This window comes from Rattus rattus, chromosome X (assembly GCF_011064425.1).
Source record: "Rattus rattus isolate New Zealand chromosome X, Rrattus_CSIRO_v1, whole genome shotgun sequence".
NCBI classification, from domain to species: domain Eukaryota; kingdom Metazoa; phylum Chordata; class Mammalia; order Rodentia; family Muridae; genus Rattus; species Rattus rattus.
In genome coordinates, this window is record NC_046172.1 from 14,726,398 (window position 1) to 15,014,755 (window position 288,358).

At 41.6% G+C, this 288,358-nt stretch overlaps 2 protein-coding genes and 2 pseudogenes across 2 annotated transcripts; 2 read left to right on the forward strand and 2 right to left on the reverse strand.

The window, feature by feature from the left end:
- Positions 1-16,237: 16,237 nt before the first annotated feature.
- LOC116889010 (ubiquitin carboxyl-terminal hydrolase 27-like) lies at positions 16,238-19,444 on the forward strand (the record flags this gene model as incomplete). The annotated part of the gene is given in 2 exon segments (XM_032890219.1): positions 16,238-16,461; positions 16,463-19,444. Coding segments are annotated over 2 exon segments (2,256 nt in total), but the record flags the coding sequence as incomplete, so codon positions are not given.
- A 53,182-nt stretch (positions 19,445-72,626) lies between these two features.
- On the forward strand, positions 72,627-224,502 carry Clcn5 (chloride voltage-gated channel 5). The gene is given in 15 exon segments (XM_032889868.1): positions 72,627-72,835; positions 75,036-75,196; positions 170,171-170,317; positions 199,792-199,943; positions 202,513-202,612; positions 207,201-207,388; positions 211,425-211,547; positions 212,137-212,343; positions 216,388-216,468; positions 216,699-217,161; positions 217,164-217,240; positions 219,366-219,552; positions 220,875-221,273; positions 221,424-221,640; positions 223,183-224,502. Coding segments are annotated over 14 exon segments (2,448 nt in total). The 5' UTR covers positions 72,627-72,835; positions 75,036-75,180; the 3' UTR covers positions 223,274-224,502.
- LOC116888564 lies at positions 146,078-146,468 on the reverse strand (annotated as a pseudogene).
- Positions 158,022-158,102, reverse strand: LOC116889532 (annotated as a pseudogene).
- Positions 224,503-288,358: the final 63,856 nt, after the last annotated feature.

The following is a 288,358-nucleotide window of genomic DNA, read 5'->3' on the forward strand; positions in this document are numbered from 1 at the left end:
ATGGAGACTCTAAAAGCCAGAAGATCCTGGACAAATGCAGATGTGCTGCAGACTCTAAGAGAACACATATGCCAGCCAGACTACTATACCAGGCAAAACTTTCAATAACCATAAACAGAGAAAATAAAATATTCCATGACAAAACCAAATTTTAGTAATATCTACTTAGCAACCCAGAGCTATAGAAGGTGCTAAAAGAGAAACTCCAACCTAAAGAGTTTAACTACATCTGAAAGAACACAAGAATAATCCCAGACCAGAAAATCAGAAGAGAGGAAACACACACACACACACACACACACACACACACACACACACACACACACACACACACACAAACACACACACACACCCCAAAACAGGAATCAACAATCATTGGTCATTGATATCTCATAACATCAATGATCTCAATTGGCCAATAAAAAGACACAAACTAACAGTAGGACGGATGTGAAAACAGGATTCATCCTGCTTCTTCCAAGAAACACATCTCAAAATCAAGGATATACATCACCTCAATGTAAAGAGTTAGAAAAAGATATTTCAAGCAAATGGACCTAAAAACCAAGCTGGTATAGCCATTTTAATGTCTGACAAAAATAGACTTCTAATAAAAACTAATAAGAAGAGATTTCAGACAAATATCTCATCAAAGAAAAAAAAATTCTACCAAGAGACACTGCAATTCTTAACACCTATGCTCCAAACAGAGGGACCCAAGTTGATAAAAGATACAACTATTACAGCTTAAGTCACATATTGACCCTCAAACCCTGATAGTGGGAGACTTTTCAATACCCTTAATAGTCTCAATACTCTTACCAATTGACATTCTATTCACACACAAACTAAACAGAAAAATGCTGGAGCTAATTGACGTCCCAAACCAAATGTACCTAACATATTTATAGAAAATTTCACCAAAGCATAAAAATATATCTCATCCTCTGAACCTCATGAAACTTACTCCAAAATTGACCACATACTTGAACACAAAGCAAGACTCAACAGATAAGAAAGAAATATGAAATCATTCTCTACATCCTATCAAAGCACCACAGATTAAAGCTGCATATCAACAACAGAAAACAGGATTAAGGGGACACAAACTGGAAAAGGCATTGATGTATTTTTATTTGTAGATTACGTGATTGTGTACATAGGTGACCTGAAAAATTCCACCAGGGAACTCCTACAGCTGATAAACAACACTTTTAGCATAGTAGATGGGTACAAAACTAACCCACAAAAGTAAATCTCTCTATATATATAAATGATAAATGCCCTGAGAAGTAGAAAGGGAATGACACCTTTCGTACCAGCCTCAAATAATATAAAATATCTTGGGTAACTCTAACCAAGCAAGCAAGCAAAAGACTTTTATGATAAAAACCTCAAGTCATTGAAGAAATAAATTGAAGATATCAGAAGATTGAAAGATCTCCAATGCTCATAGATTGGTAGGATTAACATATTAAAATGGCCATCTTACCAAAAGCAACCTACAGATTCAATACAATCGCCATCAGAATTCCCAGATCTTGAACAGATCTTGAAAGGAATATTTTCCGCTTCAGTTGGAAACACAATGAACCCAGGATATGTAAAACAATCTTGAATAAAAACAGAACTTCCAGAGGTATCACCGTCTCTGGCTTTAAGTTGTACTGAAGAACTGTAGTAATAAACACAGCATTGTACTGGCAAAAAAACCCAAAACCGATAAATTGATCAGTAGAATCAAATTGAAGACCCAGACATAAGTGCACACACCTGCGAATACTGGCTTTTTATAAAGATGCTAGAAATCCACACTGGAATTAAGACAGCATCTTCAACAAATGATGCTGGTCACACTGGATGGCTGCACATAGAAGAATGCAAGTAGTTGTGAGCTTAGCCTTTAACTGCTGAGCCATCTCTGTATCTTGTTGTGCTGTGTTCAGTTGATGTCCCTGGGAGCCCTGCTCTTTTATGGGGGGAGACCAGGGGGAATGAATCTAGGGGAGAGGGCATGTGAGTCGGGGAGAACGAGGAAGAGTGGGGGGAGAAGAAGCTGCAGTTGGGATGTATGGCGTGAGAGAAGAATGAATGAAAATGAAAACCTCAATTTGTAGTAGATCAAAGATTTTCAATGTAAAACCAGATACACTAAACCTGATAGTAGAGAAAGGGAACTTAGTCTTGAACTCATTGAATAGAACCCTGTTAGCACAGGCACTCAGATCAACCACTAATAAAGGGGATTTCATGAAACTGAGAAGCTTCTGCCAGACAAAGGACACAATCATTTAGATGAAGCAGCAGCCTAGGGAATGGGAATGGTTTTTACTAACTCCACATCTTATAGAGGACTAATCACCAAAATATATAAAGAAGCAAAGGAACTAGATATCAAGAAAACAGAGGGTTGGGGATTTAGCTCAGTGGTAGAGCGCTTGCCTAGCAAGCGAAAGGCCCTGGGTTCGGTCCTCAGCTCTGGAAAAAAAAAAAAAAGAAAAAGAAAAAAAAAAAAAGAAAACAAATAGCCCAGTTTAAAATGGGGTACAGATCTAAACAGAATTTTCAGTAGAAGAAACCCAAATAGCTGAAAAACACTTAAAGAAATGTTCAACGGCCTTAGTCATCAGGGAAATGCAAATAGAAACTTCTTTTAAATCTTTTATTTATTTATTTATTATATATAAATACACTGTAGCTATTCAGACATGCCAGAAGAGGGCACCAGAACCCATTACAGATGGTGTGAGCCACCATGTGGTTGCTGGGATTTGAACTCATGACCTCTGGAAGAGCAGTCAGTGTTCCTAACCACTGAGCCATCTTTTAGATTCCATCTTACTCCTGTCAGAATGGCTTAGATCAATAATAAGCTAATGGTGGCAAGGATATAGAGTAAGGGGAACACTCATCCATTGCTGGTAGGAATGCACACTTACACAGCCACTGTGGAAATCAGTGTGGTGGGAATTGATTTACCCCAAGATCCAGCTATACGACTCTTGGGCATATATCCAAAAGATGCTCCATCCTACTACAGACAGTTGCTCAAACACACTCATTGCTGCACTATCCATAATAGCCAGAAATTGGAATGACCTAGATGCCCCTCATTGAAACATGAATAAAGAAAAGGGTTCAGGTGGGTTGGGATTTAGCTAGTGGTAGAGCACGCCCAGCAAGCCGTGCAAGGGCCCCAGTTCAATCCCCAGCCCGAAAAAAAAAAAAAGTGTGGTTCATTTGCATGGACCATTACCAGTCATTAAAAATTAGACCAAGTGAAATTTGCAGGCAAATGGATACAACTAGAAAAATCATTCTGAGTGAGATAACCTAGGCCCAGAAAGACAAATATGGTATGTATTCCCTTACATACAAATATTACCTGTTCAGTCAATGATAAGCAAGCTACAATCTGTAGAATCAAGAGGGCGAGTATAAAGTAAGACACTAGATGGTACAGATAGATCTCATTAGGAAAGAGAATTAGAACAAATAGTTATGGATGGATTGGGGGCATAGCTGGAATTGGAGGATCTAATGGAGAGTGGAACAGGGGTTGAGAAGGGAATATGGGGTGCGGGAGGAGATGGCTAAAATTAAGAGATATTTAAGGGACAGTATGGAAATCTAATACATTAAAAGTCTCCTAAAATACAGAGTGTTAGAGCCAGAGGGGACGGAAGTCACCAGGAGAGCAAGGCCCTCAGAATCAACATGGGCCAAGCTCATATGAACGCACAGAGACTGAGGCGACATGCACAGGGTCCTCTGTATAGAGATTATAGCTTCCAGATTAGTGCTTTTATAGGATTCCTGAGTGTGCGAACTGATTCTTGTAACCTCTCATGGGCTTCTTTACTTCTGTGGGTTTGTCTTGTCTAACTGCAATGTGACAGTCTTTGTTTTATTTTATTATATTTTACTTCGTTGTATTTTATTATATTTTAGAAGGCTTTTCTTTTCTAGTGAGAGACAGAAAAGGACTGGATTCAACTGGAGGGGAGGTAGGGAGGAGCTGGGAGGAATACAGGGAGGAGAAATCATAAGCAAAATACATTGTGTGAGAAAATCTAGTCTCTATAACAGAAAACAGAAAACATGAGACATCATCTAATATTATTTACTACTCCTATAAGAATGCTCTTTGACTCATACTGAAGTTATGTATGAATAAATCTTTTTAAATGAAAATCATGTAAATAAAATACCTTATATGAGCTGGGTTTAGTGGAGGTCCCATGCCTATAATCCTAGCCACCAGGAGGCCAAAATAGGAACATCATGAGTTTGAGACCAGCCTAGGCTACTAGAGAATTTCAGTCTAGGCTAATGTACAAGAGCACCTTCCTCTCCTCCCCAATGAAACAAAATAAAAACAAACATCAAAATCCTTAAATCCAAGTAACTACTGCACACCACAAGGTTAGGGATACCATACATTGTTGGTTCTTTGAGGGATTTCAAGAGAGTATAATAGTAATAGTGAAACTATTGTAAATAAAGGGCTCTCTGTACTGGTACAAGTAAGATTAATATTAATGGGGTAATAGTGAATTTAGTGGTTTTTAAGGAAATATGAGAATATTGCTAAATTTTAATTAGGTGAACTAGTGTTCAATTTAAGTAGTCCTAACATCAGTGATGGACATTTACCTTGCAATTAAAATTTAACATCATTCTCTGAAGCAAAGAAGTGCAGGCCGACAGGAGCTGGATGTAGATCGCTCCTGAGAGACACAGCCAGAATACAGCAAATACAGAGGCGAATGCCAGCAGCAAACCACTGAACTGAGAATAGGACCCCCGTTGAAGGAATCAGAGAAAGAACTGGAAGAGCTTGAAGGGGCTGGAGACCCCATATGTACAACATTGCCAAGCAACCAGAGCTTCCAGGGACTAAGCCACTACCTAAGGACTATACATGGACTGACCCTGGACTCTGACCTCATAGGTAGCAATGAATATCCTAGTAAGAGCACCAGTGGAAGGGGAAGCCCTGGGTCCTGCTAAGATTGAACCCCCAGTGAACTGGACTGTCGGGGAGGGGCGTACGGGGAGGATGGGGAGGGGAACACCTATAAAGAAGGAGGAGGAGGGGGATGTTTGCCCGAAACCGGAAAGGGAATAACACTGAAATGTATATAAGAAATACTCGGCTGGGGGATTTAGCTCAGCGGGAGCCGCCACTAGGAAGCCCAAGGCCCTGGGTTCAAGTCCTCAGCTCCTAAAAAAAGAAACCAAAGGGGAAAAAAAAAAAAAGAAATACTCAAGTTAATAAAAAAAAAATTTAACATCATTCTCATATTTTCTTAATACCACAAAACTCAAAAGTCTGTTTGATATATAGCTTATATGCGTTCCAAATAAATAGTTGATCAAGCCATGAATAAGAAGATGAGATAAATGTCTTTGAGCACTCTGCCTCTAAAAGTGAAGGTGTGGGGGCAACCGGATGGCTTAACAGGTAAAGCCACCTGCTGCAAAGCATGGACCTGACTTTGGTTTCTGGACCTCAACATGCAATGAGAGAAGGGCCTCAGAAAAATTGTGCTCTGAGGAGTTGGGGATTGAACAGGCAGTAGAGCGCGGTTGCCTAGCAAGCACAAGGCCCGGGTTCAGTCCCCAGCTCCAAAAAAAAAGTTTGAACTCCACATATTTGTGCACCGTGATATATGTATATGTGTGTATATATATGTGTATATATATATATATATATATATATGTCTCTCACAGTAAATGAATGATTTTAATAAAAGAGAAAACAAAGATAAAATTATGTGCACTTTCAGTGTATGTAAGTCACAAAAGAAAAACTGGGACTTAAATCTCTGTTGTATTCTAGTTAAGTCTTGACTACTCAAGGATTTTTCTCTGTGTGCAAATAACACCTCCAGAATGGTAATCTTCTCCATCTGGAGTCGTATTAAGTTCAGGATACATGCCCAATCTCAAGGCTGAGGTAAAGCAGAGATAAATATATTTGCAGCCTTAAAGGAAGGTGAAATCCTATTATTTGTAGCAAATTGAATGGAATTGGCCGTCATTATATTAAGTGGAACAGACTAGGTACAGAAAGGTATGTACTGCATGTCCCAGAATGTGGGAGCTTAAAAAACGTTAACCTGAATGTGAAGAGTCGGATTACCAGAGCTTGGGATATTGAAAAAGAATAACTTTCTTTTGCTGTAAACTGCGTCTAACCCGAGCTTTTAAACGTTAAGCAAATCCTTCACCCTGAGCCCAGGATTTGATCACATTTCTTATCTACTGTCAAGTTTAGAATGGAGAAATAATGCGTGGGGCCGGAGAGATGCTTCAGAGGCAAGACTGCTTGCTGTTCTTCCAGAGGGCCTGGGTTCGATTCCTGGTACTTACGTGGTGGCTCACAACTGTCCGGAACTTCAGTCCAAGTGGACCCGACACTGTCTTCGGGACTTTATGGGCATCAGGCATACAAGTGGTGCATAGGCATACATGGAACACACACACACACACACACACACACACACACACACACACACACACACACACTAAAAAATTTAGAAGGAAGGAATGGAGCGTCATCCAGGCGGTTTTATTCAATTCACATAAGTGATCTATAGTGGATGAAGAAGCCATACTCCTATGAAAAACTTCATAGTCACAAGTTACCGGCCAGGCTCAGGTAGGGGAACTTAATTATATAAAGCTGGAAGTCCATGGTCTAGAGGACACAAGAGATGCGAACTGATTCTCTAGGTCTCCTCGTTGCAGATATTTAGCAAGGCTCCTAGTCTGGGGAGTTCTCTCCATTATGGGTTGAATGCATTCCTCCCAAAATCTACGTTGAGACTTAATCGCCATTGTGGCTGTATTGGGAGGTAAGGTGTTCACTGGGGAATTTGTGAAGGCTCTGTTTTTACAGATGGCCTACGCTCTGTTTTTACAGATGGCCTAGAACCTTATGAAAGGGCAGAGGAGTACATTAGACACATTTTGTTTTTTTATACCTTCTGCTATGTAGGATACAAGAAGAGGGCCAGGACTCTCTGACAGAAAACTGTAACATTGCTGTTATAATTTACTAATAGTAACTCTTTAGTGGAATGAAGTAGCAATTTATGCTGAAAGTCTCTTGGTTGTCTCAAGAAGTGGGTTTTGTTGTTTCTATTTCTGAGATAGGCTGCTCCTAAACTCATTATGTAGCCTGCGCTGGTAGTCCTATCATAGTCCTGTCTCAGTCCCCTGAATTACATATCTGAGCCACAACATCAACTCAGGGAGTGACTTTAAAAAGTTGATTTTTCCCCCAAAATAGCATCCAAACAAAACATTATATTTGGTTGTTGTTTCTTTAAAATTCTGTAATTTTATCATTATCTACCTCAACCTTTTAAAATGTCATTTGTCATTGAGTAAGTCAGATAAATGGAGTGTGAACAGTTATACATTGAATTTGTTTGATTGTTTTATAGTGGTAACATTGAACTTATTCTATGTTCTATGTTCAGCATAAGCTATTGCTGTTTGACAATCAATTGGATTTCATGTCCATGTTCTTTTTCCTTTTGGCATTGATGCCCAATAGCAGGGGCTGTGCGTGCCCTACTATATTGTGCCAGGAGGAACATAATATCCATTTGTCTCGCCCTCTCTGATAATTTAACCTTGAGCAATGTTTCAAGTTGGAAAGTTTCCCACATCATTTGGCCTATAAAAAAATCATTTATGAGTATTGTCCTAGACTGGAGACGATTTCAACATCCAGAGACATTTTACTCCTAAGCACTGTATATAAATTTATTTCTGGGCACCAAGATGGTTCAGTGGGTAGAGTGCTGATTGCCAATCCCAGCACCCTGTGTTTAATACTTGGAGCCTACCTGGTGGAAGGCTAGGACTGGAGGTTGTCTTTTGAACTCCATATGCTTTCCTTAATGTGCTCGTCTCCATAAAATATGTAATTTTTAAATGTAAAAAATTTCAAAATTTGGTTTTGTTCTCCATATTACATGTATGTTTGCATCATAACTGAGTCAATCAATTCCTTAACAGTGGATTTCACCCCGCAGCCTGTGCTCTCACATCCTTGCCATGAACGTCCTTGTCTTTAGCTAGTCCTGCTCTTTAGCTAGTGTGCCTTTGGTTTTGATTCTTCAAAGTAGAATTGTTAAATCAAGTAGCAAACACATAATTTTGTTACACATAACTACATTTCTCTCTGTTGAGCTTATGTAATTTTGTTCACATTGCTCTTTTGAGGGTTTAAGCAAATAAAATGATGATTAAGATTTTATCCGCCAGGGGTTGGGGATTTAGCTCAGTGGTAGAGCGCTTGCCTAGCAAACGCAAGGCCCTGGGTTCGGTCCCCAGCTCCGAAAAAAAAAAGAAAAAAAAAAGATTTTATCCGCCATGTTGGATGCAATCTAACAGCCTTAACTACTCTAGCCAAGCTTTCAACCCTGGAAGAAGCGAGGAAAAGCCCAAGAAGCCAGATTCCACCGTTTGGCGAGTACAATTGCAGAAACCACTTCGTTATGCTTCCTCTTTTTAAAATGTACTTTTATTCATGCTTTGTTCTCCTTGAGTGCCGGACGCTGTGGAACAAGAGTTAGAGACCGTTCTGAGCTTCCATGTGGGTGCTGGGAATTGAACGAGTTCCTCCGGAAGGGCAGCTCCCATTCTTTACTGCGGAGTCATCGCTCCAGCACACTGGTGCTTCGCTTAAGCTCAGGCCCAGGGTGAACCTAGATCTTGCAGAACTACCTTTAAGTGCTGGACACAGATCGAGGGTTCCGGTGCCTTTTCTTTTCTCTTTTGAGACAGGATCTCATGTAGTCCAGGTAGTCTCTAGCTCTCCAAGAATATCCTGAAACTTCTGTGTGGTGTACCGCCCTGCCTGTTTTAAACTGTTTTCGGGATCAAACCCAGAACTCTTTGCATGCTAGGCAAGCAGCTTACCAACTGAGCTACATGCCCAGCCCTTCCAGCATTTTCCTACGGTGAAAAGGTAAGAAGTGGTTGTACATGCACACAGAAAGATTATTAGATTATTAGAGAATATGAGATTCCAGTAGGGAGAGAATCAAAATTGTAAATCAAACAAGCCTGTAGAAATACAGCCAGTTCTTGAAGATGGATGGAGACTAGAGACAGACTATTTGATGGGAATATGTGGCAAAAACCGAGGAAATGGCTGCTTGGGACAGGATGCAACATAGTCTTCATCTTTGTGGCAGCTCCCATAGCCATGCATTCGTTTCCTCTTTTGACTCGTTCTTCTCATTCAGAAAAGGGACTGGGCTATTGGAACCCCGTGCGTGCAGTCTACCTGGAGACAGATCGATGTGTGCTAAAAAGGAACCTCCAGTCCTTCCACTTCTATCTTTCCGAACTTCCAGGCTATTGCTGTTTTCTTGAGCCTATGGTGAAGCCAGATAATTTGCAGTTCCCTGGCTGCTAGTAAGGCTGTGTATGTATGGGGTATCTATAAGGGCGCTCTGCTTTGATGAGAGTTGGACCTGTAGATTGGCAAGTTCGAACTTTAGAGAATTTTGATAAGGTTCAAATGGGCCAGATAGGGCTCAGCTCCCAGACTTGTTTCGTGTTTGGATTTACTATTTTCTTTTTCTCTTTCTTTCTTTTTTTCCTTTTCTTTCTTCCTTCCTTTTTGTTATGCTTATAGAAGGAAGTTTTTTTCAGCCATGATGAGAAACTAAGGGGTGTGGAAGCTAGAGAGTCAAACACCTCATTACTGAAATTAGACGTATTCTGAATAGTACAGAACATAGGTAATAAACATAAGTGTATACAAGGTATTTAATTCATAAAGAATGTTTACATGATTGGGCACTAAATCCAGCCTATTGTGCTAAATAATAACACTGAGTTACATCACCAGACCTTTAACCATTTTTGTGCTCTAGTCCTCTTATGAATAGAGAGTAACACGATGGTTTCAGTTAGTGCTTTTATCATTGGTTAGAAAGGTAAATAGCATAGTAAATGACTTATAAAACAGTACTTGGCACACCATTAGCTATGTTTGCTACTATTATTATTAGACTGTAATTATTGTATGAAAACATAAATCATCCCGTCATTGCTTTAAAACCCACAGATAATTGCATAATGCCATTACAATAAAAAGTCAAATGTATGAGTACAAGGCCCCAACCCTGTGTTCTCTCATCCTGGTGTTATACCCACTCATCTCTTTCTTACACCAGTCTCAACTTCTGTTCTTGCCACTTTCATTGTTCGCTCTCTTCGCTTTCTCTCTCCCTCCCCCTTGCTTCCCTCTCTCATTCTCTCTTTTGTCACAGGTCCTTTGCCCTTCCTCTATAAGCAGGAAAAATAACTTTGTCAAAAATAAGATACTGAAATCCGTAAGTCGACTAAGATATAGCTCAGTAGTTGAGAGCACTGTCTTTTGTAGAGGACAGGGGTTCAATTCCCAGCACTCACAATCATCTGTAAGTCCATTTCCAGGACACGTGATACCCTTTTATGACCCATGCAAACACCAGGTATACACAAATATGCATTCAGATAAAACATTCATATAATACAATAAAATAATGTAAAATATTTTTTGAAGTTTGAGAAATGTGTCTACATAATAATCTCACATTTATGGTAAGAATAAAATATAGCCGTGATAAGTGGAATATTCTAATCTAACAGACAAAAAGCTAAGAGCTTAGGAGTTAAGTGTCCAAACTCTATATTCTAGCCACTAAGTTTGAATCCCAGATCTAACCTAATCCATGTGTGACTGTGGGTATTAATTATATTTATTTAACTTTCCTTGATTATAAATGAGGAGCATCACAGTATTTTCTTCTTAAAATTGTATCAAGGGTTAAACACATTAACTAGACTAGCGGGTGACATACTTCTAGGGCCACTTAAGTGTTGCTTAAGGTGGTTAATAATTTAGAAGAAGTCAGGTTTGATGGTGCACGACTTTAATTCCAGCACTCAGGGGGCAGGACGCATATTGTGCATGAGTTCTGGGACAATACGTTTGGGCTGCATAGTAAGACCCTACGCTTTAAAAAAACAGAAGGGAGGGTTGATTTAGCTCAGTGGAGCTGTTGCCTAGCAAAGCGCAAGGCCCTAGGTTCGGTCCCCCAGCTTCCAAAAAAAAAAAAAACCAGAACAAAAAAACAACAATCTGAAGAATTTATACTAAGCAAGGGTGTGACTAAGCAGCCCAATACACAAGCAAAGGAAAACAAAATAGCCAATAAGACATATGAAAAGATAGAGACTCCAGTTATGATAAAAATTCATTCTCTCATCACAGGAATAATTAACTATATAAAACTCTGAAGTAGATATTGAGAGTAGATGAATGATTAATTTCTATTCAAGGAGTTAGATTAATTGTGTGACTGTATATGCATTTATAATATTTAATATATCCATGGAGTGCTTATTTAACACATCATGTGGTGATGGTGTTCTAAAAAAATAGAGCAGGGACAAGATACTATTTTGTATAGTGCTTAAGTAAGCATTCTGACATAAGGTGACATTTCAGGATATTTAAGCAGTGAACTAAAGCAAGTAAGCAAGAAAATCATGAGGATTTCCTTTCTACATTAAAATAGTTATATCTAATTATCTATTTATGTGTGGATGTGTATTTGTGTGTGCTCACGAGCACGCATGTGCAAGGGCATGCGCGTGGAAGTCAGATGGCAACTTATGGTTGTCTCCTATTATGTAGGTCTCGGGAATTGAACTCAGGCTATTAGGTTTGGTGGCAAATGGCTTTTACGCACTGAGCTATCTCACTGTCTCAATCCATGAGGGTGTGTAAGGGAAGAGATCTCCAGCCAGAAGAGATGAGGGTGTAGGCCTGGAAGCTAGGGCGCATCATCTGTTTGATGCAAGGCCAAGCTGATAGGCAGAGAAGTCCAAGCAACCAATGAGATATTTGGTAGTGCCCAAAAAGGCCAGAATAAAGACCTGAGACTAGGCAAGGAGTGACAAAGAATGCCTATGGTCATTTACCATATAACTTGGACCCAAATAACAATGACTTCAAAGAATGACATCGATTCGAGAGGCCAGAGAGGGTGTCAGATCTCCTGGAACTGGAGCTGCAGATGGCTGTGAGTTGTTACATGGGATTCTGGGAATTGAACCCAGGTCCATCGGGAAAGAGTCTGTGTTTTAATTGCTGAGCTATCTTTTCAGCCTCCGAGTCTATGATATTATTGACTGAAGCGAACCAAAGTGCTGCTGAATGTACTCATAAAGTATCGTTCAGAGACTCCAGCAATATTAGAGAACACACCCAGAAAGGATTAGATTTTTGGTCTTTCCACTGTGACTGGTTACAAGATGGTTTCCACTATAGTTGCTAACTCCTCACTTCCAGGAGGAGGAAAGGTGAAGGGGGAAGATACCTTTTGGTCTTCTATATTAACGATTGTCTTATAAAACCTCTCCACCAAAAACTCATTGTAATTTTATTTAGGATTTCATTGACTGTGTATAGCAATTAGAGAAAACCCCTGCATAGCATAGGCTTATTAACCTTTCATAAAAGTATACATATAATATATATTATATATATATTTATATATCAGAATTGGATCTGATCGGTGAGGGAGAGACAGGCTTTTGCTTTCACACCACGCCTTCTTCTATATATTAAAAAATTTCTATACATTAAAAAAATCTCTCTCACACATATATGTAACTTTTATGACAAGAAATATAAACGAGACACTTTCAAAATGGAGTGTGCATTACCCAGGAGTATGAGAAACTAAAGGGAATCAATTTCTGCATCTTCCTATTTTATATGTAGTGTTTTCAAATTGATCTGCCAGAGGACGTAGTTGTGATAGAGGAGTCAAGCTGGTTCTCTTTTTCCATCTCCTCTTTCACATGTTTCTTTTTGCACTTACAAAAGAAAAGCGCCTTTTCCCATCCTGAATCTCACCTACATGCAGTGCCCTGTGGTGTAAAATCCTCAGGGCGCCAGAGAGACAATTCTGAACACCACAGCTACGTTGAACCAGCAAATTGCTCTAACGGTGAATGGGAATCGAATCTTTTTGCACCTCAGATGGTTCCTAATTGTTTGCTTCCAACAAAATGGAAGAAGATCTCAGCGGAGTCCTTAGCTGAGAAATCACGAGGAGTTTTGAAGCTAAACCATCGTGTGATATTTCCAAAAGGATGCAAAAGCGTGTATGATGTTTCTAAAAGAAATGCCTATTGCTGTTTAGAATAAGAGCTGTCTCTCTGTGTTCACCTCCTGTCTCATTCTAGCAATAAGCAATATTCGTCCATGGAAACAACACTCATCAAATTGCTCAAAGTGCAAAAGCGTGTGTTATTGGGTCAATATTTTTGTTGTTGTTGGGAGACTAGAGAAGAATTAAAAACTCCAGGAGAAAATACAAGTTGCAACTGTCAAAGAGCTCTGTTCTGAGTTTTGAAAGCAGATGCTGGTGATTCTCAACTCACTAACGTATTTAGGATTCACAGCTTTGTGTAATGTACTGACATAACAGTTTTATTTCTGAAGGTTAACACTTGTCAGAAATTACGTCTTTGCAGCCAAGTGACATTTACGATGCAAAATTTTAGATGTCAACCAAAAACTGTGCGAAGGAGACTACGTTTTTCAAAATATTTTTAGAGAGCATTTCGATATAAACCAAGTTTTACATAAACACACAAAAATTCCTAGGGATTGTCATTTACTCTTTTGCCACCTTGTGGACAGAAGAGCGTTTTAACTTCTAGGCTCACGAACTGTGAGGAAGAGTTGTCTTTCTTCAGGTCTTCTGTTGGTTTATCCAGGTCTTTGTGAGGCAGAGATGGTGACATCTGCCCAGGACTGAGTCCAGACTATACAATTTACACATCCGAAGATTATGGTGACGTGTGCCTCTGGTGATTAAAGCAAAAAAAACAATACAATGAGGAAATGAATGTAAGAAAGTAACCACTAGGCTGCAAATTTTCCAATGAGGGGCAACCATTTTTTTTTTAAGAAAAGTACTGAACTATTTATTTATTTATTTATTTATTTGAATATGTGGTGTTTTTTTCTGGTAGTTGTCCTAAAGCCACTTCCTTGGCATGTGCATTCCTTTTAGGGGAGCTAAATTTGGCTCTAATCCTGGGGTGTCTTTGGCTCAGTGCTCGGTCCCTAGCTGTTAGTACAATGCCTGGCCATGAATGGCTAACGAATAAACGTCTGTGGGGTGAATGGTGGCAGAGATATCCGCTTCCACAGTTTGCTGGCCTGGGTGGTGTCCAGGTGTCTCTGAGTGCTTCACAGGAAGTTGATGACTAGTGAGACAACCGGGTTACATAGCTGATATTCCGGGCAAGAAGACTCCTGTCTGGAGATCTTTAGGTTCCTTTGTTGGTTGTTAGCCTGTGAAGATAGGCTGAAGGTACTCCTTGCCGTCTGCACTCGCGTCATTTTTAGCAGCTACATCGTTCTTTTAGTAGCCATACTGGTTGGACTTCCTCTAGTTGCAGGAAACCAAAGGCAGGCCTTTGTTGGAAGAATGCTTCAAGGAATTGAAAAGAGAGCTGACTTAAGGAGGGCGGACACTAAGGTAGCCTTAGGCTAGATTGGAACCAGACAGGCCTCCGGATCCCTGACTAATCCCCTAGGAGTCTGTCCTTGCTTCCTCTATGAAGTATGACTCAGGTGGAGGATGATGTCCAATGCTGACCAGGGACACTTTGCTGTGCTTGGCAGTCAGCACAGCCCCCCAGAGTAAGGTCGTGTGCACCAGGTACAGCTGGCTGTCACACTGGGCACCGGACTCTTCTTAGCTCACTCTCTCTCCACGTGCTGATACCTGCCTTTGTCTGCACCCTCCAGAAGTAGCAGTTGCAGCTGCTTCTGACATCCCCACACTCTGCCCAAGACCTGAGCTGTTTGTTCTGGATTCATTCTTCCTGGGTTTTGTGATGCTGTTTTCCATACAGCAGGCCCCCATAGTGGTGTCCAACCTCTCTCCTCACTGGCAGCTCCAAAGATACCTCTTTTATTCCCACCTGCTGCCCACCTGAGACTCTGCTAAATCTTAAGGGTCTCAGACTTTGTAGTTTGGGTTCCTTTCAGCCTAAGAGAGGTGCAACCTGTAGGAAGAGACTACAGCTTGCAGTGTCTTGTTTCCCTTACTGGCCTTGGAGTGACGGTTTCTGCCCGCGGGCTGCTCAGGGAATGCTGTCTCTGGAGGCCAGCTGTCACAGTCATCCCACCCAGGGCCTTAGGAGCCTGAGGAGGAGGAGGAGGTGAGGAGCTAGCACAGGATGTGCTGATATGATAGTCAAAGGGACATGCTGCTTCAGGTGGAGCGTCCTTGGGAGCACTGTTGTTCCTCTAGATCTGGGGTCAAGGCCAGTGGAGTTTGAGCTTCATCGTTTCAGGGAGAGCAAGAGCTCGATCCAGGAGGGGAGACTGGGACATGCTGGGGGCAGATTCAGCTGTTGGAGGCAGGTTCAGCCTCTGGAACGATGGATGTCAGAGCTCCCGCCTTTATTCTCAAGTATCGCCCTGTGTAGGGCTATTTTACCGCCTCAGAAACCTTTCTAGACAAGACAACCGTTCGGCCCCCCGCCTCACAGGCTAGGGGAAGCTGCACCCTCGAGGGCAGTACTAGAGGGGAGGAGACGCCTAGGGGGTCAGAGCAGCGATTGGAGCTAAGCTGGAAGCGCCTTAAAGAGACTGCGCGGTCCCCGCCCCACTTCCCGCCAGCCTCAATGAATTAGAGCTGTGTTTCCCAAACTTGCCTGATCACTAGCAGTTTCTCCGGCCCTAGTTAGAGATCCAGGTTCCGGAGTACCTCCCTTCAAGAGTCTGATTCAGTAGGCCTGCGGGTGGAGCCGAGGAATCTGTAATTTTAACACGCTCCCCCACGTGATTGTCGTGAACCAGCAAGTTTGGGAAATATTGAATTAAAGGAAACGGGGCCTGGCTGCAGCAGCGGCCTCCGCTAGGGGGCTTCGGCGGGAGCATTCCCGGGGGCGTCGCCTGCTTCCGCTGCCGCCTCCTTCAGTGAAAGTCCCTTTTGGGTCCAGCTGCCACAACCATCGCGCTTCCTCAGTCCGGACCGGGGACACCCCAGGTCTGCGTGGCCCCCGCGCCACCACGCCCAGTGGCCGCCGGAGCCCCGCGAGCAGGGGGAGGAGCCGCAGCCAGTGGAGGCGGAGGAGGCTGGAGGAGGCGGAGACGGCGGAGACGGGAGAGAAGGCATAGAGGAAGGTGGAGGTGGAGGAGAAGGTGGAGGGGAAGGTGGAGGCGACCGGGAAGGTGGACGCCACCGAAAAGGTGGAGACAGCAGGAAAGGTGGACGCCACCGGGAAGGTGGAGATCGCGGAGGGTCCGGGCCGCGGGGCTGAGCTCAAGCTGGAGCCCGAGCCGGACCCCAAGCCGGAGCCGGAGCCAGAGCCCGAGCAGGAGCCCAGGCGGAGCCCCAGCCCAGGAGCCTGAGCCGGAGCCCAGCTGGGAGCCAGGCTGAGGCAGAGCGGAGCCGGAGCCTGAGCCTGAGCCGGAACCCGAACAGGAGCCGGAGCTCGAGCCAGAGCCGGAGCCGGAGCCCGAACCCCAGCCCGAGCCGGAGCTTGAGCCGGAGCCTAAGAGGGAGCCTGAGCAGGAGCCGAAGGATGAGAACCCAGCGCAGAGCGGTGGCGGCGGCAGTGGCGATGAGGTTCCTCCCCCCACCCTTCCCTCCGACCCTCCGCGGCCCCCAGATCCCTCCCCGCGTCGCAGTCGTGCCCCACGCCGCCGACCCCGGCCCCGGCCCCAGACTAGGCTTCGTACCCCACCTCAGCCTAGGCCACGGCCCCCGCCCCGGCCCCGGCCCCGGCGCGGTCCTGGGGGCGGATGCTTGGATGTGGATTTTGCTGTGGGGCCACCAGGTTGTTCCCACGTGAACACCTTTAAGGTGGGAGAGAACTGGAGGCAGGAATTGCGGGTTATCTACCAGTGCTTCGTGTGGTGTGGAACCCCAGAGACTAGGAAAAGCAAGGCAAAGTCGTGCGTCTGCCATGTGTGTGGCACCCATTTAAACAGACTCCACTCTTGCCTTTCCTGTGTCTTCTTTGGCTGCTTCACAGAGAAACACATCCACGAGCACGCTGAGACAAAACAGCACAACTTAGCGGTAGATCTTTATTATGGAGGCATATACTGCTTCATGTGTAAAGACTATGTGTATGACATAGACATTGAGCAAATTGCCAAAGAAGAGCAAGGAGAAGCCTTGAAATTACAAGCGTCCACCTCGACAGAGTTTTCTCAGCAGCAGTGTTCAGTGCCGAGCCTTGGTGAGAAGTACCCCACCTGGGAAACCACCAAACCTGAGTTAGAACTGCTGGGGCACAACCCACGGAGAAGAAGGATCGCCTCCAGCTTTACCATCGGCTTACGAGGACTAATTAATCTTGGCAACACGTGTTTTATGAACTGCATCGTCCAGGCCCTGACCCACACTCCAATACTGAGAGATTTCTTTCTCTCGGATAGGCACCGGTGTGAAATGCCCAGCCCTGAGTTGTGTCTGGTCTGTGAGATGTCTTCGCTCTTTCGGGAGCTGTATTCTGGAAACCCATCTCCTCATGTGCCCTACAAGTTACTGCACCTGGTGTGGATTCATGCTCGTCATCTAGCAGGGTACAGGCAACAGGATGCCCATGAGTTCCTCATCGCGGCCCTAGATGTCCTGCACAGGCACTGCAAGGGTGACGACGTCGGCAAGGTGGCCAGCAACCCCAACCACTGTAACTGCATCATAGACCAAATCTTCACAGGTGGCCTGCAGTCCGATGTTACCTGTCAAGCCTGCCATGGTGTCTCCACCACTATAGACCCATGCTGGGACATTAGTCTGGACTTGCCTGGCTCTTGCACATCCTTCTGGCCTATGAGTCCTGGGAGGGAGAGCAGCTTGAACGGAGAAAGCCACATACCAGGCGTTACCAGCCTCACGGACTGCTTGCGGAGGTTTACAAGGCCAGAGCACTTAGGCAGTAGTGCCAAAATCAAGTGTGGTAGTTGCCAAAGCTACCAAGAATCTACCAAACAGCTCACTATGAAGAAGTTACCAGTAGTTGCCTGCTTTCATTTCAAACGATTTGAACACTCAGCGAAACAGAGGCGCAAGATCACGACGTACATTTCCTTCCCTCTGGAGCTGGATATGACACCATTTATGGCGTCAAGTAAAGAGACCCGGATGAATGGACAGTTGCAGCTGCCGACCAACAGTGGCAACAACGAGAATAAGTATTCCTTGTTTGCTGTGGTTAATCACCAAGGAACCTTGGAGAGTGGCCACTACACTAGCTTCATTCGGCACCACAGGGACCAGTGGTTCAAGTGTGATGATGCTGTGATCACCAAGGCCAGTATTAAGGATGTGCTGGACAGTGAAGGGTATTTACTGTTCTATCACAAACAGGTCCTGGAACATGAGCCCGAAAAGGTGAAAGAAATGACTACACAAGCCTACTGAAGCACCACACAGGCCTACCCAGGATGGAAGACGACACCTGTACTACAGCGCTCATCGAGATTCAATTGATCTACTTGACTGAGGCCGATGGGCCTTACAGAGTAAGACTTGAACAGTACCCAGTGTCCAAAAGGTCCTGATCAGAAGAGAAACAGGAGAGGAAGGAGAAGAGGCTCTAGTCTAAGCAGTCATGTGAAGGAAATTAAGTGGTAGGAATGTTCTGAACGGGGAAAGGCAGAGCAGGGAAATTGTGACACTGGTTCATATCCTATATTCCTCCAAAAGGTTGTGTGGGAAGGTGTAGGGGGGAGGGGGGTGGTGTTGGGGGGTGTGTGTGCGTGCCCTTGTAACCGTAAAACATCTTTCTCCATGGGTGTTTCAGCTTCAATTGACCGATCATGTAACAGCCACATGTTTGTGGGGGAGGGGAAGAAAAAGTTTATTAAAATGTAGCCCATTATGTACATGGGGATAAAAATCAGAGAAGTGGAGGAGGCAAGGATATCTCATTGACAAACACCTTTGCCAATTTCTTTGTATTCGTGATTTTTGTGCTATTAAATGCAGTATTAAAAAAAAAGCTCATGTGGGCTAGTGAGAGAAGAAATACGGGGGCTTGTGGAAGGGGAGCAGCAGGTGATCCAAAAGTAGTGAAGGCTGTGAGATAAGCAGTTGACAAGGACAGGCCTCAGCTGACAGTGTAGGTGTGTGTGTGTGTGTTTATGTGCGTGTGTTTATGTGTGTGTGTGTGTATTTTTTTTTAAAGCTGTATGATATACTTGAGCAAATCAGTGAACCTCTTTGCGATTATTTTCTCATCTGTAACATGCAGATAATTCCTACCTTAAAGGGTTGTTGTTAAAAGAGTAAACGATATAAAATGTGTCAAAGTTGAAGTCAAAAGGCTTGGAACTTTGTAAAGACTCAGTAAACTGTTTGTTGGATCTGAATCTGAAATTTATTTGGACTGGGTCAGAATGTATCAGAGGTGAGCGTCAATCCCACCAGAGACCTGAGGACAGAAATGACACAACCATGTCACATGCAGTCATAAACAAAAACAACCTTAAGAATTCTCCCCAGGCAGTGGACTCCACTGTCACACAGAAGGCAGCATATTCAGTGTCACACCTCAGATTGATTGGGGGGGGGCACAACTGTCACATTTTGTCCCTTTGAAAGACAATGACATTGTTTAATGACTCAGGCTTCCACTCAATGATGTTTGGTGGCTTGGGGGTGTTTTGTTTTGTTCTTGCCTTCAGAAAGCATTGTGAGCATAGCTCCAATATTTACCAACCAGCAGAGATCAGAAGAAAGACTTCTAAAACTCAGAGTTCCATCAGCTTAGAGATGCTGGTAGAACGGCTTGCTCCACTGGACAGAGCAGCCTGCAGAGAGGTAAGCTAAAGCCGGACGGGGAAGACCTTGGGATAGGGAAAACACTCTGTATCCTTTCCTCAGCCCTGGTTACAAAAAAGTAACTGTTGCCTGGGAAACTGTGGTGGATCAGATACATGGGCATTGGATCCATTGTCTGTAATAAAAGGGGTGGGGTTTCCCACGGCTTCCCAGGTCTACTTAGTGGCCAACTAGCTCATTTGCAATGGAGACTTACATGGTTATGGGTATACTCCATTGAGCTCATACTTTTTGTTTATTTCGATGCTAGGGTTCGAACCCAGGGCCTTGTATATGCTCCGCAAGCAAGCACTCTGCTGCGGAGGTGTATCCCCTAGTCCATCTGAGTCCTTTCAAAGACAGGAGCAGCATTTTCTTTTGGATCCTGGGTTCAGTCTTCAGCCCCTGGCACAGTTCCTGGCACACAATGAGCAGGTAGTTAAACCGTTTCCCGGATGGACGGCTAGATGGACGGAACATACTCCTTTCCTTCATTACCAAAATGCTTTCAGCACCACAGTCCTTAGCAGAAAAAATGTTTTGCTGTTTTGGGGGATATTTTGTAGGACAGGGACATAAATGGGCAGTTCCAGATGTCATTTGGTAAGTTATTTTGGCCAATTTGGAGGAATGGGACTGGTAGCCCTCCCTATTTAGGAAGACACAGCTATGTCCCCATTCTTCATGTCTGCCACATGAAGAATTCAGTCAGACGGGTGTCAGCAGATTTTGACTGCTTGCACAGAAATGGTCCTTTAACATTTCCAAGTGTTTAATTTAGAAAGTGTATAAAAATAACAAAAGCACCCCTTTGCACTCTACCCATTAACATTTTGCTCCATTTCCTTTATCATTTAATATGTGCATTTGTGTGTGTGTGTGTGTGTGTGTGTGTGTGTGTGTGTGTGTGTGCACAAACTCAATATGGATAAAGTACATCCATCGGGGCCCTTTGTGCCAAAACACTTCAGTGGGCATTTCCTAAGGTTAGACATGTTCCATGTATCACCAAGTGAAGCTTTACACAAGTGAACACTGTTAGAATGTTTACTCTCTCATTTCAAAGCCAGGTTTCTCCCTTTACCACCAAATGTCCTGACTAGCATTTCTCCCATCACAGGATCTGGTCTGGGGTAAGGCGTTACATTTGTCAAGTTTCCTTCAACTAGGGACATTTCCACAGCTCTTGTCTTATTAACAGAAAAGTCCTCATTTTGAGGTCTTCCTATACAGAAGCTTTCAATGTAAATGTCCTGCACTGAGGAATAGTTGTAAGTGGAACTCACTGATGGATGAGAGGTGAAGCTGACCTCCTTGTTCCTTTGGGGGAAGGCACAGACCACCAGAGCGTCGATGGCTGGTACTTCCTGGCCAAACCTCACATCTATGTCTGAAAAACAGCAACACCCTGTCCTTCAGCAATAGACCAACTGTCCCACTGTCCCACTGCAAAACCTAGTCCTATGTCTTTGCTCATTACTAACCCCCGAACTGAGTCATGGAGATAGGATGGTGGTCCAGGGCATGCTTTTAACTCATGCCACCATGAGGCCCAGAACATCATCTATTCAGCAGGTATGTATTAGCCTGGAGTCCAAACTGAGATTCAGGCATGGGCATGTCTGGCACATAACCAGACATCTTCATAATTGGGGGTGCCGATGGGATCGGGAGGTAACACTCGGGCATTTTCACCAACGTGCTCCTTCACGATTGGGGGTACTAAGGGGATCAGGAGGTAACAGGCATAATCACCAATGTTCTCATGTGGGTGGGGGAGAGGGGTAACTACATCTTTGGCAGCTATATGGACAGAGTGCACAATAAAGAAGGATGGTCTGCAAGATGCTGAAAAATAAACTGGCTTGTGACCTATCGAGCTATGAGACACAACTGGCTTATTTAACTTGAGCAGGTTTTTCTATGTGGGCACATAAGGACAAAATCCAGTAAGGCTCGTTCGTTGCCTCCACGTATAGTCACAATTTGCAGAAAGAATTGGTTTCTATGTATATGATCTGGACCTAGAAGAACACAGGTAAAAGATGGCCGCTTGTGACTGAGGTCCTTAGAAACCCACAGAGCCGACTCTGAAGGAGCACAGGATGAAGTCCTACATTAGCACCCAGTACGTGCATTACATGTTCGTTCTACAGTTTCGTGGCCTAAATCTGATTGGAGTTCTGGAGTTTTTGTCACTGCCAGTTTCCTAGAATAGCCAGATGCTAGAACTGACTCTGGTCACTTTGGTAAATGCCTCACGAAACTCTCTGAGGGCCCAGAAAGGATGCCATCAACTAAAACCTCTTTCCAATCAGAAAACAAAAGTAGCATCCATATACCACAGGTCATCACTGCAGCGGAACCAGTGCTGGGAATTGCGTGCTCTAATTTATACTTCACACCTAGGAGTGAAGGTTCAGATTCTCTTGACAGTATGCAGCTCGGGGCTCGGACGAGTCTGTCATTTCACAGTTAACATCCCCTGCAAATTGCCCACGTATTGAGCAAATTTTGTGCTGAAGTGCATTAAACAGACAATATGCACATGTTATTTAGAACGTGATGAATTTCTGCAAAATGAACACAGCCTGTAAATAGCATTTAGGTTGAGAAACAGCGTAGTGGTGACTCGGAAGCAGCGATCCGAACTTTGTTCAGGGTGGGTCAGCGTGGCCTGTCTTTGTACTTTCTATGAGACAATTAACTGGTCTAGATGCAATCTTTTCTGCGGGGCTTCTTTTGCTCAGTATAGTTTTATAAGCCTAGGATTCCAAGGTATTTTGTCATGAAAAAATTGGGAGGAATCATTTTTATTCATGCACTAAAAGAATCCAAATGCTTTCCAGTGATATCTGATATATTTTAGCAATTCCAAGGAATCCAGGCTGTTATGAAATTGGACTTCAGGGGTATCTATAATCTCATCCAGTTAACCCCCTAAAAAACATCAGTGACTAGAACACAGCTTTCAGCAGAAGCTTGGGTAAATATCCAGAAATACCGAGCTTGGGCACCATTACCAAGTTTTTCCTGATAACTGAACAGGATACTATGTGCGAGTAAGCTCTCCAATTAACAAGTGTCAGAGTCACAAGAAATAGCTAAGTACTGATGGTTCATACTCGGGGGGTTTGAGGTTCACTAGATAGGGAAGGGGCCTTGAGAAGATGCATTTCTGTCACGTTCCCAGCTGATGGCCATATTGACTCTGGGACCACATTTTGGGAGCTACTGATCTTGACTATTTGTTTTTCCTCAGTGGTACTTGAAAGGATTCTACAAAGATGCTCTGGGGAACACCTTAGGAAACAAAGGGGTTTAGTTGTCCAGGACCAGACAGCTCAACCCCATTTCTTTCTTTTCTTTTTCTTTTTCTTTCCTTTTTTTCTTTATTAACTTGAGTATTTCTTATTTACATTTCGAATGTTATTCCCTTTCCCGGTTTCCGGACCAACATTCCCCAACCCTCCCCTTCCCTTCTATGGGTGTTCCCTCCCCATCCTCCCCCATTGCGCCCTCCCCCAACAATCACGTTCACTGGGGTTCAGTCTTAACAGGACCAAGGCTTTCCCTTCCACTGGTGCTCAACCCCATTTCAACCACAGCAGCTACATTTGTTTTACATTTTGGGGGCTCCTAGTAATATTTGAAGAAAGTGCTCTGCTGCTAAAGTGTTTAAAGGCTGCCAATCACCGTGCTAAGAAAATTTCTACCTTGGGCAATGCCATAGTTGAACTACATGGTTAGTATTTCTGGAATAATCTAACATCCTACAGAGAACAGGCATCTTATACACTTGTCATCCAGATGCTTCCTGTGGTAGGGGGTGTGCTTCTTTGTCGACTAAAGAAGTGGATTTTTATGTGGATAAGATTGATAAGGAAAAAGTGTAATTATAAAGGTACAAAATCGTGTGTGTGAAGTAGGGCTTCTAGAAATACTAGCCTGATATGAATAGCGCCTCCCCCAGTACCAACACATATTAACATGAGATGAACTATAACGAAAATTTAAATTTATGTAAAATGTCTAGAGAAACAAAAAGAAGCCAGCAACATTGCAACTATGCAATATGGTTTTAGTTCCTGGTATCAGACGGTGGAGGCTAGACGCTTTGAGCTGTGAGTCAGTGCTCACAGCAAAGGAACAAAAGTTGTAGCTGATAGCTCAGGGTGAAGCCTTTAGTCGATTGGCTTGTCCATTAAATGGGAGTTAGACAATAAGTAATGACAGGTGTTATGTTGAGCAACCAGGACAAAGAAAATCCCTGGATCTGTCATGTGTGAATGTGGATATCTAACATTACCCCTCTCTGTGTCTTATGGGATCCATATTTTGAAACATTAAAATATCTAGAACATAAGCAAAATCAAACAATACATTTTGACAAACTAGGCCATGCAGAACCCCCATAGAAAAATAAATATCCGCTGAAGTTGTACTTAGAAGCAAGCAACAGTAAACACTACAGTCCCTGCATGACATATGTAACATGTAAATGTTACAGTAAAAAACCATTAATTGCTACACTTAACATGTGTTAATAGTTATAGTAAAGAATTGGTTTCTGGGACCAAGTCCTACAGGTTTTGTCCAATTCCAAGTGTCCAGCCCTGGATGCATGCACATATGAGCAAACCTAAATTATGGGCTATATACACACTGTATATATATATATATATATATATATATATATATATATATATATATGCATGTATACATATAACAATAATTTTAAAAAAAGAGATCATGAACTTGGGAGGGGGACATTGGTGGGAGTCATGCAGATGTGATTGATGCTCATGTATGAAATTCTCAAACTATTCAGAATAGATGAAAAGAACATTGCTGATAAGGGGTGGGGAGCTCAGGTCTCACAAAGATATGATGTGCCCTGAAATGAGTCACCAGTTGGCACACGGAGAAGAAATACCGATGAGTGAAGTAAGGACAAGTTCAGAAAACCAACGCTGTGAACCTTTAGCTAATAACAGACTTGCATGAAAATACTGAGAGCTATAGCACGTGGAGAGAATTGGAAAGGTGAGGGGAGTAAATGGTTACCAGGGAAGAAAAAAAACCCAGAAATGTGAAGAAATCAAATTAAGTATATAAAACAAGAGTGTTAGGATGATATCCACCAAAAGTCCCAACCACTTGGGAGGCTGAAGCTGAAGGATTTTCTGGAACGCAGAGTTTAAAGGCCAACCTGGATAAAATAGAAAAAATCCCTCTCGAAAACAAATGAAACCTGTTGTAGTGGTGGCTTATTTCAGCGCTTGGGAGGCTGAGGCAGGTGGATAAGGATTGCAAAGCTAGCCTTGGCTACATTAAAGCGAGTCCCAGGCTAGCCTAGACTTAAAGGTGAGAGCCTGAAAAAAAAAAAGACAAAACCCAACAAAACAACCTAGTAATATGCTAGATAAGAGTATAAAAACAAACTCCACTAAAACACTGAAGTACAATTACATGCCAGACAGTGAGGTATTGCTAATATTGGAAGCATTTTAAAGTTCAGCATTGTTTGAAAGACAATAGGAATATTGCCTGAGGTTGCACTGCATTGTCAAGAATGTTTAAGCATTTAAAAGTAGGGACTTCTTGTGGTTGGCAAGAGCAGAGTTGGTAATTTGATTCAACCTTTCTACCTAAAGTAATAAAAATTGCTGGATAAAATCTTTCAAAACCACTTTAAGACAAGGAAGCATCGAAAGGACAGACATTTCCAGGCTAATTATTGGACGGAAGCTTGTAACCAGACAGGTAAGATGGCCACTGGCGTACTAAGCCAATTTGTTGTGAGGGCATTTAACTGTATTGTATGCCTGAGCTTTGATTCAATGTGAGAGAGCAAACACAGCCTGTCCCCATAACTGACTATTCTAGAAAACTACACAGAAGGCTGCCTTGGTATTTAGTAGAGCTCATTTGATAAAAAGAAAGGGCAACTTAGTACCCTGTGTTAAAAATCCTTTCCTGACACTCTAGCCCTTACCCAGATTTATGCTCTACTACCGAAGGCCTGGGGGAGCCAATGAACTTCAAGTCACGCACTTGTTTTTCAGTGGTAATCAGACAGGTGATACTCCATGGTGCTCAGTGAAAACAAAAGCAAAGCCTCTAAAGGTCTCAGGGAACCTCCTGCAATACATATTCATGGAGGATGACTGGAGAGCATGCTGGGTAAGGAAACAAGAGAAACAAACCCATGCAGACTCAGAGCCTGGTTACTGCACACGTACTTCGAAACAACTGTGTGAGGCATATTTTAAAGAGGCAGGGCACTTATTTAAAAAAACACGTACAAGGAAGACAAGCCTTTAAAATGTGAGATAGTATTTTGGGGAAAATGGATTTATAGAAGAATAAAACACCAACTCAATGACCGTGTATGGTAGAGTTGTGGACATTAATGATGAGGGAGCTATTGAGATAAACGAGAAAAAAAGAACAAGAAATAGGAAATAGACACTTTGTCATTTCTGGGACAGCAATTTGGAAAATGAAAACATGACTTCCTAACATACATACCAGAAGAAAGGGAAAACAGAATGAATGAAAAATATATAATCTCCAAGCTACTTAAGGAAGAAGGTGGGGGACAGGGAACCCCATCAACTACACTGAAGTTAGGAAAGGAGAAACTAAACCAAAGGTGAGAAGAACTCATAATACCTATCCAAAGAGTGCAATGATAACAGTAAATATGCATTTACTCACACCTCTAGCTAATAGACAGTCATGTTGCATTATGGGAAATAAAACCAGCTATGTGATCTTTAAGAGAGACATATCAAAGTGCTGTGTCCCCAGAACTCACATAGAGATGGACAGAGAAAACCAATTTTACAGAGTTTTTCTGTGAACTACACACACATGCTATGGCATATATATATATATATATATATATATATATATATATGCATGTGTGCGCATGTGCGTGCACACACACACACACACACCATTACTACTATTATTACTACTGCTAGTACTACTAAATAATAACAATAATAAATATAATCAAAGAGAGACATAAAACATAAGATCATGGGTTTGAAATTTTTTATATATTTTTATATTACGTGCATTAATGTCACCTACATGTGTGTTTATATGTATCAGATGCCTTGAAACTGGAGTTACAGACAGCTGTGAGCTGTCATGTGGGTGCTGGAAACTGAACCCTGGTACTCTGGAAGAGCAGCCAGTGCTCTTAACCACTCAGTCATCATTTTTCCAGCCACTAAGACTTGAAGTATTAAGGGATGGAGAAAATCCCAACTGAAAGAAAGCTAGTGTAAGTCTGCTTTTAAACTATACAAAGTAGAGTATAAGACCAAAATAGTTAAGAGAAACAATTCAGCAAAAAGTTGTAAAAAATAAAAACCAGAAAACAAACAAAAAAATAAAAACGAACCATGAGTTTCAGTAGCATTGTTTGAATTATATAGCAAAATGGGCAGAATTACAAGGAGAAAAGACTAACCCATCTATAACCACTATGGGATATTTAGACATTCTTACTTCATAGATTGATAAATCAGACAAAAATGCAATAAAACATAGGTCTGAACTGCACAGTTATCAAGTTTGATCTAGGGAGCACAGCAATCCTTTCTATGTATCTAAGAGTTAATGCGTGCACTCCCCTGCCCAAGCACACGGGAATATTGAGCTCATTCTTTGCTATGAAGCAAAGTTCAGCAAATACCACAGAGGTGGTTTCATTCCCACGATTCCATAACCAGATCGTGGTTAAGTTAGAACTGAAAAGCAACAATAAAATCCCTTAATATTTTAATATTTTAGAAACTCATAATGTAAACAGAAACCATTAGGACTGACGACGATGATGATGATGATGCAGGGATCGAAACTTGTAAGAGATAGTCAACGTGCTGCTCATTATTAAATAATGTAACTTCAAAAGTTAGGAAAGTCATACAAAAATGAAGCTTCATGAAGGTTGAAGATGAAGTGTAACCTCTGTGAGATTTCACATGCATGGAACAGAAATAAGAATGCAGTAGAAAAAGCACTGACGCAAACAAGACAAGTTTCTTGAGTGGAAAAGGGGGCCCAGTTCTAGACTCACAAGAAAACAGAGGAGAAGGCTCCTGTGAGGAGTACAAAGAATGTGGAAGGGCAAAACCATGACACAACAAGAAAGCTAAAAACAACTTAAAAACCACTGCAGCCAACTTGTATACTAATAAGTATAAAATAGTTGGTAATGTGAACAATTTTCTAGCACATAACTATAAAACTTGAAAAACACGAAGTCTAAAAGGCAAATATTTTTAAAACATCCCATCAGTAGTGTAAATGCACTCTTTCTTAGAACTGTAAAAACACGTTTTCTAAATTGGTATCTGTCAAACCTTTCGGTGTAAAAGCTATTCCAGGAAACTGAAGGAAACCATTGTGCATCATCTGATGTAACTATAGTGTAATCCTTTTGAAAGCGGCTAAGAACTGTACCAAGAACATTTGCACTAATTTCACTTATAAAAAATAAAATGTGGAAAATACTAGCAAGGTGACTTAGTGGAATATATGAGACTGCTATGTTATGGCAACATTTTATTTATTTCAAGAAATTATAGGACAAGCTTTTGTTAGCTTTTACTCCACCCCTAGACCTCACTAATATGATAGGATGTCGATAGGGCACGTGCAGCCGAGAGGAATGTGGTGATAAACTAATGAGAACCGATGAAGCAGCTCTGCTTCTGGTTCTGACATGTGAAAGGCTTAGACGTCCTCAGTGCTAAGTTCCCTACAAACTGAGAATTGAGGAAACTGAAATGATTCTTCTGGAGCCTAGCAGAGAATTGAAATCATGGCAGAAAACACTTGCCAAAATTTCTCCTGAAATCCAGACAAGACAGATTCAAAGAAATCCCGTGCCTGAGATGGGCTTAACTGCAACAGGAGAGCGTGGAATCTGTAAATGAATGGTGAGGCCAGACACTGGACTAGTAATTTGGAAAACTGCTGGAAAGTAAATGTGGACTTACATAAAGCTGAGAACATCTAGCAAGTATGGGGGGGCACAATTCCAGAAGCCCCACACTTTTGAAGACTTTCCCTACAATAACTTCACCTAGTTCTTATGGTTGAGTTTTGATTGGTGTGACAAAACACCATGTCTAAAATCATTGTTGGGGAAGAAATGGCTTAGTTCATCTTACTAAGGAAGTCAGGGTAGGAACCTGGAGGCAGGAGCTGATGTAGAAGCTATGGAGGGATGCTGCTTACTGGCTTGCTGCCCATGGCTTGCTTAGCCTGCTTTCTTATAGAATGCAGGCAGGGGATGGCCACCACCCACCATGGACTGGGCTTGCCCATAGGCCAATTTTGGTAGGGACATTTTCTCAATTGAGGTTCCCCGTTCCAAAATAAAGGTAGCTTGTGTCAAGTTGGCATAAAACTAGCCAGCACTGGGAGGACCTGAGGAAAAAACAAACAGCCAACCAACCAAACCCAAACAAACCAAACCAAAACCCAACAAAAACCGATAAAGGCTCTAGTGGGTATAAAATGTAACACAGGGTACTTCTCTACAAAGAAGTCTACCCTTTGGATAGAGAAAGTTTCATTATTGGATAGTGCAGAAACATTATCTTAGATGACTTCTACCTGACTCTCGGCTTCTTGAATAACCCCATAGTTTTAACAGAGAAGGCTTATTGGAAATAAAGTTAAAATGCCACACAAAGGGGTGGGGTATTATGGAAGATATTTCAAATTCCTGAGAAAGACAGAAACATTCATGTAGGCCGCAGTGGTTAAGACTCAGGCACACGAAGAGACTAAAATGTAATCAGAAGAGTATAGGCCAATGCCTTTCCCAGCCCTCTGCTGCCACACCAGCCAGCCTCCTGCATAGTAGGGACTCACAATGGAAAGAACTGCAAGGCAGATTCTCTCTGAGGAGCAATACAGAAAGAAATCCCAAAGCAGGCAAGGGAAACTAAAATAAGGGCATTGAAGGACTTGAAGCCTCTTGTCATTTCAGCCGCAACAGGCAGTAAACAAACTTTACATCTATTGTCTGTCTCCTGTTCATTCCGGTTCCCTGGAGAGCTCTCACTAAGAAAAGGCGGAAGGCTTATTTGAAACAAGGATGGCTCAGATATACAAAAGTAGCAACAGGCAACAAACCACAGATCCAAGAAGCTCAGGGGATAGCAAGAAGCAGAAAACATCAAAGCAAACCCCCCAAAGCTGACACCTAAGCATAGAACCAAAGACAGTGCGGGCACTGAAAGAGAGCAGAGAGAGAAGCTACATAAATAAGTGAGTTCACAGTTCTGAGGAAGCCGATGCGAAGAACACTTACAAGTGCAGATGTGTGGGCAGAGGGGAATACTGTAGAACACACAGTGACATACTGCACTTTCATGATGGGATGTTTCCTAGGCTTTGCTTTTGTGGTCTGTGTGTGTTTTACTTTGTGGAGGAGTTACAAGGGCGAAGGGCAGATATGAGGTGACTGGGAGATGAGAGGGACTGGGTGGGGTGCATGACGTGAAACTCACAAAAGAATTAATAAATAGTTAAAAAAGAAATAAAGAAAAGTAATATATGTAAAAAACCTACAACAAAAATATTAATACTTAGAGAGGCAGCATATTAAAAGGATTATGCATTGCAGGTAAATGGAATTTATTCTTTGATGCAAAGTTGGTTTGAATTGCGAATATCAGAGACATTGCCTGGTATGCACAAGACCCTGGGTTCAAAAATTAGTGCTACAAAAGATGAAATGGAACTAAGTCAATATAAATGCACGATATTAATATTCTGAAAGGAAACAAGTTATTTTCACAATAAATGCAGACATATACTTAACAAAAAGTCATGAACAAAATAATAGAGTGATAAGGAAAAATTAGAACCCTCATCCATTGGCAGCAGGACTATAAATAGAACATCTGCTTAGCAAACAGATTGTCATTTCTTCAAAGTCTTAAACATGGAGTTACCATATGGTCTAGCAAGTTGATTTCTAGATATATTCCCAAGAGAAATGAAAACATATACTCACACAAAACTTACATATGTATGAACATTCATAGCAGCCTTATTCATAATATCCAACATGTGGGAAAAAATCCAAATGACCATTAGCTGAGGAGTAAGGAAACAAAATGTGCCAAAGTTATGTAACAGAATGATAGGTATATCAAGGACAACATACTGATAGATCAGGAGTAAATCCCGACAACTTCATGTTAAGTGGAAGGAGTTTAATAGAAAAGGCTTCAAATTACACTGTAGTACTTGCTGCACATGGAGGGAGAGGAAATAAGAGTGTCTGGCAATATGGCTAGAGAGATGGTTCAGTGGTTAAGTGGACTTGCTGCTGTTCCAGAGTACCTGGGTTCGATCTCAGCGCCTTCTTCTTGGCTCACAATTGCCTTTAACTCCAGTTCCAGGGGATCCCACAACATCTTCTGGCCTCCTGGGCATCAGACACACCCGTGGTACATAGACATACATGAAGGCAAAACATCCATATATGTCAACACACACACACACACACACACACACACACACACACATCTACATGAGGGGACTGACAATACACACAGAACTTCTTTTGGAGTGATGATAATATTTAAAATCAGCATTATTTCTCTACAACCATAAGGACATACTGAAAGATAGTGTGAGGTTTGTGGTATATAAATTATATTGCAATTTGAAAATGGACTATACTAATAGAATTTTTATCCAAGAGCTGTGAAGATTCAAAGAAATGATACATGCATATTCTTTAAAGTACTTCCTGCCACCATCCCAAGTGCTCTTTTGAGGGGGAGGGGCTGGGCACAGTAGTATATAGGTAGGCCTAGAATTCCAGCACTCAAGAAGCAGAGGAAGGAAGGTCCAGGCCCCTAGGGTACCGACTGAGACCCTCTGTAACTTGACTTTTGGCTACTGTGTGGGTTTCTTATTCTACCACTGTTTTCCACCCCTATTCCATCCTTCCAACCCCCAACACTAGGTAAGCAAGAAAGAAGGTTAGAGGGGAAAGCGGCAGTGAGATCATTAGACTACTTCCTGCTGATTACGGGTGTTAAGTTCTTTGGGGCAAGTTTGATCTTTGTGTCAGGCTATCCAACTTCTTGTCTCTTTGCTCAGGACCACTTGACAAACTGCAACAACAACTAGCAACCAGCAACCGGAAGAAGCAGGAGGAGGAAGAGCAGCAGCTGAACCCTCTCAGGGCCCAAGCATTGATATATCCTCTCAAGAGTCCCCAAAATTCCAAACATACACTTGCAGAAACTATCTGCAGCTGGCAAAAATCACACCCCTGCTAGGGCATGAGGCAAATCATAATCATAATCAGGCACTGTGGACAATCTGAAGCAGCCCCATATCCCATACCTGGGATTTAAACAAAATTTCTTTCAATAAAGGACTGGCTAAATAAGTTATGGCATCTCTATACGTGCAGTAAAACGCAGTTGTTAAAAATGAGAAGGCTCTATTACTCATATAGAATAGTTTACAAAATATATTAATTACCAAAAGCAAAGTATATAACCATGAAATGACACTATCACATGTGAATGCATTACCTATTTTAAAAATGTAGTTTCTGTTATATGAACTATATATGTATATCTGGTATGTCTGTCCACATACTTAAGTGAAAATAAACAGCTTTACTTTCAATAAGTCACTTAATTTGTGTGCCTGAGCCTCCACCTCACCAGTTAATTCTTTTCAGATTTGTTCCAATGTAGTGTGACAATCTTTGGAGTACAAGGATATCAAAGATTGGCGGCTAGTTCTGAATCATCTGTCCATAGAGGATACCACTGACCCAATCTTGGGTCTTACAGTCCAAATGACTTCAGCATATCTCTAATGATTCTGTGCTATATTTGGGACACATAACTCATTCATAATGCTGCATATGGTTCTATTGGTTGAGAATCACTATGTGGTAAGACAGAAAAATGTATGATCAATTGCTTGATAGATAGGAAGATAAATAAACCCATTATGTGTCAGATATTATGCATGATTCTAGGGATTTAGCAGTAAATAACAGAGGTGCAAACCTTTGCCTTCAGGGAGCTGATGTGTGAGAGAAAGAAGAGAAGGCCGGGAGTAGGAAGAACATATACAGGAGGTGGGAGTCATCTTACAAGTATAGGCCTAGATAGGATCTGGGCATTGATAGGAATAAGAAGTCGGTGTGAAACAGAAAAATGAAGTAAATTTCTGTCTATGGCACAGATAGTTGAGTCTTTTGCCTATCTTCCCACCCCAAATGAATACAAATATCCCAGCAAAAGCTGGATGACTCCTCATGAAGTATGTATGCCATGCAGGGCTTGGCTCACATGGCTCTGATATAATCAGTGGACCAGGTAGCACTCGATAGCAGCAATAGGGCATTTCTTTCGAGAGTGAAATCATTTTGATAGATATGATTTAGGATTTCTGGTGCTTGCCGGTAATCAAATCCAGATCAACTTTCAGTACTTTTCATTTTTATGTTAAAATGATTTCAAATGAAGGACAGTACACTTCTTCATTGCCGTGCACCCCTGCCTTTGGTAGCTGTATTAGTTCCTTTCCTTTAGCAGCAAGCATGGCTTCTGTAGCCAGAAGCTGAGAGCTCATATCTTCAAAGACAAACCGGAAGCAGAAAGAAAACTGTAAGTGGCAGAAGCTTTAACCTCTCAAAGCCTTGGCTGAAGAGATGATTCAGTGACCAAGAGCATCTATTACTCTTTTTTTTTTTTTCCGGAGCTGGGGACCGAACCCAGGGCCTTGCGGTTGCTAGGCAAGTGCTCTACCACTGAGCTAAATCCCCAACCCCGCATCTATTACTCTTGCAGGGACCTGGAATCAGTTCCTAATATCCACATGGAGGGTCATAAATGCAATCTGAACTTCCAGGGTTACCTGAAGCCCTCCTCTAACCTCCATGGGCATTTGGCCTCTTCAGACCTCCACAGGCTCCTGTGTGCATATGTCCACATACAGACACTAGGACACATACATGTACACACACACACACACACACACACACACACACACACAAAATTAAATAAATACACATAAACTCTCAGAGTCTGCTTCTAGTGACACAACATCAATGTTGAAGCGAACCTCCTCAACCTCCATAAAACCTACCACCAAACTGGGCACTGAGGGTTCAAATTAGCCAAGCCTATAGGCAACATTTCTCATTCAAACAAGCACAGTAGAATATGACAAATATAAAGAAGAGATAGTCTCCTAGAACGAAAAATTTGAAGCAGGTATTTGTTTTAGTAAACCCATGTGAAGAATATGGACTATGTTACAATAGTTTGTTTTTTGCTGTGAGCCTAGATTTTAATGGCCGACCTATCTCTCAGCTCCTACTTTACAAGATTTTAAACAGATACTATGGTGGTCTGAAAGAAAACGGTCCCTATTGGCTCACAAGAATGGCAATAATAAGAGGTGTGGCCTTGCTGGAGTACTTGTAGCCTTGTTGGAGGAAGTGTGTCACTGTAGGTGTGGGCTTTGAGGTGTCAGATGCTCAAGCCAGACAGGTCTGGATGTAGATAGAACTCTCACCTCTTTCCCCAGCACCATGCCTGCCTGGACGCTGCCATGCTTCCCTCCATGATGATAATGGACTGAACCTCTGAATCTGTAAACCAGACCCAATTAAATGTTGTCCTTTATAAGGGTTGCTGTGGTCATGATGTCTGCTCACAGCAATAGAAACATTAAGACAGATATCAAATTATTAAGACAGCCCATCCAATTATGAATGGTAATCAGCAAAGAATCAGTTCAAGACCCATACATACAACCTGTGGGAAATGAGAAAAAGAGACAGCAAGCCAAGGAAAGACCAGTGGACAGAATAGATAAGGGGAGGCCCGTCTCCAGGAAACACTAGAAGTATTGTAGGCATCAAATGCGACAGACACATGATGGCTCTTTAGGGAGGGTCCAATGCTGGATTGTAGGGGTTCACTTAAGGTTCAGATAAGACACTGAGATATTCAGAAATCACATTTATAAATCCCAGAACAAACAGGAGAAGAAAAATAAATTGCAAAGCTATAATAGAAGCCAAACAGAAACACAATTTTTAAAAGATGGAAACCATGAGGAAAAGGTAGGAGGAAAGCACACAGGCAAATTGGAGATTGCCCAATCACCATGGTAACAGACAGACTACAAATGATAAAAAGTAGATAAGGTCGATGTGCAGAGTCGCACATTCCATGTCAAATACACAGGCTTGAGATAATGGGTCTATCTTCCTTCAAAATCAAGAAAGGGAGACCCCGCGTTCCAGGGATAAAGAAGATAGATAGCAGAAGTGTGTTCAGAACATATGAAACGAAGCTGAACTGCCTCGAATGGGCATCAGATTTCAGATCCGTTTGAAACAAGCATGGAAAGGGATTGTTGGAACCTCTGGAAGACCACAAGCTCCTCCTGGAAATGCATGGAGTCCAAACCATTGTTACAACAACACTGAGACGTATTCGATGTTATCATTCTGTCAAGTGCGTAGAGGAGTTTTGCTGAGGATAAATGACCTATATTACAATGGACTGTGTATAGACTCAGATGTGAGCATCCAGCTGTCGTCTATTGAGCCAGATAAAAAAGAGCTTTGCAAACCAATGGAATGCAAAGTTTTTGCTTACTTCTGAATAAATTTCTTAAAACACTTTTACATAACGCTTTCTAGTCGATCATTTAAATGAATCAATAAATAAAATTGGCTTTGGTATTACTTTTCAAAGCATGGAAAATATTGTAGATATAACCCACAGAGAAAGAAAAGATCTTTTTTCAGTAACCTTTAATTTTTTTTTTAAAAATGACATAAGTAAATTCTGACTTTGTTGGTATACAGTTTGACAAATTAACCCTTGTATAGGTTCATGTAACTATCACAACAATTAATATAAAAGGGCTTTTTTCCTTCTTTTTCCTTCCCTCCTCTTCCTGTTGCTTCATCTTCTCTCCTTCCCTCCCAACTCTTTCTCCTTTCTTGTTTTAATACAGTGTCTCATTATACAACCAAGACTATCCTCAAACTCATCATTGTTTTGTCTCAGCCTTCCTAGTTCTGAGGTTACAGGCATGCACTGTTATGTTCAACCCAAGCTTTATTTTATTTTCAAAGCAATACTCCATTTTGCTGTTCCTTTGTTATACCTTTCCCCTGAGCCCTGATGCCACTAATCTCTTCTCTGTCATTATAGTTCTATGTTTCCGCATGCTGCAGAAATGGAACTGCAGAACATGTAACATTCTGAGACACACACACACGTCTTTCCTTCAGCATAATGCCTTTGAGATTCGGTTCCTTGTGTCTGCCCATCTTAGTGGCTGAGTAGTACGAGTTTGCTTATCCACTCAGCCACCGCAGACCATTTGGATTGTGTCTGCTTTGGCGCTATTACAAACAAAACTACTCTGACCATTTTCGTTTGTCTCATGTGACTATTTCCCCGAGGGAAGTGCTCAGAAGGAGGATTCCTAGATCATATGCTAAGCATATGTTTAACTTTATGAGGAATTTGAAATTGTCATCCAAAGCAGCTTTATCATCTTGCACTCTGAAAGGCGTGTCAGTGTTCGGGTGCCTCTGCCATATTGCTGCCAGTTGGCTTTGGTTCATATTTTTAATTCTCATCATTTTAATCAGTGAGTAGTGAAGATATATATATATATATATATATATATATATATATATGTGTGTGTGTGTGTGTGTGTGTGTGTGTGTGTGTGTTCCACATGCCTTCTTTGTTCACAAGGTTTTCAAGTCCTCTGGCCATATTTGAGTGACATTTTAGTTGTCTTACTGTTATGTGGTAAGCGTTGCTAACTTACGTTGCAAATAAGCCTTCAGTCAGGTATACTATCTGAATTTTTTTCTCCTGTCTTCAGTTTCTGTATTCTCTAAACAATGTCTTTTGCAGAATCAGGTTTTGAGAACGTCAATCTCAGCTCATCTAACACCAGGTTGCTGCAGTGTTTGTCCTTTGTTGTGGAAAGTTTCATAGGTTTATGTTCTATATTTAGGTATCCCATTGATTTTTTGAATTAATTTTGTGTAAGTCATAGGGTTAAGGTTGAAGGTTGTAGTCAATTAAAAATATATAACAAAATAAAATATAATGAAAAACAACAAAAACTATGACATTGAAGTTGGATGAGACAAACAAACAGAAGGACAATAGACCCAAAGGTCTTTAAGAATCAAAGATCTGCTTGTTCACACACTCAGGGAGTCCATAACAATACTAAACTGGAAGCCATGACCTATTTGCTAGACTCAGATGAGTGCCTTGCTCAGCCATCATCAGAGAAGCTGCCTCCTGCAGCAGACGGGAACAAACACAGAGACCACAGGCAGACATTACACAGAGAGTGAGAGACCTTGAAAAACACAGCCCTAAGGGGATTTCTCCATCAAATCTTTCCCCTTAGAGCCCAGAGAACTTTGCAGCAGAGGAGGCAGAAAGAGGATAAGAACCAGAGAGTTAAAAGTTTTACTTTGCATAAAATAATTCAGTTGTACTGAAATCATTTGTTGAAAAGAACACCTTTTCTCCACTAAATTGCATTTGTATCTCTGTCAAAGATCAAATCGCCATTGGTGTGGGTCTTTCTGAACTCTATTCTGCATTACTCATTATGTGTGTTCTTTTGTAGGTACAACACTGCCTGGGTTTGTTTAACTTCATAGTGCATTCTTTATTTGTCTTGTTACCCAAATTCTGGACAAGAAGCAACTTCTAAGAGGAAAGATTTCCTTTGGCTGCCAGTTCGAGCAGAAAGGGTACAGAATCATGGGGAAGCATGGTGCTGTGAGTGCTTGCAAAGTTCCTCCTCTCTTGGTTGATTAGGAATAGCAAAAGAGAAAGCAGAGCCAGGCTGTAACTCCTGAGGACTGCCTCCTGCCCCACCAGCAGCCCACTTTCTCTAAGCCCCATATCCTCAATGCTTAAAGCCTTCCCCAGCTAGGGAGCAAGGGTTCAAACATATGACCCTACTGAGGACATTTCACATCCAAATTAAATCTTACAGTCAGGTAGTATAATCATTTTGACTTTATTTTCTTTTTCAAAATGGCCGTATGGTTATTTTGTTGTTGTTGTTGTTGTCATTCTCTCATACAAATTTTGGTAATGATTTGTCAATGGTGATAGAAATATTGTTTGTATTTTCCTTGGAATTGTGTTAAACATACATCAGCTTGGGAAGCATTGACACCATTATTATGTTGATGTTCTTATAAATGAAATTAATATATTCTTACATTTACTTTGGCCTTTGCTGATTTTTTCCATTAGCGCTTTAAAAGTTTTAGCATATGCTTTTGGGTTATAGATTGCCAAGACTTTGAAAGTGGTAAACACATTGAAAAATTCCATGATACCATGATATTTATCTTCCTCCTCAATCCATTCTCTACTTCTAGACTATTCCAGCAAAATATAGTTAAAAGAAGGCACAGGATTTTCTCCTCTTCTCTTGACCAAGGTTTATCTTCTTACTATAAACAACTAAAAAGAGCAGAAGAATTACAGTAAAGATGTTGGACATCAGGCAGCAGAGCATACTGATACTTGGGAAATCGGAAACCAAATGGCTCAGGAGCCGTTCAGCTTCCTCCCTAGACCAGGGCACGACATAGGCAGGATCTCACCAGCGTTTAACTGTCTCTGCACTAAAGAAACAGCAAGTGAGGACTGGAGATCTAATGGTAGTAGCATTCTGACTAGCTAATCGTGTGTACTGTATTTGGAATTCACCAGGGAGAGATCTCAAGTGTTCAAACACATGCTTACACACACACACACACACACACACACACACACACACACACACACACACACACACACGTGCACACACACACATCACACAACACGCACACATACTCGCACAAGATCATGTTATCCATACTCAAAAAAAGGTGGGAAAAAAAGTCACTAGCTCATAGGGTATATAGGATATGTGGTATGGCTGAGGAAGAGATGTGGAAAGGGGGAGGAAAGGGAGGGAGAAATAGGGGAAAGGGGATAGAGTTTCTATTGCTGCAATGAAATACCATGACCAAAGAAATCTAAACAAAACAAAGCAAAAAAAACCAAGCTGGAGAAAAGGGTTTTATTTGGCTTCGGCTCCTTATCAGAAGCAGTGAGGGCAGGAACCTGGAGGCAGGAGCTGATGCTGAGGCCACAGAGGAGTGTTGCTTACTGGCCTTGCTCTCCATAGCTTGCTAAGCCTGCTTTCTCTCTCTTTTTTTTTTCCTTTTCTCCATCTTTATTAAATTGGTTATTTCTTATATACATTTCAATTGTTATTACATTTCCGGGTTTCCAAGCAAACATCCCCCTAGTCCCTTCCCCCTCCCCTTCTCTGTAGGTGTTCCCCTCCCCATCCTCTCCCCATTACCGCCCTCCTCCCAACAATCACATTCACTGGGGGTTCAGTCTTGGCAGGACCCAGGGCTTCCCCTTCCACTGGTGCTCTTACTAGGATATTCATTGCTACCTATGAGGTCAGAGTCCAGGGTCAGTCCATGTATAGTCTTCAGGTAGTGGCTTAGTCCCTGGAAGCTCTGGTTGCTTGGCATTGTTGTACATATGGGGTCTCGAGCCCCTTCAAGCTCTTCCAGTTCTTTCTCTGATTCCTTCAACGGGGGTCCCGTTCTCAGTTCAGTGGTTTAATGATGGCATTCGCCTATGTATTTGCCGTATTCTGGCTGTGTCTCTCAGGAGAGATCTACATCCTGTTCCTGTCGGCCTGCACTTCTTTGCTTCATCCATCTTATCTGGTTTGGTGGCTGTATATGTATGGGTCACATGTGGGGCAGGCTCTGAATGGACGTTCTTTCAGTCTCTGTTCTAAATTTTGCCTCCCTATTCTTTCCCGAGGGTATTATTGTTCCCCTTTTAAAGGAGTGAAGCATTTGCATTTTGGTCATCCTTCTTGAGTTTCATGTGTTCTAGGCATCTAGGGTAATTCGAGCATTTGGGCTAATAGCCACTTATCAATGAGTGCATACCATGTGTGTTTTTCTGTGATTGGGTTGCCTCACTCAGGATGATATTTTCCAGTTCCATCCATTTGACTATGAATTTTATAAAGTCATTGTTTTTGATAGCTGAGTAATATTCCATTGTGTAGACGTACCACATTTTCTGTATTCATTCCTCCGTTGAAGGGCATCGGGGTTCTTTCCAGCTTCTGTCTATTATAAATAAGGCTGCTATGAACATAGTGGAGCACGTGTCTTTGTTATTTGTTGGAGCATCTTTTGGGTATATACCCAAGAGAGGTATAGCTGGATCCTCAGGTAGTTCAATGTCCAAATTTCTGAGGAACCTCCAGACTGATTTCCAGAATGGTTGTACCAGTCTGCAATCCCGCCAACAATGGAGAAGTGTTCCTCTTTCTCCACATCCTCGCCAGCCTCTGCTGTCGCTGGATTTTTGATCTTAGCCATTCTCACTGGTGTGAGGTGAAATCTCAGGGTTGTTTTGATTTGCATTTCCCTTATGACTAAAGATGTTGAACATTTCTTTAGGTGTTTCTCAGCCATTCAGCATTCCTCAGCTGTGAATTCTTTGTTTAGCTCTGAACCCCATTTTTTAATAGGGTTATTTGTCTCCCTGCGGTCTAACTTCTTGAGTTCTTTGTATATTTTGGATATAAGCCCTCTGTCAGTTGTAGGATTGGTAAAGATCTTTTCCCAATCTGTTGGTTGTCATTTTGTCCTAACAACAGTGTCCTTTGCCTTACAGAAGCTTTGTAGTTTTTATGAGATCCCATTTATCGATTCTTTTTTTTTTTTTGGTTTTTTTTTTTGGAGCTGGGGAACGAACCCCGGGGCTTGCGCTTCCTAGGCAAGCGCTCTACCACTGAGCTAAATCCCCAACCCCCATTTGTCGATTCTTGATCTTAGAGCATAAGCCATTGGTGTTTTGTTCAGGAAATTTTCTCCAGTGCCCATGTGTTCGAGATGCTTCCCCACTTTTTCTTCTATTAGTTTAAGTGTATCTGGTTTGATCTGGAGGTCCTTGATCCACTTGGACTTAAGCTTTGTACAGGGTGATAAGCATGGATTGATCTGCATTCTTCTACATGTTGACCTCCAGTTGAACCAGCACCATTTGCTGAAAATGCTATCTTTTTCCATTTGATGGTTTTGGCTCCTTTGTCAAAAATCAAGTGACCATAGGTGTTGTGGGTTCATTTCTGGGTCTTCAACTCTATTCCACTGGTCTATCTGTCTGTCTCTGTACCAATACCATGCAGTTTTTATCACTATTGCTCTGTAATCCTGCTTGAGGTCAGGGATAGTGATTCCCCCAGAAGTCCTTTTATTGTTGAGGATAGTTTTAGCTATCCTGGGTTTTTTGTTATTCCAGATGAATTTGCAAATTGTTCTGTCTAACTCTCTGAAGAATTGGATTGGTATTTTGATGGGGATTGCATTGAATCTGTAGATAGCTTTTGGTAAAATTCAGCCTGCTTTCTTATAGAATCCAGGACCATTAGCCCAGGACTGGCACCACCCACAATGGGCTGGGTCCTCCTCTCTCAATCACTAATTAAGAAAATGTCCTACATGCTTACCTGCAGCTTTGTCCTATGAAGGCATTTTCTCAATTGAGGCTCTCTCTGTCAGATGACTTTAGGTTGTGTCAAGTTGATGTAAAACTATCCAGCACAAGGGAAGAGGGGGGAGAAGGGAGAGAAAGGGGAAGGAGGAGGAAGGGAATAGGCTTCCTATACCGTCTTTAAACAGCTCACCATGACCTAACTTTCTTTACTGGCTATGTATCTGATAGGGGATTTATATCCAAAATACATAAAGAATACATAAAACCACCATCACCACCACCACCATCACCACCACCACCAACAATGAAAACAAGAACCTAGCCCATTCAAAATATGGGTCTCAGACCTCAAGCAGAGTTTTCTCAAACAAAGAATAAAGTGATGAAGAACTATCTCAAAAAATTGTCCTTGGCTAATATGGAAATGGAAATCAAAACAACTGTGAGATTTCGTCTTACTCCAGTCAGAAGTCAAAGTCAACAAAACAAAGAGCAACAAATGCTTGGGGGGGGTTGTGGGGGGTCCCTTATCCAGCCTTGGTGGGAGCAAACTGGTCCATCCACTCTGGAAATTGGTGTAGAACAGTCTTAAAAGGATATACATAATGACCCAGCTACGTGACTCCTTGGCTTGTTCCTCAAAGACTTGACATCACAGACGCTTGCTCAGGGATGTTCATTGCTGCTCTATTTGCCATAAGTAAAAACTGGAAACAAACTAAATGTCCTTCAATGGATGACTGTATAAAGAAAATGTGGTACATATATATTATGCAATACTATTCAGCTGTCAAGAAAAATGTAATCATAAACTCTCCACATAAGTGGATCAAACTAGAAAATCTCATATTAAGTGAGGTGACCCAGACCCTGAAGAACAGACATCACAGGTGCTCTCTCATCTGAGGCTTCTCGCATCAAATCTCAGATGTGAGTACACAGCCTGGAGTAAATACAGAAACCAGGAAAGTAAAAGGAGACCACCTTTGGGGTGAGGGGTTGGGGGACAATAGTGAGGGGTATACCATATAAGTGATGTGATTGGGAAATGGGGGCGTGGGGGCTCTAATTAGGGAGAAAGGGGAATAAGACAAATATAGAAGGAGTGAGGAGCATGAGACAACAGTAAGAGTGTCTGTAAAAAATATAAAACACATATGTCTCTTTCTGTCTCCCCCTGCCCTGTATTATTTTAATTAAAATTTTCTACCTGGGCTGACAATGCTTCCTACAAGCTCCAAAGGCCATCTAACAAGACCCCCCCACACACACATACACACTGGGCATGAGAAGTCCTCTTTAGAGTTGTTGGTCACGATTGTCCAAGAGACTCCGAAACAATCCACACTATTATTGTGGCTCTTGATTGTCCCTAGAGGTGGAAGATAAGTTCTATTGCTGAAGATATCATGTACTTCAGATGCAGGTCCCAGAGACCCCTGAAATGGACCTGACCTGAAATCCTCTACTTTGAGAACTAGTTTTCATGGTACCAGAAGGCTTCATGCCAGCTTCCAAAGGGGGGAAGCACCCAAGGGTCCTCCCCAAAAATGCTGCTGCTGCTGCTGGACCACAACAATGACCATCGGGATCTGGTAACTCAAAGGGGGCTGCAATGGTATGCATAGGTCGGTGGTAACCAAAGTCTCTCTAATTGGCCTTTGCAACAAGTGGGAAACCATGTTTAATACTAGAAACCTAACAAACTACCCAGGACCTTGGAGGGGAACTTAAAGCCACCACTTTACTAGTGTTATTACAAATAAAGCAGAGAAAAACCATAGGGCCTTCTTAATTTTAGGTAAGCAACGAAAATTCAATCCCAGTTCATAATTTTAAAACAAAAAAAATGCAAAAGCTACTGAAATGAAAATGTATATCTACTCCAACCTACAGTTAATTTATTAACTATCTATGCCGATGCTCTTAGCTTTGACACAGAGCCTCACCACATAGCCCAGGATAGCCTCAAGATCACACTCCTCCTTCCCCAGCCTACCAAGTTCTGGTATTATAGGTGTGTCATACATAACTGGTTCAGTCTCATTACTATCGGACGTGATACCGGAAGTTCTAGTAAATGCTAGGTTCCCCCCCCCAACTTGACACAAACTAGAGGGTATCTCAGAAGAGGGGTCCTTAATTGAGCAAAATGCTTCTGATAGATTGCCTGTAGGCAAATCTGTGGTACATTTTCTTGATTAATGATTGATATAAGAGGGCCCAGTCTACTGTGAGGGGTGCCACCCCACCCCACGAGGTGGTCCTTGGTTATATGAGAAAGCAAGCTGAAAAAGCCACAGAGAGAAACTCAGTAAGTAGTGTTCTGCCATGGTCTCTTCTTCAGTTCCTGCTTAGAGTTCCTCTTGTCCTCACTTAGTAGACTGAAGGACACAAAAACCTTTTTCCTCCTCAGATTGTTTTTGGTCATAAGCCACAGGAAAGCAAACTAGGACATGCACTAAGAGATAAAGAAAAAAAGAACAAATATTTAACAAATGTAAAAAATATAATTTAAGTAGAATAAGAGAATATATATATGATTCCTACACTGTAGCAATTCATTAAATATAATTTTAAAAAAGTGTGTAGGGGCTGTAGAGATGGATTAACCTCTACAAGCACTTGCTCTTTGTGATGGTTTATATATGCTTGGTCCAAGGAGTAGCACTATTAGAAGGTATGACCTTGTTGGAGGAAGTGTGTCACTGTGGGGTGGGCTTAGAGAGCCTCCTCTTAGTTGCCTGAGGATGCTCAGTCTATTCCTGGCTTCCTTCGGAGGGAGATGTAGAACTCTAAGCTCCTCCTGCACCATGCCTGCCTGGATGCTGCCATGCTCCCACCTTGATGATTATAGACTGAACCTCTGAACCTGTAAGCCAGCCCCAATTAAATATTGTCCTTATAAGAGTTGCCTTGGTCATGGTGTCTGTTCACAGCAATAAAACCCTAAGATACTCCTTTTATAGAGGTCCTGAATTCTGTGCCTAGCACTCACATGGTAGACACAACCATTCATAACTCCAGTTCCAGGGGCTGTGCATGCATACAATGCAGACACGCAGGCAAAAACACACATAAAATAAATAAATAAATAAATCTAAAAGGAGAATCCAATTTTCAGTATAATAGAAGCTATAATGTATTTAGAATTAGATAAAAAACCAAGGAATATCATTTATAATCTATCTATCTATCTATCTATCTATCTATCTATCTATCTATCTATCTATCATCTATCTATCTATCCATCCACTTCTATATCCATTCAATAAGAGTTTTTGAACATCTAGTATATTATGGGCACTGTTCTGGATCCAAGAAATGTAATGATTTATGAAACAAAGTTTTAGCCTTGATGGTAGATGGAAAGGTAAAGGCCTATAACAGAGACCCGGAAGGGGAAGCTTGACAACAGAATGTCTAGGGGAAAGGAAGGGGAGATTTCCAGAGAGAGAGAGAGAGAGAGAGAGAGGCCCTGAGGTGAGATGACCATGGCAAGTCTGAAACCAGGAACCTAAAATCACTACATCTAAAGGAGTGGATGAGGTGGAGAGCAGTTGAGAAGAGGCTATGGAGTTACACATGCAATGAATCATACAGCACCTCCCTACAGTGCATTATAAGGCATCCTTTTCTTTTTTCAATGATGAAATTTTCATTTAGGGTGTGGCACATGGTAAGCAAGCACTCGATCCTTTATAACCCCGGCCCCTGAACTTTCATTTGAGTAAGATGGGGGAAGGTATTGAAGGCTTTTAATCAAAGAAATGGCATAATTCAATTTGTGCCACAAAAGACTACTTATTATAACTTCTTTCTTGTGAAGAGAATATACAAGGCAGCAAGGCAGAATACAGAGCATCTAGGACAACATTGGCATCATCCAGGCCAGAGATTATGTCCAGGAACACTGTGCTCATGATGGAGAAGACGGAAAGCAATACAGCCCCGAGTGTACTTTGACGTGAAATCAGAATGTTTTGGTAATATAGAACTTGAATGCAGGACACAAAAAAGTGTCAAACTGGAGAGCTTTTGGGATGGAACCAAGGTTAAAGTTATGGTGGACATATTTTGGCTTGAGTGACTGGAGGGATATTTTTTCTAGAAACAGATATGGAACATAATGAATTGGGGCTAGATAAGTTTTTAAGGAACATATTAAGTTTGAGATATTTATTAGACATTCAAGTTGAGATATCAAGAAGGCAATTGCATATGGTCAAAATACTAATTATATATGCGAAAATGTCCTAATGAAACACATTGCTGTGTACAAAAAGGTGATATGCATATACACATACATACACATGTACATATTATATACACATGTATATGTGTGCCGTGGTGGTTTGAATAAGAATGGCTCCCATAGGCTCATATATTTGAGTATATCATCATCAAGGAGTGACACTATATGAGAAGAATTAGGAGTGACCTCGTTGGAGGAAGCATGTCATGGGGGTGGGCACTGAGGTTTCAAAGCCCACTACACCCAGCTCTCTCTCTTGCTGTGGCTTGCAGGTCAGCATGTAGCTCTTATGTAGTACCCCAATGCCATGCTTGTAGCCATGCTCCTTGCCCTGATGGTAACGGGCTAAGCCTTGGTAAGGGTGAGTAAGTCCCCAATTAAATGCTTTCTTTTGTAAAGTTGCTGTGGTCATGATGTCCTTTCTTCCATGTGGAATTTAGTACAGTGACTAAGACAATGTGCACACCCATATACACATACATACTCATGTATACATGTGTACACATGTAAATATACTGTAGAATTTTATTTGCCATGAGGAAAAATGAAGCTATGTTCATAGGACAATAGATGGGACTGGATAGCATCGTGTTAAACAAAAAGCCAGACTCAGACAAATGCTGCGTCTTCTCCTCCGTGTGGAATTTAGGGGTGTGTGCAAGAGCCAAAGGGAAATGTCATAATAACTCTCATTATTTTGTATAATTAATATACACTAGTCAAAAAATCTCAGGCTAAACAGAAAATAAAAATGAAACATCTACAAAAACAAGCTCAGGGACGCTCAGAATAAACAAAAATATTTCTTTAAAGGTTATGTTTTTTAGAGTATAATAACATGATTTTTCTTTGGATTAATATGAAGTATTTTTATCAATAGTTTCTTATAATAAATTACCACAGTGTTATTTTGTAAATGAAGACAGAGGACTAGAGAGATGGCTCATTGCCTGAGAGTGCGGAGCGTTCTTGCAGAGGAGCGGAGTACAGCTCCCAGCACCCACAGTGAGTGGCACATAACCGCTTAGAACTCCAGACCCAGAGCATGTGATGCGACCCTCTGGCAATGCACTCATACACACACAAACGTAGCGAAAAAACAATTAAAAATGATATGAATATGGAGTTTAAAGGAGAAATTGGGCCTAGACAGAGATTTTATTTTTTTTGCAAGTGGTCAGCTCTGTTTATTTTTCCTTAGAACAGTGTCTCACGGGACCGCCGTTGAAGGAATCAGAGAAAGGACTGAAAGAGCTTGAAGGGGCTCGAGACCCCATATGAACAACAATGCCAAGCAACCAGAGCTTCCAGGGACTAAGCCACTACCTAAAGACTATACATGGACTGACCCTGGACTCTGACCTCATAGGTAGCAATGAATATCCTAGTAAGAGCACCATTGGAAGGGGAAGCCCTGGGTCCTGCTAAGACTGAACCCCTAGTGAATGTGATTTTTGGGGGGAAGGGCGGTAATGGGGGGAGGATGGGGAGGGGAACACCCATAGAGAAGGGGAGGGGGAAGGGTTAGGGGGATGTTGGCCCGGAAACCAGGAAGGAGAATAACAATTGAAATGTAAATAAGAAATACCCAAGTTAATAAAGATGAAATAAAAGAATATATAGCATAAAAAAAGAACAGTGTCTTGTAGGTTTACTTCATGTGTGACAAATGGTACAATTCCTACCCACCTCCCCATATACATATATTATTATAATATGTATATATATTTCTAAATTAATGAATATTCCCAGGTTCATTAAGGTCTGACTGTCAATTATATATATGAACGTACACACACATACACACACACACATACAATAGGAGCAACTGCTGTCTCTGACTATATTGCTGCCTTCTTTGGATCCCTTTTCTCTAGCTGGCCTGCCTTGTCTAGCCTCAATACAAGAAAATGCATCCCCCAAAAGAATATATAATGATGTTTTGAGATGCAAATGCTTTAAAAATGATCACACCCAATCTAGGTAGCATATTCACCACCTCATATTGGTCACCACCTCATATTGTTATCATCTCATTTGGGCAAAAATACTTCAGGTCTATTCTCAACAATCTTAAAGTAAATAACATTATTAATTCTAGTCATTCTCTGTAATAACCTTCTAGTATGTATTCATCATATATTTAATTTTGTGTAGTTTTTGGGTAAAAATAAATTCTTCCTTCTTCCATCTTCTACACTTCTGGAATAACCCATTCAACTCTCTGTTTACTTTTAAAAAGTATTTTTAATTATTTAAAAGAAAATTTAAATGTAAATATATTTTGATATTATTCCTGTCCAAGTCCTTCCAGATAATCACCCCATTCCTTTCCACCCAACTTTAAATTCTTTCTCAAAACATACAAACATACAAACAAAACCTCTCACCATGAACAAAACAAAATAAAACAACTCTGATATATAAAGGGGGTCTACTAGAGTGACTTACAGGCTGTGGTCTGCTAATCCTATTTTTTCTCTTTTATTTGTTTTAAGATTTATTTGTTTTATGTATATGAGTACACTGTCGCCGTCTTTCAAAAGAGGGCATCAGGTCTCATTACAGATGGTTGTGAGCCACCATGTGGTTGCTGGGAATTGAACTTAGGACCTCTGGAAGAGTGCTCTTAACTGCTGAGTCATCTCTCTAGCCCTCTCTATTGTTTTGTTTGTTTGTTTGTTTTTTGAGACAAGGTCTCTCTGTGTAGTTCTGTCTGTCCTGGAACTCACTCTATAGACCAGGCTGGCCTCAAACTCACAGAGATATGCCTCCCTCTGCCTCCTGGGTGTTGGGATTAAAGGCATGAGCCACCGTTGCCCAGTTCAGGTCCATCTAATCCAACACTGGCTGGCTAGGAACAGAAAGCCCAAGAATCCAGTAGTTGCTCAGTCCAGGAGGCTGGATGTCTCAGCTGGCCTTCAGCATACACTGCAGTCCTGAAGAAGTGGGCTCTAATGCCAGTAAAGGAGGAAACTTGGTATAGAGACATGAGTAACCAGGCAAAGAACAAAAGCTTCTTTTGTCCATGTCCTTCTATGTCCAGCAGAAGTGTGTCCTAGTTTAGGGGGCGTATTTGCCAGATCAAACGACCTGGATTGAAGGTGTGTTTTCCCACCTCAAAGATCTGAATTAGAAGTAGATCTTCTGGCTTCAGATTAAGCAAGACCTCCTCACAGATTGTGTCCTCTATGTTTGGTTTTAGTTAATACCAGATGTTACCAATGTGATAACCAAGGATAGCCATCACAAGTCCACCCCTTGTCCACTTGACACACAGTCACATCTCTTGATGTCACAATTAATTTCCCAATGAAAACAATAACCAGGTCTTAATATTGCCAGAACATGATATAACTATCCCTTGTATCAGAAAATGAATTATAAATTTAGAATTAGTGGCAATGACACTTGAGGGATATCCTTTTAGTATTTCAAACCGAAGCATAATAAACATTGATATTCTATTAAATTGATGTTATATCACATGATAAAGAAAACTGAGGAAAGAAAATACAAATGTCTGTACCGTTGCATTTTTAAGAAAATAAAATGCAAATACTCATGCCAGTTATAATCCTCATTTCTGCAAATGGTCTCATGGCCTTAGCTGGTATTTATACCTCCCTTCCTCTACTACCCATTCTGGATTTCCTCCACCCCCTGCAAGCACCTCAGCAGGTCTTAGCTCTTTTCCGGGAGGAGTGACCCATACCTTCATTCTTGAAGGGTCTGTGCCATTAGTCACCTTGCCTGGATTAGGGTGGGGTAGTTTCCCATTGACTTTAATCACAGGACTAGGTAGCACCAAGAGATGCCCTAAAAGATTTCCTGTACTCCGGACATAACCTTTCTTACTTCCTTTGTGGAGAAGCAATCCAATTTCCCCATGGTAATTTGGATCAATTACCTCTCAGAACACTGTCATTCCTTTCTTAACCTGTTGGCTTAAGGGCATCCGAAACCCTAGGTGTCCAGGGGAGGTCTAAAATTCTAGTTCAATGGAATGTTTGTTGCTGCTCCTGACTGGAGTGCTCCCTGCTTTGGAACCAAAACTTCCCAGTGAGGGAACTGGAAGCAAAAATTTACCCTGTGAGTCACTAGGGTGACAGTAAACCATTCCCTTTTCCACCCTTTGGTTCCTGGACCCAGGGTCCAGCCTCGGCACAGGATCGGAGTTCTCAACTGGAGGCAGGAATATCTGGAAAGCGCATAATAAATATACACAGACTACTCTTTGGGTACAAACTGACAGGCAATTTCAAGGCTTAAAGTCTCTCTCTCTCCTGGGTTTGGTCCCCAGCTCTGAAAAAAAAAAAAAAGGAAAAAAAGTCTCTCTCTCTCTCTCTCTCTCTCTCTCTCTCTCTCTCTCTCTCTCTCTCTCTCTCCCTTCTCTCTCTGTCTCTCTCTCTCCCTTCTCTGTCTCTGTCTCTGTCTCTGTCTCTCTCTCTCTCTCTCCCTCCCTCTCTCCATTCTCTGTCTCTCTGTCTCTGTCTCTCTCTGCCCCCCCACTCTCTCTCTCTGCTTGATGCTGCACATGCTCTTCATTCTCTTGCACACTCCGCTTTTTTTTTTATTGTGGTTTTCTTTTTTTGAACTCCCACACTCATGCACACCTCTGTTCATTACCCTTTCATTCTCATACACACTCTTCATACACACCTCACATTCTCTCCTCACTCACTCACATGCTCTCTCTCTCTCTCTCCCCCCTCATGTGCTCTCTCATTCGCTCACACATTTGCTCTCTCACATTCACTCTAGCCTTTCTCTTGCCCCAGTCTTTTATTGATAATCCAAAAGCAGGTAGAAAAAAGACATTGTATAATCATTGCCAAATCAAATTCAAAAGAATATCCACATCCTGCAAAGAATTAAGAATTACAATTGTTTTAGAATCATTACATCAAGGAACATCGAGTTTTACAGAATTTACCAGAGCAGAAGAGAAAGAAGTAGGAAAGTCAGATATAATAGAATAATTATGCACACCAAGGACAACTGAAAGGCAGTCACGCACAAATGAATTCTATACAACCGTTGTCCAGGGCCAAGGTTAGGAGAAATGGGAACAACTAGTTTTTATAAAGAGCTGCTGTGGGTTACTGAGATGTCTCCATCCTGGCCTACTGCAGGCAGCTTCTTATTTCAGATGGTGGGTCCCCTAGAGGGATGTGTCTCCTGCTTCTTAGGGTCCCAGATACCACCTTTTTTCTTACAAGGAGCTGCCACAGGCTTCTGAGATGTTTCCATCCTGGCCTACTGCTGGCAATCACTGTCATTGTATGCCGTCCCCAGCATCCTGGATTTGGGGAAAAACATACCATATATTGGATGCTGATTTAAAGCATATAGTGCATTCTGGTGAACCCAGCTGCAGTCCTCCAGGCTGCCGCCATTTTATTGGCTCTATAACTAAGACTTCAGAGGGCCATCTTTCTATCAGATCAACTGCTTTAGGATGTTGGGGAATATCGTAAGACCAGTGGATCCCACGATTGTGGGCTCACTGTCATACTTCTATGACTATGAAGTGAGTTCCTTGGTCAGAAGTAACACTGTGTGGAATACCATGATGGTGGATGGATAAGGCATTCTGTAAGTCCATGGATGGTGGTTTTGGCAGAAGCTTTGCATGCTAGAAAGGCAAATCCTTAACTAGAATAAGTATCTACTCCAGTAAGGATAACGTAGTGTCCTTTCCACAGAGGAAATTGTCCAATGTAACCAACCTATCATCAGGTTGCTGGTTGGTCACCTTAGAAAATGCTGCCACATCTGGAGCTCAGCAGCAGCTGGATCCGGGTGAGCCTTGGGAAGTAGAAATCCATTCATAACCCCCATCTCTGCCACCATGGCCACTTTGTTCATGGACCCATTGGGCAATGAAAGGAATGGTTATATGAAGAGGATGTCTTTCACAGATAGCACATCCTATCTACTTGATAATTGAACTCCTCCCCAGCTGTTTGAGGAGCATTTACATGGGACACAAGTACCTTCACTGCCTTTGCTCATTCAGAAAGGTCTCTCCACATACTTCTTCCCTGATGTCTTTCTCACCAATTTGCCAATCATAATCTCTCCAAGTCCCTGACCATCCAGCCAATCCATTGGTTACAGCCCATGAAATAATGAACAGGCTATTTCTCATTCCAGAAAAAAAATATGACCATGTCTATTTCCTAAATTTCTGCCCACCGTGAAGATTTCCCTTCAGCAATGTCTCTCAGAGTTGTCCCAGGGAGGAGTTGTAGTGCTGCAGCTGTCCACTTCTGGGTCATTGCTTTCTCAGTCAACCAATCATAGTGTGTCCGTGAGGTTATAGGTGCGTGCTTGGTAGCAGTGTAATAGGAGTAAAAGCCAAAGAATTTGAGCAACTTCTACATGTAACTCGCTTGTGCCTTCAGGATCTGATTGGGACTGATGGCTTCCATTTGATAATGGTCTGCACATCTTACTTTATGACTTAATGGGTCAGAAAACACCCAGCTCATGATGGGTAGCTCACATCCCATGGTGACTTAGTGTCCTATTGACAGACATTCAGATTCCACTAATGTAGGCTCAGATTTTTCAAATCCTTCTTTTAATAAGGGTTCTTAAATGGCTTGACCTCCCTTCTAGCCCACCACCCACCAGGGGTAGTGGAAAAGAAAGGTTATTAGGGTATGAGGGCAGTGGACCTGTTTAGAAATAGTTTTTTTTGGAGCGATCCAATCTGCATTGTTTCGATATATGCCAGCAGTCTAGTTCAGTAGTGTCAAAATAGCCAAACAGAATCAGCAGAAACAGCCAGGCCTCTGCCATATTGGCATGAGTCAGCAGGAACAATCAGGACCAGCAGGGACACCAGGAGAAGTTCCCTACTGTACCTCTCTCAACGAAGTGAAGATCAGCTAAGACTCAAGACCAACAAAAGCATTGCAAAGCTAGCTATGCAGGCCCCTATCACTGTCTGCTGAGTCCTATTTATACTTCCTCCAAACATCACATGCCACCCTATGGGTCTTGTCTTATCATGTGAGTTTGTTTTAGCAAACTTCATGTGAGTCTGTATCAGCTGACATCACTCTGTCAATTGGCCCAAGTCCTGGAACACAGCAAGAAGCCACCAGAATACCACCAGAAGTTTTTTTGGTGCATTTCTTTCTATGGAGTCATGACAAACTATGACCATTAAGGAATAGCAAGTCATACCAATACCACCCAGTGTTATCCATCATGTGTTGGGGCCTTCTTAACATCATGTGTCCTTTCACATGTTTGCTTTAGCAAAAAATCCTTTCACCTGAGTCTGCTTCAGGAAAATACCCTTTGACATAATTGACTTTCCAAAGAAACCAGAGATTTCACTTCACACTAAGGCCCAATAGCAAACCAATAGATGTTTTTCAAAGGGAGAATAGTTGTCTGCAGATGATGGTAGAGCCTTGCTCTAAAATCCCAAAGGTCTCTCCTGTGATTCACCTACAGGGGCCTTCCAAAGGCTCCAAACATCATCCATATCTGCAACTGACACCTCAAGTACCATCGGGTCTGCTGGATCACATGGTCCAAGAGCAGCCAGCACAGCAGCCTGGACCTGATGAAGAGCCTTCTCCTGTTCCAGGCCCCACACAGAGCTAGCAGCTTTCCCAGTTACTTGGTATATGGGAAGAATGTGCTGCCTCCAGAATCCAAATAGACCCACTTATCTTTCACCTTAGAAGGAATTTATCTCTGTATGCCCCACACCACTGGACTCCTAAGAATTTCACTGAGGTAGATGGTCCTTGAATTTTGGTTGGATTTATTTCCCATCCTCTGATAAGCATATGTGTTACCAATGAGTTCAAAGTGGTTGCTACTTCCTGTTAGCTTGGTCCAATCAGCATAATGTCATCAATATAGTGCACCAATGGGGTTGGGGATTTAGCTCAGTGGTAGAGCGCTTGCCTAGCAAGCGCAAGGCCCTGGGTTCGGTCCCCAGCTCTGAAAACAAAACAAAACAATATAGTGCACCAATGTGATATTTTGTGGAAGAGACAGACAATGAAGATCTCTTCTAACTAAATTACGACACAGTGCTGGCGAGGTAAAACTGTGAAGATATACTGCTGGCCTTGCCAACTGAAAGCAAATTGCTTCTGGTGGTCCTATGAACAGGTTCCAAGAAAGAGGCATTTACTAGATCGAGAGCTGGACATCGTGTACCAGGAGATTAGTTAATCTGCCCATGTGAGAACAGCATGTTTGGTACAGTAGCTGCAATCAGTGTTACTACCAAATTTGGTTATCAAGAGTCAACTGTCATTCTCTATGATCCATCTGTCTTCTCCACTGGCCAGATAGGAGAGATAAAGGGAGATGTGGTGGGAACCACCCCTGCATCTTTCATGTCTCTGATGATGAGAACATTAATTCCTGTAGTTTCTCCAGGGATGCAACACTGTTTTTGATTCACAATTTTCTTTGGCAGAAGCAACTATAAAGGCTTCCATTTAGCCTTTCCAACCACAGGCCAGGGAACCAATGCAAGAATCTGTCGTGTATATCTATCCCATATACATTCTGGAGCTGAGGAAATAACCACAGGATGATGTCAAGGACACACTAGATCTACTACTATGAGTTGAACTTTGACCAAAACTCAATTAATTACCTGACCTCCGTAAGCCCCTACTTTAACTGGAGGGCCGTGTTTCTTGGGATCTCCCAAAATCAATGTCAATTCAGAACTAGTATCCAATATACCCTGGAAAGACTGATTGTTTTCTTTCCCTTAGTATATGGTTACCCTTGTAAAAGGCCCTAGGTCCTGCTGCAGAAGAACTGGAGAAAGGCTAACAGAAAAAGCTTTTAGGTGTTTTACGAAGGCCCTTCCTCAGGGGACCTGGCCACCACCTCATTCAAGGGGTTCTGGGTCTGCAAACTGGCTCAAGTCTGGAAACTGATTCACAGAGATTCCTTTTTGCCACTATTCAACATAGCCTTTCTTCCATTTGAGGTTTTTTTTCTGCTTAAACAGAAATTTAAACAATCAGTAGGCTTCTTATGTACTTCATCCCTGGAAACACTGTGATTGATTAGCCAGTACCAAAAGTCCGTGAGTCATGTGTTGACCATTACAGGTTAGGCCATTATGAACATTGTTTTGTCTATGCTGCCTATTATGATAACTAAAATCACCTTGTATTTGGCAATTCAGGGTTACCACCTGGCCCCTGGTACCTCCAGGGCACAATTAAACCCATTGCATGTAATCGATCCAAATGTGCGACCTTATCTCCAGCCCTGAAGCCTGGCACAAGGAAAAGGGCACCGACAAAGCTCTTCACATGTGCTGCTGCCCCTCTCACCAGTTTGCATCTTACAGGATTGCTGAAGGGCGTGTCTTCTGGGTCTTCCCATTGTGGAGGATTAAAAACATGGCATACCCAGTCTAGAATTGCAATTTTCCTGAGCCTTAAAATCCCTTCATCAACACCAAACCAAGAGATATCAGGCATCCCCAACTCCTTTTCAGTAGATCATGTTTTTGACAAATGAATGCTTCAGCCAAACATTCCAGTAATTTTTGATATCATTTTTAACAGTGAGGTTTTAGAATCTGACTCAGAGAGTCCATAATCAATAAATTCAGCCTAAAACAATGTATGTTCCTTCCACCATTGTAATGGCTATTCCTGGTTGTCAGCTTGACTCTATCTGGAACGAACTACAATCCAGAATTGGAGGGCTCACAGATCCTGAGGCTGGGAGACACAAGTTTCTGACCTGGATCTTGGCGTGGAGATCTTGAGGCACAGTGGCTATGAATCCCAGAAGACTAAGGCAAGGAGATCTCTGGGAAGGTCATCTGGGACAAAGTAAGTCCCAGATCTAGGCATGGTGGTATACACCACCTTCCTTTAATATGGGCCACACCTTCTGCTGGAGACCTACATAGCGACATTGGAAGAAGGAAGATTCGTTCTTCTTCACCTGTTTGCCTTGTGGGACTAAACAACTAGATCCTTGGATTTCCACTCACAGCTTATCATTGTTGGGGCATTGGATTATAGACTAAGTCATCATAACAAATTCCCTTACTATAACTTCCCCACCCTTAAGTTCTGTGGCTCTAGAGAACCCTGACTAATACAAATATTATCCCACACCATTAAAATCCATTCATACACATATTCCCCAGACTTCTGCTTGAATGAATTAACAAACTCATTAAGCCCTTTAAGAGCGTAGCGCAGTTCCTCCTGGACTACACTTTCTACCTTCCCTCTAGGGCCCTGATTTGCCTTAAATGCGGTTATAAGTGTAGAGGCAATTTTTTGGACCTTGAGGAACATCAGTATTGCCTTTCAGAGAAAGTCACTGTTGCAGACAATGAAGGATTAGTTTCCTCAATCAAAGTTGAAAAAGGAAATATTTCAAGGGACGGGGCCTAGGGTAGAGAGACTCCTGCCTCAGTGAAATAAAACCTTGAGAATCTGAGGGTTCAAAGTTGCCAGCTTCTGTAGGGTGCCCCCCACTTTTCCATCCCATATTACAGGATCCCAACTAATGCCCTACTTTAATTACCAAAACCCTCAACGTTGGGACTTGAATTTTCACTGTACTTTAACCAACCTTATACAAAGGGCTTCAGTATGCTTTTCTAAGGTTTGAGATCTGTGTCTGCTGGATAGAAGGACCTTTTCCAGGGAATACTTAAAAACCTTTAGCCTGTTGATGAACATGAGGATCTGATCAATTTTACCACTGAATTCACTGTTGCCCTCCACCATATTCTGAGATGCCAGAAGTTGGTTAATTTTCTAAAGGAGCTCACTCCTGTGCTTTGTCAATTTATTCAGAGACGCTAAGAGCAGCAGACCAGCAGCATCATTTTCCTTATGTTTTCACAAGTTGTCAAAAGTTTTATACACAGAGTCAACAAATCTGTTGCCACCCACAATTGGGAATCAGGATAATCCAGTGCATTTATCTACTTAAGTTTGTAAAACAGTTCCCACCATGGGCTTTTAGTATCGTCTGAGATCCCAGGAGAGGCGTCAGTAACTGGAGAGGCTTCAGTAATCATAAGTGTTGGCAAATTGGAAAGCCTATGTCAGACGCATAAAAGATTCATTCTTATATTTCTGTTGCTCTAGAAATATTCCTGGCACCAAAATCTGTATTAGTCAGGGTTCTCTAGAGGAACAGAACTTATAGAATTAATCTATATTTATATACATATAGAAAGGGTATTTATTAGACTGGCTCCCAGGCTGTGGTCTAGCTAATTCAGCGATGGCTTGCTATGAAGAGAAAGTTCAAGAATCCAATCCACAAATCTGAATATATCAACTGGTCTTCAGTACATGCTGGAATCCCAAAGAAGTAGGCTCTAATGCCAGTGAAGGTATGGACTTGCTAGGAAGGTAAGGGCAAGCAGCCAAAGTGCAAAAGCTTCCTCCTTACACGTCCTTATAGGCTTCCAGTCGAAGCTATAGCCAAGATGAGGGATAAGGTTTTTCAACTCAATAGATCTTGAATAAAGGTGTGTCTTCCTACTTCAAAGATCCAAATTAAAAGTAGATCTTTTGCAGACAGACATATGGACAGTCTAAACTAGAGGTTTCTATCAAGTGCCTCCCTTCTGAGTTCTCCTCAGAGCTGGGGGAATCCCACAGAAGAGGGAGAAGAAAGACTGTGGGAGTCAGAGGGGATGGAGGATACCATGAAAACATGGCTCGCCGAATCAGCTAAGCAGGTTTCAAATGGGTTCACAGAGACAGAAACAGCAAGCACAGAACCTGCATGGCCCTGCACCAGGTCTTATGCATAGACGGTATGGCTGTCCGGTTTCTCCTTTTGTGAGACTCAACAGTGGGAGTGGGGATATATCTGACCCTTTTGCCTGCCCGTGAGACTCTTCCTCCTACTGGGGTGCCTTGTCTAGGCTCTATATAAGGGCTTTGGCCTTGTCTTATTGCAGCTTGTTCTGTTCTGTTTGGAGGCCTGCCTATTCTTTTCTGAAGAGGAAACTGGGGGAGTGGTGGATCTGGGGAAGAGGAGAGGTGTGTGATGGGGAAGTGGAGGGAGAGGAGATTGTGATTGTGGTTGTGTTGTATTGTATGAGAGAAGAATCCACTTTCAACAAAAAAGTAGATCTTTTAGTTGTGGGAAATTTTAATCCCTACCTGGGGTTTCTACCCAGCCTTGACCATTTAATTACCAGATAAAAGACACAACTTTTGTTATTTACAACAAGCCTTAAACAGCACAAGAGCGGGCCAGATATCTACCCTCTATGTTATTAAAGTCTACTTTTATATTGTTAACCCAGAGTTATTGCTTACTATGCTCCATTTGGGTTGCTCTTAACTCCACTTGGCCAGCTCTCAGTGTCATGCTTTCATGACTCACCTAACCCATGCAGCTTCTCCTCCTCTTCACCTTCTCTCTCCTGTGGTTCTCCTCCAACCCCAAACCCAGGAATCCTGAACCCCAGCTATGTCTCTTGGAAATATAAAGGTTGTGTGTCTTTTATCCAGGAACTAAATGATCATCAATACAGGGTAGAAACCCCTGGGTCTGGATTAAATAATTTCTACACCTTTTGACTTCAAATTAAGCAAAAATCGCTCACAGGTATGCCTCTTCATTTTGGGGCTTTAGTTAAATCCAGATGTAATAAAGTTGATAAAAGAACAACCAAACACACACACACACACACACACACACACACACACACACACACACACACACACCCAGTCACACATATATCAAAAATAAACCAAATAAAAACACATGCACACAAAAAAATCAACCAACCAACTAAAACCAACTGTGGAGTTCATTATTTGTTGGTCAACCATTTACACTTTCTCAGCAATTATAAATGCCAGTTCTATCGTCACCTTTTACTCTGGTGGCTAGGTTTTCATTCACTCATTTTTTAAATATAACAAAATAAAATATAACTAGATAGAACAAAAACTAGCATATTGAAGTAGGACAAAACAAGACAACAGAAGAACAGAGCCCAAGAGAAGGCACAAGGATCAGAGCCCCGTTCATTCACACACTCAGGAGTCCCATACAAACACTAGCCTGAATGCTATACCATTTATGCAGAAGACCTGGTGCAGGCCCATGCAGGCCCTGTGTTGGTGCCTCAGTCTCTGTGAGTTCATGTGAGCTTGGCTCTTCTTGTGGATTTAGAGGCCTTTGCTTTTCTTGGTGTCCTCCATGCCCTTTGGCTCTTACACTATTTGTGCCCCATCTTCCACAGGGTTTCCTGAGCTCTGAGGGAAGGGATTTGATGGAGACATCCCATTTAGGGCAGACTGTTCCAAGGTCTCTCATCCTCTGTGTGATGTCTGGCTGTGGGCCTCTATATTTGTTTCCATGTGCTGTAGAAGGAAACTTGTTGAATAATGGCTGAACGAGGTGCTGATCCATGTGTATATAGCAGAATGTTATTAGGAGTCACATCATCACTGTTCTTTTCCCCCTTTCTTTTGTTTCACTAGTATTATTTAGTTTTATCCTAGTTCCCTGGGCTAGTTAGTTTCTGGTTCTTTATCACTCAAGCAGTATCAGGTATGGGTTCCATCTTGTGGCGTCAGATCGGTTGGTTACTCCCAAATGCTTTGTGCCACAATTGCCCTAGCACATCTGGCAGGCAGGGTGCCACTGTAGATTGTACGGGTAAATCTTTAATTCTCATTGAGTTCCAGGCAGGTGATTGCACTTCTCGCCACCATGAGTTCTCTGGATTTGTGAATGAAAAGACACACACGCACAATGTTACTTTTAATATGCCTTACTAGCTCGATGGCTGGGCCACTCCTGAACCTTCACATAGCTAACAAACCTCCCTCCAACATTTCTGAGTTGATTCTTGCTAAATCTATATTTCATTTCTGCTACCCCAGACCCAATTGCGGAAGTAGCCCCTTGGGCCACTTTCTCGGATTCTTACATGTTGGTGGGCTCTTAAGTCTGATCTCTCTGCTCCCCCATCGTGGTGATTCTGCTATTTCTCTCCAACATTTCCTCTCAGGAATCCTCAAAGTCCCACCTCTATCTACCCACTGCCCAGCCATTGGTCATTGGCTCTTTATGGATCAGTCAAAAACACCAACTGTTGGCAGGAACCTGAAGCAGCCGTGTGAATTCCCATGTAAGCACAAATCAAGACTATATGGATTGCTGGTTTTAGAGACTGTGCTATTGGTTTGGTTCAGGAAGTTGTCTCCTGTGCCAATATATTCAAGGTTATTTCCCACCGTCTCTTCTATTAGATTTAGTGTATCTGGTTTCATGTTGAGCTCTTTAAGTTATTTGGAGTTGAGTTTTGTGTGGGGTGATAAGGATGGGTCTATCTGCATTCTTCTACTTAGAGCTATCCAGTTTGACTAGCACCATTTTCTCCAGCATGAATTTCTGGCCTCTGTATCGCAAACCAGTTGTCCATAGGTGTCTGAATGTATGTTTGATGTTTCAGTTCCATTTTCTGAATCAATGTGTTTGATGTTTTATGGCAACACTGGTAACTGTTTTATTACTATAGCTCTGTCATAAGTGTTTTTATTGTTCAGAACTATTTTAGCTCTCTTTGTGTGTGTGTGTGTGTGTGTGTGTGTGTGTGTGTGTGCTTCCATATGAAGCTGAAAATTGTCATTTTACGATCTGATGTTCCTGCTCCTTTTTTTTTATTTCTGTATTTCTGTACTTCCCTCAGATTGGGTTTTCTTTATCAAGTCTCTCTCTTTTCATTTTCGGGTCTTGAACTGTTCTATTAATTTCCTTCCACTGTTCTTTGTGTTTTCATAGATTTCTAGAAGGGATTTATTAATTTCCTCTTTAAGGACCTCTATCATATTCACAAGGCTTGTTTTAAAGCCTTTTTCTTGTGCCTTAGCCATACTGGATTGTTCAGGGCCTGCTGTGGCAGGGTTGCTGGGCTTTGGTGGAGATGCATTGTCCTGCCTGTTATAGACTATGTTTTTATGCTGACACCTAGGCATCTGGAATTGGGAAGATTGTAATTTTAGGTACTGAATTTAGGTGTTGTTTTAGCTCTTTGGGTTTTGTTTTGTCACCTCTGTGGTCCTTAGGAGTGTGGTGGTTGTGTGTTGCATGGTATGAAAATCTTCTGGGATCCTGATAGGTGTGGACAACTGAGGGCTCCAGGTGAAATGCTTTTCTGGTTATTGGGACCTGACCCCTGAGAAAGGAAATGGGCAGAGGTTGGTGGAGCAGTTCTACAAGAGAGAGGAAAGCAGCATATTCCGCTAGGATCTGCTTAGTTAACCCCTTTGGAATGGTGCCATAGAGTGAGCAGAAGCTCTGCTCTAGAGCTGGGGATGAGACCGGGGCATTGGATTTGGAGGAACAGAGAAAGAGGCGAAGATCTGCAGTTAGTGTGCTTGCTTCCCTGGTCAGAGTGGCCTTTGGGTTCTTTGGGAAAAGGGCAAACCAATGGGCAGGAGGAAAAGAAGTGTGGAGGGGAAGATCTGTATGATTGATCCTCTGGAGATGGGGACAGGAACAGAAGGAGGCTGCAGTAGGTGTTATGCTGCCTATGTGAAGATGAGGTTTGGGGGTTGGATTTGGAGGGTCAGGAGTTTCCCTGGCAAGAGTGACTTATGGCTTCCCAGGGAGTACCTGCAGGGCATTTTGGGGTTTGAATAAAGCAATGAGGGCCAGGGGTGAGGTTGGGAGGAGAAGATTTGTGTGATCCCCTGGTGATGTGGGAAGGGGGAGAAAGGGCGGCTATAACAGGTTACTGGTGCAGAGCTGGGCCTGTGACTGGGGGCTATGATTTGGAGGACCAGAGGAGAGATGAAGGTTTGCTGTTCACCTACCTGCTGGAGTGGCCTGTGCTGTGATCTGTCTATCAATAGCAAATAAATCTCTAAGGCTCAATGAACTCAGCTGAAGAATGCGCACAGAAATGGAAACAGGATGTCAGAGAGATGTCTCAGCAGGGAAAGGGCTTGTAGCACAAGTGTGAGGACCTGAGTCCCACACCTGGAACTCATTTAAAGGTGGGAGGAGGAACTGACTGCCCAAATTGTTTTCTGACCTCCAAACATGCACGGGCACATGCGTATACCCACATATACACATCATGCATAGTTTATAATATTTTTTAAAGAAAACTGAGAGGACTGAACAGTTATGAATCTTTTTAACTTCCGTGTTCAAGGAGGACTCTGTACTTTTCGTTTGGGTAGTTGTTTCCTGTGTATGTATGTGTGTGCTACAGTGTGGCTTTTATACATGTATGCACTACATAACGATCCGCTCAGGGTAATTAGCATGCTATCAGCTTCAAACATTTCATTTTTTTTTCTTTTTTTTCGGGGCTGGGGACCGAACCCAGGACCTTGCGCTTCCTAGGCAAGCGAACATTTCATTTCTTTATGTTAAAAGCTCTCAAAATCCTCCCTCCTAGCAATTGGGGATTTGCCCGTAGTTGTTTTTGAGTACCCTGAATATGCACTACACTTACAGCCATCTTCCCAGGAGCACCAGAACTCCCTTTACAGTTGTCATTTTACTTCTGTCATCGGTCGTCACGTTCTCAAATGGGGCTCAGATTGAAAGGCAGCCCAAAGCATAATCAGAAGCCACTTGAACCCTCTCCTTGTTTGCTTATTTTTTTTTTTGATCCAACTCAGACCAGGGTTTATCAAGAATCCCAGAGCCAGAGTCCTTCATCTTGGCTTTCAGACCTCTCCTACCCCCCCACTGCGCCTTTCTTCTCTTCTGCCCCTGTATATTTTTTTTTTGGCACAGACGATCTTATCTACCTCTGCATTCTGTTATTATCAATTGACCGACGGGTGCCCTGCCTAGTGTTTCAAAGACTTCAGTGCACACTTCTAATATTGGAACTGGAGAGGCTGAGGCAGGAGCATTGTGAGTTGGAGGCCGGTTAGCCGCTCTATAAAGTGATACCCCATCTACAAAGAAAAAACCAATAATCACAATAGAAACCCACTGAACAAACAAAAATATTTTAGTTTCTCTTTCCAATTAATTCTGTCTTTACAGATGGGTAACACAGTGGGTAACATTGTGATTTCGGTATGGGGTTACCTGATCCTTCTACACCCCACCCTCTAAGCTCCCTGACGTCCTCTCTTCAAGTCACATTGTAGCTCCTTGCATCCATCTTGTCATCACCGCTTTCTTTTACCTCTTTCTTACATCCTTTGAGTTGAACATGGCTGAGGGGAAAAAAAACCCAACAAAAAAGTGCACTCTCACTTTAAATTCAGGACCATAAACCTCAAGTGGGCACTTAATGTTGCCAGGAAATCACATAGTATTATCCTAGTCCATTTGCGCTGCTGGTTTCCTAGACAACTACTTCGTACCTTCTTCTCTCTCTGCAAACCTTTAACACCTCCGCATACATCCTCATTTTCAGCCCATGACCTGGCTTCCGGTTTCACAGAGAAAATAGAGGCAATCAGAAAACAAAGCTCACAAATTTGGGTCACCACATCTACTCTCACCCCTAAATCAGTGCATATATACCACCTCCCCCCACCCACAGTACTGCTCAGAGAGAGGCCGCCCCTCCACTCGTTCATGACATTTCTTCCTGGCAATTTTCTCTTCTCTTGCTTTCTTCGGGCTCTTCTCCATTAGCGACAATCATGTCCTTGTCTCTCGCATTAAAAGCATTCTTTAAAAAAAAATATTTTGAGTCATTATGCTTTAGTTCCCATTCACCCCACATTTTTGTCTGCCATTACAGCAAGATTCCTTGATAAAATTATCCATTGCTAAAATATTCAATATCCGTAACTCTTTCCATTCTTCTGCTTTGTACCCCTTGGTTTTGAATTATATAAATCCACAGAAAGTTGCAGAAGTCACACAAAGAAGCCGTTCGTACATTTCACTTAGGCCGTTCGAGCAGTTACACATTGCCGGCCATGCGGTGAAGTCAACATAGATAATAATGCACAGTCATGGTTCTATGCCACTGCATTTCACATGTACATGTGTGTAGGCTGATGACAACTAAGACACAAGCGTGCCAACACTCATCATTCTTCCCTACCCAGTTAGAGCCACATTCTCTCTCTCCCCTGTCCATTCCTAACAAGTACTCTGTTCTCCGTCTCTGCACTTTTCTGACTTAGAAAATGGTGCCTACAGCCAGGGAGCTGGATCGGCAGCTTACTGAGAGAGCCTGACCACCTGAGTTTGCTCTCTGGAACCCACGTAAAGGTAGAAAGAGGGAACTGACTCCACGAAGTTGTCCTCTGACATTCACATTCTTGCTATGATATGTGATTTCATGTTATGCGTGAGTGCTCCCACTCTCATCACTCTCATCATACACACACACACACACACACACACACACACACACACACACACACACACACACACACACTAAAAACTATACATTAAGGAAATAAAAGATAAAAAATGCTATACAAATGAATGGAATAAAGTAACCTAGCTAACTTAAGATTGAAGAATATTTTACGTGTATAAATGTTTTGTATGCATGTATGTCTATGCACCATATGTGTGTGGTGCACATGGAGTCCGGGAGAGGGCAGCATATTGCCTGAACTGGAGTTTCAGAGGGTTGCTAGCTGCCATGGGGGTGCTGGGACCAAACACCAGTCCTCTGCAAGAGTAAAGAATGTTCTTAAAATTTCATGCAATGTATTTTGATTATATTCACCCCTTCTCTCCTAACTTCTTTCACATTCTTCTCCTTCCTACCTACCCAACTGCATGTTCTCTCTTTTTCTCTCTCTCACGGTCTCTGTCTACAGTTTCTCTCTTTCTTGTTCACTCTTGTTCTCTCACCCTTACTCTTAAACCCATGGAATCCAGTTTGTGTCGACTCCTGGGTGTGAGGCCTGGGCAGGTGGGGCATGCCCTGGAGGGAGCCTGCTGGACCTATCAGGGGCCACTTAGAGAAAACTGTTCGTCTCTCAGCAGTAATCAAATGCCAGTAGTTCCTCAGCTAAGGGTGGGCGTCATGTCTACCTCCCTGCCACCATGCTGGGTTTTGTCTCACTAGAGCTTTGGCAGGTCTAGAAAAACACAATTTCCTTGAGTTTATTTACCACCTCTGGATCTTACATTTTTCAGCATATATCCCTAGATCTTGAGGGGAGAGAGACATGATATAGCTCCCATTTAAGGCGGAGCATCCTGAAGTGTGTTTTCTGCACATTGAGTCGTTATGGGTCTTTCTGTTCATGGCTATCTTTTGCAAGAAGAAAGGTCTCTAATGAGGTCTGAGTTGATCACTGTTGTTGATCAAATGTATTTTCAACCCCACATTTTCCACTCCTCTCCTTGTAGGCTTAGCATAGGAGTGCTTGATCATTACATACAGTCTCAAAAGTTCCCAAGGCTCTGTTCATTTTTTCAAGTCTAGTCTCTGTCTGTTGTTTAAACTGCATAGTTTCTAGTGTTCTCTCCATATTCTCCACCGTGCTCTTGAACCAAGTCAGTGGATCTTGAATGTTGTCATATTATTATATATTATATATTTTGTTCTGTTCCTTTATATCATTTATCCCTTTGCTAAGAATTTCCACTTTTATTCATTTGAGCCTATTTATGAAGTGTTTTTTCATCGAGCAGTTCAAAATCTTTTTAAATGTCCTTTCAACATCTGTGCCCCACGGGCCACAGTATTGGTTGACTTTTTTTTTTAAAGGTTTATTTATTTTATGTGTACACTGTAGCTGTCTTCATGCACACCAGAGGAGGGTGTCCGATCCCATTACAGATGGTTGTGAGCCACCATGTGGTTGCTGGGAATTGAACTCAAGACCTCTGGAAGAGTAGTCAAGTGCTCTTAACCACTGAGCCATCTCTCCAGCCCCCAGACTTTTTTTTTTTTTAATTTGAGCTTCTCCTGGAATGTTTTAGGGCTCAGCTCTTTCCTGTTCTCCCCTTGCTCCTTTGCCCATTTCAACATGGATGACAAACAAATGGTTAAAGAAAACTTGTCTGACCTCCTCTTTTTCCAAATGGACTTGTTTTCCACAACCCCCAGTTCCATAGGCCACAAACGTTGGCTATTCTTGTTTTCTTGTCTATTATCTCATATCCAATCCATCAGCCAATCCTGATAGGGCAGCCTTGGACAAAAATGCAGGCTCTGGCTACTTCTTATCATCTGACTGCAATCGCCTTGCTCCAAGCTTCCATTATCGCTCTCCTAGCTTGCGAAAATCATCTCTGCAGACTTGTTTTTCTTTCTCCCTTTGTCCTCCCTTTGTAACTCAGTAGCCAGAGCAGACCTTGCAGTCATTTCAAGAAAGAAAGCAAAACTTGTTTTTCTCCTACCCACCCCCATGCCTCCCCAGCCTTGGATGAAAACAGGAACAAAAGTCAAAATTTTAACATGGCTGGGCAGGATCTGGGCTGCTTGGAGTCCTCTGACCTTGGTACCAATTTCTGTTTCCCTTGCTCACTGTTGGTACCACACCACTTCTTCCCAGTCTTGTCAGGCAAGTACGTTTCCGACCACCTTCCCACTTTTCTTCTCCCTTACCTGAACAATTAGCGTCAAGCCTAGGTCTCTGTATGTGCCAGCCACAGACTCTACCAACTGAACTCCATCCATGGCCCTAGAACTCAAATTATTTTTTGTAAGAGCAGAAAGCTTTGCCTACACAGAAAAAAGAAAGCAGCATTGAAATTCACAGGCTAAAATATGGTTCTTAAGTCTGAGCCTACATGTTTGTGGCAGTGCACAGCACGACCACATGTATAGTTCAAAGTGAGCAGTTTGTGTGTTTAGAACCGAGGCTACAGTGAAAGCATGTAGTGCAACACGAACCAGTATTGTTAGAAACACCCTTAACTCATTATTTGTTTCTTTTTTTGTTTGTTTCTTTTTTTTTTTTTTCGGAGCTGGGGACTGAACCCAGGGCCTTGCGCCTTTCCTAGGCAAGCACTCTACCACTGAGCTAAATCCCAACCCTTATTTGTTTCCTTTTGAGTTAATTTTGTTTGTTGTATATTCAGAAACCCTTTACTGTTGCTAAGCTGTTTTGTTTCCCCCTGATCCTAACATTCAGTTCTGTGGCCCCCATTTAAAGTAGCGAACAACAGTTTAAGAAGCTTCTGTTCATTGCCTTTTATTCTGTCTTATTTTTCTAAAACTAACCTTGACATTTCTTGAGCACTCTAGATGTTTGGCTTTAAAATTAATGCCCCAGCCGGTACAGTGCATGCCGAGCATATGCAAGGTTAACGCTTAGCACTACAAAATAAAGACAAAAGTGTCATTGGGAGGTAGCGCGGTAGTTGAACAATAGGGAAACATATGATAAATAAAAACAATACGAGAAGCATTCAGGCTTTCCTTTTATGGCCGCATAGCCATCTGGGAGAGCCGTTTCCTGAAGTGCTAATCCGAAGGGGAAAGAAACCCATGCAGACATGAATTCAGAGTTCAGTGATGTGCTTTTGTGAGGTGAATACCTTTCCATCATGTAGACAATTTCATTGTATTATTTCTGTATAATTGACTTTTAAAACACTTATTCTGTTTTATGTTTTGGTTTAAATTAAAAGCATAGGCCAGTGCTCAGTAACAGGACAGTTGGGTGGGCGATGGGCCGAGGATGGGGTTCTACAGCTGGCAGTTAAAACACTCTTTCAGCATTTCATGCAATATGTTTTGATCCTATCGACCTCCTACTACTCCTCTCCCTAATTCCTTCCTTATCCACTCCATCTCCTCACCTCCCCCACCTTCGTGTCCTTTTAAAAAGAAAAAGCAATAAATGATCGAGTCACAGGTGTGGAGTCGTCAACTGGAGTGTGATTGATCTACCAAGAGCCATATACTTTTTATTTTTAGATTTTCCCCATCTTTATTAACTTGAGTATTTCTTATTTACATTTCGATTGTTATTCCCTTTCCCGGTTTCCGGGCAAACATCCCCCTAACCCCTCCCCCTCCCCTTCTATATGGGTGTTCTGCTACCCTCCCTCCCCCCATTGCCGCCCTCCCCCCAACAATCACATTCCCTGGGGGTTCAGTCTTGGCAGGTCCAAGGGCTTCCCCTTCCACTGGTGCTCTTACTGGCCTATTCATTGCTACCTATGAGGTTGGAGCCCAGGGTCAGTCCATGTATAGTCTTTAGGTAGTGGCTTAGTCCCTGGAAGCTCTGGTTGCTTGGCATTGTTGTTCATAAGGGGTCTGAGCCCTTCAAGCTCTTCCAGTATTTCTCTGATTCCTTCCAACGGGGTCCCGTTCTCAGTTCAGTGGTTTGCTGCTGGCATAACGCCTCTGTGTTTGCTGTATTCTGGCTGTGTCTCTCAGGAGAGATCTACATCCGGTTCTGCCGGCCTGCACTTCTTGCTTCATCCATCTTGTCTAATTGGATGGTTGTATATGTATGGGCTACATGGGGGCAGAGAGCCATATCTTTTTTTTTTTTTTTTTTTTTTTTTTTTTTTTTGTAGTTGGGGACTGAACCCAGGGCCTTGGGCTTGCTAGGCAAGCACTCTACCACTGAGCTAAATCCCCAACCCCTGCTATATACTCTTAAAGAAAACAGACTCTCCCTCCTTCAGTTTGTCATGGTGCCTTGGTCAGGGGTGAGCATGCACTCAGGAACCCCTTCCTATCCCATATTGAAATGTCGCACAGCTTGATTTTGTGTGGGTCTTATGTAGGCCGTCACAGCGGTTGTGATTTGCTGAGCGTGGGGACCCTGTCGTGTTCAGAAGATACTGTTTTACTCTGGTCTTCCCCAGGCTTTCTCTGCCTCCCTTTCTCTGAGCCTTGATGGGCATCAAGGATGTGTATGTGTGCACATGTGTGTGCACATGTATGTTCTATAGACATCCTCTTTCTGTCTGAGCCTTCTCTCCCTGATATTTGTTTTCTGCACTTTGACCAGTTCTTTCTGCAGGAAACACTGTCCCCTCACAAAGAAACTTTTCTGAAGATGTTTGAGAATGGTGCTAATTTTATGGGCAGACAGATGCTTTGGAAGGCAGTTAGGTACTGTGTCCATTTAAGCAGAGTAAAAGTGGTAGTTTATTATATAATCCAAACGGGCCTGGAACTCAGGATCACCCTGCTTTTGTATGCAAAGGAGTGGGGTTACAGGAATGAGTAACCACATCCAGCCCACAATCTATAGCTTTTAAAGAAACCATTAACTGCTTTATTAGCACCACAATTGAATTTCTTTGTTTAGAAAAAAAATAGATATTTATATCTCCCCACAAATATTTCCTCTTAAATCTAGGGACCTTAATCAAGGAGCCTTCCTCTTCCTCCTACTCCTCATTACCTCCCCCACTCCAACCCCTACCCTCCCACCCCCATCACCATTATCATTGTCATCTTCGTTAGTAATAGGTAACATTTATTAAGTGCTTAATTTATTATAAACGGTCCACATTATTAATACATTTAAGCATGATATATCATTTTACTACTCAGAAACCTGAAGAGTGAAAAACCTGGTAACTCAAAAAGAAAAAAAAAAGAAAAAGAAACTAAAAAAAAAAGAAAGAAAAAAGGAAAAACAGCTAATATGTCTCTATGCCTCCGGCTGTCACGACATTTTTCTTTTTTTAACTCACAAAAGATGAAGTGTGTGTGTGTGTGTGTGTGTGTGTGTGTGTGTGTGTGTGTGTGGTGTGCATCTGTGTGAGTGTAGGCATTGGATTGGGTGTGTTTAAATGTTGGAGCCCTCCAAGCTGTTGGCGGTCAGTGGCGACACCCAGTGGCCATTTTCATGTATTGCAACCCCATCATAATCTGCGACTCCAGGCCTCTTAAATAATCCTACATTTCAAGCAAAGACTCATGCCTTCGAGGAATAAATTTGCTTACAATCACCCTGCCCTTTTTCATACTCCTCTATCAGAGAAGACGCTTTTTACCCTTACTTTTATTATAGTTCAGGGGGGTCTCGGTGGGGGCCCTTCTGATCAGTCCACAAGTGAACTCTTGTTTTTCTATCCTGCAGTGTTGTGGGAAAAGAAAGAAAAGACAGAAAAGAGAAACTTCTCAAACAAAATCGCCCCTGATTTCTGTGCTTAAGGAAGAGTTCTAACAAAAGGATTGCCTTGTTCAAATGTTTTAACTATTGGGCATATTGGTAAAGTGCATAATTAAGGGAAGCCCGTCCGTGTGTACACCACACACACACACACACACACACACACACACACACACACACACACACACACACACACACGTCAAAGCAAACATCCTCAAATTTTCCTCCATTTGTCTCTGAATTAAGTACAAATGTCTGTCCAGCATTCACAGTCCTTCCAATTTAGCCTCATTCCCCCCTTCTTTCATACTACTCCCAATCTCTGTGCTTTGATCTGCTATAGTGTGAATGACCATGATGGTTTAAAAATTCCCTTCGTTCTCTCCAATCACAAGGTAGCAGAATCTTTGCTGTCTGCCACGTGTAATCATCCATTAGTATTGCCATCAATAAATCACCCCATTTGTGTGGAGGGTATATGTGCAGCTGGCTCATAGAAGAAGCTTTGATTTGGGGCTCAGGTATAGATCCAGATAAAGCCTATCTGGATCCAACATTTCATATCTACTCCAGGGTTCCCAAGGATGCAGAACTCTGGATTCTCTTTACAGTTCAGATCCTTCCAGGGGAGATCCTGTGATAACTCTGCCTTGGTTTGAGCTTATCGAAGTATGGCTTTAAAAAAAAAAATCATCTGAAGTTTAGTCTTCTCCCACGACCCTACCTTTTGTTTCATGACATGACCATGTTTGTTTCCCTGTTAGGTTTTGTATTAAAACAAGCCAAAATCTTGATTGTGTTTGATTATAGATTTATGTCTGGAAGCTTTACATGGGTTGGCCCAAGATACAGGCTTTGTATTTCAAACCTTTAGTTTGTCCAAAGTAGCCATTCAAAATTCATTGCGCATACATGGCCTTACCCAACGTTGGTCCCTGCATGTTAACAATGCTGATCTGCCCAGTTTCTGATCCAATGTGAAACCTGCACCACAGGAGGGAATTTTATACCTGATACTGTAAATCCATGTCTGGGGAGCTCATAGGTCCTTGGGTAGAACCTGGCATTTTAATTTAGCTCAATGATTGACTTCCAATGCTAGTGTTTATAGCTACAGATCTGGGCTGTTCTCAACTTTGGTCAAAGGAGCTCTTTTTGCCATGGGCAGCAGAGACTCATAACCGGTCAAAGTTCTGAGAAGAGGCTGAGGGCTCAGCCCTGAGTCTAAATGACAGAATTCTTAACCTTAGTCCTAATTAGGCCCAAGGGCCATCTTACAAGAGGAGATTGAAAGAATGCGGGAGCTGGAGCATTCAGAGGAGGGCTGTAAAATACTGTCTTTTGTACACAAGGTCTTTGAACTCAAGAATAAGACCAAGCCACCAACATTCCCACAGAGATGGGAGAGATGATACCCAGGCTCTGTTTCTTACTGAGATGCCATTGGTAGTTGATAGCTTTCTGGGGAGAAAGAATCACTTTTCTTTGAGGGTGTGGCCTCTGGTAGGTTTTTTCTTTTCTGTTGAAAGGTCCTACATGCTAGCAAATATGGGCAACACTAACTGGATTTATTGGGTTAATAAAACAAGGAATTTGAAATTAGGAGGGGAGGTGTTGGGGGGAATTTGGGTTTCTTGAGGAGAACTGGAGGGGGCAAATGGGAGCATATAGGATTATAGTTTATTGTATGCACGTATGAACTTCTCAAAGAAAAAAATAAAAGCCTAGGGGTGTGGCACAGGACTACGATCTCAGCTCTTGGGGGGCAGAGCAACTGAATACCTGTGATCTCGAGGCCAGCTTAGTCTACATAGTGTGTTTCAGGCATCCAGGGATAGTGAGGCCCTGTTGCAAGAAAATTGAGAAAAAAAATACTGTTTACTCTAGCGGATTCTGAATTTGAGTACTTGTTGATGATGCGGATTCCAATCTTAGTTCTTCCAACAAATTAATTCTCTGCACTCTTTGTGTAGCCTGCTCATTCTTTACAAGGATAGGATATTTCTTCTAATTGTTTGAAATGGCTTTGGAGACGGAGAGACTTCAGTTGGAATCTGAACTTTATTTTGTGTTTTGTTTGTCCGTTTTTGAGACAGTGCCCTGCCCTGAAACTTGCTGTATAGCCTAGGGTGACCTCGGACTGATTCTCCTACCTCCAACCCCTAAGTATTAGGATTAGAAGTATGTGTCAGCTTGAGTTTTCGCTTGGTAATGATTAAATTGGCGATAATATCGATAAATAACTGCAATATAGATTTCCCTGTATGAGATTAAATTGGCCCCTGCAAGCATCACCATATTTGATCACTCTTCCTATTGCTACTACAGTGTGAGATCGGAAAAGCTATGCGACCTTTCTGTGCCTCTGTATTTTTACGAGGGAAAATAAATAACGATACTTCTTCGTGAGTTCTTGTGATCATTAAATGCAACTAATAAAGAAGGTATAGTAAGCCAGAACAATGCCTGGTATCTAGGAGGCTTAAATATGTGGTCTGATGTCATTAGTATTATATTTCTACTATTACGCTGTGGGCAAGATGCTCAGGATAAACAGTTTGTTCTAAAGACAAAAGCAAAACCAAGGTAGGCAATCTGCAAACAATGAAACCGAATGGAGCTGTGCTTTTCTCCAAATGCAACTGACACGCCCAGCACTTGGGTTGGATCCGCCCAGTCCTCATTAAATATGGCTGCAAGCCTGGCTACCCTATTGCGGTTGCGCATGCCGAAGCTCCTCCCAGCAGCAGCTTCTTGGCCGCGTTTTCCCCCCTGGCTGGGCGGAGGAGCCTGGAGAGGGCCCTCCGTGGCGCGCATGCGCAGACTCCGTCTTGGCAGAGCTAATACTCCAAGGCGCCTGTCACATGAGCCTCGCTCCCGCTCCGCTCCCCCTCCTCCCGGCTGGGCTGTGTGAATGAAGCTCCGCCGGCTACGTGGGGCGCTAGCTCTACTCGCCGTGTGGAACGCCAGAGCCGACTGAGCGCGCTGCCCACCGCCGGTGGACACGGGCTCCGCGGCGCTGGACCCCGGTGACAGGTAAAGGCAAACGGGCTTTCCTTCCCCAACAGGTCCTTCCCAGGTCGCCGGCCGCCGGCCCACCCGAGGAGCCCCCCGAGGAGCAGGGAAGAGCGCTCATCTGCCACCGCGGTCCCCGGAGCTGGCGTTCCCTGCCCGGCCGCCACCGAAGGAGGTGGACAGGCTGGTTCCTGCCAGAGCGGGGCGGCATCTCCTCGGCAGCCCAGCCCAGTTCTGGGATCAGGGTCCCCAGGCTGCCGATCGAAGTTTCCTTGCCAAGCGGCGCCAAGCCCGCCCAGCTTTGAAAGCTGGGAGCTTGGCTGCCGCGTCCGCTTCTCCAGAAGACAGGGCTGGGGCGGCGTTCGCTGGGGAAAGCAGCAGAGGCCAGGTTCTGCTTGCTCCTGCTTTGGACCTGCCACAGGTTTCCAGGGGTTCTTAGTGAAGTGCAGTCCAGACGGCCTGGGCGAAGAAGTTGATCTGCGTTTTCCCCCTTTGCCGCCCAATGCGCTTAGCTGCTGCTTCCAGACACTGGAGCCCCGCGTTCCAGCGCCTTTACTAGTAATGGAAAGAAAGCTTGAGCTTAACTTTGACGCGCTTTTTACCTTTAGGAACGTTTCAGAACGAATCAGTTGCCCGAAGTTGGACGTGTGTCCGTGTGATAACGTCAGTGGAAGCTGCACCGAGTAAATGAGGGGAAAGCCAGAAGGTGAAGCATTAAAAGCCAGGGAGATTCTGCTTTGCACATACTTCATAAATCTATTAGTAATTTCCCGGGTTGAATTTCAGAGCTGTTAAATTTCCCCTGTTCCACGACACACTGCACTGATCAGTACTTCTGTAAGAGTAAGCAAAATGGGGGGGGGGGCAAACTTAAAACTGTGCCATGTTTCAGATAACTCACTTTTTCCTGGGGGAATTCATCCTCAGAGTTTAAGTTTCTTAAGCACTCTTTTTCTTGGATTTCAGGAGCCTTTCCTCATCCAAAGCCAGATCTTTGTTGGAGTTTTGAGGACTGGTGCACACATGAACCTTTTTGTTCTTTAAAGAAAAAGAGGTCACTAAAGAGGGCCAACACTCTTCTCAAACTAGTATTAGCCTTGAGCGTTAGGGCTTTAGCTTTTCACTTCACAGTTGCACACATTGGTTCTGTAAAAATCAATAGAAATAGAAATTCGCCTCAGGCCAAAAAGGTGAGGGCCTTTCTGAAAAAAATGCAAATTAGCTTTTATGCTGTAAAATATTTAAAAACTTGTTTAAATGGACAAAGTGCTTAATGTATGAAACTTACACACCAAACTAAGGCCAGTAGTCACACCCGTTAGTTCTTTCCTTTGCTTTCTAACTCCTTTCATATAACTGGAAGCAGCATTAAGATTGAATTTAAAGATTCAAATTTTATCAGTATGGTTTCGACGCGTGTATGCATGTGCTTGTGGGTGGGGCGCGCAGTTTTCCGTAGTCAGTTCTTTCTTTCCATCTCTACTTGGAGTCCAGGGATTGAACTCAGGCTGGGACACCAAGTTCTTTTTAATGGAGATGCTTTCTCAACAGCTTTGAATTTGAAAATGTATTACCGGGAGTTAGCTAAGTTACTTTGATTGTATTAATATTAATATTCTAGTTTTATGTTCTTCTTTGTCCTTGACTCATTCCCTCACTATACAAACAATATAATATGTTCACTCTAGGAATTTTGCAAAGCGAGGAAAATACAAAATAAAGGGGAAAGGAAGACCCACCTCCCCATGGGTGTCATCAGTTCTTACTTTTTATTACACTCCCTTTTTTATATGTAAGATTTATTTTAACACTTTATTCACAGAGTCTGTTCTCTTTTCTACTGATGTCTTCATGTAACCCTGAATCTTTATGGGCAGAAGAAGAATTCATTCACCAGAGTGTGGAACTTAAGATACAAAGCACAACGGCTATCACAATTTATCTCAACCAACCCCTTACTCATCCCTTAATGAGTGTCCAGCCTCATTTACTGAAGTCCCAATGATTCATACAGAACCCTACAGCCGTGAATGACAGTGTTAACTGGTGATAGATCTGCACTCTCTCACCAGCAATACTGCTGTGAAGGGGTGAGGGGAACTTGACACTGTGTATGGCGTCTTTCAAAGAGAGGTTCAGAGGGGCTCAGGGTCTCATTTTCAAGAATTTGAAATTCTTTGTCTTCTTTGGCGATTTTCATTCTTCTGTTTTACATTTTCAGGTTTGGGGCCTTAGAATCTTGCAGAAAGCAGAACCACACAGTTGCATCTCCACTTATACCCTCCTTTAAGTCCCCCTCCAAAACTGGGGGGGGCCTCTGGAAAGCTCTGAGCCTGTGACCCAGCTTGGGAGAAGATAGGTACAAGATGGCCATGTGGCAGGGTAAGAAATTAACACTTATTCCTCTAACTGGTTTGTCCTCCTGCTGTCTTCCACCCCCACCCTACCCCCAGAGCTATGGCTGCCAGCCAGCTGTTTCTTTAATTTAACCCTTTCTTTACTAGGACAATGCACATTTATTTAAGAGAAGCTGTTGTTAGCTCGAATATTCATATGATTCTCAAGTGGATGTTAATGGCTAATCAGACAAATATTATACCAGGAGCATTGAAAAGAATTTCCTTGGGGTTGGGGGATTTAGCTCAGTGGTAGAGCACTTGCCTAGGAAGCACAAGACCCTGGGTTCGGTCCCCAGCTCTGAAAAAAAAAAAAGAAAAAAGAATTTCCTTCAATTAAACATGTATTCCTGGGGATTATATGGAAGGAGAGATACATTTTTCCCAATTTGTGGTTTTCATTTATTTCAAGCAAATTTGTATTATAAGATTCTTGAAAGTAGGGGGAGACACACTTAGTTGCCTCTCAAGCTTCCTCTTCTTAATGAAGACATCTTTTGGGTTTTGGCAGTTGAAAGGCTCATTGAATCTTATGTTTATATTTTGGTGGCAGGAGGAAGATACTGATTTTCATATTAGAACGTACCCAAGAGCCAAGCTCAACAATGTTTTCGGTGATAAATTATATCTCTTGTTGTGGATTCTATCTCATGCAAAGTTGTTATTTTTAGTGAGATTGGGCGTCAGTCTTCAGAATGTTCAGGATTTTTATTAGAATCTAATCTTATGATGACCACAGAAGAAATGTGGGTTTAAGAATTAATTGACAGAAACTACGGAACTATGTCTGTGACGCACAAAAGGTTCAGGACCACTTATACGAAGTAGAGTAAAAAAAAAAATAGCTTCAATGTCTGTGAATGTTCAGAAGCTGGAGTTGCCTGTGGGGTTAATGAGTCTTTTCAAAATATTCTCTTGAGTCCGTGATTTAAAACACGTACATACCCAAATGTTACACAGTTTTGATATACATGGATGGACAGTTTAAAGATGCTTTTTGAAATGGGATTTGGATTGTATGCTGGCTTTGATGGGCATTTATCATAAACAGTGAGAAGGCTCAGTGGGTAGAGGTGTTTGCTACCAAGACAGACATCTTGAGTTCTGTCCCCGAGGTCCATGTGGGATGGAAGGGCACAAATAGATCATAAATTGTTCTCTGGCCTCCTCATCTATGACATGTGGCGTGTGTGTGTGTGTGTGTGTGTGTGTGTGTGTGTGTGTGTGTGTGTATTCGTGCAGTTAAATCCTAAGAAATTCTTTTCATTCACCAAACAGAATAGAGACAGGAGTAAAGCGGAGAAGCTTGGCGGGTTCCTTATGATCTGGGAAAGACAGACTTATGAATAAACTGTGTCACATTAAGTATTACCACAGGGAGAGGTGTAAAATGAGATGCAAGCCTAGAGAAAAAGCATGGTGAACTTTGAGGTTTGAGCTGCTCTAAAAGTGCGTAGGAGTTGGCCATATGGATACGTGAGGGAATCGCGTTCTAGGCAGACAGCGTGGCACTGTTCAGGAACTTCAGCTTGCTTTGTTTGCCTGGTGTGAGATGAATCAAGGAAGGGAATTGGAGGCCAGAAAATAAAGGACCCTATATGTTCTAGGAAGGCTTTTTATACTCTATCCTGGAGACAAAGATTCTAAACAGGGAAGTAACTTAAGCAGATTTGGTTTCAGAAAGATTACTTTGGCCGCAGTGCGAGCTGAGGTGGTGTTGGAGACCGTAAAAGGCTGCACTCATTACTTTTCTGAAGTAGTGGTTAAGGGGACAGATAGCGAGGGTCTGGGAAGAGAAGCAAGGGCAGAGAGGTTGGAAAGAATGTGGTGAGCTCCTGCATGCTGTATGACGGGACTGAAGAACTGACCCTGGACTGACGGCCAGCTTGGGTATGGGAGCTAGAGGTGCCGTTCTCTGAGATGGGAAACATGAGAGGTGGCCAAAGGGGATGCTAGACGCCACTGTGCTAAACTTTTGACCTCCTTGGCTCCTTTTGATTCCTTTGGGCTGTCAGGTTGATATTTCAAAGGCATTTTTGAAAAAGGATCCAGCCTGGAGTGCTTTTGTTCCTGGTGATGCGCAGGAAGTTTGTCGTTTTCCTCTACAGTTGTGCTGATGGTTGTTAACGATGTCTTATTTGACTGTAAAATAGTGCCATGTTTAATGATTAATAATTATTCATAAATAAAATGCCATATTTTCTTAGCAACATACCTTATGACCTGAGGCTCTGCAATGTGCTCTGCTTAACTTTACATGGACGGAAACCTCATTTCGTTGATTGCTTGTTAAGAGGGAAGTGTTCTACAGAATTGAGCATTTAGGATCACTGTAGTTTATTGGCTGGTTTGGGGCAACTTTTAAGGGGGAAATGGTAGTTTTAAAGTCAGCCACATGAATCTGGATTGAAGTCCTGGCTCTATCACTCGTTAGCTGTGCGGCTTTGGACAGCTTGAGCCATCTGTGATTCATGGTTTCCACTGTAAAATGAGCATGAGAAAAGAACTCACTGTATACGCTTGTGAAGATGAACTGAGTTATATGTGAAGCACTTAATACTATATTAAAATCACGAGACACTTAGAATTTAATTTAGTGTGTAAAAGTCTTCATAATTTAGTAATGTAATAGCAATGACTACTATCACCTGCTATTACTATTGTTTTTTTTTTCTTTTTTCTTTTTTTCGGAGCTGGGGATCGAACCCAGGGCCTTGCACTTGCTAGGCAAGCGCTCTACCACTGAGCTAAATCCCCAACCCCATTATTGTTTTACCTTAGTTGTCTCTGGCCATATAATAGTCTGTTTGGCTCTAAAGGTAGAGGTTTACATCGGAAGAGATTCTTAGGAAACAAGTAACTCCATCATAGAGTCTAGCATGCCCAAGGTCAGCTAGGTATTGGTTGAATGAATGACAGGACTTGAATTCAGCCTAAGGATTCTTTATTCCATTGTTCTTTTCATGGGTTTATGGAAGAGGGAATGTGTGAGTCTGTCCTTAGTTCAAGGAAGCTTTTGCATTAATTTCTGGAGGCAATTAGTTGGGAAATTTTAAGAGTTAAAAACCTCAAATCCTCCTGGGTTGGTTTTTTTTTGGGGGGGGGGGTCATTGTTGACCAATTCTTCATTGAACACCTGATCAGAATTCATGTACCTCTTCAACATGGTCAGTGTTACTATTTTGAACTCACTCAATGGAATCCTCTAATACATAGTCTGGCTACTTTAAACAGAATATACAGAGGGTGCATTCATATTTCTGATAACTGAAACTCAGTATTAAAAACATCAGAGGGTTTGGGTCTAATGATTAAGAAAACACCAAAGAGGAGAATAGCTAGTTTGAAGTCATAAGGAGACTCCCGTTAGTTATATAACAAGTCTTTACTGAACTCAAGTAATATACTGGATAGTCTTCTGGCCCTACAGATGCAGAGTCTAGGAGAAAGCTACAGACTCTGCTCTCCTGGAATTTACCTAGGATAAAGGTAACATTCCGAATTAATAGTTTAGTTAACAAATGTGACAAAGCAATTTGGAAAAAAGTTTTATACACACACACACACACACACACACACACACACACACACACACACACACATATATATACATATAGAAGGATAAAAATAGTTTTTAATAATAAAGTAGGGAGGCTAAAAAAGTTCTCTGTTCTTTAAAACATATTTCTGCTCAGGTCTCACTCCCCCCATTGGAATTCAGTCCTAAGATCCCAGCATTTAAAGGATCCTTGTGAACAATTCTGATGTCTAATCTTGTTTGAGAACTTCTGCGCTAAGTAATTAAAAGTTAAATGAGAGTGAAATGATAAAAGAACTAAAAAATAAGGAATGACATAATCTCGAGGTAGATATTTATATGCATAATAGCAAAGGTAGATTTAATAAAGAAAAAGATTAATATCATTAGTTATGTAACAATTTAAAACTTCTGCACATACCACAAATAAAGTTAATGAGAAAATTAAGAAGAATTGCAATGAGGTTCATTGTATTTTACACAGGAAGAAGAAACATGTGACTATTTTACTAGAAAGGCATGCTATGGATGCGGGAAATATGTACAGAGAAACACGTAAAAGGAGAAATTCAAGTGCCAGTAAACACGAAAAGCCTCCTATCTCGGTACTTGAGAAAGAAAGGGGAATTAGAATAGCATGCAATTTTCTCCAGTATAATTTTGCAAAGATTAAAAAAGAATGGTAGAACTCAGAGTTGGTAAAAACTTGAGGAAGCAGCTGTTCTCACACATGTCTCCTGAGAATGTCAATGGAGAAATACTTTTAAAATGTCGACATTTTGAATGGGTACAGTTAATTTCTCTCTCTCTCTCCCTCTCCCCTTCCTCCCTCCCTCCCTCCCCCTCCCTCTGTCTCTTTCTTTCTTTCTCTCCAGGATTTCTTTCTGTGTAGCCTGGCCCTGGCTGTCCTAGAACTCTGTGGACCAGGCTGGGCTCAAACTCCTTAATCCTTCTGCCTCCACCTGGAGATTAGCTAACTTTTTTTTAGTTTATCCTAAAGAAAGAGTTAAGTATGGTGCTCCAAGGATATCTGAATCAAGATATTAACTGTAGCGTTTTCTGCGTTGTGAAAATTGGTAACATTTGTATTCTATTACAGTCATACAGTAGAATATTATTGTAGTTCCTAAAAGTGATAGTGCTCTACTTATTGACTTAGAAATTGATTTATGATATAGTGTTACATGGGGCGAAAAGATTTCAAATGATTAATAGTTAAAAGTCTGGCCCATTGTGTTTATTAGTATTTCTCAACTTCACACTCAGTAAAATATTAATGGATAAGATAGTAGCTAACATAGTAGTTCTCATCTCCTGTGCTCATTAGTATCATCATGGATTAAAAAACTTTAAATTGGTGCTAGAGCGATAACTCGGCATTTAAGAGCACAGGCTGCTCTTCCAGTGGACCTGGGTTTGATTCCCAGCAACCACATGGTGACTGACAGCCATCCTGACACTCTCTTCTGGTTTCTGAGGGCACTGCACAAATGTGGTACACAAATGAACATGCAGGCCAAATGACCAGGTACATAAAATAAAATGTCGTCAGGACAATTAAAGCTGATTCTCTCCAGGTGTTGTGTCATATGCCTTAAATCCTGGGATTAGAGGCAGAGACAAAGCCTGCCGGTCTACTCTAGTGACTTCCAGGCCAGTCAAGGCCACATTGTGAGACGATGTCTTAAAAAAAATCCGATTCTCTTGGAATGGGTGGAGATTAATTAGTATTTTTAAAGCCCCCCCCAGCCCCATGATTTCAATGTGCAATGAAATTCGAGTATCACTAAGTAGTGGTTGAGAGGGTTAAATAGGAAAAGTAACTGTTTCACATATGGGTTCAATGTATAATAACTATTATTGTTGGGGTTTTAAATTATTAATAGTGTGATCCCATTTTAATGTATATTTTCGTGTAAAGCCAGGCATAGTGGAACACTTCTATAATCTCAGCACTTTGGCGGCTAGGCAGGACGATTTCAAAGACAGCCTGAACTATGTAATTCCAGCTAGCCTAGGCTACGGTGTGAGGCACTATTTCAAAACAACAAAAGCAGACACAAATTATCTGCAAGGATACATAGAAAATTATTTAATAGGTGTAACTTATTAGTAGAATGTATGTTTAGCACTTGCAGCATCCTAGGATCTATCCCCAGCAGTGCAAACCAATATTCAATGAAAGATAGTGAGATGCATATGTTGGCAGTCTCAGCCCTCAGGAGGTCTAGGCAAGGACAGCACCTGGGCTACGGGGTAAAATCCTGTCTCAAACAGACAAACAAAAACCAAAATAAATTATACATGTACTTTATTACATGGATTACTTATTAATCAAAAAAACTTAATTTCTGATGGAGCGTACACACATATACACACGTTTTTACCTTAAGATATTCATAGTCCAACAACTAGATATAGTGCAATGCAAATAAATTATGATAGGTCTGTCTATATAGTATAGTATTTGGCCATAAAGAATGAAGACGAATTGGCCTGGTGGTGGGATTTCAGTACTTGGGTTGTTGAAGCAGGAGAAATATGAATTCTAGGCTATCCTAGGCTACAAAGCCAAACTTGTATAACAAAATCAAGACTAATGTGGTAAATCCTTATGAGAGAAATCCACACTGGGGAGAGAGTATGCTTTTAAGTGTTAGACTATGTTTATTTGTTTCACTTTTTTCACATATTAGCTTATTTTTCAAATTTTGTACAAGCCATGTGTATTGCTTTTAAAAGCAGCGAACAAGTGATTTGGAAAGGAGACAGAAAAGTCTGGGGATTTTCAAAGAATGCCTGTAACAAGTAGCACACAATTGGGTGTCTGCTTCACGTATGTGTCCCCTCATACGTCTGAATGAGAAAAGAGAAGAGAAATCTGGCCACCGAGTGTTTGGTTTAGAGCAGGCTTTTTGCTATTAATACTTTCACAAGGACTCTTAATTTTTGGCTGCCTCTACAATTGATTTTTAAAAATCCCTTGGGGGAGTGAAAGTGCAGACAAAGTGATTGTGCAAAGCAACACGGGACACAACAGCATCTGATGAAAACTATGTCACAGTGTGAAAAGAAAGCGGAGGGCGATTGTAACAGAATGCATAGTTGTAATGGCAAACATGTCTGTAGGCCTCAAATGTAAAGAAACGGGACGTGTAGACCTTGTAGGTTTTTCTTTTCTTTCTTCCCATCATAGTGCATTTGTAAATACTCACATGCTCTACTGATCTGGCTGACACATGGTAGGCCACGATGGAGTGTTACAAAGCGGGTCAGGAGTTGATTGCGGAGGTTTCTGTGAAATCTGGGTAGTCTGGCTTGCTAATTGGACCGTTATTGCCTAGAAAAACCCATCTGCTCCAGACTTGACAAGCATGGTAGCATTCTTTGAGTGAGAGTCAGGTTTTTATGGTGGTAGCAAAGAAGCAGCAGCCACTCCATTTCCCTCTCTGTCTGGCACAGTGAAGAACTGAGTTGTCAATTCAAAACTGACAATAAGTTATAAATATAATAAAAATAAGTAAACAAAGGCATTTTGTCTTGCTTTGTCACTTTTTGACACTTCCCCAGAGGGCTCCAAATAAATGGAGAATTGAATTTCGATGGCAAGGATTAAATCAGAAGTAAAGGAAAACACCTTTTCAGAAATGTTGTTACCATCTAACTGTTCTTTCCCAAGCACATGGCTGTGGAGGAAACCCAGGGCCTGGTAAGTTGTCTCATTTTGGGTCAAATGTAGGCTTAGAGGAGACAGTTGCTTGGCTTATGTCCTGGCTGTGCTACTGTTGGCTGTTAGCTTTGAGCAAGGTATTTACTCTCAAGTGCCTCACCTTCATCACCTGTAAAATGGGGGCAAAAAATAGCTAGTAATTAGTCTATCAGTATAACAATTGTTAAAGCGTGACTGGAAGGACTGAATGAGTTAATATACATTTATAGCTCTCTCACCATTGCCTGAATATTGTTTAGAAGTCACAAATGCTACTAATATGCGAAAGATATATATACACACATATTTATGATATTTGTTCCATATAACTGAAGATGTGATTGAGTTAACCGTAGAATTGTTAGAAGCTGTAGCATAAAAAATAAGGGTATTAAGGGGCATTAATAATCTAGAAAGTGATCTTATATACAATCCAATTCAAATGTTCTTGCAAAGGAAGAAGTTGAGATTTAGTGAGTCAGTCAGGGTCATACATCTGCCACAAGGTACCTACAGCCACGTCCCTGGGCTCCTAATAATGGCTTTTTGTCTATTTGCCTACTAATCCTTTTATAATTCTGTGTTGTTCTGCCTTTGAGCTCTGCTAGTGTGTGTGTGTGTGTGTGTGTGTGTGTGTGTGTGTGTGTGTGTGTGTGTGTTGGGATGGAATCTAGGCACTAGACATGCTATGCAAGCGCTCCAGCATCCCTGCACTACTGAGCTATAGATGTTTACATTTTTTTTTTTTTGGTGGTGGTGGTGTGTGTGGGGGGGTGGATTTTGTTAGTACGCTATCATTTTTGAGATAAGTTGTGGTTCTTAGGTTTTAGCCAGAATTATGATTCAGAACTTCCTGTTTCATATAATGTTGTTTCTGTCTGTCATGGCAGAGCAAGCAGGACTTGCAATGTTTCCCCGCTTTTGGAAAAAAAAAGCAAGTGGCAGATTCTATTTCCTTCCTTCTGTTCATAGCCCAGATATTTATAGACCTGTGGTAAGACTAAAGAACGTATTGAGTAGTTAATAGTGTGAGCTAATTATCGTTGTAATATCATATTTTGATGCTTTCCCAACAACAACAACAACAACAACAACAAATCTGTCTGGCTTTAAGTGGCACTTTGTTGTATTTATTTAGGATTTCTGTCTCGACTACTTCCATGAGAAGTAGAGCAACACAGAACTCACATCGCAGTGTAATCAGAAAAGTATTCCAAGGTAGGACTCTTACCAAGACAGAGCATTTAGGATAGGTACCATCCACTTAAAGATGGAATCTTCCTTAATGGGTATAGTTGCTTGGCCCTTCTGTCAGAGTGTCATGGTAATGGATAACGATTAGGTATGCTAAGGTGTTTTTTTTTTTCCCCCGGGCTGGGGACAAACCCAGGACCTTTTGCGCTTCCTAGGCAAAAGCGCCTACCACTGAGCCAAATCCCAACCCTGTGTTTTCTTAAAACAGGAAACGGCCAGTGTTATTCCCTCTTGTCATTCATTACGTTCTAAACAGTGATGCTGATAGACAAGTACAGTCACTCGGAAACCTTATTCTCTGGCACACTAGCAAAATCTCTCCATTACGTCATTCCATGCTATAAGTATACAGGCATATTAAGTTCTTACATATTCAAAACCTGTCTCCTTCTCTAGTGCCATTATAACAAATCACGGGTGAATGGGAAATATACTGAGTCACACTATGTAGCATGCATTTCTAGTGTTAGAGATAATTACGGGTGCGGTTGCCAGGGGCTTTAGCAGGTTTTTTTTCTCATCTAGTCTGAATCCACTAAATCTTTGGATCTAAAACAATCCCTCATTTAAGAGCTGGATTAGTACGGAGGAGTCGGCCTCTCTCATTAGCATTTGGGTAGAGGCAGGGCAAATCACAGCAGGGTGTACCTGTCTCAGTTGACAACAGTTGGTTTGTAAACTGTTAAGAGAATTGTTAATGTAAGCAAATGGTCTGTGGTTTGCTATTATTGCGCTAAATATCTGGTTCCCCATTTCTGCTTCGGGAATTTCAGACCTGAGAGATGACATAAAAGGAGCCCCCCCTCTGTGCACAGTTGGGGGCAGTATAAATAGTTAGACTCCATTGGCTGGGAAGTCATTCTGAAAATGTAAACTGTGAGTACCTTTTGGCTCAGTGAATCTGTTTTAAAGAGGAACTGCAGGGACATCACTTATTTTTTGCAGGGATGTTGGTCACCTCATTATTGCCAGGTATATTAATTGTGGTATATATGCACTATGCGAAGCTGTTCATTTAATTAAAAGAGGTGAAGTATATCTATATATAGTGATGGAGAGTGATAACCAAGAGAGAGGGCTTCGAGTAGTCCAGGCTGACCTTGAATTCATTGTGTAATTTTCTTTAATCTTCCTACTTCAGCTTCCCAAGTGCAAGGATTGCAGGTGTACAACACCATGCCTGGCTTATGATAGATTTTAAGTGGGGAAAAAGATGAAGAAGACTGCGAATTGTAGGATCACATTTAGACACCTGAGATAGGGATTTCTAAGTCCCCTTTCCATTCCTTCCACTTCCTTCTTCCCTTCTTTTCTGTTGGGAATGGAACCCAGAGCCTGGCACATGCTAGATAAGCACTCTACTACTGAGCTGGGCACACTGCCAATCTTCTTAGCAGGTACATATGTGTATATACATGTGCTTAGGAAATCTTTACATTCTAAACAGTGATGCTGATAGGCAATTACGATCACTCGGAAACCTTATTCTCCGGCACACTAGCAGAAGCAACAATTTCAAGTTCCCTTGGTGATTAAAGGCGACAGGGTTAGGGGCTTTCAATCTTCTCTTGGTGTCTATTTACTACTTGATTTAACAACACTCATATCTGCTATATCTTTAAATAACAAAGTTTACATGAAAATTATGCCTGAAGCTGGTAAATCGCTTGAGCTGGGAGGTTACTTTGAAGAGCAGGAAGCTAAGTTCAAAAACTAATGGCCTCTAGAAAAGCCACCAAGGATGATGGCTGGAGTTAGGGGAGATGTTTATTAACTATTAGTGCTTAGAAAAAAAGTAAGAATAAATTGTTGAAATTATGTTTTTATTAGCATTTAAAAATGAAATAATTGTAATTACATCATTACTTTGATATCTGGGTGTTTTAATATGTAACTAGCAGAGTAAATGTATTCGGATCAAAGTTAAGCGTTGAATGTGTCAATGTCTGGAGTAGTAGCTGCCATTCTTGTTTAACTTGTTTGAATATTGTTCATGGACTTTCAGTTAAAATTTCTTGAACCTGAGATGGAGTGTAAGTATAAACTTATGCTTGAAGTAGAGAATATGTAAGTAGCCTAATATTTACCTTGTAAGATTTTGTTTAAGTCTTCAAATCTTTCAGGGAGCCCATATGCCTCAAAAAGAAGACTGGCCTCTGATAAAAGAAGTCAAAGGGATGTCTGTCTGAATGTCCCTTTGATTTGACTAGTCCTTTGCTGAGTTATGGGTACTCAGAGGCAGGAATGGTTATCTTGTGCTAACTGACCCTAATTCTCTTTGTAACACTAATCAAGAGATGAACGATGAGAAAGAAACTTTGATGGATTCAGAAGGAGGGCATGCTTTACTCCAGTAATTGCCGAAGCTCTGTAAGAGGCAGATGTTAGAAACCCCAGTGATAAGCTTAACAGATATTGAAAAAGACAAAAGTCACTTACGGCTGTAGGTGAGACTAGAAAGCCCATAAACCGAGTGCAACTTTTGCTAGGTATGGTGGTATATCTTGTAATCCTAGTACTTGGGAGATAGGAGCATGAGTTCAAGGTTATGCTTAGCTATATAGCAAATTCAAGACAAGCCTGCATTTCCTGAGAGCCTGTCTCAAAATACCAATAAAACAACTGTGTAACTTATGAGGATTTTCTAGGGGAATAAATAAGAGGACTTGAAGAGCTTTCTAGAAGTGGGTTGGGGTTGAACTTGAACCTGCACCTAGAGGTTTTGCACTGTGAACAAAGGAAGTTCTCACCTTTCCCAGTGATTGCAGAAGCTTTTGGCCCCAGTTCAGACCAGGTCTGAAGGAGGAGAAGTTTGGGGAAGAAAACAGACATCTTAGAAGGATTCAAGAGCAATTCTGAGCTCTACGTGGGCTGAATTTATGTGGGTTTGAAACCTGTACTCAGCTGTCCTGGGTAATGGGCTTTGCTTAGATTTCTTATTCAACAGCAAAGTATTTTGATTGTGGATTATCTTTAATCTTCACAAGAACTATTTAAGGGTCAGGAAGTAGGGCATAGAGGGGTTACATTTTATTCTGAAATTGAAACTGGTGGAGCATGGATCCATGGTTACCTCATTATGGAACCTGTGCTCTTGGTTACTTTTTATTCCTAAGAGTGCAGTGCCAAAAATCCTGTTTCCACTGCTTCCCCCACAAAAAGGATGAGGGCCAGTTATGACAGACATAAACTTCTATTGGAGTCTGGTTGTGGTGGTCTTGTAGTTTTGGTTGTTAGCCCAGCCTTTAACACCTGAAGCCCATCTCTCCAGACCATCTTGTGGTCTTAATAGCAAATGAAAGGAGGAAGGCAGGTGTGTAAGAAAGGCTACAGTAACTTACAGGGTCTGTGAATAACTGGACTATACTCCTGTGGCAAAATTTTTTATTCTTTCTGAGTTTAAGTAATCTCGTGAGTACTTGTCAGACATTAGTATACAGCATATGTAAGAGTAGGAAGATTCAGGGGGTTGGGGATTTAGCTCAGTGGTAGAGCGCTTGCCTAGGAAGCGCAAGGCCCTGGGTTCGGTCCCCAGCTCCGAAAAAAAGAACAAAAAAAAAAAAAAAAAAAGAGTAGGAAGATTCAGAAGCAGACAATGCCTTCCCTGAAAATGCTACTCTGAGGAAGTTCAAACACCTGCTCAAAGAACCATAATAAAATTAGTTTGAGAGATGCATCCCAGGAACATTTTGGAATACTGATTTTTGGGGGATTTGGAATGTCCACCAAAGGCCCATATGTTAAAGGCTTGAGTCTCAGCCTGTGGTACTATAGGAAGGTGGTAGAACACTTAGGAGGTAGGTCTAATGGGGGTTACATAATTTCAAGATATGTCCTTGAAGGGAATTTTGAATGCTTTGCCTCTTTTATTTTTTCTCTTACATTTTCTTGGAGAAAGCTTTCATGGAGGAGCCTCCTCTGTCACATTCTTCTGCCACGTGTGTACTGTGCCACCACAGGCTTAAATATGGTGGGCCAACAATACATTGGCTAAAACCTACAGAGAGTATGAACCAGAGTAAAGTGTAAGTCCATTCTTCTCAGGTATTTGTTCCAGTAATGGATAGGTAACTAACCCGGATGCCATAGGAGTTTGCCAGTTGTGCAGAGGTAGGATTTGAAGCCTACTGTGTAACCTTTCTTTTGTGGTCACTAAATAGTGACTGAGTACAGGTCCTAGTCATTGGGAGCCAGAACATGTGAGTAGTTCAGAGGGAAACAGGAAGCATGAGAATGATGTGGGCGACAGGTAGCAAATATTGGAAGCTTTGTTCAATAATTAAAGCCAGTGTACTCACATTAAAAACTGTATCACACATCTTAAAAGTTAAATATCTTACTCTTGAATATTAGCTACAAACGTCATCACTTGTGTGAAAACATTTATTTTTTTTTGTCTGAAAAATATACATGGGTCAATTCATTTTGCAAGAGTATATTTCACTATGTGTGTCATAAATGCAAATTAGCTCAAAAGACTTTGCCTCTGCATGACCCGGATTGCCCATGAAAGTTGCATATTATATTAATGAGTTGGTGTCAAAAATAGTGACACATTGAGACTTGATGATGCTTGCATCACCGTAATTCCACAGGAATCGAAGGCAGCCGTAGTAGACAACTTTTAGTAGTGGTTTTCAACCAAGGATAGTTTTAGTCTCTAGGGACATTGGCAACATCTGGAGGCATTTTGGGTCTCACAACAGTGGAGAGGTGTTCCTAGCATGTAAGAAAGCAGGAAGATATTAGGTATTTTATATTTTACTGGCCAGCCCCCTGCAACAAAGAATTCTTTGTAGATAATAGCGTCTGTATTGGTTAGAGCTGAGGAACCCAGATCTAGGGAATTTGGAATAGGTTGGGAGATCTTGGATCTTGATGTCCTTAGTGTTTTTGCCAATGTCCTAGAATTCTAAGCTTTGCTACCTAGTTGAAAGCTGGGGAATATGATGGCTGTTTGGATTTCCGTGATAGCAGTGTCAATATCAGATAGATGAACCATTTGTTTTCCTAAGTATTCTGGTTATATAGTGGTTAATTACCATCAACTTATCTGTACACATTATCAATATTTAGTCTCCCCCCCCCCAGGAAACTTACTTTCAGAGCTAAACAGGGGAGCTGAGACTTGATGAAATGTCATTTTGACTGATTTTTGTATTTTAATAGACCTTATTATAAAGTCACTCCAGAGTGCCCCCAGCCATATTAATGATTTACTCAAGATTCAAGGCAGACATCAAACTCTTTGATGCCAAAGCCATTGTTCCTTCCCTTCAATATTTGGCCTTGGTTTCTGTCTCCTAAAGACCACAATAATGTTCGACCAAAGATTGGATATTCTTGGGTTTGGACATTGTATAAATAAGATTATTCAACATGTTGTATTTGTCTGACAAAGCATGAAAATAACCTAAAGTATTTAATAGTAGACATAAGTTACATTATTCGCCCATTGATACAGCTGAAATATTAGGGCAGATACTGGAGAGATGGCTCAGTGGTTAAGGGCACTGATTGCTCTTTCAGAGGTCCCGAGTTCAATTCCCAGCAACCACACTGTGGCTTAGAATCATCAATAATGGGATCTGATGTCTTCGTCTGGCATGCAGATGTACATGAAGACAGAGTGCTCATATACACAAAATACGTTAAATAATAATTCTTTAAAAAAAGAAATATTACAGCAAATAGGGATGGAGCTCAAAGGATGTTTTAGGGTAAGTAACAGTTAGCATAATGTAGCTCGATGGCATTGCTCTAAGCTTCCATTTTGAGAGAAAACCTGTTGGACTGACTCCCAAACTCCATTTGTCTAGTAGTTTGAATTTTTAAATGTGCAAAGTAAGAATTTTTTCCATTGCTCTCAGCTGCCCTGCTTGGCCTAATAGATAACTACTTAAAAGACAAAAAAGTAGAACTGATATTGAGCTGCTTTATGAATGTTGAAGACATACTTTTTAGCCATTTTTTAGATGGATGATTATCATGGTAGTTAATAGTTACTAAGCCCTTAGAGTTTTCAGGTACTGTTTTAAATTATAGTTAACTAATTGATTGAGGAGAGAGAGAGAGAGAGAGAGAGAAAGAGAGAGAGAGAGTGTGTGTGTGTGTGTGTGTGTGTGTGTGTGTGTGTGTGTTTGTGTGTGTGTGTTCTCCTTCCACCATTTGGATCCAGGAATGAAATCAGGGAGACATGCTTGGCCACTGGAACATTTCCTCACTGACTCATCTCGCCAGCTCCCAGGTACCATTTTAACCCTTTTATACATATCTCCCACTGCGATCCAGCTGTCAAAGGTTAGGAGGAATAGTCTTCTTTTTAAACTCACGGAACTGGGGCAAAGAGAAACTAAGTAAAAAACTTCCATAGCTAATAAGTAATTCCTGGTATAAATGTATGTATGCTATAAGTATAAAATGGACAGTGGATTTCAAAGAGTCCATATACAGAAGAATCTAAAAACCATAATAATGTTTTCATTGGTTACCTATAGAAATGATACTATTTTGTATGTAATTTATTCAATAAAATACAGTGTTACATCTCATTTCACTTTTTTCTTTTCTTAATGCGACATTTAGAAAATTTAAAATTGCCTGAATGGCTTTTGCTTGTGTTAGACAGTATTGCCATGGTGTTTTATCAAGGCAGCTCTGAGAAATGCGCAGTATCTCACCCTTGTATCACTCACGTACAAGAGACTAAAAGCAGAGGAAGCAAAAACGAAGTTTAATACGTTGGACTGAAGTTAGCTGCTGCATCCATTGACAGGAGGATATCACACCTATGCTCTACCTACTCTCTAATGACTGCTTTATTAAGGCATGAGGAGCAAGGGAGCTTTTAAGATTAGGAACATGTTATTAGTGTTTCACTGCCATCTGTTAAACAATCGTGTAAAGCACTGCTTGATAACATGGCCCATCCAAAACCATGGACTTGAGTCTTTCCATTAAGAACTTATAATCTAGTGAAAGGATTACACTTATATAATGAGTAGTAGAAACAAAGGACGCAGAATCCCAAGAGAACAGTAGTAATTTGTAGCTAGGTTAAGGATGGCAGGCTAGGAGGTGACATTTGAGCTGGTTGAAGACAATTAGGTAGTGGCACTCTCCGTACTCCAAGGGAAGTGCAGACATTGGTGACAGCCTCTTGAGTTTGGATGGTTGTCTGCTCACCAAATGGAGGTTTGGTGTGGTGCACACTGGAGAGAAGTCAGAGAGCTTGAAATGTGCATTCCGGGCGATCTTTTTTGTATCGCTCGCTATACCTTCCCCATCTCCCTGATTTTTTGTACCCACATAGGAACTTCCTATTACAGATCAGCCTTTTTGATTTCTGAGCTCCTGGATCATCCAAGGGTTCATTAGACTTATATCTAATGGTTTCACTTATGGTTTTGGGTACTAGGATGGACAGGGGAGCATATAATTTCATGTCGTGATTTTTCTTTTTAAGCTAGGGTCTCACTGTGTAACCCTGGCTGGACTGGGGTTCTTATGTAGACCAGGGCGCCTTTGAATACCTCTGTATCCTGGGATCTAAGGTATGCACTATTATGCCTGGAGGATGACTTGTTTGTTTTAAAACTAGTTAAAATAGCCCTTCTTGAAATTAGATTTAACTTAATTTTTTTCTGGTCTAATCTTTCAGGCAAATAATTGTAGCCCCCTTCACAGGGAGGAGTAGGGAATGAAACAAAGAGGCTGCCAGGAGGGCTACTCTAACAGAAACAACTTTACTTTGAAGTGGGAAGGGTAAAAGAATATCCTCTTACTCCACTAATATTACTTTGTTCAATTCTCGCCGGCTACCAGATATTTAACAAATTGGTTCATTTGTTGTTCCTATTTTCCTGTTTTTTTAGGGGGGGCACAGTGTCATGTGCCTAGGCTGGCCTAGCATTTACTGTGGTGTTGAGAATGACCTTAAACTTCTGATCTTCCTTCCTCCATTCCCAAGTACTAGGATTACATGCCTGGAGCAGCAGGCATGGCTGATTGCTTTGGTTTTATGTGGAATATGTTTAACACTTAAAAAGAATCTTTGAGGGGCCGGAGAAATGTCTTAGTGCTTAAGAGCACTGTCTGCTCTTGCAGAAGGCCCCAGGACAAGACCTGGATTCAGTTCCTGGCGTTGCCGAGGTGGCTCACAATCCTAACTCTAGTTCCAGAGAATCTAATGCTCTCTTCTGACGTTCTGTTCATGGACTCATATTGTGAATGTACATACACACAGTCACAGACACATGCATACATAAAATAAAATAAAGAAAAAATTGAAAACTTTGAAAAATAAAAGAATATTGTTTTCAAGATGAAATTTGGAGAGCAAAGAACTTTATAACTAGTAGGGGTTCTTAAGTTTGTAATTGCAAACAGGTTGTTTGTATTAAGCTTTTTGGCTTGTTGGTTTTATGCTAATAGAGTAATATAGAATACGCTACATTGATTCCTCCTGCTCTCCAGGGGATAGTATTCAGCTGGTTGACTTTTTTCCTTTTATAGAATCCTAAATGTTAAAGCTATAAAGGAGTCCTCTTGTGAGATCTTTTTTTTTTTTTTTTTTTGGTTTTTTTTCGGAGCTGGGGACCGAACCCAGGCCTTGTGCTTCCTAGGTAAGCACTCTACCGCTGAGCTAAATCCCCGGCCCCCCTCTTGTGAGATCTTACATAGCTGTCTTTTCCTGAGAAATACTGCATTTCTTTCCTTTTAAAAAGCAGAAGTAATTATAATCTATTCTTGTTAACAATCAGTTTTTTTAGACATAGTCTCATACAGCCCAGCCTGTCCTTTACCTTGCTGTATAGCTGAGGATGAGCGTGAACAACTTCTTGTCCCTCTCAAGTGCTGGGAATACAACAGTGCATCACTGTCTCCAACAAGTTTTTCATTTTCTGCACTCAAATCCATGAGTCTTTGCTTATGTGGTTAAACAGTTTGTGATTTTAAACTGTAGTTACCTGCTGTGATTTGCAACAGTTGGTGGAACACGGGTTGGAATAGGAAACAGGACATACATACTTTTCAGGCATACCTGTAGTCTCATGAAGTCTATTATTTTACAACATAAAATAGCACTAATGGACTTTCAAGCTGCTAATTGTGGCACAGCTAAAGTCTAATCTTTTTTTTTAAAAATCTGTCTGTCTTAGTTTCATATCCTGTTGATGACATAAAATACCCCGACAAAGGAAATTTAGGGGAGAGTTTATTTGGCTCCCAATTCCAGGCTATATCCATTGTTAGATGGGAATCAAGACAACAGGAACTTAAAGCAGCTACATCCATAGTCAAGAGCAGAGAATAATGAATTAATGCCTGTGTGCTAGTTCTCACTCTTATACTAGCTAGGATCTCCTGCCTAGGGAATGCTGTTACCCACAGTGGGCAGATCTACTTAGTAACCAATATAATCCCTAAATAGACAGGCCCACAGGCCAGTTTAGTATAGATGATCCCTCATTGAAACGCACACGTGATTTGCAATTTGACAAAACTAAACAGCTGCCATCCCTCTGTCACTCTAGCTATCTACCATTATACCAAAGGTCTGTCTTAACACACCTGATACTCGTGTATGTACTCTTAATATGATTTGGAGCTTTAGAGCCAATATTAGCCATATCCTGAAACCATGTAGTTTTTGAGTCCAAACTGGCCTACCATTCAAGATTCCTAGAACCCTGTTACCTGCGTGTATATTGGTTTAGTGTAGCCTTTGGCTAAGATGAGTAGATCACTCACCCTGCAGTGGCCTTTGCCAGTGACTGTAGTGATTGTTGTGGTTATTCAGAGGCAGTGGCTCTGGAGTGGGGCTGCCTGAATTTGATTTCTAGGTTTGACACTTGGCTAGCTGTGGTTATAGCCTTGGGCGGATCAGTTAAGTCCTCTGTGTTTTAATTAAGTTCTCTCATCTGTAAAGGACAATAGTGTCCACTTCACAGGACTTTTATGATAGTTACAGTGCTTAAGCTGTCTACTAGCCTGCCCTGATTGCTTTTATAATAGTTATTCCAGTCTTGTGAAGATTAAAATGTTGGAAAGTTCTTCTTTATGTCAGGCGGAGCTCAAGCCTGTTTCTGATCTCTAACCTCTAGTGCCAAATAGAAGAAAACCTCTTGTCCTGCTTTTCTCCCTTTCTGACAGTGTATGTCAGGAGGCAGGGCATGAACGGAAGTTGTAGCTGGGCAGAATGACTCACACCTGTAATCCCATCACTCAGAGAGACTGTGACAGAGGAGTGAGGCAAGCTGGAGGTCAGCTTACATAGTCGGTTCTAGGCCAACCTAAGCGGTAGTTTGAGACCCTGTTTTGAACCTAACCCCTCACAAAAGAAAAAGGGGGGAAATATGCTGTAAATGGTTATCTACAATGAAGTATAATAATCCAGCCATTGTTTTGTGGCATACATAATAGTTGCTATCTAAATTGTCATCTCTACTGGTTACGTTTAATCTTTATCAGGCTAAATGTCTTATAATATTTTAGTGTTCATTCCCCCACCCCCAATTTTTGGGAGACATCTTTTGTAGTAGTCGGGGTTCAAATTATCTGTGTAGCTAAGGGTTGCTGTGAACCTGGTTTTTCAGTCTACACCTTTCAAGTGCTAGGATTGTATTGCCATGCTTGGCTATTATGTTTTTCATACAACAGGAGCTTTACTTTATTGAATATTTTTTTATTTACAGTACAAATGTTATCCACTTTCCTGGTTTCCCATCCATAAACCCCTATCCCATCCCCTCTCCCCCTTCATCCATGAGGGTGTTCCCCCACCCAAACACCCACCCCTTCCCCCTTCCTACCCTGACATTCTCCTACATGGAGGGGTCCAGCCTTGACAGGACCAAGGGGTTCTCCTCCCTTTGGTGCCCAACAAGGCCATCCTCTGCTGCATATGCAGCTGGAGCCATGGGTCTGTCCATGTGTAGTCTTTGGATGGTGGTTTAGTCCCTGGGAGCTCTGGTTGGTTGGTATTGTTGTTCTTATGGGGTTGCAAACCCCTTCAGCTCCTTCAATCCTTTCTCTAACTCCTCCACTGGGGACCCCACTCTCAGTTCAATGGTTTGCTGTGAGCATTTGCCTCTGTATTTGTCATGCTCTGGCAGAACCTCTCAGGAGACAGTTATATCAGGCTTCTGTCAGCATGCACTTCTTGGCATCAGCAATATTGGTTGGGTTTAGTGGCTACTTTAGTGGTCACATAGGCTGGACCCCCAGAAGGGGCAGTCTCTGAATGGCCTTTCCTTCAGTCTCTGCTCCAAACTTTGTCTCCGTATCTTCTTCTATGAATATTTTTGTTCCCCCTTCTAAGAAGGACTGATGCGTTTGTACTTTGGTCATCCTTCTTCTTGAGCTTCATGTGGTCTGTGGATTATATCTTGGGTAATTTGAGCTTTTGGGTTAATATCCACTTATCAGTGAGTGCATACCATGTGTGTGTTTTTGTGATTGGTTTACCTCACACAGGATGATATATTTTAGTTTCATCCCTTTGCCTATGACAAGTCACTGTTTTTAATAGCTGAGTAGTACTCCATTGTGTAAATATACCACATTTTCTGTATCCATTCCTCTGTTGAAGGGCATCTGGGTTCTTTCCAGCTTCTGGCTATTATAAATAAGGCTGCTATGAGCATAGTGGAGCACATGTCTTTTTTATATGTTGGGGCATCTTTTGGGTATATGCCCAAGAGAGGTATAGCTGGATCCTCAGGCAGTTCAATGTCCAATTTTCTGAGGAACCTCCAGACTGATTTCCAGAATGGTTGTACCAGTCTGCAATCCCACCAACAATGGAGGAGTGTTCCTCTTTTTCCGCATCCTCGCCAGCATCTGCTGTCACCTGAGTTTTTGCTCTTAGCTGTTCTGACTGGGGTGAGGTGGAATCTCAGGGTTGTTTTGATTTGCATTTCCCTGATGACTAAGGATGTTGAACGTTTCTTTAGGTACTTCTCGGCCATTCGATATTCCTCAGTTGAGAATTCTTTGTCTAGCTCTGCCCCCCATTTTTCAATAGTGTTAGTTGGCTCTCTGGAGTCTAACTTCATGAGTTCTTTGTATATATTGGATATTAACCCTCTATCAGATGTAGGATGGATGAAGATCTTTTCCCAATCTGTTGGTTGCCATTTTGTCCTAATAATAGTGCCCTTACCCTTACAGAAGCTTTTATGAGGTCCCATTTGTTGATTCTTCCTCTTTTTTTTTTCCCCCAGAGCTGGGGACCGAACCCAGGGCCTTGCGATTGCTAGGCAAGCTCTCCCACTGAGCTAAATCCCCAACCCCCCATTTGTTGATTCTTGATGTTAGAGCATAAGCCATTGGAGTTCTTCTGGTCAGGAAATTTTTCCCAGTGCCCATGCGTTCAAGACTCTTCATCAGTTTTTCTACTATTAGCTTGATTGTATATGGTTTTATGTGGGGGTCCTTGATCCACTTGGACTTGAGCTTTGTATAGGGTGATAGGAATGGATTGATCTGCATTCTTCTACATGCTGACCTCTAATTGAACCAGCACCATTTGTTAAAAATGCTATCTTTTTTCCACTGGATGGTTTTAGCTCCTTTGTGAAAGATCAAGTGACCATAGGAGTGTGGATTCATTTCTGGGTCTTCAATTCTATTCCACTAATCTACCTGCCTGTCTCTGTACCAATACCATACATGGTTTGGCAGGATTAATAGTATAAAAATGGCCATCTTGTCAAAAGCAATCTACAGATTCAATGCAATCCCCATCAAAATACCAACTTAATTCTTCATACAGTTAGAAAGAGCAATTTGCAAATTCATTTGGAATAACAAAAACCCACGATAGCTAAAACTATCCTCAACAATAAAAGAACTTCTGGGGGAATCACCATCCCTGACTTCAAGCTGTATCACAGAGCAATAGTGATTTAAAATTCTATGGTGTTGGTCCAACAGGATCTTAAACACTTATTTGTGATTCCTTTCTCCAAGACCTGATTTATTGTATATATTCAGACCACAATGATGGTATAATACTTAACTCCACTCCACTTTCTTTAAAAAATACATACTGTATTGCTTGGCATGGTGGCCCATGACCATAATCCTAGTTACTTGAAAGGCTGAGGCAAAGAGGATTTTTAGGTTGAAGGCCAGCCTGAAACAATTAAGCAAGACCCTTCAAGAAAAAGAAACATACTTTATTAATGAGATTGAATGTTGTAGTAGTTTGAGAAATATTATTGTTCTGTTGATTATGGAATCTTTTATAGTGTACTTCCACTAATCTTCAGTTTTCCTGGAGACAGAGTCTCAGTATGTAGACTAGGTTAGCCTTGACCTCACAACAATGCATTTGCCTCTGTCTCTTGAGTACTGGCATTAAAGGTGTATGCTATCCTACCCGGCATCCTTTTTTTTTGGAGCTGAGGACCTAACCCAGGGCCTTGGCTTGCTAGGCAATCGCTCTACCACTGAGCTAAATCCCCAACCTCCTACCGGGCATCCTTGCTTGTTTTGAAAACTTTCATTCACTTACTTTTTTTTTGAATCCCAAGATGCCATTGAGTTTCCTCTCTCTACCTCCTGAGTATTGGGATTAGAGGTTTGCACAGCACACCGGGTTTACATAGTGCTAGGGATTCAACTCAAACTTCGGGCACTCTATGAAAGCTCTCCATCAACCGAACTACACATGCAGCTCATTTTTATGCTGGAGACAAATCTCAAGTAATCTAATTTTTCAGATTTTTTTTCTTCTTCCTGTGTCAGACACTGTGCCCTAGGTAGGAGATATAAAGCGGGTTCTACCTCTCTCTCCTTCACTTTGCAGCACCTAATTTAGTCTGTCGAAGTTCTTGGATTCTAGTTCTATTTGAAAGCAGATTACCCATGGCTCCCTCTTTTATACATGCTTTGCTTTTTTTCTCCTAAATTGGTTGACGATGATATTTTAATAGTGCTAAATGAATCGTCCTGAGGCCCAGAAGTAGAACTCCTGTGAGGGCAACGTTGGTTTGGTAGCTACTATGCTTTAAAAATCTTTTTAAGCTGGTGTGGTGAATATGCCTTTAATCCCAAAATTCAAGAGCCAGAAACAGGCAAAGCCAGTATGGTGTAATTACTGAGTTCTAGGCTAGCCAGAGCTACAGAGAGACCTCTTTCTCAAACAAACACATATCCCCCTAACAAAAAACCCCACCCTTTTCATTTTAAAATAATTATACATTTAGCTCTACCACTGAGCTAAATCCCCAACCCCCAGCAGAAACTTCTTAATCAGGAATGCAGGTTACCCCTGCGGCCACTAGCTATATTTCATTTGGGCCCATGGAGCCGAATTCATTTGAAACTGCATGTGATTGCCCATCGGTTAGGACCTTTTTCGTGTTTGTCCTGCCGTTACCAGTGTGAAAAATTAGCCCTATCATTTAAGATGGGATAGAAATAGGAGCCGGGTCCTTCCTCCGTTGTCCTTGCCCGCTCACTCGCGGTCTTTCCATCACCTGCTCACATGCATTTTCTACTCAGGGAAGGTCATCTTACATTGAAGACTGTGCACCTGCTATGCTCCGTCACTTCCTGTTGTATACTAATGTGTTTCCTGTTTAGTTACTGTGGTCTTTAGTTGCTTCTGCTCTTTTTATTTCTTTTTATTTCAATTTGAGGCGGTGGTGGTGCTGGATACTAATATTGTGAGACTGTCCCTCTAATTTTTGTCCCTCTGAATCATCATTGGTCTACTTAAGGGTCACTGTGATCACATCGAAATTTTTATACCCGATGTCCATGACGTCTGTTCACACCTATGCCTTCAGTGCGCTGTCTATAGCTGTTACCAAGAAGCGTTCGCGATGATCTGACCTTGGTTCCGAAAGTTTCTTTCACTTCAACTTTTAACTAATCACTTCTTCTTTCTAGGCCAAACTCACAGAGTTTCCAGTTCCTCTGTTGCTTCCTCAGCATCCTAAAGGATGAAATGTCTCTGGTATAAATTCAACACAAGCCCTTCCCATTTCATAACCATAGCGTTTACTGGATGGCACTATTTTCCCCCTCTGATCTCCTCCGTCTTCCTGAATCTGTGTTCTTTGGTTTAAAAGCACCCCACATGTTTACAGCCATTTCTCTGAAGTCCTTACCGTTGAGGACACTGTTCCCCACCCCACCTCACAACTCTCTTAGATGGAAGCTGCTTAGTCTGCAAATTCCTTATTCTCAAGAAAGCTTCCGGAGTTAGAGTGTTGTTCAACCCTTCCCTCCGCCCCTCCCCCCTTTTGACATGCATGCTACCAGATACTGTGCAGCACAGAGCGAATTTGGGGTTACTTGCTTGCCTTTTCTCTTTGATTCCCTTGGCACTTAGTCTTGTATGCCATGCTGACTCTGGGCATCACTCTAGGTTTCATCTGTGGCTACACTGATGAGTTCCCAGATGTCCCACATAAGTCTTCTTGATTTCCAGTCATATGACCTTCATTTTGACTTTGCCCAAGCATCCTCCTCATTTGGTCACACCAATGAATCATGTCATCATCTGGAACTATTCCATGTCTATTGTTTCCTTTCACAGAATTTCTTTGAGCGCTTAAACACTTCCACTCCATCTTCCGTTCTCCTTGACTTCTAGCCTCTCAGTCCCACGTCCTTTCCCACACAGCGAATATTCCCTACTTTCACTTAGCTCCACCAGCCATTCGATACTAATTCCCACAGTATCCCCAATTCCCTCACGTTCTTCTGGTTCCGCTGCACCTGCCCTGCCAATCCCCAAACCTAAATGGATTGTAGCATCTGTTTTCTTCTGTCTGGTTCCCAGGCTTCCGAGCAAATACTAGGGTAAATTGCCTCACCATGCTCATTATAGCCATGACCAAACTATGATTCCTAACCACAGCTGGATCCTGAACAGCCGTTTACTAATCCCTTTACACATTCCTACTTGGCTTCTTTTTCAATTTCCCACAGCAGCTGATCCATTTTCTTACCATGTCTTCCAGCCCTTTAATTTAGTCCTCTCTTTTCCCTGACTCTGGTCAGCACGTAATCTAGTTCCATACCAAGGAGGAGAGAGAGCCTATTGGTCACAGATGCTCTTTTCTTTCAAACATGTAGATTCATGGCTGCTTTCCCAAGCCTGACATTGCTTTTCACCTTACCTATCCTCTGTTGACACCTTTAAGATACTCCGTTCCACTGATAAGTCTCTCTTCTTTCTTGTACCTGCTGTATTTTTAAAATAGCTTATTTTCTTGGAATTGCAAACATACCAAAGAGTTTTCTCTTGAACCTCCTCCAAATCCATTTGCTTTTACCAATGTCAGAGACGAATAGGATATCAGCCTTCACATAATGCAGTATGGTTCTCCAGTAGTCTCTCTGCTAAGAATTCATTTTTCACATGTTATCATGGCTCACAAATTTAGAGTAGGTGCCACAGGATACAGAAAGCACAGGTGGGAAGATTGTGTGTGTGTGTGTGTGTGTGTGCGCGCGCGCGTGCGCGAGGTTGCCTGTTTCTGTTTAGGAATGAAGAGAAGTAGGGGAGGGATGGAATTCAATACCGTACTTTTCTTCTGTTTCAAGGATGTTGATAATGTGCTGCAATAAACACAGTACTTCTTTTTCATTCTCAACCAAATATTACTTACCTTGGTTCCCCTCTCCGGTTTGTCAAGTCCCATAAAAGCTACCTTTTGACTATAGGTGATGTTGTTGGTGCTGATGGCAGTGATGATGATGATGATGATCATGTTTATGTTTTTCTTTTGGGAATTTTGTCCAATGTATTTTGATCATATTCATCTCTCCCTACTCCTTCCAGACTCACTTGACCTTCCTTACCTAGCCAACTTTGTTTTTAAGCCCATCAAGTCCCATGTGTGGCCTTCTACTGGTATGGGCAACCCACCAGGAGCCACACCTTTAAAGAAAACTGACTTTCCCTCTTCCAACATCATTAGATTCTTAATAGTCTTTAACTACGGCTGGGACTTTGTGCCTATCTTTTCTTTCCATGTTGAGATTTTTTTTTTCTGGCTTGGGCTTGGACAGCTACTGTGGTGATGACGTGGTGAATGCAGTATATATCCTTTAATTTAGTAAAGCAAGAATTCTAATACACAATTTTATAGGTGCCACTGAAGGTTCAGAGAAAGCAGATGTTTGACTAAGATCACGTAACAAATATGAAGATGCACAGAGGTTGAATCCTGGTCGGTGTCTCTCCAAAGCACCTTTCTTCAATCAATATACTACTTCCTTCTCTGACCAAATACTAGATATTACCTCAGCAATTCCACAGAACTGTGAGGTCCCCTTCATTTTTTTTAAAATGATTTGTTTTTAATTATGTCTATATGTGTACATATGTGTATGGATATTTACACATGAGTATAATTACCTGTGGTGGCCAAAGCTTTTGGAACCCCTGGAGCTGGAGGTGCAGTCCGTTGTGAGCCACCCAGTCTTGGTGTTGGGAAATACCCACACATTCTCTGCAGAAATCGGATGTACTCTTCACCAAGGAGCCATCTCCCCTCCATCCCACCTTTGCTTTTTTGTAATCCAGGAATTCTAGTGACCCTGTGACCTGTACATTAAAATGTATAGACTTCTCCAGTCCTAGGTTTGCTTTTCAAACCTTTGGTCTTGTTTGCTCTTGAGAAACCATGGATGTTCTTCTGCTATGAGTTTTCTTTCTATTCACACTTGGCATTTTCGTTTTTGTTTTTCCCTCTACATTTTCATCTAAGTCCATATTCACCGAGTTAGCAAATCTAGAGCAAAATGATTTCTTCCTGGTGTCTGAAATCTCCTTCATCCCTTACCAGAAATCCACCATTTTAAGCTCTTGGTCATCATCCGGAAAATCATATCTTGTTCATTTCCCCTATCCTTTCTTCTGGTCACAAGTCATGCCTTTCAGCATCATAAGGAAAAATCAGTTGTCTTTGATGAGGCAACATGCTGGGTTCATTAACCACATCCCAGGGACAAGTTGGACTCCATACAGTTTGCTTTTTAAGAGGGACAGAAAATGAAGTTGGGTGGGTAGGGAGGAAGAGGGGAGGCCCTGGGAGGAGTTGGGAGCAGGGAAAACATGACAAAATATATTGTATGACATTATCAAAGAATAAAAACTAATAGATGGAGTGAAAATCTTCCATATGTCCCTAAAGCCTTTAGTCACCTAAGATTTCCAAGTCAATAGAAATAAAGTTGAAATATTGACTTACGTAACTACATCTCTGATCTTAACATCTATATGAGTGAAGAAGATTCTCAGCGGCCATACCAATGCCACTGAAAGAATAAAAAGTGTCTGTGACAGGAGAATCAGCTGAAACCAAAAAAGAAAGAAAATAGTTGTTCTGTTACCTGAGCTGACGAATACAGAGTTAAGAGAAGCCGTTTCTCTCCAGGGCTTGCAACATCTGTAAGATGCCAGGAAGATCTCTCTCTTTCAGGGACTATTCCTTCCTTTCTTTACGATGTCTCCAGATCTGATTGGCTTTTCTGTTTGTTGTGGGGATTCCTAATCCCTGAGTTGTGCTTGCCTCATAACCGACTCCCTTTCCAGTGTATGGCAGCTTTTCTTAGCCCTCAACCAGTGACCAATCCAGAATGGTTTCCACTTTCCATAGGCCCTCCTCATAGTCCTGCAGTAGGAAAGCAGGGAAGCTCACGTCTACTCTCTTGCTAAAAGGCATTCCTTGACTGCCGCCATCCTTTGTGAAGAGTAAACAGTTTGAACTTTGTCAGACTACAGGCCTGTCCTTGATGATCTTGAGATGGCTACTTCACCCCTCCCTTTAAATTTAACTGTCTTGCTAAATAGCTCAGGCTGGCTTCAGACTCTTTAGTCCTTGAGGGTAGTCACACACCCTGCATTCTTCCTGCCTCAGCCGGAAGTTTGACATTTGTCACTCTGAATTCTGCTTATTTTGCTTATCCCTATGATCTCAGTATTTTTCCCCACAAAGGGGACTGGCTAGTCAATTAATATCAGAATTATCCTGAAGCCCTTTTCTGTTTTTCAGCGAGGCAGTTTAGAGTATAGTATCTTCCTCCAGTTTTTCTATCTTCTAAGGAGTATCTGCATTCATTACCATTTTGACAGAAACTAAAGCTGTAAGCCTGCAGTTGACTAGCACTAATATTATCTTGTATATATTTATTAAAGTTGCTTAGCTGCTTAGGTGGTAACTATTTTATATGAAGCCTTTATTCCCTACTCAAGGTTTTAACTGACTGTATAAATAACAACAATAAGGATGTTAATTTTTTTTTTGTGGCTTGGAAGATGACTGATGAATAGCCACTTATTGAGCTCTGTGTCTGTGTCAGAAAATGTTAACTAATTGTTTCTTAAAAATGATTTGCTTTCTAAGCATAAAGTCTTGACCTTGGTCTGAGTTTGGTGAGGTGATGGGGGTGGGGATGAGTTGTTATCAGTTCCAAACAGAGCAGCAAAACCACTTCCTGGATAATGTTCTTAGGAAGAATCACCATGAGAGAAGTAGGTAAGAGGTTAGGTTTTGACTGGAAATCTCATTAATTCAGTCTGGTTTTAAGTAAACTGTATTTTCGTGAAAAGTGCAGCTTGGATAAATGTTTGGCAGTGGATATTTTAATGAACAAGTAGGAAGAGGTCGATTCCCATTTTGCTTAAGTAGGATGGACTATGTTCCAGGCTTCTAAGCACCATACAGATATTAAGTCAGCAATCTTTATAACAACTTTATGAAATGGCTATTTTGCCCTCAGTCCTATCTTTCTATGGTACCAGGGATCGAATCCAGGCTCTTCCACATGCTAGGCAAGTGTTCTACTGCCCTACTGTATTCCCGGGACTTCTTTGTTTTGACTTCTTTAGAGCGAGGCTGTCGTTTGTTTTTTCTAGGCAGGTCTTGAACCTACGATCCTCCTGCCTTTCATCCTCCTTAATATCTGGGATTAGAGGCATGTACCATGGTGCTTAGGCCACGCTTGTCCTCCGTGTTTATACGTGAAGTAACTGAGGCACATAGAGGTAGTATCTTGCTCTGGTGTCTGTGGCTATTAAGTTTTGAGGCTGTCTGTTTTCATAAGCTCTGCTGCATGGAGTAAACTGGAAAAAAAGCCAGTGAGGCTAATTTGCTTGAAGATATTTCTTTTGTCCCTTGAAATCTTGCTTCTGCTCTCGATGAGTTTATCAAACTCCTTTAATCCTATATGAAGATTATTTTACATTCAATTCTAATTTAGATGAGGACAAACTCTTTATTAATGGTGTGTGATTAGATTAGATTATTTTATTACATTGTTTTAGCTTGCTTTTTGGGGTGAGCGCACTTGCCATGTGCCAGGTACCTGTCTCCAAGGCTGCTTCTTTCAAGGCCAGCACATCAGTCACTTCCCTGAGCCCTATCTTAGCCACGGCTTGAGCATCAGCAGATTCCCACAGATCTTACTTTGTCCTGTCTCAGTCTTCTAATGACTGATTCTCCAAAGTCCAGGGGGCAGCATTTCTTCAACTTTATCAGTATGTACAGGGACTGAATGCTATGTCACCTATAATATGTCTGTGCTCCTGAGGTGTTCAGCAGGATTGAGCTAGGCCAGTCAAGCATCTTGTGTTATTTCAAAGGTCAACATACCAGGTCATACTTATCCTGTTCAAGGCCTGGAACATTGAAGTCACAAGCTAGAGGACCTCTCTAGTGCTGGTCTGGTGATCTCTGAGAGTATGGCCTTGATAATGCTCGAGTCTTAGCTACTCTTATCAGCTGTATTGAGACATAATAGCATACAGTAAACCTAGGTACGTCCATATTGGTTGTACTGTACTTCCCAGCAATATTTTGTAGTTTTCAGTGTAAATATGGGCATAAAATGTCTCTTCAGGTTTATTACTAAGTGTTTTATGGTTCTGGTATTATTTAAAATGATATTTTCATGTTTTACTTGTAGTATGTTGAAACAGAGTTGATTTGTAAATGTCGTGCTAGCAAGTTTTTATGCCAACTTGACACAGGCTAGAGTCATTTGCAATGAGGGGACCTCATTTGAGAAAATGCTCCCACTGGGTTGGGTTGTGGACAAGGTTTATTGATGATTGATGTGGGTGGGTCCATTCTACAGGAGGCTGTACCATTCATGAGTGGGTGGTCTTGCATTTCACCACAATAGAAACCATAACTAAGACAGTTAACTTTATATCGTGCAACGTTATGAAACTCAGTAGTTCAGTAGCTAGTTTTTTGATTCGTCATAGAGATAAGCATGCCTCTTGCAGTAATACTTGTCTGTCTGTCTTTCGAATCTACATGGTTTTCTTTCTTTGTCTTACCTGGGACTGCCAGTACAATACTGAGAAGTGGGAAGAACTTGTATTCATCTGTGCTTTGTTTCTGACCACTAGAAAGGGCCCCCTCACCCCTTTGTTCTTTATCAGGTTGGAAAAGTTCCATCTGTCAGGTAAATGTTCTCATCTGTTCCTAGTTTGTTGAGCATTTTTAAGTATGAGAAACAAATGTTAGATTTTCAAGTGCATTTTCTCTTTCTATGATCATACACTTTATTAAAAATCTTTTAATCTGGTGGATTAAATGGATTTCCCCCAAATGTTGTCAATCTTAAATTCCCGAGGAACCTTACAGGGTCTTGATTATAAGTTTTATATTGTGGTATTAAAAAAAGGATTCAATTAGGGAATCTTTACATGTATGTTTATGGAGAGTGCTATCGGACTTTAGTTTTCTTTTCTTATATTTCCCAGGTGTTGATATCAGATTAATACTGGCTGTGAGTTAGTATACTTGGTGATTTCTCTATTGTAATTATTTAGGAGAATTCCCCAGAGGCCAGCTAGATTTTGAGTAGGATGGTAAGGGGTATATTTTATCAATCCCAATTCTTTAATAGGCATATAATATTCATATTATCTCTTATTTGCTCTCTTTTTGTAATTTGTGTCTTTAATGAAATTTGTCCATTTTATTTGTGTTTCCAAATCTATTATAATAAAATTATTCACAGTATTTTCCTACATTTAAAAATGTTTTGGAATTTGTGATGATTTTTCCTTTCTCATTCCTGGTGGAGTAATACTTGTCTTCTCTTAGTTTTTCCATGTCCTGTCTAGGCTAGAATGATCTCTTTAATCGGGATTCCCAGTGAACTGCCTTATCATTTCCTTGATCTTCTTTGTTTTGGTGCTTTCCCTCTGGTTGGTTCCCACTGGGGTATTTTTGGTTTTTCATTTTACCCTGGGTTTCACTTGCTCTTTCTCTGTTAGTTTTGTTTTTTTCTTCCTCCCTCCCCTCCTATTGCCCACCCGCTTCTTGATACAGTTTCATGTAGCCCAGGCTGGCTTCCTATGTGGTTAAGGCTGACCCAGTTCCTCATCCTCAAGCCTCCCCTTCCTAAGTGTCGGTTGGTGATACATATGCATCAGTGTGCTGGCCTCTGTTAATGTCTTCAGGTGTAAGCTGGGACATTGATTAGAGAAGTTAAAATGACAGTTCAGTGGTCTAAATGTTTCCTCGTATGCTATTTAAGCTATATCCCCTAAGTTTTAGATTTCTTACTGTTTATTTTTCGTGGGTTTTTTTTTTCTTTTTTGAGAGCTATAGCTCATACAAGCCTGAAGTTGACTTCTAGACTTGAGACAATTCTCTTCATCTTCCAAATGCTGGGATTTTCAATGTGAATTCTCATGACAGCCGCCTGTTAATGGTTTCTAAATAGAGGTTTAGCATTCGTCTTTTATTCTTTTGATTTCATATTTAGTGTTATTTTGGACTGAGAATATAATATGTATGCTTTGGATTCTTTTAAATCCATTCAGACACAAAATAAGTTCATTTATATTTGCATTTGACCCAAGATATGATTTATCTTGGTTAATTTTCCATGTCCATTTGAAGGGAACAGATATCCTATTCTTGCGTGGAGTGTTCTGTAAATGTCAGTAGGATACAATTTTTTGATAGAAAGCTTCACATCTGTCTCTCTCTTCCGGTTTTCTTTTTGTTCTATCAATTGTTGAAGAGTGGGGTTGAAATCTCCAACTGTAATTATGTTATGCAGTTATGCCCCTGTGTTCACAGTTTTAGCTTCCAATATTTGAAGCTTGGTTGTTAGGTACCTACAAATTTAGGATTATTGTGTCGATTGATTTTTGTCAAATGATCATTTTTGTGCCCGCTGCTAGTGTTTGTTCCAAAATCTACTTTTCAGCATTCCTTTGGTTAGTGTTCATGCACACTATCCTTCCCCCACATTGTACTTTTACTTATGTGTGTCATTATATTTACAATACCCTTTTGTATGTAGTCAGTACATCCTTATTTTTTAAATCCAGTCTTCAGATTTCTACCTTTAATTCATTTGTTTGGAACATTGATGTTTTGAAATAACTTTATTTAGATGTACTTTTCATATCATACAATTCACCCATTTAAAGTGTACAGTTGATTCATTTGAGATGAGATAGTTTTATGTGGTCAAGAACATATTATTTAGCCCAGGCTGGGATTGAGCTCAAAGCAATTTTCTTACCTCTCTTAAGTTCTGGGATTATAGTATCTGCTGCCGTGCTCAGCTAAAAGTGTACAATTTAATAGTTAAAAAATGCATTTATAGTTGAAAAACCATCATAAAATATAACTTAACATTTTCATTCTTTTAAATGAAACTTGGTACCCATTAATTTCTATTTCCTCAACCCTATCCTTAGCAACTGCCAATCTACTTCTTGTTTAAAGACCTGTCTATTCTAGAAGTTTCCTATAAATGGAACCATATGGTGTGTGGTCATTTGTGACTAGCTTCTTTTAACTGAGCACATTGATTTTCAAGGTTTACCCGTGCTGCGGCAGGCGAAGTACTTCATGTGATGGCTGAATAATACACCATTGAGTAGCAGCAGCACCACACCAGGCTCGCCATTCATCACTTGATGGATGTTTGACTTGCTTCATTTTTTGCCCATTATGAATGATGCTACTATGAACGTTCGCCTATAAAGTTTTGGGTGGACATAGATTTTCATTTTTCTTGGCTGTACATGTAGGAGAGGAATTTCTAGGTCATGTGGTAACTATGTTTAGTATTTCTGAGGAATTACCAAGCTGTTCGCTCACAGCTGCACACTTTGCATCTCTAGCAGCCAAGTATGGGGGCTCCACTCCCTCATCCTTGCTCACAGTTGTCCCTGTCTGTCATGTCATTGTTCCATTTGAGTAGGCATTCTTTAATTTCTCTTAACAGTGCTTTGGAGTTTTCCCAATACAAACTTTGTCATTTTCCTAGTACATTCACTACTAAGTATTTTATTTACTTTCATGAAATTTTAAAATACAGTTGTTTTTTAGATACCATTTCAGATTGTACAGTGTATAAAATTGCATGGATTTTTTTTTACTGGCCTACTGACCTAGTAACTCACAATCCTAATAAACTCATTTACTGTTCAGATGGACTTTTTAAAGCGTGAATTTCTGAGGACTTTCTGTGTATTAAGATAATGCCAGCATCCATATGGTGGCTAGCATTTGTAATTCCAGCACTTAGGATGTGGACGTAAGCATTTCAGGAGTTCAGTGTCATCTTCAACTGCATAGCAGGTTTAAAGTCTGGCTGGGTTACCTAGTTAGATCCTATTTCAAAACAAACAAGGCCAATAACAAAAAAGGTTATGGCAACTGTAGTTACAGATACGCTCACTATTTCTCCTGCCTACTTAGTCTGGCTAGAACTTGTAGCACCATATTGAATAGCTGCACGGCTGTGTTTCTGTTGGTCCTTTAGTATTGATTATGGTGCTAGCTATAGACTTTTCAGAGATAAGTCTTTAATTGAGTGGTTTTATGTTGTGAAAGGATATTGACCATAAGAGGGAACTGAGCAAGTGCAATCGGGGCTCAGTGATCTTAGCCCCAGGCACCTGTGGAGACTTCTACCCTAGAGTGGAAGATGGTAGGCTGAAAGGAGAGCTTCTCTTTTGTGTTACCTGCCCACAGTGGAACTTTGGTGCTCTGGGGTGTGGGGAAGGACCAGAAACAATAGCAACCTACTCCTCTTATGATTTAACTATGGCCGTAACTGGGAGCTGGGAGAAAGAAGCATCCTGATCTTCTTGCCTACCCAGGTTGGCATCTTTGTAACCTAGAAATGAGGGCTGATGGTAAAAAACAAAAGTAGGTTAAGATGGGATTCCAGCTCTGCTTCCTGTTTATGTTGAGGTTTACTAGATTTCCTGGAATGTGTGCTTCTCTACTGTGTGAATATCCTTAGGAAAATCTCCAAAAGCTTGAAGTGATTGACTTTAAATTACCTTTTCTTTAATACCAGTTAAACTGTTGTTCTTCTAGCAAGACAATCTGCCACCTACATTGAGGGACCAAGAAAAGCTTTGAGTTCAGAATTTTAAAAATAGAAATTACTTCAAAATCTGGACAAAATGAACAAAGAACATCCTTCATACTTTACTCAGAGTCCCCTTTTTTTTATTGCATTTTATTTTGTTTTGTTTTATGTTCTCTGTGACCTGCTCTGCAAATTCCTTATCTGAAGATAAAGGCATTCAGTTCATGGCTAATTTATCCAGATAATTGCACAGGTGTGCATTTTGTAGGAATAGAAGCTCTTTTCTTCCATAACCATAGCAAAATTGTGGTTTTTTTTCAATAAAATCAGCCTTGATTTCATTTGGCATAAAAATGTTGTTAAAAAGTTTTTATCGTTTGAGAATTTCATACATGTGTACAGTTTGTTCCTTTGTTTAATATGTTTTGTCCGTACTGTAAGTATAGTGGTGTAGTCCTTGGCAGACAGACACACTCAGATGTTTTCCTGCTGAAGACATGTGCTATAAAATTCTGAGGCAACCGATCCAAAGGTTGAAAAAAATACTGTCACCGTATCAGCTCAGCAGATCCTGCCAACATCATCTGTGACAAAGGCAAAATACATTTCCCCCACTCATATCCAATATGAAGAAATAGTGAGGAATTTACCAAAGATAAAAAGCTCAGGAAATATTACATCTGGGCCTCAACCCAAGGATTTCTAATCCCCAAGTCTAAACTTTTCCGGTCACAATTCTTTGCTGAATAAGCTCTCTGCTGTCTACATGTGACTTTTTTTTTTTTTTAAATCTTGTAGAGTTTTAAGGCAAAAACAAAACAAAAAAGGAAAGGAAAACAGAACCCATCTCCCTATCTGTTAGCACTCAGTTTCTGGCCACAGCTAAGTAACCATCCACTTTTCAGTCTCTATAAATTTACTTACTGTGGATGATTCACATAAACGAATAATACACCATGTGGCCTTTCATGTCTGGCTTTTTTCATTTATCATAATGTCTTCAAGGTTCTTCCGGGCTGTAATACGTATCATGTGCTTCGTTCTTTTCATTGCTTAATATTCCAGTTTTTGGATAGCTCATATTTTGTTTGTGGATATGTGTTTGTGTTTTCAAAGTATTTGCTATTAACGTTTGTACATATTTTTTTTAGTGGTGAAACACTTTGATTTCTTCTGTGTAGTTTGTTTTTGTTCCTTGATTGACTAAATACCATGTTAAATTTTGAGAGCAATAGCAACAGAGAAGTGCGTATAACTCTGGGGGGGGGTTGTTCTTCTTTGGTTTTCAATATTATTTTTCTCAATCAGTCTCATTGTTCTTTATCATCTTTGGCTTGGTCTTTCTGTTTTCCTGTTCACTTCTTCCCTTTGTGAGACAGAGAAATACCTATCAACAGGAAGTCTTGGTTTTATTAAATAGATTTAAAGATAGAGACGTTAAGACTCAGAGAGAACAAGTAACTTGTTCAAAGTCACTCACAACTTAAAAGGCAGATGTGAGATTTGAGATGTGCTGCCTTTTGCCTGATTCCATGGCTTATTTATGTTGCCTGTGTCCCAAATGAGGTGTTTATGAAGTGTTCAAAAGACAGATCTTCCTTGAGACAACAGAAATGGATGTCTGAAGGAAGAAGGATGAACTGCCCTTGGATGCCAGAAGAAGGAAGAATGAATGCCAAGATTCTGAGGAGCATATGGGAGTGGAGCGTGCAGGAAGTAGAACGAAGCAGATCTGTGGTGTTGAACACAGGGGAATTTGATTGAGAGAAGGGATGAGTTCATGAATATTTACAGTATTGAGTTGGGTACATATGAAACTTGAGAACACTGTTCATTTAATTGGTAGTTGAGGCATTGCATTGTGCCAGGGGAAAGTACAGGATGTTGGCAGTACATTGAGGAACACAATTGCCATGGTTCTCGCCGTAGTAGAGCATGCGGCAGGCAGATAAAAACAATGCTGATCAAGTAAAATGAGTGCGCTGCGAGGAGGTCAGAAGACTGACTCCATGAGGGTCTGAGGTCGATAGAGAAATTTACAGTGGCAGGAGTTTAGGGCGCAAATGGAAATATCAGATTACTAAAGATGGGTAGTCAGAGATAAAGATTGAGGAATCATTCATAAGAAAGCAGCGTTGCCGATGGTATTTTCCTCCCCTTTTTCTGGGGAAGGGATAGGATTGCCTTAGCCACACGGAAGAAATGGTGGTTCTTGAGTCTCATTGTATTTGCCCTTGTGACTTTAAATTTATTGTATTTATTGTCTGGAGATCTCATCTCCTGTCACCCCTGTGTTGTAGACGCCTGTCTATCTTTATTATCATCCTACAGAAAGCAAACCATGGATCCCAGCGCCATGTCTGATATTCTACTGGGCTTGGTGAGCACACTGTGCCTTTGATTAATTGTGACTGTGCTTAAAAAAGAAAGAGTCGTGTTTATCACCTCAAGTCTCTTCATAGTGCCTGATACATGGTAGTATTGATGTGTGGACAAATTCAAAAGGATCAGATTGGGAGAAAAAAAACATCCACTTTTTTTTTTTTTTTTTTGTACAAAAGGAGGAGCCACCGTTGCTTTGTTGAAAGAAAGTTAGGTTGTCCGCATAACTAATTTTTATTTTTAATTTTTTAATCTTTTTTTTACCCTGAGACACATTATTTCCATGTAGTCTTCACTATCCTGGAACTGGCTATATAGACCAGACTGGCCTTAAACTCATAGAGCTTTGCCTGCCTCTGACTAATTTTTTTTTCTTAAATAGGGATGATTTTGCAGGGAATTTTCCTTTTATTGAAAATAGATTTCCCCCTCACATAATATGTCTTGATTATGTTTTCTCCCTCTTCTTCCCAGCTCCTCCCCATTCCCCCTTCCACTGGATCTACTTCCTTTCTGTCTGTAAGTAGAATACAAACAGGCTTTTGTGGGATAAAAATAAAATAAGATCACATTGGAATAGGACGAAACAAACCAACAGAAGGAAAAGAGCCCAAGACAAGGCACAAGAGTCAAAGACCCACTCATTCACACACTCTGGACTCTCTAGGGACCTTTTGACAATGTCCAATTGTCAGATTGCTAGACATCTAATGGCATCTGTCCAAGATAGCTTTCTAAATCAAACATTATTCAGTATAGGTTGTGCAATCTACTTAGAATCTACTTTATCTCTTTTCCTTAAAGTAGTGGTTCTCCAAGCATGGGCCTCAGCAGTGGCAGCATCACCTAGGAAATATTCACAAAGAAAATTCTTTTTTTTTTTTTTTTTTTTTTATTTTATTAACTTGAGTATTTCTTATATACATTTCGAATGTTATTACAAAGAAAATTCTTAAGGCAAGACCCCAACCTGGTGAGGGAGAAGGTTCTGGGAGTGGGGCCCAGTGCTGTTTTGACAAGCCCTTTAGAGGGTTAGGATGCATGTTCAAGTGTGAGAACCATGCAGAAAGTGAGAAATAATCTCTTTAGTAATGGAACCCCAGGGAAGCAAGGGTCAAAGGTGGTATATTAGGAAAATCCACAGGAAGCAATGATTTGCAGGTTGAAGTGCTTATTGTTATCAAGTGTTCCTGGAGATTTGCTAAACTGGAGAAGAGCAAAGGAGGGGACATGGTCCTGGTTAAGACTGCTGAAATGGGAGACAAGGATGATATCATTCTGAAGTAATACATTTGAGCAGGGAGGGGTCCCAAAAGCTTTTAGTTTGCAGTCATATCTGTCAGAGAACTTACTTTAAAATTTATATTTAATATTAGTCATGTGGGAATAACTTGCCAGTACGATTCCCTCCCACACAGATGCTGTTAATATTTTTGTGTTTTCTTCCAAGCTTTGTCTCTGTGTATAAATATTTCTAGACAGTACACATCAAGGCATTCTCAAAGGTTAGAGCAGAGCAATAGGCAGTACTTTGGTGTGGCAGGAAGGATATACTTGACTCCATGCTCAGTTTATTCTGCACGGGAAGAATGTTTTTAAAAATTTGATGTAAAGCACACTTTGGCTAATCTTGTCATGTTAGAGAAAAACAGGAAAAACCTCTGCATCAAAAACAATTTTTCTCAAGCCCCATTAAGGAACCTGAGAACACAGGTATGGCTGTGAATCAATAGGTCTCCTTTAGGCCGGGAGCTCGCACATAAAGAACAACTACACACCTATACTTGGATCCTTTTCTAAAGTTTTTAATTGAGTGGAGGCTAGGACCAGGGAAGGGGTTTGGAACATGTCCGTTTGTAGAGAGGGCGAAGCTGGGACACAGGGAAGGATTTTAGAATGTATCTTTTCATGGAGGTAGGTCCCGAGGTGAAGGAATTGTTTACCCTGATATTGCATACACACTTGAAAGAAAGTAGTAGCTGTGATTAGAGGGTCTTTTCTCTCAAGACCCGAATCTGGCAACCGTCCAGTGACTGTAAGTGTCCTTCAGAACCCAGGAAACTGACACCTACCCAGTTTATAGATGTGGGAAACTAGGGTTCATTGAAGTGAAATGCCACGGTCTGACGTCAAGTAATTGTCCGTGCTAGAATTTTAAACTGTGATTTTTTTCCCTCTAAGCCTAGTATAATTTCCACAGTTATGCAGTTGTTATGTGGTAGCATCCTTAGAGTATCTAGGATGCTTCTGATTTTCCCTTTATTAGACGAAATCAGTGGTCCTTACCTAGCTCTGTGTATCAGGACAAGAGAGCTCTCTCAAGTTATCAGTGTCCTTATGGACTCACTGCATCTATTCAGGGATCCCAGAATGGAGCGAAGGAGAGGAAGAGATGATGGATGTATGGATGGGTAGGCGGGTGGGTGGATGGATGGATGGAGAGGGAGGAGGAGTAGGGGACAGCCCTGTTATGCCTTTCTTCTTTTCCCAGAAGTCTGGGATGCTGGAAGGCAGATTTTCAATTTGTAGAGCAGGTGGTGGGCGGGGCTAGGCCAGCAGCAGTGAGCCAGTTCAGCTGTGATGGTGACAGCTGCACCTCTTCAGTTGCCCACAACCTACCGATCTGAGTCACTTGGAGAAGGGACAGGGTGTAAAAGGTTCTTTTGTGTCCATGTGCAACTGGTGTGGAGCTTCCTACATTCCGATTCTATCTCTGCTGCAAACCAGTGGTGTGACCATGGGTAAGTTGGCTCCTTAAGTTCTCCAGTGACACAGAGTATGTAGGGGATACACTCGGAAGATCTTTGTGATCCAGGGGAAGTGGTTTCACTTGAAACCACACAGTTCTTGGTAACTGTATTTGCAGGCATTTGACCTGTGTTGCAGCTAGAGGCCTGACACTCAGGAAGGCCTTCTATAGTTTGAAGCTCTACCGTTGTTAGTTTAAAATTCTTAATAATTTTGGAACAAGGGGTCTTATGGATTCATTTAACACTGGGTTCCTAAATTAGGTAGAATGTTATATATGACTTGTGAAAGTGTTTAACTATTTTGAGTATTTCAACTTCCTTCCTCCCTCCTACCTTCCTTCCCTCCCTCCCGCCCTCCCTTCATTCCTCCCCCCTCCTTCCTTCCTTCCTTTCTTTCTTTTTTTTTTTCTTTCTTTCTTTCTTTCTTTCTTTCTTTCTTTCTTTCTTCTGTCTGTCTTTCTGTCTTTCTTTCTTTTTCTTTTCTTTCTTTCTTTCTCTCTCTTTCTCTCTTTCTTTCTTTCTTTCTTTTCTTTCTTTCTTTCTTTCTTTCTTTCTTTCTTCCCCTCCCTCTACCCCCTCCTTCCTCCCTTCCTCAGTCCCCTCTCAATCTCTCTCTCTCTCTCTCTCTCTCTCTCTCTCTCTCTCTCACACACACACACACACACACACACACACACACACCCTCCATCCCTCCCTTCTTTCCTCTCTCTCTTCCTGTCTTCCTTCACGTTGCAGATAAAACCCAGGGCTTTGTGCATGCCGTGCAAATGCTTTACTACTGACCTACTTCAATAGCCTTCTTCACCATTTTATAGGCTGTCTCCTTGATTACTCCACCTGCTTAATCCTTGGAACTCTAAAGGGTCTGTGCAGTCCCTTTACAGATGGCAAACCATGCCTTTGCTGAACTCATGTTGTTGACTTGAGTGTTTCCAGGTATGACTGTTCATGTTGGCTGTCCATACGCCACTTCTGTGTTTGAGATTTTGGTTTTCTCCTTAGTAATTAACTTCGGGTTGTGTACATGCTGCACCAGTACCCTACTAATGATCCTTATCTCTCACTTTTTGTTTTTCTTTAAAAACATTTGAGACATGGTCTCACTAGCTTGCTGGATATCCTTCAACTCCCTTTGTCGCCTAGGTATTGCAATCTTACTGCCACAGCTTTGAGCTGCTGACATTACAAGTCTGTGTCAGTAGACTCAGCTTTCCCCTCCTTCTTCATCATTGTCTATTGCCTTTTTAAAAATGCCTTTGATAAGAGGAGATAGGTATGCAGGATTTATTTGGTGTAAGGTGTGCCTATTAGCTCTTGCTAACAAAAGGTTAGCCTATATCTGTAATATATCAATGCCTATATCTGTAAAACGGGAGCAGGATTAGCCCATGTCTAAGACTTTCTCTACAGATACCATCTGCTTACGGTTCTTCTTGACTACTAACTAATAGGAAACCACTTTGAAAAGCATAAGCGGTCGCTCTTCATCTTTTTGCTTTTGTGGAGCTGGGGTGGAACCCAGGGACTTAACACTCAAGCGTTCTACTGCTGCACAACACAGTAGCCCTGCTCTTTAAATGCAAGCGCTCATTTCCTCTCTTTACAGTATTAATTAATTTTGGTGTTGGGGATTGAACCTAGGGCCAGTCTTGACTTTTAAAAAACATGCACATATTAATTGCTCCAGCTTATAGCATCTATCTGCCTGTCTTAAAATCTCCCTGGAAAATTCTTACATAAAAATTTTAACCCTTACTTAATTTAAGTGTACCTTTTGTTTAGGTACTGTCATTTGTTGAGGAGAAAGATTTGGCCTATTTACTGCCCCCAAATGGCAAGGAGGTGTGTGTGTGTCTGTGTGTGTGTTAGAGAGAGAGAGACAGAGACAGAGAGACAGAGAAAGACAGAGATAGAGAGACAGACAGATAGACAGAGACAGAGACAGACAGATGGAGACAGCTGGAGACAGACAGAAAAAACAGAAAGGTGGAGAGAGACAGAGACAGACTGATGGAGACAGACAGAGGGAGTCAGAGACATAGAGAGTACTTTCTTTCTATGAAGCCCAGCTAATTTGAACTTGCATTTATCCTACTTCACTTCCTAAATATTGAGATCATTGTTGTGTTTTTACCACACCAGGCCTACATATTTTTCTGAAAAGTGCATTTTTAATTCTGTCCCTCCCTCCCTCTATCCCTGTGTGTGCATGTGTATGTGTGTGAGGGTGTATAAGAGTTTATGTGTACACACATGAATGCAGGTGTCCATGAGGGTCAGAAGAAAATGGTGTATCCCCTAGAACTGGATTTACAGGTACCTATGAGCTGCCTGATGTGGGTTCTAGCACTCAAACCTGAGAACTGCAAGAGCAGTATGCGCTCTTAAGCTCTGAGGCCTCTCTCCAGTTCTCAAACCTAGATTTTTTTAGCCAATACGGACAGTCAAGGCAAGAGCAAAATGTATGTGAAAGGGTAGATTCCTGGAGAGGATAGGAATGATTAGCGTATTACTGGAGGCACTGTACTCCATTGGGAACAATTGAAGTGTAAGCGGCTATGGTGGTTTGAATAAGAATGGCCCCCATAGGCTCATATATTTGAATGTTTAATCATCAGGGAGTGGCACTACTTAGAAGGATTAGGAGGTGTGGTTCTCTGTAAGAACAGCAAGTGTTCTCCTTAACCACTGGCTTTCTCACTCGAATCTTCTTTCTAGCCCCTTGGTCCACTTTGATAGGCTTTCACGATTATAAATTTGAATCCTTGCCTCTTTTAAAATACATTTTAATCATTTTCCTTTTCCTTATAGAGAAATTATTCCTCACAGTGTGACCCGAAGGCATGGTGTGTACTTGGCGCGCTCTCTCTCTCTCTCTCTCTCTCTCTCTCTCTCTCTCTCTCTCTCTCTCTCTCTCTCTCTCTCTCCAATCTCCCATACAATTGAAGTTGCTTACATTCTAATTTCTGATTTCATGGTTAATGCATTGCTCTGTCTCTAGGCCTTATCTATATCTTACTCCATTTTTTTTCTAGAAGCTGAATCCTCATACTGTAGCCCACCCCCCAAGCAAAAAGGGAAAAGTAATGATCAAATGAACAAATTCCAAACTGGTGTGGAAATTGCATCAAAAGCCACCATGATATTCAGTTTGTCCCAGCTCAGAGTTAGCCTGAGGAAGTTTTCACTCCAGTTACGCATTTGGTCAATGAATTCTTTAAGGTGTAAAAGTTGTGTCTTCCAAGAATCACTATTGAAATCCAAATGTTAACACATCTGTTTCTTTCTCTGACTAGCACCCTGAAAATAGCAACAGTTGACCTTTGAACAGAATAGCAAAAGGGTACTGAGAGGAATGCATTGTGCTATAGTTACTTGTATTCAAGCTAAACACTGAACCCCAGCAGCACGCATGCTCTCAATTCCCAAGTCATCAGATTCTTGGAGGCATCATTTAGGAAACTAGTATTAGTCCTCTGGCCCACTTTATTTTGCCTTCTAGTGTCATAGCTTTGTGTCATGGCAGTGTCATAGGCTAATGTCCTAACACGAATGGGGACGATTGGACTGCTTTCTCTGTTGGCCAAGTTTAGGCTGTTTTTTTTTTCCCCCAGAGCAACAGTGATGAAAAACTGCCTTTAATGCAGATGACCTTTAGGGAAACAAAAACTTCAGAATAAACATTTAAAAACCTTGAATGTCTTAAAGGGCCACAAGGAGCATAGATGCAAAGGACCCCTTGCTCCTAATGGGAGTCTTTGGGTATCTGCTTTCAGGATTTCTTTTTATTTTTTAATTTTTAAAAATTTTTTCATCTTTATTAACTTGGGTATTTCTTATCTACATTTCAATTGTTATTCCGTTCCCTGGTTTCAGGCCAACATCCCCTAACCCCTCCCCCTCCTTCTATATGGGTGTTCCCCCATCCTCCCCCATTACCGCCCTCCCCCAACAATCACGTTCACTGGGGTTCAGTCTTAGCAGGACCAAGGCTTCCCCCTTCCACTGGTGCTCTTACTAGGATATTCATTGCTACCTATGAGGTCAGAGTCCAGGGTCAGTCCATGTATAGTCTTTTAGGTAGTGGCTTAGTCCTGGAAGCTCTGGTTGTTGGCATTGTTGTTCATATGGGGTCTCAAGCCCTAATTCCAACACATGCAATCATATGAAACAGGATGGGAGGAGTCTTTTTCCCTATCAAGGGCTGCTGACCACTGAAAGGATTCAATGAAGGGCGGTGGGAAGGAGCAGCGGGGAGCAACTTTTAGAAAATAAAGGCATAGGATAGGTTTCATTCAAATGTTTGTTAAATTAGGAAAAGAGAACATGACCCCCCTCCCCAATAAGTACAGCAAGTAATTTGCAAGAAGTACTTTATTTTATGCTACTGGCAATTATGAGAAAGAGAGGAAAGCAGCACCATACTGAATGACTGATGTAAAGACTGCCCTCCTGCACGTACAGATTTAGAGTGCATGCAGCTAACCGTACCAATGTTTGCTCTTCAAAGCGCTCTTGAAGTTGTAACGCAAGGACGTGTGCACACAGACAAGACTATTTAACACACTTGAAATGCAAACTGTTCATTCTACTCTGTCACAACTTCTTTTGTTTCTACTTGTATGTGTCCCAAGTGAGGAAGTCTTGTTGCTTTTTATTGCTTGTTAGGTGTGGATTTGTTTTGTTTTTCTTTTATTCTTAGCACTCCCATTTTTGTTTTGTTTTGGTTTTTTTTTTTTGGAACAGGTCTCATAGCCTAGGCTGGCATTGAACTTACATCCTTAGCTATTTAAGCTAAGGATGAGTTTTGAACTCTCGATTCTCCTGTTCCTATTTTCCTAATCCTGGAATTAGAGGTACACGTTAGCACTCTGGGCCTAGATTTTTCTTTCTTTTATGGTGTTTATTTGTTTTGAGGGTCTTACTTGTTCGACCTGGGATTTCCTATGTAGCCTAGGCTGGCCTTGAACTCCAAGTGATCCTTGCCTTACCCTTCAGAGTGCTGTGATTATAAGTGAGAGCCACCATTGTGGGTAGACTTTCTCAACTAACATTTTATTTATTAATTTCCATGTATCAGTGGGACACAGATGCCTATTTTCATAGCTGGGTTAAGGGGTTGCCTAAGTTCCTTAGGAGCCTGCGCGTTCTTCTAGCTCTATTGAAGTATACTTGGAAGAGAAAATATCTATAATTATTATAAACCATTTGAGACAGAGATGATATGTTTTGTTCATGTGCAGATACCTCAAATTGAGGCTTCAATGAATCAAATCAATTGAAGTAACGATTTAATCACATTTGGGGATTAAAAATATGCAAATGACTATAGCTGTGAGAGAACCGTGCTTGGTACAAAGTGCATTTGATAAAGAAGCAAGGTCTATTTTCAGGCAGGCATATTCCCTGAACTGGGAGTACTGCATCAGACCGGTTGGCATGTTATTTGATTGGGTCTTTTTCCTGCTTAACACTGTAGGGGGTCACTGATATGTCATAATCATTTGCTTGTGCTTTGTTTCATTAGTTCTTCATTAAAAACATCTGTCTATAACCTTTGTTTTGAGGTGCTGTCATTATATTTCAAAGTCAAGCTATTGGGGTGTCATATTGTCATGAAATAGTGACAGGACTTGAAAACTATCAGGGAGAAACTAAAGGCGTAAATTAGTGTCATCTTTGCCATACTTAGTCCTCGAAGTGTATATGTGCTCATATGGAAACATTCTCAGCGGTGTGTGTGTGTGTGTGTGTGTGTGTGTGTGTGTGTGTGTGTACACGCGAGCATGTGTGTGTGTTCTTTGATGGGAGAAAAGGGATTTCCATCCCTTTTCAGTATTGAGCAGATGTTTAATATAGGAATAGGAATGTGGTTTATTTTTGTAATCTGCTTTACTTTTGAACATATTTTTAATTTTTTGGTTCTTAAATATCTCAGTGTTTATGCTAGATAATTCTATAGTGTGAGGATAGTGCTCATTAACTCATATTACTCATTATTTCTCATACTTGTTTGTAGTGGTCAAATGATTAATTAGGAATTCGGAATACATATTTTCCTTTTTGGTTGAGATGAACACCTTTAATGTCTGTCTCCAGAAGAACGTTGACTTCCTTTAGCTCTATTGTTCTATATAATACTAATAGAAAATACTTCTACAATTTTGTTCTTTTTGAGGAAGGATCAGAAATCAGAATTGAATGCTGAAAATTTTAAAAATTGTATTTATTCATTTATTATTTCTGACTACTTGTGTTTATTTTAAATCAACTTTCAACCACAGACTACAATCTAACTAGGAGATGAATGAACAACCCCTTTAAGTTGGTACATCATTTGCTAAAACTTGGGTTAGCATTTTGTACCTGTGCTCACAAATAAAACAGATCTGTGCTTTTCCTTTTGAGGTTTTAGGGACACTAGGTTTAACAATGAAGGTGACATCTTTAAAATGCTTAAATATTATTTTATTTCATTTGGAAATTTGTTGATAACATTGCTTATTTCTTGTTTTATTATATTCTTTTTTAACTCTTTGTGTATCTGTTTTTCTTTTAAGAAAGTTATTGCTTATGATTTTTAGCATATTTTAATATAGGATGCCCCATTTACCTGTCTTTTATTCAATTTGTAAAGAATACCTGTCTTTTCATTCAATTTATTCTTATAAATTTTTATCTTAACAGAGCCTATGCATATATATATATATATATATATATATATATATATATATATATAACCTTGGAGTGCTTGGTCCATGTGTACAGTGTATAAACTTGAACTCAGGTTAAACTCCTCCATCTTCCCCAGCACTGTGTGTGTGTGTTGGGTTTCAGCTGCCACCTTGATACGTACAATCTGGAAATCTGGAATCACCGTGGGGCGGGATCGGAGCATGTCCTTGGGGAATTGGTTGTGGTAGGAAGATCTGTTCACTTGAGGAATGTAATTCCCTAGAGGCAGGGGTCCTGGTAGTCCTGGGGAGGGCTAGCTGAGCAGTAGCCTGCATGCAGTCTCTGCCTTGTCTGTAGACTGTAGACGTATTGTACCCGCTGCTTCAGACTCCTGCTGCCTTGACTTTGCTCCCACAATGGACTGCAACTTGGAACCGTGAGCCAAAGTGAACCCTTTCTTCCTATAAGTTGTTTTCTTTCTTTTTTCTTTTCTTTTTTCGGAATGGGGGACCGGACCAGGGGCCTTAGCGCTACAGGCAAGTGCTCTACCACTGAGCTAAATCCCCAACCCCTCTATAAGTTGTTTTTGAGAAGGAATATTCATTTTATTTGGTTCAGGGAGATGGCTCAGCCTTAAGAGCACATTGGGCCCCGCTAAGAGGACTCATATCTGCCTACCATCCATGTGGAGACAACTCCACAGAATCTGTAACTCCAACTCTCAGGTTCTGACCTCCCAAGCTGTTGTTGGGATACACACACACACACACACACACACACACACAGTCACACATTGTGTCACACACACACACCACGTAGAATTAAAAATAAATCTTGAAAGTATCTTATTTTTAATTATGTCTCTGTGTGTTCCTGTATATGGTTATGTGCATGAGCGCCAGTGCGTGTAGAACCCAGAACAGGGCCTCAGATCCCCTGGAGTTGGAGTTAGAGATGGTTGTGAGAGCTGGGCATGCTGCTAACCCTTAAATCTGTGTCCTCAGCAAGGGCACTGTGTGATCTAACCTCCAGTCAGGCCTCAAGCGCTTCCCCTAAGTTGCTTTCTCAAGAGTATTTTATCAAACCAATATAAAAGGAACTGAAACTTTTATTCATTTCTTTATGGGAAAAATATTAAAAATAGTTTCTTTTGTTTTACATCCACAGTTACCCACTAGGCAGTAGTATACCACAGCGTCTTCCTCCTACCTATCTGTAAATTCAGATCCAATAATTAAGAATCAATATCTCTCTCTGTCTCTCTGTGTCTTTGTCTCTCTATCTCTCTCTGTGTCTGTGTCTCTCTGTGTCTGTGTCTCTCTGTCTCTCTCTGTGTCTCTGTCTCTGTCTCTCTCTGTCTCCTACCCCCCCTCCATGGCTTCCCTTTGTAGCTTTGGCTGTCTTAGAACTTACTCTGTAGACCAAGTCAATCCATTTGTTCATATTTCTCCTTTATTTAGTTGTCCCAGCACGTTAACATTTTGTAAAAGAGCCACTTTCATAAGATAGTTTTATAGGATATGTTGATCCACTGTATTTCAAACACTCTACTTTCTTCATTCAGGTGTCATCTAAGAAATCCACACTTTATGACTTCTATGTGGCTTAGTTGTATTCTCTCTCATCATTGTCCCTTTCTGTGTAAAAACCTGACCCTTTCTTATTTACTATGAAAGTCTTCACATCTTCTTCGGGCTGTGTAATTAACTCTTATGGGAAAGTACATTTCCTCAAAGTTTCCTTATGTTAAACTGATGGTTATATTGTTTGATTGTCTTATTTAAGCACATGGATTCTTTCATCATTTTTCATTTTTATTTCATTGTGTGTGGTTTTCCATCTGCATGTACAATAAGTAATTTCTCAAAAATATGTTTTACATTTTGTTTCTACTGTACTTGAGTTAATCCTTTTACTATTTTATGTAAACAATAATTAGTTTTTGATATTGACTGGTTCTTTAAAGATCTTTCATTTTAGACTTATCCATATTCACTGGTTTTAATTTACTTCATAAATTATTTGATAATGATTAGCATCACAAGTTAGCAGTGCATTTCAGTTTTCATTTAGCAATAATTTTTGTTTTACCTTTATTATTTCATTTCCCAGTTCCAGGAATAGTTGAGTAATGTAGAAAAATATAGCTTCAGTTTCTTATTTTGTTGTGATATTTCTTTTTTACTGTTGTGTGTGGTAGTCATTTATTTCTAATATTGAATAGATATATGTCTGGACCCCAGAAATGTTTTATTTCAAATTACCAGGAGTACCTCGGGGATGGGGATTCTTCTCACATGCTTTGTATATATAATATTTGGTTATATTAATCTGAAATAATTTTTATATAATGTTTAATTTTTTTGCATGACATGGAGCTTTATGGTATGAATTTTCTTAAAGGTTTTAGATTTTAAACATTGCAGAATTCAATTGGAGGATTAAAAGAAGATGTCGGGCAATCTAATGGTTATGTGCTGTAGGAACAAGCCTCGAAAACATTTGGTTTGTGTCGTATTCTATTTGGTTTCTCCTATTTCATAGGATCTTTTTTGTGTGGAGGTGCCATGTGTCTGGCATATGGAGGACAGGGGACAACCCCAGGAATCTGTTCTGCCCTTACCCTGTGGGTTTTCAGAGATTGAACCTCAGCTGTCAGGCTTGTCCACAGGAGTACTTTTACCTGTTGAGTCATCTCCTGACTCTTGTGGCAAATCTTTAAGAAAGTTTCTCTTTCAGTAGTTAATTTGATTCCATTTTCATTTTTAGTTCACATAAATTTTGGTTATAGGATAAATTAAGGAATCTATCTTTCTGTCTCTTATAATAGATCATTTCCAAAATGGGTTAATGAAAAATTCAGTGTTTCTTTTTGATACATTTTTAGACAGGGTCTTACTGTGCAGTTCTGCATGGCCTGAAACTTGCTGTATAGACAAGGTTGGCTTCGAACTCACAGAGATCACCTGACTCTGCTTTCTGAGTGCTGAGATTAAAGGTGTGTGTGACCGTTCCTATCTGTGTTTCTTTACTGCTGGATTTCTGGGCATGTTAGTTTCTTTTCTTATTTGCTCTGATGAAAGCAACTGAAGGAAGGGTTTGTTTAGATGTACGATTTGAGGGAACATAGCCCATCCTGATGGGAAAGGCATGGTGGAAGGAGCATAAGGAAGATTGTCACATTGCATGTGCAGTCAAGAAGCAGAGGGGTGGCGGGGAGGGGCTTGTGCTCAGCTTACCTTATCCTGCTTTTTAAAAATTAATTAATTAATTAATTTTATTTTTAGTGTATAACCCCAGTCCAAGGGATGATTCTATCCTTATTTCAGATGGATCTCCCCTCCCCATTTAACCCCTCTGAAATGTGTAGGTAATCTCAGGGCTAGTCAAGTTGACAGTAAAGATTAACCCCCACAGTATATTTACTATGCTGCTAGTGCTCCAAACCAGAATTACACAATAAGGAAAAGTTGGAGGCAGGAGCCTGAAACGTGAACACAGACACAGAAGAAGTCGAAGCCTGAATACTGATGAGGGAACCAGCTGACATTGCCAACACACATTTTGGAACTGCTGATATAGTGTTATATGTTACTGCCTCATGTGCCTAAAATACCTCATTGGCCAAAAAATTCATCTGCTTATTGAGTTTCAAATTAACCTTTTTGAAGCTGAAGCCACATCATTGTTTTATTAAGTTTGTCAAAGGTTGCTATAGTTTCCTTATGTAAGGCCTTTTCCATGTCCTGCAGCTAGTCTTTGGGGTTCGAGGTACTTTCTTTCTTATACAAGATATATGGTAGCTTACTTTGTAAGACCATCTCTTAACTAGATTCAGAGGCTAATTGTGTGTACCTTTGAGTTACTACCAGCAAAGCACTGTTAAAAAGAAGTCTCTGATAATTAGAAAATATTTATACATGTATAAAATTGTCAGAGGGCAAACTCAATAAAAGTTAAAAAGCAATCTCTTAGTTGCTGCTTATTAAATCTAGTCCCACCAGGTACAAGTTTAGCAAGGGGAAGAATGACCACTTTCATATAGGATGTCTGTGGCAAGATGTACATGCTAAAAACTGAATGCTTCCAGACCGCTAGAGTTACTTTATGTGACAGTATTTCCAAGGCCTCTTCAGATGCTCTTCTGGAAGTCCTCATGCAAAGGGGCAATCTTAATCATGCTGTTTAAAATGGGAGGAGGGCACACGGCTGCTTTAACACGCACTCATTCAGGTGTGAGGGATGCCAGGAAGAGGGATACAGGTAGTTTGCAGATTACATAATGTGGAGTTTTCATGTTTTAAGCATTGCTCTTCTTGTAACCCATTTCAGCCGCTTACAATCAAACCATCTCACCTTGTAGAAAAATCAGCATCCATCCCGTGCTTCTTTTTGCATCTCCTAATTTCTTGCTTCGTGTCCTTTCTAGGACTTGAAGCTTTTCCTTTAAGAAAACAGGCTCCTTCTGGTTCATCAAGGAACCCTGGGTTTCTATTGTACTTTCTTATCCCCATCCAGCCCAGCGAATCTAAGCTTTCCTCCTCCAGTGCTGTTATTGTCTAACCCTGGCCGGGAAGTGTTTCAGGTTCAGCTGGCTCCTCGTATTTCCAAGTTACTGAATCCCAGTAGGGCTGACTAGGTTTCTTTTCTCTCTTTCAATTAAACCCAACAAACCTGTCCTACAAAATAACTATTTTTGTCATGTCTCTCCCTTAGCCATGAGTACTTATTGACTGAACCAGAAACTATTGTACTTCTTAACTTTCAAGGCCATCTGCACCTCCCTCAATTTAATTGATCTCTCCTTAACTCACTCCGAGACTTTAAAGGACCGTAGTCTAGAAGTTGCAGGGGATGCACTGCCATTCTTTCCTTGAAACAGTTGCCAGTTGAAAGGCCTGCTGATCTTAATTACAGTTTTAGCCTCTTTAAACCATTACAAGTTGTCATTTTTGCAAAATATAATAAAATCACTGAATAAGCTTATAAAGCCATATAAAAGATAAGCATCATTGTTATTAGATTTATAAGGCATAAACTCACGGTTGGATTGCTATAGAACTTCCTTAGTGCTTGTTCGTGTCTGCACTTACTTCCAGAAACATAGATAAGGAGCTTGGGACTGGCATAAGCCTTGAGCCACAGTGTGAGGCCCATGGGCTCTGCCTCCTGCCTTCTCGAATTGCCTTGCTCTCTACTGAATCTCCCCCTCTACCCTGGTCTGCTCTGTGATGCCCTGTCTCATTTCAGCTGCTTTATCTGCATGGGCTACAGGTTCAGGCTGAACTTACCTTGCATCTCCATGAAGCTATGTTGAATGGATCTAGTGTTTTTTTCCAACTCTTCTTTTCTTTTCTTTTCTTTTTTTTTCCGGAGCTGGGGATCGAACCCAGGGCCTTGTGCTTGCTAGGCAAGCGCTCTACCACTGAGCTAAATCCCCAACCCCTTCCAACTCTTATACTGCTCCGGAATCCCTTTAATACTATAATGCTCAGCACTGTTGTATGCATTTTATTCTTCTACAACAATCCATTCTCTGTTAGACTACCCTACTCTGACTTTGCAAGGAGCCTGAGCTCTTACAAATAATGAAACATGTCTTCCTTTCAGAAACCTATGGCACAGAAGGCTTTCAATATATATAAGCCGAAGGAATGAAGCAGTCTTTTTTTTTTTTTTTCAAATGAAAGTATCTTATTTTATTGCCTCTAAAATGGTTGTCCATAATATATAAGTAGGTACTTAAGATATGTATTTCAAAAGTATATTAAGCTGATTGATTATGGTCTAGGCACATATAAAGCACTTAGCCAATATTCTTTTATGGAACCTTTCGGTCACTCTGTAGAGGTGACTATGGTGTAAGGTTCACTGAGGTGTCGTACCTTTCTTAGACACTTCATCCTGACTCCCACCAGTTAGATTTACTCCCAGTTTTGTAGACTGTCATGTGTTAGGAATATTGTGAGACTTACAAATGCTTTTATATGTCCAATTTTTACCTGTGTGTGTGAACACACAATCTTTTTTTTTTTTTTTTTTTTTTTGTGCTATGTGGTTTTATTAAACCCAACTGCATTTATTTTTTTTTTTTTTTTCCCTTTTTTTTTTACTTGAATATTTTCTTATATACATTTCAAGTGTTATTCTCCTTTCCGGTTTCAAACACAACTCCCCCTCCCCTTCCTTATGTGCAGTGTTCCTCCTCCACCTCCCTCATTGCCCTCCCCAACCGTCTAGTTCACTGGGGGTTCAGTCTTAGCAGGACCCAGGGCTTCCCCTTCCACTGGTGCTCTTACTAGGATATTCATTGCTACCTATGAGGTCAGAGTCCAGGGTCAGTCCATGTATAGTCTTTAGGTAGTGGCTTAGTCCCTGGAAGCTCTGGTTGCTTGGCATTGTTGTACATATGGGGTCTCGAGCCCCTTCAAGTTTTTCCAGTTCTTTTCTGATTCCTTAACGGGGGTCCTGTTCTCAGTTCAGTGGGTTTGCTGCTGACATTCGCTTCTCTGTATTTTTGCATTCTGGCTGACACACAATCTTTTTAGAGGCCAGAGAGAATAACCAAGAGAGAATTACTGTTGAAATTATAGCCTGTTTCAGGTTGATCATCATCCAGTGTCCACAGCTGTTGATTGGCCAATGGTTTCTTCTTTATGCATTCGTTGTAAGGTCAGGATTTATTGTCGGTGTCCCATTGCTCCGTCTCAACCGGTGAATTCTCCTGTACATTGAAACACTTGCGTATTGAGGGGTTTGATGATGTTACCACTTTAAACAAAGGATACTGAGAATTTTTTTTTTTATTAACTTGAGTATTTCTTATATACATTTCGAAAGGTTATTCTTTTCTGTTTTCGGCAACATCCCTCCCCCTCCCCCTTCCTTATGGGTGTTCCCCCTCCAACCCTCCCCATTGCCGCCTCCCCCAACAGCAAACCACTGAACTGAGAATAGGACCCCGTTGAAGGAATCAGAGAAAGAACTGAAGAGACTCAGGATTCCCTATATGTAATAACAATGCCAAGCAACCAGAGCTTCCAGGGACTAAGCCACTACCTAAAGACTATTATACATGGACTGACCCTGGACTCTGGACCTCATAGCAGCAATGAATATCCTAGTAAGAGCACCAGTGGAAGGGAAGCCCTGGGTCCCTTTGGGACTGAACCCCAGACTGAGAATTTTTGAAACTTTGCAACTAAACTGTAACACTCAGTGCAGAATAGTGGCCAAATCCCCAGTTACAGCTCAGCCATTTGCCATGAAGTGAACACAGGTGTGTAGCAAGAAGTGGTGAGAATTTGCTTGGGAACGTTGTTTACCATCTTTCTTTCACAGCCCAGGGATGGCTTCCTAAACACATGGCGTCCCTGAGGCTGTGTGTTATGAACTGTAAATAGTAATTCATGTGCAGAGGTGCTGCTCGGTGGAAGGAATGAAGTCCTTGACTCGTTTCTTTGTCCTAAGAGATTGATGCCATCTGTCTGGCAGCCCAAACTCTGACAACTGCCAAGATCTGTAGGGTCTTTTCAGTTCATTTATTTGTTTTAAAAGAGACTTCCAGGTGTTTTGAATTATATTTAGTTTGCGGTTAGTGGCAAATTTACGAGCTGACTGGCTATATCTTGACTTGTGCCACAGAATCTACAAAAGGTTCTCAGTGTGTTTCTTCTTTTTTCTCTCGTATCTATATACACATACATGAAATATTCTCATAGGCAGGACCTCTATACATGGATTACTATTAACACTTAATAATAAATGATATACAAATGTTTTTGCCTCTAATTTCAGTATGAAAAACAAAATAGCAAAATTTCGTTTCCAACTATTAGCTTTCAAATGGTGGGTTTCACATGCTATTTGTGTCCTATCCAGAATTAGACACATAACTCTCAGGTTCTGTGGCTAGAAACCTGCTTGTTTGCTGGAAAGATCTTGTGGCTTACAGGGGTTGGCATTTGAATGAGCAAAGTAAAATTCCTGGTGATCCACCCAGCTAGGCTGCACATGCCTACAATTCCAGGGCTTGCACTGAAGCCTGCGTAGGAGCTGAAGAGCATCCTTGGCTATCCCGAACGACTTGAGACCCTGACTTAAACAACCCAAACCAAAATAAAATTTACAAGCTTACTGAGATACAGCTTTAAACTACCCTAAAATGTGGCACATCACTGATAGAAAACTCTTAACATCTTTGTTTAGGAAGAAGAAAGATGGACTTAAATGTCATTGTTAGCATTCGACTCCAGGAGAAAAGTGTTCACACTGATAGTCTGACATGGTTTGAACACTTTGCTACACCAGTCTGCTGAGTGTTTTGCCCATTTTTTCTTACTTCTCCCCCTGCAATAATTTCTTAGCTAAATGTTACATGAGCCTTGAGATAAACACTAGCAAGTTCTGAGTTTGCCTGCCTATATGAATAATTAAGGAATATTGGTCACCAACCTGACAAAGGTTGGCATATGTGGGTCTCTAACTTTTCCTTGTTTTCATAAGTAGCTAATTAAGTTCTGTTCGCCTGTGAAAAGGCAGCTCATGAAGTTCCATGAGGTAGAGTACAATCAGGGTGTGTGGCTGCGAGGCTGTTTCCTTGAGTTAACTATGGAGGACTTGTTGTTTGATGGCTCAGTGATATTAAGCAATAGGATGGTTTAAACAGACTTAAGAATCCAGCAAGACAAGTTAGAAAATAAGGTGGCTGTGAACTTCTGGCCTTTGAGAGAGATGTCCTGAGCGCTCTTGTTCCACCTAGCTTGAGCTCTTGAATTTAAGGTTTCTTCCCCACCCCTCTCCACCACCAGGGTTGTTTAGAGCAGTGTTTCCTCCACCACAGGGCCAGTTTGGAGCAGTGTTTCTCCCACCAGGCCATGATTTTAGAGCAGTGTTTCCTGGAGATCTAGAAAGAAGGGCTTGGTTTCTGCTTTTTTTTCATTTTGAGCTTTGTTTAAACTAGGGTTGGGATGGGGGAGAAGCAGTTTTTCCACGTGTAAGGGGAGTATCTAGTTGCATTTTGTGGTCTTTTGTTACAAAAGTCCCACAGTTGTACATGTTTAACGTTATGTGGTGTGTGTGTGTGTGTGTGTGTGTGTGTGTGTGTGTGTGTTAAATTCCATAGCAACAAGAGAAGCAGAAGTTGGATGAGTGTAATAACTCTCATGGGCTGTTTTAGATTCCGTATGTGATCACTGAGGAGAGAAATAAAAGCATGAGTTTCTTTTTTCATTAAGTGATTTATGTATGCAATCTAGCACTTTCCTGGCCGAGGCAGGATTAGGTGTTCCAGGCCAGTGTAGGCTACACAGTGGTAGCTCCTAGCCCAGCCCAAGTCGGTATTATAGCAAGACTTTGTCTAAAATAGTATTATAGTTGAACAGTCATTATCATATGATCCAAAAAGCTTTGAGAGCAAGCATTGTGTAGTAACTTTGTGGAGGACACTAGAGGAGTGCGCCTTGAATTATGCTATTGTTTCACGGAACAGTAGAGGGCGATGTAAACAATGTGGTAACTGCCATGGTCCAAAGGGGAGGTTGGGAAGGAAGAGAAGAATATCCAGGAATAAATGAGGCTTGGGCTTACCTTTAATTAATACTTAATATTTAGACACGTGGAAGGAGGGGGTAACAATCCACTGTGGCTGAGAAATACAAGTCTGGTTGGAGATTGATGGTGGGGGATGACCAAGTAGGCTTGACTGGAGAAGGCTGTGAAGAGCTGCCAAGCAGAAGAGGAATTCATCTGACAACAGGGAATGAGCTTGGAGAGGAATAACTGAGAAAGGGGTGTAAAACAATCAGATCCTAGGCATCTAAGCAGAGAGTGGGGATAGACAATAAGGAGATGGGGACTGGAGAGAGGGCTCAGTGGTTAAGAGCATTGGCTGTTTTTCCAGAGGACCTGGGTTTGATTTCCAGCACCCACATGGCGGCTCACAACCATGTTTAACTCCAGTCTCATAGAACTCCACATCTTCCTCAGGCTTCCACAGGCAAAAGACGTATACATAATACACAGATATACTATCAGAAAATAGTAATACATGTAAAATAAATGCATTTTTAAAAAGAAAATATTGGACACAAGCAAGTCCAGAGTTAGTGATAACTTAGATTTCTAGGACTAAAGGAGGAAAGAGAAAAAAAATACCTAAGTAGCTAAAACAAAATTACACTAGTGATTGCAGGGAACTTTGAGAGAAGAGTCTGCCTTTGAGGAAGTATAATGACTTCGTTTTAGATATGTGACTCAGGTCTCAGCCTTGTGATTTGGTGATAAATGGTTTGAATTAGGCTGTGGCATGAATGAGAGAGCAGGAATTAGATATTTAGAATTTGAAATTCATTAGAGGAGAATGATCTCTGAAAGTCATAACAGAATTTTGAGTCGATTAGGAAGATGTATTCTTATCACTGACTAGGCATATTAGGAAACATTGAGGGTTAGATGGCAAAAAAGATTGAAAGACAGTTAGAGGAGACAGAAACCCAGAGACCCTTACCAAGGGCTGCTGGAAATGAAGATGAGGGCATTTCTAGATTAGGGAGCTTCAACCTTATAGTAGAGTCAAAGAAGAAATGAAGGAAAAAATAGCAACTTTCTTGATTTGTTTTTAAAATTTTTGTAGCTTATTAATATTAGTGCTTTATTAGACCTTCATAAAATTATAAGCTTATTATAACACAACTAATAATAGTGTATCACTTGGTACAGCCCTGTTTAGTCTTATATTTCATTCTGAGTGAGTAGATATTCCTAGAAATACCCATGATTGTTTTGGCTACAGAAACCCAGAAAACAACATATTTTAATATTTCTTGGCTTAATAATTAATTAATTAATTATTTCAGGGAGGCTTGCCATTTTCTGAAGGAAAATGGAGGAGGAGTGGATCGGAGGGAGCACAGAGTTGTGAGGGGAGGGGCGAGGTACTGGGAGGAGAGGAGGGAGGGGAAACTGCAGTCTGGTTGTAATATGTGAGAGAATAAAAAAAGCAGAAACTAAGAGAATTTCATATGAGCATTGTATCTACATTATTCCTTCCCTCTAGTTCCTCTCATCTCCTGCCATTCCTTTTCAAATTCACCATCTCTTATTGTGTCATTATTGTTATACTTCTGTATATAAGTTTATAAATCAACCTGCTGAGATCATTTAGTGCTGCTCATATGTGTTCAGGGCTGACCTCCTGGGAGTGACTAACTTATCAGGGGCTCATCCCTAGAGAAGGCTTACTCTGCTTCTCTCAGTAACTATTGATTGCCTGTAACTCTTCATATAGGGATAAACCCGTGTGAGCATTTCCCCAGCCACATTGGCTTGTTAATTGTTGCTGTCATCTTTTAGGTCTTGTTTAAGGAACCATATTGTTGAGATTTCCTGGGTGGAGTTTCCCTGTCCTTTATAGCAAGTGGTATCTTGACTCATGTGGGGCAAACGTATATGGCAGAAGTTTCCATACTCCTTCAAAACGAGAATTTGGGCTAGATTTAGTTTTAAAAGAGCGCTTGGCCTAGCAAGTGTAAGCAAGGCCCTGGGTTGCCCAGCCGAAAAAAAAAAAAAAAAAAACGATAACTGTATGTCACAAAATTTGAAGCTAAATGATTTCTAAAACAATTTCAGCAGATTTTTCTCCCCCTACTGAAAATATTTATTCATAATAACTTTTACTAAGGAGCTAGAGATGGAACCTTACACGTGTTAGGTGGGTGCTGTAGGGGCACTGAGTCACACTCCTAGCTTTTAATGTCAACTTTAGTATGAAGGAATTAAGGTGTAGAAGTGTCAGGCATTTGCTCGTAAGGGTCAGCTCAAATCAGACAGGGTTAGGAGATTCTAATTCTCCAGATTACTTACTGTCTTTTTTCCCCTTTTCTCGGTGAGTGAGTGAATGAAGAGTAATTTTTAACTCAGTGTATCTCATCAGTTGGACATCGTTTCAGATCAAGACTTATTCATAAACTTGTATCATTATGGAGTAAGATGTGGGCGGTATTTGTCGTGTTAGTAACCACCACACCTTAGGTGGGTGGCTAGAACTGAGACTGAGGATGGAGTTCATGCCATGCAACACGGCACACCCTGAAACCCTCTTGAATTAGTAAACCACTTTATCCATATTATGCAATATGGATAAGGAGAAGCGATTTGAATAGCTGCTGATAAGACATTTTGGGGCTCTTGAAATGGCAATACTGAGAACAAAATGGGAACCGAGTAGGTTTATTTCCTAACAAGTTAGGGAGAGCCTACTTCTATCTGAGGCATGGAGCAATAGTAGTCAGTCTCTTCCCTTGGGGAAAGATACGGCGCAGTTCAAATAACTTGGATGCAAAGCAAGATGTGTGGCAAAGCTCTAGGAGACATTCATAACAAAGACATGCTTAGATCAGACTTTTGGAGGAAATGGAAGTACAGAGGACTGACAGCTCCTACGAAAAAGCCTAAGCAGAGAGAATGAATCTACTCATTCTGCCCCTCAGCCCAGTGGTGAGATGTAATATGTTTATGTACCAAGTGAATGGCGTAACTGTCTCTATTTTTAGAAGGGACTTGAGCTCATGAGTAAGCTCCTTCCAAGTTGTCAGGATTTTTTTTGTTTAAGTTTCCCTTGAGTAATAAAAATGAAATTCACTCAGATGCCATTGTTATCATGTATTATCTCTTGGCTTTAGAATGACTGACATTGGGAAATGAGCAAATTATGAGTGTTTAATATACTTTTAGGGGGATCACCAGCACAGCACAGCACAGGTAGCCTGCCCAGGGCCAAAGGCAGCAAAAATACATTGAATGCTTTGGTGTATACTCAGCATACAGTATTTTGCTCTTTATTCATAACAGTGCAACCTGAACAGCTTAGTGAAGGGTGCTACAACCACTCCATTCCTGCTGCTGATCTCATTCTTGGCTTGAGCCATTTTCTGGGTTAGTGCTAGAGTCCATGGCATTTTCTATCTGTTTTCTTTTTTGTATTTTCATGTGCAGTTGAGTGTGTGCATGTGTGTGTGTGTGTGTGTGTGTGTGTGTGTGTGTGTGTCCATGTATGTTATTTACACACGTGTGCAGTTGCATGTGTAAATACATGTGCCTATGCATGTGAGAGGGATAGTGAGATTGCTCTCCTCAGTTACTGCCCGCCTGTTCTTTTGAGGCAAAGTCTCTCACTGAATAACATCAGCATAGTGCACTAAAGTTCTGGCAGCCAGCAAGCCCAGGATTCCTTCGGTTTCTGTTTTCTTCAGTGCTGGGGTTGCAGGCCTATGTGAGAGCATCCATTTATATGGATGCTGGGATCTAAACTTTGGTCTTCATGTTTGTATGGTAAGTGCTCTTAACTGCTGAGCCATCTCTCAGTCTTTCCAGTCCTGTCTTTGGCATTTCATTCTGTAATGTTGCTCAAGCTTGAGCACACAAGGTCTGTAGAAAATTGAAATTATTTCTCACACTCATTTCTGTTATAGTGGTTTGGTGATCATCTTTATTCAGGAATTATCCCAAAGATTATTGCAAGATTCATCTTCATAAAACTGGGCAGAATGGGTTGCCAATTCAGGAAGGAGTCTCTGACATCTCCTGAATCATTCCTAAACTCTCTCATCAGTAGATTTTGAGGACTATATTTAGAGCTTCCTAGTGAGTGTATTTCCACTGACCACTAGGTTAAACTTTCAGAAAGAGCAGTTTCTTCCTGAACTTCAGAAACTGATACAGCCCATTACCTGGAGCGCTCTCTCACAGCCAGCCTCATCATTTGAATAGCATCATCAGAAACTTCTGCCCATCTGGACTAGCTGCCTTGCTTGAATAACTGATTTTAAGTCAGTCATTTAAAAAAATGTACTACTGATTTTAGTCTTACCCAAGTAGGGAACTCCATAGATATTTGAATCAAGGTTAGTTTTAGTTTATTTCTCTTTACATTTAAATAGATTCGTTCATTAGAAGAAATAACAAACCATTTAAATTTCTTCTCTTAAGTGGTTGTCATCATAGGAATAGTCTAGCTCATTATCCCTAACAGAGAGGGACTGCAACCTGGCCTTGACCTTGTTCACCTTTTCCTCCATAGAAGAACATTCAGCTGCTGCTAAACTAGTTTATTTAGTGTTTTCTCGTTTGCTGTGTGCCCTGCCTTACCCTCCAGTACTCCATGTCCTTCTCTTGACATATGTGGTCTTTCCAACCCTTTTGGTTGCTCTTTACTCAAATCTATTTGGTTTATAGCAGAGCAGCTCTAAATTCTTGGTGTTTTGTTCCTTTGTTTGCTTCCCTACTGCTTTGTGTAAATAGTTCTGGTTCCGCACATCCTTTTATCTAGGCTAATTCTGTTCCTCGAGTTAGGAAGTCATCAAATCAGGCTTGATCTTAGCTTTTCATAGGACCATCACTTGAGGAGGCAGTTTAGGCTCCTCAAGGATAGTGACTATATTGTATGTATCAAATCCCGAATATATATCACTCTTTTAGGATATTCCTGATTCTGGAGGCACCATTTTCTGAAGAAATTTTAAGCGCTAGTTTTCTGGCTTGTTCTGCTGATATGTCTGTATTACAGGTGTCAAAGACATACTTTTAATATTTTGTCTGGCATGTGTCACTGTTCTATAGTTCCATCCTCACAATGTATCTAGTACCTTACATCCTGAAAGCCATAGATGCATATATATCGCTTTCTCAGTCTCTCATCTATTTTTTACCATATTCTTCCTCAAAGTGAGCATTTTAATGGAAGACTCCACATCTGGGTCTGTTTTTTTAGCTCTATTTCTATTTCCTTTAATTGCATTTGTTGAACATAAAAGTGTGGATATAACTACAAGTAAGCTATTCTTATGATCCCAGATAAGAATGAAGATGAACTCTTGGAGTATAAGGCATTTGGTATCTTTTAGTGACAGATCCCCAGAGAGCCTATTTTACTGCTCCTGGTGCCAAAACTGCAATATATTTAGTGTTTATACTGTTCAGATACCGATGCTGGCCATGGTGTTCTGGTTTGGGGGTCCTCATAGTGACTAAAGAGTCCCATGGTTACTACTATGTCCATTTTATTGACGAAAAAATGCAGGTATGGAGAGATGAGATGTGGCTGTTAATGGCAGAACACAAATGCTGGAGGTGTGTGGAAGCTTCAGTCCTGTTTCCTACTGTCATCTTTTTTGCTTAGACATGCTTAGACATGCTTAGACATGCTTAGACATGCTTAGACATGCTTAGTCATGCTTAGACATGCTTAGACAGTCTTCACTCTTCCAGGACACATTCTTACTCCTGCTAGGACATAGGGATCCATGTACATGAGGTGAGCCTTCTTATGAACAGACATGCCTATAAGTCGCAGATGGACAGATCTTCTGCCTCAGACACATACTTCTCCCACTCCCAGCCTGCTTGGTACCTCATGGATTACTCTCCCATGTTAGTTTTGAATTCCTTTTCCCATACATAGTGTTTATGGGTGAATGAACCTTGCTGTGCTTTTCTGCTTGAGCGAAGAACCTCCCATCCTTTCCGTATGTCTTTAACTGTAGGAAAATGAACATTATACAAATCCTTCCAACTGTGCAGTTTGCAGGAGAGCAAGATCTGTTTGTCCATCCATCCATCCATCATCTGTCTATCATGTCTGTCTCTCTGTCTACCCTTCCATCCATTGGTTCATCCATCTGTCTTGGACATCTGTCCGTCTCTTTCTCCATTTGTTGGTCCATCCATCCATCATTTGTCTATTCTGTCTGTCTGTCTTGTCTGTCCATCTACCCATCTTTCAGTCCATCCATTGGTCCATCCACCCATAATCTATCATGTTTGTCCATCTGTCTGCCTATCCATTGCTCCATCAATCTACCATCTATCATCTATCCGTCTGCCCCTCTGTTCATTGGTCCATTCATTCATCATCTATCAATCATCTGTTCATCTGTCTCTCTGTCCATTGGTCCATCCATCCATCCATCCATCTATCCATCCATCCATCATCAATCATGCCTGTCTGTCCATCTGTTTGTCAGTCCATCCACCCACTGTCCATCCATCTGTCCATCCATCCATCTGCCACCCACCTGTCTGTCTGTCTGTCTGTCTATGAAACCTTGCTATTCAGCTGTCCTGGTATTCTCTATTTAGCCCAGTGAAGCTCCACTCAAGAAAGTTCTCCTTCCTCAGCCTCTATAGGGGTAGGATTAGGGCATGCACTACTAACCCAGCTTCAGTAAACCTTTTTTGTTTTTTTCTTTATACACATATTCCTGACATAGCACAAGGTTTACTTGGCTGGAGCCTTTGTATCTCTCTCTCTCTCTCTCTCTCTCTCTCTCTCTCTCTCTCTCTCTGTCTCTTTCTCTCTCTGTGTATGTGCCTGTGCGTGTGCGTGTGCGTGTGCGTGTGTGTGTGTGTGTGTGTGTGTGTAGAACCATAGATACCGTCTAAGGCATCTGATTCACTTATTCTCAAGTCTTGGAACTTATAAGAGAGTGAACTTTCTAGTGTCCCTTAGCTGACATGCACACACACACACACACACACACACACACACACACACACACACAAAACAGAAACAGAAAATACAGCAGCAGCAGGAGAACAGAGAGAGCTCATGTCCCTTTTCTGTTACCTAGAAGCAATGAAAACTGGGTGTGTTTAGTGCTTTTCTTGTAGACTTGGTTATTATCATGATACCATCCTCATCCCTCGCACAGATGATATACACATAGGTATAAGAGAATGAAGCCACTTTTCACCCCATGCCTCCTCATTCTAATGTCCATGCACATCTTCTGTCAGCGAGGAAGACAGGAAGAATCCCACTTCCTTACATGTCTCCATACGTGTTGATGTATGAGCTTGATTCTGTCTTGGTGATGTCTTGATTCTGTCCCATACGTGGGGTCCATATATGTATAAGCTTTCTGAGCTGCACTCTTGTCTTTTTAGTGTGCTTTCTGAGTGCCATGCCTGCATACATGTAGGAAGGTGAACTTAAAACAACAAATTATTTCTGAAACAAACACATGCATTCTCCCTGTCTCTGTCACATGCATTGTGATGGTTTGAATGAGAATGACCCCATAGGCTCATATATTTGAAAGTTTAGTTACCAGGGTGTAGAACTTTTTGTAAAAGATTACGGGGTGTGACCTTATTGGAATAAATGTGACCTTGTTGAAGGAGTTGTATCAGTAGATGGGAGCTTTGAATTTTCAAAAGCCCTCAACAGGCCCAGCTTGATTTTGTCAGCCTGTCACTTGCAGATCAGACATGAGCTCTCAATTCCTTCTTCTGCACCTTATCTTCCTTTATGTTGCCATACTTCCTCTCCTGATGATAATAGACTAACTCTCTGAAACTATAAGACCCGAATAAAATGCTTTCTTTGAAAAGTTGTCCAGTTCATGATGTCATTTCACAGCAACAGAACGTTAACTAAAACAAACATGCATTTATGACAGTGCCTGAGCTTTTTTTATTGTATGTTTTGGTGATGGTTAACAGGGTATTGCCCTCATGGCCCTGCACATCTTAGGTACATACTGCACAACTGAACTATACCCCAACACTCCCTCCAGCTTTCTTGTGTTCCCCTTCATTTATTTCCTCCCCTCATATATGACTCAGTTTTCCAGAAAGTAGATCCACATAACCTTTGGTCCTCATCTACTTGTGAGTATACAAAGCTTTGGAGTTTGGTAGATAGGCCCATTGTCTTGGCAGTGAGACAAGGACTATTCTGGCTTGTTTTATTACTAGCCTTTTGTTCTTGGAGTAGCAGTTTACTTTGTGTCTCAAATTTTCACAATATGTAAGTGGGGGTAACTAGTTGTACTAACCTTTCATATTTATGTTGCTGAATTCCTTGTGGTTTTTTTTCTTTCCGTTCAATTGTATATTGGGCATCTGTCCCAGATGTCTAATAAGTATCTCAAACTTTAATTCACCAAAAGCTGAAGTCCTGGTTTTCTACCCTTGCCTTTCAAAAGGACCAGCTCCTCTTCCAGTGTTGTAAAACTCCAATTGCATCCCCTGGTTGCTCAAGCCAAGGCTGCAGAACCTTTGAGAATGCTAGAGTCTCCCAGATCCTTGAAACCCATTGTTTCTTCCGCTTTAATCCCAAGACATGCTGAGATGTAGTGGCTGGATTTTGAAATGCATGTCCAGTCCGACATACGTTAGAAGTGGCTAATGTCCTACACCTCCATTACTTCCACCTTCCCTGGGCTCAAAAGCCTTGGTGCTCTACCTTCTGTGTGAACACACAAGTATGATCAGAGACAGAGCCGACTTTTCAGGCTTCCTTTCTGATGGCTCACAATACAGATCCTCAGCATTCTTTTTTGTTTGTTGGTTTTTATTTTGATCACATCATCGCACAATATAAAGCAGGCAGGCTTCCAACTTGCCATTCACCTGCCTCAGCCTCCCATTGCTGAGATTACGGAGGTGTACTACCACACCCAGATCAGATCCTATCCATTCTTGCTATTTGTCCTTTATGTATGACCTGCTATTGTTTCACCTGCAGAACAGGGAACATGATCATTACTTCATAGATATTTGTGGGAACAAATTAGTTATATATGAAAAGTACTTAATGTTGTAGATTGGGTCTAATGTTATTGATGTTATTCCAGCTCCCCAAATCATATGAGAGCCCACATGTCTGTGTTGAGGGTCTCTGTTCCTAGTTGGCTCAGATTGTGAAATAAAGTGGTCAGCCGCTAATGGCTGGGCAGGGAGACAGAGGTGGGACTTTTAGGATTCCCAGGCGAGAAACACAGGAGAGAAGGAAGAGATTTCTCCATGACAAGGGCATAAGAGACAGACCATGCAGGGAAGATACAGGAGGGAGAGATGGACAAAATGTAGGCACAAAGGGGAATGCAGCCCCAGAAGGGCTGCCCAAAAGGGTCCAGGACAGAAAAGATAAAATATAGATGTAAGAAATGTTACTCAGGAATGTGGGAGGGGAGTGTTTTAGCCATGTGGAGGTTAAGGAGTGGCCCAGCCATTGAGCTAGCTTAGGACATGTTAAAAATAATCCAACATGTATGTGTCTTTTATTCATGAGTCCAAAACACTTGTGCAGGTGTAGAGGAGGCACGCACGCTCACTGGAAACATAGAACAGATGAACAAATGACCATAACTTTCTCTGCCAAGAGAAAATACCAGACTGGCACTGGGAAGAAAAAGAATATAAAAAACAACTGGGAGGGGTACAGTGAGTGTAATATAAAGTGAATAAGTAAAATAAAAAATAATTAAAAGAAGAGAATTAAAACAAATAGTCCATAGGAAGTGAATATTCCTAAAGGCATATATGTGCATGCCCACGAATAGTCCTTTTCATTGTCCTGTGTCTAAGGCAGTCATCATACCTTTCAGGACCAACACACAACACAGACAAAGACACATCCTTGTACATGCATGCTGATGTGTACACAGGAGAGCAAGCCTACAGATTTGCTTTTTCTCTTCCATGCCTTGAGTGTAGGACTGTTGACATCTTAATTACCCTCCCACACCCAAGGCTTGCAGGAGAGCAAGCCTTCTCTTCTCTCTCCTGCGCATAGGCAAGACTGCATATACATCTACAGCGAAGACATGTCACTTCTCTCTCATGTGCTCTGTCTGTATGCAGGATATATATGCATATATATATATATATATATATATATATATATATATCCTGGTTGCCATTTGTCATCTCTTCAAGTGACTTTCCTGCCTGTGTGCCCCTCTTGGTCAGCATGCGTGTGTCCCTCCTGTTGTACCCACCATCAGTTTCATGTAGCTGGTTCGTTGTTTCTGTGTGATCCATGGGCTGCTTTCTATTGCTTGCTCCATAGAAAGCACCTACCTGTTGTGCCAAGAGAGTGAACCCTTCCCTGCTCCCTCTCTCACATCCCTTGCATGGTGGAGGGCGAGCTCTCTGAAAACTCCTCCCACATGCAGGGTTTGCAGGATGGTGAGCTTCAGCTTTCCTTGCTCTCTTGTGCATGGTAGACATATGCATAGATACAACTTCGCAACACCAACCCCACACCCACCGTCATGCACATAGATCTTGCCAGAGAGAAAGACTGCTCTCATTTTTTTCTTTCTGAGGAAGGGCTCATGTGTCCCATGCTGCCTTTGAACTCCCTGCATAGTTAAGGATGATGACTTAGCACCTTTTTTTGAGACAGTGTTTCTCTGTGTAGTCCTGGCTGTCCTGGAACTCACAGATTGGCCTTCAACTCACAGATATCCATCTGCCTCTGCCTCTGCCTTCTCAATGCTAGAAATAAAGGCCTGTATGACTGTGCCTGGCTTGATGTTACATTTCTGATCGTCATGCCTCTTTGTCCTGAATGCTAGGATTATAGGACTGTACTATGTCACCTGGTTTCTGCGGTGCTGGGGATCGAACCTAGGGTTCAATGAGTTCTAGGCATACTGTTACCAACTGAGTTATATTTCCAGCCTCTTACCTTTTTATATTTTATATTTTATTTTATTTTGTACAGAGTATGGACCCTTTCCTTTGGTGACAGTTGTTGCCTAGGAAGAAGGGAAGTCCTTTGTCCTGGTCTTTCTTGCTTTTCCTGTATATAGGGGAGCAGGGAGAACCTTCTCAGGACGCTCATACTCAAGATTGCTGGAAAGAAAGCTGTTTAGCTAATTCTCCCAAACTTACGCTGTGAGGGAATTTGCACCTGCTTCTTTAGATCCATCTCTTCACATATAAACTAGGTTTCAGGGAGTGGAAACCTCACTATGCCATTCCTTCCCACATATATACTTCTTTGCACAGGAGAGTATATGATGGCTTTTAGACATTTATTTGGGTATTTCTTTTTTGTTTGATACTGAAACTCTTTCTCTTGAAAGTTGGAGTTTTTTCTCATTTTGTCCCAGGCCTAGGGTTCACAGCTGATTTGGTTGGTGGGATAGTCAGCAGAATGTTGCTTAGTTATCTTTCTTACTTTGGGTGTTTCTCTAGGCAGCACTAATCAGGACTGTTAGGGAGAGGAAGGCAGTAAACAAAATGATCGAGCACACAGTGTGTTGTTGTTGCCCAGAGAATGAAAATGCAAGGGAGACAGGTACAGAATGAGCGGAGTGATAATAGTAGGGGAAGTGATGGCGTCTCAGTTGCCAATGGAGTCTTCAGGAAAGGCCCGCTGTATTCTGACAGCATCAAAGCCATTGAAGTAGCAGCCGAAATGTGTGGAAAGCGTTCAGTCGTAGACGGAGGAAAGAGCACTGATGATCAGTGTGAGTCTGCACAAGGGAAGGATCGTTTGCTTTTTTAATCCAACAAAAGCCATTGTGCCATTATCATGTTGAGAAATAATTACCGATTCCTTGACATCATATGTCCATTGTTCAAATTTCCACTTCTTTCAGAGGTGTCATAAACTAGGGTCTAAATAAGGCCCTTGCATTAATTGGTTGACCAGTATTTTAAGTACCTTTGAATGATAAGCCCATCTTTATTTTTCTTTCCTCATGATTATTCGTTGGAAGAAAGTAGGTCATGTGGCTTTCCACAGTCTGGGGTTTTTATGAGCACATTCCTCTGATGTAGTTTTTATGCTCCTTTTCTTTGCATTTCCTATTAATTGAGAGTCGTATCTAAGAGCCAGATTAGATTCAGGCTTAATTTGTGGGGAGGGAAGCCCTGCCCCCATTCAGAGATGCTGGCTCTCTGTGTGAGGTTTGCTGTAGATGCTCAAATCTTAGAGCCATTATTTCATTAGCAGTTGTAAAATGGTGGCATTCCACTATTCATTCTCCCTTAAGAGCTGGGTTATTTCTGTAAAGTAAAACTTCCCCTCATTTATTATTTGATTACCTACTAATAACAGTTTTTCTAAGAAAGACAGGATAAATGCTTGAATCTCTTATCAGAAGTAAAAATGAGTTTGTTACAAGCATATTGCAAAGACATATTTTCAAAGGCTATTTTGATAAACACAGGGATTTAAATGTATTTAATTTTTTCCTCATTTCAGTTCTCCCCAGTGAAGCCCAAACCTTTCCTCTTCTGCCTGAGTGAGCTTTTTCAAATATGGTGTCACATGTCTCTACTCCTATGCATAGGGTAGGGAGGAATATCATTGCAAGTTTGAGGCCACCATAGGCCACATAGTGAGTACCATGTCAATACAGACCCTGTGTCTGAATGTCAAACTTAATTGGTCTTCAGGCCTTTGGCCCTAGTAGTCCTTTGATAACTTCTCCTCCTTCAGGGATGGGAGAATGCTTTCTAGTCATTGTCATCATCACTTCTGACATCTGATCTGCCTTCAATAAGCATTTGTTCCTTTAAGTCAGATAACATATTAGAGTTCATATATTATATGGGCATCGGGGTTCTCCCATTGCACCTGCATCAACAATGTTTATAGTTGTTTTGTCTCATACTGTTAACGGTAGATAAAACATATTTCTCAGCTCAAGTTCTTATTTATAATTCAAAGTTAGAGTTATTAGGGATTGGAAGTTCCTTTGTTTCACAACCCTCATTTTGACTGTTGTTTGGCAAATCAGGAGAGTTCCAGAGGCTGACTAGGAAGCCACTGAAATAATGCAGGTGTTGTGAGGTCTGATGGAGGCTTGGGGCAAGGCGATGATGCTGACGGTTGTGAAAAGTAGTCAGTTATGAATGTATTTCAAAAGTAGAGCTATTTGGATTTTCTGATGTCGGATGTGAAGTATGAGAGGAGGAGTCACAGGCGGACTTCTTTTGCTCCTTTTTCATAAATGAGTTGTATGCATGTCTGGTTACTGTCTCTACCTCCTCTTTAATCCTTAACGCCTTGAGCTTTCCCAGTGTACAGTACCTGGGCAAGGAGTCACAGAGCAAGCATCCTCTGAAAGAAAGCATGTATGTATCACCTCTCCTAGTTACTTCTACACAGGGTTTTTGGGCATCTCTTGGATTTGCATATCCAAAAGTAGGCAAAGTATGAGGGGTTATGAATGTATTGTGTGGTAAGGTTTGCATCTAAGAATAAATTCCTTTTTCTCCAAAAGCCCTCTTTCAGTGTTAAAGGACTGTAAAAAGCAAATTTTGTTTTAATTCCTCTATGCAACCCTTGCGATCCAGCTTTTTTTTTTTTTTCTGCTCCTTCCCTGTGATACCTGCTGCTAGTGCTTTCTACATGCAGCACATGGAGCTGGAATTCAGAAAAGAGGGTTATTATCTAAAGATGGAAGGCAGATGTATTTATATATTACCTTCCCCTCTTGTCTGCCTCTGTGTAATTATAGCTAAGTACTTCTTAACAATGCGAATTTCTGAGAAATATGGTTGTTAGGTGATTTTTGTCATTTTATGAATGTTATGGAGTTGCCTAGTTACTGGTCTATTGCTGTGAAGAGGGACCATAACCAAGGCAACTTACAAAGGAAATGATTTAATTGGGGGCTTATTAAAATTTCAGTCAGTCCATGACCATCATGGCAGGCAGCATGGAAGCAAGCAGGCGGGCATGATGCTGGGGCAGGAGCAGAACCAGGGGAGATATTGATTGAGAGGTTGAGAGAGAGAGAACACAAACAAGTTTGGCCTGGCTTGAGGTTTTTGAAAGCTTAATGTCCACTCCACCCCTAGTGACACACCTCCTTGAACAAGTCCACAAACCTTCTAATCCGTCCCAAAACAGTTCTACCTACTAGGGACCAAGCACTCAAATATTTGAACCTGTGAGGGCAATTCTCATAAAACTACCATGGGGGTACTAACCCTCAGGTTCCTCTCCAACTCAGCAGGCATGAATGTTTTTGTGTGATGTATTCTGAGTGCTTCTGCTGGGTGCTGTGTAGGGAGCTCAGGCAAGCTCAGACCTCCAGGCATGTTTGTTTATATAGTGTATTATGTTGATGGATTTCCGTATGTTGAATCATCCCTGCATCCCTGGGATGAAGCCCACTTGATCACCATGGAGTAAGGCTGACGTTCAACAAAAACAACAGAAAGCCCACATACACATGGAAACTGAACAATGCTCTACTCAATGATAACCTGGTCAAGGAAGAAATAAAGGAAGAAATTAAAAACTTTATAGAATTTAATGAAAATGAAGGCACAACATACCCAAACTTATGGGACACAATGGAAGCTGTGCTAAGAGGAAAACTCATAGCTCTGAGTGCCTACTGAAAGAAACAGGAAAGAGCATATGTCAGCAGCTTGACAGCACACCTAAAAGCTCTAGAACAAAAAGAAGCAAATACACCCAGGAGGAGTAGAAGGCAGGAAATAATCAAACTCAGAGCTGAAATCAACCAAATAGAAACAAAAAACACTACATTAAAGAATCAACAGAACCAAAAGTTGGTTCTTTTGAGAAAATCAACAAGATAGATAAACCCTTAGCCAGACTAACGAGAGGACACAGAGTGTGTGTCCAAATTAATAAAATCAGAAATGAAAAGGGAGACATAACAACAGAATCAGAGGAAATACAAAATATCATCAGATACTACTACAAAAGCCTATATTCAACAAAATTGGAAAATGTGGATGAAATGGACAATTTTCTAGACAGATACCAGGTACCAAAGTTAAATCAGGATCAGATAATCCATTTAAACAACCTCATAACTCCTAAAGAAATAGAAGCAGTCGTTAAAAGTCTCTGTCTTAGTTAGGGTCTTATTGCTGTGAATAGACACTATGACCAATGTAAGTTTTATAAAGGACAGCATTTTACTGGGGCTGGTTCAGAGGCTCAGTCCAGGATCATGAAGGTGGGAGCATGGCAGCCTTGCAGCATCCAGGCAGGCATGGTGCGGGAGGAGCTGAGTTCTACATCTTCACCTGAAAGAAGCCAGGAACAGACTCAGCACCTAGGAGGAGCTAGGAGGACGGTCTCCAAGACCACCCCACAGTGACACACTTCCTCCAACAAGGCCACACCTTCTAATAGTGCTACTTCCTGGGACAAGCATATGCAAAACATCACAGTCTCCCAAACAAAAAAAAAATACAAAATATTGATCTCACTAATCAGAAACCTCTGTAAGCTATCTTGTTACTAAGTCCTTCCGGTAACTGAAGTAACTTTAACAAGATTCTGATGTGTGTTAAAGGTAAGGATGCCAATCTTCACTGCCACCTTGTGAGCTGATGGCCTCCTCTCTTGGTCTCTCTCTCTCTGTCTTTCTCCATGTGTCTTTTTTTTCAGTATTTTTTTTATTTTAAATGATAAAAACAAAAATATATCTAAAAGTGAAACTTTTGGAAAAATGATTTGTTCCTCCCAGTCTTGTATTGCTCCTCAAACTTGACCTTGGTCTCCCACCTGGCCTTGTGTTTCAAAGCTGGGTCTCTGAACAACACATCCTTGTTGACACCAGTTTTGTCCAAGGGGACAGAGTACCTTGTGAGCATGAGGTAGCTGTAGTCATAAACTTTCACAAATGGACTTGGTCTTGGCTCTCTTGGTGATTTTCTTCTTGCCTACGGCAGCTGTCACTTTTCAGGGATAGTGGTCAGTTCCAGCCACCAGGGCGTGGCTCTGAGGTGCCATCATCAATGCAATCATCATGATGACAACTTTGAGTCCAGAGTAGTGTCCAGCTAGGATCAGCATCACTTTCCCAGGTTTCATGAACCTGCCCGTTTTGAGAGCAATCAGCTAGCACCCAGCAGAACGGAAAGAAGGACACTTCCGCTAACCCTTTCTCTTTCAGTATTTTGTATCTCTCTCTGGCTTTATATTTTTATTATCTCAGAGCAAAATATATATGTATTTATTTAGACATGTCTGTCTGTCTCTGTCTCTGTCTCTGTCTCTGTCTCTGTCTCTCTCTCTCTCTCTCTCTCTCTGTGTGTGTGTGTGTAGGGTGAAGTCACCCTCAAGTGTTTTCTCTTAGGAGGCATCTACCCTGGATTTTGAAACAGTCTCTCATCAGGACCGGAGTTCAGTTAGGCCACGGGATCCACCTTTCTCTGACTGCTCGTTGCTATGATTACAAGTGTACCATCATGCTTGGCTTTTTTATGTGGAGGCTGGGGTGGAACTCAGGTGCGTAGATATATTAAATGTGAAGCTCAAGAACCTTGTTTTCTTTCTCATCGCAAATGCGTCCCTTGCGTAAAGGTGAGCCCATGCATTAATTTCCTGTGAGCCTTTGCCCTGCTTCAGTTCTCTGGTCCTTGTTCCCTGGGTGACAGTGTTGCCTCAGCAAGGATTCTGAGAGCCAGACCTTTGTGTTTGTAAAGGACAGAGCACATCTCTCTTCCTCCTTTTGTGCGTTGCACAAAAGCACATTGACCAGACTTCTGTTTGGGACTCTAAGCTTGGCAACAAATGTCAAGTTGTAAACAAGCAATGCTCTGGCCTGGCCATCGGGGAGCACACAGTTGCGGTAGAAGAATCGCATTCTTTATGAGCTGTTCCTTCTCCATGATTTAAGAGAGTGTACGGGTCACAATATTGACCTTCTTATTAACACTTCTATTTTGCAGTCACACTGCACATGGAGTCGGGAGGGAGAGAACACTTTCTGTCTGAAGTGTAGTCATAAAGGACTACACAGAACTCTTCTGTTTTGGCATCACACACGTATGCGTGCATGTGTGTGTGCGTGCACACACCGGCAGGGCAGGTTCCTGAGTCTTGCTTGCTCCGCCTCTCGAATCCTTGGAACCTAGGTGTGAATGCTGCTTCAGTGCAACACACCTGTTCAAGGATTCAAAGAGGCCGAGCCTCGTCTGCGTGTTTGGCCCATACCTGGACATTTCACCTGCCACCGTTCCTCCTCCCGTCCAGCTTTCAGTTCTGTTTCTATCTGCCAGACCTTGTTCTGTGCAGTTTCTAATGGGAAGACGGACTTCCTCGTGTTCGGTAGACATGCTTCTGTTTCTCGGCAGGAGCTTTCTCCATCCTCAGCTTGCTAAGTGTCGGATCATGTAATGAGGAGCACACAGTAGGTGCTGCTACTCAGGCAACTCATTTATTCCATTAAATGCTAACTCCTGTCTCACAAGGTTTCAATTGTATAAAGGCATTGGAAAGCAATGGGGTGTCCTCTTCCGCTGAACCCCCTTTCAGCATGTGTATGCATACTCAGACCCCAGCCTTCTTGCTGTCTTCCAAACATACATCAGGTGCACACAAATTCCCAGGTATGATCTGGGAAAGATACCATTTTGTATACATAGAAGTTTTCTCTGAAAGAGTATGCTCATGTAGGGGAGGGCAGATACATATAAGTCTCAGACAGGGGTGTCAGGCTTGGGTATAGGTGGCGATGCTTGGCTGGACCAGGACAAGGAAAGTTAAATATTATATACAGAACCACACAAACATGGTACAAGGGTGGGCCTTCTGCTCTGCTCGTTCTCTCTAATCCTTTGTCCCTGGGTGAAAATGCTATTTGTATGCAATGCACCCGGGCAAGGATTTGGGGAAGGTGAGCCTGGTCTGCATGGGAGAAGGACAGGAGATCTGTGCATTGCGTGTCATCCGTTTGCTGCTTGCAGACTTCCTTTATGCCCTCCCCTTCCCCCCCCACCTTCTTTCCTTCTACAAATACAACGGGCACGGTGCATGGAAGAACGAAGGTGACATATTTGACCTCTCCCCACCCAGATTTTAAAGGTAGAATTCATTACCACCTGCGACCTTAACATGTATCGAGGACAGGTGGGGGCACATTGTAAAATCCGTCTTGCCACCAGTGCAAGGCTTTGCATTCTAGCTCTCATACCGACCGACACCTGTAAGATAAATTCTTCTTTAGTTCGGTTCTTGGAGGAATGCACAGGGCAAGAACAGTAAGCCTTCCTGTTGAACCCACATGCCAGGGGCCTAGGTGCAGGCTCTACCTTTCTAGTACTTGCCACTTGATGAGTGTGCTTGACCAGTGTGGTGCGCCTGGGCAAGGTTGGCCTTTGAGCCGTCTTCACCTAGGACAGACCTTACAGCCTCCTTCCACTGTTTCTTGTCTGTTGGTTAGGTATGGCAGGTATTCAAGTAGCTAGTTGGTCCACAGGAGAATGTGCCGCATATGATGCCTTCCTTCAGGGAGCAAATGGGCCAGGGAGAGTGAACTACTTCACATTCATCACGCCCACATGGGTGGACCGGAGCCTGGGACTTCATGCACACTCTCCACATGAATTTCCTCCATAGTTTAGTGCAGTCACCATATAAATGCAGCGTGGGCAGAGGAACGGATTCACAGACTTGCGCCCACAGAGTCTGTGAGTCATCTGACCTGGTCCATTGGGAACATTAATCCTCCGTTCCAAGGAATCCAAAGGCCGGTACCTCGCCTGCATTTTAAAGGACAGAGCCCCTATATGCCCACACTCTTGTTCCTTTTCCTTCCTTTCAGAGGTATTCAAGTATCCACTAGAAGGTACAGCCCTGTTAGTCATAGAGGATGTAGCAGGGAACTAATAAACACACTAAGATCCTTGACTATTGTAGCACACCGGCTCCTGTTCAAAAGAATGACCTAGATCTATTGTTCCTTGCTTTCTATTCTGTATGAATGACTCTTCAGGGTCTGATAGATGAGATTTCTCAAACCATTCCCCTTCCCATGCCCCTAGATACACCTAAACACACAGGCCTACTTGGGGAGGAGTCACTCTCTCACAGGAAGGGTCGAATGGAACCTATTGTGCTGTCCCTCTCCTGCCGTCCTCACCCCTTCAGCATGCAGACCCGTAGACTGAGTGACTTTCTGTCTACTACCGTTAAACTAACATTTTGAAGACAGGATCTCCTGTAGCTCTGTCCTCTAACTGATTCTCCCCATATCTACCCTCCCTAGGTCATCCTTTCCTCCACAGATTTGGAGGCTGGCCTGGGAAACATGAGATCCAAAAAGAAAAGTGAATCTCTTCCAGGTTAAAAAAAGTAGTCTTTAGGTCATATTTTTTTTATTCAGATGAGGTCTTACTAAGTGGCTTACATTAGCCTGGAACTTGCTGTGTATTCCAGACTGGTCTTGATCTCCTGATCCGCCTGCCTCAGACTCTGAGTGCTGGGATTATAGGTGTGTACCAGTGTGCCTAGATGCTTTATGATCTGAATGACATTGGTGATTCTCATAGAAGCACGTTACCTGAACCAGCAGCATCAGAATCACATGGGAATCGTTCAAAACGCAGAGTTCCATCCCTGACCTATCCAGTCATAACACACAGCAGCTTATATTCTTTTTAAGCCTTCCAGGTCATTCTGGTGATCATTCAAATTTTAGAATCACAGAATCAAGTCAGGCGAGGGGCTAGAAAGGAAAGAGCTCCCTCTTCCTCACATGCATTCATGCACGCCGTCTGGGAGAAGCTCATCTTGTCCCTCCCACCTTCTCCTCCCCATACTTGGTGATGGCATATGGCTAAATGAATATGTAACAAAGAGAGAGAAGCTGTAGCATGATTTCTGTAGGCATGTTCCTAATACTATAGACAGACACGCACTTGGTATACAAAAAACGAAACCCAAAACCAGAACCAACTCAAACACCTCCCGTGTGTATGGATTTCAAGAGAATGAGCCTTGCCATCATGAATCTTCTGCCAGATGATTTAATTAGCACGTGTATCGCTCACTATGCTGTGCTGTGTATTGTTGCACCAGTGTTCTGCTGATGTGTGCTAAGAGCTTTTCTTCCTACTGAGAGAGCAGTCATTCAGGGAGCTAGGAAGTAAGCCTTCCCAGGCTCTCATTCATTCATTCATTCGTATATATGGTTCCATGTATATGCATATGTGACATATGGAAGTGTAGATGTATTTCTGTGAATTCCTAAAAGGCAGGAGAGGAGACATATTCCTACTACGCTTACGTGCAGGAGAGTGGACTTTCTTCTTACACACTAAAATGAATATCTGTTGAATAGGTGTCTAAACCCCAGGTTTTGCTCACCCTTACCTGTTCTTAAAGACCTGGCATGAATGTCGTCTGTTTTTTTGTTTTTCCTTGTTTGCTTTTTCAAGACAAAATTTTACAATATAGTCTAGCTGGCTCCAGTTTCATAATTTTCCTGTTTCACTCTCTGGAGTGCTGGTATCCGAGGCCTGTGCCATTTTGCTTTGCATGAGTGCTCTTATCAGTGCATTGGGATTATGCAAAAAATACAAACCCTTAGCCTTGCATGCGCATTGGAAAAGCCTATGCACCACTTCTCCTTTTTCTTGCTCTTTTAACAGGTTGCTTGTATTTGTATTTTGTTCTGGTCGTCCTCCTCTAACAAATTGATTGAATCCTTGCTATTTGGTAGTGCTGCAGTGAACTAAGCTGTCTGAAATGCTAGCTTTACTGTCTCCTGGGCCTCGGAGCTTAGGCTTCCTCATGATACCAGCTTCCGGGGTCAGAAATGAGCTCAGCGTGTAGAAATATATGCTTTTCCTTCATCTGTTCATGCACATGGGGTGTGCACATCCAAACAGAGCTGACTTGCCTCCCTCTCTGTTGTCCTTGTCAGCCAGATATGAATGTTGTCTTCGGACGGAGGAGCCTTTTACTTTATAGAAGGGCAATTACTGTGAATCAATGCTTCCTCACTCCCTCTGCCCTGTAAGCACAGACTGAGCACTTAGGGGTTTGCTGACACATGCTGAGCAGATGACTAGCTCTCACCCGCAAGAGAGACGGTGTAGGGAGTGGAATCTCCATGTTTTCAGTTGCTGGTGGGCCACAAAATGGGCCTCTTTATCTAAAGAGACACACCAAGTGTAAGACTTCTCATTTCTGCTTTCATATTGGTTTATAGTACAGTGCTTCCCCCAATAATAACACATTGACACTCAGGCCTGATCCTTCTCCTCTGCTCCCTCTCTAATCCTTTGCTATCAAAGTGCTTAGTGCTATCTCAATGCAATGCACCTGGGCAAGGGTTCAGAGAAGGTGAGCTCATCTGCAGCAAGAAGGACCAGAGAGCCTGTGTGTCCCTCCCCCTCGTTCCCTCTCTTGTGTAAGACTTGTTCGAATGATTCATGTATATCAGGGAAACCTAAGAGATTGTTTAAGAGATTTTAGGCAGTCTAGCTGGCTTCTTTCTAGAGTATCATTATAAAAATATGGTACCTGGAATGGAGGGTATGGGCTTTCTGTATTCTGTCCTGTATGGTTATACAGGATGGGCTCAGGAGCCTAAACCTTCTGATATAGTTCCCTACTTCCTTTCAGTCTAGAGGTGAGCATTGTCTCATGCATGGTTTTCAGCTAAAGTTCATTAGAAGGACAAAGAACTATTAGATTTGCATTCTTCCCTTCCCAGCGTCTAGTTTCTACCGTGTATTGGGCATTGAGTTTCAAGTTGAGGATGCAGTAATAGATGGGTAATAAGGGTCAGATTACTGCATGGATCTCTGGTAGGTTCCATTAGGGAATGAACTCCATCTGGATCAACAGTGTACATGGCCACAGTGATGAAGACATCCAACAGTGAGAGAGTATAGAGTACAAGCTCAAATGCCCATATACCCCGCAAATATGCAGATTCCCCACCCATGCACATAGTTTTCTTCCTACAACTATTTTCCTTCACTATGCCGTTGGAGGCACATCCTTACAGAGTCTGTGTTTACAGGAGGCTTTACGGTTTGAGCCTGTAGAGCACCCCTTTATCATTGAAGACTGAACTGCCTTGAGATGTCTACCACAGGTTGTTCTGGAGTGAGGAATAGGGAGGGATCTGTCTTTTTGCTAATCTTCTATGCAAAACATATAATATGGAAATTAAAAGTTTCTAGCTCTTTTTATATTACTGTACTACAGTCTATAGCAATGTACTATGTCTCCACTTCCACCTTCGCCTGTCCATCACTTTCTTAGTCTGTTGTATTTACTTAGGGTTTTCACTCCACCAAGGCGCCCGCCTTTACTCTTCTGTCTTACATAGGCTGCACGCACCTTCTAAGATTGTGTTGTCTCCTCTTCAGATCCGTGGTGCTTAGCACACTGTTTCGTGATAGGAATTAAGAACAGGTTCCTACCTGATATAGACTTTAGGTTACCCCCTCATTCACTTATTCACTCAATAACGCATTTCCTTGTTGGTATTTTGGAACAAAGGGTCACTATGTAACCCAGGCTGACCCTGAATTCATAGCACTTCTCTTGGATGCTGGGATTATGGGGGCAGTTACCACTGCCACTTGAGCCATTCATTTTTTAAATTATTTTTGTGATAACAAGATTGAATGACTGTTTTAGCTTCACATTACTTCTAGATTCTGTCATCCTCTCCATGTTGTTAAAGGGCAACAGTTCATAGCTGTGAGTGTAATGTACATCTCAGGGCTTCCATTCATAAATTACCAAAGCAATATCTGCATGGAGGATGAGGTGTTTTTGGGTTTTTTTTAAAGCTGGAGTCTCATGTAGCCTAGGGTGGCTTTAAGTCTCCTGTGTAGCCAAGGATTTCTTAATCTTACTGGCTCTACCCCTGGTCCCACCCTTACAGGGTACTTAAAACATAGATTTCTTTCTTTTATGAGCACATATGGACACCATATGCATGTTGTTGGATCTCCTGAACTGGAGTTACAGATGATTGTGCACCAACAGCTGGATGCTAGGAACTGAAGGAACAGCAAGTTCTTTCAATGACTGGGCCATCCCTCCAGCTCCCTTATTGACTTTTAAACACTTTTTAACACCAGTGTTTCCTTATGAGTAAACTGCAATTTGGTCAATTTAAGTTTTTTTTTAAACTAACAGAATTAATTTTGGGGAGCAGTTTTAGGTTTCTCAGAACACCAGACTGGAAAATATCGAAGTTTCCATATAGTTCCTATCGCAGCATTCCTTGTTCTTAACATTTTATGTTACTGTTTCCAACTTGTTACTAACGGTGAACCAATATTAATACATTGTAATATGTTTCCAAAGTCCATAGTTTATATTAGAGTTCTTTGTGTTTACTTACTTGTTGGAGACATTGTTTTGCTGTAGAGCCCAGGCTGGCTTAGGTCTTAGCTTTACAGGCCTGTACCGTTCATCCATGCCATTTTTTTTTTTTTTTTTTGGAGACAGGTTCTCACTACATTGCCTAGTGTAGACTGGAGCTTATGGGCTTGAGCTGTTAAGTATTTGGACACACAGGCAGGCACCAATGTGCTTGGGAGGGTTTCCTTCTATGCAGTGTAGCCTATGGGTCTAGACAAATATATAGTAATATTCACCACCTACCATTAGAGTATCCTGTGTACCCTGCCTCTTCACTCTATTCCCCTCTGCTACCCTAAGCCTCTTGTAGACACTGCTCATTTTATTGTTTCCACAGTCTTTGGAATCACACTGTGTGTCACCTTTTCTCAAGGTCATTTTTTTTACTTATGTATCTAAGGTTCCTCAATGTCTTTTCATGGGGTATGATTCCTTTTTATGTATTGTATTTGATTTTCTAATGATTTGTTTGATATTTTCACATCTATGTTCATATGAGATGCTGGTTATAGTTTTCTTATTTTTTTATGTAGTTATTGTCTTAGGCTACTCCTGGCTTCATACAATGGAGGAGATTGTAAAGAATAAACATGATTTCTGCTTAAGTGTTTAGAAGAATTAAGTAGAATACACTGGTGAACTTGTTTGTGTTTTCTGGTTTGGAGTTTTATTACTGATTCAGTTTATTTAAATAAATGTAGGCCTGTTTTCACAATCTAGGGTTTCTTGTATGAATTTCAGTGGATCAATTGTATTTTTCAAGAGTTATTAATTTCCTTCATCTAGGCTATTGTAGAGGAATTTTAATCCAGCAACATGGCTGCTCTGGTATGGGATCACATCCAAAACCTTCTAGGTCTGTGTGATCTGGCTGGATACAGACAAACTTTTAATCCTAAGAGACAGAGGCAAGCAGATCTCTTGAGTTCAAGGCCAGCCTGCTATAGAGCAAGTTTCAGGTAAAGAAAAGTTTACGTACATGCCTTTAATCCCAGCACTCAGGAGACAGAGGCATGCAGCTCTCTGAGTTCTAGTAGAGTCAGTTCTGTTCAGTTAGTTGAGTTCAGTGCAGTGGAGTTCAGAGCCAGTTGCGAGGCAGTGCAATGGAATTGGAAGTCATTTTTGAGGCAGTGTAGTGGAGTTAAGTTGATAGCAGTTGAGTTGGTGACATTTCAGTTCTGGAGTTCCGAGGCAGCTTACCAGGACAGTTTGATGGACAGGTTGCAGAGAGAACAAGCTAGACACAGGGAAAGACAAAATGAGTTACAGAGTAAGAAGGAGCCAGAAGATAGAACAGATTGCTAGAGGTAATTTGAAGCTTGAATTAGGCTGAGAGAAGGGAGTTTGAATCTGTCAGTTTGGAGAGGAGTTTGAGCGAGAATAGCTGAGTTGAACCAGCCAGCCACAGTTCAGAAAGAGATAGAGAGGGTGAACTATTCAGCAATAAGTCTCTGAGACAACAATTATGTCAGGTGGATAAAAGATACTTTTACAGGCTATAATAAACATCTAGATACAGAACTGTTAAGAGTGTGTTTTTATTATGTTTGAAATGTCCATACAACCAATAGTGATGGTCTTTCCTCCCTTTATTTTTAAGATACAGTCTTGCTATGTAGCTTAGTCTGACCTTGAACTTCCTATGTAATCTAGGTTAGCCTTAAAGATCCTTTTGCTTTACCTTTCTGGGATTGCATGTGCCACCATATCCAGCATTTATTTTGTCTTTGGTATTAGTGACTGTAATGGCTATTCCTGGTTGTCACCTTGACTACATCTGGAATGAACTACAATCCAGAATTGGAGGACTCACCTGTGATCCAGATCTTGAGGCTGGCAGACACAAGTTTCTGACCTGGATTGTGGCATGGAGATCTTGAGGCACAGTAGCCATGCAAAGCTTAGGCCCAGGCAAGGTGGTATGTGCCTTTAATCCCAGGAGACTGAGGCAAGGAGATCTCTGAGTTCAAAGTCAGCCTGGGACAAAGCAAGTCTCAGATCCAGGCATGGTGGTACACACCTCTACTCTGGGCCACACCTTCTGCTAGAGACCTACATAAGGACATAGGAAGAAGGAAGATGCGCTCTTTGCCTGCTTGCATTTACTTGTGAGCACGTCTGTTGGAATCTGCTTGTATAGAAGACCAGCTGAGACAACTAGTCTTGAGGGACTGAGCAACTACTAGATCCTTGGACTTCCCCTTCACCGCTGACTCTTGTTGGGGAGTTGGACTACAGACTGTAAGTCATCACAACAGATTCCCTTAATATAGACATTCCATAAGTCCTGTGACTCTAGAGAACCCTGACTAATACAGTGATTTTTATCTTTTTTGTTGGTGACCTGACTAGTTTAATAAACTTGTTATTCTTCTTTTTACTTTGTTGACTTTTCTGTTGATTTCTGTGTTAGTCAGCTTCCCGTTACTGTGACAATATATTAGTGAGACATCAACTGGAAGGAAGATGTGTTTGCTTTGGTTCATATTTCAGAGATTTTAGTCCATAGTTGGCTAGGTCCACCGCTTTTTGAGGCCAAGAAAGGTAGAACATAGAACAAAACTGTTCCTCCCATGATGGCTGGGAAACAGAGAAAGCAAGGAAGAAGCCAGGTAGTAGATATATGCTTGCATGGGATAGTCTCAGTGGATAGAGTGCATGCCTCACATGCGAGATGGCCTGGGTTTAATGCTCAACAGTGAAAATAAATGGTGTATTCTTCCCGTACATGGAGTGAAGTATGTCCACCTCCTATGGTTTCTCTACTGCCTCTCAGTAATGCCATCAAAATATGAATTCGTTGATGGGTTAATCTGTTTATAAGGTCAGAGTCTCACAGTCCTATCACAGTGTCGAAGCTCCACCCCTGAAGCCTACTGCTTTGGGAGTCAGGCTTTCAACAATAAGCTTGGGGATGCTTTTAGATGCAAATACTCATTCCTCTGTCCCCTTCTCTATTTCTGCTCTACTCAGTCAGGATGTTCTAGTTTTCTAAAGTAGAAATGCGATTGATTTTAGATACTTTAGCTTTGATTTGATTCATCTATCTAGTGTTAAAACTTTCCTTTTACCACATCCCACCTTCTCTTTTTCTTCTTTCCATCTCTTTCTTTGGATTTTTCTATACTTTGACTTTGATATATTTACATACAGGATTTTTTTTTTTTTGGTCGGGTAGGGGCATTTATCCTCTTCACTGTATTTTGAGCTTTCTGGACTTTATATTTGCATTGATCATTAGTTTTATGGAATTCTTGCCCATTAACGTGTGTGTGTGTGTGTGTGTGTGTGTGTGTGTGTGTGTGTGTATTTGTGTTTGCTTGCACATGTAGAGGCCAGAGGGAGGACATAGATCATGTTCTATCCTCCTGCCTTACTCAGATGGGTCTCTCCTGGCCTGAAGCTTGCCAATTATGGGGAGGCTGGCCACCCCCCAGGATATGCTTGTCTCTGCCCCCCCTGTGCTGGGGGGTGAATATACAGCCATGTGTGGCCCATGGATGGTGGAGATGTGGTCAGGTCTTCATACTTTACCACCTACTGAACCCTTTCCCAGTTTAGGTCATTAATACATCATACATTTCTTCTGTTCTTGTAATACCACCCCAAATCCTGTGGCCTTTTTGGTTTCATGGATAACCTGTTTTAAAATAATTTTTAAAACCTACTTATCTTTGCTTTGCTGTGTCAGTCCATTCATGAACCTGTCTACTTGAGTTTTAATTTCTCTTACAATGTTTTTTCTGTCTAGCATTTCCTTTTCTTAAAAAGTCAATACATTTTTATTTAAGAAATTTTACATGTAATTCCTTTGCTGTCCAACAATGTCACTGAAGTTCTAGGTTTTCTAAGACCCTTTCTTTAAGTCCCTTTGAAGGACTTGATGCTTTATCTAGTTGTGCCTATAATTCTTTGATTCTTTTATCTCTCCATGACTTAAAGATGCACAAATGACAACTTCAGAGTTCTCTATTAGAGATATTTGGAAATAATGTCTTTAAATAATTGACTTTCAGGATAATTTTTAAGATAGATTTGCCTCTCATTTTCTGACATCCCACATATCTCTCTTAAGACTCGAGTTGAGAACATACTCATTCTGATCAGACTCAGAATACAATGGATCTGTGAATAGAAAGACTATGGCAGTGCCACACGGAAACAAGCATCCTTTCACAGTAAGACAGGCCTCTTCAACGCTTGACCTCATCCTGAAACAAGCTGCTTTAACACTTGAATTCTTTTCTGTATCATATTCCTTCTTATATGTATCAAAAATTCATGCTCAACAATGGATTCTGGGTTGCAGGGAAGGATTTATTTATTTACTAAAATACTTATATAATTTTTGAAATTATAATTATAACATTTCCCTTCCCTTTCCTTCCTCCGAATCCTCCCTATCTATGGGTATAAAAACAAAATTTAGAGTATAGTTAGAGATTATTCTGATTTATATAGTGGTGGTTGTAGGTTCTCGCCAGGATCTAAGACCTCACTAACCTTGGGGAATTGGTTAGGTTTCCAGTAACAGGCATGGTTTCCCTCTTGTGGAGAGGGTCTTACGTCAAAGTAGACAGCTGCTGGTTACCACAAACACATGTAAGCTGTTGCTACACTCTTAAGGTTAGTGTACCATTGTGACCATTGTTCTGGTGTCACAGGCAGTTAGGCCTGTTCATTTCTTTCCTCCTGTGGAAACTTGCTTGACCATTTAGTCATTTAGTACATTCATTGCAGCTCTATTCACAATAGCTAGGGAATGGAACCAACCTAGATATTTCATTAACAGATGAGGAGATAAGAAAAATGCGCTACATATGCACAATGGAGTATGCTGAGAAAAAATGAGATCATGAGATTGGAAGGTAAATGAATAGAACTGGAAAAGATTAGACTGAGTGAGGTAACTCTGGCTCAGAAAGACAAATGTTGTATGTTTACTCTCAATATAGATCTAGCTTTAACTCTTTTGCATGTTTAACTTAAAAACCAAGCAGAAGCCAAGAAGTTTAAAGGGGGCCTTTTAGAGGCTAGAGCATGATAAGGGAGGGAGGATGGTAGATTATAGGTAAAATAAAAACAGGGACATGGGATACTCAGGGTGCAAAGGCTTAAGTAGGCAGAAAGGAATGAATATTGGGGATGGTGGAGGGTGAGGGTAGAGAACTAACCCAAAGAATGGGTTATAAACCCTGTCTGGAAGCTTACTATCTTACAGCTCAATTAAAAATTGCTTGGAAAACAGTAGAATACATGTGAAATGACAGAAGATGACTATGTTGAGATAAAAGGATTAAATGGGGATGGAAGAGGGGAAGGAGGTGAAGAAGTAGTGGGGAGCTTACCTAAAATGAACGGTTATGAAAAAGCCTTGCGGAAGCCCACTAAGCTAATTTCAGCATTTGACTTAAAAAAAAAGAAAGTTCGAACAGAATTACTCTGTTTGGATGAACAGCACTGCTTCCAGAGACAATGATATTAATTGAAAATTTCAATCCAAGGCAGGGGATATGTGTGAGTTATATGCTTTTCATGTCTGGGATAAATATGATATTCCATGTTCTTTTAGAATTTGTTGTATGTAAAATGCTTGACTTTAAAGACATGATCTCCTCTGCAGCCTGCTGCACCAGAACTCACTCTGAAGCCACGACTGGCCTTGAATTTCCATTTACCCTTCTGCCAGTCAGAATGGTGCACACTTGTAACACTAGCTACTTAGGAGGCTGAAGCAGGAGGACCATGAGTTCCAGGCCAGCCTGATATACGTATTGAGTTCTGGGTCTGTCTAGACTACATAGCAAGACCCTATCTCAAACAAAGCAAAATTATAGTATAACTAAAATAACACAAGCTAGATGCTTTTCTTCTTGCTCCAGTTAGACTTTTTAATGCACTGACTGTGTGATGTGCAGAAGAAGAGGAAGATAACATTCTTTCTGCTCCATCCTTTACTTTGTTCCTCGAGTCTTGGAGGGGTTGGTATTAATGTCCTTTTGGGGAAAAAACCTCATCTATACCTTATTGTCATGCACCTTGGACAGTCTTGCATCCCAGTATTCATTACCATTTGTTGGGAAGAGAAAGTTCCTCTGATTAGGACTGAGAGTAGCACTTGTTTGTGGATGTATGGGTATTTAGAAAGCAGCTCGGCGAGATGTTCATTTAGCTAAGCAGTAGTAATAATTTCCCCCATAGGGTATAAAACCTCCTCAGCCAGGGGTGATTAACTGTATTTTTAACCAGGCATGAATTCCCTTTGGGAGAACAGGTTGAGAACCAAGCAGAGAATGCTTGGTTGCCCCGAACAGTTATTCTTCTATTGCACAGCTTTACACGTTTTGCCTGGTAGGTTGGTATTGTAGCTCCTAGGGTCCTCATCTGGTAAGACCATTTATGTCTTTCTCCTCATCAGTTTGCATTGAAGCGTCTGGAATGATGTGAGCTGGCCAGCATAGAGGAAACTCCCAACACAGTTACAATTTGATTTCTCTGTATTATAAACAAGGTCTATTGTGTCTTCAGCAATGAATCTTAGCAACTAGTTCTGATGGGCAACCAAAAGGTATGGTAATAACATGTACTGTGTTGGGAGCCTCTGTCATCTCCTTGACTAACAGCTAATGGGGAGATACTCCATACCCTGGATTAGAAGTTGTTGTTGTTGTTGTTACTATCTCATGGCTATTAGAGATAGCATTATTCAGCCATGTGTAATGGCTGTCACCCCTTATAGTTTTTAGATGACTTTCCGACTAGTAGGTTTTTATTAGCTATTGGACCCTCTTGAGGTATCTCTTTGGGAGGTGATAGAATCTTTGGGTATATGTTAAGGAGGACATAGCTGCCTCATTTTATAGATTGGTTTTTAGCTCTTTGGAGAACTTCTTTACTGATTTCTACAATGGCTGCAATAATTTGCCCTCTTCTCAGTAAATCAGGCTTCATATTTTTCCATATCCTCTCCAGAAGTTTTCGTTATTTGATTTCTTTATAATAGCCATTCTGACTGGATATGAGATTCAACCTCAAAGAAATTTTCATGTGCATTTCCATTATGGCTAATGATGAATATTTAAAAAACTTGATTTACCACCTGCATTTCTTACTTTAAGAATTATTTGCATAGATCCATGGCCCAGTTTTCTTTTGTTTGTTTTCTTGATGATTAGGTCTTGGAGTTCTTTGTATATTAAAGAGATTAATCCTGTGCTGATGCATAACTGAGAAAGACAGGAACTCTTGTACCTGAGGATAAACTCCTGACCCTTCTACCTTACTTTCCTAAAGTGCTAGGACTACAGGCATCTAATTACAGGCTTGCCATCCTGTATTAAATGGGAAACCCTCTACATGAACTATTTTCAAAATTTTAGCCTGGGATGAAAGTAAATTAAAAATCTATTCTTGACATCTGCTTGAGGTTCTGTTTCACTTTCCCTTTTTGAAACTGGGTCTTGCTGTATCGTCCAAACTTGTCCCAAACTTGGTGGAATCCTTAGGACCCAGACTCCCAAGAACTGGGATTATAGACATATTCTACCACACCCAAATGAATTTGACCTTTTTATCTCTTTAAGAACTCTTGTTGACATGTTGGCATTCTTCTTTGTAAGACTTTATTCTGCCTTACAATATCATCATTCCATCCTGTCAGAGAAGGCACAGCTGCAGGAGTAAACCTTCAGCTTCCCACACTGTGTCCGCCAGATAACTGTGTAGGCATTCTTTACTGGGAATCCAGTCTTGCATTCCTGAACTAAATCCCTGTTAGATAGGGCAGCCAAGTCTTTCAACAAGATTTGATATGCAGTTTGTAAAATGCATTTAGGAATTTTATATAGAGATGTCAAAGTGAAAAGCACTTAAAAATGTAGCATCATCTTTGTCAGGCCCTTGTTCTTGGCCTTCTAGATGCCTCATTGCCACATTTACTTTATTTTTGCTTTTTGAGATTGGATCACACCACACTTGCCTCCAACCCAGTACCCTCCCACCTTACTTAGCCTCAGTTCTGGTGGTATAGACACGTGACCCTCAGGTCATCTGTCACACCTTTGAATGTCTGTATGACCGAACATTGGTTGCTTTATCTGAACTACTTGGAGATAAAACTAAAACTAAAGAAAAGCTATCTTCTAAGAGAAGGGAGCATAATGTTAAAGCCATTTTAAGTAAATTATCTCTTGCTTATTTATCTGTTGGGAATGATCCAAATGATATAGACCCAGGTTGTCAGTATTTGCTTCATTTCACAATGGCCTCTGGCTGATGCAACTTCTTTCTCCTTTTTATCAATTCTTGTCCAAGTATGGCTTTTCCCAGCTTAGCTCTTTCTCTATGTCAATAGATTTTTACAGTGCAGTATGTGGGTTCCTGAGATCTTTGGGGGAAACCTACAAAGTTAAAAGTATTTTCATGTTAGTGTTTAGACATTACTTGTCCCTTTAACTCAGACATACACTGGTATATTCTAGAGGTTAATTTATGTTTGGGAAAATGCATATTTTACAAAACATGGTAAGGTATTGGGTTGAGTATGAATGTATCTTATTTACTTAATTTTCATTTATTTGTTTATTGAGGCAGGGTCTCCAAATCTGGTCTGTAACTCACTGTGTAGCTCAGGGTGGCCTCAGAATTATAGCAATCCTCTTGCCTCAGGTTTCTGACTACTGGGATAAGAGCTGTGAACCATCACACCCAGCTTTTTATGATTTAAATAACTGAATAAAGGTATGTTTAAACTTTTCTCAGTTCTTGCTCTAAGTACCAGAATTACCTATAGATACCTAATCCATATAAATAAAGCCTTGGTAGAGGACAAGCCTCCAATAAAGACGACACAGTGAGGAGCGGCACAGTGATTTTCGCCTGGGGAGTTTAAGCATCTGAAATAAGCATCTTACATGGCATCTCAGAGATTAATATCAGATATCACAGCTCATTTCTGTTTCCCAATATAAGAAATCGGAGTATAAGCTGGAGGGTTTTTGAGCCTTCTGTTTGTGACAGGCACTGAAGAACAGAGGTTTTATGGAAACCTGTTCTAGAAAGATATTGGAGTTTGGAGGATATTTGCCCCCCCCCCGCCCTGCCTTCCCCCCACCGGGCCTGTTCTTTCTCATCTCTGGCTTTGAATAGAGTGGGCAGATAGCAGATAGTTTTTTTGTCTGTGCTGCGATTACTTTTCCTATTACAGTTAGGGCTATTTTCAGATTTCATTTTAAGTAATTGCATTATTTCAAATCAATGTAATGTATGCAATACCTGTTTGCCTGTGTCATACTTGAAGAGACACCATGGCCAAGACCACTTATGGAAGAAAGAGTTTGATGGGGCTCCCGATTTCAGAGGCTGGGTTTATGACCATTATGGTAGGGAACACGGCAGCGGGTGGGCAGGCGTGATGCTGGAGCAGTGGCTGAGAGTACAGATTCTTAAAGCAAGCAAGAGGCATAGAGAAAGGCAGAGAGAACTGTCAGCAGTGTGGGCTTTTGAACCGCTAAAGCCAGCCCTTAGTGACAAACCTGCTCCAACAAGGCCAGACCTCTTAATCCTTCACAAACAGTCCCACCACCTGGGGACCAGACAACAAAATACAGGATTCTAGGGGCCTTTCTAGTTTAAACCATCACACCCCACTTTCTCTACTCACAGTCTCTGTTTTCCATATTTGAAATATCAAGCACCTGTAGTTACTCAGAATGTCATTCACAGGCCAATAATTATTTTACTGGAACAAAAAATGAGAACTGGTAAGTCCGTTGCTTCTCTTTGCATGTTAGTCCTGAAATACACAGTGCACTCAGTATTTTTATTTAAGGGATTGTGTGTGTGTGCTGTTGGCTCACACACACACACACACACACACACACACACACATATATATATAAAATAAGTTAGTTGTTATGAGAATATTAACTTATTTGAACCAACAGTTCAACCAGGATGGCAGAAAGTCATACCACAAACTAACACCACCCTATCCACACCCACCAGCTGGCTCTTGTTTTGGTCCAGTTCAAATTCTGGGAAGGTGTAGTTCTTCCCTTTTCTCTCTTCCTCCTTTTAAAAAATTAATTACTTAATTTTTTATGGTTTTAATATGCTTTAATTATAACTATTTCCCCCTTCCCTTTCCTCACTCCAAATCCTCTCATATATCCCCTTTATTCTTTTGTCAAATTCATGTTCTCTCTTCATTAATTATTTTACATACATATATGCATATGTATATACATATTCCAAAAATACATAAATTCAATATTAAATTTTACCATCAATGTTTTCAATTCTCCAAACAAAAGACAGAGTCTGATTGAATTAAGAGACAAAAGCTGCCTTTCTCTTCGAACTAAGTCACCAGCATTGAAACTAGAAGTAGTAAAGGGTTTTCCTGGCTGGTTCCACCTCTCTCTTTTGTATCATACAGCTTCCACGTTTGGTGCCTAAAATAATATTATTATCATTTTTCTTGGTGGAAACCATAGTGCCTCTATGTGGCCACCCAAGTCCTCCAGTTTCTCACAGATAGCTTACCTGTATTCTAGTTAAGAGTAAATGCTAGGCTGACATGTATCTCCAAGACTTGCCTCACTTTATTTCTGTGAAATAACCTCTCTCCTCCATGAAGCCTTTAGCTTCTTACCTTCCCTCCATTCTCCACATGCCAACTGTACTCTTAGTCCAGCAGTCCAGCACAGCCGGTGTGTCATTTAAGGCTTTCCCCCCCTACATCATAAATTCCTTGACAGTTACTGACAGAGTCATAAACTCCTTTCGTATCCCCAGTTCCCTTCCCTGTTAGTGCAAGATTTGTTAAGTGTCAGCCATATTCATGTGCCGATGAGCTGTTAACCCTCCCTCCTCAGCTGCAGTAAACATTTATTGAACACCTATTCCGAGACAACATGAAATTGCTAGAACAACATAAATGGAGACACGGACTAAAGTGAAAGAAGACTTGCAGTCAATATGGGAGTCTGAACAAAGGGAGCATTGAAGGAGAAGCCTGTTGGAGCTGCTCTTAGATGGATTCAAGAGATGGATTCGATAGCCCCACCAGACTGAAAAGAAATGGGGATGGGGCTAGACAGGATTCCACATAACACAGCTGGCTTTTGTAAAGACACAGAGGCATAAAGGACAGTCATTTCTTCCATATCTATGGAGAACTGGTTTCAGAACTCCTGCCAGGATTCTTTATATGAAATGGCATATGGTACTTAGATACGACATATTTACATCTTTCTTAATGTACTTTCAGTCTTCTCTACATTATTTGTAAATTTAGTGAAATTATAATTTTCTCTAGAAATTTGTAAATTATTAGTAAAATGCAAGTGCTATGAAATCATACTAAATTTAGGTAATAACAAGAAGTAAAAGCCTGTCATTTCATCACTATAGAACTGATTTAAAAATATTTTTGTTCTGTAGTTGGTTGAATTGGCAGATACGGCACTCAGAAGTACAGAGAGCCAGCCTGATATGGCCTGTTTGTAGGAGCAATAGTGGGCATATGTCGGTTCTGCTACAACAGTTAGCAACCATATAGCACTCTCCACACTTTACCTCTCCTTAGCCTTCTATAGCTTAACAAGTTCTACCCACAACCACAGTATTAGGTGGGAGAATGACGAAATCAGTTCCCCACTTAGGCTATTCCTGGGATGCCCCAAATTCTGGCTGACTTCTGACTTTTAGCCATTTGTAGGTTTGATTTAGTTCAGATGTACCTTTAGTGGACTGAAACATCATAATTAAGTCACAAGGTATTATGGCTTGGAGTTCTACTACATATGAGTCCAAATATCAACTTTAAAATATTATTGATTGATTGTGTGTAGGGTTGACCACTTTGTATTGGATAACCAACAGACTCGGTGGTTTATATTTCTATATTTGTACATCTATGTATATATGTTACGATAATCCTTGGCTTGAAGTTCTACTACACATGAGTTCAACTGTCAACTTTAAAAATATTACTTACTGTTTGTGTATAAGGTTGACCACTTTGTATTAGAAAACAACAGACTCAGTAGGTTTTATCTACATATCTGTACATTTTTCTCTATATATGTTATAATAATAATAAAAAGAAATCAGTTTGAGAGAGAGTGAGGGGGTATGGGAGGGGTTGGAAGATGGAAAGAAAATAGGGAGTTAATTGTATTTTAATTAAAATATGTTAAAAGACAAGCAAAAACTTTTATTTGTTTGTTTGTTTATTTAATGGTTCTGGAGCTTGAACCTAGAACCTCACTCATGATATGCAAGTACTGTACCAATGAGATATATTCTTCTGCCTTCTAACACATTTTCTTCTGAGACACCCCTCACTCAGTTTTCCAGTGTGGCCTTGAATTTCCTCTGTTGTCCATACAGGCTTTGCCTTTGCAAACCTACTGTTTTCTTTATAACTAGGATTATAGGCTTGAACCACCTGATCCAACTCAAATGTCAGCTTTAAAGAATTTTGTTTATTCATTCCAATGCTTGATTTTTTCTTTTGAACATCTTTATATCTGCCACGTAACTGTAAATGCTATATCAAAATGAATCCGCCACAGGCAAATACCACGTTGACCTTTCCTGATGGTATTTATTGCCTGTGTTGAACTCCTCGCTCGTCTGTTTAGCTGAGGGCTGCTGCTTTCAGTGGCCCTGTCCTTCTGTGCATTGATGAAGGAAACACTTCATAATCTAAACATGCAAACAAATGGCCGCCTCAGGAACAGTTTACTCCTAGGTAGCTCACTTTAGCTGCATTGTTCCACATCAGTGCGTTCGGTACAGGAAAGAATCTGTAAGGTTCCTGTGGGGGGAACCAGCTATTCCTTTATTGGGTCTTCTGTGTTATTTTGTTCTAACAAATTCCCAGCACAGTAGGAACACACATTTGAGACTCTGAGTGCAGGTGCATTCCAAAGCCAAACATAAATTATTTCTGGACTACCCATACTTTCTTTCCACGATTTATGTGGTTAATAGAGTGGCTGGAACTGGGTACTTTAAATCACGTTCTGAATGAAACATAACCACAGGGAAACATGCAAGGAAAGGATTCTGTCACGTTCCACATTCTTTGGCTTTTGTTCAAAGGTATCCACCGTATTTGTCTCCCAGGCAATTTAATACCCCCCTTTCCTTCTCTCCTCTCTCTCTCTCTCTCTCTCTCTCTCTCTCCTCTTTCCCCTCCCTCCCTCCCTCCTCCCTCCCTCCTCCCTTCCCTTCCTTCCTTCTTTCTTTTTTCTTCATTGTTTGAGACTGAGTTTCATGTATCTCATACTGGTTTTGTTTTCTACAACCTTCTGCCTGTTCCTAAGTGGTGGAATTAATGACTTGCACTACCATGCCTGGTTTCATTTAATAAATTTAAATTGTGAGAGAAATTGAGTTATACTACTTTGTTAGTCCACTTTTTATCATTAACTAAAACAGAATTTGTTTCCAGTTGGGAGTTTTAGAAACCTAGAAAACCCTACTAATTGAAATTGAGGGTTTTTTTTTTTTTTTAGGTTCATTGAAAATATCAAGTCCTAGAATCAGATAGCCATTAATTATGAATATTGATAACACTTCCATTTCAAAGGAACATTGGTGTCTGTGTGGGTGAAGGGCAAGAATCGTGACTTCTTTGGATTTTATGATTTGCGTAATAATTTAATATTTTTGCTACTGTTCTGTTTTTTATTTTTTCAGTTTTGTTGAGTTTGAAGTGGCAGGAGAGAGTCGTGTGAAATTCTCACGAACTTAGGAATGGGCTTGAGGAAGAGGTGGATCAGGTCTTTAGATAAAGATTTGGTAGTCTATAATATCCTATCAAAATTCTCCAGAGTGATAGAGCATGGTGGTACACGCCTATATTCACTACTTGTGAGACAGAGGAAGGATAATTACAGACTCAAGGCCAGAGTGGGCTACATAGTGAGAACTTTATTCAAAAACAACACAAAACCAGAAATGCATGGGACCAGAAATTTCAGATTTTTGAAATATTGGTTTATGTAGTAAGTTATCTCTGAGCTATGACTCAAGTCTAAATGTGACACTAATTTTCATTTTATATACAGCTTTTACATAGTTCGGAGATCATTTTATACAATATTTTAGTACTCATCAGATTGACTGCAACTTATCAGAGGAGACCAGATGTGGGATTTCCATCTCTGGTATTTTGTTGGAACTCAAAATATTTCAGATTTTGAAGCATTTCACATGTAAGATTTTGGTATAAGAAACAGTCCGTGTGCAGTAGGTTTCCTTAAAGAATAACTATGGTCAATGAAATTCAGGCTGGGACTTTTTTTATCTCGGTCAGACAGAAACTGAGGTCTAGTTTAAAGTACAGGGGTCACTTATTTTCTGTTTTGAAAGTTCGTTGTTTCTAGAGGAAACCTATGTATGTAGGTGGCCTAGGGCTATGGAATCAAGCCCAAGTGATGTGAGAAGGGGTGTGACCTGGGCTGTAGAAGACTGCACACATATGCATGCAACAATAGTTAAGGAAAAGGGAGGATATGGATTTGAAGGAGAGCAAGGTAGAGCCAGCACGAAGAAGTTTATACTGAACAAATTTTGAGCAATTTGAGCACGAAAATGACAGCAATTGATAAGGACACGCTGGTCAGAAGAGTATTCTACTTCTATGCAAATACATAATGATTAAATTAAATATTTTGTAAGAAAGAGTTTATTAGTACCAATATATCACATCAGAAAATAATAACTCTTACAAACTGACATTCTGTTGTTGTAACACTTACTAAACAGAGGCAGGAAGATCAGGAGTTCAAGCTTATCTTTGGCTTTCTAGTAAGTTTGCCCTAAGAGCTTACATAGGAGATTGCCTACAGACCAGTTGTGACATAATCTTCATAACTGTCAAATTCATGAACCTCAGGGAAAGGCCAAGGAAGTATCCGAAGAAGCCATCGCATATGCTACCTTCTGGCACTCTTCAGGATGTTTGTCGGTTTCTTTTCCACAGACCAGCCTGGAAATCATAGCAGTCCTGCTTCCCCGTCCTCCCAAATATTGAGATGAACCATTTCATTTGGGTTATTTTTTCCTAAGTTTGAAACCCTCCAAAGGTTATTGGAAAATTACAGAAATGTGAGAGAATTGGTAATTAATAAAGAAATATTTGTTTGAAGAAATCTACTAAAGTCAAATTTCGAGCAAATGTAGAAAACACACAGGTATCAGAGAAAACCCATAGCTAGGTGTTGTCCACTTAGTCATAACATGTGTAAGGTCCTGCATTTGATCTTTAATATTACCCCCCAACTACCCCCCAATATTAATGGAGTCAAAGGTTCAACTCAGCATTTCCAGAAAGGTGGCTGTGTTCTTGAGGAACAGAACCAACTGAATGAATATTTGTATATAACTGGGATTTATTAGATTGGCTTACAGGATAAAGTCTGAATAGTCTAATAATGGCTGTCTCACATCTGACAGTCTGAGACGCCTAAGCTGGATGTCTTAGCCATCCCAGTCTGGCATTGAAGGCCCGGAGAATTCTGGGAAAGCTACTGGTCTTCAGCCTGTGTTGGATCTCTAAGAAGCTGATTCCAGTGTTCTCGAAGGAATGTAGTAGTTGCAGCACCAGAATAGATGAACTTGTCTGCAACAGTGAATGGGAAAAGGCAAACTTCAAGTTTCCTTCTTCCTTGTCCTTATGTGGGCTGCTACCAGAGGGTGCCACCTACTTTTAAGGTGGGTCTTCCCACTGCAAATCATCTCATCAAGAAAATCCCTCGCAGAAATGCCCAGAGGCTTGCCTTTAAGTTGATTCCAGATCCAGTCGAGTTGACACCCAAGATTAACAATGGTTAATGATGTGATGACAGGGAATGTGACGGTTATAAGAGGGAAAAAACATCATGATTTAAGCCATTACCCTTAGTTGTAGCTATACTATATATTTGTTTCATTTTAACTTTCTGTTTTTACATTTTCTTTATCTGTATGCCTGTTTTGTTTGCATGCATGTACATGTATCACAGCAATGCACAGGTGAGGAGAAGGCATTGGCTTCCCGGAATTAAAACTACAATGGCTGTGCACTACCATGGGAGTGCAGAAAAGCTATCCTCTGCAAAGCACGAATGTCCTTAACCACTGAGCCATCTGTCCAGACCTCATTGTTGTACATTGTATGCATTTCCCTGTATTGTGTGTCCCTCTCTGCTGCTAAGAAGATACACAGTAGTAATTTTCTGCATGGTGTGAGCACCTTGAGAAATAACAAGCTTTGCAGGCGAAACAAGCCCTGAAGCTGGCGATTTTACCATGCAATTATGTGTGTTTACCACATTGAAGAAGTGCACTGGGCAGGGGCTAATTGTTCATTGTTATAAGGCCATACTTTTCTTTCTACACAGGAGCCATGGATAACAGAGGCTTTCATCAGGGGAGTTTTAGTAGCTTCCAGAGCAGCTCCAGTGATGAAGACTTGATGGACATCCCAGGGACTGCTATGGACTTCTCTATGAGAGATGATGTGCCACCTTTAGATCGGGAAATAGAAGGTACCTCTATTGCTACTTCTAAAGCTATTTTTAATTTGTATACAGTAGGCACACAGCCTTGCAACTTTTAATACATTCTTGTATCCAACACCACCAACAGGATATAGAATTGTCTTGACCCATAGAAAAATTCTTTCTTGCTATTCCTTTGCTCTTAGACCTCTGTCATTCCTGGTCCTTGGTACCGCTGGTCTTTTCCCTGCCATAGTAGTTTCTTTTCCCTTTACGGAGATCATATTAATGAAATCTGTATTATTTTACTTTGTGTGGAGATGTGTAGGGAAGGCGGGGCACACATGGGCCATGGTGTGTACCTGGAGGATAACTTAAGGAGTCAGTTCCTTTCTTACATTATATAGGTTCTATGGATAAAATTCCATTGCCCACAGTATCATCTTCCTAGCTCTCTGGCTTGTGTCCTCTTTTTAAGACTAAATTCTTTTACTCAGCTCAGTGCCTTGAAGGTTTATCATATTCTTGCTCCGTGCATACCCAGGAGTGGAAGCCCTGAGTCACAATGTAAATGTGTTTGACGTTCAAAGAAAATGTCAAAATATTGTTCAAAGTGCTTATGAAATTTTGTGTCTTAACTAGCTCTATATGAGCGATCTGCATGTTCTACATCTGTGGCAGCTCTTGTTATTATCAGTAATGTTTATTTTCATTTTCCTAAAAAGTGTGGATCATTATCTCATGATTTCATTTTTCTTATTGGCCAATGATGTTAAATAGCATATCATATGCTTCTTGGCCAGCATTATAGATCCTCCTTGGTGAAGTAGGTGCTCAAATCTTACATTTTTATAAATATCTACTTTTTATAATTTTACTTTTTCATTAACAGGAAATTATCAGCAAAGTTAGGTACGTTTCAGTGGTATTTGCTTGCCTACTTACATTGTCATTTCTATAGCTGTATATAGTGCCATGGTTTGACTGTGCTGTTTTTCACGTAACTACACCTTGTAGTTACTCACAACTTTTGTTGTTATACACAATGCTACAGTGAACAACCATAGGATGAGTGTGTGTGTCTGGGTTCGTGTGTGTTAGTTACTTATCCATAGCCATGACAAAACACTATAATCAGTGAAATTTATAAGAACATGTTTAGTTGGCTTACAGTTTCTGAAAGGTAGAGTCCATGATGGTGGAACAAAGGCATGGTGGTAGCAACAGCTGAGAGCTCTCATCGCTGGGGAGAGACAGACAGACAGACAGAGACACAGACAGACAGAGACACACAGAGAGAGACAGACAATGAATTGATAGTATTGTTGAGATCTTGAAGAAGCCTATCTCCTGTGACACACCTCCCCAGACAAGGTCATATAACCTCTGAATCCTTCCCAATGAGTTTCACAAATTGGGGACCAAGCATTTAAAAACCTGAGTCTATGGGGGCTATTCTCATTCAAAGCACCACTGTGTATATGTGTATCTTTTAAGCATATGAGAGCATTTTTATAACATGGATATATGACTATTAATTTCTTCTACTACATTATCATCTTTCATCTTTATTTATCATAATTTTCATCTTTACAATAGCTATGCACTGTGCCCAGCTGGTTTTTCTTTTCAAACATTTTATTTTGAAGATCGGCCTTAAATTTATGATGCAGATAAAAATGACCTTGAATTAGTGATCTTTGTACTTTTATTATCTGGAGTCCTATGGGGCTATAGATGTGGGCCATCATGCCCACCTCAACTTCTTTTTTTTTTTCTTTTTTCTTTTTTTCGGAACTGGGGACCGAACCCAGGGCCTTGCGCTTGCTAGGCAAGCGCTCTACCACTGAGCTAAATCCCCAACCCCAACTTCTTTTTTTTAAAGCTGCAAGAACTTTAAAAAATCTTTTTTAGTGACACTTGTGTTTCTTGTTGCACTTAGAAGGACCAGGGCCTAGGAGTTTGATGCTAACTAATCATGACAACATAATGAGGTCCTATTTTAAAAGAAACTCTGTGTGTATCGTTATTATTATATGATAACCATTTATGCTATAATCTATTATAATTTATGCTTACAAGAAAAATTATTTCATGCTTGTGTCTGTGAAAAGAATCAGATTTTACAGAAAAGTATATTTGAGTCTAACTTGGTGAACTGATGAGTTTTACTGGCTTATAGGACTATAGGTGAGGGGTTACTTACAGGAGTAAAAATGACTCAGTGACAACTGTGTCAGTAAAGCCCACCCCAGCATGGGTCGTGACTCATAAAAGCTGGAGCTCCTGCACAACTTGTGGTAGGCAGCTCAACAGATTGGGAGTGGACTTTTGGGGTAACTCTGTTGGTCTGAACTTTCGGGCAGCTTGGCTAGTCTCTACCTCTTCAAGGATGCTTAACCGCCGCTTTCCGCCTCTTCTAGGTGGCTTGACTGGACTTTGCCTCTTCCAAGTGACCTGGTTGGTCTCTGCCTTTTCCAGTGCTGCTTCTGACGAGGCAGCTTGGCTAGTCTGGTCTTCGAGGCAGATCAGCTTATGTGAAAGCGTCTCTGGAGTCCTTGTACTTTACATGTGCTTGGGAAGGGAGAGACCTAGATTTTCTAGTTCGTTTGGGGGGCATCCTTGAAGCTCATGAGTTGAGCTCAAGGAACTTCCTTGCAGGATGGAGTGTTTTTCCTTCCTTTACGATGGTAGTTCTCAACCTGTGGGTCACGACCCCTTTGGGTATGAAACTACCCTCTCACCAGGGTATCAGCCATCCGGCATATCAGATATTTATATTATGATTCATAGCAGTAGCAACGTTACACTTACAAAGTAGAAAGAAAATAATTTTAGGGTTGGGGTGAGTACCACCACACCATGAAGAACTGTCTTATAGGTTTGCAACATTAGGATGGTTGAAAACTGCTGTCTTAGAATATCTTGTTGTTTCACCTTCTCATAAATATCCTGTGTCTTAACAAGATTCCCTCCAAAACTGAAGGGTTTGGTCTGGGAGGAAACTGCTACACAACAGCAGGGCCGTGGAGAACTATTTGGTAGGAAGAAGAAGATTACGAACAGAGAGCATACTTTTGTAGAGGTGTCAACAGGCAAACTGTACCAAGGGCTAAGAAGACTGAGGTGAGCCAAAATACTTAAGGCACAGGCTCGACTGTTGTGCTGGTTAGCTTTTATTGTCAACTTAACATACTCTAGAGCCACCTGGGAAGAGAGAACCTCAGATGGAGAATTGCCCAGTCAGATGGCCGGTAATCATAGCCGTGAGGAATTCTCTTAACTATTGACGTGAGAGAGCCTAGCCACTGTGGGTAGCACTATCCTTATATAAGACAGCTAGCCAAGAGAGGGAGGACAGGGAGATCAGAAGAGGGTGTTAGATCCTCTGGAGCTGGAGTAATAATATACGGCTATGAGCCTCCTCGTGTGCGCTAGGAATCAAACCTGGGTCTTTCTGGAAGAATAAATATCTTAATCACTGAGCCATCTCCCCAAACACAAGTAGAGTTTTTTTTAAAGATGTATAGTTTTGCTTTATTTGGTTGAGGAAGAGTCTCATACAGTTGGAGAGGCATGGAGGTGCACACCTTTAATCCTGCTCTCAAGAGGCAGATTGGCAGCTTTTTGAGTTCAAGGACAGCCTTGTCTACTGAGTGAGTTTCAGGACAGCCAGGGTTACACAGAGGAACTCTGTCTCAAAAAAAAGTCTTATATAGTCAAGGCTGGTCTCAGGCTCACTGTGCAGCTGAGACATGTGCCAAGGCACCTGACATTTTGAATATATTTTCAATCCTCATTTCACTAATGGAGTCTATAGCAATAAGAGTGTGTGGATGTGGAAATCCTGTAGAATACCTATTATATAGTTAATTACCCATTATGGCAGGCGCTGGGGTGGGTGGAAATAAACCAAATAATAGATGGTAAGTTGAGAATGATACTTTGTCTAGTACTGAGTACTAGGCTCTCATATATGATGAACAAGCATGTTACCACCAGGTTACATGCCAAAGTCTCCCTTTTTACTTTTTATAGTAATAATGTACACCTGTAGTACATTTACTCTGGAGGCTATAAGGCAGGAAGATCAAGAGTTCAAGGTCAGCCATGGAATTACACTTACTAAGTCAAATGGGCATAGGAGTATTACATATAACTGTAATCCCAGCACTCAGCTAGTTATAGCAGTAACTGGTTTTAGTTGCTAAACTGAGACCTCAGTATATGCCCTCTGGCCAAACCAAATATCACCTATGAGACTAGTAAAAACAGTTGCTTCTGGCATTCACTCCAAGTCCTTTCATGTGTCCGTTCTGCTGGCAGTACATAACCAGGGTAAATCACTGCTCGTTATGGCAGTGGCATGGACTAGAAGCCAACTCTGAGTTTTGACGTTGCCTATGACCGTGCAATGTTTTTAAATAAGTCGTCCTCCATCACTCTGCAGTGGACTCTTAGCAGCCTTACTGCCCGCAGTTCATGCAGATCTCTCACTAAGAGGCTTCCTTTCATGAGACACATGCAAAAGTTAGTCCACTTACCATATGTTCTGTAGTGATGCTTTGCTTTCCAAGTGATTTTTCCTTCTTTGATGTCTTCACATAGGATTTCCTAGTAAAGAAACCACTAATAGATGAAAAGGCCAGAAAGTCATTGAAACATGGTAGTGAAATTATGCAGAAAATGCCATCTTTTCTACTGGACATGGAAAGTAAGTTGCACAGAACTTAAAAATTAGTAAAAATGGTTCTTGTTTTCCAGATGGCTGTGTAGGACTTGATTTATGAAGAATGAATGAATCAGCTATGCATAGTAAAGCTAAACACATCCAAGATAGTTTATGAATTCGGAAAACAAAACAAAAACAAAACACTCAGGGCAAAGGAAGTGGAAAAAGAGTTGAGTTACAGGAAAACATTTGGAGCTGTTCTTGTCTGTTCTCACTTGCCTGGGCAAGGCCAGCAGTTCGTTCGTTCATTCATTCGTTTGTTCGTTCATTCGTTCATTCGTTCGTCCATTCAGTCTTCCACCCATCAGTATATATGCAGTGCTCATCCACATAAGAGGTTGTTAGCATTGGGCAGTCTAACAAGGCTACTGAACTACAGAACGGAACTTGTCTTCTGAGATCTGAGCCTCCCAGGGTGAGGTGTGTAGGTGGATGGTGCCACTTAGAGCAGCAGGGGGCACAGCAGGTATAAGGAAGTCTATCTAGCCAGAAGTCTACATGGCATAACATTATGTCCACTCAGGCATCTTATCTTGTAGCCAAAGCACCAACAAATGACTTAAAAGCAGAGGAGTGATATGATCAGATTTGAGTCTTGGAAAATTGATAGTGCAGAGGGCAGATTGAGGGCAACTCTGGAGATGGTGAAAGTTTTACTGCTTAAATTCTAGGCAAAAGATCAGAAGGCCTGAATGAAGGCAGCAGGAATCATGAGGACGGGGTAGTGGGTTCTGGAGAAATTGCAGAAGAGACATTAAAAGGCATTATGGCCCTGGGGTGAAATAGGCAAAAGGTAGACTGTTCTCCCTTACTTGTGACTGAGTCTTAGTGTAACTTCTACTGTGTCAGAGCAGAGAATGAACATAGGTGATAGAGCAAAAGGCTTCGCAGGACTTGAAATCCACCAAGGAGACTACAAAGCAGTTCTCTTCATTTTTCCAAACTGTAAAGAACTCATGGTTTCCCTTCAAGGAGAAATGCAACAGACCTTGGGCTCTAGTTCCCAGTGAAACCTACCTTCATCACCTCAGAGTCCGGGCCTGGAATCCAAGCACTCAGGACAGATGAGAGTAGTAGGTTCTAGACTAGCCTGTGATTCGTGAGAAGACTGTCTGAAAAGCAACCCTCAGTTGGGCTTCTCCCCAAGCTATGTGACCTGGCCAAATGTGTGAAATCTCTTAAACAGACGTTCTGGGGAAATGGGTGGTTAGGCCTGAGAAAAGTACCATGGGGCCACAAACCACATGAGCTTTAAACAGTAAATGTTTTGGTTTGGTACTTGTGATACAGGGTCTGACTTTGAAGCCCAGGTTGTGCTGGTACTTACTATGTGCTGTAGGCTGCCCTCAAACCCAGTGTATCCCCCTGCCTAAGTTGTGGGCTCTAAGTTTAAGCTACCAGGCCAGGTTTTGTGGATGCATATGATGGTATCCTCAGGCTTAAAGCTGCCTTTACTTTACTTCCGAGGAAAATGGGGAGATTTCAGACTCCGTATCCATTAGTGTTTCACCCATCTCTTTATGTTTATTAAAGTTTATATTAAACTCAGATTTACTTAGTGTTTACCTCACTTACACAGAGGTATCATTTTGTCACCTTAGGCCCCACTTAGTTGTGACACGTCCTTGGGTTTTTCCTGTTTTCAGTGACCTTAACAGCTCTGAGCACTAGTCAGGTATTTTACAGGATGCCCATCCATTTGAAACCTACCTGGTGTTTTCTCCTGATTAGGCTATGGTCGGGACCTTGGGAGATGAAAATCACTGAGATCAAGTGACCCATCAACGTGACATACTTGTTGATGGTAACTTTGATCACCTGCCTGATTTACTTTTCCTTCTTTTCCACACTGTACTCCTCAGAAAGGAGGGCGAAGCCCTTAGCAGAGGAATTATGTCTCCCACCTCCTTGAGACTATACATGGGAGCTTTGTCTACTCTCCCATTCTTTTACTCCATCATTTGTATTGTTCTATGCTTTAGGTTCTAATCTATTTCTACTTTCTTCCCTTGCTTAAGTTGTTCCAGTTTTGGCATGGAGTTGGCAGTGCTTCCCCCACATTGGTAGCTTTGCTTTTCATACCCCTTGCTTACTTTACTGCTGTAGTACCGGGTTAGGAAAGGTTCGTTAGCCATCTCTCAAGGAGCTCTGCTTTCCCTTCATTCTAGCACTGGATTACAAGTAAAGACAGGGAACTAGCTATGCCCATTTCCACAAAGGCAGTGCTATTTGCCTGAAGTAGGATTTTATGGAGGCTGGCCTCGAACTCACTATGTAGGTGTAGATGGGCTTGAACTACTGATCCCCTTTTAAAAGCTGGGGTTATAGGCATGTACCACTCTTCCTAGCATTCTACCAAAGTCAGCTGAATAGATAATGTGTCTGGTAGCATAAAATGTGTGTGTGTGTGTGTGTGTGTGTGTGTGTGTGTGTGTGCGCGCGCGCGCGTGTGAGTGCACACGTGTGTGGTGTCACATTTGCTGAATAGGACCATACCAATCAACATCTCTACTTTTTACAAAATCTATTAGCACACAGATCGTTTTAGCCGTCGTGCTTTGCTTGCCTATAATCTTGTCCTCTGACACTGAGAAACCTGCCTTGCATCCATGTCATCCATTATGTAGCTCTTCTTTTGCAGTGTCCATGTGTAGTGGTTTCAGAGTTGCTAACAAGTACCCACAGTGAGAGACAACTTTACAGCTAGCAGGATTTATGCACCAACCCTTCTGTCTTTGCCCTTAGAGTTTCTATTCATTTCTACTACCGCTAAGTCAGACCCTTCCTCCCTCATCTCCTCAGTGACGTTTGTGATACAGATCGATTCTTTTGTTTCTTACTACAGTCCATCTCGGGAGTCCTCAAACACTTACACGATTCTTTAAATGGCACACATTAAATTACACGCATAATTCTCTGAGCTGAAGGTCTGTGAGCTGGACAAATGCGCATTGCTTGTATTCACTAGAATGATGCCCTGAAGAGCGGAGTAGCTTCACTAACCTAACTCGCCTTTTGCGCTTTACCTATTCTGCCCCTCCCACTCTAGGAAGTACACGTCTGTTTATTAGCCTCATAGATGTGCTGTTGTTCTTTTAATGTCATATAATTGGAGCCATATAGTCATGAGGATCGAGGCCAGCCTGGGCTCCGGAACAAGATCCTGTATCAAAAAGAAAAAACAACAACAACAACAACAAAACCAAAACAAACAAACAAACAAACAAACAAAAAAACCAAAGTCAAAAGGATTCCTCAGAAGTAGTGAGATATCTTAGTGGATAAGGGTGTATGTTCCCAAGCCTGAAGACTTGAGTTCCATCTCCAGGTCACAAGTGTTAGAGGGAGAGAACTGACTCCCACAGGTTTTCCTCTGACATTCACATGTGTACACAAATGCACAAAGACACAAAAGAATGTTTTTTAAAGATTACTTAAGGCCTTTACGTGGGTTGAGAGCTCATTCCTTTCCTTTAATGGATGATGGTCCATTATCTAGTTATATCAGTTTTTTTAAAATCCATTTACTTACTGAAGAACTTTTTGATTGCTTCTATGTTTTTATTTTTTTGCATTTGTGGAAAAGGTCCTGTAATTATCTGAGTGCAGTTTCCTTTTTCTTTTTGGAGGGGAGGAGGAAGGAGGAAGAGGAAAGGGAAGGGTTTATTTCAGTCACACTTCCGTATAACAGTTTATCATCACAAAACAGCCAGGGCAGGAACTCAAAAAGGGAAGGAATCTGGAGGAAGGAGCTGGTGCAGACTCCATTGAGTACAGGCTTATTCAGCTCGCTCAGTCTGCTTTCTTACAGAAGCCAGGACCAGTGCCCCAGGGGTGGCACCACCCCCAGTGGACTGGACCTTCCTCCCCCAATGTATCACTAATAACTAAGAAAGTGCCATACAGGCCTGCTTATAGTTCTGTCATTTAAAAAAAAATACAATAAAAGTAATGAGATAAAACAAAAGCTAACACATTAAAATTGGACAAAACAAACGAAAAAGAAAAGAAACCCAAGGATAAGCATAAGACACCATGACCCACTATTTTCCACACTCAGGAAAATCGCCATACTGGAAGCCATGATATCTACACAAGGGACCCGGTGCAGACCCTGTGAAAACTACTTAGTCTCCGTGAGTTCTATGGGCTTTGACCATGTTGCTTTACAGGGCTTTGTTCTCCTAGTGTCTTTCATTCCCTTTGGCTCTTACGCTTTCTACTTCCGCTTCTGTGGGTTCTCTGAGCTCTGAGGGGGAAGCATTTGATGGAGACGTCTCATTTAGGGCTTAGTGTTTCAAGGTGTCTCGCTCTCTGTGTAATGTCTGCCTGTGGTCTCCATGTTTGTTCCCATCTGCTGCAGGAGGGAGCTTCTCTGATGATGGCTGAATAGGGCACCGACGTATGAGTTTAGCAGAATGTCATTAGGACACATTGTAGTACTCGATTTTGTCCTAGGTCCCTGGGTTCTGGGTCACCCAAGTAGTGTCAGTATGGCAGGTGTCTTGTAGAGTAGGTCTTAAGTCAAATCAGATTTTGCTTGATTACCAAAGTATGACCTAATGATTGTGTTTTGTCACTCTCTGTCGTTATGTCCCCCCCCCACCTTTTTTTTTCTTTTCTTTTTTTCCGGAGCTGGGGACCGAACCCAGGGCCTTGCACTTGCTAGGCAAGTGCTCTACCACTGAGCTAAATCCCCAACCCGCATGTCCCCCTTTTTATTTCTAATTTTGTTAATTTGGATCTTCTTTCTCGGACTTTCAGCTCATTTTAATAAGGTTTTGTCCATCTTATTTATTTTCTCAAAGAACCAACTCTGTTCCGTGTATTGGTATTTTGTTTGCTTCATTTTTTTATTGATTTCAGCCGAGTTTGATTACCTTATGCTGTTTGCTCCTTTGGATGTACTTACTTCTTTTGGTCCTAGAGCTCTCAAGTGTGCTGTTGATTTGCTAGTATGAGATCGCTCCAGTTTTGTTTTTACTGTAGGCACTTAGTGCTGTGAAGATTCCTTTCAACACTGCTTTCACTGTATCCCATAAGTCTGATATGTTGTCTATTCATTTTCATTCAATTCTAGGAAGCCTCTCTTCATTCCTGTGTTTGGCCCATTTTTCATTGCGTGTAGAGAGCTACTCAGCTTTCTTCTGTTGTTGATATCCAGCTTTAATGCATGGTGTTCAGATAGGATGTAGGCTGTTATTTCAGTTTTCCTGTGTCTACTGTGACTTGCTTTGTGCCTGAGCATGTGGTCAGTTTGGGATATAGTTTCAAAAGGTGCTGAGAAGGAGGTATACTCTTTTGAGTCTGGGTGAATTATTCTGTAAATATCTGTTTACAGACATTTGGTTTACCACATCGTTTATGTCGAGCAATTATCTGTTTAGGGTTTGTCTGGATGACCTACTGTTGGTGAGAGTGGGGTAGTGAAGCCTCCCACCTCAGTATGTGAGAGCCAATATGGGATTTAAGCTGGAGAAGTGTTTGTTTCAAGAACTTGGGCGCCTTTGTATCTGTGGCATAGGTGCTAAGAATTGCAATGTTCTCTTGGTAGATTTCCCATTGCTAGGAATTAGTGTCCTTTGCTATGTCTTCTGATTAGTTTTGGGTTAAAGTCTATTTTCGACAGATTTTAAAATGGCTACACCAGCTTGCTTCTTAGGTCCTTTTGCTTAGAATATCCTTTTTTCCCCATTATTTTTAACCCAAAGCTGATGTCTATCCTTGATGCAACGGTGTGTTTTTTTATGGGGGAATAGGAAGCATTGATATTGAGAGAGATCAATGACCAATGATCATTGATGCCTGCTCTCTCTCGCTCTCTCTCTCTCCCTCCCTCTCTCTCCCTCCCTCTATCCCTCTGTCTGTCTGTCCCCCTCTGTGTGTGTTTCCTTTCTTTGGGCATTGCTGACCTGGGACCTGGGATTACTTATTCCTTCTGTTTTCTTGGATATAGTTAACTTCTTTACGTTAGAGCTTACCGTCTAGCACTTTCTGAGGTACTGGAGAGATATTATAGATAGACATTGCTTAAATTTGATTTTATCATGGTATCCATATATAGTTATTGAAAGCTTTGCTCGGTATGGTAGTCTGGGTTCACATCTGTGGTCTCTGACAGTCTGCAGCATAGACCCTTTTGGCTTTATAAAGTCTCCATTGAGAAGTCTGATGTACTTCTAATAGATCGATCTGCCTTTATATGTTACTTGGTCTTTTTTCTTACAGCTTCTAATATTCTTTAAGACTTATGTATGTGAGTACACTGTCACTGTCTTCAGACACACCAGAAGAGGGCATCAGATCTCATTACAGATGGTTGTGAGCCACCATGTGGTTGCTGGGAATTGAACTCAGGACCTCTGGAAGAGCAGTCAGTGCCCTTAACCACTGAGCCATCTCTCCAGCCCTAAAATTCTTCGTCATGCACGTTTAGTGTTCGGATTATTATGTGCCAAGGAGATTTCTTTTTTGTTCCCGATTATTTGGTGTTTTGTAAACTTCTTTGATATGTATCTCTTTAGGTTAGTCACGTGTGTGTGTGTGTGTGTGTGTGTGTGTGTGTGTGTGTGTGTTAAAATGTTTTCTGGGTCTTTGACCTAGGATTTTTTCCTATTCTTAGTTTTGGTCTTTTCATAGTGTCCCAGATTTCTTGGATATTTTGTGCAGGATTTTTTTTTAGGTGTTGTGTTTTCTTTGACTGAGGGATCCATTTCTTCATGTGTCTACAATGCCTCAGATTCTCTCTTCCATCTCTCTTCCATCTCTTGATTCTGTTTGTGAAACAGGCCTCCATGCTTCCTGTCAGAGTTCCTAAATTTTCACGTCCAGATTTCCCTTCGTTTTGGATTTCTTTGTTGCTTCTATATTAACTTTCAGGCCTTGAATGGTTTTATTCATTTCCTTCCACTGTTTGCGTGCCTCCATTTCTTTAAGGGGTTATTTGCTTCCTATTAGGGACTTCTACCTTATTCAAAATGTTGTTTTAAGGTCTTTTTTCCTTCTTGTGTTTTCAGCCATGTTGGAACACTCGGGGCCTGCTGTGGGAGGGTTACTGAACTCTGGAGGAGCCATATTGTCACGGCTGTTATTGATTGTGTTTTTGTGCTGGCATGTAGGTGCATCAGGGTATGGGGGATTATATTTCTGGGTCTTTGTTTGGTGGGTGCTTTCTGCCGTGGTTTCTGTTTCCTCTCTGGTTCTTAGGGGAGTGTACTGTCTGTGTGTTGCCTGTGGGAAATTCTGAGGCCCTGATAGATAAGGGCACTGCGGTGAAATGCATTTCTGGGTATTGCTCCCTGAGACTTAGGAGTGGGCTTAGGCTTGTGGCGGTGGAGGATCTGTACAAGGAGGGAAGTAGGGTGTTCCAGCAGGATCTGCTTAGTTAGTCCTCTGGAAGGGGGGTAGAGAGTGAGGACATTTCACAGCAAAAGTCTGTTCCAGCACTGGAGATGTGGGAGAGGTGAAGATCTTCAGTTAGCCTGCCTGCTGTCCTGTGTGGAGCAGCTTGTGGTTTCCTAGGGAGTGCCTGCTGGCGTGGAAGGCTGGGATAAAGTAAGTTGGGGGACTAAAGTTTGGCAGTGAAGATCTGTATTGTCCTCTGGAGGGGAAGGGAGGCTGCAAGAAAAAGGGAGCTGGAAATGAGACTGGGGGTTACTTTGAGAAGCAGAGGTGAAGATCTAATTAGCCTACCTGTTTCTCAGCCCAGCCTGGCCTCTGGCTTTCCAGAGAGTGCCTGCTAGAGCTGGGGTGGGGCAAGGAAGGACAAAGCAAAGATTTGGGGGAGGGAGGGAAGGTCTGTGGAATCCACCTTGAGTTTAGGTGGGAAGACACTGCTGCGGGTGTTCTGTTGTTGATGTGGGAATAAGACGAGGGAATGGTTTGGGGGAATGGAGGGTGAGGGTTAGATCTGTAGTTAGATCCTGCTTCTCTGGCTGGAGTAGCCTGTGGGCTAGCTGGGAGTGCCTGTTGGAGATTGGGGCTGTGATAAAGCAGTGATTGGCGAGGGAGGTGGGGAAGGCAGGGAGGAAGATCTTCCGGCAGCCACAGGCTTGGAGCAGAGTGGGTGGGGGTGGGGCCTGGCAGGTGTTTTGTTACCGAGCTGCACGTCCTCGGACTGAGGGGTTGGATTCGGAAAAACCAGAATGAGAGGTAAAGTCTGCAGTAGGGCCTACATGCTCCGTTGGCTGGGTGTTTTCTTACTGTTGAGGTTTTCCTCGCAGGTTTTTACTCTTTTATTGTCTTGTTAATGATTACAGCACACTTTTATAATGATTTTTATGTATTCTAAAAATTATAATTGTACCATTTCACTCATCTCCTCTCCATCCAGTCGCTCCCATGTACTTATCAACTCTCAAATTCATGGTCCTTTTTATACTTTGTTTCTTTTTACCCACCCCCTCTTCCTCTCTTTCTCTCTTTCTCTTTCCCTCTCTGTCTCTCTGTCTCTGTCTGTCTCTGTCTCTCTCTGTCCCCCATCTCGCTCTCTCTCTCTCTCTCTCTCTCTCTCTCTCTCTCTCTCTCTCTGCTGACCACTTGGAATTGGCTAACCCTTCCCAGAGCTGCTTTTCTCTGGGGGAAGATCATGTCTCCTGCTTTCAGCATTTCCATGTAATTCTTCCCTAGGATTGAGTCTTACGGGCTCTTTGTGCTGTGAATCCCACTCCTTTATTACATAGATGCCTTTCAAGCCTGGCTTTCTATTCTCTTAGTGGTAGTTTTTGGAATGGGGAAATTCAAAGCATTTTAATTGTCATATGAAAGATCAAACCTAAGTCTTGTGTGTATTAGGCCAACATTCTCCCCTAACTACATCCCCAGGCTGCAGATTTTAATGTAATCCATTATGCTACTCATCTCATGTATCATAACTAACCTAAATGAAAGATGTAAAACTTCCAGGAGCTAACATAGCAGAAAGCCTACCATGGTCAGGGATTAATGATATTTTTTAACCTACACCCCCGAATAGTATTATCTAGTTTGAGTTAATGTTTGCACCATGTCTTTTCCCTTGAGTCAGTGTTATTTCCCAGGTTGATCCTAACAGGATAAACGTGTCCCTGCCTTCTTCAGGGTACCTGGGTAACCAAGCACAGCTGGATGTGGTTAATGTGTGCCCAGGCTTTGCAGTTGTTGAAAACAGTCTCATGGCCATTGAATTAGTTCTCTGTTTTCATCATAGATTAGGTTACTATATTCCTGAGTCTTTCTGGGCTCTGTATCCTGTTCCCTCGGTCCCTGCATCTTTTCTTTTGACAATATCATTCTGTCTTTCCTGAGTTTGATCCCTTGTTAAAAAAATCACCTTGTTTTGATTATCTATAACTTTACAGTAAATGTTAAAACTGGTTTGTGTGAGTCCTCCAACTTGGTTTATCTCCAGGACTGTGTTGGTTGACTGTTCTATGTGTTTTTATTTTCCACACGAGCTTTGAAATCAGATTATAGTGGCAACAGAATAATTTGCTTGGCCTTTTACTGTTGTTTTCATCTTGAGTTTCATTTTGAGTTAGGGTCTCTCTATATCGCTCAGTCTGGCCTTGAACCTGTGGCTTCAGTCCTAAGTGCTTTTATGTTCTTTTTTAATAGATATTCTAAATTTATTGATATAAATTCCCCTCTAACAGTACTTTAAAAGCAGGGTGTGTGTGTGTGTGTGTGTTCACACGTGTGTGTGCAATATACTTGGGGCCGAACACCAAGGTCTCATACATGCTAGGTAATCACTCTGCTACTGCTACTGAGTTGTATGTACTTTTAAAATGTATTTATTACATATTTGGTGCTGGGGACTAATGCCAGGGTCTCATAGATGCAGATCAATCACTTCTACTGTCCGAGCTTTAGCTCTTTTATCTCTTTTTTTCCTTTGAAAATGCTAGTAATTTTTCCATCTTTATTAAATTGGGTATTTCTTATTTACATTTCAAATGTTATTCCCTTTCCCAGTTTCCGGGCCAACATCCCCGTAACCCCTCCTCTTCCCCTTCTCTATCAGTGTTCCCCTCCCCATCCTCCCCACATTACCGCCCTCCCCCAACAATCACATTCACTGGGGGTTCAGTCTTGGCAGGACCAAGGGCTTCCCCTTCCACTGGTGCTCTTACTAGGCTATTCATTGCTACCTATGAGGTTGGAGCCCAGGGTCAGTCCATGTATAGTCTTTGGGTAGTGGCTTAGTCCCTGGAAGCTCTGGTTGCTTGGCATTGTTGTTCATATGGGGTCTCGAGCCCCTTCAGCTCTTCCAGTCCTTTCTCTGATTCCTTCAACAGGGGTCCCGTTCTCAGTTCAGTGGTTTGTTGCTGGCATTCGCCTATGTATTTGCCATATTCTGACTGTGTCTCTCAGGAGAGATCTACATCCGGTTCCTGTCGGCCTGCACTTCTTTGCTTCATCCATCTTATCTAGTTTGGTGGCTGTATATGTATGGGCCACATGTGGGGCAGGCTCTGAATGGGTGTTCCTTCTGCCTCTGTTCTAAACTTTGCCTCCCTATTCCCTCCCAAGGGTATTCTTGTTTCCTTTTAAAGAAGGAGTGAATCATTCACATTTTGGTCATCCTTCTTCAGTTTCATGTATTCTGTGCATCTTGGGTAATTCGAGCATTTGGGCTAATAGCCACTTATCAATGAGTGCATACCATGTGTGTTTTTCTGTGATTGGGTTACCTCACTCAGAATGATATTTTCCAGTTCCAACCATTTGCCTACGAATTTCATAAAGTCGTTGTTTTTGATAGCTGAGTAATATTCCATTGTGTAGATGTACCACATTTTCTGTATCCACTCCTCTGTTGAAAGGCATCTGGGTTCTTTCCAGCTTCTAGCTATTATAAATAAGGCTGCTATGAACATAGTGGAGCATGTGTCTTTGTTATATGTTGGGGCATCTTTTGGGTATATGCCCAAGAGAGGTATAGCTGGGTCCTCAGGTAGTTCAATGTCCAATTTTCTGAGGAACCTCCAGATTGATTTCAGAATGGTTGTACCAGTCTGCAATCCCACCAACAATGGAGGAGTGTTCCTCTTTCTCCACATCCTCGCCAGCATTTGCTGTCACCTGAGTTTTTGATCTTAGCCATTCTCACTGGTGTGAGGTGAAATCTCAGGTTGTTTTGATTTGCATTTCCTTATGACTAAAAGATGTTGAACATTTCTTTAGGTGCTTCTCAGCCATTCGGCATTTCTCAGCTGTGAATTCTTTGTTTAGCTCTGAACCCCATTTTTAATAGGGTTATTGTCTCCCTGTGGTCTAACTTCTTGAGTTTTTTGTATATTTTGGATATAAGCCCTCTATCTGTTTTAGGATTGGTAAAGATCTTTTCCCAATCTGTTGGTTGCCGTTTTGTCCTAACCACAGTGTCCTTTGCCTTACAGAAGCTTTGCAGTTTCATGAGATCCCATTTGTCGATTCTTGATCTTAGAGCATAAGCCATTGGTGTTTTGTTCAGGAAATTTTCTCCAGTGCCCATGTGTTCAAGATTCTTCCCCACTTTTTCTTCTATTAGTAGCTCTTTTATTTCTTATTTTGCGACAGTCTTTCTAAGTAAGTCAGGCTGATGTTTAACATAACTCACTGTATAACCTATGTAAACCTCAAGCTTGTGATCCTCCTGACTCAGCCTGCTGAGTAGCTACGATTCAGATGTACATGACTACCACCTGCTATAATATCGATATGGTATTTTTCATTTCATATAGGTACCTCTGTGTGTGTAATATTGAGAGATGGTCTCATAGAACCCAGATTGGCTACAAATTACTGTGTAGCTGTGGCCTGCATCAAACTCCTTATCCTCTGTCTCCAAAGTGCTAGGGTTACAGCTGTGTACTACCATGCCTGGCTTACTTGAAAGAAAATTAAATTTATTTCGAGAGCTTTTAATCCATAGTTTACATGAAAGTGTGATGTATAATTTCTAGGGAATGAGGGAGTGGAGTTCAGCTCTTCTGTTACTGTATTATAGTTTAATTTCATTGTGTTGGGATTTGTGGCAAAGTAATTAGGCATTGAGATGTATTTCCTATTTGGGATAACTAGGCATCACAGGGGCCAAATTCCCTTAGCAGCTTTGTTTTTGTTTCCCTTCTGGATTCTGAGTTTGCCTACATCTAGCTCCTCTTAGAAAAGATGTGTCTTCCAGCTCTTTCAGCTATAATTTACTCTTGGGGTACCAGAGCCCTGTTGGAGTGGTGCTCAAGTTTGAGGGACAAAGCAACAGCACAATTGGATTAATTCTTAGTGTTTTTCTGGGACTGTGCCTTGTGGCTATGAACTTCACAAGTTCTCCAAGTGCTACTTCTTGCCTTCTCTACACCCTTTAGAATTCACAATCAACTTCCTTGAAGGCCTGGCCCTGCTGAGTATGCATTCCCCTCAGGTTAAAAGATAGATGGGGACTGGAATGGGAGGAATGCCCTTCCCCCCAACCAGGAATAAGGCTCAGGCAAAGTACTTTCCCCTGGAGCATGTTTGTCTGTTGTGAAGAAATCTCTGGGGATATTTCACAAGGACTACTTATCTCTCCGCCAGAGGAGGTCAGGCGGTCTTTCTAGGATCTTCACTGTGAGAACTTGGGGAAGATTCTGGCAGTTGTGGGACTCTGGAGACCACGGTTTTCTCAGATTGATGCTAGTCCGCACGGCCCCAGCAGTTCATTCCCGTTGCCATTGGAGCATAGCTACCTTTCCTTGTCGTTGTTCTTATGGCTCTAACCCGCTTTATCCCAGGTAAGCAGATCTCGGCTGGGGTCTATGGATGAATCTCTTCAGACTTCAGGGTCTCAGTTTCTTCTGTAGCCTCAGTTTTCTGATGGGTCCTGGAAAAATGACTTTTTTGGATCGTCAAGCCTTTTCTTATTCTAAGGATAAAAGTAAGAGTTTCTAAACTGTTTGCTTGGGGAAACTAAAATTGAAAGTTCTGTTTTGATTCGATTTGGCTTTGGAGGTTTTGAGACTAGGCCTCATTCTATAACTCAGATCAGTCACAATTTCACTATGTAGACCAGGCTGCCTTTGAACTCAAGGCAGTCCTCATGTCTTACTCTCTGGGGTATTCCTAGCTGATTGGTTTTCTGTCCAAGGGATTGAAGCTCAGAACTTTGCATGCTAGGCAGACCTTCTACCATTCGAATTACCCCCACCCTGGGCCTCCTATTTATTTAGAAACAGTAAGTCTACTGTAGTGATCCTTTGATGGTACTGAAATTTGTGGGATTATTGTCTACATTACTTTGTTCAATTTATGTTGAATTGTAATGGAGAAGGATATTGTAATGCATCAGGGGCATGGACTGCATGGTACCGGGGCAGAGATCATTGCTAGTCGGTAGGTCCTCAAAATATATATGGTAGCCATGCTACCCTGTACCTGTAGCTCTGGTTAATCATGTGCTAAACATGCTGGATCCCAGTGAGGGACTGGGTTATTCTAATCTCCCTTGATGAGCTTTTTCTTTTCCAAGGATCGGGAGTGCCAGTTTATGAATTTTCTAGAAGAGTACTTTCAGATAACTATGCGACCACTATACTGTTTTGAAGTCCTCAAAGTTAAGGTCCTCTCAAATGTCTCTCAGGATAGTATGAATGACCAAATAAAAGCATGGCTCAAATAATACTATTACCCAAAGTTCCAAGGCACCCAAAAATAAAATTATAAGAGGCAGAGGCAGTAGATGACTCCAAGATACAGTGTTTCTTGGTCACAGCAGGGCAGCAGTATGAACTCACAATGGTTGTGACAGCATGCACAAGCCCTGTGCAAGCCCAACTCAGAGCACATCTCAGCACGGGCTGAAATCACAGCCACAGTGGCAGGGCTATTGTCACCTGTTACCTGCTAGAAGATGAAGAGAGCTTTAGTGAAAGACCACACATCCAAGAGCAATACAATAGAGGGTGTGTGTGTGTGTGTGTGTGTGTGTGTGTGTGTGTGTTGGGGCATTTGAAGGGAAGAAAGGTAAGAAAAAAGTGATGCAAGTATATCACTTTTAAAAATAAAAAAATATATTTTAAAAAGGATACAAAGTTGGATGGATACATATCAGAAGAACTGTGGAGAGGGCTAAATTAAAACATCTAGGAAACTTAAAGATCAAATTTTGTGTTGTGTGTATATGTTATAAAAATAATATGAATATCTGCTTTGTTTTAGAGATATGGATCTATAAAATCCACCAATATTAAGGTAGTTGGCAAGGTTATATAACTAATGCAGTACGGAGCTATTATTACGTTATATTTTCTCCCTACTCTTTGATATGTCCCTCCACCAGAAAGGTTTTCCCGTCTCTAAATACCCCAGAGGTCTGCTTCCTGGAACATGGGTGTGCTCTTTGCGTGCCCTGTCTCTATTCCTCTTGGTTACTATTTTTATTTATTTTGTTGTTATTCTTGTTTTGTTTTTAAGACAGGGTTTCTCTGTGTAGCCCTGGCTGCCCTGGAACTCCCTCTGTAGACCAGGCTGACCTCAAACTCAGAGATCCCCCTGCCTCTGCCTCCCAAGTGCTGGGATTAAAGGTGTGTGCCACCACTGCCTGGCTCTTTTCCTTCTTTTTAAAATCATTCCCGTGGGCTCTGGAAATGTAGCTCAGTGGTGTGCCTAGTGTGTGCAAGGCCATGGGTTTCCTATGCACATAAAATACACAAATTCACATGATTTATAATAAATGAAAATCAAGCCTATTTCTTTTCTTTTTTCTTTTTTCTTTTTTCTTTTTTTTTTCTGTTTTTCAGAGCTGGGGACCGAACCCAGGGCCTTGCGCTTGCTAGGCAAGTGCTCTACCACTGAGCCAAATCCCCAACCAAGCCTATTTCAATGCCATGCAGCAGTCCCCCTCTTCTTCCTACTCTAGATATAACTGGAAACCTCTCAGTTCAATTCTTTCTGTAGATACATAGACTGATTGACTATCTCTGACTTTCTTGAGCACTGTCTTTCTGATTTTGAAGTGTCTTAAGATTAAATTTGTGCCAATCCTCCTGCCTCAGCCTCCCAGTGCTGGGATTATGGGCATGCACCATCATGCTGAGCTCTCTTTTTCTTAGTCCCCCTCCCAGTGGCAATAGGTACCAAATGCAGGGTCTTGAGCATATCAGGCACTCATCTACATCCCTAGGCCAGACATACATTTTTTAAAATTTTTTCAAAGATTTTACTTATTTGTTGTACGTATGTGAGTACACTGTCACTGTCTTCAGACACACCAGAAGAGGGCATTGGAACCCATTACAGATGGCTGTGAGCCACCATGTGGACCCTTCTATTGATCCCAGGTTTGTAGTACTCTAGTCAGCACTGCAGTGAGTAACACATATAGTGCTATGTCCTAATAGAACTGGTTTTAAGAGTAATTCTCAGATCAGTTATATATGTGACTTGTGGTCTTGTTTTATTCGCCTATGTTTTGTTTTTGAGATAGGACCTCATGTAGTCCAGGCTAGTATGGAACTTGCTATGTAGCTGAGTCTAGCCTTCCTTATCCTCCTGTTTCTTCCTCTTTAACACTGGGGTGACAGAAGCATGCCAACTCCAGCAGCTTTTTTGTTTGGATGGTTTTGTACTATTCAGGATCGGACCCCAGCATTGAATATCTACTAGTTTAAGAGCTCTAACAGTGACCTATAGCCCCAGGTATGGTATTTAATATTCATTTTTCTTTTTTTTTTTGGTTCTTTTTTTTTTTTTCGGAGCTGGGGACAGAACCCAGGGCCTTGCGCTTCCTAGGTAAGCGCTCTACCACTGAGCTAAATCCCCAACCCCAGTACTCATTTTTCTATACATGATGTCACATTCTTTTTGTGGATCAAAAAAGAGTCTCCTGGATGGCATTCTCTTATTGGCAATCTTTTGTTTCAGTGCTTTTTCTGTTTTTGTTGTGTTTTGAATATTGATAGGGAAAACCCAGTATAGACTTGGTTATAAGTTACTAGGCAGAGTCATGCTGCCCAGATGATTTCTTAGCACTGTGTTTGTAGTGTATATTTTAGGGATGTTCCTCCCTATACATTCATTACATTACGAATCCTTATGTCAGCCCCATAAATGTGTAACTTTGGGAATGAAGGAGGAGAGAGGGAGTAGAGGCACAGGGTACTGTTTGGAACAGGCCTGGTGAAGCAGGCTTGTAATATCAAACCAAGGAAGCTGAGGCAGAAATATTGCAAGCTCAAGAACTGCTGGTGCTAGCAAAGGGGGTTCAGAGTGACCTCAGACAGCCTAGTGAGATACAGTCTCAAAATAACACAAAATGGGACTCAGTGGTAGAATACTTGTGTCCCATGTGTTATGCCGTAGCTTAGCAGCTAAGCTCCTTTATTTTCAGTTCTGCTTTACTTTATGTGGCATTCCAATTAGTAGAAGCACGAGGAGAGCAATCCTTGTGGTGTTTGTCCTAACATTGGCCAGTAGCACTCTGACTGTACCGTTAGTGAAACCATGTTGGGCCAGGAACTTCCAGATTCAGGCAGCTACTAGCATCAGGAGACGGGAATCCTAAAAACGTCCACAGCTTCGAGGCATATGTAGGGGGGACAATGGATGAGGAGGTAGGACTACCAGAATTATATCCCTGCTCGTCTCCAGGATTCCCCTGTGCCTTTCTGCTACGCTGTACATTGTCCTTTTCATCTCCTAATCCTCAAAGATCCCTTTGATAGCATGTACATGGAATGTGTTATAGTTCTATTATCCAGTTCCCTCAGAACTCTTTTTATTGTCTGTCTGTCTGTCTGTCTTCAGAGTTACAGGAAAGAGTTTTTGTCTTCCCTGTCTTTCCCATGCCTTAATTTCTTGCCAGTCGTAAGCTGTGCTGTGACTAAAGCCGAGCTGAAGATCCCTAAGAGAGGACTACAGGGATGATACTCAGATCAGAACAGGACGCTCAGTCGGTTGCTGGTTGGATCTTGTACTGCTGTGTTGTCTAGGTATATTCGCAGATGGACTTGTCTGGCCAACTGCTGGACTATGGCAAATTCAGGCATTTTCAAGGGATATGAAGGGCACGCTTTGGAAAAGAGCTTACTGAGAGGTATGATGGTATTTTAGTACTTACCAACTGGAAGAGCATTTATAGATGCACAACAACAGAGCAACAGAATTACCCGAGGTCCGTCAGAGTGTCCCAGAGTATTACATACTCAGCAGTACTCTTCAGGGTTTGCAGGTGAGGCCCAGTTGGCTGACGTGATTTTTGGCCACTGCGTTGGGTAAGTGGCAAACCAAACTAGAAGGCAAGACACACTGCAAATGAAGGTTCCGCAAATGTTAACTAAGTATTAGGGCTTTGCCCAGACTGTGTTCTTAAAGCATGGAGATGAAGTGGCGTGGGGACGTGTATGTTATGGAGTGATCACCAGTGGAAGAAGCAGGGGAAAACTGGAAAAGGGAATGTGGGTGTGGCAGTGAGAAGAGATTCATAGTGGGTTCCTCATTCTTCCTGTCCAATGGGAGCCCCTTAAATGGCCTCAGGATGAGTATCTCCTGCAAGGCATCAATCATGCTGTATATATTCATAGATGGAGTTGTATTGGATGTAACATATTCCCATATACCCAAAAAACACTCTTAAAAAGAGCTATTTTGTGGACAATAACCCAGTCCATTTCTTTAAATACTTACTTGACAGTAGAACGATTGAGCCGTCCCACAGTTTGTGATTTTACTAGAACAATTCTTCAAGGTCTACACAGGAGGTTTTCCCCTCTCTCCTCTTGTGTTTTTGTTAGTGTTTAACTAGTTCACTTAATCAGTGACTATTCAGCCCCCTAGGTAAATGGCTTGTTGCTTGGGGATTAGAATAAACATTATTCCCAAATCAGAATCTTATTCTTACATTGAAGGGGTTTTCTAGTATTAAACATAAGGTGATTTTGTGGGGAGGGAAACCTGGAAAAGGCCTTCTCTAGCACCAAGTGGGTTCAGTGATTTCATTTGTATGACACCTTCTCCAGGCAGTGTGTTTGTAAGGACCGTGGCTGAGTCTTAGAGAGAGGCCAGTTCAAACTTCACTCCCTTTTCTTCTGACTGGCTTACTGTACGCTTTCTCCACACTTGGGCAATGCAAATCAGTCTTTGAGCGAATAGTTCTTTTATCCTTTAACTAGATTTTAATGTAAATAATGTTCCTTTTAGAACATCAAATTGCTTTCTGTATGCAACATTCATCATGCTCTCAAAGCTGTTTTTCACTTATTTGAGGCAAAAAAATCTAGACTCACCTTACTGCCCTAATTTGGAATGTAGACTTCATTCATTTGACTCTGCTCTCTTCTCACTACATGGATACATTAGATAAACTCATAACACGGTGTTTTTAAAAAGACACTTGCATTTTGTTGTTTTAATTACACCTTGCTAGTTGCTCCTGCTGTCCCTTTTAACCAGCAAGTTTTATGAGTTTCCTCTGTGTAGTTGAAAAGTCAGCCTGCAGCAGGGCATGCGCAGAAGCCTCCGTTATTTGTCAGCTCAGGTACAGAGAGTTGATGAAAGAGCATAAGCTGCTGAGTCCAGCTCCCCAAGGAAAGCTCAGGGGAACAGCACCATTGCCATCGTCTTCGCGGCATCTTGACTATGTTATAATTACCATTCTGAACCTTACGGTGACTATTTTTAAATACCTTGTCTGCACTTGTCCTAAATGTTCTTTGAAAGGTCATCATCGCTCAAAGTTTTCAAAACATCACAGTAGGAGTCACAACTTTGAAGCTACCAAATGATCTGGCTAGATCTGTGTTCTGGAAAGATAACTCTGCTTGGCTCTAAATATTTACTTTATTGTGTTTTTAATCATATGATACATCAAAAAACTGGTAAGCATATTGTGTTAGTTCCAAGACTTTCAATCGATCTACACTGAGCATTCTTTATGGTGAACATATGTTAAAGACTACAAATCTGGCAGAGAAGGGAACAGAGGCAAGAAAAGAATTTTTAAACACTCAGCATGTCAAACTGAACCTGGTGACTCACTTCTTAATCTAAATTGTAATTAAACCTCATTTTAGCAGGAAAGCTACACCATGCCTACTAACCCTCTAGTACTCAAAAGAACTTTACTTGGGATAGAAAAGGTTCCTAGTGTAGAAGTGCTGATTGTGTCTTTCTTAAAGCTGTGAACGTCGTGAGAAATTGTCAATTAATGTTGTTAACATGTGCCTGCATATGCAAACTGCATAGAAATATAAACTACTTAAGAGCTCAAATACGTTATCTTTGCTAACTTGGCTGCTATATTGTGTGTCTGTTGAAATATGAAATTCTATAAAAAACCTATGTCCTGCTTGATAGGTGGTTATCAGTGGTCTTCAGATACTATAGTTAAAATTATGATTAATAAGGATTCGTTTTTAGGAGGCCTTTGAGTCTAGGCATATAATTTTCTTTTAATCTGACAAACTAAACATTCAGTTGTGTATGAGAGTCACCCTGGGCTTACAAACGACTGTTGCTTTTTGCAGTGTTTTAACTCATTGGCATGCAAATGTAGTTTCCACTCCATTTGAATTCTGTTCATTAATGCTCTATTAGTTCATCAAGATATAATTATGATGAACTAAATGAGTATAAAGCTCATACAGTGCCTTGCACTTCATAAAGTGGTGTTATGATTAACATTTCAGGATGTATCGGGCCGAAAGAACCGATGAGATTAATAAGATTTCAAAGCTCTGCGTGTAGGGTCTGGTTATTACAGCACACTGTAACTGGGTCGATATTAAATGGTGGCTGTCCTGCTGATTCACTTAGGGAGTTAAGAGATGACAGTTTTATTCTTCTTTACTGGACTGGCCTTCCTGCACAATTAATTAAGACCTGCTTAAAAATAGCCTTCAGGATAAGGCCAGACATGGGAAAGCCTTTGCAATAATGGAGCCTTAGAAGTGAATTTACTATCAGAGCTTGCAGGAGCTGCTCAGCCAGGTTGAGTTAATGATTACAGGCATCCTGCTTTTTTTCTTTGGAAAAGAACTAAGAGACTCCTTTCCCCCTCCTACCTGCTCCTACCTACCTGTCTCCCTGCCTTCCTTCCCAACTTCCTCTATTCCTCCCCCATCTTTTTCTGTTCCTGCCTTTCTCCCTCCCCTTGCCCCTTCTTCCTTCCTCCCTCCCCCTTCCCCTTCTTGTCTGCCTGCCTGCCTTCCTTCCTTCCTTCCTCCCTCCCTCCCTCCCTCCCTCCCCCCGTCCCTTCCTTCCTTTCTTCCCTTCCTCCCTCCCCCTTTCTTTATTCCCAAGACCTCACCATGTAACTTGGACTGTCCTCAAGTTTGCAACAATCTTGTACTGTGTTGCTATCCCTAGCATTATTTTCAGTCCCAAGGATTGAATCCAAGGCCTGCTAGGCAAGTGCTCTACTAACTAGTATATAGCCACAGCCCTCTCCATCTTCTTGGTTGTACTCCAGGGTTTTCAAGTGGTTAGGTGCAAGTCAAGAGCTGACTTTGGAGCTGGACATGTCATTTATTTGGTAGAGTGCCTCGCATTTATGAAGCCCTAGGTTTAATCCCCAGTATAACATAAAATTGGGTGTGGTAGCATATGTATGTAACGCTAGCACTCTGTAATTTCAGTACTCAGGAAGCAGAAGCAAGAAAATGAAAAGTTCAGGGTCATTCTTAGGACTACATAGGAAGTTTGAGGGCTAACCTGTGCCACACGAAAGCCTATACTTTAAAAAAATGGCCTTTGTGGTAATTTGATTTGCAATTTTGTTTTTATTGCATATGTTTTTAGATTTTAAGTATATATAATGTGAGTTCATAGATTTAAACATTTGATCTATTTGTATACACTTTGCCAATACTGTAACCTTTGGTTTATTTTTTGGGTAGTAGCTTATACATTTTTTATTGGATATTTTATTTACTTATATTTCAAATGTTATTCCCTTTCCTGGTTTCCCCTTTGGAAACCCCCGTATCCCCCTCCCCCTCCCCATACTTCTATGAGGGTGTTCCTCCCCACCCCAACATTCCTCTGCAATGGGGGGGTCCAGCCTTGGCTTCTCCTCCCATTGGTGCCCTAAAAGGCCATCCTCTGCTACATATGCAGTTGGAGCCCTGGGTCTGCCCATGTATGGTCTTTGGGTAGTGGTTTAGTCCCTGGGGAGCTCTGAGGTACATTTTTCATTTTAAAAGTGTGAGACTGAGGATTGAACTCAGGGCATCAGGCGTGCCAAGCATGTGCTACCTCTAGCTCCCCGCCACCCCCCACACACACGGCAGGGCATGGGACAGAGCACAAGGAAGATATCCAGTGCCATCGTGTTTTCTCTCTTTGCCGTTCGTTTGCTTTGTTCGCTTTGAGACTGGGCTTTACTTAGGGTAAAGCTCCTTTTAGCTAAGCTGGCTGGACAGGAGCTCCTGGGGTCCACTTGCTTTGGCCGCAGTGCTAAATCTCCAAGCATGCACAGCCACATTCAACTCTTTAGCTGAATGCAGAGGATTTCCTTCCCAGGTCCTCATGCCAGTGAAGCATGCACTCTCACCTGCTGAGTTACCTCCCCATCCCAAAACAAGGCTATTTCTCAAGCACAGTCTTGCTATATTGTCCAAGCTGACCCAGAATCCTAGGCTCGAGGCATCAGCCTCACAAAGTAATTGAGACTTCAGGTATGTGCTGGCGCCCCTGCTTTCAATTTTTTTCTTTAATTATAGTGTGTACATATAAAAGGACACACAACACATATGTGTATTTTTAAATATGCAATACATATGTGTGCTTTACAGAATAATTGAAAACTGGTCATTTGTCACCATAGCAAGAAAATGACCAGCATTTCAGAGACCTTCCTTTTGTCACATTCTTCATAGAATGCAGCTTTGTATCGTAGATCCTCTCTTTTTTGTCATTTTCTTCCTTCTGGTTGTATTGCCATCATTCATATCCTAAAAAATAGGCTTGCCTGCCATTCGGTTTAGGAGTAGAGCCAGGCTGTTAGGAACGCTTTTATGTCTCAGTCTTTCAGCATTATGTTTGTGATATTAAATTCATTTTTATTTTTTTATTTAATTTGATTTTTTTATTGAGACAGGGTCTTATTATTTCACCCAGGCCAGTTGCAAACTTGCTAACCTCCTGAGTGCTAGAACTGCAGGTATATGTCACCAAGTCCCCGTTAGTGACGCATTTAAAAAAGTAGTAATTAAAAAAATCCTAGTAATTCTAAAGTTTTTGGACATTTCTACCTTGATGTCTGCTTCTTTCTGCTAAATGGGGTATGAAGTGTAAAACTTGCCTGAACTCTAATCTTCTGAACTGACAAAGCCTCCCCCTACCCATTTGATGGCGTTTGTTTAGATGAGACTACATCTTTAAGGCTTCTGTGCTAGGTTAAAAAATCTTCCTTTCTCCAAGGCCGGTCCAAGGGTCTGGTCATGTGATCTCATCGGTGACATCACACTCTGACCAACCGGGAGCACTGGTGGCTCTTTAGGTGGCGTTTGTTGCTGTGAAAAGCAGCAGTGAAAGCAGCAAGTGCCCTTCTAAAGCACCCCAGAGCGGGGCCTCCTTCTGTAAAAGCACCTCAACCTTAATGAGCAAATGCGGGCTGCCAAGGTTGGTTCTTCCTTGAGGCAGAAAAAAAGAAAACTGTGAACGAAGGTAAGCAGACCGAGCCCAGCCCAGGACTGAAGCATGCTCCGGGAGCAGGGGATCTGGAGAATGGCAAGCAGTCTGTAGTAGGATTCTAATCACTGCCTGCCCCGCGTTAGGGGCCTGATAATTGCCTCTCTAGCAGGAGCCAGACGACAAAGGAGGATGCGGTGGTGCTCATGTTACCTAGTGATGTAATAGGATTCTCTTTTTCCTGCCAGGACGCTGTTGCAGCTCTTCCTTTTGCCTTAAAGCGGGGGGGTGGTGGAGGAGCGTGTTTGATATCTAATGTAACATTAGACAGCTCTCTGATGCTTCTTAAAATCCTGCCTCCTCCCTTCCCCCCTTCCGGAAAGGAGAACTCTGAAACTAGAAATTCAATGGACACATTAACCTGCTTTGAAGGAGTCAGTTTCTGGTTGTTTGCTGTCCTGCGTTCATTTCAGTGTTTTAAGTTGAGAATGGAAACAGCTTCATTCAGCTCCCTCCTTCCCACACACTTTCTTCTCTTTCTGCCCTTTTTCTCCCTCCAAGCTCTTAAACATAGCAGCTCTCCTCTTTATCAGCATGACACTGACAGGATAGGCTAGGCTGAGGTAGTGATTCAGCACACATCTATTTTACAGCCAGGTAGACGTGAAGATAGCAAAAGGACTTTGGTTTGAGGTTTTAAGATTAACTTGTTCACCTCCTCCAAGCCACTTCGGTGAGTGACTCACCCTCCAGCAGATGATTCGGACTCTGCTGAGCTTTTCCGTTCAAACTTCTGAATCGCTTGTAAAAAGTGAGGTGAATGAGGCAGTCAGCAGACTTACAATTGGTAAAACAGGTTCCATTTATCTTGTTCATTTAAACTTCTGCCATGAATGTGCCGCTAGCTGACTTGGCCAGGGAGAGGATGGAGAAAGAGTCAGCTGAGGCCAACTCGGGCCTTTACTGAAGAGAGGTTTCTTCCTGAATAGTCTGGACGAAGCCTTTGTCCCTGTCATGATTGGTGGTGCAAATGAGAGATTTGGCTGTGTGCGTTGAATGGTGGAATTACTCTGCATTCTTCCTGTGTGCATTTATATAGATTCCTCAATGCTGTTTTACATTTTTAGTTTACTAGCAAAATATTGTTCCGTCAGATGATGTTGCCAAAATATTTTTAACAAGTTTATAAGCAATGCTCACCATGTGTCAGTACAACTGCTTAGTTTTAAATAGCCCCTCGTCCTTACCATTTGTTGACTGCATTTTGGATCATCTGATGTTTACTGACGAGCACATATGTGCTAAGGCAGTGTGGGGAGCAAGGGATGGTGACGCATTCTTAGAATACCAGTTACTCAGGAGGCTAACACAGGACAGTCACTGGTTCTAGGCCTGCCTGGGTAACATAGCGAGACTTGACTCAAAGGGGAAAGAAAGAGATTGTAGGAGGGCTAGTGATAAATTCAATATGGAGAAACTATTGAAGGCCTGCTAGTCAAGAAAAGGCAGATAGAACACATCCACACCTAAGTAGCTGTAACACACAAACTAAATGCCAAGCACACTAAGAACCATGATTAGTGAGCGCATGCGGATGTTGCCTGGTTGAAGGATCAGGGAAGGACAGTTCATTGGTAAGCCAAGCATTGTTGTCTAAATCTCTACTTGTAAATATTTAACTTTCCGACATACCGTGGAAAAGTCTCTACCAGCCCATTCATTATATCGGAGATCAAAGCATTCTATCTACTGAAGGAGAATTTGTACATTCCAATCAGCTTAACTCTTGGAGAGGCCAGCATTCTTTCTTTCAAGTCTCCAACTGGGTACAAAACTACCTCAGAGGATTAAATTACTGCCTTGCAAAGTATAAGGTGGTTCTTGATGTAAGACATTTGCAAAGCCTCGAAGTCTTTCATCCCCTTCCCATGAACTGAACCCAAACTGCTCCAAGCTCCATGTCTTCTGTTCTATAGATGCCTTTCCATTGCACACCAGGTCCTGTCACTTCTTTCTTATGCTAGTACTGTCCTGGGTCCCTGTCCACTCACTAGGACCTTTAGTTGCTCCTTATTTGAGCCTAGATCACAGAAACTTGTGAATGTGATAGATAGCCCCACTAGGTGATTGCATTGCACCTAAACTGTGGTCCTCAGATAGTTTAGGGGGACGTTAAAAATGTTGACTGTCCAATGAACTAATATCTGTTTGCACTTCAATACAGGGAACAAGTCATACAATGGTGGTGGAATAGGCTCTTCAAATAGAATCATGGACTTCTTGGAGGAGCCAATCCCCGGTGTAGGGACCTATGATGATTTCAACACAATTGATTGGGTGAGAGAGAAATCTCGAGACCGAGATAGGCACCGAGAGGTAAGGCAATGATGGTATGTGAGTAACTGTTTGCGAACATGGGGGAGGGCGGTAAAGAACTAACTTCGTCGTATCCGTTCCTATTCTCAGCCCCAGGGCCGATGGAACCCAACCTCTATTGTCAACATAGGGTTCTTCTTTCCTTTCTTTCTTTTCCTTTTAATTTCTCATCTATTTGAGATAAGTCTTCCTCCCAAGTTTAGGCTAACCTGAAACTCACTTATGTAGCACACACTGACCTCAAATTCCTGGATATGCTTTTGCCTCCCCAGTGCTTGATTAAGAGCATTCTTTCTTTCAAGTCTCCAACTGCTTGATTAAGAGACGAGCGCCACCATACCTGGCTCCATTTTGTATGATATTTATGATTTCATCCTTGGTTTGTTGTGCCTAGTGATTTCTTTTCCTGTAGGAGGTTGTTGAAAGGGATACTCACGGTTTGGAAATGCAGAACATGCCTTTGTATAAGTGAAAAGGAATGTTCGAGATTCTCTTCTGCCGTCACATCTCCCTTTTATGGTGTTTTTCCTCTTAAAGCAACGTCTCTAAAGCCAAGGAAAGTAAATGGGCCTCTTTCAAAGGAATAAATAACCAAATTACCCAAACCCAATACAGTACTGAAGAATATGGGTTCACCTCCATATGATTATAGCTCTTATAAAACCATAAAACCAAAGTAAATTTAAGCATACAGTACCAACAGAAACCACAAGACTGATCAAAGTCATATCCAAGATGTTAATTTAATGTGATAGGTATTTAGAGCTCTGGTGTAGGTTGTTTACATTGGACAAAAGAATTTCATCGCCTCTCTTCTCAGATAACTGGGAAATTTTCTCAGAGCCATCTGCCAAGGTCCTTTGATTCTTTTATTATTGTTATTATTTATTGAGACTTTATTCAGGCTAGCCTAGAACTCACTGGGCAGATAATCTAAACATACAACTCTTGATCCTCTCCCAGATTCTGACAAGGATTCCCACAAACACCTGAAGCCTAGAATTAGGTTGTCCCAGGTACAGGCTTTAAAATTTTTCTTTTTTGTTTGGGGATGCAGTACTGGTGATTGAATCCAGGGCTTTGCAAAGGCTAGGCAGTACTCTGTTGGTAAGATATACCTTAAACCCTCTTCACTTTTGATTTGGAAACAGGCTTTTACTGTTAGTCAAGTTGGCTTTGAACTTACTTACTTGTACACAGGTTTAGCCTAAGCCTCCCAACTGATTTCATTCACTTCCTTTGTTCTGTATTTCTTCCCTCCCTCCCTCCTTCCTCTTCTCCCTCCCTCCTTCCTCCCCCTTCCTTCCTTCTTTCCTTTGAGACAGGGTTTCTCAGTGTTACAGCCTTGGCTGTCCTGGAACTTGTTCTGTAGGCTGGCCTTGAACTCACACAGAGAACCACCTGCTTCTGCCTACAGAGTGCTGAGATTAAATGTGTGTGCTGTGATCACCTGGCTCAGTTTCCTTTCTTTGATTCTGTTTCTCTTTAATCTTGTAATTTAGTGTAGTGTAATATAGAGTGTGTGTGTGTGTGTGTGTGTGTGTGTGTGTGTGTGTGCGCGCGCGCGCGCGCACAGGCACATATGCACATGCCACTGGACCATCTTGATGGCCCTCAAAATACGTCCTTTTGATATTTTATAATTTGTTATTCTTTGTGATGTTGCTGCAGATGGAGGTGGGATAAATCAATTCTCAGGATAAGGACTAGTGTTTTAAAGAAGGGGAAGTACCAATAAGGATACTGGCAGAATATTGGTCTCAAAAATATGGACACGGGGGGTTGGGGATTTGGCTCAGTGGTAGAGTGCTTGCCTAGCAAGCGAAAGGCCCTGGGTTTGGTCCCCAGCTCCGAAAAAAAAAAAGAAAAAAAATATGGACATGGGCCAGTAAGCTAAATAAGTGTACAGAAGTACTTGGTACGAAGTCTGATGGTTTACATCTGCTCTCTGGAACCCACGTGATAGAGAGAACAGACTTCAGCAAGTTGTTCTCTCTCCCTCCCCCCCCCCTCTCTCTCTCTTTTTCTCTAAAAATGTAAATCTAAAATAAAACAAAATAAAATGATGAACACTATGGCTTTAAACTGACAATGGTGAGACTTGAACAGTCCAGCCGTGTGTTTGCGCTGATAGCGCCAGATACACTTGCTGGTCTCTGAAACTGAAGGAGGCCAGCACCAATACCACTTAGTGTCTGGGGTCACTGTACCTTTCCAGATTTGTGGGATCAAGGCCTAGGAATCTCCTCACTGAATCACAGCCCAGGTGAGTAAACTTCAAGTTGCCACTCAGCTCTGCTAGTGTTCGCTTATTCTACGAAGCAGTCTTCGCTGCGCATCAACTCTTCCCAGACTCTGGCATCCAGGGCAGAAGTCTGCAGTCCATAGGCTGACGGTGTCAAGTGGGGTGGACCTTGGATATTACAACAAATCGATGGAGTTCAATACCATCCTTGGTGAATTGGCTCAGTTAAATAATTCTCAATTGTTCTCTATTTCCAGATAGTTTATATTTTTGGAGATGATGGAAAGATGTTTAGAGTGTACCAATGTTTTCTTTTTTTCCTAGATTACCAATAAAAGCAAAGAGTCAACATGGGCCTTAATTCACAGTGTGAGCGATGCTTTTTCTGGTTGGTTGTTAATGCTCCTTATTGGCCTTTTATCAGGTATGGTAAACCAAAGCGTTCTTTAATTTACTGTACATCCCAACCACAGCTTTTCCTTCCCTCCTCATCTCCCAGTCCCTCTCCCCCTCCCTCCCTCCTCCTCTGTCTCCCTTCCTCCCTCTATCCCTTCCCTCTCCTCCATTTCTCTTCAGAAAAGGGGAGGCCCCCTATGGATATCAACCTGCCTTGCATATCAAGTTGCAGTAACACTAGGTTCATCCCCTATTGAGCTAGAGGGGGCAGCCCAGTAGGGGAAAGGGTCTCCAAGGCAGGTGACAGAGTCAGCCACAGCTCCTGCCCCCACTGTTAGGAGTCCCACATGAAGACCAAACTGCACACACATATGTGCAGGCTAGGTTAGACCCATGCATGCTCCCTGGTTGGTGGTTTCAGTCCCTGTGAGCCCCAATGGGCCCAGGTTAGTTGATTCTGTGAGTTTTCTTGTTCTGTCCCTGACCCCCCCCCCCGGCTCCTACAATTCTTCCTCCAATTAATTTTTTGAAAATGAATGTCCCAGAATTGTAATGTGGCCCTTTAGAATTCAGGCAAGTACTATGCTCTCCCGTCTGAAATGAATTGCTGCTGAACTTTTGGAGTCGCTGTGTCCCATTTGTAAATGAGTTCTAACGCCAGTGTCAGCTTCCTCCAGTCAAAGCAGAAACATATTTATTTAAGCGCACTTTGTCTGCTGTACGATGTCATGATCATTTTAAAGTAGAAGCCGGCCCCAGTCTCTCCCTGCTTGTGTGGAAGAGCCCTTTATGGTGACACAGCTTTTTGGCATATTCGGCGTGGGGTTTAGAAGATGCCGTGATGTTTGGTTGTTCTTGTTTCCAGTCCTTGGGATAAAAGCCCACATTGATGTACATGCTATGCAAGCGTGTACATTAGTCTACCACAGAGTCACCCCTACAGCCCTTCTTAAGACAGGGCCTCATTATTTCTCCCAGGCTGTTCCTGCACTCACTCTATAATGCAGGTTGATGGACCTGTGAGGCGCCCCTCACCTCCTCACTGCTGATATCACAGGCGCAGAACTACCATGTAGTTCTTACTGTCTCCTAAAGCTGTCACGGCTCTCTCATGGTGGTACAAGAAGGCAAATTAAGATCCTACCCCCAGGAACTTATTACATTTTTTCATGGTTTCTGAGTGGTATTATGGAAGCATATTTTCCTAAAAACTCTATCAACTTTCTCTGGCCACCCCAAACACTATGACTTGAGTGTCCCTTATCCAAAGTGCTGGTGAGATTGCTCAGTGGATAAAGGCACCTGCCACCAAGCTTGATGGCCCAAATATGATTGTTTCCAGGACCATATGATGTCACATGATGGATGGAGAAAACCAATTATTACAAGTTATCCTCTCACTGTTACACAAATTGTCCTCTGATTCATATATGCACCAGGACCCCCCCCCACACACACACAGAGTATATGATGTATACTTTGTCTGCAAATATAGCTTACAGCAAGTTCTAGTGTAAACGTCCACTCCTATGTGGGAAGCAATGCTATCAGACAAAGAGACCAAGAAATACACCCTTGTTGCATTAAAGATGGTACCTAGACACATCTGGAATCTCGAGCTGAAAGGAAGTTAGGCGGGAAAGCTGGAAAAGCTGGGCAAAGAGCTCACTTTGCAGCACACTTAGGTTTCAGAATGTCAGTCTTTAAATCCCTGCTCTGCCACTGGTAGATTGTGGCTATGGACAAGTTTCTTAACTCCTGGAGGCCCTGGTGACTGATCTGTGAGATGGAGATAGTACATTAAATATTCAATTTGAGGACTCCATGAGATAAAGCACTCAACCTAGTACATACATGGTGATGCTGCTCTTATGACTATGGCAAATATGAAATGGTTCTTTCATCCCGAGAATTGCCTGAGATAGAGGCTGCAAGATGCCTTAACAGGGGAGGATGCTCTCCAAGCCAGGCCACCTTAGTTTGATCCCTGCAACCCATGGTGGAAGGAGAGAGCCAACTTTCAAAGCTTGACCCCTTGTTTCTATTATGAGTCTACATGCACATGTGTGTGCACATACACAAATGATATAGAAAATAAAAATTTTAAAAAGAATCACTTAGAATAAAGGTTGGCAGTCTTTGCTTTTTTATTACAGGGGTCAGATGATCCTAAATATTTTAGGAGTCGTGAGTGAAATGATCTCTGTAGATCTATGCCACTCTGCTATTGTGGCACAAAAGTAACTGGATACCATAGGTAAACAAATAAGGCTGGCTGTTACTGGGACGTCTTTACTGACAGATGTAAAAGCTGGACAGGATTTGGCCCTCACATTTGCCAGCCCATGGTTGACAGTACTCGGCCATGCCTTCTGGCTGGAGAGAAGACAGTTTGAAGCCGATCAATAATAGATTGTGAGTAGTCTATAATGCCAGATATTGTAGAGAAAACAACAGAAGGAGCATAGAGGAGGAAAGGTCATACATTTGGTGACTAGAAACACTTCAGCATTCTCAAAGACACCTCAGCTACATGCTGGGAACCAGATCTCAAGTGTTGATAGTCACTGGAAAGAAAGGAAGGACAAACCATTGGTAGGTAGGGTAAGACGCAACACTATCCTTTGGGGGTGGGGAAGACTAATAAAATCTATAGCTCGAGAAGAAAGAGCCATTTGTAAAAAGGGCGATGGAGAAATAAAGAACACAGGACAGAAGATAGCAGTGCTGTGTAAAATACAGAGTGCACACATGAAACAGCCCGAGAGAGCAAAGCATGTAACTAGAAGGCCTTGTTAATTCTGTGAACCCAGGCAGTAAATGGAGTAAAAGCTGGAACAGAAGTCTCAGGGCTGGGGTTGCCAACAGTAGCTGTTAGAAAATGCTCGATTTGACTAGAGCACTCAAGTAGGCGGGAACCCTTGTAGCACTTACCAAAACATACACAGAACATGGCCTTTTTCACCCAGCAGAATGTAAGCACAATATCTTCCACTGTTTAATGTGTTTCTTGTCTTTATGTGGCCAGCGACTCTTTTTCCCTCTCGTACACACAGGACATTTTGTTTTTAAATGTTAGAGACCCATAAGAGAAACAGTGTGTCTGAATGGAACAGTCTGGGGATTCGGGGCTTGTGAGTTTTAGAACACCTTTACCATTTTTCCTAAAGCACGATTCTGGACCATTTCATTTCTCTTGGCCAGAGTTTCTTCCTTTAACTGGCACATGACAGCCAGAAGTAAAGTACTTTAACTGTCTTAGTGCCCATCAGTTTACCCGTCATAGGACTTACGGTCCCACTCTTTCTTTTGTTTCCTTTCTCGTCAATTCCTTTGAGGGATATTCTGTATATGCTTACTTGGTGAGACTGAAACATTTTTTGAGAATTTTCTTCTGATTCATTTTTTTAAACATTTATTTATTTACTTTCCATCCCAATATCACCCTCCCCCAGTACCTCCTCACACAGCTCCTACACCCATTCCCTCTTCTCCTTCTCTGAGAAAGGGACCCCCCTTGGTATCCTCCCACCTTCCTGGTTCATCAAGTCATTGCAGGACTAGGCACATCCTCTCCAACTGAGGCCATACAAGGCGGCCCACTTAAGGGAAGGGGATGGACAAGCAGGCAGCAGATTCAGGGACAACCTTGGCTCCAGTTGGGCGCCAAGCTGCACAAAATACTGGGAGAATTTAGTGTGTTTATACCCTAGGTTTAGTAGACACGAAGTGTCTCTGCTTCCATCAACCTGTGCAATAACATTTCTTTACGCTATAAATGTAATGTCCTTAGCTTATAGTGCCTCCGTCCCACTGTACAAGTCCTTCTTGTCCACGGTGTACATTCTGCTGTACAGGATTTGCCTGTCACCCACAGTCCCCATCCATTTCCCTCTACAGGCATTGCAAATTCTTCAGTGTGGGGAATTTATGTTCACTCAACCTGATGTGAGGGAAAAATCACATGATCTTTTTGTTTTTTGTTTTGAGATGGGGTCTCATTATTTAGCCCTAGCTGGCATGTTGAATAGACCAGGTTGGCCTTGAACTCCCAGAGTACTGGAATTAAAGGCCTAGCAAGTCTCATGATCTTTAACGAATTACTTCTTTTATGGATGCCAGTCCTAAACTATACCAAAGCAGTCCCTTCATTATGTCTAGTAAGTCCCAAGACCAAACTCTTCCCTCTCCCCCAAGTGATTTGCTTTCTCCCTTGTTCCCCCAAGTATACATAGTTCACAGATCCTGGTGTTTCTTTTTAGTTTTTAATCCTGTATATGTGTTTGTGTCTGTATGTGGGTATATATGTATAAGTGTGGGTGCCGAAGATACTTGGAACCCAGAAATATTTCTAGAGCTGGAGTTACAAGCAGTTATGAGCTACGCAATGTGAGTGTTGGGAATTGAACTCAGGTACTCTGTAAGAGTAGGATGTGCTCTTAAGCATCTCTTCAGCCCAACACTCGTGTCAGGGTAGTAAGTGAAATCTCAAGCAAGCCAACAATCAGAAAGAAGTTCTAGGTGAACTAGGACTGACAGAGCTGTTCTAACTCCCTAAGGGAGAATTCAGAAGTGGGATTTACCTTTGTCTTTCCCTTTCTTCCCAACTAAAACAGGTTCCTTAGCTGGCCTCATAGACATCTCTGCTCACTGGATGACAGACTTAAAAGAAGGGATATGCACAGGGGGCTTCTGGTTTAACCATGAGCACTGCTGCTGGAATTCCGAGCATGTCACCTTTGAAGACAGAGACAAATGTCCGGAGTGGAATAGCTGGTCCCAGCTTATCATCAGCACAGATCAGGTAACGTCCAACGCTGACTTCTGTACCACTAAATGTCATCCTGATATGCCTTTCAGTTTTTGTACTGTACTCCTGGCAATTAGGAAATCTTCCCCTATTTTCGTTCATGGAAAAGAAAGTGGGGCCAGCTGTCTTCTTTTGTGATTTAAGTTCAGCCGTATTTCTATCGAGTAAGACCTGTTGGAAGCATTTTCTGCTTATATTTAAAAGTTTGGTTTGTTTTAAAGAAGTCTTCTATTTCTTCTACTGCTTAGCTGTTAGTACATCGTGTAGCTAAGGCTGCCTTTCTCGAACAGTTTCTATAGAAATGCCACAGATCGACAACAGGTAAGATGTAATTTCTAACAAAACGTTATGCAGTGGTTTAAAACATGTCCATCATATAGAAACACAAAGTAGTTTATCCCTGAGCACTGAATTAGACCAATTAAAAGGTATGTTTGATGTCAAAATGCCAGAGATCTAGGAAATAAAGCTGTCCAGTCTCTCTTACATTTTTTTTCAGTATATTCATTATTGTCTAAGCAAGTATTTTCACACAATAATTTTGTGTTTCAGCTTCTTCCTTTCTTTCAGTACTTCGTTATATGTCAGATCTCTCCCATTGAAAACGCGTACAAAACAAAACAAAACAAAACAAAACCAAACAAACCTTTTAGTTCTCAGGTTCACTAGTAGAAACCGGTACCCCTTGAACTCCCTCTCTATTCATCTGTTCTGTTAGTGAGGTAGACATAAGACCAGAATATGTGCTTCTGCTCTTAAAATGTATCTTTCATCTGATTGCATAGAGGCAAGGAGTAGAGTAAAGGTCACTAGCAGCGGAGAAAGGAAGGGGACAGAGAAGTTGTGTAATGAAGAGCAAATAGAGAGGAGGAAGGAGTTCTACAGTTCAAACAGCAACAGCACTGTAACTGTACTTTACAACAACTAATGATCGATAGGAGGCTAAGCATTGGGCCCCAGGCCATGTGTATTCTAGGTGACAGTGATCCATATCCCCTTCTTACATAGTTTAAAAGGAAGTGGAGGGAGTTAGAAAGTTTCAAACATAAACATGACATAGTTAAGTAAGTAAAAATGCTAATATCCTGATTTGATCACTCTACCTTATATATACATGTATCAAAGTATCATACTGTACTTTAAAAATCATACATAATAATTATACATAATAAATACATAAAAATAAATTAAAAAAATTTAACCATCTACCCTGTTCATAAAACATTTGAAATGTTCTCTTGAATCTACTAGGTGAGCTCTCTACTCATGACTGGAATCACCAACCCATTTCATTTCTCTAGCTATATATACAAAATGATAACCAAAAGCAGGAGGGAGAGAGGGAGGATGAAAGAAGTGGAATTTTGTGATGATGTGAGTCGATGCCTTGTGCTGTCCCTGAATAACTAGCCCTTCATCATGGGTCTGTTCCACAGCTCCTTGTAAAGCAGAGCTTGACATTTGCTCGAGCTGTAGATTTCTTTGGCTCTTTTTATGAATGAAATCATTGCCCGGGGGGAAATAGTCTGTGACGCTTTAAGAAGTCCTCTGTTGCCAAGAGTTTGGCCTCCTGGTCTCTGCCCTTGGCCAGCTTCTGCTGGTTTCCTTTTCACTGCCTTTCCTCTTTGTTTCCCATCTCGGGAGTCCACTGGCTCAGCAGCTACTCTTAAAGAACAAAGAAAGAATTGTGCTCCTAGGACCTAAGATCATGGAAAAGTTCTGTCAAATGCGCAAATAAGAAACCTGCAGAGTCCTGATTCTCCATGTCAGGCCATTAAATTCTCACAGTGCTTGATGTTTGGCAAAGTTGGAAGTCCACTGAGCTTCATGGACTTGTCATCTAAGTAGAACCCCTGGTGTTAAGTATTCCTTTTGGTAAAGTACCACCATTTGCCAGCCCCTTAATGTTAATGGATCATTCTCAGTGAGGTGTCCTACTTCATTATCATACACACATGCACATTACACATACATATCAAAAGTGTATTCTGTCCATATGAAAATAAGTATTCCCTTTTTATTCTTTGGAGCATCATGGAATTATCAGGGTCAGATAGCTTGTACTCATGAACTTCCTGGCTGCGTCTGTGGTAGCAGTCTCTCTAAGATGTAATCATTACATGTGGAATGGTTGTTAAAGGCTTAACAGTCTATAATGGTGGTTACAAAGGCAGGGAGGGATGGGAAATGGTGAGAAGGCGGCCAGAAGTATAAATTAGCAATTAGATGGGATAAATAAGTTTAGAGATCTAATGTGCCACATGAAAACTCTAGTTGAGAATTCCAACACTCAGGAGGCAGAGATAGGCCTCTGTGAGTTCAAGGACAACCTGTTCTACATAGCTGGTTCCAGGACAGCCAGGGCTACACAGGCAAAACTTGTCTGGAAAACAAAAACAAAATGAAACCAAACAATGAATACTAAAGACTGAAAATGTCCTTCCTATACATTCAAAGAAGCATAATTATGGAGGGTGACTATAGTAATCATTTCATTATGCATATATGTATTAAAATATCCAGGCTTGTGGGCTCGAGATCATTGAGCTGTGAAGAGTGTTTGCCGCTCTAGAGAAGACCAAGGTTTGATATCTCACCCACCCATATCCAGCAACTCACAGCCGCCTGTAACTCCAGCCCCAGGGGATCTAATGCCACGTTCTGGCCCCCGCTGGCACTTACATTAACATGGTACACACACCCATGCACACACCCTAGAGCTGGACATGGGAGCTCGAGCATACAGTTGGGAAGTGGAGATAGGACGATAAACAAGTTCAGGGGTGCCCTCTGCTACATAATGATTTCAAGGCTAACACAGGTTACATGAGACCCAGTCTCAAGGCAACAAAATCTCAACTAAATAAACAAACATAGGAGTATAGCTCAGTGGTAGAACATGTGTTTTAGTATGTGTGAGACTCAGGGTTAAATCTTAAGAATTCAAGACTGAAACAAAATGGAACAACACTGCCACCAAATATCATGCTCCTTACACTAACCATGCTGAGTAAACAATTATCAAGAAAGAAAACAATGTTTAGAAATTTTAGTTAGTATAATCCGTGAGAATTTAACACCAAGGTAGGGAAGGGTAATGGAATGTTGAAGCTCATCATCACTTTAAATATGTAGTCAGAGTTCACCCACTCCAGAAACTGGGGAGGCTATTGTACTCCTTATTAAACTTGACATGGAATCATACAATAAACACCAATAAAAAGTCAACTGGAACCAGCTAAGGTTTCCGTGTGCAGTCTCAGTTCTTGGGAGGCAGAGGCATGAGGATTGCTACAAGTTAGAGGCCAGACAAGGCTATATATCAAGAGCCTGCATCAAAAACTAACCAAGCCTTCTCTTGCGAAGAATTTGGCCTCCCAGTCTTTGCCTCTAGGTAGAGGCAGTTGGATCTCTAGGACCTCAAGGCCAGCCTGGTTTACATGATGAGTTCTAGGACAGTGGTTCTCAAGGTGTGGGTCATGACCCCTTTAGGGGTTGACTGACCTTTCCACAGGGGTTGCTTAAGACCATCTGCATATCAGATAGGTAAGGGTAATGGGATGTTGAAACAGGAAATGTTGAAATTGTATTTACATTACGATTTACAAGAGTAGCACAATTACTGTTAGGAAGTAGCAATAGAATAATGTTATGGTTGGGGTCACCACAGCATGAGGAACTGTATTAAAGGGTCACAGCATTAGGAAGGTTGAGAACGCTGTTGTATGGCAACCAGAGCTGCAGAGTGAGATAATGTCTCAAAGCCAAAAGTGAATCATGTTTGAAGGCTTCGACTTTTCAATCCTCTGAGAATTTCCTTTGACTACAGCAAGGCATGTGATTTTCAGTACCAAGGGACCTAATGGTGTTTCAGTAGTTCCTCAGATGAATAGCCTGCAAAGAGTTGTTTAAGAAATTCACTATTGTTCATTTTCGGCCTGGCCTGTGCTCCTGGGAAAAGGTCACTGAGAAGAGTTGCCCACCCAGCTACCTACACTAAACCAGCGTCTGTCTTTTTGTCTTTTTCCAGGGAGCCTTTGCCTACATAGTCAATTATTTCATGTATGTCCTCTGGGCTCTCCTGTTTGCTTTCCTTGCTGTCTCTCTTGTCAAGGCATTTGCACCTTACGCCTGTGGTTCTGGAATCCCTGAGGTGAGTACAGTAGGAACCATTTTTTTTTTTTTGCCAAACTCTGTGCATTCTTGCATATACTATAGCCTGGTTACTGTTAATCAGGGTCAGAGCCTGACGGTATTTCCAGTCCACCTAAATTTCCTTTAAGTCTCCTGTCAGCCTGGGTCACAGAATTTGGGCTAGAAGAGGAAAGATGGTGGCCCAAATCCCATACCTAACATTTTGGGCCTTAGATTGTTTTCACTCAAGCAACTACAATATTAGTTCCTGGCTGCTCCCTGACAAAGTCATAGTTCTTTGGCAAATACTCCAGGCTATATGTATTCCTCAGGCTGTTTCTTGAACATTGATCTTATCCTCAGAACCTGCTTCTTTGGCCATCCACTCTCTTCCTTACAACACTCTTTCCAGCTGCCACACAGCACTTTACTCTCCCCCAAATCCCTGGAAGTTCGCATTTCTCCCACACCGAGATCCCTCTTGGGACAGGTACTTATATATTGCTTGCTGGGGAGAGATTGAGTTCTCATGAGGGGTATAGATTTTGACTGTTTAGCCTTGTTTATTTATGTAGTCTGTTTTCAATCTTTCTGTGTTTGGCCTGCAGATCAAAACTATCCTGAGTGGTTTCATTATTAGGGGCTATTTGGGTAAGTGGACCCTTGTCATCAAAACTATCACTTTGGTGCTGGCCGTGTCATCTGGCTTGAGCCTGGGTAAAGAGGGCCCCCTAGTGCACGTGGCTTGCTGCTGTGGGAACATCCTGTGCCACTGCTTCAACAAATACAGGAAGAATGAAGCCAAGCGCAGAGAGGTAAGGACCTGTGACTTTAATGACACGCCCCACCCCCTGCAAACACTCCCCACCCCCAGGAGCAGAAGAGATAAGAATTTGGGGATTTCACTCGGGTAAATTCAAATAGCTTTTGGTGCAGCGAGTTCAGTTCTAGGAGTCCATCGTCTAGCCATCTCAGCATGTGTATATCCACAGGTGTCTAAGGATATCAATACAAAGCTTTTAATATTGTAGAAGTCTCAAATTAGAAAAAGGTCATGAAATAGGGGCTTGATAAAAACTGTGTTCTGCTCACATCACAGAAAACTATGAATCCATGTAAAAGAATGAGATGGCCCTAAGTATATTGACATGAACTGTTGACATCAGACTGCAGAAACTGCTGTTTATGGGATAATTTGAGTAATTAAAAATATGTTTCTATGCACTTATGAAGAAAATATCTAGGGCTGGGGTGATGTGTTAGTCAATCAAGTACTTACCTTGCAAACATGGGGGCCTAGAACATATTTTTTAAAATCTTTTTATTTTGTGTATGTGAGTACACTATCACTGTCCTCAGACACACGGAAAAGGGCATCAGATCCCATTACAGATGGTTGTGAGCCACCATGTGGTTGCTGGGAATTGAACTCAGGACCCCTGGAGGAGCAGTCAGTGCTCTTAACCACTGAGCCACCTCTCCAGTCCCTAGAACCCAGTGTTTCAAAAAGTAGCACATTTAATCCCAGCACAGTGTGTGTGTGTGTGTGTGTGTGTGTGTGTGTGTGTGTGTGTGTGTGTGTGTGTGTGTGTGTGGGGGGAGCCAGCAAACCTCTGTGGCTCATTGGCCAGCCAGTTTTGTCTGCTTGGCGGGTACCAGGCCAATGAGAGACACTTTCTCAATGTACCACGTGGATGGTGCCTGGTACAAGTTCACTTCTGGCCTCCCCTTGCACATACATTTGCATGCACTCACATGCACATACCTGTATGCATGAAGATGAACATCCGCAAAACCCCAGAATATTTGGAAATGAGTTTATTGTAAACTGTGAACAACATGTACTTATGGTGCATGGGAAAATAAGGCAGAGGGAAAGAAGTGAGGACTTGAACTCATTATTGTATGCATATATATGTGCTAAATTTTTTTAAAAGTTACAGTAAGGACTGGAGAGATGACTCAATGGTTAAGAGCACTGACTGCTGTTCCAGAGGTCCTGAGTTCAAATCCCAGCAAGCACATGGTGGCTCACATCCATCTGTAATGGGATCTGATGCCCTCTTCTGGTATCTCTGAAGAGCATGACAGTGTACTTACATAAAATAAATAAATAAATCTTTTTAAGAACTTACAGAAAATGATAGACTTGCTGTGGCTAGAGGAGTAAATATAAACAGCGCATTTTAAATGGCAGAGTTTTCTTTGTTTCTTGCTACTAAATGCCACACTTGATTTAGTTCCTCCCTGTGTTAGACCACCCTCTGCCTGCCTCTTACTTCAGCTCAGCTAAACTGTTTCCACTGTAGTATTTCTGTGCCTGTGCTAACATCAGCCAGGTGTTAATGTGCACTATTTTGAGGAGGAAGAATGTTCTAAGAAATCATCCCAAGTCATTGGTTGCTTTTATTGTGCAATATTAAGAATCTAAGGAAGCAGTAGTTCTTGCTTTATTTTCCTTGAAGGGTCCAAAAAAACTATGGATGAAATAGGCCAAGGCCAAGATCATTTCATTAAAAAGGACCTCTTATAAAATTGGAACCTAGTGATTTCTCCTAAAGGAAAAAGAAACACAAAAAGATTAACCACAGGCTCTGGAAACTGAAATGCTGGAGTTTTTAAGTGTGGGTTGTTAAGTAGGGAAAGTTCCTGGAACAGTCAGTAACGAGAGGAAAGCAAGCAGGAGTGGTAGAGGCGTGTGAGGAGATTGTCACGTGGAGAAGAACACAGAAGCTATGTGAGGGGCTGGAGAGATGGCTCAGTGGTTAAGAGCACTGACTGCTCTTCCAGAGGTCCTGAGTTCAAATCCCAGCAACCACATGGTGGCTCACATCCATCTGTAATGGGATCTGATGCCCTCTTCTGATGTGTGTCTGAAGACACACAACAGTATACTTATATATAATAAATAAATAAATCTTTTAAAAAATGAAGCTATGTGAAATTAGATAAGTGAAATCATGAAAAGAACACCATTCTAAGGGGCACAAATGGTGGTGGGTATCACTGCCTTACAGGGATGGAGTTGAGCTAGAAACTAGATTTCTTATAAAAGCTGAGATGTTATTCTGAAGCTTGCCAGATGTGGACTCTTCTGAACAGCTGGATCTTCAGTCTATTTTCCAGAGCACCGATATATCCCTAATGTTTTTTCCTGTGGTGCTGGGGTCTAAACCCAAGGCCTTGTGAAAGCTATCTTATCTGGTGGTTCTCAATAGCCGCACAGCGTGTTAGGAGCAGTGGCCTTATCAGGGGTGAGCAGACCTGTGGAAATAAAGCAGATGCGAGTGGAAAGGGGGTGCAGAGATTCCATTCGCTAATAGAAAACTCAAGAGTCCTGTTCCTCCCTGCCCCGCTCCTATTTCATCCGAAACCCGTCCAGGAAATTCTCCTTTTACAAGTTGAGTTTTGGCTTCCCTCTCCGTCTCAAAGGACAGTCTTTTGAGCTACGACTTTTCAAAGCTCTCAAGTTTTTGAAGGTTAGCACCAGAGCGTTCCCTTCTTGCCCTCCTTCATTTCCCTAGATGGTCTGCCAGTCCTGGAGAAACAGGGACTAAGAAGCCAGAAAGCCACTTATTTTGTCCAGAAATTCTTAATTTTGCTCAATTTTATCTTTAACATATGCTTTGGAATCATGTCTCTCCACAGCTACTAGTATTGAAGGAAATGACTTGTTCCTATTCATTCTAGTCTGTTCACGTCACTAGTGTGAGCCCTGCACATTTCCCATGCCCACGCTTCCACACACGGGGCAATCCTCTCTAAACACCACTTGTTGTCCCCACCCCCCTTTCGTCTATCTTTCCTCCTGATGCTTTATTCCCTCCACTTCCCTTGCAACCTGTCTCCTCTGCCTCCACAAGTCCAGTTGCCTCCCTGTTTGTGTTTCTCCAGGCCACTGAGACTGGACTAGGCTACGGGGGTAGGCGATTGTAAACCGTAACTGCTCTTATGTTACTAGAGCCGTCTATGATTTCGCATTAAAGGTTTCCTAAACTGGCCTCGGGAGAGAGCCAAGGCTTCAGCCCTACACAAAGACCTGCATACAACCCAGGACTGCTGAGAAGTGAGAAAAAGCATCTGCCACAGGCCAAGCACAGCAGTTGCTTATTCAGTGCCAAGCAGCGAGCTCAGAAAACACACACGCTATATAGAGCATTATACAGACTGAGATACAGGTCTGACTTACATATGTCTGTGTGCATACATAGGCATGTGTGCATGTAATAAACATTAGTATAAAAAGGAGGCCATAAATTTGAAGGAGAGCAAGGAGGAGTATATGGGAGTTTTTGGAGAGAGGAAAGGGAAGGGGGAAATGATATAATTATAATTTCAAAAAATAAAATATGCCAAACAGTATGCTTGTGAAACAGCACAGCAAAGTACTTGTCAGGGGCCTCAGTTTAGAATTGAACACATGCCTCACTCAGAAAGTAAAGGCCGTTTGTTTTTGTTTAAACACATGAACAATGTATATTGTCAACATCTAGCATTTGCCCTCCAAGGACATATCACTTTTTATGTTATAGATCATGTAAATTGTGTATTTTTGCTCCTTCTAAGATTTTTTATTAAAATATAAGTACACAACTTCCTGTCTCTCCTTCCCTCTCTCCACCCTCTTCCATCTGCTCCTCTCACTCCTTCCCAAATTGATTGATCGCTCTCCTCTGATTACACGCACACACATTTCAGTATAACCTGTCGACTCCAATTAGCATTGCTTATGTGAAAGTGGTTAGCCATGTAGGGTTTTTTTTTTTAATTCTTTGTGCCTGTTAACATTCCTTTAAAAATGTGATTGAATGTAAGGAAGCCATGTTATCCCATTGCTGATCTTATGTTTTGGATTGCAGGTCTTATCAGCTGCAGCAGCTGCTGGTGTATCTGTCGCCTTTGGGGCCCCTATTGGTGGAGTATTGTTCAGCCTGGAAGAGGTAATGACTTCTGTCTATAGAGCGTGCACATACCTTTACAGTAGAAATCTTGGCCAGTGTTGATGTATGTTGCAGTTCCTAGGTGTTCTACCCAACTTGGTCCTTTGGCACATAACCAGAAATTTCTGGAAAGTTTTCAGTCTTCACTATAATGTCAACAGCCCCAGCATTTCATTTGAAACAGTTTTGGCATACTGACCAAGTTTCCTTTCTTGCCTTCTGTCTTGTAGGTCAGCTACTATTTCCCCCTCAAAACACTGTGGCGTTCCTTCTTCGCTGCTCTCGTGGCCGCCTTCACGCTCCGCTCCATCAATCCATTTGGAAACAGCCGCTTAGTTCTATTTTATGTGGAGTTCCACACCCCATGGCATCTTTTTGAGCTCGTGCCATTCATTGTGCTAGGCATATTCGGTGGCCTTTGGGGCGCTCTGTTTATCCGCACAAACATTGCCTGGTGTCGGAAGCGTAAAACCACACAGTTGGGCAAGTATCCTGTCGTCGAGGTCCTCATTGTGACAGCCATCACTGCCATCTTGGCTTTCCCCAATGAATATACCCGGATGAGCACAAGTGAGCTCATTTCTGAACTGTTCAATGACTGCGGCCTCCTGGACTCCTCCAAGCTCTGTGATTATGAGAACCACTTCAACACTAGCAAAGGCGGTGAGCTGCCTGACAGACCTGCTGGCGTGGGGTCTACAGTGCCATGTGGCAGCTGGCTTTGACACTCATACTGAAAATAGTCATTACTATATTCACCTTTGGCATGAAGGTGAGACATTCTCCCGGTGAACTCTGTGCGAATGTTCTGTATGGATGTGGGCTTCCTACAGTCCTGAGAGATAGTGTGGTGTCAGATTTCCCCAGAAGCCCCTTTAGCTCCAAATGCTCTCAGGACGTGGTGGACAATGCTAGCTTTGTCTCAGCTTGCTGGTACCTTTATTTAGGTCAAATGCAAACCTCACGATGAGTTTTTAAAAAAAACATTTTTTTCCTTTTCTATGTTGAAAAAATTTTCCCTACAAAAAGTATAGTGGGGTGTTCATGCTAGATCGTTTTCTATTAAAATACAATGTCTGACTAACACACTGTTAGTCCTCATAGGGTCCATGTTAGAGTTAATTAAAGAAGCTTGATTTTAGCCTGAACTCCGTGAGGTTACCAACGCTCTACCATCTTGACCCAACATGGCTGAGTGAAATTTTTACAGTTACTGTCAGTGCTTACTTGTTAACCAGCAGAATCCACTACACATGCTAATATTAAAGTATTTAAACTATCAAAATCATAGACGACTGACCAGTGACATGGCTCTGCAGTACTTGTCACCAGGCCTGTAGATCTGAGCTCATTTCCCAAACCCACATGGTAAAAGGCAAGAATGAGCTTCTGACGTTGTCTTCTGACCTACACACAAACATACCACACACACACACACACACACACACACACACACACACACCACAAGAAGTGTAAACACCCATCTAAGCACATCCTTACATGGAGAAGCTACAGAAGTTAATCGTGTACATGCAGAGAAGTACAGTTGTCCCAGGAGTAGGTCTAGTGCTCTATGGCAAAGTGACGAGACCTATAATGTACTGCATGTTTTAGGAAAGGAGAGAGGATTTTGAACGTTCCTAAGACAAAGATATAATGAATGTTCAAGTGACAGATATGGTAATTATCCTGATCCAATCGTTGCCTGTTGTATACACATATCCAATTCTTACACAGTACTTAAGAAATATGAACAATCGGTATGTCTTACTTCAAAGTACATCTTTACCTTTAATACTTGTTATAATATCTGTGTTTGAGAACAAATGAAAACAGAAAATCAGTTGAAGTTGCTTCCTCTCTCCTAGGTTTTTCCTCTTCTTTGTTTCCTCTCTTCTGTGCCCTATTACCAAACTGTCCCCTTTCTTCTCCATGGAAAGATATTTGAACCAGGGATGGGATAAAACCCCAGAAAGTTTCAGGGTGCTTCTTGGGTTAATTTCAACATTGTTGTTTCACGGTCTTATTTAAAGGGAATCTGTAGCTCCTCAGACATAACCATGTTCGCTTGTGTTCCAATGTCCCGTACACACTAAGAACCCTAGCTGTTCCGATTGTGCTTACATCACTTCCTTCCTTTAACGGTAATAATTCCTAGAAGCCAAGAAACAAAACAGGAAGGCGAATGGATGTTCCCTGTTTGGGTTAAGCATGCAGCTATAGTCACTACCTCATTTGAAAATTCGGTTTAATTTTCTGTTGTGTTCTTAGAGGGTACATGGAAACTGCCTGTGCCCTCTTTTTGGTGTGGCTGATGGGTTAGGATGCAATGTATGTGTCATTATTTTATGAAAATACCAGTGTTAATATTCACTAACTCTTGACTTTGGGTAAATGGCTTAACCTCTCTAAACCTTGGGGGTCTGTTATTGGGGACTAATAATATCTAATTCTTGGGGTTATTATAGAACATCTATAAAATCTTATCTGTAGACCATCTAGCATAGAACCCAATAGTCAACAAAGAGTAGATTGTTGCTGATACAAATTCAGAATTGGGGGAAATGTCTGCATATATGAGAAATTCCATCTATTTTCCTTTTTCTTTGGGAAAGGCCTAATTTCTGCCTCCAGTTTTGTGTTGGTCTGGAGAGTTCAGGCTGTTGCCTGATGGACCCCGAATCAGGGTAAGCGTCTTCGAAGTCATCCTTGCCTGCACGTCCCAGAGAACCTCTAGTCCCTGTAGTGTCATCTAAGTCTTTGCAGCCACTTGGTAGCATAGTGCTTAGTTAAAGTGTCGTTGGCCTGTTTGCTTCGCAGAGGGTCAGTCCTCTACCCTACCATGTGCCAAGAACAGCGTCGTTTCTCACTAACCACCTTGTGCTTTCTCTTTGCAGATTCCTTCTGGTCTCTTTATCCCCAGCATGGCTGTCGGTGCTATAGCAGGCCGCCTTTTAGGAGTCGGAATGGAGCAACTGGCTTATTACCACCACGACTGGGGCATCTTCAATAGCTGGTGTAGCCAGGGAGCGGATTGCATCACGCCGGGCCTTTATGCCATGGTGGGGGCTGCCGCCTGCTTAGGTGAGTAATGTTTGCGTCAAAGAAGTCACCCTAGCAATGACGTACAAATGAAGAGTGCTAAGAAACAGCAGACTGCAGAGTGGGTTTTTTTTTTCGTCATGATTATCCATTTCTTCTTCATTTACTATTTCACAAACATTTTTAACAAAGGTAATTTTCATATCTCATATATGAGAAGTCATCAGAAATCTGGACAAACATAGCTGCCTAAGAATGTGTATCACAGTATTATTTATAAGAACAAAAATTAGCCATGTGCTTGTAGTCAGCCGGTGGAAGGCTAAGCCAGGAGGATCTCAAGTTCCATGCCTGCCTAACTTACATAGTAAGACCTTGTCTGTACACCAAATCAGCCCCCATGCCCACCAGTGAAAACCAACTGAAAGTTGAACATTAAGGAACTTGTAAAATAAATTATGCTCCCACCATATATTCTACAGCCCTTAAACATGATTCTGTTCTGTTTAACATATATTTTATTTGTGTGTGATGCTAGGGCTTGTCGCCAAGCTATGCCGAGCTATGCTACTTGCTAGGCAAGTTCTCTACTTCTATATTCTAAGTCTTCTTTTCCTTTTATTTTAAGACAGAATCTCATTAAGTTCTTCTGGCACGCATGATTTTGTCTTCACCGCTTGAGTAACTAGGATTGCGGACCTGTGCCCCAAGGCTGCTGCTATGTTTAGCATCTTTGATGTGATGTTGATTTTCTTTCTCCTCCATTTAGTTTGTAGCAGGAAGGGGGAGTCTTGGAGTCTTGGTGTCTTGGAGGTCAGACTTAGTTTATCAGACTGGACAGCCAGGCACTTTCCCAATGGAGCTTGCTTGGTGCCCCAGCCTTGTAATATAATTTTAAATTGGTAATAATGTTGAATATTCCAAACATACAATAGGAGAAAAAATGCAGTGAGGAACTACACAAAATGTGAGAGCTCACATATGTAAAATACATGTTTTGAATTGGAAAAAAAACTTGAAATTTTTACTCTGCTTTTATATAGAAATACATGGTTTTGTATTGGAAAAAACTTGTAAACTTTATTCCGCTTATTGTCAGCAAAATTTTCATAAATGAGCATGCACTATTAGGGGAAAAAAGCAATGAGTTTTTAAAATAAAACCTAGAAGGCTGCTTCTGCTTTGTTATTTTGAGAACTTGAAATCCTGTTTGCTGGAGGGCCTTGCTCTGCTGCAGTCTGGAATGTACACGGTTGCCGAAGTCCTGTCCTAGTATCTTGTCCGTGCTTTTCTGCATGGAACCCACAGCAGGCTTGCAATTGTAACGACTCGTGTGCTTTGCTTCCTGTCTGTTTTCTCTGTAGGCGGGGTGACTCGGATGACTGTTTCTCTCGTTGTCATAATGTTTGAGCTCACTGGTGGCCTGGAATATATTGTACCTCTGATGGCTGCAGCCATGACGAGCAAGTGGGTGGCAGACGCTCTTGGGCGAGAGGGCATTTATGATGCCCACATCCGTCTCAATGGATACCCCTTTCTCGAAGCCAAAGAAGAATTTGCTCATAAGACTCTGGCAATGGATGTGATGAAGCCCCGGAGGAATGATCCCTTGCTGACTGTCCTTACTCAGGACAGTATGACTGTGGAAGATGTAGAGACCATAATCAGTGAGACCACGTACAGCGGCTTTCCGGTGGTGGTGTCCCGAGAGTCACAAAGACTTGTAGGCTTTGTTCTTCGGAGAGATCTCATTATTTCAATTGGTAAGGATGCTTTGGAAAAGGGATAAAAGAACTTGATAACTGGGCATGAAATTGAGGAGACGAGAGGGAAGAGAGAGAGGTCCAGTTAAGGGACTGAATGGAGAACTAGCGCTTTAACTTTCAACGTTTCATTTTCTTCTCTTTTCATAGAAAATGCTCGGAAGAAACAGGACGGGGTTGTGAGCACGTCCATCATTTATTTCACGGAGCACTCACCCCCAATGCCTCCATACACGCCCCCTACCCTGAAGCTTCGGAACATCCTGGATCTCAGCCCTTTCACTGTGACAGACCTTACGCCAATGGAGATCGTAGTGGATATCTTCCGCAAGCTGGGACTGCGCCAGTGCCTGGTTACACACAATGGGTGAGCACCCTTGACTGAAGGTAGATTGGAATGTGGGAGAAACTGAATAGAGAGGTAAGGGGGAGAACCCCCGAATTAAACAAAGACTTTAGGCCTTTGGTAAGCCTCAAGAAGAAGGTAGACATGATTAATGGCTTTCAGGGAAGAGAAAATGTTTGAGAGCTGCAAACTTATTAGCTGCATATCATCAGTAACTCAGATTTCTCTACCTAAAAGAAACTGTGCTCTTGTGCACAGGTATCACTGAAATTGTAATGGTGTCTGAGATGTACAGTGGTCCCTCCAGCCCTTGAGAAATACCTTCCAAGATCACCACTGGAAAACTCAAACTGTGGCTAGTACAAACCTTCATATATAATGAGTTTTTACTGTATATTCATACACCTATGAGAAAGCTTAATGTGTAAGTCACATAGTCAGTAAAAATAATAAGTATAAAGTAGAACAATTATAACAAGGCACTGTCATAAACGTTTTGGTAATGCAGAATTCCCCTTCCTCTTAAAATAGCTTATTGGACTGTGGTTTCCAACTATGATTGATGTTAAGTAACCAAAGTCATGGTTACAGGAGAATGTTGACCAGGGTGGTGGCACATGCCTGTGATCCCAGCCCTTGGGTAGTAGAAGCAAGAGAATCAGTTAGTTGTACAAGGCTACCCTTAGCTACGTAGTGAGTGTAGGCCAGACTGATCTACATGAGACACTGTCTCCAAAACAAATGAAGAGTTTTGTACTTGACTCTTGCAATCCCTTTGTTATTTTTAAGGACAAAAAATAGATAAGTTTCAGTGAGGTCTAATGGTCCCTCTAAGGCCCCTAACTGAATAGATGGTAGTGATAGGCAATAAATCACAAGTCTTTGAACTTCAAGCCCAAGGCCTTTTCTTCCTGAAATACATGCTTTCTAACAAAGAAGCCTGCTATTATGATTGGGAAAGAGCACAGGCTGAGGAGCGTGTTGGAGGGTTTTCTTGTTTTTAATACTTTATGTTAACCTAACAACTCTATAAGAACTAATACTTTATAAGAGCTAAGTCAGTAAGAAGAATTTCTCTAATAGGTATATATTCACCACTCCTGGAAACCCTAACTCATGTAAGAAGATACTCCATGAGATTCTGGGGAGGCATGAAAGTGAACAAACCTTTCTCTGTCCTTGAGTAGTGTGCATGGTTCCACAGAAGGCAGGAACACACAAGTGATCATAGGGCGATGTTTGGGGTTAGGGGAGCATTTGAACAGGGCTGTAGTCAGTAGGTAGCGTTTATAGGTTTAGAGAGTAATTAAATCAGAGGGAAATGTGGGCCCTGAGACGTAGATGTAGAAGTGTCACTGTATGTAGGGCCATGTGCATTGATTGCTCCATTAATCTGGGGTACTATACATCCTCCTGTTAGCTCATTGTTCTCCAAGAACAGATAGTGTGGGCAAAGACAAAGTTGAGAAGGCTTAATTAAGGAGGACCAGCATCACCTTCAGTTAAGAACTCTATTTTCATTGTCCATTTACTTTGCTTCTCTTTTACGTGTTTGTCTTTCAGGCGCCTACTTGGAATCATTACCAAAAAGGATGTGTTAAAGCACATAGCGCAGATGGCAAACCAAGACCCCGAGTCCATTCTCTTCAACTAGAAGCATGGGGTTGTTTTGGATGTAAAACAAGGACATTGCGGACCATGGATGTATTTTATTAACTGGGTACCCAAAACACATTTCCCATGTTTGATGGTGAAGTCATGTTAGTGTGTTGTCTGTTTCCTACAAGTTAATCAGTTGCACTACATAATTTCTGGAAATTAATCTCTTTAGGAGACAATACAGTCAGGCTTCTGTGATACTGCGTTAGGAAGGGTTCATGAAAGAGTGAAGAAGATGGTATGGTTTAATTATGTTTGTTCTTTAAACTATTTTTTTAATTTAAAAATAATTGTTTGGCAATATGCAATCACTGAAAACTATGCAAAGAAAAATTCCAACTATTCTGACAAATAGCCTGCAGGAAACGCATGGTAAAAATCATGTGTTGGAGGGAGACTCTAACTGTCATTTGATGGGAGAGGAAGTGTGAACTAAGGGGCTTTGCCTTTCAAGCCACAGAAAGGCAAGCCAGAAGGAAATAGCGTTTTCTAGACTGTGAAGATTCACTTAAATTCGTATTCCTGTTCCAGTATTTAGCGCTCTTTGTTTGTTCCGTTTACCTTCTCATCAGAAGACAGTGCTGCTGCTTTGGTTATTCTCCTCCAAGTGAAGCCGAGGGGTTGACCTTGAGGGCCTGCTTGTCTTGGTCTTTTGAAGTGCACAAAGTTAAGTTACAGAGCTTTCTCCTTGGCTGAAGGAAGGCTAATTTTCCAAATGGCAATGCTAGCTAGTAGACGAGGACTTTGTTAGAAATCTGTTAGTAGCTAGGAGTCATTTATTCCGGTTTTCTTGAAGTGAAGATAAGTAAAGGTTCTGAGCAAAAGTCTGTGGCTAGGAATGTCACATCGTGTGAAGTCCTAACCCAATCTCTTACCCAGATGCCACCTCCATGGACGATGGTGCTTCAGGCTTCTGGACTAAGAACAGTATCTGGAACTGAGTCTAGGTTGAATGCTGGTGAAGCAGGGAAGATTCACTGCTACATTAGCACCCCGGTGCATTTCTTTGAATAGATCACCAGTGCTAAAATAACTGGACGCCTGTGCTCCTCCCAGTACAGAGTATGTACCACAGGCCGCTGTTCCTGTGAGTGTGAAGTAGGCTTGAGATACTTCAATGTGTATGGAAGGAACTGGAACGGGATAGGCAACTGCAATTACCTTGAGGTGCCATCCTTAGACATCTAACTAAAATGCAGAGCCGTCCTAAAAACCAAGGTGTAGGATGGGCCAATGACACCAAAGGTGTGTACCCAGTTAAAAAAGGTGCCTGTCTCAATTTCCTACAACTGTGGCAGTTAAAAAAAATCACATTCTAGAAACACCTGGTGGAATCCATGAGCCACCACCAGCATCCCAACCACTCTTTCATTTTCTATCATTTTATCCATGTGCAATTACTCTCCTTCCATTCTGTTCGCCTCTCTCCTCAGCAGTGAATCCCCTTTAGGATGGAGCAGTCTGCTTAGTTAATCATTCCCAACAACAACAACAACAACAACAACAGCAAAAATACCTACTAGGGTTAGTTAAATTGTAAGCCAAGGCTCCGTAGTTTCATAGCACTTGGACTAGAGGTGACACACACACAGCCTTTTTGTTTGCCATATGGCCCCATTGCTACTGCCAAGCCTCCGTTTCCCTTGTTTCCCTGTCAGATGCCCATGGCCGTGGGACTGTGCTGTTGGGTGAGTGTTCAGCCTTGTTGATCTCTAAGCCTGTTCCAACCTCCTTCTCATGCAGCCTCAGCAGCCTCGGCACATTCCGGTGCCTCTCCCCCAGCTCAGTCAAAGAGGGTTTTTTTTTTAATCCCCAGTTTTTTATCGTTCCCAAATCAGGAAGTTCTTTGTTATCCAGAGCTGAGTAGCCAAGGCACGTTTTGATTTTTATCTTTACCAATGTAGACACAGAGTTTCTCCTTTTAAAGGTATATTCCCTGGCATTTTTAATGTAAAAAGTGCTTTAGGGGACATGTAGTAGCGTCATCCTGTCTCGACTTTTGTCTGGTTCCCCTCCATGCCACTGCCTTGACCACCCTGGTGTGCTATGTGGAATCAAGCTTCTTGACTGTATATTTCAAGTTCAGTCAGTACCTTCCTTTGGTGAACTGCCTCACTAAGGTTTACAAAGCAGGAAACGTTACTGCGTCTGCTATTGGATGGCAAGGGCAGGTTTGGTCCTATGTCAGAGCAGCGGTGGCATGGAGAGCATCTTGGTTGCCTTTGTGTCTCCTCCAGTTTTGCTTTTTTCATTGTACACAGACGAGCCAGTGTTAAGGTGCTACTTCAGAGAATAAATCTTAGAAATCAGATAACACTGTGCAAATGGATACTTTCTAGATGCTAAGCACCATTGGGCCCTCCAGATAATTTGACAATATCCCTTTGATACCTCATTCTTTAGAAATATCATTCATTAACTTTAGTTTCTCAGGAATCCTTGTAGCTAGTATCTAGAAATAGCTGTAGTGTATGGTGTCCATTGTATGTCCAATCCTAGGGTTTAGCTCAAAGGTTGACAAGTTCTGACTGGAGGACTCTACAAGATTGCTAGCCTAGCACCTGGACACACAGTGGTTCTTGTCTTGAGGTAAAGGGAACTCCTTTCTGTCATTGCCATTCCATTCCATCACTAAAAACAAAACAAAACAACAAAAAACAAAGCCGATATAGGGAAGTCCGTTAGTAGCCTCAAATGACTACATACCTCAAGGGTAAAATACTGGATAATTTAAGCTTTTAAAATAAATTGAGACACGTTTATTTTGGTACTGGAAAAGGAACTAGCCTGATGTAAGAAAAGTGTTTACAGAAGAACGCCAACAAATGCCTCAAGAGTGTGGATTTTTTGAGGCATTATATCTAGAGGAAGTCTAGCTGTGAGGGCTAGATTTATGGATCTTTTAACAGTCTAACTGCTAAATTTTATATCTTTACACCTTCAATGGCAAAAAACTTGAAAGTGAGCTGAGAAAGATTGCATAGTAGGCTGGGTGGAGATTAACAGAGGCCCCAGCGAAGTGAAATAGTAAGCCAGTAGACATCGACTCTGCTTTGATATTTGATTAAGTAATAAATTGAAATACCCTCTGTCTCTGATTCCCGGTGCCCTGGCTCGGCCCATCTGCAGAGGAAAGCTGATGTAGTCCACAGAACAGAGCGCCTCTGGTGGATCAGCCGAAATTGACGATACTTTGAATTGGCCAGCTGGCAGAGCAAACAATTAATTTGCTGCTTTAACTGCAAGGCAGGCCAGTTGTTTTGGCACTGAAGTCTAAATGGAAAGTCTCCGTAGGAAGAGCAGGGGCTTTTCTAATGGCATCAGCCTCTGAAGGCCTGGGCTCAACGTTACTATTCTAAAACCTTAATGTTTGCAGCCACTGCTGGGGTTGCCCGGGTGGTGCCTGATGGTATGAGGAAAGCCATCCCGTTCCCTAGTCCATACATCTTAGCATAAGGTAGGCAGAAGGGGTTAATCACATCCCCCAAAGGGAGAAAGAAGCAAATTCCGTCCAGGAGTCCCAGGTGAACTAGAGCCTCAAAGCATGATTTGGCTCAGTGGCAGTCTAGCTTGATGGAGACCGTCAGCCCTTGAGGAGGAACATATTATCTGAATATCTAGATGATAAGCGTTTGACAGTTTTTGTTTTAAGCTCTCCCTACTATGTCCTTGTTCTGTATTCGAAATACGCTGCTTTCTCCCGTCGCAGCTCAGGAGCTATGCAGGGATGGAGATGAGCGGGCACAGCGGAGCTGGACCAGGGCTGGGCTTTGCCTCACGTCCAGCCATTTGTTCCAAGGAGAGAAACTCTTGGGAAAATGTGTATTTGCAGTTTCAAGCTACTCCCCATACATATGCTGGCCACATTCTCTTTCCTAAGCACCGGCATCTGGGCAGTTATAAAGAAATAAAGGGAAGAAAAGGAGATTTTCCCATGATGTTGGTAGGATTTTGCCAAATCCTCCAAGGATGTGATATATGGATCTTCCTTCCTCCTTTCATTACCCCTCTTCTCCACTCCCCTCCCCCCATGGGGCCTATCAGGTTACCCGGTCCAGCCCAACCTTACAGTCAAAACGTCCTACCTCTAAGTTGCTACCAAAGGGTCTTTGGCCTGTGTGTGCACACTTGTCAACTGCATGCCCCAACTAATGGTTGGCCTTTTGAGGAGAAACTGTGTGATGGTACATGTACAGTCTGTCTCTGCCTCTTCTTTTGCTCCCCTACCATGCATATCCTACCTGAACTTCAACTCTCTTCCCATTTTTATGACCGTGTTGTTTGAATATGGACTGCGGCTTGTAGGGATGCGATGACCCCTGAGACCAGAGAACGGAAACTCCTCAGCTGATGAGAGGCCATTGGCAGTTTGTTCAGTCCATGGTAGGGGCCAAAGCCAGAAATACTTATTGGGAGTGCCGAAGGCTTTAGCTGTATTATATATTAGTTCAAATGTGCTGGGTTAAGGGGTAGTTTAGGATCTAATGAGAAAAAAATGCCATTTAGTAAAATGGAGAAGAAAACAGAACCTGTGATTTTTTTTTTTTATCAAAGTGGTAGTGTTCAGCCTTGCCGTCAAGTAGAGGGTACCTCAAAATATATGGTCCTTTCCCCCCCTCGTTCTTTCTTACCTTCCACTTTTATTTCTTCTCTGTTGTCCTGCCTTTTGGTACTCAGCTTTTATATACCAGTATTTTTTAAGCTTCTCTATTTAGGTCCTTTGGGACTGTGTGATGATTAAATTGTATTCCATTCAAGATATAAAACTATATGTTTAATATTTTATTCTCTAAAATTGTCTTTTGAAGCTATGCTGCTATCCAGGTACAGGCCAGAAAGGAATTGGGCCTGATAGCATCTTGGTCATGTCACCAGAGGGTGACTCTGATGTCATGATGATGACTCTTATTGATTTGACCAAGGGCAGCCTCCTGTTTATACCTCTGCCCATTCATTTCTGGCCATGGGAAATAGACCAGCTCTTGGGTGAGCCATTGAAGCCAGGAGGATCATAAAGGCCAGGGTCCAGCCCATGGGCACCACGTGAATTTCTCTGTAGGAAGCTCATTTGGAGGGCTGGCTTCAGTCGCAGTAGCCAAAGAAAATCTGTCTGACTGGACGTTTGAATTCCTAAGAGTTGGTCAAAGTTCAGCTGAAGCTTATGTGTAGATATCTGTAGTCGCTTGGCATCCAGAAATGAGCTTCAACCAAAGCTAATACAGTCCAAGTTTCCATAGAAACTTGGTGCTGAGCTGTTAGACCAGTCATTTATCAGAGGGTTGCCAACCTTTCAGCCACGCTTTTGTAGCTTTATCCTTACCTGCTCACAGACACAGCCCAATCCAAAGCTGTGGCTTACTGCTCACTTTGCTCTGCTCCCTGGTCACGTATAGTGACATAGTGTAAAAAGGAAAAAAAAAAGATTGGGGAGTTAGGTGACCTGGTTTGTATTCCCTATGCTTCTACTAAGTAGCCTCAAGATCTTAACCGCTCTGTGCCTCAGTGTTCCCATCTGCAAAATGGGGATAGTGTAAATTGCCCTACCTACCTCACAGGGTTGTTGTGAGGATCAACTGAGACAACGAATGGAAAGCACTTTGACAAGTGAGTGCTATGCAAATTGTGAAGAAATGGAAACAATCTTGTTCAAGGCAGTGGATGGACATTAGCAGAAGGGTTAATGGGATCGTCCAGCCCTTTCTCTGTGTGGCTTAAACCTAGGTTGCCATTGCTTTATACATTTTCACTTAGCACAGATTTGTAATTATGCATGTAATAAAGCACAGCCTTATCCAACTCGATTCTAGTCTGTTTCTGAAGACCTCGAACTTTCTGAGTGTTGATTTTCGATCATCAAAAACACGAGGGCGGGGTATAGGGCTTGGGGAACAGTTCCCAAAACAAACGAGGCTGGAGGCGATAGCTTATTGGTTTAGAGAGCACGTTGCCCTCACATAGGGCCGGGCTCAATTCTAACAGCCACATGATGGCTCACAACCATCTGCAAGTCCAGTCTCAGGGGATCTGGTGATACTTCTGGCCTCCACAGGCACCAGGCACACACATGGTGCACATACACACATGCAGGCAAAACGTTCAAAACATAAAATATATCTAACATATTTTTAAAGCAACTGAAAAACACCATCAGGCTCACTTCCTTAAAAGTGTTTGTGAAATACTAATCATTACACTATTAAGATTCAGTGTTCCCCTTGCCCCCACACACCCCTGATTCTGATTCTGGGGATGCAGTCTAAGACCTCGTATATTCTTAGCAAAATGTCTACGGCTGAGCTGTATTCCCAGCTGCAGTGGTGATTTTTCTTAGAAGGAGACCAATGAGGGACACCTGATATTTCTGAGGCAGTGCAGATACTGGCGACTTCATTTATTCTGCCTTCTTTCATGCTCTGGTGTATTGGTGATATTTCCCTGGTGTGAGAATGAGCTAGGGGCTGCGTTTTTCTCCCTGAGTTCTTAATGGTGTAGGATAGTAACCTTTGGCAGACTTATTGCCTACAGTTGAGAAATGGGATGGGTGATTAAAATGTTCCTCTGCGGTTTGAAGGATAGCTTGGTAGTTAAAGAGCATGTGCTGCTCTTGCTAAGGGCCTGCATTTGATTCTGAGTCTATTCCTAGCACCCACCACAGGCGGATCACAGCCACTTATAACTCCCAACAATGGGGAGATCCAATACCTCTGGTATCCCTGGGCACCAGCACTCATATGCTCAACCTCCAGTGCATGCACGCATGCGCGCGCGCGCACGCGCACACACACACACCCTCATTTCAAAATAAGTATATTAAAAGTGTCCAATGGTGTTCTCTAATGAATTCCAGCCACCTTTCTTAGGAACCTCTTTATGATATGTTGACAATAAAATGCCTCAGGTGAAAAACTCCAGAGGTGCCAGGTAAATTAACAGCGATTAGATCTGCAGCAGTTATTTCTACGCCTCTATGAAACCTAAAAAACAAAGGAAGGCTACACTTTCTCTTTTGCCTGCATCAACTCCTCCATACCCCTTCCCTCTTTCAGCCAGACCCTACCCGTAAGGCAGTTTACATGCATCCCATGTTTATTAATGTAATATTTTCTCTATGATGAAGCTGCAGAGAAGGCTCAGGGATTAAGGACCCTCATTGCTCTTGCACAGGACATAACTTTGAATCACAGCACCCGTGTCAGTGGCACGGTCTTCTGTCATTCCAGTTTCAGGCGATGTGATGCTCTCTGGGCATCGCAGGTGCCGGACCGTCTTAGTTAGGGTTTCTGTTGCTGCGAAGAGACACCATGACCACGGCAACCCTCATGAAAGAAAACTGTCATGAGGGCTGGCTTGCAGTTCCAGAGCTTTAGTCCATTATCGTCCCGGTGGGGAGCATGGTGGCACGTAGACAGTCATGGTGCTGGAGAAGGAGCTGAAAGTTCTACATCTGGATGCCCAGGCAGCAGGAGAGAAAGACACTGGGACTGGCTTGAGCTTCTGAAAACCTCAAAGCCCAACCGCAGTTGACACACTTCCTCGACAGAGCCGCACCGTGCCGCTCGATCACCGAGCATTCAAATGAGCCTTTGCAGGGGGGGGCATTCTTATTTAAAGCATCCACACTGTACTGGGGCACACCCAAGTAAAAATATTTTAAACATTTAAACTTTTCTCCATTTTGATATTTGAAAATATCTGTACCATACCTGCTTTGACATTTTGTTCCTACCAAGAACATCATTATCCTTGGCTTTACCTGGGGTCATTTTAGGAAGGACTTCCAGTGTTGTAAGCCTGAAATCTTGAACTGGCTCAGTGAGTAAAAGTCATCTTCCACCAAGCTTGAGAAGCCAAGTTCAATCTCCAGGTTTTGTCCCACAGGGTAGAAAAAGAACTGATTTCAGCTGGCTGTCCCGCCCTCTGCGTCCATGGTGCTGTGGTATGTGCATGCACACACACCACACACGTGCACACACCCACGCATACATACATGCACAAAATAAGTATTTTTAAGAACTTGAAGAGTCACCATTTTTTCTATTTTGTTTTGTGAGAAAGTGTCCCGCGTAGCCCAGGGTGGCTTCAAACTTGCCACCTAGGCAATAAGCTGACCCTTCTACCTCTCCTTAGTACTGGGACTATAGGTATATGTCACCACACCCAAATAATATTTTGGTTCCAGGTGTTAGTTATCAACTTAGCAGCGCTGCGGGCCCTACTACCACCATTCCTGCTTCTACTATGATTACCTCTCAAGAAAGAAGACAGTCGAGTCTGTAGGACGAGACCAGATAAAACTGATGGAGCATGGCTCACGCAGACGAGAGCCATTATCTGCAGCAGGTGTGCCTCCAGAGAAAAACTCTAAAATGGCCACCAGATGTCAGTGTGCAATCATGAAACTACTGGATGTATAAGGCCTAGTCTGGAGGTAACGGAAGGCAGGTAGGGTCAAGAACAGTAATTCATATCTATACGAAGTTACAGGAATACTAAACTCAATTATAATTCTTGGTTTATTAGACACTTTATTTAATGTACATAATAAAATATATTTTTCTTATGAAAAGACTCAAAAGCCAGCTGCGATGAAGCGTTACTGTAATTCGAGCAGAGGATTTTGAGTTGAAACCTAGCCTGGACTATATAGTAAGAGTCTGTCTCATCAGGATGCCTGGGTCACTGATGTTGTGACCCAGACAATTTAAAAAATATATTGCTAGTTTTTAAGTGTGTGCGTACACATATGTGTGTGCGTGTGCATTTATGTGCGTGTGCGTGTGTGTGTGTGCATGTATGTGTGTGTGTTGTGTGCAAGTGTGAATTCAGGAATGCACAGAGGCCAGAAGAGTATGCAGGATCCCCTGAGACTAGAGTTATATACGGTTGTGAGCTGCCTGACACAGTTACTGGGAACCAAAATCCCAGTCCTCTGTAAGAGCAGTACTCTTACCATTAAAGCATCTCTCCAGCCCCTTTGATGACCAGAGTGCCTTGATTACTGTCGGTGGACAAGAGGTATAGACGGAAATGATTCCAGGCAAACAGATGTGTGGTCACTATTCTTCTGGCCCCTTTAGCTCCTGACTTTCACACTCTAACTTCAGGTTGCCCAAGCTCTTTCACTAGGGTCTCAGGTTCTGCCCTTCCTGTGATCTCCTGTGGACCTTCTGGAATCCTCTCTCACAGTCCCAACTGTCACTGGATATGAGAGCTTTTAAAGTTTGGAAGCATGGAGTTTATTCTGAAAAATTAAAGTCTTACTGAATGTGGTGGTGCATCCCTGTAATTCCCGCTACTTGGGAGGCTGAATTGAGTTAGAAGCATCAAGAGCTCCAGGCTAGCCTGGGCTACATGGCAGAATCCTCTTTCATTGTGAAACGGAAACAAAAACACCACCTGATTATTAGCATCTTAGCACAATCCTTTGTTAGTGATGAAAGCTATGTTTGCGCCTTTCCTTATTCATCAGGTGAGTTTTTCTGGAGCGTTGATCTCTCTGGACCCCACTAACTACCTATAAAGTAGGTGAGGGGCTGGAGAGATTGCTTGGAGGTCAACAGCGCTTGGTGCTCTTACAGAGGACCCTGGTTTGTTTCCCAGCACCATGTGGGGTACCTCTAACTTCTGCTTCAGGCTCTCTGACACCTCTGATTGTGTAGAACACTTGTACTCACATGCATAGACCTCCATGTAAACACGTGTGCGCACACACGCGTGTGCACGTGCGCGCGCGCGCACACACACACACACACACACACACACACAACTTTTAAATCTTTAAAAAGAAAACCTTGCTTCACTGGGGCATTGACATGACAAGTCAAAATTGTATATGACAACCTGACCTCGACAATTGCCTCTGTGAGTGTCACCATTACTTATTTGGTTCTATCACAATAATAAAGTATCTGAGATAATTAACTTAGACATTTTTATATTGACTCACAGTTTTAGAGGTGCCAGTCCAAAAATCAGGTTGGATCTATCATTTTGGGCCTTCAGCCAGGGTGTTGATGACAATGGAGCAATCATGGAGCAGAACAAAGGAGAAGCAGCACGAAGAGAGAAAAGCTGCCATTTGACTCCACAGTCCTCTTCCAGAGCACACCTTGCACGACCTAAAGATTTCCAAACTAGGCAGTCTTAACAGTACTGTGCCTCCCAGTAATTGGGGAGTAGGCCTTTGGTTCCTGTTCTTCAAGAAACATGCAATATCTGAGCAGCATGTGTGCTCTAGGACATAATATACAACATCGATAGTGTTCAGGGCTGTCTTAGTTACTTTTCTGTTGCTGTGGAGAGATGCTACAACTTCCAGAAGAATAACTTTATTATTGCTCAGAGTTTCAGAGGGTGAGTCCATAACTATCATGGCAGCAGGCATGGCAGTAGGCAGACAAGACAGCATGCAGGCTCACGCGGCGGCACTAAAGCGCTGACTGAATGAACGCTTACATCTCGATCAAAACTTCGTTGATGTTTTCACAACTACATTTACATGCTTCCTACAACCACGCCAATCTGTCCCAAGCAGTTTCACCAACTAGGGACCAAGTCCTGAAATATATGAGTCTATGGAGGTCATTTTCATTCAAACTACCACAATGGATGATAAAAAAAAAAAAAGTCACTAAAAATTACTGCCCTAAAAATGATAATGTGTGGAGGAAAAATGGTTCAGTCAACATTCATTAAGTACCCACTTAGAGCCTTGTACTATGGTAGGGACTGTGCAACGCAATGAGAAAACTCAGACCCATACTATGGTAACGCTCTAAATGTCCCACGCTACTTCAAATGGCGTAAACTAGTATTTGTAGTAAAGAAAAATTCAACCTGCCCCAAACTGTGTGGACTTGAGAGCTTCTGCTGGCTGTTTGCTCAACCATCTTATCTCTCCCGCGCCTGTAAGCATGTTTCCTGATGATTTCTGTTTCTGAGACTCGGAATATGCCACTACCTTAGAGCATCTGAGGGACCGAAGCGGTGTGTCTCACATGGTTACTTAGAGGGATGCACTTATGTTCTTCCGTCCTGTTTCCTGTCCCACTGGACTACAGTTTATAAATCCCTTCACAGTCAGCTGCTCCCCAGCTACCCGCACGTCATTCGGCAGCACCCCTCCCACCAATTCTGTATTAGAAAACAAAGATTCCCTGCATGAGTGGATACCAGTCCATGCATTCGTGTGTATGCCGGGAGCAGATGGTTATCTGTGTGTAGACACTAATGTTTTACTACACACAGCCTTGAATTAGACTACAACCCCATGGAATACGGGAAATGGAAATGGAATGAGGCTTTCCTGGGTTGTGATTTTCTCAACATCTCAGGGGCAGGAAATAACAGAAATTAGGACATGGAGGTTTTTTATCTCAACTCTGATGACATTTTTTCCAAGTGCTGCTGGGATAGGTGTGTACCTAAGGCAAGGTCTCTAACCGTGGAACTACCACTGGAACCCTCAATGGTATGTCTTCTACTAAGCTTGCAGTTCAGCGTTCTTGTTTACCCTAAGGGTTTCCATGCCATAGAATGGAGAAAGCAAAGGTCTGTCTTGGGGAAGTTGGACAGTTATTATGCTGTTAGCATGTTCCTGTGGATGCCAATCTAATAAATATGTATAGATGAGTGAGGGATCTCCAATGAGTGGAAACAGTATCGAGCTGAGGATGGAGCAGGCCTTGGATTGCAGGGCCTAGTGTTTTAGGTTTATTCCCTTAATGTTATGTGAAGTTCCTAACCAAGAATGTATATGACTTTCATACTTTCAAAGTAAACATCCACGAAGGACAATATTTTATATGTGGTCATGAGGATGTGTTCATCTTATCGTTTGACAGCTAAATTTGTTTTTCCTGTGAACTAATGATAAACAATGAAACCCGAGCCCTCAGGTCCAGTAAATGGCTGTTATGACGAGAATTCCCATCTCTTGCAGGGGCAGCCGCATGAGTCATGCGGCATACGGTGCTGTTTTCCCCCCTAATCCATCCCAGCAGCCAGCATGACCCTTTTAAAACAAATCACATCATGTCCGTTGTCTGATGTGAAGCTCTTTGATGATTTCTCATTACATTCGGAGAACATTCAACCTGTTCCCCTGGTCTCTGAGGCTTTCTCTGGCCTTCGGCAGACATGGCCTTGCATTAGGCATTAAATTGCATCCTCCAAAACTTCATGTTCAAATCCTAACTCTTGGTGCTTCAAAAGATGACCTCCTTTGGAAGCATGGTTGTTGCAGTTACAATTAAGGTTTTCAAAAGGGTCGCACTGTGGAAGGTCAGCTCCCAAGTGTATTAAGTGGACATCTGGACACACACAGCACATCCCACAAAGGACAAAGATTGGTGTTATTAGTCCAGCAAAGCTTGAGAAGGCTCGTGACAAGATGGTTCTTCACATCCCCAAGGAACTAGCCTGGCTGATCATACTTGGATCTTTTGATCATACTTGGATCTTTTGGAACTATAAGAGTATAGTTTATACTTCTCTAAAGCCCAGTTTGTGGTACTTGGTCAGGGCAGCTTGAGCAAATAAATGTACCCCATCTCTCTCCACCCCCTGACCCTTTCCACAGTATTTCCCAGCACACTAATCTCTTTTGGTTAGTTCCTCACACACATCAATCAGTTCACTGCCTCCAAACTGTTTCATGTTCCTCAAAGATGGCTGGACCCTTGCCATTCTGTTTGTTTTCATTTGTATGAGACAGGGTCTCACTAAGTTGCCACAACTGTTCTTGAACCGAACTCACTCTGAACCCCAGGATGGCTTTGGTCCTGCAATCTTCTTGTCTCAGACATGCAAGTAACCTGGATTCCATGCCTGCACCATCAACCCTGATTGATTCAAATTACTGTGACAAAAACATCAAGAATAATATTGGACTAAATATCTGGGCAGCAGAGAACAGTTAATTTGACAACATTAACTACTATACTTATTGTTATGGGGTCACATGACCACTCACTTTATCAGAGCCTGCTTACTGCTTACCTCACAAGATTATATAACAATCACAGACCTGGCACCCTGCCCCCTTGCTGTATTCTGTTGGGTAAAATTCAGTCACTTGTCCCACTGACACTCCATAGGAGGAAGATTATACTAGAACATGAATTCCAAGAGGTATGGATTGTGGAGTGGCATGTAAGCCTTCCCATTACAATCTAACCTTCACTTCATGTCTCTTGTACATGCAGAATGCATTAATTTCCTCCCAACATGCCCTACAACGTTATCTATCACAGAATCTACTTAAAGTTTAGGATCTCAGTGTCTAAATCAGGTCCACATGTAGCTGAAGTCTTTCAGGAGAAAATTTTCTCAGGCTGGGAATATGTATGAGAAATGCTCAGGGGCTCAGTGTGGTGGTTTGAATACCTTTGGTCCATTGGGAGGTGTGGTCTTATTGGAGGAAATGTGTCATTGTGGGCATGGGCTTTGAGACCCTCCTCCTAGCTGCTTGAAAGAAAGCCCTGTTTTGTTGTTGGAAAAGATATAGACTCTAGCTTCTCTTGCACCAAACTTACCCTTTGATGGTAATGGATGAACTCAGAACCTAAAGCCAGTCCAATAAAATGTCTTTATAAGAGTTGCCTGGTCATGGTGTCTCTTCACAATAGAAAGCTCTAACACATCTGGGAATTTAAACTCCAGCATCCATGTCAAACAGCTTTCAACTGCCTGGAACTCCAGTTCCTCTTCTGGATTCTGTGTGTACCTACATGTTTATTACACTTGTGTGCATGTGTGTGTATGTACACACACACACACACACACACACACACACACACACACACACACCTAAATAGAGTACAAATAACAAATCATAAATCTGCCAGGCGGCAGAAACAGGCAGGTCTCTGTGCGTCTGTACCCAGGCAGGTCTATAGAGAGAGTTCCAGGCAAGCAAGTGTCGTACAATGAAGTAGCTTTTCAGCAAGATGGTACCTAAAGTGAAGAAAGAATTCCCATCATACCCAAAGCCAAAGCCAAAAGAAAGGCACTGAGAGCCAAGAAGGCAGTGCTGAGAAATGTCCATAGCCACAAAAAGCCCCACGTGTCACCTAGCTTCCGGTAAGCCAAGACCCTGGAGTTTCGAGGATAGACCAAATATCCTGGCAGGCGCATGCTCAGGAGAAACAATCTATGCCATCATCAAATTCCCCCGACCACTGGAGGGACAGGAACAGTTAAGATCTGAATGTAGGTGTCGGGCAGACAAGAACTGGATCAAACAGGCTGGGAAGAAAGCCTATGACAGTGAGTGGTGTATCCAGTCAATATACTACTCAGGTGGGATGGGGAGAGGAAGGCATAGGTTTGGCTCGCTCCTAGTTATAATGCTTTAAATGTTGCCAAATGTACTGGGAACAACTAAATCAGTGTTCTCAACCTGTGGGATGACCAGTCCTTTCACAGGCTGCCTAACACCAGAAAAACACAGATATTATATTAAGATTCATAACAGTAAAAATTACATTTTGAAGTAGCAATGAAAAGATTTTAAAGCAATATGAAGAACTGGTTAAAGGGTCACACAGCATTAATATGAGAACAAGAACTGATGAAGAAGTTAATAATTCTAACCACAATAAAAAATAAAAAGAACACGGCGATCTGCTTATATATTAGGAGGCTTAGCGTACCTGAGGTAGAACATTTTCAAAGCAGGAACATTAAAGAGTGACTGGTTTATGGTGCTTTTAAAATCAAACTGGACAAATTTTGAGTGTGTTTTGATCTTTTTTTTGTTTTTTATGTTTGTTTGTTTGTTTTTCCTTTTTTCTTTCTGTCTTTTTGAAACAAGTACTTCAACTGGTCTGGACCTCCCTTTGTAGTCCAAGCTGGTCCCCAAACTTGCAAGTCTGCAGAGTGCTGGGATTACCAGTGAGAATCCCTATTCCTGGCTCCTTGGTCAGTTTTTAAGGTGTCTCTGGTCTCTCTGCTATGCCCTTTGTCCTCTAACTTATCCTTTTGTCTTCATGAAGGAAGTGTGTTTGCAGCTGAATTCCTCCAGCAATCTGCTTCCCGTGAAACCTAGGGCTCCAGTGGCCCTCTTTAATTTTGCACTTAGTGAATGCTGGGCTTCTGCTTGAATAACCTTCCCCAGTCCTGTTTGAAGCTTCAGTTAGAGTTAACTGGGCTTCAATCTTTAAAGAAAGTTCTTGCTCACACCGCTGTTAGAGATGCCCCTTCCCCATATTTTACCTTAGAATTTGAGATGCCTTAGGGGCAGAGGTCTTCTGCTTCCCTAAAGGATGATCAAAGCATCATATCACTGAAAGAGTCCTGCAAGTGAACTACCCAGGCCCCTTCCGAGACCATGCTAGTTGCCGCGCCAATCACACCTTTTACCTTTTTCTGTCATGTGTTCCCTAACAGTGCTCAGAGGCTATTTTTTGTTGTTGTTAAAATTTAGCTTTCTCTGACTTCTGGAGAAGTCAAACGACCAAGTGCTGGTCTGTTTGTGGTTTACCAGTTTTTCTGTCACATCTCTCTGTTTTACAACAGTATTAAGGAAAAGGAAATCAGCCACCTTTCCTGCTTTGCTGAGAAGTCTTAAGGAAGTAACTATGCTTGTCAAGGGCACTTTGTGCTTTCTGCTTAACTGAAAGACAACTTCACTGGACGTTTCTCCTGACATATCACAAAAATCTCTCAGCCCCCATCTCCCTGTGAGGATGCAGTGAGAATGTGACCATTTATGAATTGGGAAGGTAGGGGTTGGGGGATTTAGCTCAGTGGTAGAGCGCTGTCTTAGCAAGCACAAGGCCCTGGGGTTCAGTCCCCAGCTCTGGAAAAAGAAAAGAATAAACAAAGATGAATTGGGAAGGTAGCTTCATTGTATGGACTTTTAGTCTCCAGATCTGTGAGAAACTAAATTTCTATCATTTAATCCCCATCCTGATGGGGATTATTTCGCCATGGTGACCTTACTCGACAAATATATCTTTTTTTGTTTGTTGTTTGTTTGAAGCCACTAGAACCTAAAGATCAAGTCCTTCTTCTCTGAAGAGAACCAACGAAACAACAGAAGGGGACATGGGTAACCTGGAGAGCAAAGACCTTCTTTTGTGTTGTTTGGTTAGTTCTCTTTTGGCTGCACAAGCTTACATTGTAGCTCTGGTTGGCCCAGGGAAAAAACTATACTTCTTAAAACAATAGTGTTGAGTTGGGCATGGTGGCACAGTTCTGTAATCCCAGCACTTAGGAGGCCAGGGCAGGGCACTCTGAGTTCAAGACTAGCCTGAGCTACATACCAAAACTCGTCTCGAAACAATGTTCATGTTTCTGTTATTATAAAGGAGATATACATTTATTGTTCAAAAGCTAAACGATGTGTGGGGGTGGATTTCTAACAAACTGGAGACTCACAGTAAAGATTTGCAAAAGTCAAAAACAAATACAATTTCTTAAATGAGAGACTGTAGGCAGAAGCAGACTTGGAATGACGTTGCACCCTAGCAGTTAAACACTTCTTTTCTCCCTTCTTGCTTAACACTGACTGCAGCAGAGAGCCTTGTGCAGATGTCTTTTCCTTCATAACGATTTCCCTCCTGGGGTTTTGACTTCCAAGACTCCAGCTGTCCTGGGCCAGCTCCAGCTTGTTTGAGGCCCTGGTTCTGAGCTAAAAGGCTCTTTGCTTTTGCAGACCCTGTGTCAGACCACGTGATTTCCTAAGAATTATGTTGTCACCTAGAACCTCCTTGGGGAAGGAGAAATCAAAAGATGGCTCTTGGGACAGGTCAAAGGAGCAAACCAGCACCTGTGACCCTCTTGAGTCACAAAATCCAATTTTCTTTCCTAAGGCATGTTCATGGAACCCAAACCAAAAGCTGGAATTTATGTCCGGGAAGTAAGGCAACACAGATGGGCCCCAGGCTGCTGGGAGATGCCCCAGGTTAATAGACACCAGAGGATAATGCTATGATCAGGTGGGCATGTATGATACCCCAAGTGGGGATAGAGACAGAAGTGATTCCACTTTTTTCTTTGATGCTAGAGGTAGAATCTGAGAACTCACCCATGTTAGATGCCCTGCCCTCACTGAAGTAAATATGAGCCCTATCCCTGCATTGCTGGGATTTTAATGGTAAAAGCATGCACGAGTCACACACAAAGAGGTTGTTGCTGACATTTTCTAAATTTTGAGAAATGGCTATTTAACTCCTGCTTGAATGGGTTTTCCACTTATTACATTTTGAGGGACTAACTTTGTTTCCTAGTAAACAATGCTAGAAATGTATACATGACATAGAACACCTTAGGGTTTGAACCCCCAAGTGGTGAAGTTGTGCTTTGAGCCTGGTTTGGAAATCGAAACTACAGGAAGGAACTGAATGTTTCGAATGCAAATGGCAAGAAAATAGTGGGAAAGCATTAAAGGCAATTCACACATAACTACACAAATGGTCAGTAATTAAAGAAATACAACACAATGTTGAAAATATTGCTGTCTAATATTGGGAAGAACACCACAAAAGAGACATCCCCAGACACTGCCAAGTGAAATGCAGATTGATGCGCGTCATGGGGCATGAGCTGCATATCATCTCTGTTGCATGGGTGCTGCAACACATTTCTGCCAAGATAACCGTGAGGAATTGGGGAACTTTATAGGTGTTGTTTATTGATGCTCGTTTGTGTAATGGGAAAGAATGGTTGGAACTGACATATCCATCACTCTGTGGGAGGTAAGAGCATGATGGCTCAACTGTGCTTCGAGAGGAACACAGTGCTGTGGACTGGTGTAGATAATCAAGAAGGATGACTTCAGTGAAATGAGTCATCTGCAGAAGATTGAGTGAGTTATAATTCCATTCTCTAAGATGAAGAGGAAGCCGAAACCTCTCTGTACGTAGTGGGTCGAACATTTGTCCCTTTACTAATATATCTTAATAATGGCATGCCATTAGGGAGAATGATCCACTTTGAAAGGAAAATACCTTGTCAAGACTCTTGTGATGTGGAAAATGAGGCGCTAGAAAGATGGGCATTATGGCAAAAAGTGGTAAGTTTCCGTTAGAGAGGCGATAAAACATTTTAAAGAGAATGGGATTAAATATTAAAAGGAGGCAGTTTTGGTATCTCCATGGTATTGCCCCCAGCCCTTCCTCTTTTCTAAGCTTTCAGTAATATCTGCCAAGCACAAAATGATTTGGGTAGAAATTAAGCTGTTTCAGTGAAAGGAGAAAATATTGGCCTTAGGAAGTATGAAATAAGTATAAAGAGTAGAGTTCACCAGAACAGTAGGCTTTCAAGCAAAAGACTAAGTCACCTTTTAAGACTATAGGGACATCTTGGATAGAACCCAAACTTCCTAGGTCTGGAGGAAGAGAAATCTGTCTGTTGACATTCAGAAGGACATGACATACTCTCAAAGACTGACCGAATTTGCCTCTAGAAAGTAAGATTAAAGAAGATGATCAGAGGACTGTTTTCATTTACTATTTTATATTTTGGGAAAAATAAAGTAACCATATATTGCTTTTATAATCACTGATTGCAAAAAGGTCAAGTCAGAAAAAACTATCAAAGTAAGAAGTACAAGAAAGTGATAAATATGTCTTTCTGGGCTTTCTCATTTCCCCTTAAGAAATGTATGCACATGAGCGAGCAAGAGAGACAGAGAGACAGAGAGAGAGAGAGAGAGAGAGAGAGAGAGAGAGAGGAGAGAGAGAGAGAGAAGAGAAGAGAAGAGAAGAGAAGAGACGAGAAGGGAAGAGGAGAGAAGGGAGGAGGGAGGAGGGAGGAGGGAGAAGGGGGAGTTTTGTATCCAGGAAAGAGAAGAGAGAATGAATGATGAATGAAGGGGAAGGAAGGAAAGGGAGGAGCAGGTGGGTGAGGTGGGGTGGTGAAGCAGAGACTGACAGGCCAGCAGTAGACAGCATGGAGCATGGTGGGCGCTGAAGCCCTGAGAAGCTGTAGTCACTGCCGAGGCATGAAAAAATGGTATTTCATGAGAGGGTGCTTAATGTTCCCAGGATCTCCACAGGTTACCAAAGACTAGCCTTTGATATCAGGCTTGGTTCTGGCTTGTTTTCTATTACTGTAGTGAGGAAACACCATGGCCAAAATCAACTTCAGGAGGAAAAGGTTTTTTTGGCTTATACATACCAGGCCAAGTCCTTTATTGGAAGTCAGTGCAAGAAACTCAAGCGGAAGCAGAAGCATGAATCATGAAAGAGAGCTGCTTACTGGCTTGCTCCTTGTGGTTACCTCAGCCTGCTTTCTTATACAACCCAGACACCACCCACAGTGGGCTGGACCTTGACATCAATCATTAATCAAGAAAATATCCCTGCCCCCCAGACTCACCTACAGGTTAATTAGATGGAGGCTGGCTTACAGGTTCAGAGGTTTTGTATTCTCATGTTCTGTGCAAAGTCTTTTACATATATTATCTTACCAATTTTTGACAAAAAGCACTACTGTTATCCCTGTTTTATGACTAATGAAGTGAGTAGGCAATATTTTTCTTGGTTTTTGTTGTTGTTGTTGTTGTTTATTTGATTTTGCTCTTTATGAAAAAAGATCTTGCTATTTAGTCTCGACTGGCCTGTCGACTGGCCTGGAATCCACAGTGGTTTTTCTGCCTCTGTTTGCTGAGCGTTGGGATTATGGGCACGGACAACACACCTGTCCTTTTAATTTACATGAATGGCAAAGTTAGAAACCTGATGCCGAGTAAAATTAACTAGTAAGAGTAAGTGGCACCTCGTAACAATATCCATCTATGTAGTGTTCTGTTTAAACAGTTTTCATTTAAATACATTACATTGCTTCATTGCTAGCATTGTATGAAATCTGGAACAAATAAAGGTAGCCCTCATCCATCTCTGGGTGAGAATTAAAATGGATCTGTTCTGGAAAATAACTTTGAGTTAAATCTTTCCAAGTTTTCCTAAGTGATAATGATAGGAGTATAAATTATATGAAAAATATCTGGCCACCAATTTACTAAAATAGTCTTTTTACACATTATTGTCATTATTAAAATTAGAACACTGGGTGTCTTTGTCAATGTTCTATTGTTGTGAAGAGACACCATGACCACAGCAACTAATATTAAAGAAAGCTCCTTAACCGGGTTGGCTTCCAGTTTCAGAGGTTTAGTCCATTGTCACCATGGCTGGGAGCATGGACACATAGGCAGACCTGATGTGGCGGGCGAAGAGCTGACAGTTCTACATCATGACTCATGCAGCAGGCAGACACTGGCCTGCCTTAGGGCTTTGAAAGCCAACTCTAGGACACATTTCTTCCAAGAAGGCCACGCCTATTCTGACAAGGCCACACCTCCTACTCCTTCTCACACAGCTCTGCTGACTAAGTATTCAAATATATGAGCCCACGGAAGGCTTTTTTATTTAAACCACAACACTAAAGGTACCCTCACATGATGTTCAGAATTAAGTCAGTGCAAACAGGTAAAGGGGGATGGGGAGTGCAGTGGAGAGAGAGAGCTCAGCTAGTCAGAAGGAATGAAGGGAGCGTTTATATTACCTATGTATACAGTTTCAGAGTTGGCCAGATAATTGCCCAACATTTTTTCCCTTATGGAAAAGAAATCAATTTTTCACTTGCTAGCCGTATTAAATCCATTAGACAAATCTCCTAAATTGGATGCTGGAAAATGCCATCTTATCTTCTGTCAGCTGCAGCTGTGCATAATTTCTAAATGGCTTTCATGAGTGTATTTATTTATTCTAACATGTCATTTAGAGGTATGGAATACCTTTCAGATTTTTGCTGGGGATGAAGAGGGTGATATTTAGGTCACTTCACTTGATCGTTATGGCTTGTGATGTACTTTGTGGCTATGATTCATTAATGCCATCACACTGATAGAGCTTTTTTTTCTAAAAAGAAAGAAACAAAACCAAATCCTAGAGAAAGTCAAGGTTGTTTTGGTTCTGGGATGGAACCTATGTATCCACACTACCACCGAGTCACACCCTCAGCCACACAGCCCCTGCTTCTAATGGTCATTTTGGGATACATCTTCACTTTTATAGCCTAAATATTTTTATTATTAATTAAGGTATTTATTTACCTTACATCCTGATCCCAGCTTCCACTCCCTCCTCTCCTCCCAGTCTCTCCCTCTCTCCCACCCTTCTCCTCAGAAAAGGGGAGGCCTCCCTTGGATGTCAGCCATAGACTAAAATCACAGAGTGGACCAATGATTAGCACAGCACCTGGCCTCTAGTAGCGATTTAACAAGCTTTGATTCAGTGGAGAGATGAGTAAAAGGATATCAGGGCATATCTCGCACTGGGCAAAATCCCAAGAGGATGCTCTATGTACCCAGGAGCAGAGCAAGGTGCTATGTACCCACCTGTACTACAAGGGTGTTTCTTCCAAGGACTTCAACATATTAGCTTGCTCAGTGTGGATGTACCCACCGTGTCTTAGCAATTAGATGATCTCGCAATAGATTTTTTAGTCAATATAAAATAACCTTATGCTCGACATAGTCAAAGCTTGATTACTTTCTAGATTGATATCACGTGGTTGATGCTTGAAAGATTCCCTTGAGCTCTTCTACAAAAGTTAGAAGATATTCAAGCCTCATCTTTAGCTCCCGGGCAATATCCCGTCGTAAAAATTGTTGAACTGGTACCTGTGGCAGAAACTGCCGGATGCTGTTCCAAATCTGTTCTTTCCTTCTCCCTCACAGTAATATAGCACACAGGGCTTAACTGGCACATGGCTGCCTAGAATAAAGAATATTTCATCTTCCATTATAGCTAGATATGGTGGTGTGGCAAATAAGAGGGAAGGTAAGACTTGCCAATGAAAGGCGAGTAGAATTGATATGGGCCATTGTACTACTTAAAATTTTTTAAATATAATTATATAACTCCCCTCCATTTCCTCACCTTTGCCCAACTTCTCCCACATCCTTGCCCCTCTTTCCCCTAATGTGTACACACACACTCACACACAAATATCTATATCTAATCTCTATCATCTATCTATCTATCTATCTATCTATCTATCTATCTATCTATCTATCTATCTATCTCTCCATATATATCTCCAATCTTCTTAATCCTCTCAGTGTTGCTCCAGAATGTGATTTTAGGATTGACCACATGGTATTGGATAATCAATAAGGGAGCTCTTCCCTGGAGGAAGCCTACTTCTCCCTCTCTCTCGGCATCCCTTAGTTTTGTGCAATTCTTTGTTGCAGGGCAAGGCCCCAAGATCTTTACCCTTTTCATTTTAGCCTTTTTCTCAGTGTTGCCATTTTTTCAGGTCTTGTTTATTGTGGAGGGATCATGGTGGCACTTTCCCTGTCATTTCTAGGGGACACAATCTCACTGCAGAGTCTTTTCTGAACCATTCCGTGAGTCTAGGGCACAGGAGTTGTATTGTCCATGTAGTCCTTGTAGCTGCCTGCCACCACCACACCATGCCCACTTGTTCTCTGCATTTTGACCAAGTGTGTATTTTAGAAATGGTCTCTGTTGCAAATAGAAGCTTCTTTGCTGAGGATTGGGAGAGACACTTCTCTGTGGATGTGGGGATGGGTATTTAGGATGCAGGTAGAAATTCTGGTTCAGGGAAATCAAAAGGGAGTGAGGCAGAGGAGTACTAGCGAGAGGGTTCACATAGTATGAAAGAGAATAATGTCTAAATGGAGGTGGGAAATTGTGGAAAGAGAGACAGGCCAATACAGAAGTGGGGGATCACAGTAAAGATGCTTAAAAAGACCACAAGCTGTGTTTTTAAAGGAAGGTACAAACCCACTCTGTCCTCTGTCCACTGTCTCATTGACTGAAGTGACGATAAACACACACTACCCCAAAGGTAAGACTACAGACTCAGAACAATATGACAGATGCTGCCTGGCTCCCTGGCAACCTAAAAGAACGGCGCTCCCGTTGCAGCTGAGACTATTGGAAGAAAAATCAACTCCCATTTTGTTTGAGCCATCACATTTTCTTTTTTTTCCCCCCTTTTTAATAGACACCGCAATGATATCCTGTCTAATACTACACACAAAAGGTCTGCTTCCGCAGACAACTGATCTCATATATCTTGTTCGTGAAAGGTAGCTTCAATAAGTCTGAGTGGAAGATAAGGTCAACAAATATGAAATGAGCATCCATCTCCTCCCAGCATCTTTTTAGAACACGCTGTTCTCTCTGTGTTAGCAGCACATACTGCACAGATGGTACAAAGGTCAAGGTAAGCGAGTGATTAAAGACACTGTACAGGACAGTGCCCAGAGCCATGAGAAACACAGACCAAGGAGCGGGTTGGCGTTTTCTGATGAAACCGCACTGGCTTTCATTACTTTTGATTCTCTAATATAAGCAAGTCCACTGAAAAGGTTATATTAACAGGCCTTATAGAGGCTTCTGCTGAATTAAGTACGGATATCTTAGTAGCATCTGGTCAGAGGGTGCTTCGGGTGGGCAATGTGAGCTGAACTCCTGAGTCCTGGTAGAACTGACGTCAGAGCTGGTGGTTGGTTTGTTTTTAAAACATGCCTCCCCATGCCTCCTGCGTGCCACCTACTCCTCAAGTACATTTCATAGTACATTCCTCCCTTAGTCCACACAGGACGCTGATTCAAGGACTCCACAGACACCACAATTTGCAGATACTTAAGATCCTTATATTAAATGCCATTGCATTTGCATACGACCTATGCAAACACTTGGGAGGTTGTGGTAGGAACAGCGTTCCAACTCACAATTGAGTTCATATGTTTGGCAGACTCTAAATCTAAGCTTGTAATCTAGTGACAAAGAAAGCTGATGGTGCAGGTTTCTGGTTTCTGGTGTCTGGTTTGAGAAAATGTAGACTCATAAGTAAAGATGTAGCCAAAGGAAGAGAGCTCAAAGACGTCATAAAATAATCCATTGCCACCATGGAACGAGATAATCCAACTTGTTATTTTCTGATAGAGGGATGACTTTCTGAATATCACACAGCTCTGCCATAAGTGACAGAGGCGATCCTACATGCCATATGTGAATTCAGCCCTGTGAATTGACATTGTTCTTCATGGCACGAACAGTGCGTCTGGAATTTTCACCCAGGATATATAGCCAGTCAGGAAAGAAAAGGTTTTTTTAAAAGTTCATTTTTGAAACAAGGTCTTAACATGTAGTTCAGCTTGGTTGGACTCAAACCCACTATGCAGGCCACTTTGGCTTCGCATTCTCAGCCATCTTGTTTCACGTCCTGATTTCTGCTGTGACATTTATTATGGTATACATTCAATGCATGTTTATCTCCCCCTACCTTCCTTTTGACGTCCCTTCTATCTTGATACAAAACAAGGCTCAATTTGAACCTACAGGAGTGGGTAATCCTCCTGTCTCAGTCTTCCAAGTACTGTGATTACAGATATGTCTCAGCACTTCTGGTTTCATTCAGTGTAAATTTACTGAACACTTACCCAAAAAACAAAATGCCCATTCCTGGGGTTTTAAATTAAATGATCCCAAGAAATCTAGAGATTGCTCTAAAATATTTTTCAGACTTTGGTCCAGCAAATACCTGTGGTTTCCCACGATGGCAGAGCACATCTTTCTGGCTATGCTTCACCAGAAAGCCCCCCGAGAGGCCCCCTGCCTCGCCGCCTGTAAAGCAAGCACACTGACTTCATTTGTTCTGATGACCAGGCAATGTAATACCTGCACCGAGATCCCCGTGATTGTTAGCAGAAATCTACTTGAGCTAACTTAGTTAAAAGGTTCTAAGGTCCTGGGAGTGTCATGAAACACAAGGTCCAGAAGAAAAGTCTTGCTTTGGGAGGGACTGAAGCCAAAAATCTAGAAAGTCATCACGAACCAAGGCAAGTCTGTCGCTTTTAATCACATTGGTCCATGTGGTCCCTTTGTCTCCCACACTTACTCGTCCTGTCTTTGGAGCCCTGATTTCTTTCCCTTTCCCTGAGTTTGACAAAATCTAGCATTCCCACAGCTATTTGATTTTCAATTTCTGAAGGCAGTAGAGGCTGATTAAGATCTCTACTTTCTGATTACGAACTGTCTGGATGGAACCTGCTTTTCCTGGTTTGGACTAGGGATTTACTGAGGTTTAGTCTGGCCCAGGGTGAGGCTCGCAGCCTATGGCTGTCTAACAGGGCTCTCAGGATCCTGCCTGGAAGACTCGTAGTTCTTGGAGGAAGTGTGTGTGGGTTCTTGATACATCCCTCAAAACAAACACTATGTGAGGAGGGAAAGGAAACTACGAATAGTGGATAAACCTAATAATGGCTACTTTTTTATTTTATTTCTACCCACTGAGTGCTCTTTCTCTTGTTTCCTGGCAGTAATAGATTCCACTCTAAACATATCATTAGTGAGCATATGATCTATGCTAGGTGGATCACAGGACTTCATGGTGTAGCCAAGTTCAGTTCCTTCTGCCAGTTACTTCTACATCTTTGTGGAATCTTTCTCTCCATCCATAATTGTCCATCTAACTCTTCCTGTAGTTTTAGGCTTTACACATGGCTTTAGTAGTGATTTTTAATGTGCCCCACCCAGCCACAAGGGTTTCCTAGTCTCTGCTGACTCTGAATCTCATGTCCCCAATGAGACGAACAGAAATGTCTTTTGGGAGCCATGTGTGTCACCAGGTGGGGATACAAAGCTTCTGCAGAATCCCTTTTAGATGATCATCATTTCTACTTCCCTAAACAGACGTGGGGCTAGTCACTGAGGAGGAGGGGAACGATTGCTGTTATTGTTGTAAGGTGGTCATACTTAAGTCTCCTAATGCGAGCCTGTCAACCAGTAGATGACTTCTGGTCACTTGATCAGTGTTGCAGTTCTAATAAATATGAGACAGAAGAATTCCTGTCCAAATTGTTTATAGCAAACTGTAAGGTCAAGGAGGATCTAGCCTGACTGTGATTTACTGCTTTACTCTGTCTGGTTCTGGCTTTCTCTAATTTGCACACTCTCTCATCTGCCCCCTACGTTCCTTTCTCATGCCCACCTTTGGTATAATATGAGGCTGATTGCAGATTCTACTCCACGTCCCAATTTGGGGGGTGGGGTGCATGTGTAAGATTCTGTAGCTATGTTGAACGCAGATGTGTGGCAGAGAAAGATGAATGAGTATTTTCAAGACAGATTAGACACTAGCTGCTTGCCATACCACAGGTGGAAATAGTTGTGGTAAATTTCCTTAAGCAACTGCAATGCTCTATGCCCTAGTTCATCAGTTTTAATAAGGAGACTAAAGCTGCTATGAGCCACCTAGGGGTTTTGCTAATGCTGAAATTAGATAATAAATACAAACTCCTTAGTGTGGTGCTTCACAGTAAGTATCATTAAATATTACTAGTTATTACCGTAGCTGTTATGTATGCTATTAGAAAAGTCTGGAAGGAAACCATGCTCAGGCTAGATAGTAAATTTCTGGGAATTAATTTTTTCTTCCTTTTGCAATACTATATTTTTCTTCTTTTTTTTTTTTTTTTTTTGGAGTCAAAATACTTTATTGAGAAGCTTGGGGAAGGGCTGAAAAGGTCAATGCGATCTGCTGTCTTTGGCGAGGCAGATCTTCAAGGCCTCCCTGTCACTAAGAGACAGCCTATATTTTTCAAATATCCTACATTAAGCATGCTCCTACTATCATTCAGCTAAACTGACATAGTATTAAACAGACTCTTACTGACTTATTGTTATATCCATTGCTTAGTACATCTCTCAACACTCATCAGACAAGTTGCTATCCGCATAGATACAAATTAACACAGACACCCAAAATAGGTCAAGGTGCAGAGATGGAGAGACTATGGGATGAACAGCTCTAAATGGGACACACGCCCTCCTTCTAAGCATCAGAGATCTTTGCAGAAGGGTCAGAATGATTGTAAGAACCAGAGGCAGTGAATGACTACAGGAAAGAAAAGGGAAACAGTGTTTATCAGATACAGCAGGACAGCTGCACATATGAACTCCCAAGGCTGGAGCAAGCTGAAGCCAGACAAAAATCTCAACAGGGAGGGGAAGAGGAGCATGAAATTTATCCCTAGTGGGGCGCTATCAGCAATTGAGAGAGAGAGAGAGAGAGAGAGAGAGAGAGAGAGAGAGAGAGAGAGAGCGCTTTCTTCAAGGACCTGGCTCCTGGCAGGTAACCATACTGCTGTGAAAGGTCCACGCATCCAAAAATTTATGGACAGCACAAACTGGACTGGATTGATTAAAAAAGTTAGGTGGGGAGGGAAGGAGAGGTGGATCTAAAAGGAGGTGGGGGAGGGGGAGGGCCAATGTGTTCAGAATACATTTTATACGAATTTCAAAAAGTGAGTAAAAAATATTTTAAAAGCGTTGCTCTGAGAATCAGAATATATCACTATACAGTTTTAATTTTTAAAATCCTTTCATTTATGCGGGGCAGAAGTATACCACAGTGAATGTGTAGATGTCAGAGGACAACTTACCAGAGCTGGTTCTCTCTTTCCACTATGTGGGTCCTGGGGATTAAACTCAGGTTATCGGGTTTGATGGCAAACACCTTTACCTGTAGAGCCATCTTGCCCACCCCTAATACCAGAAATTTTATTAACTAAAATCAATATTCTTCTCCAATATAATCACGAAACTGAAGAATAGTATTAAATGGAAGAATATGTGATACCTTTTGTCAGTACGACTACAGGGTGATCTGCTCACTATAGTCCTTAGACTCTACTAGGTTGGCATGTCGCAGAACTACTGGGACAAAGTAATGGCACAATGAATGGGAAATTATTTTTGCAAAACTGAAAGCATTTATGGATAAAGAAGTTCCCAACAGTCAGCCTTAGAACTGTTCAATTTAGCCAGGCCAGAGGGACCTGTATGCCTAATGACTAAGCTTTTGGATGTTCAGGAATTGGGTGGCGGGTCTCAGACTGGAGGCCATTTGGGCATCTTGAGGCATGATGGCCTCCCTTCAGAGCAAGTCTGGATGGTGCAAGTGATAGGCTTGGGATTCTTGAATTGTGGTCCATTTATAGGAGGGAACTGGCGATATGGGTGCAAGATCTTTCCACAGCAGAAGAATCAGTGAAAGCCTGTGGGAGGGTTAGGGCTCAACTCAGAGGCCAGAAGGCCTCAGAAGATGCTAGTCTCAGAAAACTGTTTAAATATTAATTGGAGTGATAGGCATAAAACTGGGCATTTGTAAACAACATTGGAACCTGGGGCCTAGAAAGAATTGCAGAAGAAAGAAAGGAAATGGGCTTGGTTAAAATGTGAGGGTTGTTCTGTTCTACTGGAAAAGGCCAAATAGAGTACAGAGGAGGAGAGAGATGACGACGAGGCTCTTTAGTAGCTTTCCATAGTCACTTAACACAAATAAGCAGCAACAACAGATCCAGGGCTGCTGAGATGGCTCCGTGGGTAAATGTACCGTGGCCAAGCCAGATTCTTAAGCCCTACCCAATGGGAGGCAAGAATCAACTCTGGCAGATTGTCCTGTGACCTCCACAAGACTTTCCTCTCCCCCAACCCCCCATTAGTAAATAAATATAATTTCAAGTTTTAAAAAAGGAAAAAGAATATTTAAAAGTTGTATAAGTTAATAAAAAGGGCAGATCAAACCTGCGATCAAACAATTCTGCAGCTCAGAAGCAGCCAGGACACATGTCTTCCTGGTCCTCCCTTAGCAATCATGGTTTCCCCAGCAGTCTGCTTCTCTATGCCCATAACATCCTGGAGGAAAGCTGTGTACTGCTTGTGCTGAAATGGGCAAAGAAGAAGGGCTGCATGGACTCACAGCTTGCCTAACCATCCCCAGAGGGTGCAGTTTGGGGGCCTGGGATGCGCTCTTGTGGTTAGCAAGATGAAGATGGCAGTTATTCTTTTTCATCTTTGTATCTTTCTTCAGGTTGTTGCCTCTGACCCTAGGGCTCTACATAGGAAATGGGACGTCAGGCCCTTAAGTCCTCTTAAATTGCCTGCCTGAGTAACATTGGGTAGCTTTGAGTCATCATGCCCAGGTTTGTAATGTCTGAAGTGTTTTTGATCCAGACTAGTTGAGTTGATCTCTGGCCATACTTAGTGGAGCTTGCACAGAGAGTCAAATGAAGACTCCAACTAGTTTGAGTGTACTGTCAACACAGGAAACAGAGAAAGAGAGGAAAAGGGAGAAGTAAATGAAGAGGAGGAGGGTTATAAGACAACAAGAAGGGACTTTTCCTGAGTCCTGAGCTCAGAGACATTCAGTGTAATCGACACCATAGGTTGTCATTGCTTAACTAACACCTGATAGGCCAGCCATTGAGCAGCAGACTAGAATGACAGTAATCAGGGAAGCTGTTTGTATACTGCATTGGCAGCTGCTTTCATGGAAACAAAGCTAAATCTGGGACTGGAGGCACTTGAGGTGTGCCACCCACCAGCTTTGGTGGTGTGCCTTCTAGGTATTGCAAATGAAGCAGTTAAAAGCAATCCCTTTTGGGCACAGGGTTGAGGTGGAACAGTGGTGCAGGGAAAGCTCATCCTGTAATCCCAGTACTCAGGAGGCCGAGGCAGGAGGATTATAAGTTCTACGCTAGCCTATACCATACAGTGAGACCTTGTCTTAAAAAGATCAATAAGAAAAATAAAGAAAGAAAAGAAAAGGAACATTTGAAAATTCTCTCTGGAGCTGAACCAGTATCACAGCTCTCTGTACCTGAATCCCGTGGTGGAGAGAACTGGGTTCACAGAAGTGCAGACAACCCTGAAAGCTCAGGAGAGACCACCACTTCTGCTCACATTCCTGGCTCAAGAGGAACCCACCTAAAGCCCTCAGAACCCAGGAACCCAGAAGCAATCTGAGACAGGACCTTTCCAGTTTCTGCCTGTCCTTGAGCTGACCTGGTCCCATGCTCTCTGTGCTCAGATATTACTGGGAGAAAGCCAGTCTCCAAGTGCTAACACACAGGTTTACAGGAGGGTTGAGCACTGTCCAAGACAGCAAGACCAGCTAACACCAGAGATAACCAGATGGTGAGAGGCAAGCGCAGGAACCTAAGCAACAGAAACCAAGACTACTTGGCATCATCAGAGCCCAATTCTCCCACCAAATTAAGTACTGGATATCCAAAAGCACCAGAAAAGCAAGATTTGGATTTAAAAATCACATCTTACGATTATGATAGGAGATTTTAAGAAGGACATAATAACTCCCTTAAAGAAATACAGGACAACACAGGTAAATAAGTAGAAGCCCTTAAAGAAGAAAGATGAAAACTTTTAAAGAATTATAGGAAAACACAACCAAACAGGTGAAGGAATTGAACAGAAACATCCAGGACTAAAAATGGAAGTAGAAACAATAAAGTACAAAGGGAGACAACCCTGGAAATAGAAAACCTAGGAAAGAGATCAGGAGTCATAGATGCAGGCATCACCAACAGAATACAAGACTTAGAAGAGAGAATCTCAGGGGCAGAAGATACCATAGAAAATATTGACACAACCATCAAAGATAATGTAAAATGCAAAAATCTCCTAGCACAAAATATCCAAGAAATCCAGGAGACAATGAGAAGATCAAACCTGAGGATAATAGGTATAGAAGAGAGTGAAGACTCCCAACTTAAAGGGCCAGTAAATATCTTCAACAAAATTATAGAAGAAAACTTCCCTAACCTAAGTAAAGAGATGCCTATAAACATACAAGAAGCCTACAGAACTCCAAGTAGATTGGACCAGAAAAGAAACACCTCCCATCACATAATAGTCAAAACACCAAAAGCACAAAACAAAGAAAGAATATTAAAAGCAGTAAGGGAAAAAGGTCAAGTAACATATAATGGCAAACTTATCAGAATTACACCAGACTTCTCACCAGAGACTATGAAAGCCAGGAGATCCTGGACAGATGTCATACAGACCCTAAGAGAACACAAATGCCAGTCCAGGCTACTAAATCCAGCAAAACTCTCAATTCACATAGGTGGAGAAACCAAGATATTCCATGAAAAACCAAATTTACACAATATCTTTCTACAAATCCAGCCCTACAAAGGATAATAGATGGAAAATTCCAACACAATGAAGGAAACTACACCCATGAAAAAGAAAGTAATCTTCTTTCAAAAAATCCGAAGGAAGATAGCCACACAAACAATTCCACCTCTAAAAACAAAAATAACAAGAAAAAACAATCACTATTCCTTAATATCTCTCAACATCAATGGACTCAATTCTCTAATAAAAAGACACAGATTAACAGACTGGATCAGAAAGAGGACCCAGCATTTTGCTGCCTATAGGAGACATACCTCAGTGACAAAGGCAGATACTACCCCAGAGTAAAAGGCTGGAAAAAATTTCCCCAGGAAATTGTCCCAAGAAAAAACTAGAGTAGCCATTCTAATATTGAATAAAATTGACTTTCAACCAAAAGTTATCAAAAAGGATAAGGAAAGACACTTCATACTCCTCAAAGGAAAAGTCAATCAAGATATGCTCCAAATGCAAGGGCACCTACATTCATAAAAGAAACCTTACTAAAGCTCAAAGCACACATTGCACCTCACACAATAATAGTAGAAGATTTCAACACCCCACTCTCATCAATGGACAGATGATGGAAACAGAAATTAAACAGAGACATAGACAGACTAAGAGAAGTCATGAACCAAATGGACTTAACAGATATTTATAGAACATTCTATCCTAAAACAAAAGGATATACCTTCTTCTCACCATCTCATGGTACTTTCTCCAAAACTGACCATATAATTGGTCATAAAGTAGGCCTCAACAGATACAAGAAGATTGCAATAATCCCATGCGTCCTATCACATCACCATGGACTAAGGCTGGTCTTCAAGAACATGAAAGTTGAACAACGCTTTACTCAATGATAACTTGATCAAGGAAGAAATAAAGACGGAAATAACAGACTTTTGAAAATTTAATGAAAACGAAGGCACAACATATCCAAACTTATGGGACACAATGAAAGCAATGCTAAGAGGAAAACTCATAGCTCTGAGTGCCTCCAAGAAGAAACTGGAGACAGCATATATCAGCAGCTTGACAGCATACCTAAAAGCTCTAGAACAAAAAGAAGCAAATACACTCAAGAGGAGTAGACAGCAGGAAATATTCAAATTCAGGGCTGCAATCGACCAAGTAGAAACAAAAAGGACTATACAAAAAATCAACAGAACCAAAAGCTGGTTCTTTGAGAAAATCAATAATATAGATAAACCCTTAGGCAGACTAACCAGAGGGCACAGAGAGTGTGTCCAAATTAACAAAACCAAAAATGAAAACGGAGACATAACAACAGAAACTGATGAAATTCAAAAAATCATCAGATCCGACTACAAATGCCTATATTCCACAAAAGTGGAAAATCTGGAGGAAATGGACAATTTTCTAGACAGATACCAGGTACCAAAGTTAAAACAGGAACAGACAAACCATTTAAACAACCCCATAACCCCTAAAGAAATAGAAGGAGTCATTAAAGGTCTCCCAAACAAAAAGAGCCCAGGTCCAGACGGGTTTAGTGCAGAATTCTATCAGACCTTCATAGAAGACCTCATACCAATACTATCCAAACTATTCCACAAAATTGAAACAGATGTAGCACTACCGAATTCCTTCTATGAAGCCACAATTACTCTTATACCGAAACCACACAAAGACCCAACAAAGAAAGAGAACTTCAGACCAATTCTTCTTATGAATATTGATGCAAAAATACTCAATAAAATTCTTGCAAACCGAATCCAAGAACACATCAAAATGATCATCCATCATGATCAAGTAGGCTTCATTCCAGGGATGGTTTAATATCCGAAAATCCATCAATGTAATTTATTGTATAAACAAACTCAAAAATAAGAACCACATGATTATTTCATTAGATGATGAGAAAGCATTTGTCAAAATTCAACACCCCTTCATGTTAAAAGTCTGGGAAAGATCAGGAATTCAAGACCCATACCTAAACATAGTAAAAGCCATATACAGCAATCCAGTAGTCAACATGAAACTAAATGGAGAGAAACTTGAAGCAATCCCACTAAAATCAGGGACTAGACAAGGCTGCCCACTCTCCCCCTACTTATTCAATATAGTTCTCAAAGTCCTAGCCAGAGCAATGGGACAAAAAAGGAGGTCAAAGGGAAACAAACTGGAAAGGAAGAAGTCAAAATATCACTATTTGCAGATAATAATATACTTAAGTAACACTCAAACTAGTAGAAGAAAAAGTAGGAAAGAGCCTTAAACACATGGGCACTGGGGAAAATGTCCTGAATAGAATACCAATGGTTTATATTCTAAGATCAAGAATCAACAAATGGGACCTCATAAAACTGCAAAGCTTCTGTAAGGCAGAGGACACTGTTGTTAGGACAAAATGGCAACCAACAGATTGGGAAAAGATCTTTACTAATCCTACAACTAATAGAGGGCTTATATCCAAAATATACAAAGAACTCACGAAGTTAGACTGCAGGGAGACAAATAACCCTATTAAAAATGGGGTACAAAACTAAACAGGAATTCTCATCTGAGGAATATTGAATGTCTGAAAAGTACCTAAAGAAATGTTCAACATCCTTAGTCATCAGGGAAATGCAAATCAAAACAACCCTGAGATACAACCTCATACCAGTCAGAATGGCTAAGATCAAAAACTCAGGTGACAACAGATGCTGGAAAAGATGTGGAGAAAGAGGAACATTCCTCCATTGTTGGTGGGATTGCAAGCTGGTACAACTACTATAGATATCAGTCTGGAGGTTCCTCAGAAAATTGGACATTGAACTACCTGAGGACACAGCTCCTGGGCATATACCCAAAAGATGCCCCAACATATAACAAAGACACATGCTCCACTATGTTCATCTTGGCCTTATTTATAATAGCCAGAAGCTGGAAAGAACCCAGATGCCCTTCAACAGAGGAATGGATACAGAAAATGTGGTACATCACACAATGGAGTACTACTCAGCTATCAAAAACAATGACTTCAAGGAAATTCATAGGCAAATGGATGGAACTAGAAATTATCATCCTGAGCAAGGTAACCCAATCACAATAAAATACACATGATATGCACTCTCTGATAAGTGGATATTAGCCCAAAATCTTGGATTACCCAATATACAATCCATAGACCACATGTAGCTCAAGAAGAAGGAAAACCAAAGTGTGCATCCTTCAGTCCTTCTTTAAAGGGGGAACAAAAATATTCATAGGAGATGATATGCAGACAAAGTTTGGAGCAGAGACTGAAGGAAAGGCCATTCAGAGCCTGCCCCACCTGGGGTCCAGCCTATATACATACAGCCACCAAACCCAGACACTATTGCTGATGCCAAGAAGTGCTTGCTGACAGGAGCCTGATATAGCTGTCTCCTGAGAGACTCTGCCAAAGCATGACAAATACAGAGGCAAATGCTTGCAGCCAACTATTGAACTGAGAATGGGGTCCCCAATGAAGGAGTTAGAGAAAGGATTGAAGGAGCTGAAGGGGCTTGAGACTATACATGGACAGATCCATGGCTCCAGCTTCATATGTAGCAGAGGATGGCCTTGTTGGGCACCAATGGAAGGGGAAGCCATTTGTCCTGCCAAGGCTCCACCCCCCAGTGTAGGGGAATGTCAGGGTGGGGAGGCAGGAAGGGGTGGTGGATGGGTGGGGGAAACACCCTCATACAAGAAGGGGGTGGGAGGATGTGATAGGGGGCTTATGGACAGGAAACTGGGAAAGTGGATAACATTTGAAATGTAAATAAAAAAATCCAATAAAAAATAAAGTGGAAAAAAAAATCCTCTCAGATCTCTGTGAGCTTAGATTGGTACAAAGAACAGAATTTATGCCTGTTTAACTAATGAGTTATGCTGTCTCAACCAGAGTCTAAGCCCTTAGGTGCTAAACTCTGAACATCTTTAAAAGTTCACAGAAACTGATTGCTTCCGGTCTCCAGAGCTGAAGCCATTTTTTTTAAATGAATTTGATACATACTAGGATTATCCAGGAAAAGAATGTTCTTCTCAATTGTTTTATGAGCAAAATGACCTTTGGGGTCATGTTCTTGATTTATGATTGATGTGTGAGAGTTCATGCCACTGTAGGTGGAGCTGTCCCTGGGAAAGTGGTCCTGCATTGGATAAACAAGCAAACTGAGCGAGCCGTGGGAGCAAGGCAATGAGTAATGTTCTTTCACGGCCTCTGTTCCAGTTTCTGCCTCAAGTCCCTGCCCTGACTTCCTCCAATGATGGCCATCAGGATGTGTTAGTCAAATAAAACTCTTCTCCCCCATGTTACTTCTGGTGGAGTTTATCATAGCAAAAGCAAGCCAGAACACCAAAGTTAACTTTGTATTTAAATATGTTAGAAAGAGAATGCAGCAGGATACACATTTACAGAGGCTGTTTAATGTACATAGCATGTAAACGTATCTGGTTAGTGTTAACATTCCACACCCTAAGAACATTGGTTAACATCTGGTATTTTAATTAGGGATTTTCATTCTGTGGATAAGCTATTTGAAAAGTCCCATACTCCACTTAAGATATATATATATCAGAAAGATTGTGAAATAGCATGAGAATCAGAAGTGCTTTTTTTTTTTTTTTAAACCTTAAACCTTTGGTGAACTGATGCTTAAATGATGATGTTCAAAACCTGTAGATTGGCTAAAATTATTATGCAGTGTTTACCTGCATGGGCTACAAGAATCTAGCCAGTCCAGCAGTTAATTATTTTGTGGGCTGCTTCTTGTAGGCCTTCCCAGAGGCTTGCTAAAGATTTTGCTTGAATCTTTTCATTTAAATGTTATATGCAAATGCAAAATGCTATCAGGGGCCCCGTATTGACTACTTTTCCTTGTGCGGTAAGAAGTAATTTAGAGGAGAAAAGGCTTATTTTGACTTCCAGTTGTAAGAGATGCAGTTCATCCAGGCAGGAAGTATAGTGGCATGGGCAGGAGGCAGATGGTCACATGGCGTTCATCGCCAGGAAGCAGAGGGTGATGGATGCTCATGCTCTCCCAGCGTCCCTTTTTTATGCTGTCTGGGACTCAAGCCTAAGGAATAGCACTGCCCACAGACAAGGTAGGTCTTTCTGTTTCAGTAAGTCTAATCTAAATACTTCTGCATCAATATTTACGTAGGCTAAAATAATCTAGCCATTCCCTCATCGGCCAGAGACTTGTCTCCTAGGTGATTCTGAGCCTGTATACACAACACTCTATCCACTCTGTTCCTCTAGACAATCCTGATTAATACAGACAGAAACTTGAAATTTCACGGGAGTTTCAAAGGAAGGAATATTTTTGTATTTGTTTGCTTTCGGTTTTAATATTATATCTTTCCTGTTGGCAAGTCCTGATGATTCTGCCTTTGAAGAACTTATGCAGAATTCAATCAATTATCTTCACCATGCTAATCAATGACTGCTACTTGGCTTCAAGCTACTACATATCCCCTTCGATGGAATGATTGCCAGAACCTGTTAACTAGATATTTTTTTGTCCTTGATTTTTATTTTTAGTTATGTGCATGTGGTGTGTGTGTGTGTGTGTGTGTGTGTGTGTGTGTGTGTGTGTGACTGTGTGTATGTGTGTGATTGTGTGTGCGTGTGTGTGTGACTGTGTGTATGTGTGTGAGTGTGTGTGTGTGAGTGTGTGTGTGTGTGTGTGTGTGTGAGTGCATGTGTGTGTGTGTGTGACTGTGTGAATGTGCACCCGTAGAGCTAGAAGAGTGCCTGAGATCCCCTAGAGCTGGAGTTGCAGCCCATTTTGAGAGGTCAGATTTAGATTTTGGTGTTTGTGTTCTATGGCAGTTTCCTTCTGATTGAAACATTCCCCCTAGGAAGGAGGGAGCTCATGAAAAACAAGCATCAAATACATCAGAGAGTAGAAACTTGTGAGATTCTTGAAAGTTCTTCCCCAGCTTTCTAAAAGTAAACCACTGCTGGGATAGGAGATTGACTAGCTGAGTTCAGAGAAAAGAGATAGATTTGGGGACCTATGAACTGCCTGTGTATTGTACAGAGAGCTCCAGGGTAGCATTCGTGAGTCATTGCCTGTGTTGGGGTGGCTTGTCAATGGTGCAGCTGCTTTTCTGAGTCATCTTGCAAATAACCATATATCCACACTCCTGTTCCTAGTCCCCCCAAATCCTTGGCAGTTCACAAAGTTAGAATTCAGTGCAATCATTACTTCAGTCTATCTTGTGTAATCTCTCTGGATCTCTGGTGTGTGTGTGTGTGTGTGTGTGTGTGTGTGTGTGTGTGTGTGTGTGTGTGTGTGTGTGTGTGTGTGTGTTTATGTGCTGTGGATCCTCAGGAAAAGTCTGTTACACAACATCTGGGAACTAAACTCTGACCCTCTAGAAAAGCATCAAAACTCTCTTAATTGTTGATCTATCTCTCCAGACCCTGTCCTTGGTTTTCTTTGGTCTTTTTTTTCTTTATAGACAAGCCTAAGTGGTCCTTTAAAAATATCGATCACAGGTCTGTCAAGATGTTTCAGCAGACAAAATTCCTTGTTCTCAAGTCTGATCTGAATTTCATCCCCAGAGTCCACATGGAGAGAGAGAGAGAGAGAGAGAGAGAGAGAGAGAGAGAGAGAGAGAGAGAGAGAACCCTATGGAGGAGTGATAACCCTGTATAAGTGATCATTCATGACATGAACATGACCATGTCAAGGACACCATTGCTTCAGACCCATGGGAAATGACTAAGTCTTCCCTGGGTTATGTTCAAATTAATGGCACAGATGTTAACAGGAATGTAGAAAGTATCAACTTCTGCTTCCTCCCCCAAGATGATTGCAGTTGAGAGTCCACTCCCAACCCCAATCTAGATTAGCTAGGCCACCTAGTTCAATTGTATGAATACTAAGGACTTTCTAGGCTGCTGGTTCATTTCTGTCAGAGCACTCAACCCAGCCAATCTCTAATTTTCTGTATGTGTGTCTGGTCTTCATTTCCTGTCATCGTCGTCAGGCCAATCACAAAGCTGTGCAGGTTTTGACACTTGTAGGTTGTCTTCTGACTTCCACATATATGTCGTGGCATAATCCCTCCCTCCACTAAATAAAAATAAACAAACAAATAAATGAAACTAAAATATCATAGAACTGAAGTTGTAGTTCAGATGGTAGAGCGCTTGTCTACAATAGGCCCTGGATTCAATCCCCAATACTTAAATGAATAAATAAATGAATCACGTAATTTCTCTACCCAAGCATTTTCTGTTTCTTCTTTTTAAGAAGCTGATGCAGAAATGACGATTTGTATGAATGTATACAAATAGCCCTCAGATGTATAAATAACTATTCTCTTTATTAACTTGTATCTTCAATAAAAATACACTTTTTTCAGGTTTTTCAGTGAAACTTCCTTTAGCCAAAGCATCTAATTCTTTACATCTCTGGTTCAATACTTCTTGATATATTCTTTGTTAATTTCACTCCTAAAAACTTGAAATAATGTAGCGATGTTATGGGAGGTCTCTCAGTTCTCATTTTCTTGAGGAAAAAAAAAAGAATCCAGTCAAGAGACCGTTCAAGCTGAAGTTTATTTAGCAGCTAAGCAAACAAACACTCCACAGAGAAATTATGCAGGGAACAGCTTAATGTGGGTTCTAAATTGTGGATTTTAGGGTACATACTCAAAGGAAAAATTCAAGATGACATTGCAATTCTTAACATCTATGTTTTAAACACAAGGGCACCCAATTTTGTGAAAGAAACCCTACTACCACTTAAATCACAGACTGATTGGGGGAAACTTCAATACCCCACTCTCACAAATATGTAAAGTATTAAAAAAAAAAACCAAGAACACAAACCTAAACAAAGAGATGCCGGAGCTTACAGATGCTATAAACCAAATGGATCTAGCAAATATTTACCATACATTTCACCCAAACACAAAAGAATGTACCTTCTGATTACAAGGAAACTTTGGAAACTTCTCCAAATTTGACCATGAACTCAGACACAAAGCAGGTCTCTTTGTGGTGACTGTCTGTTGCCCGGTAGGAAATCGGGTCTGTGGATCTGGTAGATGCGGCCACTGGAGGTTCAGGTAAAATGTATTTCTGAGTATTGGGAGCTGACAAGAATGGGTATAGGTTAGGAGTCAGGAGGGGTTTACAGGAGGGAGGAAGCAGAGTGTTCAACCAGAATCTGCTTGTTCGGTTTCCTTGGAATGGGGTTAGACGGCGAAGAGAGGTCACCCCAGAAGGCCTGCTACAGAGACTGGAGGATAAGATTTGAAGGATCAGAAAGAGAGGGGAAGATGGATGGTCAGCCTATCCACTTCCTTGGCAGAAGTGGCCCGTGGGTTAGCAGAGGGTGCCTGCTGGTGTTGGGGGCTGTGATAAAGCAAAGAGTGGAGAGAGGGAAGTTAGGAGGGAAGGTCTGTGGGATCCACAGGAGATGTGGGCAGGGGCTGGAAGGAGGACTGCAGCAGACCTTCTGTTGCAGAGCCACAGATGAGACTGGGGTTGTATTTGGAGGTGAGGAGGGACTGGCGACTGTCTTCACTTAGCACACCTGATTCCCTGGCCCGCTCAGCTGGTGCTCCCAGGGAATGCCTACTGCTGCTATTGGAGGCTGGGATAGTGGAGTGAGTTAGGGGAAGGAAGGCCGGGGGAGAAGATTTTTGTGATCTGTTGGTGATGGTGTGGTCAGAGAGGAAATCGTATCCACAGCAGGCGTTCTGCTACAGAGCTGGGGATGGGGTTGGGGGTGGGGATCTGGAAGAGCTAAAGGAGAGCTGAAGCTGTACAGTCAGTCAGCCTACCTGCTCCCGTAGAAGGAGTTAAGGCTGTGTTTTACACTCCTAAGTTTTTATGCAGACTTTAAAGCACAGATGTAGGTAATTGGAGCACTCAGGAAATAATCCATCATTCTCAGAACTCTGGCCCAGGCGCCTGGGGAAGCAACTCATCTCTCTGAATTCCCCAGCGGAGAATTTACTGGTTGTTTTAAGGGAAGCAAGACAACGCTGAGATTACTTTCTTCTATTATGCTCACTTGTCCACCCCCACCAGAGTCAGAGGACATGGGATGGAGGGAGAAGGAACTGTTTTTACCACACAGCTTGCCAACATTCTCAGATCACTCTCTCCCAGAAGACACAGAGCCCTCAGCACTGCCAGAAATCTTGAAGAACATCTGGTCAGGAGTTGGGATTCTTCAGGCAGAGTTTTGAGAAGTTATTACCATTTCAAGGTTTCAGGACTTTTAAGTGCTTGGCTCTTGGACTAAAACGAAGCAAAACAACAGTCCCCACCCCCACATGCACACACAAAACCTCCAAAGCTTTGTGACTCACCTTCTCAGTGATTGAAAACCAAACCCTGGGCTGGAACAATGCTCTCTGTCCCTGGGCTTGTAGCAAATAAGCCTGAGGAGAAAGGAGAGGCCAATACACACGCGGCATGTTCTAATCATACCTCATTTGCTTATGGACATAATAGGAATGTAGTGGAAAGATCCTTTCTCTAGCCCCAGCTCAGTCATTAATCAGCCATGGAGCACTTTTCCAACATGGAATCCTTCTCTTTTTGGGGTTCTGGTCTCATATTGAAAGGAAAGGTGTCTCACCTCAATAGAAAGCATAGAGAAGCACTTGTAAGAGTCATGGGAAAAAAAAAGAAAAGAAATAGTTTCTAAAATGCTAAGTGGCTTTATCAAATGTGCAACGTCACCGGGAAGTGGTGGCACACACCTTTAATCTGAGTACTCGGGAAGCAGAGGCAGGCAGAGCTGTGAGTTCAAGGCCAGCCTGGTCCACAGAGCGAGATCCAAGATAGCCAGGTCTACACAGAGAAATTCCCATCTTGAAAAACAAAACAAACATGCATACAAAAACCAAAAACGAAGTCCAAGGTCATCTCAAGCCATATGTTTTCTGAGACAGTCTCTTGCTGTGTATCTCAGGCTGGCCTACAGCTCTCTATGTCGGCTAGACTGCAATCAAACTAAGGATCTTTCTGCATAGCTGGGCCTACGAGTGTGACCAGTACATTTGCTTGGTTTTGTGTCTTATTTTGTTCAAAGTCTATGAGCCCTGTCTTCTTTTCTACCCTCTCCCCTTCTTCCCTGTCTGTCCTTAGGAGAAGGAATATCGTTAGAGCTGTGTTTGCTTTTGAGGTCTTCCTTTCATCAATAAATACATACGGAAGTGCCAAGATGCCGAGTGAAACCCTAAGTCTTTTTTTTTTAAAGATTTATTTATTTAATATATATAAGTACACCATCCGTAGCTGTCTTCAGACACACCAGAAGAAAGCATTAGATCTCATTACAGATGGTTGTGAGCCACCATGTGGTTGTTGGGATTTGAACTCAGGACCTCTGGCAGAGCAGTCAGTGCTCTTAACCACTGAGCCATCTCTCTAGCCCGAAACCCTAAGTCTTAAACCATCTAACGTCCCATTCTAGTCCTCCCAAGAGCAACATACTCTCACTTCTCACTCTTTTTCATTGGTTAATTCACATATTGTCTCTTAAGTAAATGCCTTTTTTTAAAAAAAAAAAATAGAGGCAATAGTTACAATGGAAACCACATACTGCTTTTTAGTTAACACTTTTTCAAAAGAATGGCATTGCATTTTTAAAAATCAGAAAACATGTTATTTGGTTAAAATTCTTCTAAAACACTCAGAACCAGAATGGCATCTGAAATGATGCCTTTGGCAATGAGCAAAGATCACAGTAACAGACAGGGCCAAATGTCCCCAAAGAGGTTCTGTTTTATCGAAGAGAAAAGTAAATGATACTGTCATTTCCCTTAAAATCATTAATGAGGTGAGATATACATCAAGATGTTTTTTCTAAAGTGCCCCAAACTCATGTTTTCTAAAATGTGAGAATGACAGGGATAGAGGGCTGCATCAACTTGAACCCTGAGATCTATCCTGACCCTTGAGAGTCCCTAGCATTTGCTAGCACGGTGAAGCATTTTGCTAGGAAACCGCTACATTAAAATCCAGCAAACACTGGTTTGATTCTTGCTTTAATAGATCAATTGTCCAAATCTAGCCACGGAGTGGAAAACTCCAAGAGTGATTTATAAATTGTTTTAATTCCTAGGTAAACTCCACTTACTATGATGGGCAGAACCCAGAGCTGTGAGCAGGCCTCATGGCTGGTGGCCACTCTACATCTGAGCTACAATCCCAACCATTTTGCTTTTTTGAGACAGGCTCCCACTATATCGTTCAGGCTAGCTTTGAACTTATGGTTCTTCTGCCTCTGCTTCCTGAGATCAACATCTAACTCAGTCATCAGCTAACTTTCTACTCTACCTTCTTTCTTTTCACAAATTCCCAAGGTTAATCTCCAAAATCCATGAATTACATGGTTGGAGATGAATTTAGCCAGACAATCTTCTATCTGTGGATGTGTAGAATGTAAATCTGGTGGACCAGGTAGTTTCCTATTATAGCCACAGAATTGTAGTAGTAGGTTGTCTTGGCCACTGTTGCTATCACCGGGTTCGGCATACCTAGCATGGTGACCCCAAAGTCAATGAGTCACTGTTAGTGTGATTTAGCGTGTGCGTCTGGACCTTTAAAACTTCCTGGTTGCTAGTCAACTTGCCCTTTAAGAATTCTTAGCTGTTAGAACTGTTTGACCCTATGAACTTCAGTGTTGGTTGCCTCTTGGAGCTGCTAGTATTGGAAAGTGGGGGAAGGGACTGTTTAAGCAAATGGTTAGGGAAAGTTGGGAGAAACACTTGAAGTGGCAGATCTGGAAATTGGCAGGAGGGTTAGGGAGGGATGGCAGGGAGTTAAGAGAACTGGTTAACCACTTGTTAAGTTGTTACTCATTTAACACCACTGCTTGGTGTTCTCGTTAAACAGCAGTGTTATAATTTTCAGACCAATCAGAGTGGAGGCATTGTTTTTGGTTCCTGATGGGCATAAATAGTATAATATATGAATGTTCAAATAACTCCAGAAAAAAAGGCAGACATACAGAAGGATCATGGAAACCCTTGATAGCAAACCATTCAAGTAATGTGCCCCAATTTAAAGTCAACCCCCCAGGGCTAATTGGAGTCAAAATGTGATTCTTTTAAGTAATAGATACCCCTCTTATTCCTTCATATTTTGTTTTATTCTTCCATTTATATCTCTTCTTCGGTTTACTTCTTGATTTTAATCCCCCACAGATTTAACAGTCTCAAAACCTACAGACTATAATAGTATTCAAGCTTTTTCCTATCTACTTTATTATCCACGAGTGTGTCTAATCCTTAATTCTTATTTTTACCTACCATTCTTCCCTTCCACTTTTAATCCCTTTAAAAGATTTGTTTTATTTTAAATTCTCTGCATGTGTGTTGGTAAGTTCACATGAATGCAGGTATCCTGGGAGGCCAGAGGCATTGAATTCTCTGGAGTCACAGTTAGTCAATTGTTAGCTGCAACCCATAAGTTCTTACAAAAGTACTATACTCTTTTAACTGCTGAACTATTTGTCCAGCCCCAGCTCTTAATCTTATTAACTAAATTCTGTGCATTCTCCTAATCACCCCTTGGTTGGTTTTCCTCCAACAGTTATTAAAGTTAAAGAGGTCACCATTATTAATTGACTAGTGTGACAATTGCATATCGATAATACAGAACATCTGTGGTTGTGCTTTCTGTTAATATTCAACTTGGAGAATAATATAGACCTTACACCAGGGACACTGAGATCTTAAACTGAGGAATTATTTTCCAAACTACACCATGTATTTATTCGATTGGATCCAAGTCCCAATTGAACACTGCAAATATTTCAACTGAAAGAATACAGCTGATAGCAACAAGCCAAGTAACAAAATAAAAACAGCTGCATAAATCCCAATGCAGGAACATGCAAAGCATGAACACTAAGCCAGAATGATTAACCCTGCAATAACAGCACTCAGTAAGAGTGAATTAGAGGACATTTCAGACAGAGGACTCAAAATAAGTATGTTCAAAGACACAAATAGCTGAAGGAATCAGAGATCCGAATAAATGTCTGAAGAAAATGAGGAAGACAGTAGACGATAAGAAAGAGCGATTCATCCAGGAACTAGAACTACCAAATAGAAAACAATCTGACATTCTGGGGGGAAAACGCATTGTGCCAAATAAAAAAAATCCTGCATAAAGTTTTAGCAATAGACTGAATCAAGGGAGAACAGGACATCTGAACTTAAAGGCAAGGTGAAGGAACTAGAGCAGTGCAATCAAGAAAAATAATTCCGAGATACACACACCACTCTGAGAAGAGCAAATCTATAAGTTATGGGCATAGAAGAAGGAGAAGAATCAGAAAAGAACACACTTTCATAATAAAAATAAAACAAAGAAACTGTACTGAAGGCAGTATGAAAATGACAAGTCACATATAAAGGCAGTCTTATTAGAGTGACTGATCATTTTGTTGTGGGGAATCCACCAGAGAAGACTGGTTGGACATGGGTTTAAGCCGATAGAAAGTCTTTAGTAGCAGTCTGGTGACTACACTGTGTGTTCTGGATTCCAATATAGACCTGAGACTTATCAGGATAGGCTTTTAAGCACACACACACACACAGACATAGACACACACACACACACACACACACACACACACACACAGAGAGAGAGAGAGAGAGAGAGAGAGAGAGAGAGAGAGAGAGAGAGAGAGAGAGAAACATGTTCATGGTTGATGTACTTCAATTAACAACAGTTAGCCAGAAACAGAACTACAGGAACCAAAAAGACTTTCCTAGAACTATGGGCTTTGATGGATTAGGCCTTTGTTTTTGTTTTAGCAGGAGGTACTGTCTATATGCTGAATTTTACAGCCTGAATGGAACTTTCATCATGGAGTCAGTTGTGCTAAGGTCTGAGGGCCTACTAAGATCTGAGGTCCTGTTATAGTTTAACTGACACCTTAAAAGCCAGAAATGCTTGAATGATGCATTTCAAGTTCTGAATGATAACAGCTGCCAACCCAGACTACTACACACAGCAGAACTACCTGTCATATTTGAAGGAAACATAAAATCTTTCTATGAAAAAAATAGACTGAAGGAATATATGAACACTATACCAGTTCTACAGATTATACTATTAGGAATCCTTTAGACTGAAAAAAAAAAGACTACCTATGAGACCAAAAGAAAGGATTAACCACAATTCAATAGTAGTTAAGCAAGACGGGAGAAATAAAAGGAATAATTTTGAGTGGTATTGGTCAGAGGACAAAGATGGGTATTTTGGATCAAAAAGAACCATTTTTTTTAATTTCTGAGAAATGTGACTTACAAAAAGAGTCAGACACTAGATGGAAAAAGGTAAGACCCTTGTTCCTTTTTTAACAGCCTATGTAGTGCCTTCTACTACACGCAAGAAAGCCAGCAAGGCGGAACTTTTCTCCTAGTACCATCTTCATTTCTCCATGCCCTTTGACCAAAGTGTGTGGTGTCAGAAGCAATAGGGTCTTACCATCAAATTCTGGTGGGTATCTAAGAGCAATGGCAGTAGGCTATGTTGTTTTGTGGGTCTCTTGAACACCCCGACTAATAACGAAAGGGCACCATGCTTTTTAGTTGGCATCATAAGGCATCTGGAAGGAGCATTGTCTCCTGTGTAGGTTAATTCCAATGCACTCTTTTTCTACCACTAGTGTTCTGCTGTGCCTCCTCCCGGAAGATCTATATCTATCTGTGAACCCTGTGAACCACAATAACGATCTGCACATCAAGAGAAGCCCATAGGTCCAATAGTGCCATGAGTTATCATGGGGATAACCAATCAATTTCTGATTGGATTTAAAACCTGTTCCATAGGAGTCAATGCATGCCTGGAATTGTACATCTGGCTAACAACTCATGGTTGGAGAGCTCATAGGCCCCAGGGCAAAAACTACAATGGTTTTGCTACACAGCTATAGCAGCACATTGCCCTCTAACTTCCTCTCTCTATTTCCATAGATTAGTGCAGCTGCCAGATCTTATTAGGGAATTTTTTTGTACAATGGAAAATGGTTAACACAGAAAATTACATCTGGTCAAAGTGCAGAGAGGGAGAATCTGTTTTCTTTAAAGAAAACAGATTCTTAAGAGTATGGTCTCTAGTAGGTCAACCATGCTCTAGTGGATGGCTACATACCCATAAGTATATGGGCAATACAGATTAGCTGCTATGAGGTATAAGAAGAAAAAATAATATAAAGTTTGAAATGGTTGGGGTAGGGGTGAATGTGGGATGGATTTGGGAGAACTTCGAGGGTGGAATAGGATTGAATATAAGCAAAACACAGTGTAGGCATGTATGAAATTCTCAGAGCATGAATAAAATAGTATGCTGTTTAAAATTATGGGGAAAAGGTTTCCAAAATGGATCTAGGAAAAATCAGCTGTCACTGTTCTAGTATCTGATGTCATAAACTTCAAATCCCAGCTAATGAGAAAAGACATAGAAAGTCACACCAGCCTGACTGAGGGGACAACCCTTGAATGGATGTGCACTCAATGCCATAAAACAAATGCCATTGAAGTAAAGTCACATATTAACCACAGCACAGTAGTAGTGGCCGACTTCAATCTCCTATTCTCACCATGCTGAGAACAAAAACATTGAACAGATAATTATCCAAATTCAATGGTCTTACAACCCTGCACACCACAATAACTAGCCTGCCAGTGAAGCTGTGCCCACTGGTGCAATAGTGTCACAAATGCTATTAAGTAGTTAATTGGTTTGTGATTGGATTTGAGGTCTGAACCAAGGGAGGAAATTCATGCCTAGTATTGTAAACATGGTCAGGATACCATGCCTAGGAAAGTCATATGCTCTGTGGGGAACTTACTACTTTTTTTTTTTTTTTTTTTTGCTAAATGGCCATATGTAAAAAATACCTTTTATGTATTTATGTAACACCCACAAATTTATGTTGCTCTCAACTTTGGTCAGAGAAGCTTCCTTATGCCTTGGGCACTGTTTACTTCTGAAACTCATGACTGATCACAGCACTGTGGAAAAGTGACTGTGAGTACTAAGGGAAGGGAGAGTCATATTTCCTTGGGGATGGAGCCACTCGTAGGTTGCCTATGCTCTAATGGATGGCACCATGCCCATAGGCATATGGGTAGTACTAATTGGATTTAGTGGGACAGCTTTTAAATAAGACATGAAATTGAGAGACAGACATGTTGGAGGATGGTCCTGGGGAGTTGGATGGGGAGAGTGGGAAGTAGATATGATCAGAATACATTATATACATGTATAAAATTCTTAGAGGAAATACAAGTATTTTTTCAATGGATAAAGTTGTGTCACTGTGATAGAGAACTTTCCTAGTATTTACATGGGCTTGGGGTTTAATTCCGAATTGCTTGAAAAAGCTTATTGGCTTCTATGGTTCTTTTATACATCACATTGGTGTGGGGTACCCACCGAAGAAGAAGATTGCTGGGATATGGATTTAAGCCAAAAGAAGGTCTTTATTATCTGGTTGGTGACTAGACTTGGGGGTTCAGGATCCCAGTGTAGCCCTGAGCCTTTCATAGAGTGAACTGTTAAGTACAAAAGACAAGTTCTGAGTTGAGATACTTCAATGAATATGAAGTTAGTCAGCAGCAGAACTACAGAAGACAAGAAGCAAGGTTAACACATTTAGAAACGTTCCCAGAACTGTGCTCCCAGAATGGAGTCCCAGAGTGTGTGGACTTTGATGCATTAGGCCTACGTGTTAGTTTTGGAAGGTGGTGCTGTGTACATGCTGGATGTAAGTTTTACAGCCTGGATGGCTCTTCCATTATGGAGTCAGTTATGCTAAGGTCTGGGGCCCTGTTACATTCATCACTGGTTTTAGTGACTGAGTGAAATCATGGACTCAGACAGCTAATTGGCTAGATAGTTTAAGATGCAGGGCCTCTTCTAATCCAATCAAAGTGAGAATTACAGCCAGTGCTGATAGCAAAGAAGCTAGCCAGTGGGAGCAGAAGAACAGAGACTGGTATTCATTCTTTGATTTATGTTTTTGTCTCTTTCTTTTTTGAGGTCTCCCCCAAAATGGCAAGATATTTTCTAATTATTCCTGACCAATTAGCATAGAAACAACAGGTTTATCCCAAAGCCTTTATCTCATGAGGTGTAACTCTAAGTTTCTCCCATTTTGCAGAAACATTTCTGCCAGGGAATCTGTTGTTTTAATTCAGAAAGAGAAACTTTTCATAACTCGAGGTTCTGACCAACCTGTCTTCTTAGTTTGGAAAGCATCAGAAAAGGTGCATTTTGGGAACCATTACATACCCATCAAGTAGTCTCAGGGGCTCAGAATAATTGCCATTATCAACATGAACTAACCCTTAAGACCGAAGAGCAGGCATCAGAATAAGGGAAAATGCTTAGGTCAAATGTTTTGGATATTAGGCAAGTTTTAACCCCTTATATGCCCTCTAGTATTAATTTGAGCTTCCTCTAGTCATGGTGAGCTTGTCAGTCAATGGGCAGACATTCTTGTTAGTTCCTATCCCTGTGAAGTATAAGTGTTGGGTGTTTAAGCATAACCAGCAATTCTTTCTGATTTCTGGATGGGAATGGTTGACTCGAGCTCTAAGGCCCTTTCCTGTGGCATAGAGTCTGATTCTTCAGGTTTTTCCTGGATCACAAAGCCTGAACCTTTCTTACAGAATTTCCAGATTTTCATTCTATAGCCATTGAATTACATTCTCCCATTGTTCACTTTTAGGAAGAAGTTTTCTTTCTAAATATTAATCTGTGTATATTCAGGAAGCTTCTGTTTTACCATCCCAGTTTTTGCAATGGAAACTGCCTTGTTCCTGGCAGCTAGGAGGAGGCCCAGCTCCAGGGCATGCAAAGATTTGTAAACTCTGTATTCCTATCTCCAAAGGTAAACTTCCAAATAGTTTTGCTCTCCAAATATAACCAAACACTGAAAGTGGCCATCAACGAACAAAGGTCAAGATAAATATGGGTTACTGGTCTGTAGTCATACTAGCTAATAGTACTATGACTAGGCGCTTCCCTGTGTCTGCCTTTCTCAGTTTCCAGGTGCAGGCCTGAGGAAAGTGAAGATTGGACCATGAATTTATAGCAAACATAAGACTCTGGAAGACAGGAAGGGGAAGAGAATGCAAGAACCTGGGGCCCAATGAAATCTTAAATTTAATAGGTTCATAGTCTGAAGACAGTCCATTTGGGATAGTCATCTATGGTTGTTCTCTTGACCTGGGTTTGATGAGTCCATGGTGTAATGCCAGAGACCTTCATGGCAATAGAAATTTTCAGACTTCCTCGTTGTATTACTTCTTCCTGGACAAGGGCCTGTTTTGGATTTACTTGAGCACAAACCTAGCATCTGCCTGAGACATCCTATGCTATGTTGTTCAGTCTAGGTATGACATACCTTGGTCTGAGCAACTCAAAGTTTTGTGGAGCCCAGATGAGAAGCCTGGTGAATGTTAGTTACCAGAGTCCTGTCAGTTCTTTCTCGGACAATGATCTTTCCCTCTGGTGTCCTCCATCAACCTGTGGGTTTGAGCTGTCCATTTCTTCTTTACCCTGTAGTCTCAGGCGGCACTATGTCATGCATGGCATGCCATCAGAATATCAATAGGTGCCATTGGTCTTGGGGTCATTTGCTAGGCAGCCGCCAGGTCAGCAACCCTGCAGTTGAGGATAGGAATTCGTAAGGAAAGCCAACTAGCAGGGATGTAAAAATACTTGTGTCCCATATAAATGCTCATCAAAAGGTGACATCAGATGAGAAGGAGTTCAATAATTAAGTGGACAGTCTGCCTATGTCCTCAGCCATCCCTATCATTGCCCAGTGGGCCCATGAACAAAGTGACCATAGTGGCCAAGATGGTGGTTACACTTGGGCTCAAGAATGGACTTCCACTCACCAAGGCTGATCTGGATACAGTTGCTGCCGTGTGCGAGATCTGCCAACAGGCAAGACTAACACTGATCCCCAGATATGGTACCATTCCTCAGGGTAACTAGCCAGCAAACTGGTGACAGGTTGACTACATTGGACCACTTCCTTTGTGGAAAGGACAATGCTTTGTTCTTAATAGAGTAGATACTTATTCTGGTTAAGGATTTGCCTTTCCTGCATTTAATGCTTCCTCCAAAACTACCATTCATGGACTTACAGAATGCCTTATCCATTGTCATGGCATTCCATATAGTATTGCTTTTGACCAAGAAACTTATTTCACAGTCAGAGAAGTGCAACATTGGGCCCATGATCATGGAATCTACTGGTTTTATCATGTTTCCTACCACCCTTAAGCAGCTGGCCTGAAAGAAAGATAGAATGGCATTTTGAAGACAGAGTTAGAGTGCCAATTAGGTGGCAGTAACCTGACAGGTTGGGGCAGGGTTCTCCAGAAGGCAGTATATATGCGTTGAATAAGTTTCCAATATATGACATAGTTTCTCTCATAGCCAGGATCCATGGGTCCAGGAACCAAGGAGTTGAAAACACAGTAGTTTTACTCAATACCACAAGGAAAATTTTTGCTTCCTGTTTTCACAACCTTAAGTTCTGCTGGCCTAGAAGTTTTGGTTCCAGAGAGGGGAACTCCTCCTGCCAGGAACCACAACAAACATTCCATTGAACTTGAAGCTCAGAATTCCCTTGGACACCTAGGGCTTCTGATGCCCTTAAGCCAACAGGCTAATAAAGGAATAACAGTGTTAGGAGAGGTGACAGATGTAAATTACCATGGGGGAAATTGGATTGCTTCTCCACAATGGAGAAGTTATGTCTGGAGTGCAGGAGACCCTTTAGAGCAGCATTTCTCAACTTTCTTAATGCTGCGACCCTTTAATACAGTTTGTTATGGTGACCCTCAACCATAAGATTGTTTTCATTGCTACTTCATAACTGTAATTTTGCTAGTTTTAGGAACCACAATGTAAATATCTGATATGCAGGATATCTGATATGCAATCCCTGTGAAAGGATTGTTTAACCCTCTAAGGAGTTGTGACTCACAGGTTGAGAACTGCTGCTCTATAAGGACATGGAAGAAGGAAGCTTTTACTCTTTGCCTACTTGCTCTTTCCTTGTCACCAAGTCCATTCCTTCACTGGCATCAAAACCTACTTCTTTGGGATTCCCGAAAAGTCTTAAGAAAACACGGGACATTGTTAACTCTAACAACACATGTATAATGAGAGTTTCATAAAAAGAGCAATGATAGCTCAATTAATTTCAGAAGCCCCAAACTTGCCAAATTTGATGAGAAAAACATCATATATCTAAGACACTTAATGAACTCCAAATAAATACCTAACTTATATACTAAATTTGAACACATCGCCATCAAACCATCAAAAGATCCTGACACAGAGTGAATCTAGGAAGTAGCAAGTAAGAAATGACTCAGAGACACCGGAAGTCCCAGAGGACCCAAAGCATCAAAATTAAAATAAAACCCACTCAATCTCAAATTCTCTATCCATGATGGGAAAAGTCCTTTAAAATGAAAGCAAAGTAAAGACATCACCAGATAAACAGTAATTGAAAACCAGACCTGCCTTCAATCTGAACCACGAGGATACTAGCCTGTAACTCATATCCTCGATAGTGGGGTCATGGTGCTGTGGTGAAGCAAAATCTCATGTTTTATTAGAAATAAGTTGGCAGTAAATCTGATTTTACATGACTTTTAAAACCCACCCCAACATTGAGCAAAAACTACAGTAGAAAACCTCCCCAACGAACAGGTTTTGAGGTCTATCTCAGGAATAGGGCACTTGCTTAGGATTGTTGAAGCCATGAGTTACATTCCTGCGCCCACACAAAACTATCAAACTGGAAAACTGTGAACTATTGGTTTTGTGAGAAAGATGACAGTAATGGAAGAACAGAAGAACCAAGAGACACTAAATATTAAAAACATACAGTCTGGTGGTAGATATAGTCATGTTCTTCTTCAAAAATTGCACATCAGTGGCCAACACAGGTCTTTGTAGTGCTCAGAAATCTAAGATAGCTCCACTATTCCCACCCTTGGTATCCATACCCCCACTGTGTGTACAGAGAACCTATGAATGGAAGGGGCTGGTTCTAATTAGGTTACTCTATGTGGCAAAAATGAAAGAATTTTTGTCACTGTCAAGTCACCAATCTTAGATGACTGAGTTAATTAATAAGAATTACACTTGGTAACTAGGACACTTTAAATGTCCATTGGATTTGTAAAATATAAGCTATCATGTTGTGAGTCAGAATGTGGAGGGAGCCACATGATCTAAGGGCTTGTTTTTATCAACTCTTAAGGGCTGAATGTAGTCCTTGGAGACAGGAAGTAATCAGGCTTTCAGATCTTGAACTGAATTACAGCAAGTTTAATTGATATCTACTGAGGTCAGAGGAATCCTTGAGCTTCAGATGAGATCATAGCCCTAGCCAATGCTTTCGGTCAGTGAGACCCCAGCAGTGATTCACGTCAATACACTGGATGTTTTTGATCTTGCACCAGATTTCTGGATTGAAAACAGTCATCCTGATTTGATTATGACATTAAGGGTTAGTCATTTGGGAGGTAATCAGCCCATAAGACTGGAACTCTGAGATAGGGATAAGTACCCTTGTAAAAAGGATCACCCATCACATCTTGGCCTTTTGGCAAAGTTGAAGTATATGAGAGGGACCTGACAAAAATCCCTTAACCTCTTTCTGTCATGTGAAGGCAATAAGAAGAAATTATATATCCACACCCTGGAAGGGATGTATGAACAGAACCTGAACTATGCCTAATTTCAGTCTCCAGAACTGCGAGCAGTATCTCTCTACTGTGTATCTTCCCTCCATGCAGGGATAGCTGATTGTAGAAGTCTCAACAGAATGACATACCCAATTAAGTAGAGTCTTTACTATAGCAACAGATCATAAATGGATATTTGATCAGTTAACTTATTAGATGGAAATACATACCACCTAATAAGTAATATGTTATGCAGTAACAGAAAATTAATACAGCCTAGAACTGAGGACTTTCTTATATCAAATCTTAATTCTTTCATTGTTCAGTTTCAGGGGGTTCTTTTGTATTAAATATATTTTGATCATGGTTCCCTCATCACCATCTACTCCCAGATCCTTCTCACTATACTTAAAGTTCCTAAGGTGGCTGTTCATGTGCTACAAAGAATTGTGGAGCAATTCTGTTTAGCTCAGAAAGCATTTCAAGGCATATTTATTAACTGGAAACATTTAAACATCCCTAGAGTTCATATTCAGCTAGAAGATACTAGGCAGGCTTCTGGGGCAGAAAAATCATCAACGGTGAACCTACCAAACTGCGAACCCTGTGAGCTACAATAGCGACTAACATGGCTAACAAGGTATGCCCGATAAGTATTAAAAGGGTAATAAATCACTTTCTGATTGGATTTCAGGCCCACTCTACAGGAGGGAATTCACACTGTAAGCCCGAACAAGAAGCTATGGCTAGAAAGGTCATGCATTCTAGGGGAGAACCTACTACTACCATTTTGCTAAATGAATGCAACATCACACTGTTCTCAAATGTTTGTTTTTATACTCATCCATTGGTGTAGCTCTCTCACTCTTATCTGACTGATGGTGGCAGAAAATGACTGACTGTGGACCGCTCACCCCAAATGGGACATCTATATCAACCCCTTTTATGAAAGGCTCAGGGAACATAGTGGAAGAGAAGGCAGAAACATTGTAAGAGCCAGAGTTCTGGGAGGACTCTTGTGGAAAGGTATCTTCTGGACACAACATGGTGATTGTGCTCATGAACTCACAGCAGCCACGACTGCCTATGCCGGTACAAGACCTGTGTAAGTTCAAGTCAGTTAAGATGATGGAGGAGGGGCCCATTAGGTTTCACTGCTAACTGAAGAGTTATTGACAGTTGCCTGAGGAGTTATTGAAAGCTGATGGTTACTGGGCATAACCAACTCAGTTTTCTTCAAGGAATTAGCACTTATTATGGTGCCCATGCTCCAGTGGATGACACTATCTATAACTATGGGCATACAGGTAACACTAACTGTACTCAGTGGGTTATAAAGAAAAAAAGAGTATTTGAAGTTGGGAGTAGGACATAGGGATGATCAGTAAGAAGTTAAAGAGGCAGTGGGATTTGGAAATGATCGAAATGCATTGTATACATCTATACAATTCTCAAAAAATGAAGTTTTACAAAATTAAAAACTGGCTTCCTTTGAAATGCTGGAGAATCATTGGTAAGTGTTTCCACCTAATAAGAGCTGTCTGGGCACTCAAGCGGCAGGTCCCCTGTGGTCCAGACACCGCCCGGATCTGAAGGGACCTGGTGAACAACTCCCTGCACCAAAATCCCGTGGGAGGGAGAGCTAAACCTTCAGAAGGGCAGACACGCCTGGGAAGCCAGAAGAGACTACACTCTGCCCACATTTCTGACTCCAGAGGAAAACACCTAATGCCATCTGGGCCCCCTGTGCACAGGGGCCCAGGAAAAGGCGGGGCAGGCCCTTCTGGTTGCTGCCCTCATGGAGAGCTCAAATGCAGCCCCCCAGGAGGCTTCAAGACCAACTCTTTTGCTCCAAGTGACATACCTGGTAGACTCAGGACACATGCCCACAGGAACAGCTGAAGATCAGTAGACAGGAACGACTACACGCCTGAAAGCAGAACACTCTGTTCCCATAACTGGCTGAAAGAAAACAGGAAAACAGGTCTACCACACCTCTGACACACAGGCCTATACGACGGTCAAGCCACTGTCAGAAATAGCAGAACAAGGTAACAACAGGGACAACCTAATGGCAAGAGGCAAGCACAGGAACCCAATCAACAGAAACCAAGACTACATGTCATCATCAGAGCCCAATTCTCCCACCAAAGCAAACACTGAATATCCAAACACACCAGAAAAGCAAGATCTAGATTTCAAATCATATTTGATCATGATGATGGAGGACTTCAAGAAAGACATAAAGAACTCCCTTAGAGAAACAGAGGAAAACATAAATAAACAAGTAGAAGCCTATAGAGAGGAATCACAAAAATCCCTGAAAGAATTCCAGGAAAACAAATTCAAACAGGTAAAGGAATTAAAAATGGAAATAGAAGCAATAAAGAAAGCACAAAGGGAGACAACCCTGGATATAGAAAACCAAAGGAAGAAACAAGGAGCCATAGGTACAAGCATCACCAACAGAATACAAGAGATAGAAGAGAGAATCTCAGGAGCAGAAGATTCCATAGAAATCATTGACACAACTGTCAAAGATAATGTAAAACAGAAAAAGCTACTGGTCCAAAACATACAGGAAATCCAGGACTCAATGAGAAGATCATACCTAAGGATAATAGGTATAGAAGAGAGTGAAGATTCCCAGCTCAAAGGACCAGTAAATATCTTCAACAAAATCATAGAAGAAAACTTCCCTAACCTAAAAAAAGAGATACCCATAGGCATGAAAGAAGCCTACAGAACTCCAAATAGATTGGACCCGAAAAGAAACACCTCCTGTCACATAATAGTCAAAACACCAAATGCACAAAACAAAGAAAGAATATTAAAAGCAGTAAGGAAAAAGGTCAAGTAACATATTAAGGCAGGTCTATCAGAATCACACCAGACTTCTCACCAGAGACTATGAAAGCCAGAAGATCCTGGACAGATGTCACACAGACCCTAAGAGAACACAAATGGCAGCCCAGGATACTGTATCCTGCAAAATTCTCAATTAACATAGATGGAGAAACCAAGATATTCCATGACAAAACCAAATTTACACAATATCTTTCTACAAATCCAGCGCTACAAAGGATAATAAATGGTAAAGCCCAACATAAGGAGGCAAGCTACACCCTAGAAAAAGCAAGAAACTAATCGTCTTGGCATCAAAACAAAGAGAAGAAAAGCACACAAACATAATCTCACATCCAAATACGAATATAACAGGAAGCAACAATCACTATTCCTTAATATCTCTCAACATCAATGGACTCAATTCCCCAATAAAAAGACATAGATTAACAAACTGGATACGCAGTGAGGACCCTGCATTCTGCTGCCTATAGGAAACACATCTCAGAGACAAAGACAGACACTACCTCAGAGTGAAAGGCTAGAAAACAATTTTCCAATCAAATGGTCTGAAGAAGCAAGCTGGAGTAGCCATTCTAATATTGAATAAAATGGATTTTCAACCAAAAGTCATCAAAAAAGATAAGGAAGGACACTTCATATTCATCAAAGGCAAAATCCACCAAGATGAACTCTCAGTCCTAAATATCTATGCTCCAAATACAAAGGCACCTACATACATAAAAGAAACCTTACTAAAGCTCAAAGTACACATTGCACCTCACACAATAATAGTAGAAGATTTCAACACCCCACTCTCATGAATGGACACATCATGGAAACAGAAATTACACAGAGACGTAGACAGACTAAGAGAAGTCATGAGCCAAATCGACTTAACAGATATTTATAGAACATTCTATCCTAAAGCAAAAGGATATACCTTCTTCTCAGCTCAACTCATGGTACTTTCTCCAAAATTGACCATATAATTGGTCATAAAACAGGCCTCAATAGATACAGAAAGATAGAAATAATCCCATGCATGCTATCAGACCACCATGGACTAAAGCTGGTCTTCAATACCAATAAGGGAAGAACACCCATATATACATGGAAGTTGAACAATGCTCTCCTCAATGATAATCTGGTCAAGGAAGAAATGAAGACATTAAAGACTTCTTAGAATTTAATGAAAATGAAGGTACAACATCCCCAAACTTATGGGACACAATGAAAGCTGTGCTAAGAGGAAAACTCATAGCTCTGAGTGCCTGCAGAAAGAAGCAGGAGGGGAGCATATATATCAGCAGCTTGACAGCACACCTAAAAGCTCTAGAACAAAAAGAAGCAAATACACCCAGGAGGAGTAGAAGGCAGGAAATAATCAAACTCAGAGCTGAAATCAACCAAGTAGAAACAAAAAGGACTACACAAAGAATCAACATAATTAAAAGCTGATTCTTTGAGAAAATCAACAACATAGGTAAACCCTTAGCTAGACTAACCAGAGGACACAGAGGTGTGTCCAAATTAACAAAATCAGAAATGAAAAGGAGACATAACTACAGATTCAGAGGAAATTAAAAAAAAAACATCAGATCTTACCATAAAAGTCTATATTCAACAAAACTTGAAAATCTGCAGGAAATGGACAATATCCTAGACAGATACCAGGTACCAAAGTTAAATCAGGAACAGATAAACCATTTAAACAACCCCATAACTCCTAAAGAAATAGAAGCAGTCATTAAAAGTCTCCCAACCAAAAAGAGCCCAGGTCCAGACGGGTTCAGTCAGAATTCTATCAGACCTTCATAGAAGACCTCATACCAATACTATCCAAATTATTCCACAAAATTGAAACAGATGGAGCGCTACTGAATTCCTTCCATGAAACCACAATTACTCTTATACCTAAATCACACAAAGACCCAACAAAGAAAGAGAACTTCAGACCAATTTCCCTTATGAATATCGACGCAAAAATACTCAATAAAACTCTTGCAAACCGAATCCAAGAGCACATCAAAACAATTATCCATCATGATTAAATAGGCTTCATCCCAGGCATGCAGGGATGGTTTAATATACGGAAAACCATCACTATATAAACAAACTGAAAGATAAAACCACATGATCATTTCATTAGATGCTGAGAAAGCATTTGACAAAATTCAACACCCCTTCATGATAAAAGTCCTGGAAAGACTAGGAATTCAAGGCCCATACCTAAACATAGTAAAAGCCATATACAGCAAACCAGTAGCTAACATTAAACTAAATGGAGAGAAACTTCAAGCAATCCCACTAAAATCAGGGACTAGACAAGGTTGCCCCCTCTCTCCCTATATATAGTTCCCTTCAATATAGTTCTTGAAGTTCTAGACAGAGCAATCAGACAACAAAAGGAGATCAAGGGGATACAGATTGGAAAAGAAGAAGTCAAAATATCACTATTTGCAGATGATATGATAGTATTTTTAAGCGATCCCAAAAGTTCCACCAGAGAACTACTAAAGCTGATAAACACCTTCAGCAAAGTAGCTGGGTATAAAATTAACTCAAATAAATCAGTAGCCTTCCTCTACACAAAAGAGAAACAAGGGGAGAAAGAAATTAGGGAAACGACACCCTTTATAATAGACCCAAATAATATAAAGTACCTCGGTGTGACTTTAATCAAGCAAGTAAAAGATCTGTACAATAAGAACTTCAAGACACTGAAGAAAGAAATTGAAGAAGACCTCAGAAGATGGAAAGATCTCCCATGCTCATGGATTGGCAGGAGTAATATAGTAAAAATGGCCATTTTACCAAAAGCGATCTACAGATTCAATGCAATCCCCATCAAAATACCAACCCAATTCTTCAAAGAGTTAGACAGAACAATTTGCAAATTCATCTGGAATAACAAAAAACCCAGGATAGCTAAAACTATCCTCAACAATAAAAGGACTTCAGGGGGAATCACTATCCCTGAACTCAAGCAGTATTACAGAGCAATAGTGATAAAACTGCATGGTATTGGTACAGAGACAGACAGATAGACTAATGAATAGAATTGAAGACCCAGAAATGAACCCCACACACCTATGGTCACTTGATTTTGACAAAAGGAGCCAAATCCATCCAATGGAAAAAGATAGCATTTTCAGCAAATGAATTGCTGGTTCAACTGGAGGTCAACATGTAGAAGAATGCAGATCGATCCATGCTTATCACCCTGTACAAAGCTTAAGTCCAAGTGGATCAAGGACCACATCAAACCAGACACACTCAAACTAATAGAAGAAAAACTAGGGAAGCATCTGGAACACATGGGCACTGGAAAAAATTTCCTGAACAAAACACCAATGGCTTATGCTCTAAGATCAAGAATCGACAAATGGGATCTCATAAAACTACAAAGCTGTAAGGCAAAGGACACTGTGGTTAGGACAAACGGCAACCAAATAGATTGGAAAAAGATCTTTACCAATCCTACAGCAGATAGAGGCCTTATATCCAAAATATAAAAAGAACTCAAGAAGTTAGACCGCAGGGAAACAAATAACCCTATTAAAAAATGGGGTCCAGAGCTAAACAAAGAATTCACAGCTGAGGAATGCCGAATGGCTGAGAAACACCAAAAGAAATGTTCAACGTCTTTAGTCATAAGGGAAATGCAAATCAAAACAACCCTGAGATTTCACCTCACACCAGTGAGAATGGCTAAGGTCAAAAACTCAGGTGTCAGGAAATGCTGGCGAGGATGTGGGGAAAGAGGAACACTCCTCCATTGTTGGTGGGATTGCAGACTGGTACAACCATTCTGGAAGTCAGTCTGGAGGTTCCTCAGAAAACTGGACATTGAACTGCCTGAGGATCCAGCTATACCTCTCTTGGGCATATACCCAAAAGATGCCAATTGTGACAACCCATGATTTTCTTTGTACTTTTAAAAGATTGGTGTTCAGATATAATTTAAATGATTCACACGAGTTCAACAGCCATGGATTTGGAGTGTAGCTGCAAGGGAGTTGCTCAGAAAACCAATGTACGAATGTGTTGAATATCTGCAACACACACACACACACACAGGGAGCCAGGTGTGCATTCAGTTTCAGAACTTTGGTTTTAGAATTTGTTGAAATACTTCGTGATCCAAGTTAAATATCTTACTATGCTAAGAAGAACGCACACAAACTGGCTTACAGTCCTGGTAACTTTGGAGACAGGGAGAGGGGGTTCCAAGTGAGGGCCTTCATGAGTCGCAGAGTGAGTTCAAGGCCACTCTGGATAACTTACTGACAAACAGTGAGCGAGCCATGTGTCCACTTAGCAGAAGTATTTTATTTTGTGAGGATATAGTTATACATGTGGAAACAACTTTTAAAATGGTCGTTCTTTGTTCCTTCAGCCATGTCCCATAAGCACAGTGCTAAGTTCAGGAATGTGATCTTATCCCAGGTCTAAAACAATTAGCACGTAACTAACTACTTGGCTACAGTGATTGATTCGGGATACAGTGATTTGGTCTCAAAAACTTTGCCGAGAACTCTGAGCGAGACACAATTCTTTCTCTCTTCTTCCCATGAGGAAGGAACTGTACTTGGAAGCTGTTATTACAGCTTACCATCACCAAGAGATGGCCTGCCGATGAATAAAACCAGTAGCAGGGCAGCCATGTTGGATAGCCTGTCTTTTTAGTTACACAAGCCATTCGAGTTCCAATTTTGTTTAAGCCAGTTTGAGTTTTCTGTTATTTGCACTTGGGAACAGTTTTTGTTGTCCAGATAAGTTCTCCTTATGTAGCCCACACTGTCCTCAAACTTGTGATTTTTCCTGCCTCAGCTTCCTGAGCGTTGGTGTTATGGGCATGTGCTACGATACTTATTAATTGTAAGCATCTTGACAAGAACCTTTCCTTTATCTCAGTGATCAGAGCCTGTGACAGGCCCTCTGGATTGACTCATTCAGTATTAATTATAACCTTTACTGTGTGTCTTTCTGTATTTTGGAAGGGGAATGGATTATGCATCGACTTTTCACTTTTTGTCAGCCTGAGTTCTAAGTGTGACCTAAGTTGGAAACAGGGCTAGCTTGAGGCTTGCCTCTGGATATGAAGTAGCCGGGATAGATGCAAGTCTTAAGTCTGTTCAGTAGTGCAGATCAGAGTGGGGGATGGTGCAGTCTCAGAATCAACTGCTAGGGTGGCAGCTGTGTTGTTTGGTAGACGGAGCAACTGTTTGGTGGCGTCTTTCTATGGTGTGGATTTGGGGAGCATTCCTCAAAGCAATATCTAGATCCCTTTTCTCTACCCTACTACTGATAACTCCATAAGCCATTTAAATATCACTAATCCTTTCATGCTGAAATTAGCTAGAAACGATTCCATTCTTGAAGTAAACTCTGGTCATTGAGGAGCCTCCAGGCCTATGACCCTGTGCTCAGGGTCATGAGAGTCAGATCATGTGGCAGAAATACAGTAGAAGCTTAAAAGTGTGCTTATTTCTAGGTATTCACAGTTATTTCTCCCCCCGCTAAGACTGCTTTTTTTTCTGACCTGTCTAGACGAGTCCTAATCTAGTCTGGTAGCCTATGAACAGTTTCGTGCACTCTAATGTCATTATTCTCCTGCTGACATTTTCCTTCAACTCCACCCTCCAATAATAGGCTTCTTGACTGAGGCACATCCATTATTGTTACCAGCAAAAGGAATTATGGGGGGTCAGAGGAGTCAGTATGATGCCTGTGAAGTTTGAACATTTCCAAGCATTGATCAGACTCATAAATCTCAGCTCTGTTTGACTAGAAAAGATGATACCAAACAGTAATTTCCAGAAACCATCAATGCAGAAACCTTAGTCAATGAGTCACACAGACCAATTTTTCCCTGCCAGAAAGTCAGCATTTGATTATACTTTCAATTTAGCTCTTGCTTCTTGCTACTCCAGGCACAGGTCAGGACATGCAGTGGACAGTCAATAAATATAGCCTAAAGAAATGAATTTTGGACCAGCTCTCTATTGCGGGATGAGGGTTATGCTCAGAAAGCAAATGTGAGCTAGACAGAGCCAAGCCGAGGATTCAGCCAACATATCCAGGTTTTAAATGCAGGCGCAAGAAAGAGGCTATGAGGAATGGATAATTTTGATAGATAGTCCCAATAAAAACTCATTATTCATTTAGCAAACATTTACCAAATGACAGCCACAAAGTGCTGATAATGAAGAAATGAACAAGGAATAATTCTTCTTACAAGTTTAGTCCAATGTCAGGATACACGGAGCCCAGACTGAATTCTAATTTGTGATTAGTAACTGGAATCACAAGGTGCAGCGGGAAGGCAGTGACAGATTCATTGCTTAAGCCAGGCACAGTAGTTCACACCCGCAGTCCTGGTCCTCAAGACGCTGGACTGAGGAAGGTCCTGCAAGTTTGAGGCTGTCCTGGGATGCATGGAGAGTTCCAAGCCAGTCTGAGCTACAAAGTGAGAGGCTGTTTTACTATTCCTTCCCCCGTTAAAAATTATTAATTGACTAGCTAAAGTTCACTTAGGCTCTGAATATCTTACTAGACAGGCCTGTGTTATTTCCTTATAAGCAGGAGCTCCCCACTGTTACTGTTTCATTCCCGTCACTATCTGATGGGGTTTGTTGTCCTCCACCATCCCCAGATGACCTGTCCTCAACAATTACCCAGAATCTTACCTTTTATCTCTGCTAGTAATTTTTCTTTCTTTTTTCACCTTTTTATTTGTATATGTATGTGTGTGTATGTGTGCATGCATGTATGTGTGTCCACACCTGCCTGTTTGGAGGCCGGAGGATAACTAGTGGGAGTCAGTTCTCTTCTTCTGCTATGTGGGTCCTGGGATCACATTCAGGTCAACAGGCTTGGTAGGAGCCACCTTTACCCACTGAACAACCTTGCCAGGCTGTCTTAGTAATTATTTTCTGTACACTGCCCCTATACTATATCACAGCAAGAGAGTCCCACTTGTTCATACCGTATTCAGAGTTGAATACAATCTCTTCCTGTGCAAATATCTCAGTTTGTTGTCCCTATTCCTATAGGGTTGGTCCTGAATAAAGTCTGCTTTACCAGTATCATTAAAGTTTCTTTAACAAGACCAATAATTGTACCTGCAAGACCCATATAAAGCAATAGACTGTATGGAGTTGGGCATATGCAATACTTGGTAATGCGATGCCATTCACCTAGGGCAATATTGGATTACTTGTATAAATGTCTAAGGCACTATAAAGGTGGGTCACCTTGAACCAAAATCATTTAAAATATTTATTCTTTGAGAATTTCATAAATGTATACAATGTATTTTATGACAGTCAATCTCCATCCCTCCTTGAACTCTTCCAAGACCTCCGCTTACAACCCCCTTCCAACTTTATTTCCCTTAAAAAAAAAAAGACAACCGAGTCCAATTAGTGCTGCCCATATGTTTATGAGTGTGAGGTCATACACTGAAGCAGAGGCAACCTAAGAGGCTACAGACTTCTGAGGAAAAGTGACGCTCCCTACCTTAGCAGCTAGCTGTTTAATTGCCAGTAGCTCTTCAGCTAGGGGTGGGGCCTCATGATCCCAACCTCCATCCCAGCTGGAATGTTGAGTGGCTTAGTCAACTTTGACTAAGTCAACTTTGGCACAGTCATCTATATAAACACAAAATAAATATTTCAAATACTAGTATGGATACATAAGAATACACCAAACATCTGAACGACTAACAGTCAGTCATAAAGTAAACATCCTACAACTACCTTTTTTTTTGCCCAGCATCCTGGGAACAACCCATTGGATGGCCTAAGGTCTTGGTTTGCCTTGTTCTGTTCCATACATAAAAAAGTCTTAACTCCTAGAAATCTGTCTCAGTTTTCTCGATGGTCAGAAGATTGAGGAAGAGGAAATCAAATCCTACATGGGGAGCCCTGAACAGGGATTGAAAATTTCATAGCTCTTTGTGTGATATGGATGTGATACATAGATTATGCACCATCATTATTTCTTTGACTGCTTTCTTTCCTCCTGACTGATATTGACAGCCATCATCTCTGGTGTACAGGAATGGAGAACACCCATCACTCCCAGTGAAATTGTGTTAGTTACATTTCTGTTGCTGTGTTAAACACAACGAACAAAGCGACTTACAGATGGATGAGTTTATTTGGGTTTATGGTCCCTGAGGATTAGAGTCCGTTATGATGGGAGCAGGGTCATGGCAGCAGGAGAGCAGGAGCTCACATTTCAACCATGAGCACAAAGCAGAGAGATCAAATTGGAAGTAGCTTGAGGCTTTAAATCTCAAAGCCTGCCTCAGTGATATACTTCCCCCAGCAGGGCTGTCCCACACAAAAACAAATCACCTCAAACAGTGTCAACAACTGGCAATCAAGGGCTCAAATTTTGGGACTATGGGGACATTTCTCATTCAAACCACCACACATAGGAATCAATTGGGGTTTGGTTTAGGTTAGTGCTAACTTAACCTTGAATGTTGTGAACATGTACACTAGTTTTCAGGGGCTGTCATAACAGTATCACAGACTGTATGGAGAAACAAAATAAAACAGCAACTACTATCAATAATCACCACTACCACCACCACCACAAAACCCCAGGAGTTTTTTTCTTACAATTCTGAAGGCTGTATGCAAGTCTAAGGTCAAGGAATTGTCAAGTTTGGTTTCTTAGGAGGCCCCCTTTCTTGCCTTGTAGATGGATAAGTTTTTTTTTTTTTTTTTGCTATGTCCTCACATAAATGTCCCTTTGTGGTCCTGTACCTGTGATATATATACCTTTGCATGCCCCAGTTTCTTTTTCTTCTACGAACAACTGAGCCACTTGGGCTAAGGAACGTCTGAACGGCTTTATACTAATCACTTCTTTATGGCCCTACCTCCAGATACAGTCACACTCTGAAATGCCGAAAGGCCAGGTTTCAACATTTGAATGTGAGCATACATAATTTAGATATAGTACTCTGTTTGTCATCATTGTGGGCCTATATAGTGCTGACTCTCTCCAGGGTCCAGGAAGATCTGGTAGATATCCAGCATCAGCCTAAGCTTCCTCTTCCTATAATGGCATGTAATTAAAAGTAGTGACTGCTGCATTAGCTTGAGCATACCACACACACAAAACACCATCACTCTATTATTCCCTTGATGGCTCTATGAAATGAATTCAAACCTAAAAGTGTATTTCGTGAGTTAGAGGTTATCACTAAGATGTCCTGTAGGGGGAAATCTTGACAACATTTATATTGGTCCTTGCCATAGCTCTGCAGATTCTGTCAGACCAAACAGCAATTATACGTCCCCATTTTATTAATGGATGTAGTTTATTGCAGCAAGAAAAGGGTTTCCGCTACCTATTAGGTCCTTTGATCTTTAGGAAATGAAGTTTGATATTGTCTTTTCAAATTGTCTGTAAAGATATTAATAAAACCACATTAAGCATGAAATAATGCAAACTAGAATCTATCTATGAAGTCAACAGATGGTACAAATATAAATCCTGGATGGCTCTATTTAGTCTATAAGCTTCTTTATTGT